Source organism: Agelaius tricolor, unplaced genomic scaffold (genome assembly GCF_023055355.1).
Source record: "Agelaius tricolor isolate 1412-34295 unplaced genomic scaffold, bAgeTri1.0.p SCAF_53, whole genome shotgun sequence".
Classification (NCBI taxonomy): domain Eukaryota; kingdom Metazoa; phylum Chordata; class Aves; order Passeriformes; family Icteridae; genus Agelaius; species Agelaius tricolor.
The window spans coordinates 1,622,927-1,911,284 of NW_027269313.1; the positions used below are offsets into that span (position 1 = coordinate 1,622,927).

At 44.2% G+C, this 288,358-nt stretch overlaps 2 protein-coding genes, 1 long non-coding RNA gene and 2 pseudogenes across 3 annotated transcripts; 1 reads left to right on the plus strand and 4 right to left on the minus strand.

Moving 5' to 3' along the window:
* Window positions 1-27,312: 27,312 nt before the first annotated feature.
* LOC139604584 (uncharacterized) lies at window positions 27,313-213,569 on the minus strand. Its single transcript, XR_011684013.1, has 2 exons — window positions 213,298-213,569; window positions 27,313-27,470 (listed from the first exon to the last, which is right to left on the minus strand). It is a non-coding gene; the product is annotated as an uncharacterized lncRNA (long non-coding RNA).
* Window positions 60,524-77,524, minus strand: LOC139604571 (coiled-coil domain-containing protein 171-like; annotated as a pseudogene).
* LOC139604593 (serine/threonine-protein kinase PAK 3-like) lies at window positions 135,691-142,449 on the plus strand. Its single transcript, XM_071455719.1, has 8 exons — window positions 135,691-135,749; window positions 136,437-136,485; window positions 137,247-137,359; window positions 138,013-138,130; window positions 138,815-138,914; window positions 139,316-139,512; window positions 140,871-141,008; window positions 142,363-142,449. Exons 1-8 carry the CDS (start codon window positions 135,691-135,693, stop codon window positions 142,447-142,449), a joined length of 861 nt encoding a protein of 286 aa, XP_071311820.1.
* Window positions 213,570-237,844: 24,275 nt separating the features above from the next.
* Window positions 237,845-241,400, minus strand: LOC139604594 (coiled-coil domain-containing protein 171-like). The gene is given in 4 exon segments (XM_071455720.1): window positions 237,845-238,433; window positions 240,329-240,508; window positions 241,144-241,184; window positions 241,187-241,400. Coding segments are annotated over 4 exon segments (681 nt in total). The 3' UTR covers window positions 237,845-238,187.
* Window positions 241,401-241,898: 498 nt separating this feature from the next.
* On the minus strand, window positions 241,899-250,176 carry LOC139604595 (coiled-coil domain-containing protein 171-like; annotated as a pseudogene).
* Window positions 250,177-288,358: the final 38,182 nt, after the last annotated feature.

Here is a 288,358-nt window from a genome sequence, read left to right on the forward strand (position 1 = left end):
TACTGAAATTGTCAATCTTTTTCAACAAAAACATGATTTTTTGATTCTAAGCAAAGCCAACAACAAAATTCTTGGGCTCTCAATCCTTCCTTCTGTGGTTTCAGTAAATTCTAATGAAGAGCTAGTGATTTTAGCTCTTGCACTTGATGTTCCTATAGTAATTCCACCAAAAACACCTATTGCTATTGCATTTCTGTTACCCATGAATACACCCCAAGCAAAACAACTTTCCAAAGAATTCAATTGTTTCTGTGCTATCTAGTACCTCAGGTCCAGAAGTCTTTTGAGTGCAATGTTTGAACTGTGACTGACCGCAACTGACTTGTAGCCTGATTCACTGTGGTAAAACAATTCATGTTACAGGCATGCCGGATACTGGTGCAGATGTCACTGTAATTTCTCACATGTTTTGGCCCAGTGATTGGGATTTGATAGCTCCTGCAGGTTCCCTCACAGGGGTTGGAGGTGCTACTCTATGTTTGCAAAGAGCATCTATGATTACCATTACAGGTCCTGAAGGAAAGACAGCAACGGTGCATCCTTTTGTTCTTCAGAAGCCTCTCACCATCCGGGGGAGAGGTGTCCTGTCCCAATGGGGAACAAAACTGGAGGTTGGAAGTGGGCCTGTGATAGGAACCATGTCGAAACCTGCCACTTGAAAGCTGAACTGGAAAACTGATCATCCTATATGGATTGATCCATAGCCTTTAACAGAGAAAAAATTAAATATTAAATATTCGACCCCGAATGTTTCGGGTGTGTCCTGCCTGGCTTCGTCTGGCCTTGCTGCTGGACCAAAGGCTGCAGCTGTGGTGTTTTCACCGCAGAGATACCTTTGGCCGGCTGGATGCTGCAGCTGGGCACTCAGAACAAATCCAGGCAAAGTAGGAACTCAGTTTACCTTTGGTGGAAAAGATTCAAGCAGCAGTGAAGAGAAAAGGAGCAGGTTCTGTCATAGAGTCCTTAATCTGGAGTTTTATTTCAGCATGGTAGACCTCCGAATGTGGTAACAGCTCCCAGATAGACACTCTGGCCACATGGTCTCGTGTCCTTTTAAGCCGTGGGGACAGGGCGAGGGGAGGGACAGGTGAGGGCCAACCAGGTGTGAGCAGGGGAAGGCTCAAGGGATACAGACGCTTGGACAGGCCAATGAGCCCGGACCTGGGGGCATCTTTTGAAATTCTGCCAACCACACGATGCCCTTGCTGGAATGTTAAGATTGATGTGCAGCTCTTAGGCAGGAGGGCAAAAGGGGGAGGGGAAAAGGTTGGCACACCTGAGGAGGTTGGGATAGGTAAAATAGGAAATTGCACTGCAATAATTAAATAGCCTTGAAAGATTGGTAAAGGAACAATTACAGCAAGGTCACATCACACCCACAAATAGTCCCTGGAATTCACCAGTATTCATCATCCACAAGAAGACATCGAAATCCTGGAGATTGTTTCATGACCTGAAGAAGATCAATGAAGTGATTGAAGACATGGGACCTCTTCAACCTGGACTTCCTTCTTTATCAATGACCCCAAAACACCGGCCTCTCGTTGTCATTGATTTAAAGGATTGTTTTTTCCACGTCCCACTTCATCCCGATGATGCTCCAAGATTTGCCTTTTCAGTTCCAGTCATCAATCAAAGAGAGCCCATGCAGAGATAGCACTGGAAATCATTGCCCCAAAGAATGAAGAATTCGCCTATAATTTGTCAGTATTTTGTTGCCCAAGTTTTGTCTCCAGTTCAACAGAAGTATCCAAGATCCATGATTCTATACTCCATGGATGATTTGCTCATCGCAGCTCCAACACAGCCAGAGATGGAGCAAACTCGTGCTAGTGTTGTTACTGAAATTCAAAATGCTGGACTTGAAATTTCTACATCAAAAATTCAAGAAGTTCCACCCTGGAAGTATCTGGGATGGAAGATGACTGAAAAAGCAGTAACACCGCAGAAGATACAGCTCCAGACCAGTGTCAACACCCTGCAAGATTCACAGCAGCTTCTAGGAGAAATCAATTGGGTCAGACCTGTTCTGGGAATTGCCAACAATGAACTGGGCCCATTTTTCAATTGACTGAGAGGAAGCTGCAACATCAACTCTCCTAGAACTCTAATAGCTGAAGCCCCTGCAGTCTGTGACAAGGTCATGGAGGCTCTCCAAAGATGACAAGCTCATGGCTGTATTCCAGAAAAGCCTTTCTTTTTTGCAATTTCAGGAGAAATAATGCAACTTTGTGGTCTCATTTGTCAGTGGGACCCTTCTGAGAGAGATCCTTTGTTGATAATAGAATGGATTTTTCTTCCCTACTGGTTTCCAAAGACTATTTTTACAGTTTTAGGGATGATAGCACAAATTGTAATTAAGGCCAGGACCAGATTGTTAAGTTTAGCAGGTCAAGAATTTGCAGTTATCTACTTACCATTGAAAAAAAGATTATCTTAATTGGGCAATGCAAAATTCTGATGATTTGCAGTATGCATTGCTGAACTTCCTAGGTGTTTGTTCTGTTCATTACCCAGCTCACAAATTATTGCAAGCCAAATTGAGCTTTACGGAGAAACCTAAGTGAAGAACCTTTAAATGCAATAACTCTCTTCACTGATGGCTCTGGCAAAGTCACAAATCAGTCGTAACTTGGTTGAACCAAAACACTAATGCTTGGGAGTCAGATATTCAAATAGTAGAAGGATCTCCTCAGATTGCTGGACTTGCTGTTGTAGTTCTGGCTTTCCAGCTCTTTCCACAACCTTTTAATTTAATTACAGATTCTGCTTATGTTGCTAATGTAGTTAAAATATAAGAAGGATCAATTTTAAAGGATGTTAGTAATGACACTTTATATTGTTGGCTTTCATGTCTTTATATGTTGGTTTTCGTGCAACTTGGCAATATAGAACTAATCCATATTTTGTTTCTCACATTAGGGCTCAATTCTTTGCTTCCTTGATTTTTAGTGGAAGGAAACACGAGAGTGGACAAACTGACAATGGTTATTTCAAACACTTTGCCAAACATTTTGGAACAAGCAAAACTGAGTCATGCCTTTTTTCACCAAAACGCACAAGCACTTGTGGGAATGTTTCAAATTTCTAAAAGTCAAGCTAAGGCTATCATCAGGACTGGCCCTGACTGTCAGCTTGTGCAGCCTCCTGTTTCTACAGGAGCAGTCAACCCACAAGGTTTGCAAAGCCTGCAGCTATGGCAAATGGATATCACTAAATACCCGTCCTTTGGTAAATTCAAAAATACTCATTTTTCAGTGGACACGTTCTCTGGTGCAATTTTTGCTTCTCTTCACACAGGTGAAACAGGTAATCATGCCTGTCATCGTTTTTTGCAGGCTTTTGCTTCATTGGGTGTGCCCCAAGAAGTAAAAACTCACAATGCTCCCGCATATATATATCTCAAAAATTGGCCACATTTTTAAAAGAATAGGGTGTTCATCACATCTTTGGTATTCCTCACTCTCCCACAAGCCAAGCAATTATTGAGAGGGCACATCAGACATTAATACGCTGGTGTTTGTTGGTGGGTTTTAATTGCTTCTTGTAGTGCAGATTTGCCTGTAGAACAACCAAAACCAAATGTTTCGGTGACTTTAGTCCTGACAGCAGGGTCGGATACCATATGTTTGTCTAATTCAGAACCAGAAAAGCCTTTCTCAACCTGTCTGGTCGGTGTACCAGTAAAGGATTTGCCTTTGGTCAAAAAACAATCTAATGGTGAGCCTGGTGAAATTGACAATGAGAGCAATCCGGTATTAAATTGGAACATTGGGCCAAAGAACTTCCCAAAACAGTATCTGAACCCCAAGAATTAGAAATCCTTGCTTCTTTAACAATGAATTTCTGCCTTAAATTTACAGTAGTGATTGGTGAGAAGGTGATTCTCCAAAGTACAATGTTTCTCCCCATTATTTTGAATACAGAAATTTAAGTTTTTGGTGTACTTATTCAAACAGTTGGGATGTGCTTTCTAAGGCTGACCAATGTCCGCAACAATTGCCAAAAGGATGTTGGTTCATTTGTGGAGATAGGGCTTGGCAGGGCATCCCATCACGCCTTGAAGGTGGCCCATGTAGCATTGGAATGCTCACTGTGGTAGCACCTACTGCTAAAGCAGTCATTAAGAAGAAACAAAGGGGAACAAGATCTGCTCATCACTATGATGAAAACTGTAAGAGTGATTTCATGCCTTGGAATGCTGCCCAAAGCGTTTCAGCAAGTTTGTTTTTACCCCAACTGGTTTCAGCAATGGCATTGAAACAATTAGATTGGGTTGGGTGTTGGCTGAGTAAACAAACTAATGCCACATCCACCGCAATCAGTGAGATGTTGACCAATGTTAATAGTGTTAGACATGCTACCCTTCAAAATAGAGCAGCAATTGATTTTGTTTTACTGGCACAAGGACATGATTGTGAGGAATTTGAAGGATTGTGTTGCATGAACCTGTCTGATCATTCTGAATCCATCCACAAAAGCATACAAACGCTGAAAGGTTTGACAGCTCCAATTAAAGAAGATGGTGGGTCCTGGTTAGAGGATTTGTTCCAAGGATGGAGCTTTGCACCTTGGCTAAGGGAACTTTGTAGAATAGGTCTCTGTATGTTGGGTGTTTTGGTAGTGATACTAGTAGTAATACCTTGCATAAGTTGGTGTGTGTGACAAATGATGGGCAAAACTATTAAAGTTTTTATCATACAAGAGAGAGAGGTAGGAAATGGATTCACGCAGAGTTCTCAAAATCTCACAGAGATGATGGATGATGGTATAGACATAGAGGAAGGTTTTGAATTAAGACCTTGGAACATGCAAGACTTTTTCGAACAATGACTTGTAATTATTGTCTAGCATGATTTATGCCCTTTGAACTGACTGGACTTTCACAGCATTAAATTGCTGTATTGTGATATAGCAATGCTTAGGGCAAGCAAAAAGATGCTTTAGGTAGGTAATAAGCAGAAATATTATAGTAAGGCTATGAAACGCAAGGTAGTAATAAACGACACAGTTATGAAGGTTTCTTTTTAGATGAACCGAGAGGGGAAATTGTGGGAATCCACAAAATCAGATGGTTTTGGGAAAGTTGCAAAAGGCAGGCCTCAGAGACAGCAGAACTGTGATTAGAGCTAAGCAGCAGCCATGACATAGGTCAACAGGAAAGTTATTTAACAAGTAAAAAGGTAAGGACAAATAGAACAATGGTCTGTATATTAATGCTTGTCTAGAATTACTCCCGAAGCCACAGAAAAGTTATCTAGCAAGACATTAGGAAGTTTGAAGCTTTATACTGTAGCTCTGTGCATTGTGTTTTAAGGCTTACAAGCAGGTATTGTATTCGGAATAAGCAAGCATTGTTTTCACCAAAGGTACATGTGCTTGTAGTGGTTGGATAGAACTACTGTCAAAGTACTTTTGCTTTGTGTGATTGGTCAAAAAACTTATAAAGTAAGTTATAACATTAAGTTCTTGGTCTGCTGCCTGGAATGTGAGCTGATGGCATCTGCCCACTGTCATAACCATGTAATGAGACTGATGCTGAAAAACAAAACAGCTCAAGGCATGTTCCACAGCAGGTCCCATCCTGTTTGTGATTTGTATATAGACCCTTGGCCAGCAATACTTACCATAAAGAAAAGACATTGAATGACCAGAAACACCAGGGATTTTGCGGGAGCAGATAGGAGAGACAAAATCTGTTTCATTCTTTAAGTTCTCTTATTGAGAAAAATTCCACAAGTTTGCAAAGTGCACAGAGATGCAGTCACTAGAAGGAGGCCGTTACTCACATCTGGCATCCCTAAGCCTTTGCCTCCGAGTTTGCATACAGTTTGTAAGTGAGGGAGAAATGTAAGATTGGTCTAATTAGTAAGGGTAAAGGTTCACCTGGGGTTTGATGTGTGGGGATCTCTGCAGTCCCAGAAGGCATGCTGAGACCAATTTCTTTGGTTTCATCCCCTCACATCAAAAAATAAAAGGAAAAAAATGATGAGGCTCTTTCTGTGCCACACTGTGGCAGCTCTGCCCTCTCAGCCTTTGCCTTGAGCCCATTGGTTCTTTTCCCTGAGCCCTGATCCCCGTCCTCGGCCAAGGGCCCCTGGAGCCATTTCCAGGGCTGCAGGAAAAGCTCCCTCAGCCATGACCACGCAAGAGCTTCTGGAAGAGTTGATAGTCTCTTGCTGTCTCATAGTTAGAAATGTTATGGATCAACTTGGAGCTGTAGAGGAACAAATTTTCAGGCACTATTCCTCTTCAAATTTATTTTGTTCTAATCCAGAAGGAAGACAAAGAGGAGGTTTGGTGTTGGTGCTAAGTTATGCTTGCAAGTAGTGTCATAGTAGTTATTAAGTTGGGGGAAGCAACAAGAGCAGTGCAGTGAGCACTTCATGCAATACAAGTTAGAACCCAGCCCAAAAGATCCCAAGTTGATGCAGTTACACAGCTTGGTTTTGCCCAGGAAGTTTGTATTGTTTTCTTTTCCTAGGAACGGCCCCAGCTCCCTGCTAAAGATCAGAAGACCCAGTCTGGGTGCAGGGCAGCTGCCAGCAGTTTTAAATTGAAATGTGATGATCATTTTTCACTTAGGCCCTGTCATCTTTGGCATAGATACAAGGGGCTTTTCCTTCCTTTTAATAATGGGTATGTAGTGGGCCAAATTTTCTCTTTTCTTTTTTAAAGAAACCTTCCTAGAGTTGAGATGGAGCTGTGGCTGAGCCAATGAAATTTTGAATTGCCACCATAGTTGCTTCTATTGACAATTTACTAATTTATGACTGTATTCTCATCACAACTGACATGTTGGGAGACCAAATATGAGTTAAAAGAACTTCATTTTATTTTTTTAATGAAAAAAAAGTGGTGTAGGAAAACTCCTATGGATGTGTAATTTTTCTCAACATAAACTTCTATGTATTTGAAATCATGTTAATCTTCCCAGCTCTGCCTTGGGAGGTTTTACAATTATTACGGTCTGGCTACATTTTTCAGACTTCCTAATAAGGAACTAAAGAATCCTAAGAGAAAACAAAAAATGTCCCATGAGGAATGGTTCTCTTCACCTTCCTCAAGTCATTTTCGGTGGCAATGCTGTCACCTCAGCAGCAGTGCCGTCGTGGCAGTGAGTCTGAGAGGTGGCAGCTCTCTGGCCCACACGGTGCTGCTGGCAGAGCTGGCTGCTGCCTACTCTAGGCCCAGGCAGGCACCTGAGCTGCCTCGCTGCACGGCCAGAGCCATCTCGATGCTGCAGTGCAGGCCAGAGGTGCCGCTCAGCCGGAAGCTGCAGGACTTGCCGCAGGGCAGCGCCGTGAGCTGGCAGTGGCGCGACTGCGGCAGGAGCAGCCAGGCCGACAGCACCAACGTTTGCACCCAGCGGGTGACTTTCTTGGCATCCAAGTAGGAGCCCGTGCAGAGGGTGTCCATCAGGTACCACTCCTGATCCGTGGGCAGCTGGCCACCAGAGGCGTGCAGGAAGCACGTGTGCCCCAGCAGCTGCTCCCCGGAGCACAGGCACTCCAGCGCCACACGGATGCGCCTGGCTGGCGGCCACTTTGTGCTCTCCAGGCTGAAGGAGTGGCCGGGGGGTGGCCGCAGGATGACCAGCGGGCGGTAGGTGCTGCTGTTCTCCTGGACACTGCAGGCTGCAGGGCTGGTGTCCGTCCCAGCAGCTGGGTGCAGCTCCGGCATGAGGCTCCTCCGGGAGAGCACTTGGCAGACATCGAGGAGCTCGTCCACCAGCTCCTGCAGCACCTTCGTGCTGGGCAGGCCCTGCTGCCGAATCACAGAACAGCTGGGCTCAGGGGTGACCTTTATGGACCATCCAGTGTAACCCCACAGCAATGAGCAGGGACATTCCCAACGAGATCAGGTTGCTGACAGCCCGCTCCAGCCCTATCCTGGATGTGCCCATTGGTGATGGGCTGGGCACAGCCAAAGTGCTGCCACCCCAGTCTGCACCTTTGATCTTCTCATGCTCACTGACCTTCTCCTTGCCGCTGAACTTCCCCCTGACAATATTCCACTTGCTGCTGGATCCCTCCTGCGCGCTGTGTCTAGCAGAGCTGCGCTTCCATCTCCTGACCAGCCAGAAGGCCAGAGAGAGCAAAACAGCCTCGGTGAGCAAAGGCAGCCACAGCAGCTGCTGTGCAGAAAGGAACAGGCTTTCCATGATGGAATTGTTGCCATCAATCTCCTGCAGGAGCCGAGTCATTTCCTGAAGCAGATACTCCTCGCGCTCCTACATCCGTTCAGCTTCACTCTTTTCAGTTTCTGGATGCACCTTTTGCCCAGCATTGGTGACCCAAGGCAGCCACAGCAGCTGCCTTGCAGAAAGGAACAGGCTTTCCATGATGGAGTTGTTGTCATCCACCTCCTGCAGGAGCCGAGTCATCTCCTGATGCAGAAATTCCTCCCGCTCCCGCATCCGCCTGACCACATCCTTATCAATTTTCATGTCCGCTTTCAACCCACTGGGGGTGCATAACAGGGCCAGGATGAAGGCCAGTGTTGGAGACATGGCCTGGTGGGAGAAAGGGAGCTCTGCACGTCTGGCTGGGAGGGAGCAAGGGGCTGCCAACACCTGGAATGTGCCCAGAGCCTCTCTGGGCACCTGCCATGCTGAGAGCCTCAAGCCCCACTTCTCCCAGCCCTGGGGACAGTGCCCTGCCCTGAGGGTCCCAGCTCTGCCTCTGGCTTTAAACCCCCAGGGCACCTTTCCCAGCCCCCATCCAGCTCAGCTGTCCCCCTGTGTGTGCACTCACTGGCTGCCAGAATGCAACTGCCCGGTGCTGCCCCTGGACACAGGTGCCAGCGTGACCTGTCCTCTGTGATGTCACAGCCAGCAGAACCATGTCACTCAGCTGCCAAGCTGGCCATGCCCCTGTGCGGAGGATCAGTAACAGGACATCATGCCATGATCAATATGATCAGTTGAAGCTGATTTATTACAAAAAGCAAACTATATTTATACTGTTCTCTGTTGTTCACACCTCAAGCTAATACATGATTGGTTAAATCCTTTTTAGGCATGCATTTTAATATTTCAGGTAATTTTGGTTACTCTTTCTTCTTCGTGCGTCTCGCTGCGGTTTTCTTGTCTGCCTTTGCATCCCGAACTGTCTGCTCCTGAGTGTGTTCTTCCCCTTTCATGTCTTTCAAGGGCATTGTGACCTTACCCAGTTTCTATGAAGGCTGGATTGTGCATATGTTGCATATGTCCATTGTCCTGCAAAAACTCTCAACACCCCTGCTCACAGCTCCCACTGTGACCCATGCCCTGGCATGTCACAGTCCCTAGAGCCACACCTGCCAGGCCACAAGCCCCAGCCTTGGTCCCCACTGCTGACCCCACTGCAGCTCCTGGGCATCCTCACCCTGAGAGCCACAGGAGCCCCCCAGGGTGCTCTGGATCCAGGCTGCAGACACCCTAAAGCCACCACTGAAAGGAACATGGATGGGGACTGCAGCTGGATCTTGCAGTGCTCACCACCCCTGTCCACCCTCTAGGTGCACCCAAACCTCATTTGCAGCAACTTCAGAAGTGTTGAAAACTCTTTGTTCCATATGTGTGAATGTCCTGCAAAGTCATATACCAATGTTCAATTGCTCAAACACATGCAAGTCATCTGATAAAATAAAAAAAAAAAATTTAAAAAAGGCATAGCTTCTTTTATAGCTATTTCTTGTGAGCTTTTAAGAATGCTTTCTGTTTCCAAAATTCTGTTATATTCTAACTGCACAACTGTCTCCTTTTTATAATGGTAGTTAGAAGATCCAAGTGAATTTGTCTTAAGAATAAGGAGTCTTTAAAGCCATTGAGAAGCAGAGAGCTAAAACCCTCTAATAGCCTTATGAAAAGGATGTGTATCTAAATAGAATTTTGTCTCTCTATGTATTCTAGATGCAAAAAATCCCTGAACTGAAATTTGCAAATACTCAGTCTTTATTAAATCTTGCAGTCTATTACAATTTAATTTTTTCTTGCAGATGCATTATATTTACAGGTTGTTTTCCAAGAAATTATCTCCGAGGGAGCCCTGCTCGCCCATGCAGCCTCTTGGAAACCTTACTCCCCACCAGCAAATAAATGGTCCCATGGCTGAAGTGACCCACATGACTTGGGGAAGCCTGCTCTGCTAGCACCTAACATTACCATAATTCGTGACCAAAAAAATTAAGCTCAACAGATTTGTCCATCAGTTTAAGTCTGGCTGCAGAAACAAAATTGATTTTTGAGGTAGAAAAAGAAAATAGCGGCCTCAGTATTGGTCCCTGGGGTTACTGCTGCAAAAACTTAAAAAAAAAAAAGCTAAGAGAATTGAAAGTGCTAGCTCAGTAAGCAAACCAATGCTATCATTGGTCATAAGCACCGAGTGAGCTGCTAACAAATGCTAATAGCACCAAGCATGTAACACTATAAAACCAGCAGCAATAGATTTTTCATTGCTTGCCCGTGGACACAGCTGCCACAACTTTCAAAGGATGTTCTGCTTCAACTTTTCTTCGCACTCAACATCTATCCACGTAAACATCCAGAGCTGAAGGAGCAAGTAAAGGACTTAAAAGTTGAGAAGAACTCAGATGACATCAATGAACTTTTTGGACAATGGCGATTGACAGTATAGGTTTCATCGTTTCTTAGAGGAACTCTTGGGGTTGTAATCATTGTTTTTACTCCTGTTTCCCTGTTTAGTTAAGTGTCTGCAGAGGTCCACTGGGGAAGTCTTCATGGTAAGGAAAAACAGGGGAGTTGTGGAATCCTCTGACTCCCCCCCCTCAAACTCTGTATCATAGAGTTTTCCCCACCTAGGCTGATGGAGAAGACTTAACCCATGACGCTCTGCAGCACTACTGCCAATCTACATCAGATTGCCTCCCCCACTGGCCAGTTGACACTGCCCACCCCAATTATTCATCCCTCATCCCCCCTACAGGTTGTTGTTGCCCTTGGCCCTGCCCTTTGCCCGCCCCTGTGCCCTCAGGTCATTGGTCACTGACCCCACACTTAAGCTGCGCCGAGGACGAGGACGTGGTTTGCCCTTTTGTCTCGTCCCTCTGGCGTGAGGGATGCAATAAAACCCTCGCTGGAATATCTCATGCAAAGACCCTTCCTGTCTTTCCTCTGCTGAGCTATCTGTGAGTCCATGAGTCCATGCACACATGGACTGGAAATGGCTGTTCTCGTGGCCTTCCTCTTAGCAGCTCCTGAAGGAAATGCCTCAAAGAAGGCTGCAGCATTTCTACCACCCTGCAATGCTGCAACAGTGAACAAATACACAAAAATCAACGGAAGTTTAAAAAATGAAATTTTTTATAAATTGCTACACCTGCGCTGCCAACATACAAATATCAATTTAAGGTTACAAAAGAAATTTATTGTTACTACCATGCAATGTAAATATTTACAAATATCAAATGCAGGTAAAAAACTAATGTACTGAAACCATCTACAAACACTCACTATAAGCAAATCTCAATTGAAGTTTAACAGATTTGTTACATACTACTACAACTGTACAGCCCATATACAAACACAGAAATATCAATATCCCTCTCTAAATAACCACAGGCCTAGAATTAAAGGAATACAATTTCAGAACTATACAAATCCATACACATTTCAATATAATAGAAGTAAACACACAACCACAACAACGTACAGTATAAATATGTATTAAGTGTTACGTTACATATTACATATAACAGACATATATAAGAATACACATAAGAATCCTATCTATAAATACAAATATCATTGTACCAATATAAAAATTCATTTAACTTTAATAGTAGAACTAAACAGCTGTACAACTGTACACATATGGTGAATATAAGAAAGCAGGGATGTAAAGCGGACACAGACATATAAATATAACTAGATACAAGGTACACATATAAATAACTGCATACATATCTATGTTTTTATATATATTTACACATATATATATATGTACACATACATCCAAAAATGTAACTAGATACGCATTCATAATATCCCTATACAAATATCAGTCAGTGTATGTAAATATCCCTATACTTGTAACTATCTAAGTCTAAATCTACATATCCATAAACAGCACTAGATCAGGAGGGATTGCAGCTGCTGATGTTCCCAGGCTCTCCCTCGGTCTCCTCCTCCCGGGCAGAGCAGCTCTCCTGGACAGCAACAGCAGATGGGACATCTGGCAAGCGAAGGGAACACTGAGTCAGTCTGGGGACGTTTCCCTTGGCAGCAGCTGCACTTCCATCAGGGAAGAGGAAATCTCAGAGCCTCCCCAGGAGGGTCAGAAGGAAAAGCAGCCGAGTGGACCAGGTTGTGGTGAGCTGTTCACTTCCTTCAGGCATCCCAGTTGCTCTGAGGGAACTCCCTCATGTCACGTTATTGAACCACCTCTGCACTTACCAAGATGGTGGCCCCCAAATCAATCAGTATTTATGTCTTCAGCTGCTTGCACCAATGACAGGGAATGTCCTCTAACAGTGCTGGGGCACAAAGTTACCTTCCACAGGTCATCTGACAGGGCCTTGTTCTTCCTGTGCTGCCTGTCTTTCTCCTTATCTTCCACTTGGAATTTTTACAGCATTTCTTTTTCTTTTCCTTTGATCAGTGCTAAAATGCATGTTTCTCTCCTAAGTTTCACTTTGTTCAGTGATCCTGTCAAGCCTTTTCTCAAAAGCTTTTATCATGGAATCGAGTGTTAATTTCAGCAATTTGGGTGATTTTCTGTGGGATTTATGCAAGTCTCCTGTTCATTGGGTACCACTTAGGAAGATACCAAGAGAAAAGGATGTTTCTACATGTCAGTTTACTAGTGGATTATTCATGGATAGAGAGAGTGATTAGCTGAACTTTACATCTACTCCTTACCTGAAAGTGCAACAGGTAACTTGGGGAGAAATTAAAGCCAGATCTCTCCTTCTATCAGCCTGTATTCAAATGTAAAGTAAATAGACTAAGTAAATAGTCACTAAAGTAAATAGAGCAGGGTGAGAATGTTCATGTTCCCTTCCTAAAGTGCCTTATTAAGGTGTTCTTCAAGTAATGGAGATAAAATCTGGGTTGGCATTCCTAATTTCCAGACACTCCTTGTCAGTTTCATTGACTCTGAAAACAGCAGAGATGTGCCCATCATACCTTATCAATCCATTTGGGGATGTTTTAGGTTCAGCTTCTCTGAGGCTTTAGCTTTTTGGATCTCTAGGCAATGCTTCCAGGAATCTAAATGGCTTTCAGAAATTAAACTTTTCTCCTTTTTTCCTCAGTCTTTGCACTCGTGTGCACCAGAAACCTTCAGGGAATGGATTCCACTCAAGTACATCTTCAAGCTGAATCTCTCAGCTGTTTTTATCCTGGTGGCTTATGTGTCTCTTCTGCACAGTGCAATTTTAAAATCTTCATTCCTTTCTATCTCTGCCCTTCTTTTTCTGTTTTAGCTTGCAAATGCATGCAGATGTATGAGAAATTATACACTTAATTTCTGATGCATCACTTCCTGTCAGCAATTTCATTTTATCCTGTTCTGATGTTATGCTAGCCTCATATGTTTTATTCTAAGTGGACTCCTGTTTTCTTGAATGTGGAAGTTTTACAATGCAATGCTCTCATTCACCTGCTTTCATGAAACCCTTCATTAACATTAGCACAAGTAACTGTGTGGTTCACTTCTACCTTGTAGAAGATTTGGGAAACGCAAGTCCTGCTCAGCTACAAAAAACCATACATGGTGCTGGGTAATTCCCCTAAGAGCTTAAGTTAATGGTAAACAACTGCAGCTTATTCACTTCCCAGAAACTGGGAGAAAAGACATTGCAAATGTTGAGGAATGCATGCAGTGCAAGGTTGATGGGCATCCCTCAGTTATCCAGACAGACTGATGTCACTGGCAAAATTCCCTCTTTTCCAAAGGTTTTCATTTGCTTTGGCTGTACTTCATATGGCTGCAGGTCACATTTCCCTTGATTTAAGGAAGTATCTTGGCAGGTATTCTTGGTGATATATCTTGCTCATTCTGCCCTTGGAGGAATTACTCAGTTCTGCAGTCCTTATTACATGCCCTGTTCTAGAAGACTTTTATAATATTTTCCCTCTCTCTCTGTTTTCACACTTGTTCAACAAGGTTTTCTTTCAAAAAATATTAATCACGCTATCCCAAAGGATTAAAAAATGCTTGGGTATTTGTTCCCTAAGTATTTACAAAAGAAAAAAAAAATCTGTATACTTGCTGGATGTAAAACGCAAATAAACTTGAGAGTTCTCCCAAAAAGCTTTAGAAAAAAAACCCCATTTATTCTATAAAAACCAGAGTATTCATCTACAGAATACAAAAATGGGCACGTTCTAAAAGAGAAAATTTGTACAGTGATTCTGCACAGAACTATATGCTTTCAAGCTTTTTGCACTTCAGGGGCAGTGCCATTCTCTCAACTGTAATGCTCTGAGCATCTTCTGCTCACCATGGCAGCTTTCTGCTCTCCCCTGGTACAGATCACCCTCCCAGCAAAGGGGGAGTGCAGCCACCCCAACTCGCAGCCCCTTCCCACACAGCAAGAACCTGAAGGGGAGAGATGGCTTTCACCAGCTGCTGCGGGTTCTACTAGTGCCACCTTTAGGCTGCTGAAAGCCTGAATGTCTGTGTTGCAGTGTGTTAGTTTCTGAGTCAAATCTTCTGTTATCTTGTGGTACGTTCAAGTGCTCCCCGAGTTCCTACAGTTAGTTTCTCCCCTGTGTTATGCCCTCCTACCCAGGCGTCCCTCAAGGAATCCCCTCCCTCCTCACCAGATTTTTCCCTGTCTGTCAAGACAACCCGGCCCCTTTGCCCCATCCATCAGCCCAAACCCTACCCTTTGTTCCAGAAAGTTCCCTGTCCCTCACCCTAAGATCCAATCCCTATCCCAACCCTCTCTCCTCCCCCTGTTCTGATTTGTTGTAGCCCTCGAAACCACACCCTGAGAGTCGCTTCTTGGTTACTATATGGTGTCCACCCTCCACTTTGAAAGATTTTAAAAACCCATGCACAGGGATGCTGGGAGCATTTTTTACTTCTGCTTGGTTTTGGGCTGTTCACTTCTATGTATCTTTCTCCCACCTCTGCTGATAAATTTGCTGTATTTTACACTGCAGAAGAGCCTCTTCTGCCTCCTTCAGTCGGTCCTCGTCGATCCTCCAGGGCTCTGTACTGTTAGGCAATTGGCCTAGAGATTCTGGCTCAGGCAAAACCCTAGCCTAGCCAGTTCCTCACTCTTGCCATTGCCTCTGGACCATCACAGAGCTAGCCAGGGCTCCGGAGGCCAGTGACAGTCACCCATGCCCTGGCATGCCACAGCCCCCAGAGCCGCACCTGCCAGGCCACAAGCCCCAGCCCTGGTCCCCACTGCCGGCCTCAGGGGCTCCTGGGCATCCTCACCCTGAGTGCAAAGGCAGCCACAGGAGCCCCCCAGGGCGCTCTGGATCCAGGCTGCAGACACCCTAAAGGCAGCACTGAAAGGGACATGGATGGGGACTGCAGCTGGATCTTGCAGTGCTCACCACCCCTACCTGCCCTCTGAGTGAACCCAAACCTCACCTGCTGCACCTTGAGCACATTTACCCTTTTTGCCCATCCTGGCACGTGGTGTTCAGCTGCTCTGCTAGCCTGGCCTTACTTTCTGTTTCCCAGCAGTCAACTTAATGGATACACTCATGAGACTTGTAGCACAACCTTGGCTCCTCAGGAGTTCTTAGGCAAAAACACTCCACTGATGACTAGTTTTTGCCCAGAGGAGGAGGTACTGAGAAGCATAAGGCACACAGGCAGGTTCTGGCATAAATCTCTGAGCCACAGGATTGCACACACTGCTGTTGCCAGCTGCTTTGCTCATATTTGTAGAGCCAGTTCTGGACAAAGGCTGCTGTTGACAGAGTAGGAAAACGTAGAGAAAGAAAGGTGCAGGACACAAGCAAAAAATCTCAGGAGGGACAACGCTTAGAAAATACAGAGCTCAACAGAAGTCCTGGGAGATGGTTCAATGGAAAATGGCACCAGCAGTGAGCAGAGCCCGAGGCTGCTCCCTGCCACCGCAGGGGCTCCTCAGTCTCCTGCTGCTTTGTGTCTGATCCCTGCTGGGCTCTCTCTGCCCCTGCAGTAGATGCAGCCCTGCCTGGAAAAAGGGCTCCATGCTCTGGTGTTGCAGCTTGCTGCAGGCTACATTCTTAGCAGCACTGAAAGAAGAGGTGAAAGCAAGAGGCATTTTCTGTCCTGCCTGGAAACTCCTCTCCTTCAGTGCCACTGCCAGAGATCATCCCTGTGTCAGCTTGGCTCTGTGCCTGCTGCATCCTGGTCCCTGTTCCTTCCATCAGCTCCTGCACATCAGCACTCACTGTTTGTCCCCACGTGATGAAGAGAGAGCTGTGTCAGAAGAGCAAAGATTGCATTTTCTTGGTCTTTTGAACAGCCAGAAGGAACATGAGTCCAAAGAACTTTGTTGTTTGTTCCTGGCCTCCTTTTAGATAACTCTTTTCTGCTTTAATACAAAAGTCTCTTTTCCCACGTGGATGGAATGATGTGGAATTGGCAGTTGCTTCAGGCTGTCAGGCAGCATGGGAGTTTTGTCTTGTCTCTGCTGAGGATTTGGTGAATTTTCCATTGGTCACCTGGTGGTGTCACCATGGGCTGAGCTCAGCGGCCGACTCTGCTGCCCGCAGGGGATGCATTGGGACGCCAAGGCCCTCAGGGCTGGAATTCGGGGGAGGGCGGGCTCGGAGCGCGCGGAGGCTGGGCCCGTCAGGAGCTGCTGCTGCTGCTGGCGCTCGCTGTGCTCAGCCCGCTGGGCCGAGCAGCCGCGGCCATGGGGACACAGGCGGGAGCTGTGGCCGAGGCCGGCAGGCGGCCCGGGCCGGCTCGCAGCTGCGAGGACGGCGGCAGCCCGTGCCCTGAGGCCGAGGCCGTGGCGGGCAGTTTGCGGGCAGGGCTTTTCCGAGCCGGCCGCAATGTGCTGCCTCCCGTGTGGGCCCGGCTGCGGCAGAGGCGGGCGGGAGCGCGGCGGGGCCGGCAGCGGCGGGCAGAGGCCGCAGAGAGCAGCAGCCCGGCCGGGCCCGCCGCGGAGCGGCAGGGAGCTGCCGGGCAGCCCTCGGCCGTGTCTGTGCGCACAGGGCAGGAGCAGAGGCAGGAGCCGCGGCAGGAGCCGGCCATAGCGGCAGCTGGCCGTGCCCAGGGCCGCAGCCGCAGCTCTCCCCTGCCGGCCACAGCAGCAGCCGCTCACCTCCGAGGCTCCGGCGCTTGCCGAAGACGAGGGGCCCGGCCCCCAGCACGCCCTGGAGCCCCGCAGCGAGAGGAGCCGCCGGTGCCGCAAAGGCAGCGCAGAGGGCGCAGCTTGAGGAGGAGGAGGACGTGAGGCTCGCTCTGGGCCGCGCTGGGGCAGCTCTGCCGTCTCGGCCTTCGCCTTGAGCCCTTTGCTGCTTTTCCATGAGCCCTGATGGCCGTCCTCGGCCAAGGGCCCTTGCAGCTCTTTCCAGGGGTGCAGGAAAAGCTGCCTCAGTCACAGAATCGCTGCCTTTGAAGACAGGCACCTTCGAGATGATGGAGTCCAACCCATGCCCTAACACCTCAGGCACCGAGTGCCACATCCAGTCTTCTCTCAAAGGCTTGCAGGGATGGTGAGTCCACCAGCTCCCTGCAGGACTCTGTCCGAGGAAGAATCAAGATAACACTGGGGCCTTCTACCCCCCAGCACATGGAGCTCTGCAAGTTTGTCTTTCTGCTTAGGCAAAGGCCATGGAAAAATACTGGGAAAACTAGTTGCAAATAGAGTAGCCTACAGAGCTCTAAGTAGATGTGCAAGCAATACAGAAAAGATAGAAAAGAAAAAAAGGCAAAACCCAAATGGCATCAGCAAAGATCTTGGGCGTGAACACATAGCTGCAGAGGGTCTTCTCAGCCCTATTTCTTTGTATTTCTGGGAAGCAGAGAATCCTGCTTGAGCCTCTGGGGAGATGGGTTTGGGAGATAAAAGTTCATTGCTTTTTTTCACCGTGGGGCAGCTCCTGTTCCTAACATCAGCTGAGCCTCTCTCCAGTCTGATGCCTGTTGTTGATAGTTGCAGCAAAACAATTGATGACAGACAGAAGACACTGACACTTGCAGAGATGTGCCTTTTTCCAGTGCCAGCTGTGAGTGGGAGTCAGAAGAAAAACTCCAGAAAGTACAGTTCCACTGGAAGATTGCCTTCTTTTTCATGCCATAAAGAAGCTCTAGATCCACTTGTGAATTGTCAGTTGTTTGTTAAGGATGGGAAGTTGTCTTCCATGATTTTTTTTTCATGTGGTTGGAAGTGGATAATGGTCTCCTTCCTTCACCAACTGCAGACCAAAGTGCCTTAGGAATGTGACCCACGTGGCAGTTTTTGCCCAGCTATGGTACTTGGCGATGTAAGAACGCAAGGGCAACGGTTTTTGCAGCCAAAACATCCTAGGGAGATAGAGGCCTCCAGCTGTTGCTAGAAATGAGCAGAGTTCCAGCCCAATGGTTCTAAGTGCAATCTCTTTGCCTGGATCAGAGCCTTGCTCAACTGAAGAAGCAGAAAGATAAGCAAGGAGTTCCCAAAGGCCCATCACATCATTTTGATTTTTCTCATCTTGATAAAGTTCAAAATAGTCTTTGAAAATATGAGGCTTTATGTTTTCTCAGATCACTGCACCTATGTAAGCAGTATGATAAATGATATAATTGTTAGATGTGATGATTGTTTAGTAATTAAATATAATTCTTATGTAACCATAAGAAGACTCGTGAGAAACTATGTTGGAAATTTGAAGGGAGCTATGTTTAGCTGAAATCTGTATGTACAATAGAACAATATAAGTTTGATAATGATCATGAAAGTTCTATAACGATAGAGTATAAAACACGTTCACCTCGAATGGATGGTCGGAATCAGATTTGGGTGGAAACGACCCCGATTCCCAGAGCTCTTGAATAAAAAGCACCACATCTAATCGCTTATGTGATTATGTGTTTTTGAATGCTAACAATCTTGTGTACGTTTGCAACTAAACGTGTTTGCAGTTGAGCTAATGAGAGGAAAAAAAAGAAGTAAAAAGAGGCTTTATGGCAGGGCCATGAAATTGCACAAGAGGAATCAGTGGTGTGCATTTCTTGGACCTCTCTCAAGCCTAAGAAAGTATTGTAGCCCTGATTTAAAATAGACCAGTATGAACCAACTCGGAGAGACAGAAACTAAAACGGCTTATGGGGTTTGTTTTAGGAGTGAGGAAAACTACCTAAAGGGTGTTGGTTTGTGACGTTTTAAAATATGCTACCTCAAAATTACCAACTGCAATAAATCAAGAGTTAAAAAAGAAATGTTTTGGTATAGGAACTATTGGAAAGACAAAAATGTGAAGATACGAATGCATGTTTTCATAAAAGTCATGACATTATAGACAAAAATACATGCCCTTAAGTACAACACAAAGGCAGGTAGAACTGGACTTGAATGATCTCTTTTTCCATTGCTGGAGTTTTTTCCTTGTGAAGAAGAGCTCTAGGGTATTCCTGGAGGAAAGTGACACAAGCAGGACGGGGCAGCGAGCCGTGCTCCGTGCAGAGGCTGCCAGGGGCTGCCCAGAGAGCGCCCTGCTGCAGCCAGAGCCCTCCTGGCCTGGAGCCCAGGAGCAAAGGGCCAGGGCAGCCACCTCCTCCTCGTCCTGACCCTGCCACCGCTCCCTGCTGCTGCTGCTGCTGCTGCTGCTGAGGGAAAGAGACTCTCCTAAGGCCCCATGAACGAATGCACTTACACAGCCCTGGGGATGCCAGTGAAGGAAACCATGTGTCACATAACGCACGTATGACCAGAGTCACCAAACACCACCTAAACATGGAAGTGTTGCACCTCTCTAGGACAGGCAGAAACCTAAAGAGTTAACTGGGGACTTGAGGGCAGAAGAGGCCAGAGGAGGAAAACAGATCTGAGGGGAAGAAACCATCATATCTGGAGGGGGAAACATCTCTGCCTGCTCAGAATCAGTCGAGGGAACATGTCTCTAATCCTCTCCTGAAAGGGATGCTTTAGGTGAGCTTTGCACCTCCAACAGCCTTGGACCAGAGCTGGGAAGATTCAAATATGTAAATGTTACATAGATAGATAGATAGATAGATAGATAGATAGATAGATAGACAGATCTCATGACTGAAATCTCTCTTTACTGTCCTCTCTGTTGCTACAGACATCAACACTTGGTAGCCAGTGTCCTGCTCAACTAAAATTCTGAGATTGCTCTCCTGTTGCTTCAGAAAAGCACACTGCTGGGGAATCTGGAGCGTGTAGGTCCTTATGGAAAGGGATCAGACCCAGAGCATTGCACTGACTGGGAGCTGCACTCTTTGTGCATCTGTGCTCAGGCAAGTTCTTCTCTTGGACATGACCACACTGAAGGCGGTGGTAGTAAAGTGGCTGGAATCAGAAATGCAGCCCAGTCCCTCCCAGCTCCTGTGATTTTGAGGAGCAGCTGGAATGCAAGGGCATTGATGTCCTGCTCAATTCCCAAACCCAACACACACTGATTGCCTGGGCTGCAAAAAGGCATGGGCACTACTAGGATCAAAGTAATTTGTAAGGCCATACTGGCTGGCCTGGAACCACAACAGCTCCTTCTGCACCAAGGTCCCTGCAGAGAATGATGTGTTCTCATGCAAAAATACTGCATTCTCCAGAAGTGACATCTGGGAAATTAAAATTCTAGCAGACCCAGTTCCAGTGATATAAAAGGGCAGGGAATAATGAGGAAAAGCAACTTAGTTGTGAGAAAAAGAAAATGATTAAGCCCCTTCCTCCAAGCAAACAAAAAAAAACACCAAGAAAAAAAGGGGAAAAAGTCAGTTTTAAAAGTGGCTCAAATATTTGGATGCATTGGGAGATGCTGAAGGTCCCTCAAGAGCCTCCCATTGTCCAGGCTAAAGCTCCCTCAGCACCTCCTCACTGGCCTTGTGCTGCACGCCCTTGCCCAGCTCCCCTGTCCTTCTGTGCACGCGCTGCAGCCCCTCAAGGACTTTCTGCTGCCCAGGGGCCCACAAGTGCACCCAGCACTGCAGCTGTGGCCGCAGCGCTGCCCAGCACAGGGCCACGCTCACTGCCCTGCTCCTGCTGCCCCACTGCTGCTGACACAGGCCACCATGCCCTGGGCCTTCTTGGCCACCTGGCCACACGCTGCCTCATCCTCAGCTGATCAAGGCTGCCAGCCCTGCATCCTTTTGGCCCACGCAGGTCCCCAGCCACAAATTTTCCTAAAATACTTCAAGTACAGCAGACACCATTGCTCGATGTCCTTGTTTTTCTACAGCTGCATCTCCTAAGGAGATAGCATTACATTTATCAGTGTAGAATTCTCAGTCTCTCTGACTAATTTGAAATTGGCTAATTCTACTGTATAGGAAAGTGCTCTTAGTTCAGTATTCCCCTCTAGGTGCTGTCTGGAAGCGACATTCTACCTGTCAAACTGATTTTATATTTCTTCAGGGCTCTGAGATGGAAAGTAGGAACTATCCACTTATGCCATATGTTATTTTTGTTGCAGGCATGAAAATGGATTTTCTTTTGGCCTCCCTCTACACTCTACTGCTACTGGCCAAGCTGACAGCTGGGTCCATAATTTCTTAACACCAGGAACATGAAATCTCACTCACCTCAGGATCAGCTCCACTGAATACACGCTTCAGGTGACCTGTAGTGTGCAATGGAAAATGAACCAGATGCTTTGAGAAAACTGCTTGGGCTTGTGAAACCCACAGAACAAGTCAACCCAAACAGAGATGATTTCCCATTTCACAACATCCCTCCAGGAGACAGGTTTCATTCACACAGCAAGGAATAGATCAGGACCGTATTCTTGCTTGTGCCTACACTTGTGCCTGTTTTGTCAGTAAATGACTACAAACATGATGAAGAAAATTCAAATTGCTCTTGAACACTTGGTGTTCCTCTTCTACCAAATACATAAAACAGCTTTTTTCATCTCTCCCTCGAGTACTTTTTTTTTTTTAAAAGTCAGTTGCATGCACCAATTCTCGTTGACTTGCTGGAAACTGTTGCCCAGAAAAGCTTCCCCAAAATCCCCCTGAGCTGCAGCAGTTCTGTTGTGAAACAGCACAACGGTAACTCCAGGGTTCTGGAGCAGACACTCAGTGCTTTGGAGTTTGCATTTCATTGCAAAGGGAATCTCTATTTTAGCACTCACTAAAGGATCAAGTTAGACAGTCAAATCCCTTCAGGACAAAATTTTGGAAGAAAGAAGCTTTCCCTGAATTCTGGGAACAACTGCAGAGTTTTTAGAAGGCATTCCGTGAAGGTCTGCCAGTCTACATTTTCCAAGGTGTCTTGCTTGTCCCAGCAAACTGAGGAAATGACAGACTCTGCTGCCACAGACTCTCCCGTGGAGGGAACAGAAGCCCTGCAGGTTGCCTTGCAAATGCTGCCCCTGTGGCTACAGACACCCCCTTTTTAGCTGAACACCTTGACAGGAGCTTGACCAAAGCAGTGGCATCCTAATGCTCTTTCTGTTTCAAAATCAGAAACTCAGTCACTAAGAAAGAGCAGGAAGACATACAAAAGCCAGGTTAGGTTACACCCTAACCTAAGCAGAAGAGGAAACATCTACTTACGTGCAAAGTGGGTAAGGAAATAGGCACCATAAGTAACGCCATATGCGGCGAAAAGGACAGGTGCCAGTCGCTCAATCATTGTAATCGTGGCCTGCAAGTCTGCAGGCTGCGCGCACCCGGTAGAAAAAACGAGGCTCCTGTCAGTGTGCAAGAGGCCACTAACAAAAGCCTTGTCCAGGAGGATTCCCCTGAACTGAGCAAGCGCTAGGGCTGCTCTGACACTCAGGCCTTCCGTGCACCAAGGCACCCTTCTGATGTCACCACGACAATGTGGCAACCATGCCCTGACATCACAAAGCAAACGCTCCATGTTGCTCTGTGAGTTTTTGTCAAGCACTAACCAACCTTCCCTACAGCAAACACAAAAGAGCCTGAGAAGTTCTCCTCTGTCACAAAGTAGCACAAATTCCCCTTGTGGGCCAAAGCCTGTTGTTCAAGGGATCCAAGAGTGCCCCAAGCACCTACAGCCTGTACCCCAACTGAGCACTCAAATGGGACCCAAGCAAAGGAAATCAGACTAAGAAAATGGGCTAAAGCATTGCCCATCTGAGAAATGAACCTTCCTTTAACTTTTTTAGAGGTTTATTAAACCTTTAGAAAGGACTGAATAAAGAAAGATTGCAGCACTAGGAGTCTCCATGATTAGCAGCCACATGCTCATCTACAAAAGCGACGCTCTGCCTTTCATACCCTTAGCCCCTGCAAAAGTTTTGTCAGTCAACTCTTTCTCTGCTGTCCATTGGTGGAGATTACTTTCTTACATCTTGATTGGAGGTCAGGGGTTGTTCCACCCCTCCTGCTGGTCACAAGCCAGCCCTCCCCAAATGCCCTGACTACCAAGGCTATTACAAGGGGGATAAGGAAGAGGACTATGGGAGGACGTATTACAATAACAGCACTTTCCATTTGAACATAATATCTGTCCACATAATAGCTATCTCCTAATTGTGAGAGCCAACTATTACTTTACTCACCTATAATGCACAGAACCAGGAGAGAAGGCACTGTTGGCATCACAGCTGAAATCATTCCTAACATATCCCCCCACATATTTGCACATTTATTGGACATGGCCAGGACTCCTGTGGATGTACATCTCTGCCTTTCTTCCCCTTTGGAAGCAGTCAAACTGGCAACTCATGGGGAAACCAAGGGCTTTGTGGGGGCTGCATTGCTCTGCAAACACCCAGGCCAGGCGTGGCACAGAGCTTTGGTGCCTAAAAAGATCAACCAGAGGAAAACAGCTGAAAAAGCTTTCATTTTGACCTTCCCTACCTGCTAACAGAAGTTGCCAAAATGAAAGTTACCAAGCGGGGCCTGATCCCTGCTGCCAGCTGAGCGTTAGAAAGGAGGCATCACTTTATTTCAGTGCTGGGTGCATAGGGAATCACTTCCCTAAGGCCTGCACAGCCAGCAATCTCACCTACCAGTTTGTACGCATGGAACTAAGACATGTTCAATACTTTGCTGAAACTCACAGGCTAAACATTACCCCAGATTTATTGGCATATTTCAATCACTTCTCAGAATTTATTGGCATCAGGGTAGGAGTGTCCTGTAGGTCCCTGGTGGTTGCTGCCACAGGTTCAGGAGGAGACCCATGCACAAAAGAACCTAAGACGCAACTGAGCTTGCAAAGCAAATTTATTCCATTAGTTGCAGTAGCAAATAATACATACCAACCCCTGGATTCCCAAAAATCCACTGAGCAGAAGAAGGAGATATGGAGCGTGGTGCTCGCAGCAGGGGCAGGTAGGCAGTGCACTTCCAGGACATGCCCTGGATCAAAACAGTGTGCATCTCATCCTTCTCACCCTTCCAGCTCAGAACCAGGCCTTGTATCTCCTGCTCAGGAGTGCCATTTTCCCAGTTACAGCATCAGCTCACACATGGCTGGCTGTGAGATGATGGCTCAGGATGACTCCATGACTCCCTGCCACCAAGGGCTCCATGATGCACTGTTCCCCTTTCAAAGCTTGACTGCTCACTGATTGACCAATAGATTGTTTCTCTTTCAAGGGTCGCCTGTTATACAAGACACTTTTCTTCATTGTCTTGTCAACCTGCTCAAACATGGATCAAACATGGCAGGGCCTGGGACACGACTCCGGTTCCTGACACAGTTGTTTGGGAAATAATCCCATTGCTCAAACTCTCATTTGGTAGCCAAGAGCCTCCTAAAAACACTTTCTTCCGTTTCTTTGTTTTGTTTGTTGTGTTTAATAGCATTCTGCTTGACTGCTGAACATCATTGGACTGAAGTTTGTGTTTATACAGTGAGTTCTTAGGTGTCTGTTAATCTAGTATCCCAACTCAACTGCTTTTCTGGTTGCTAAAAACAGCTACCATAAAATTGCCTGTGGAATATAATTGTAGCTTTTATTTTCTTAAAGCAGAGCATGTTTGGAAAAACAGAGGGGTACATTTAAGGTACATGAAAATGATCTAGGAACAGGATCAGTTTGCATAACAAAAATAAAAGTATCTAAAATGGGTGGTTTCAAGACTGTATTTCAAAATCAGATGGGATAAGATGGCAGCTCTGAATGCAATTTCTGAAATACTTATTTTCTAGATGTCTCGCTAGGAAAAAGAAATAATGCAATTAAGGTTGGAACTTGAGAAAGGAGAAGCTCTTCATCAACATCTGGAGATTGAAATGACATTTGCTAGAAAAGAAGCTAATTTACAGCTGTATTCTGCAGAGCATGAACTGTGTGATGCAAAAACCAAAGTTATGGAACTTCAACGTAATCTTCAAAAAAAAAACAAAAACCACAGGCCAGAGGATACATCCGTCCCACGTTATTAAAAAAGCAGAGATTGCACAAGGTTTTACAGTGACAGGGTTTTTTGAAAGTCTCTTATTTTCTTATTTGCCCATGTCTTACTCATCTGCTTCTATAAGCTCATAAGAGTTTGCAAAACCCTTGCTGTCTCGTACCAATTAAATATAACCTGCTAAACCTATCAATACCTTTTTTTTTTCTCTTGCTCCTTACCTTCTGTTATTCCTTCCTTCAGTGGGGAGAGAATTGTAATTAAGGAGTCCCTCTCCACTTCCTGCTTATCACTATATCCAGCCATTCTTCCTTTTTATTTTCAGGGGGGAAAAACTAAAATCAAATCCTGTTTATTTGTTTATGCTCTTTCCAAAAACTTTTTCTTTTCCCCCAGGAGTTCTCATCATGCTGCTTTTCTCTTTCACCTTTTCAGATATTTCTGGCTTTTTGTTGCTCATATCTGGCCTCTTCATGTCATCTTTGGGTTTGTTTTTATACAAATAACATGGGTTATGCCAGTAGTATGTGGAAAGGGTATGTGGAAGGGTTTTACCTACATATTTTTCCCCTAGTAGTTTTGCATTCACAAACTCAAATTTTCTTAATCCTTCTCAAACAGAGAGAGATTTCTCACTCTTAAAAGCTGGGGAGTTTGTTTTTTTTTTTTTTCTTTTGTTTCCTAAGTAAATATAATACTGTTTAAATTCAGTCCAGGAAATGTATTTGTGAATCTTTGGTGTTCACTGAAAAGACTGGAGGACTCCTGGAGTTTGTAAGCTTATAAGGATGGAAGGAGACTCTGAAACTTGAAAATGCATTTAAACTGCCAGATTTTTAAAAAAAGATAATACGAATTCTGCACTTTCATTCATTTGGAGAACACACAAATTACAGAAATCTTGGTTGGTTTAAATTTCTCAAGCTGTTTTTTTTTGGTTGGCTTTTTTTGTTTGTTTTATACTTTGTTGTTTTGTTTTTCCCTGGTTTTGTTTTGATTGTGACAAATGTCAAAGAAGCCAAATAGTTGTAGTGTTCTTCTCATTTCTTTTTCAGTTTTTAACTTACTGCTTCTTCTTCCCTATCCCTTGGAGCCTTGCTCACCTCATGTGGTGTATTTGATACAACCTCAACTTAACTTCTTGGACAGAGCACCTCACTTGTGCCCTTTCATTAGTATTTTCTCCAAGATATTTTTCTGCTGCTCTTCTTGAGGTTTGACTTCCTGACATCTGACAGGTCTTTTCCATCATTGTGTCCACAAATTCTCTGTGTTTTCCCAACATGTCTCTTCTGGTTTTCTCACCCTTCTCCATCTAGGAAGGAATTGCAGAAGAGTAGGATGAATTTGAAGTAAAAATCTCTTAGAAAGTGGTGATCACATAAATGCCAACATAGCTAGTTGTACTCAGTAACATAAAAAAATACTACAAAATATTTTGACTGAGTTTGTGAAATGAAGCAAAGTTCCTAGTAAAACTGCTTTTAGAAAAGAACTCTTCCTTGGCATTTAAGCTTTCACAGGGAAGTAGATCCAGTATTTCCCTATCTTGGGGCAGCCATTGGGCTGAAGATTTAAATCTCTTGAGCAGCAGTAAATTTCCCCAGAAAAGCTAAGCCTTTGCTCATTAGCCCAACCTGCCTAAGGTTCTCCTAGAATCATTTTCATGTGGCAGGTGGCTGTCTCTATTGTTACTTAAACTGAGCTTGAAATTAATTGATACAGACTGAAATATCTCATAAATATTTGGCAATAAGCTAGCCAAGTGTTACAGAAAAATGTAATTAAGTTATTAAGTTCCCTATGCTATAGAGGCCTCACTTGAAAGAGTTGAATTTTTATTCCTTTCCAAAGGGAGAAGAGCTTAAATTTGAAATCTTAACTTTTTGAAATCTAATTTTTTCAATGCTTTTGAGAAATCTTCAAAGCAATTCTATGTCCTTGTGTGAAAGATGCTACAGGAACACAAAATGTGATTGTTTCTCTGTAGTGAAACTGGAAGTCTTACCATTCCAGTGTTTCACAGGATATCACAATACACAGAGGAACTTATGTTCATTATACCTTTTTTTTTCTGGACATGCTTATTTTTTTCTTTTTCTTTTTCTCTTTTTTTTCTTCTTTTTTTTGTAAACAACATTAATGAATGACAACCATCAGCAGAAAGCATCAGGGACTGAGAAAAGAATTCAAAGTGATCAGTGGCAGTTTCAAGAGGAGCAACAAAGATTTGCAGTGGAGAGGGATAACATCCACAGAGTACACCTTGCTGAGCTAGAATTCCTTTTTAAAGAAAAAGCTGAAGCAGCAATGGCTTTTCAGGTATGATGTAGTAATAGATGGAAAGTTCCATGAGATGCTGGCTGAAAGTGTTTTGCTGCAAAGTGTGTGGTGGGTTGGAGTTTTTCTGGTTTAAGGGAGAAAAAAATCCCCCAAACAGCTAAATACTGCAGAATAGTTCTGAAGATTACAGAAGTCATGAAGTTACAGAATTATGAAGTTACACTTGGTGTGTGATGCTGGTTTGGGGCTTTGATGGAAGGTGTTGTGCCTGTTTGTCATGGGAAACACCTAACCCAAGTTATCAGTACACAGTGGGAGTGAAAACAGGAGCTTGTGGACAGGACAGGAGCTGTGGACAGGACCTAATGTCCTTCTCAAAAGAAGCCAGTTTTTATTCAAAGCTGATTCTTGCAAAGGTAGGGCAGGATATAGGCTGTGAAGAAGCCTACTTTTAGATAGAGCTTTCTTTTTTAAGTTGCCAGGGGCAGCAGGGTCAGCTCTGAGTTCTGCCTAACAGTGAGTGGCTGAGTTAGTTTGAGGAGGCTCTGGAAGGGTATTGCCTTCTGTTGTGCACAGTGTTTTGTAGAAGCTACCTTCAGAGAGTTTAATGCTGCATCAAAAATCAGTGTTGGAAAAGTATGCCATGCTCTGTCGAGTGATGTTTGTCCTTGAAAAAGGACAAAAGGAGCAGTGTATGGCTCAGGACATTGTCTTCTCTGTCAGTTCCATATCAGTGTTCTCTGACAGTGGTTGTAGAGGAAGGGGTTTTGTTGGTAAATGTATTAAAGCTACAAAATTGTAGGAAATGTAATTCACATGAGTAGACTAAGATTGCCATGAATGCATCTAGCTCCTTAAACAGGCCAGAGTGAGCTGTGGGGTTTCAGAATCTTGATGTCACTGAACTCAGAAATCTTTCAGGACTTTCAAAACTCACTGCAAGGAAAATGCGATTCCCTGCTAGGTGTCAAACCCTAACCTGCCTTCAGTAGTAAAAATGTTACATTTTTCCACTTTGCTTTTGTAGCTGTTCCCCTGCCCACCACCCTAGAGTTATGTTATGTATAATTATAAAATGCTAGGAAATAAAAAATCTTACATCTTGATTGTCCTTGACTGCATGGAAAGCTTAATTCATTTAAGCTTGTCAGATGAACATCAGAAATATGTGGGTTTATAAATGATGACTTGGAATGCATTGCGGTCTTTTGTGTTGTGTATTTATAGGCCCAGTTTAAATCCTTTAGTTATTCTGAGTTTCAAAATGAAATGAGTTCTAAAATGAAAGGAGATTTAATTGTGGTCTTAATACGTGCAGAGAAGTGGGATTCTGAGCATGTAGGCAAATCCTGGCTGGAAAAACTGCACTGCACAAACCGTAATTCTGAACTTGGCGGTGAAAATGCTGAGGTAGGCGTGGGAGTGGAGTCATGGAGTATTGAAATGTGCCTCTGGAACGAGCACACAGGAAAAATCACCCTCCCTGCTTTGTGACAGGATCTATTGGGCGGATCCTGGCCTGGGGTAGGAGGGGTCGGATTCGGTAGGAAGGGCAATAGCATCAGCTCGTGGTTAGGCAGGAGTTCATATCCCTTCACGTTTTTTTCCTTCAAATACTTGGGAGAGTGTGTCGTTCACAAACGGTTTAAAAAAAAAAAAAAAAACAAAACAAAAAACCAGCTGTGTTTGTCATGAGCAAATATTTGTATTTGCAGGTGGCTATGGGGATAGTATTCAACAGTCATATCACCTCCAAAAAGTTCAGAAATTCTTCAAAATTCTGAAATCCTACAGCTCATGCCGACTTGTTTAACAAGCTTGATATACTCACAATAATTTTAGCTTTCTAATGTTAATTATATTTCCAGTAGAAAACATTTAAAAATTTTTTGTTGTATTTCACAGCAAACTATTTGTTACTTATTTCACATTTCCCAGTTCACATTTGTTAATATTTGGAAGATAAACTTGAGGAAATAAATATTTCTCTATCTTTCCCGTTATAGAGAAGAAATGTTAGAAAATGTAGAAAACAGTTCATTTTGGCTTCTTTATTTCTTTATTTTGCATTCTGAAGGGTAGAAGCCTGTCTTGCTGGATGTGCAAAGCTAGAGGATTAGCTTAAATTTAATCCAAATTCATATGGACAATGGGGATTCTGTAGCAGTGACTTCATGGAGCTGCAGTGTCCAGTAATGTCAATAATGCTTCCAGCCTCTAGCTGAGTTCAATTTCTGTATGCAGAAATTGAAGTGGGGACCATCTTCTTTTATTCTACTGAGGACTTCATAAGTTTTTAACTTCAGTTTCTAGAAAGAAGAAAATGCTTTTCAGAAAAGCAGAAATCAAAATTATTTAGTCTGTGGGACTAACTGTTTCTAAAAACATCTGAAGTTTCAGCAATCAAAGTCATAACAAAAATGAACTTTTGTCCCCATGCATAATTTCCCCAAGTGACCTCTGTTTCTATCATTGCCACTGAGCTGGGAGACAGAAGAGATTGGAAGGGCTGTACTCTTTTAGGGAAAGGTTTCCAGTGGAGATCTGGTATTGATTTTAATGTTACCACAGAAGATCATGTTCACAGTGATTTTTGGGCCAACACAGATTTCTTGGTGGTGAATCAACAGCACCTCTGCTGTTGGGTAAACACTTCTGTTGACGGGTGCTGGCGTCGTAGATTTTAAAATTCTAACATCATCTTCTGATGCAGTCTCCATTCCTCTCAAACTGCAGTTGAACTCTCAACTGCAATACTTTATCTTAGAAAAAGTGCCTCTTGATGTATTGATTTATTCCTTTACCTATTTATCTTTTCAAAACTAATGCTGCCCTGCAAAGCATTGCCAAGAAGTTGAAGGATATGGAGGCAGAGCACAGTGGCTGCACCAAGGTGCTGAAGCTCCAGGCCGCCTGTCTGGAAATCAAGAATAAACGGCAGGAGAGGCTCCTCCAAGAACTGGAGGTAAAGCTTTCTGCCTGCTGCTGGGAGCCTCAGCAAGCACTGGCACAACTGAGCAGTTTCATTTCTGAGGGGTGAAACCTCTGAGTTAGGCTATGGGTGCCCCGTGTTTGATTAACAAAATGCAGAGCATCACTTGGCAGGAAAGGTGGATTCACAGGTGAATGCTGCGAGCCTGACCTGAGAGTGGTGTTTGAACTGCAGATGGAAAGGGCTTTATGTCACTGGGAAAGTACTCTTAGCAATATGGGTACAGAGGGAGTATTTGCACAGGATTTGTGATTTTTTTATTTTTTATTGCAGCATCTTAAGCAGATAGATCTTGTGGGAGGAGGCAAAGCTTAAGCCTTTTGGCTGATGCTTTTGTGGAGTGGGTTTGGTAAGCTCTGTGCTGTGACTTTCTCTTTAATAGGCCTTCCACAGATCTTTGTTTCTCAATTATTTCCTTTTGTGAATGTGTGAGCTAATACAGAGTTTAAATTTATTGCCCACAGCTTGTATGTTCATTTTATGTATTTATTTATTTTTCAGTTAACGTTTCCCTAACTGAAGTGCTTGGAGTTAGGATTCAGTCTCACATGCTTGCTCCTTTGCTTTAGCTGTCCAAAATCAATGACTTGACTTGTATCTGTGTAACCTTGAGTGTCTTAAATTACTTTTCATATGAATGTCCTTTTCTTCATCTTTCTGGCATCACTTGAAGGCAGAAGTCATTTTGGGGTGTATTGTTCTTTTCAAATCAATCATCAGTCAAAGTGAGATGATGCTTTTGAAAGGAAACAATGTAGTTGAAATTTCATGTGAATTTCTATTATAGAGGCTCTGTAGTTACTGCTTCTGCTAAAACCATTTTTTCAACTGAAATACCATGTCCAGGCCTTTATGTAGAGACAGGTATCTGTGCCTATAAAAACTGTAGCAAGAACATAATCCTACATCAATTTCTTTAACTAAATAGAAAATATGACTTTAATATCCTGGATATGTAATTGTTTCCTTTTATTTATTTATTGACATGAGTTTTCACAGTTCCAAAGTGCAAGTAGTTCAGATACCACAGGTTGGTTTATGGAGCCCTAATAAACTGAAGAAATTAAGTTGTCTTTGCATGATGTTATCATCTTTCTGGACTTAGATATTTTTTAAATGTACTTCCTTTTAGGCAGCTGCAGTGAAAATAAAGGAACTGGAGGATGATGCTGCAGCAGCAAGACGAGCACATGTAGAATGTAAATACACTACAGAAGTCATGCAGGTAAACTTTTGATTAAATATTTGGTAGAAGTTTGCAGTAAAATAGAAGATGAACTTGTAAAGGTGCAATCTTCCAAAAATGTTAAGACTTCCTTGCTCCAGGGGAAACACTGATTTTTTGCAATGATTGTCAAGACTGTAAAAGGTAATAGAAAAATATCTCCTTGATTTCCAGGGAACCATCAAGTTAATAGAATCAATAGTCAAATAAAATGTCACATTCTTATGTTTAACAATTCAAAGGAGCATTGAAAGAGTGAGGGAAAAGGAAATGTTTCACAATAGTTAAAGTGCTAAAATATTCTGTCCTATATCTTTGGAATGGGCACTTAGGTAATTTCAGATAGAGTGCATTCACCCAGTTTCTCTAGGTGTGAGATATTAATGCATCCTGAGACTGCACTTCCAAATGTAACTATTCAGAGTATATTTCAGCTATTACATCTGCTGTTACCAGAAAAGTTTGAATATATGAAAAAATGCGATATGCATACTTGAATATTAAATTTTTGTATTACTAAACTGTGTCACACAGGGTTTGATCCATTGAAGCAATTAGGGTTTATTAAAAAAAATAAGTGAAAAACCCTGTAAGATGATTGTTGAGTGATCTTATACTGACTAACGAAGCCTTCCTACTGGATTTTTGAAGAACTAAATGAGAAAACAAAAGGGAATTTCATATTTTTTCCTGGTTTTCTGAGGAACACAAACAAGCATTGCCACTTCTTCAGTCAATTATTTTCTTATGACCTTCTCTAAGTACAGGCACTTGGATTTCTGAAGTGATGATTAAATAAATTGTGATGATGCAGGTTCTTTTATTCCCTCTCTACTTTTACAACATACAAAGGAGCTGGAAAAGTAACATTCCGTGAAGTTAGAGATTTATCTTTTATGGGTGAAGAGCTCAGAAGGTTTTCTTCCTTGTTTATGTAGATGAACAAGCTCCACATGAGCTTTGCTCTGAGTGCAAGTGTAGCTTTTACTGTTAATCCCACCCTTTTATGACTCTACTTCATGAATAGAATTCCCCTGGAAAACTTCAGTATTATAAATAATGGAAAACAGGAAAATCCAAACACCATGCAAGGAGAACAAAATGTGCTTTTGGTCCACATATCTATTTCTTTCTGTTTTGAACTCCATGTATTAATCCATTTTTATGTGCGTTAAATGCTTTCTAATTCCATATAGAATTAATAGAAGATATTCACCTATAAAAAGCAGAACAGAACAGTGAACAGCATTCAAGACCATGGTAGTCTTTCCTAACTTCCTTTAACTGCAGTCCTATCACTTGGTAGTTGAGAATTCAAGAACTCGAAAGCATTTTGAATGAAGAGCAATGCGGCAGGAGAGAAGATTTTCCAGAAGGGATAGCAAGGGAAGATTTCAGAGAGCCAGTAAATGCACTTGAGACAGGGAAAAAAGCCTAAGTTTCCTTTTAAAGCCATTGCAAAATGGCAGTAGACAGCCTCAATACAACTCGCAGTTTATAGTCCCTGCATTTTTCAGTCAGCAGAAAATCTGGTGCAATGTGCCAAACCAAACTAAAGGTTCAGAACCTGGCAGTCCATTAATAACAGGCCCATATCAGTAACCAAAGGTATCGTGAATGGTACAGATAATAACTGGCCTGTTACAGATTATTTGCCAAACCAGAAATTTTGAAAATCATAGTTATGGTTAGGTCCAGCCTGCAGCAGTGGTTGGGGTGAGTGTAGGAAAAAGATATCCAGCAGGTCTAGAAAAGATGGCTTTTCTATATACACTGATATTATTATGAAAACATTGTTTTCCACTTCAGTGAGTCAGTTGGATCTCTAAGACTCCTGTCAAGAAGTTCAAGTGTATCATTTATAGTGGATAATCTTTGTTTTCAACTTTTGAATGGCTGTAGAAAGCTTTAAATGGTTAAAAAATATTGAGAAGTGTGAGAGCAGAGGAAATCTCTTGGAATGTTTCCTGGCCAGCACAGTCTGCAGTGCCTGTGGTAGCAGAACTTGGGTGAGCTCTCTTTCAGCCTAGAGCTATATGGCTCTGTATACACAGGTGTTTATGTTGACTTACACAAGTAGTAGTGGAGAATGAAAGAAACTGTGTCCGGTCCGGCTGTCTGTCTCTGCCCGGACACGGGTAGAGTGGTTCTTGGGTGGCACGCGTTTCAAAGGACGAGTCTGGACTCTTCAGCTTTTCGATCTTCAGATTGTTTATTGTTCCTTATCTACAAAATTTTCTGTCTGCCCAACAGAGGCCTGATCTGCAAGGCAGCCAAGGCACTCTGACCACCCACGGGGCGGTCATGTCTTTTTATACTAAAATCTACGTACATGATATTTACCTTTATTTTCCAATACTTTTCACCCATGTTGGCAAGTGCACCTTCACCATGAACCAATCCCCAAGTGCCAACATCACCACAGAAGATGGAAGACAAGAAGAAGAAAGAAGGACGAGACACGCCCTGATCCCTCCATCTTGTCTCCATAACCCCCCTGTACCAAAAACCTTGAAGTTTATATTTCACCCTATAAATGTGTCCCTGTTACACCCTTCACTCTAAAGTGATTCTCATGTCCTCAAACTGCTGTCACTTCTATGGATGGATCAAAATCAAGCCACCAAGCACTCTTGGCAACATTGCAGGATTTCCGAGACCCCCAAGGGTTCCCCTGGTAACTGTGGACATCCGGAGTGATGTGCTGAGTTCCCACATTGGGGATACCTTCTTCTGTGGAAACTGACAATGGCCCTGCCTTGTCTCACAAGAAAACACGTCAGTTTTTATGCTTATGGGGAGTCTCACACAAACTTGGTATTTTGCATTCACCAATTGGTCAAGCTATTGTTGAACACACTCATGCACTTGAAGCATGTTCTGGAAAAATATAAAAGGGGAATGCTGGGAGAGACTTAACACAGTCTACTAGAAAAAGCTTTATATCCAATTAATCACCTTACAGTGCCAAAGAATTCAGAGATTCCTGTAATTCTGAACCATTTTCTCTCGTTGAATTCAGCAGGTGAGACGCACCTGCCTGGAGCCAAGGTCTGGATATGGGACCTTGCCACCAAGAAGTGGGAGGGCCCGTGCCACCTTCTCGCCTGAGGCGGCGGGTATGCATATGTCTCCGCAGGTACCGGGGTACGATGGATACCTGCAAGGAGTGTTCACCCTGACTTGCAACATCAGAAACAGAATGTGGCCAGCAGGCAACCTTCAAGCAGTGGCCAAAGTGCTGACCATCAATCATCAGTCTGTGAATGATGATCAAGACACTGACCATCAACAAGCTGAGCCCTCTACAAGTGGGGAATGAATATTTTCTCTTTTCTTTGTTTCCAGAAACAGATTGTTGACGAGTTAGACTCCCAGTGTTATCAGCAGATTAACAATGTTGCTATACTAAAAGTTGGTAACTGACTTTTAGAATTAAGAGTTAAAGTTTATGGAATGTAATAGAATGAGATCTCTTTGACCATTCTGAGCCAATGTCTGATTGAGGTTTTGATCGATAACTGATAAAGCTCTGGAGCTGTGTTTATTCTCTTTCCTGCAAGGGATCCCACAGGATCAAACAAACACCGCCTCCTCCTCTAAACAAAAAGGGGGAATTGTGAATATCCTCAGTTCAGTCCAAGAAAGAACAGAGAGAATTTCTCCCAGGCCAAGCCTGGGAAAAGAATTAAAACAATTATTATCTCTCCTTCTGTAACCCTTGTTTATAGATATGGTTCTCCAGAGTGTGCTAGTCATAGTTCACCAATAGTGTGAGAGGTTTTTACTTTGAGACCAACCAAGTCTCGCCTTAGTGAGTCACATTATAAAAGACACACTCCCTTGATTCAATTGCCTTCTGATCCAGCTTCTGAAGACTGGAGTCTTTCATTCCATCTCTGACTCAACAGCATCAGTGAATTATTCTACTCATTCATCTGGAGGTTGCTGAGGCAGCAGCAATGCAGTTCAATATCAAAGATTTGTTATTGTTTAGGCCACATTATGAAATCTCTTGATTATCTATGTGCAGCATGATTTATTCCTTTGGCTAATATTTGTGCTCTTGGTAAGCAGCTATGGATTGTAGGAGACATTTTAGATCACAGACTCTATAGTTTCCATCTAGGAAAAGTAATATTAAAAAAGCTTTCATATTCTCCACATTTTGTTATTTTAAGCCATCTAAACCAAGAATCGCTTTTGCCTAAGTTTTTGTCTTTGCTCTTCTGGGCTGCTCCAGGATTGTATATGAATGCTCATCAAGTCTGTGATAACCAGGTATCTAGAATTTCGATATCTATAGTTTAGAATATCTAAATATTCTATAATTTAAAACCAGATATCTAGAATTTATCTGTAGTCTCAGCACAGCTGTCTAATATTGTTTTAAATGCAAAATGTCCACAATATGACCAAGACCTGCAGAAAATGCCCTTTGGGACATGCAAAGAAAAAATGTCATATACCATTAAAATTGATAACAAATACTCTTAGGCAGCTACAGAAAGTCTCTATAGTAGGACTGCATCTTCTTTGCATTCCTTATTTCCCCCATTCCTTATTTCCACAGGTGTATTGTAGTTAGAGATTTAATCATTTTGGGCTGTACTTTAGTCTCCCATGTACCTGTGCCTCCATGGGAGCTTGTTTAGATAGATAGATAGAGATAGAGATATATAGATTTATACACATCTACATCTAGAGATTAGATACAGCTATAGATATAGATATATAGATATCTATCTATATAGATATGTAGATGTCTAGATATATGGATATATGAAAATCTAGCTCAGCTTGGAGGCATGAGGGTCTGCAGGAGATGTTGGCAGCTGCAGATGTGCTCAGCTGGCACTTCTGCTCTTAATTCTCAAGACAAACCCAAGAGGCTTTGTTGAAGAGGTCTCCATCGGTGGGAAAGCAGCTTCATGAAGGGCACTGATTTTAGGAGTCTGACTTTTGAAACAAATGAATCCCTTTGCTGAATGGCTGTGATATTTAGCAGGTATGAATGGTTATAGTGAAGCTCACTTAAGGAGAGGGTAACACACGTATGTGACGTAGCAATAAAAAACCAAAAAACCCACACAGTTGGGGTGCACTTTTTGACTCTTCACTGTGAGCTGTCAGCACTTTTGTCCCTACTCATGTGAGTGCTAGAAGAATAGAAAGGAGAACAGCAAATTCCATTTTAAGAGTGCTGTGAAATACCAAACTAAGACTAATAGCAGAGGAATGATTGTGATTTATAAGCATGTATCTTGTTTTTATTGGAGGAAACAGACTGATTACAAAGGATACGAAGATCAGTTTAATGTTTTCTCTGGGATCTTTTCACAAAGTTAATTATTTCCAATTTGCATTTTCCAACCCACTGCAGTGAGCAAGAATCCTTTCACTGATCTGAACTGACCTAACTTTTTGTCATAGTAGAAAGCACTTATGCATGGATATTTATTAAAGATGTCCTAGCCAATCTTGTCTTTTTTTGCATTTATTCTGGTGTTTCTACTGTTCCTTTCAGTCAGCAACTAACCAGCAGACTTCAGATAGCTTCAGAAATTGCTTGACATGGTTTGACATGATTTGATTCTGCCTGTGTTTAACATCACTCTTCAGACGGTACTAGGTGTACTTCATGCTTTTCTTACTTTCTTTGTACAGTCCTACTTAAAAAGAAATGATGGAAAAAGACATGAAAACTTATACAACTTGAAATAAAAGTTTTGGAGTCATAGCCATTCAGTGTATAAGATAGGTTAAAATCTGTATTATGTGTTTCTGTGCTTTTATTCTCAGCTCTAAGCTAAGTTTCTTTTTGATCCCTATATTGCTTCATTGCCTTCTCTGAAGTGCAGCTTTCTCAGGCAGGTCTAGGGGACTCCCTATTGTAAACACTATTTTTCTCTTTGGAAAACCAACATTTTTTCTTACCCATAAATCACAGATCAAGCCAGGAGAGGATGTTTTTCCAATATCCCTTAACTGCTTTATTAAACACTGCTCAGAGTATGGGAGGATTACCATCTAACACATGAAATGCAAGTTGGTCCCTTCAGGCTTTACTCATGATGCAGTTCTTGAGGCACAGAGAGGGATTCTCCACCAGTTCCTGAGGAAAGCAGTTCTTGACCATACGAACTGCCAGACCAAACAGCACCGAGTAAAATCATGTTCTCCTCTGTGTTTGGTACATCTGCTTCCCTGGAAGACACAAAATAAAAACTGATCTTTGAAGAGTTAGGTTTTAATAGAATTGAAGAGTTGTTCCTACTGCCTATTACTACTTTTGCCCGTCCCTTCAGGATGGTAAGAGGAACAACTTGGAGTGACTGAGAGCATTCAGCTGTTTATTGCAACTTGCAGAATGAGTTGGGAGATGAGAGAGCAAGTGTGTTCATGTACATATTTGTGTATGGGGTTTAGTTACATAGATTGATATCTGTATAGGTAGAGGCCTCTTTTTAACCTGTTTCTCTGCTCTGCTTCCTCCCTCACTTCCTGCTTTTCCCCCGGTGCCCCCTGTGTCCCCTGTCCCTGTGCTGGGTCCCAGCTGGCGGCCGGGCCGGGCGGAGCAGCACTTCCAGCCCCGGCTGTCCCTGGAGCGGTGGGAGCTGCCGCTGGCCCCAGGCACTGTCCCCTGAGGAGCTGCTGGAGGATGGTGAGACAGAGGGGGCTTGTGAGAAAAAGTGAGGGGAGAGAAAGAGGGAAAAAATTCTCAACACCAGTGTCTCTGCTAGCAAAAGGCAGGATTTCTCTGTTAACATTACAAAACAAACAAGCTCCAGTTGCTGTGAAATTCCTCTGAGACAGTCTGTAATTTACAAGGTTGTGAGGGAGGAAAAGAACAGTGAGAATTCTAGTGATTCTGAAGAAGTTAACATATTACATACTAATCCCCCTACTTTACCTTCTTTTGATTCAGGAAATAATTGAAAAAGACTGACCAATTGGGGTAAGGTGAGATGTAAAGTCGTACAAGATAAAACCATCTCCCAAGTGATCCCAACTTATTACCCCCAGGGGCACGATGCAAACTAACAAATTCCAAATTAATTTATTTTTAAAAAAGCTTTTACCATGAATATACTCGCACAGGAAATGTATTCACAACAAAAACAAGATTTTTTCATTATAGGCAAGGACAGTAATAAAATTCTTGGACTTTCAATTTTTCCAACTGTTGTCTCAGCAAATTATAATGAAGAGCTGATGATTTCAGCTCTTACTTACAATGCTCCACTGGAAATTGAACCAAAACCAGCAATAGCTATCACTATTACATTACCAGTGACTAGAAATAAGTAAGTTGTATGCTGAAAGTTCTTTTGAGAGTTTTAAGAGTTCTGGCCCAATGCCTAATGTCCTTTGGATAAACATGTCAGCAATGAAGGGCCAGAGCTGACATGGAGTCTTACACACCTTGGTCAAACCGTTCATATTGCAGGTATGCTGGACACAGGGGCAGACATCATTGTGATTTCTTGTGCATCCCGGCTGTGCAATTGGAATTTGGTGACAGCCATGGGTGCTCTCACAGGAACTGGAGGAGCTATCTTGTGTCTGCAAAGTGAATTCATGATTACTGTTACAGGTCCCAAGGCAAGGACGGCAACCATCCGTCCCTTCGTGGTGCAGAAGCCCATCACAGTACGGGGGAGAGACGTGTTGTCCCAGTGGGGAGCAAAGACAGAAGTGGGTTTTTGACAAAAACCACAGCAACGCCTGCCACTCTGAAATTACCATGGAAAACCAATCAGCCAATTTGGATTGATCAATGGTCTCTTAAGCAGAAAAAATTGAATAGTCTCAAAAAATTAGTAAGTGAACAAGTACAAAAAGACCACATCAAACCTACAAAGAGTCCCTGGAATTGCCCAGTTTTTGTCATTCATAAGAAGACTTATGATTCCCGGAGATTGCTCCACGAGCTGAGGAAGATCAACAAGATCATAGAGGACATGGGGCCTCTGCAACCTGGACTTCACTCTCTTTTGATGATTCCACAAGACTGGCCTGGCCTCTTGTTGTCATCTCTGGATGCTGACAGAGGGAGAAACAGACAACTTTCCCAGGCATTGTCCTAGGGAAGTTGTGAGAATGCTCAGAGAAAGAATGAAAGCAATTCTTATCTTAATCTCTGCACCTGGTATTTGTGAACACGTGGACTGTTTGTACATGTTTATGGAAAGATATTTTTCCAGAAGATGTTGCTCCTCATTAACCAGTGGTGTGAGGGGCGTTCAAGTTCTGGGTGAACGATCTTGCCCCTAAATATGTGAAGTTCCTAATAAATCTCGCTTTATGCTCTCTGATCCTAGGAGTCAATGTCACCTTTCTTCATCCCTTCCTAACTCAACAGCGACAGTGTACCACAGCAAAACCCAGTCTTAAGTAAGAACTGTGTGTAAGATTTCATGGGGTCAAGTTATTGATTTGAGTATAATGCAAATACTAATAGAATAAGGGATGGATAATGTCTTAGGTTGGAAAATGTGTCTGGGAGTATGTATTCTATTGCTGTCTGTTAAGAGATTGGGCAATTATCTTCTGCTGATTGGGCCACCTGTTAAAACCAGGTGGGGCAGTTTTCTTCATCTCTTCCATAACCAATCCTCCCTCTGGAAAATATCTTCTGTTAGTGGGCCACTGAATCTCACTGCATGACTGAAAAAATTGCATCATCCCATTGGGAGATGCTCTACCCAGGGGAAGGACCCAAGCATTCTTACCTGGATATAACCTGCAACACCACAGCAGCCTTTTCCCACTAGATTCCCAGAAGAGCAGCTTTCTTTCAGCAGATTTCCAGAAGAAGACCAAGCGCATCTACACCACCACTGGACCTTCAGAGGAAGACTGCACCCTTCTCCAGGATCACTGCTTGAAAAGAAGCACATCTGCCACTCCAAGAAAGCTACAGCCACCATGTATCTTTGGACTGCTCCCAACACCCCAACCAACACAGTGTCAGGGCATATTCTGACTCTGTCAATAGTTTGTTTTTGTACTAGTGCATTTGTATTTTTATTTTCCTAATAAAGAACTATTATTCCTACTCCCATGTCTTTGCCCGAGAGCCCCTTAATTTCAAACTGATAATTCAGAGAGAGGGAGTTTGCATTTTCCATTTCAAGGGAGGCTCCTTCCTTCCTTAGCAGACACCTGTCTTTTCAAACCAAAACACAAGGCCATGACATTCCACAAGAGGAATCACTGGTGTACATATCATGGACCTCTCCCAGTCCTATTAAAGTATTGAAATCCTGGTTTAGAATAGACAGATATGAAACAACTATGAGAGACAGAGACTATAATGGCTTGTGATTGATTTATTTTTTTTAGGAATGGGGAAAAGTACCCAAAAGGTGTTGTTTTATAACATTTTAAAATAGACTACATAAAAATTAAAAACTGCAATAAAAAGAGTTCTATAAATAAGTGCTTTTTCATTAGAAACACAGAAATGTGAAGATATGAATGACATTTTCATAAAAATATGAAATTACAAACCAATATATACAGTGAACTACAATAGAAAGGTAGGGAAGAGTGTACTTTATTTAGATCTTCTTGTATTGCTGGAGTATTTTCCTTCTGAAGAGAAGCTAGTATTTCAATGAAGAACTCTCTCACATCTGATAATTAAATGTCCTTCTTTCTTCTACTGCTGGGTAAGACATCCCGGCTGAAAGGAGCTACTGAAGGCAAAGAACTGGTTCTGCGTGGTCTGAACCTGAAGGATGAAGAGCCAGTACCAGCTCTGTTTCCTGCCAGACGGGAGGGCATGTTGCTTGAAGGCAGGGTAAAAGCTCTGTTTCGTCTGGTGTGGGAGGATGCATCCATGGAGGGCCCACTATTGGTTCTGGTTGGTATCAGGTTGATGGCTGGTTCCATTGATGACCCAAAACCTGTTGTGTGTGGCATGGCACGGAGGCTGTGTTGGTGTCAGATGCGCTGTAGGGTCTGGCCGGTAGCACAACGGGAGGTACGTTGGTGTCAGACACAGTATGGACTCTGTGTCCAGGCACTCTCCGCTGTGCTGGGGGTAACAAAAGGATAAAAAACAAATCAAGAGAGAATCTATGGTTGCTGTCAAATGCTGCTCACAAGGGCACGTATGTGAAGTCCTTATAAATGTTTGCTCCTTAAATGCTTCTTTGAAACACATGGCACCTGATTATTAGATAGAAATATTTAATAGACAAAGGACATTAGCACAAGTATCCTGCCCCATAAATTGGTGGTATAGCACTTTAAATCAAGTGCTACAAGTACTCACTTCAAGACATCTTTTACCTCTCATCATATTAACTCCAAAGTTGTGTTTTGTATTCAAGGAAACAAACTTATTCTGCATGTTAATGGTTTATAACAGAAAGAAAGGAAAAAGCCTTTGGCTCTTAAAAAGAAAGCAAGAAAGCAAGCAAGCAAGAAAGAAATTAAAATAGGTTAGAAAAGAAAAAATTCAAAAAGAAGACTTACCAGCAGGAGCAGAAGTAGCAGGTGTACGGGGTGCTCTGGGTCCAAAGCTCACCTGAAATATATCTTTTCAGAGAGGATAAATTTACTTCAGAGAAGGTAAATTTTAAAAGCAAGGAAATGCACAGAACTGAAATGGTTGTGTTTGCAAGAGAAGATGATTAAAAAACGTTAATGGTATAAAACATAATGAAAGGAAGAAACATTTGGCAAAAAAAAGAGAAGAGAAAATAAGAAAAAAAATTTAAAAAGTCACCACCCACCCACTACTGCTACTCTATAAAAGCAAAAAACCACCCACCCACTACTGCTACTCTATAAAAGCAAAAAAACCATAACAAGCAAACAACTGAAAAAAAACCCCAAACCAAAAATAGCCAAGCAATTGGGCACCTATAGGAAGAACCACGGTAGTAATTTTAATCCCTGTTTTAGCTTTCACCACCCCTTTCTCTTCTGAGAAATGTCTCAGAATATTTCTGTTAGCAATAGTTTTAATGCTCCACTATGTTTCCAATTAAGGATTGTTGTATTTGACTGCAGAAGCTGTGCAGCATGAAGGGAGATGCTGGCTAGGAAGCCACAGCCCAGGGACTACAAGTGTTTGACAAGCAGACTTAGCATCATGAGCTTGTGCTGGTGCAGGAGGTGTACGAGCAGCTTGGGCTGAAAGAGGAAACTGAAAAGAGGCTGTTCAGAGAAAATAAATAAATAATTACTTCAGAGGAGGTAGATTTGTAAAAGCAAGGAAAGGTACAGAATTGAAATGTTTATCGTTGCAAGAAATGGCTCTTTCAAAATGTCTGCAATAGTGTTATTGCTCCATGATGTTTACAACCAAGTATTGTTGTATTTGTCTGCAGAAGTTGTGCAGCATGAAGGAAGATGCTGGCAAAGAACCTACATCCAAGTGACTATCATTTCTTGTCAAGCAGACTTCCCATCAGGATCAGGAGTACGAGGTGAAATGGGTCCTTGGGGTACGAAGACAAGCTGAAATGATTCTGTGTAGAGCAAGGAAATGTACTTCAGGGAAGGTGCATTTTAAAAATATGGACATGCATGGAACTGAAATGCTTATGTTTGCAAGGGGAGGCTATTACAATGATTTATCACATCAAGAATATAAATGCCTTTCAGTAAAAAAAAAAATTGAAAGCGGAGATAATTTTAAACAAGAAAAAAATTAAAACCTAACACCAAACCACCCAGTGGAACCACTCCCCCAAACCAAAGAACCCAACCAACCAACCAAATCCAAACTGAAAACAAAAATTTTGCATGCAGTCGAGAGCCAAAAGAAAAATCCCACAAGTGATTTTAATCCCTGTGTTAGGTTTCACCATTCCCATTCTCTCCTTTAAAAACTCTCACATTTCTGTTAGCACTCGTTTTATTGCTCCATTATGTTTAAAAGCAAGGATTGTTGTATTTACCTACAGGATCTGTTCAGCGTGAAGGGAGATGCTGTCTAGAAACCCACATCCAAGAAACTATCATTTCTTGAAAAGCAGACTTAGCATCAGGAGAAGTAGGAGCAGCAGGTGTACTGGCTGCTTGGGATGAAATTGGAGGCTGAAAATTACCTGTTGAGTAAAAGTAAGTTTGAAAAAACAAGGAAATACTCAGAACTGAAATGCTTATGGTTGAAAGGAAAGGCTATTACAAAAATGTTAATGGTTTAAAACAGAAAGAAAGGAAAAAGGATTTGGTTAAAAAAAATGCAATTAATAGATGTCATAAAAGAAAAAAATCAAAAATAAAACAACGCCCACCGACAAGGACCACTTTGAAAAACCAAAAAGAATCCAACCAACCAAGCAGCTAAACCCAGACTAATATAAAAAATATCTAAGCAAATAAAAGACCCATAGGAAAAAAAAATCCTCCAGCGTTAATTTTAATCCCTGGGTTAGCCTCCAACATCCCCGTTCTCATCTTTAAAAAGTATTACACCATTTCTGTTTGCATTAGGTTTAACGCTCCATTGTGTTTATAATTAAGTGTTGCGGGATTGGCCTCCAGAAACTGTGCAGCATGAAGGGAGATGCTGGCTAGGAACTCACATCCCAGTGACTAAAATTGCTTGCAAAAGAGACTTTGGAGAAGGAGCAGGAGCAGGACAAACAAGAGGTGTACGAGCTGCTTGGGGTGAAACACGAGGCTGAATATTATCTCTTGTGGAAAAATAGGATTTACAAACCAAGGAAATGCACCGATTGGAAATGGTTATGGTTGAAAAAAAAGCCTATTGCAGAATATGAATAGTTTGTAACAGAAATAAAGGAAAACCAATTTTGCAATTAAAAAAAAAACCAAACCAGAACGAAAGCAAGCATGCAATTAAAAGAAGTAATAAAAGAAAAAAAATCAAAATGCAAACACCCACACATCCACATCAACCACTCCCCATGGATGTGGGCTCTGAACCCACATCCAAATGACAATAATTTCTTCACCAGCAGACGTAGGAGTAGACGTAGGAGTAGTACTCAATAGCAGGAGTAAGATCGTTAGGTGAAATAGGTCCTTGGGGACGCTGTGAGGAGTCTGTCCAGAGAAAGTGAATTTGCTTCAGAGATGGTAAATTTTAAAAAGCAAGGAGATGTAAGGAATGGAAATGGTTTTAGTTGGAAGGAAAGGCAATGTTGGGTCCAGAGACAGTACAGGTTCTGTAGGATGACACACCGGCAAATACCTTGCTTCCAGACGCAGTATAGTGTCTGCTGGGTGAGCGGCCTTCAGTCGCACTATAGGATCTGCTGGGTGACGTACTGGAGAGGCTGAGCCGCTTCCGGACACAGAATAGGTTCTGCCGGCTGTCATACTAAGGAGGCCTGAGTCGGTTCCAGATAAAGTATAGGATCTGCTGGGTGACAAAGTGAAGACAGAGTCGCTCCCAGACATAGTATAGGTTCTGTCGGCTGTCATGCTACTGGAGCCTGAGTCGGTTTCCGACAGAGTATAGGTTCTGAATCTTGGACGTCCCCAGAATGCTGGAATAAAAAAAAAAAAAGAATAGAAACAAATGAGGAGAGAATCTACATTTGCTGTTAAATAGCTCTGACAAGAGTAAGGATTTGAAGTACTTACAACTGTTTGCTCCTTGTCTTAATTGCTTATTTGAAACACATGGCATAGAAATATTCTATATTAATCCTTAATAGACAAAGGACATTAGCACAAGTATCTTGCCCTAGGAAGTATTGTAATCAGAGGTTGTCTGAAGTTCCACATATTCTCACAGACATATTTTACCCCTCGTCCTTATAATTTCTAGGGTGTATTTTTAATCAAGGAAACAAACTTCTACAGTCGGACAAAAATTTGAATCCCTGTGTTAGTTACACCACCGCTTTCTTGTCTGAAGAATGTCTCAGAACATTTCTCTTTGCGCTAGGTGAATTGCTCCATTATCGTTACACTAAAGTGTTGCTGTATTTGCCTACAGAAGCTGTGCGGCATGAAGGGAGATGCTGGCTAGGAGCCCACATGCCAGTGACTAGAGTGACTGCTCTCCTGAAGAAGAGACTTACCAGCAGGAGCAGGAGCAGGAGCAGGAGCAGGAATGACAGCAGGAACTGGAGCAGGAGCAGGAGCAGGAGGAAGAACAAGAGCTGGAACTGGAGCAGGAGCAGGAGCAGGAACAGGAGCAGGAGCAGGAGCAGGAGCAGGAGCAGGAGCAGGAACAGGGGCCGGAATTGCACGAGCTGCTTGGGGTGAAACACGAGGCTGGAAAATATCTGTTGAGTAAAAGTAAGATTTAAAAACTAAGGAAATGAACTGTTTGGAAATGGTTATGTTTGAAAGGAAAGCTTAATATAAACTGTGAATGTTTTATATCAGATAGAAATGAAAAACCCTTTGGTTATTAAAAAAAAGGAAAGGAAGGATGAAAGAAAGAATGAAAGAAAGAACGAAAGAAAGTAAGAAAGAAAGAAAGTTGGAAAAGAAAAAATTCAGAAATCAAACACCCACCCACCTACCCACCTCAACCACTCCCCAACACTAAAAAATGTCCAAGCAACCAAACATCAAAACCCAAACTAAAACCAAAACAAACCCACAAGGACATAGGAACGAACAGAAAACACATTCCAGTAATGATTTTAAACCCTGTGTTAGCTTTCACCATCCCCTTTTTCTTCTCTAAAACATATCACAACAATTTTGTTAGCACTAGTTTTAATGCTCCTTTATGTTTTCCCTTAAGTTGCTTTATTGGCCTACAGAAGCTGTGCAGCATGAAGGGAGATGCTGGCTAGGAACCCACATTCAGGGGACTACAATTGTTTGACAAGCAGACTTACCTGCAGGAGCTGGAACAGGAATAGTAGGTGTATGGGGTGGTCTGGGTCCAAAGCTAATCCGAAATGTATCTGTTCAGAGAAGGTAAATTTTTAAAAGCAAGGAAATGCATAGAACTGAAATGGTTATTTTTGCAGAAGATGATTAAAAACCATTAATATGGCTTTATAATAAAATGAAAGGAAGAAGCCTTTGGGAGAGGAGGGGAAAGGGAGAAAATAAGAAAAAAAAAAAAAAGTTAAAAAACAAACACCCACCCACTCACTATTGCTACTTTGCAAAACAAAAAAAATCCATGCAACAAAGCAACCAAGCAAAAAAAAAAAAAAAACAACAAAACCCAACCCTAAAATAGCCAATCAAATAGGGACCAATAGAAAAAACCCACAGTAATTACAGAATTCACAGAATGACTAGGTAGGAAAAGACCTTAAACATCCTTGAGTCCAACCCATGCCTTAACACCTCCACTAAACCACTAAACCATGGCACTGAGTGCCACATCCAGTCTTTTTTTAAACACATCCAGGAATGGTGACTCCACCACCTCCCAGGGCAGACCATTCCAGTACTTTATCACCCTTTCTGTAAAAAACTTTTTCCTATTATCAAACTATATTTCCCCTGGTGCAGCTTGAGCCTGTGCCCTTGGGTTCTGTCAGTTGCTGCCTGGAGAAGGAGACCAACCCTCACCTGACTGCAACCACCTTTCAGCAAGTTGGAGAGAGTGATAAGGTCACCTCTGAGTCTCCTTTTCTCCAGGCTGAGCACCCCCAGCTCCCTCAATCATTCCTCACAGGGTTTGTGCTCCCAGCCCCTCACCAGCCTCGTTGCCTCCTCTGGATGCCCTTAAGCATCTCAAGATCCTTCCTAAACTGAGGGGCCCAGAACTGGACACAACACTCAAGGTGTGGCCTCACCAGTGCTGAGTATAGGGCAAGGATGACCTCCCTGCTCCTGTTGGCCACACCATTCCTGCTCCAGGCCAGGATGCTATTGGCTTTCTTGGCCACCAGGGCACACTGCTGGCTCACGTTCAGCCAGTGTCAAACAGTAACCCCAAGTCCTTTTCTGCCTGGGCACTGTCCAGCCGCACCATCCCCAGCCCATAACATTGCAGGGGCTTATTGTGGCCAAAATGCAGGACTCAGCACTTGGATTTATTAAACTTCACCTTGTTAGACTCTGCCCATCCATCCAACCATTCCAGATCTCTCTGCAGAGCCCTCCTACCCTCCAACAGATCAACACACACTCCCAGCTTAGTGTCGTCTGCAAACTTACTCATGAAAGACTCAGTCCCCTCATCCATGGCATCAAGGAAGATACTGAACAGAGCTGGCCCCAGCACAGAGCCCTGAGGGACACCCCTGGTGCCTGGCTGCAGCTGGATGCAGCACTGTTCACCACCACTCTCTGGCCCGGCCATGCAGCCAGCTCTGAACCCAGCACAGAGTGCTCCTGCCCAAGCCGTGGGCTGCAGCTTTTCCAGGAGTGTGCTGTTGGAGACAGTGCCAGAGGCCTTGCTGGAGTCCAGGCACACAACATCAACAGCCTTTTCTGCATCGACCAGGTGGGTCACTTGCTCATAAAGGGAGACCAGGTTGGTCAAATATGACCTACCCCTCCTAAACTCCTGCTGGCTCCGTCTGATACCCTGGCCATCCTGTAAGCGCTGTGTGATGACACTGCATATAAACTCTTCAGTCCCCCTTACTGGGGACTGAGGTCAGGCTGACTGGCCTATCATTAACAGGATCCTCCTTTCCACCCTTTTTATCAATGGGTGTCACATTGGCCAGCTTCCAGTCTTCTGGAACCTCACCAGTGAGCCGGGACTGTTGGTAAATGATGGAGAGCAGCTTTGCAATCTCATCTGCCTGCTCTCTCATCACCCTGGGATGGATCCCATCTGGACCCATGGATTTGTGAAGGTCCAAGCAGCTCAGCAGTTCTCTGACTGCCTCCTCTTGCATAATGGGGGGACCATTCTGCTCCCCGATATCATCGAGCAACCCAAGAGGACAGTTGTCCTGAAGGCAAGCCTTCCCACTAAAAACTGAGGCAAAGAAGGTGTTAAGCACCTCTGCCTTCTCCTCATCTGCAGCTACTAAGTTCCCTTCTGCATCCAATAAACAACAAAGGTTGATCTTACTCTTCTTTTCCATTTACTAAATGATCTTTTACCATTAATCTATTTACAAAAGCATTTTTGATTATTCTTTACAAAAGTCAACACTTTAAGTTCAAACTGAACTTTGGCCTCTCTAATTTTTTCCTACATGCTCTAGCAGCCTCCTTAAATACTTCCTGAGAGACCTGACTCTCCTTCCAAAGAGAATACATCCTTTATTTTATTCCTAAGTTCGTCCAAAATCTCCTTGCCCATCCAGGCTGGACGTTTGCCTCATCAACTCATCTTTCGGCACACAGGGACAGTCTGTTTCTGTGCCCTCAAGATCTCTGTTCTGAAGCTCACCCACCCTTCCTGAACTCCTTTGTTTTTAAAGGCTGCTTCCCAAGGAACTCTCTGAATAAGTGTCCTGAACAGGACAAAGTCTGCCCTCCAGAAGTCACATGTGAAAGTCTTATTAATGTTCCTCTTGATTTAACCAAATAGAGAAAATGTTATAATTTTATTATCACTGCAGCCTAAGTGACTTCCAAGCACCACATCTCCCACCAGTCTGTCTCTATTTGCAAATAACAGATCTAACATTGTCCCTCCCCTGGTGGGCTCACCCACCAGCTCTGACAAAAAGTTGTCCTCTGCAAACTCTAAAATCCTGGATGGCCTTTTTTCAGCTGTGTTGAGTTCCCAAAAAATGTCCGGCAGGTTGAAATTGCCAGCAAGAAAAATGGCTGATGCTCCAGAAACATTCTCTAGCTGTTTATAGAATGAATTGTCCACCACTTCTTCCTGGTTGCGTGGACAAGAACAGACTCCCAGTAGGATGTCAGCCTTGTTGGCCTATATATTCCCTAATATAAAGGGCCACCCCTCCACCTCTTCTCCCTTTCCTGTCTCTCCTGAAGGACTTGGAGCCATCCAGTGCAGCACTCCAGCCACGTGAGTCGTGCCACCACATTTCTGTGATGGCAATGACATCATAGCTTTGCTGCTGGACCGTGGCCTCCAGCTCTTGTTTGTAACCCGTGCTGCGTGTATTGGTATACCTGCACCTCAGCTGGGCTGCTGATTTCACTCCTGTCTCAGGCTTACCACCCTTGGGCCTGCTTCCAGACAGCCCAGATGCATCCCCTTTCCCCTTCAGACCTAGTTCCATGTCCTTTCAACAAGTTCTGCCAGTTCATGAGCTAAAAACCTTCTGTCCTTAACAGAGAGACAGAGCCCATCTGGTTCCAGTAGAGCAGGTGCTGTAAAAGCTGCCCCATGATCAAAGAACCCCAAATTCTGCCGATGACACCAACCTTTGAGACACTTGTTGATAATGTGAGCTCTCCTATTCCTTTCACTGTTTTTCTCAGCCACCAAAAGGAACTGAGGAAAAGGACTACCTGTACCCCTGTCCCTATCAACCACTTGTCCCAGTGCCCTCAAGTCCCCTTTTAATTGTCCTGACACTCCCCTTTTCAATCTCATCACTGCCAGCCTGGAATATCTGCGTGGGTAATAATCAGAGGGCTGAATCAGCCCAGGAAGCCCCCTCAGTGATATCCCAGGCCCCAGGGAGGCAGCAGACCTCTCTGTGGGGTGGGTCCTGTTGACATGTGGGGGCCCTCTGTTCCCCTCAGAAGGGAGCCAGCCACTAGGAGTACCCTTCTTTTTTCCTGATGTTAGAGGGTGGTAATCCTTCTCACAGATGAGTCATAATTGGGAGGCTCACTGGCAGATAATTTTCTTCTAAATCATCTGGTTGACTCTCTAGATGGAGGGGTTCAAAGCAATTCTGAAGTGGCACCTGACTTGGGGATGGGGGTCGGGAGGAATTTTTATTATTACCTTCCTCAAGTAGGTACCCATTTCCACTCCCCTTCACCTATCAGGTGTCCCTTCTATTGGTCTGCCAGTGAGAGGCCATGGGAGTCCTCTGACTCTTGGTGGGCTTCCCTCAAGGATGGAAGGGCAAATCCACCAATCTATTTCCCTTTCACTTTCCCTGATACTCCTTAGTCTTTCAACTTCCTCTCTAAGCTCAACCACCAGAGAATGGAGATTGTTCACCTGTTCACACTGCAGGCAGGTTTCCTCCACAACGCCCCCTGAAAACTGCTACTAAGCTCAAACAGTCCGCACAGGAAATGGGTCCTGGACCGATGTAACCTTTTTGGAGGGTTCCGTTTGATTATGTACACTTGTACTAACTACAGTTTTCAATTGCGTAAAAACCATTACTAACGCAAACCCCAAAAACCACCAACCAACAGAAACACTGCAAACAACACACAGCAAACCTTGCGGGCAAGAAAAGTTGCAACCTGCCTGCTTGCCCTGCCTGCGCCAACTGCTACGCAAACTGCTGGTGCCACACCCTCAGAGAATAAAAATTCATACTGGTAATTTTTTAGTATATTTTTAGTATACAAAAATATAATTTCAATCCCTGTGTTAGGTTTCACCATCCTCTTTCTCTTCTGAGAAAAGGTCTTACAGCTTTGCTGTTAGCACCAGTTTTACTGCTTCCTGATGTTTGCAATGAAGTATTATTGTATTTGCCTACAGAAGCTGTGCAGCACGAAGGGAGATGCTGGGCTAGGAACCCAACATCCAAGAGGACAACAATTGCTTGACAGGCAGACTTACCAGCAGGAGCAGAAACAGGAGTACGAGGTCTTCCAGCTGCTTGGGGTGGAAATGGGACACTGAAAGGCGTCTGTTCAGAGAAAGTAAATTGACTTCAGAGTAAGTCAATTTTAAATTTTTCTTCAGAGAAGAAATTTTAAAAAAGCAAGGAAATGCTGAAATGGTTATGGTTTGGAAGGAAAGACAATTAAAAAAACATTACTGGTTTATAAACATAATGAAAGGGAAGAAGTCTTCAGTTAAAATAAATACAGAAAAATAAAGAAGAAATAAAAGAAAAAAAGAAAAAAAAAATCAAACACCCACCCACCCACCACCTCCACTCCCCAAAACAAAAAAAATCCAACCAGTTTTAGCAGCCAAACCCAAAATAAAAGCAGAAATAGGGGACCAATAGAAAAAAAACATTACAGGAGTAATTTTAATCCCTTTGTTAGGTTTCTCCACCCCCTTTCTATTTTCCAAATAGTCTCAGATAATGTTTTCTCTTAGCACTAGATTTAATGTTTCCCTTATGTTTATAGTTAAGTATTGTTTGCCTACAGAAGCTGTGCAGCATGAAGGGAGGTGCTGGCTAGGAACCCCACATCCCAGTGACTACAATTGCTTGGAGCACAGACTTACCCAGCAGGAGCAGGAACAGCGGCAGCAGAAGGAATTGGAAGCAGGAGCAGAGAACAGGAAAAGCAGCAGGAACAGAAGCAGGAATAGGAGGAGGAAGAGGGAATAGGAGCAGGAGGTGTGGCCACTAGGTTCAAAGTGAACTTGCGGAGATTCTGTTTAGAGAAAGTCAATTTTAATAAGCAAGGAAATGCACAATACTGGAATGGTTGTGACTGCAAGGAAAGGGCTATTACAAAATGTTAATGGTTTCTAATAGAAAGAATGGAAAAAGCCTTTGTTAAAAAAAAGGAAAGGAAAGGGGAAAGGAAAGGGAAAGGAAAGGGAAAGGAAAGGAAAGGAAAGGAAGGAAGGAAGGAAGGAAGGAAGGAAGGAAGGAAGGAAGGAAGGAAGGAAGGAAGGAAGGAAGGAAGGAAGAAGGAAGGAAGGAAGGAAGGAAGGAAGGAAGGAAGGGAAGGAAGGAAGGAAGGAAGGAAGGAAGGGAAGGAAGGAAGGAAGGAAGGAAGGAAGGAAGGAAGGAAGGAAGGAAGGAAGGAAGGAAGGAAAGAAAAGAAAGAAAGAAAGAAAGAAAGAAAGAAAGAAAGAAAGAAAGAAAAGAAAGAAAGAAAGAAAGAAAGAAAGAAAGAAAGAAAGAAAGAAAGAAAAGAAAGAAAGAAAGAAAGGAAAAGAAAGAAAGGAAAAAATAGTAATACTAAAAAAATCCAATAAACCCACCCACTCCACAGCCAACACTTCCCAAAACCAAAAAAATCCAACTCCCCAAGCAACCAAAACCCAAAGGAAAATAAGAAAACCCAAGCAAAGAGGGTCGAATAGAAAAAACAAATTACTGTAGTAATTTTAATCGTTCTGCTATCTTCCACCATTCCCTTTCTCTTCTGAAAAGTCCGAGATCATTTCCATTAGCACTACTTTTGTTGCTCCATTATGTTTACACTAAAAATTATTGTTGTATTTTCCTACAGAAGCTGTGCAGCATGAAGGGAGATGCTGGCTAGGAACCCACATTCAAATGACTACAATTGCTTGACAAGCAGACTTACCAACACTAATAGGAGAAGGAAGAGGAATAGCACCACCAGGAGAAAGAGGAGACAATCCAGCTGCTTTGGAATTCAAAGTGAACTTGTAAAAATTTTGCTCGGAGGAAGAAATTTTATAAGGCAAGGAAATGACAGAACTGAAGGCGTTATGGTTGCAAAGAAAGGCCAATACAGAAATGTTAATGGTTGCTAACAGAAAGAAAGGAAAAAAAGACTTCATTAAAAAAAAAAAAAAGAAAGTAACAGAAAAGAAAGAAATGAAAAACAAAACCAGCAAAAATCAAAGGACCCACCAAAAATCAAAACCCATCAAAAACAAAAAGAAAAACACCTGCCCAACAACCACCACTACTAACCCAATAACAAAAGATTCAAACCAACCAAACTCAAACTAAAACCAAAAAATATCTAAGCAAATCAGGGACCAATAGAAAAAAAATAAACAGTAGTAATTTTAATGCCTGTTTTATCTTTCACCATCCCCTTTCTCCTCTGTAAAGTCACAGATCATTTCTCTTATCGCTAGTTTTATTGCTCCACTATGTTTCCAAATCAAGTATTGTTCTATTTACCTACAGAAGCTGAGCAGCATGGAGGGAGATGCTGTCTGGAAACTCACACCTAAGAAACTATAATTTCTTGAAAAGCAGACTTACCTGCAGGAGCAGGAGGAGTAATAGGAATAGGAGACGAAGTAGCTGGTGCAGGTGCAAAGTGAACTTGTGGGGATTCTGTTCAGAGAAAGTAAATGTTAAAAACCAAGGACATGGACAGAACTGAAGGGGTTATGGTTGCAAAAAAGGCTATTGCAGAAATGTTAATGGTTTATAACAGAAAGAAAGGAAAATCCTTTGGTAAAAAAAAAAGGAAAGAAAGAGAGAGAAAGAAAGAGAAAGAAAAATAAAGACAGAGAAGGAAAGAGAGAAAGAGAGAAAAAAGAACAGAAATAAAGGTAATGTATAAAATAAAAAAAACTAATACCCACCCACCCACCCACCACCACTCCCCAAAACAAAAAAAACAATCCAACCAATCAAGCAAGGAATCTGAACTAAAACCAAAAAAAACCCCCAATCAAATAGTGACCAATAGAAAAACAAACATACAGTAGTAATTTCAATGACTATGTTAGCATTCACCATCCCCTTTCTCTTCTGGAAAATATCTCAGGATATTTCTCTTTGCAGTAATTTTATTGCTCTCCATTATGTTTACAATTAAGTGTTGCTGTATTGGCCTACAGAAGCTGTGCAGCATGAAGGGAAATGCTGGCTAGGAACCCACAGCCCAGGGACTACAATTGCTTGAAAAGCAGACTTAGCCTCAGCAGAAAGAGTAAGACTCTCAACAGCTGATAAGGATCCATAGTTAGAGCCCAAAGAGTCTCTTCCTGCTCTTAATAGGTCAATTTTGGAAGCCGCCAGTGAGTAGACATCCTCAAAATTTCTAACCACATTCTTAAATCAAAGTAGAAGGAATCATTAGTGCCAGGCAAACTACACTTAAATGGCAAATAGCACATATCCAATTTTTTTTACAAAAAGACAGATTTTTTTTTTAGCAGAGAAATAAAATAGAGTTTGTAAGCCAGGGAGAATGTCAGTCTCAGGACTTAAACATCAAGTTTTGTTGATTTTCTATTTTTTTCTAAAATGTTGAATATTAATATCATTGAGGAAAAGGGAAATTGCTCCACACCCTAGTTAGGAGCTGCTTTGATGAGATGTTTTCAAGCATGCAATACAGCATTGAGCTCTTGATACAACTTTTTCATTTTATTTCAATACAAGATGTAGTGCAGGTTCAATTTCTGTTGACAATTACCACACAGTTTCAGGCTAATGTTCACACTTGCAAGATCAATCAATTTACTAATCCTTCCACTCCACAGCAAAACAATTAACTTGGCAGTAAGAAAAGAAACATCACAAACCTACGGACTTCTGAAAACAAATAATCTGATTGCACTAGAACTGGAAAAATGTAGCTGTTTCCATGTATGCAGTGGAAGAATGTCCCAATTTTCTTATATTGATTGGATTGATGATAAAGTTAGCAGGACAAGAGAGCACAGATGATTTGGCAGTACTGGTCACTTTATATCTACCCCAAGTAGTCTCAACTAACTGTTGAAATTATTGGTCTTCTTTGCCATGGTTAATCACATTTTATTTGTTATGATTTTTTCCCTTCAGATAGTATTACATTGGTCTTTTGAATGTAAACCTGTGATACAGACAAAAATCAGCTAAGTATCACAAACAGGGATTTGCAAAGGTTTTTCAGTTTTTTAACACAGCTAAAATCCATCAGGTTATTTCATCATGGTGTCTAGGAAACAGCAGTGGCAAATTAACCCGTATCACATCTTTTCCCATCAGAAAGAATCTCCAAAATGTCTTGGTGCTGTGGTCCAAGTGCCAAAAGAGGATTATTGCAGATTATAAGGCCTTTAATTGAAATGTTCCCATCACAGACTAAGGCAGTTGTAGAGAATGTGCCTGCAAACAACTCCACTGCTTTCAATGACAAGTGTCCCTAAAGTCATTCCTAGCTGCTTACCTCACTCAGGATTGCAGGACTGCCCTTAATACAGTTTGGCATAGAGTAAAACTAAAATCCATTAGGTCACCTCTGTCCATAAAAGGCAAACTTTGTAATAAAACCTCAGTAATGAGCTTGGAAAGAAATCAAACAGGAACTAGAGATGAGGGCTGAGGAGAGAGAGAGGGAAAAGGGTGAAAGAGAGATGAGGAAAGGGAGAAAGAGAAAAAGGGATGGAGAAAAGGAAGTTCACAGTGACACAGACTGTGAGCCATTGCTGCTGTTTGTATATGTATTGAGTTACCAAGTGCACCTGAGGCTGCCAGGTGAACAAGAACTTCACAGTTCTGCCCCACCAGCGAGCTCCCCAGCACATACTGTACTATGTTATTTATACCACAAGCACTCTGTGCAAATATGAAATGCAACTTTTTGTGTTTATGATTCTCTTCTGGAGAGAAAGAGGGAACAGGCTGCAGGTTCTTCTGCAATCATTGTGAGGTCAAAAAAGAATGGGAGTTGAGATGGGACTTAAAAAAAAAAAAAAAAAAAAGCAACATCCACTACCAAATTAGGAAATAAGGATTTAAAAGCTGGGGATTGCCACAATGCCTCCTGTGGAAAGATGCCACCCATGGGACCTTTTGTGCAGCTCTAAAATGGATCATCACTGTACTGGGAAAAGATTTGTAATTCTGCCTCTTGACAGAAAAGTTCATCTGTGCTAATTAGCTTTATGGGAATCTCAAGGCATTCCATATTCCATATTTCCATAGTTTAGTGTGGAAACATGATAATGCACACATAATTTATGTCTTTATCATATTGAAATGTATGTATGCATGCAAGAGGGCAACAGTGAAAAATTTCCCGTTTAGAATCTGCCTTTCTTGAATGTTTGATTTTGTGACCCTGATCCTGCAATTATATACTGCATTAGAAAGGAAAATCTACAATAAATTGGGAGGAATTACTGCAGAAGCTTACACACTGTATGCAATACTTACCTTGCCTAAGTTCCTTGCACTTTACTTGATTACCTACTCTCTCTCTAATTCAGACAGAGAAGCACAATGAAAGACATATGTACTCACTTTGCCTTTTGTTCTCTCATTGGGAAGAAAAAAATCTGTCTTGGCACTAATGTATTCTGCACAGCTCTAAAGACTAATATAGTTTCTGTAGAAGACATCAAACTTAAAAACAATGAGGAGGCATTGCACTGAATCTATGTTCAGAGCTGAAAATAAGGCACGTCTTCTGGTAATTTCTCTTTTTTTCCCACTCATTGTTTTATCCTAACAAAATTAGTAGTTTGAAATGTGCAAGTTTTTAAACCTACATGGGCAACATAGCTTCTATGTTTAAACATTCTAAATAGCAGATTCTTTTAAATTAGGAATGCTCAAAACCCCACAATTGATTCTAAAACTCTGTTGAAAAAAATCAGATACTGACCAAGAAGGAATATGAAAATTTTGTCTTTTTTTTTTGGTTGGTTTTGTTTGTTGGTGGGGATCTTGATTTTGGTTTTGTTTGTGATTTTTTGGGTTTTTTTAATTAGTCTTTTGTATATTAATGGGAAAAAAGGGAGGGGGATAGAGGGATATTAATTTTTAGGTATATATACTTCTGTCCATGTTTGTATTGCTGTCAGTTATTTAATGCTGTAACTGCAAAATTAGAAGTTACCATCATCTCTGAAATACCATCTGCAGGAGTATAATTAGAAATTGTCTTTCAACTGTTGACTGCAATAGTTTTGAAGCTTTTTGCTCTCCACATGCTCAGAGCAGCTGTATCTCAGATGCAAAAAATGAAAGAAAATTAAAAAAAAATTAAACAGGATTGGTTTTAGACTCTAACCTGGAAGGATGCAGCCTCTGGCCTGCCCGCCGTTGCTTCCTCTGGAAGGGTCTGCAGCTGCAGGCTGGGGAGTGGCGCGGCTGCTTCAGCACCTGATGCCGCTGCCTGCTCTTTGGCCTGAAGGGAAATACCCCAGCATCAGTGGTAATTCTCCTTCAGACACACCAGCGGGGATGAACGGTGGCCCCTTGAGCCCATTGAGTGGACTTGCTTTGATCACTGCACCTAACATCCATGAATAAAGTACGACTGATTGAATTTTCATTGCAAATAAATCTCTAATTCAAAGGGCTGGGAGAGATTGCTACCAAAACAAAGCACCTTGCCCTGCCCTGAAAAGAGAAAGGCCAAGGATATGGCACCTATGTATTACTGTAAGAACACAGCACTTGCTGCATGACATTCACTTCCAAAGTTTGAAAGAAGCAGTATGGAGATGGTGGTGGCACAAAGGAAATTTTCTATCAGCACAGTTTGCTGTAGGAGAAAGATGCAGTTCAGATTCTGTCACTTTCCGTGAACATTAAAGGAAAGAGACTAGAAAAAGATATCGGAAAATAAATAAATTAAATAAATAGCAACAGTTTTGGTGACCTCTGAAACTAAAATAGTGATTCCCACATTGCTGGGAATTAAAGATATAGTAAGGGAAATTGCCACTCCCAGGTAAGAAATCACTTTTGCTCTGTGCTGCTCTAGATTAAAAACAGTTATGAAACCATCTGCCATGAGAGCTATAGTTGAAAAAGTCCTTTCTCCTAAATAATTCATATGTATAGCTTTGTTGGAATTTCAAATAGTCCTATATCAGGGCACAATTGCACAAGTCAGAGGGAAAACTTGAGATTACTATTAAGGTTAAAATATGATTTTAAAAAATACTGTGGAAGTTTCTGACCACACATTACTACTTCCTGCCTTTTCTTTTCCTATTGATGATGTTTCATAGGTTAAAGTAGCAGACACAAAGCCAATGTTTTATGGCCACCAAGTATGTCACTTTTTTATTATTCAGTAGAGGGGGTAACTCCACAACAATTGCCAATTTTTGGTGTGTTCCATTAGTCTTCCCTTGTCAACCAAAAACAGTGCTCCGTGAGGGAAGGCAAGTGAATTTTGTCATAACTTCTACATTCAGAAAAAGTTATGTATGTACTACAAACTTGCATTTTATTTCACTGTGGTTTTTTAAGATGGAACAAATTGAGAGGGGAAACTTCAACACTAAGGAAAGGAAGTTGCTTTGCTACAACTTCTCTCGTCCCCTGAGAATAAGCAGTTCTAAGGCTTTAGCTGATTTAGAAACACAAATCAGAGGGAACACGTCAAATTCTTACCTCATTCAGGGCAGCTTCCACAGCTTTCATTTGACTAATGATCAACTCTTTGTCTCTATTATAAAAGAAAATAAAAGAAAACAAAACAAAACAAGAACAATGAAGTGACTTTATGGAACTGAAACTTTACCAATGTAGAAATTAATCTTCTGCTACTTGATGGCTGTCATGTCTTGTAAAATAATTGTTGATAATCCAAACTATTAGGATTTTCTCTCTTTTTCATATTTCCAATGCCAACCCTAAATATAGTTCATGTTCCACTATTTGGTGCATTTCCATATGAAAGATGCTTCTGTTGAGGATAAGCAATTAAAATTGAGATAATTATAGCCCTATCAATGAACAACCATCATGGCTTGGATACAGAGGTCATAAAAAGTCTCTAGCAGGATGGAATTATATTCTTGTATTGGAAACCACAGACAGATTCTGTTTATTTAATCTCTTTTGTTTATATTCCAAAGGGAGAAATAAAACCTATTAGTTGTGAAGAGTTGCTGTAAGATTGGAGAAAGAGTAGCTTTCTTTGTTGATATTCAGCTGCTATATACAGGAGAAAAAAAATAAAGCCAATTTTAAAGTTACTTCACATTAGAATAACCTTTTCTGGATACATATATATATGGCCACAAGGAATGATCTCTACTGAAATGCCCAAAATAGATTGGGGCAGGATGAAAAGGGCAAGCTTTCTGGAACAAATCTTTCTGCAGGTGACACCTGCTTTGATCAACTCATACCAAATAACAGTTGTCATTTTAATTAGCTTGTTAAACATTTCATTGATGACCATACAAATTGCATTATTTCCCTGGTGCATAAAACCCTTAAAGCTTCTTAGATACTGTTGTTCAGAGGTTGAATGATCCCAGGTATGATGAGAAATTTTAATTAACTAAAATTTTTTTAGATCCTAGCCATGGAACAACAATATTCATAACACATACTTCATACTATGAAAAGTATTAGACAACAAAGTCTGCAAAGACTTATTTTTTTCATATGGCGTAAGAATTGATGAGTAATAAGCTCCTTCAAGTCAAGGGGGCTCCTTTTGACCACCAGTCTTTTCAAGACCAGTGCCTGAGCCTTTTCTGCCACTCCAGGTTATGGTGCAAGTGGTGTGGGGATTAGGTCTAAATCCAAAACTCCCTGAAATCAGCTGGAAGATCTATCTTGTACCACAGGAAAGGCGAGATCCAAAATGGGTTTCAGTCCCTTTGGCAGTGAAGACCTGTCCCCTAGCTGATGCTTCTGTATTTACTATAAATAAATTGTATCTGCCTATAAAAAGTTGGCGTGGAAACACAGAGACCAAACAATCATTTCTTAAATAAACAGAACTTTAAGGATGTGCCAAAGAGATCTTGTCAGATCAGTTAGATAGCACAGGTATTTTGTTTGCCAGTTCTTTCAGCACCCAGAATTTGAAGCACTACTATGGGATAACTGCATAAAATGTATGACCTAATATTTTGAACTAACACTTTTGGTTTTAGAAGACTATCCCTGAATTTCACAATAAAAGAGACAGATGTACTTTTCTCTTCTAACCTTACGCTGTCCAGGGAAGTAAAGCCCTGCCCATGGAAGTAGGAATTTCAATTTTTGTTCATTTTAAGTGACATCCCCCTGGCCCCAGGGCTCACTTTACTCCCTGTTCAAGGGCACATTCTGCCTCCTCGAGAGTCTCCCACAGCCACTTCTGGTCCTGCTCCATGTCTTTCAGGAGTTCCTCCTGTTGATCCAGAACTTGGTCTCTTTTCCTCAGCTCCTCCGCTGTATCAGGGAGGCCCTGCCAGCAGACAGAGAGCAGAGTTACTCTGTCGCCCAAAGAAACTTCACTTTATGCCACTGGCTACTGACCAACGTGGAAGACAAATTGATTGTGAAGTACATTTGGACCACTGCATCCTAAGGTTTTATGAATTTCCTAGCAAAAGCATTACTGACTCAGAACGCCCCTAGTTTTTAGTATATTTGCTATATATAAATGTGCTTTAGAATGCAAAATGATTGTAGGCAAAAAAAACCCCAAAACAAACCCCCATTGAAGACTTTTTCTTAAACTGTTAAAAAAAAACAGCTTAAAAAATTTTAAAAAGGAGTCTTTGAAGTGTTTTCTCAGTAGCCTAAAGTTCCAGCAGACTGAGTAGTGCGTGTGTATTTACTCCTGTTATTTTATTTACACAAGGACTGCGCTATTTGGCTTCTTTCATGAAAGGTAATACTCTGGTGACTGTTCCAGAAGAATTATCTTACCGTCGGAGATATGTGGCTTTTACTTAGCTCAGTAAATGAGTGTGATTCCAGTCTATTGCTCAGCTCCTGAACCCGTCGCTGCTGTTCTTGTAAAAGTAATTGTGCCTCATGCTCACGCTGCAAAGCATTTTGTAACTCTTCCTGTACATTGTCTTGGTTGATTTTCTGGAAAGAGAAACAAGTTGTGCCTGATTCTGTAACTATATTCAGTGGTTTCCCTACCATTGAGTGAGTTCCACTTGCACACATATCAAATTCTAAAATAAACGCATGCTTATGATTAGTATTGAGGTTTTTTTAACATGAAGACATCACTGACCAATAAGATGACAGACCAGTTAATTGCTGCATTTTTTATAAAGAACATTCATGTAAAGTCTTGGCATTCATTATTCTATTCTAATTAGCACCGTGGGATGCAAAACTTCAGTATTTAGAAGGAAAAATATGCAGATCAATGTTCAGAATTTTAGTGGAGAGCTTCTTAACCCTTGTAAACATCTTTGTGGACTGTTCTACCTGTCCAAAAACTGTTCCAGAAAGAAATAATTCTTCAAAGAAAGCTGTCATCTGCATTTCAACTACAATCTAATATGTGATAATTTTCATCTAACAGTCCAAAACCACTAAGGCCATAAAACCTGTTAAGAACAAAACTGAAGATGATTAGAGATTTTTGAGTTAAAAATAAAAATCCATTTCACTAGCTAAGAATAGGAAGGACAATGGGTGAGACATCATCTAGCAGATATTCCTTGCTTAGAAGTGTTTGGATTGGGACACCCTGACAGGTTCTACCAACTAGGCTTCAGGTTAGGGAACCCACAGTGTCTCGGTAAGTCAATCAGCAACAGCAAAAGACTCAGGGGAATTTTGTGCTACTGAGAATATAGACAAAAGCTTTTCCTCCCCCTGCCATAAAGTTACTTCTTCAGGGAAACAGACCCGCTAAAATTTGTATTGTATTTATTATAACATTCATCAACATCCATACAGAGTTTCAACTGCTATCTTTATATTTCATTAACATTCCTATTGAATACCCCCATTCCCACTGACTTTATTCTGTTGAAGTGAAATCTTCTTTTAGGATACATAAATCAGATCAACATTTCCAACAAATGATAGAACCTGGATTGCTGAAGACCAAACTCTAATTTATACAGGATACCTCCTTCTACAAATCAAAAGATAACTCCAGTGGAAAAGGGATATTTCTAAATAAATCTGTCTTTTGGTTTAGTGACATTTCCAGGCAAGGTTTGTTGTACCGTGTTCGGTTAAAGTTGGACTGTTCTGTTCCCCCCTTGTTTGACAATGGTTCTGCCCCGGTTCTCCCTCCCATCCCTGTTAGTGTCTGTCACCCTAACTCCATCCCAGTTGGTATTGTATCCTTTAAAACTCCTCCCCGGTTTCCCCAGAAACCAATGTATCCTTTTCTCAACCCCTCCCCGGTGCCCTGCCAGTCACTCTCCATCCCCACCTTTGTTGCTAGAAGTTTCCAGCTGGAGAGTTGGATGATTGGTCCAAGGACCGGGGCCCCTCCTCAGTATTGTCCCCATTGGTGTTTTCCCTGTGTCAGTCCTTCGGATCCCACTCCCCACTGTGTCTCTATTGGTCCTAGGTCTGGCACCTCCCTTACCTCCTCCAGCTTTTAAAAACCGCTGTAAATCCCCTCCTCCCCGTCTTCTCCTGCTGGTTCCCCTGGGATTCCCTAAACCCTGGATAAAACCGCAGTTGGAGTCTGCCCTCTTATTGCGCTGGTTGCAGCTTCAATACGGTCTCGTCCTGCACAAGGCAACGCTGACAGCCGCAAGCTGGGCGTTGGCCTTAGGCGCTGTCCCGAAGCTGAGCTATGGGGACAAGTGCCCCCTGTGCTGCTAGCGGTGCTGGTCGGCTAGCTGGACGTCTTTCTCACGGCCGCACTGCTGCAAAGGTTTCTGGAAAATTCTGTTGAAAGGAAATCAATTTTATGCTTGTTTTCCAAAAGAACACAAATCAAAAAATGTGTAGAAAGGAGAATCTCTTTTAAGCAAGAGAGCCTCCAAGTCAAATGCACTTACTTGCTGAACTTCACTTAATTGGCTCTGCAGTCTGTGGGGTTTTTCAGCATCTTTTTGCAGCTCGGTGAAAGCCCATCTGCATGCTGCAAGCTGCAGGCGCAGTGAGTGGGACTCTATCTCTGCTGCATGAAGCCTTTGTGAAAATTCAAATATTTCTTGCTGCAAAGTTGCTATGTTTCTCTGTCAGCAAACAGAAACAAGTTGATGGGCTATAAAATGTGCTATTTTAGCAATCAAATAAATAAGACTTAAGACTCAAGAAAAAGAAAACATAATTTTTTCCTCCAGCTCTAAAAGACATACACAAGGACAAAAGTTTGAACCTGTCACCTACCAAGGGTTACTGCAAATTCTGTTTACAAGGAACTACTCTTTTCACCTAAGGTTTACTATGAAGATGATTAGAGAAAGAGTTTATCCTTTCATTTTGGTTAAAGGGAAGAAGGTTATCTTTACTGAAAGAAAGGATGGTAAACATGAGAAAGTAGAAAATAATAATAAAAAGTAACCTTAACATTTACATCAAGCCAAAAAGCAAATTTGTTCTTATAAGCTAATACAGATCTGATAGAACTTGAAAAAAAATTGTTTACTTGGATACACTAAACCTCCTCCAAAAATTCTTTCTCAATAAAAGAAAAGACTCATTCACACCCTAATGTGGGACAAATCAACTTGTGGAGTGTCCATATAGTAGCACTTGACTGTCCTGGACTCATCATCAGCCTGAAACCAAAGAAATGCTGCTATCAAGGGAGCTTCACCGTTGCTGTAAACCTTCTGTTTCCATGGAGGAGGACTGTCAATCTGCTTACTGTGCTGGGCAGTCTGTCATGGAATCCAGCTTCCAGGGCCTGGCATTTACTCTCTGGAGCCCACAAGCCAGCCTCTCTATCAGCGAGTCCCTCTCCAGGTAGGCTCTGCACCCACGAGCGTTCCCTTGAACTGTCTCCATCAGAACGCTCCATCAGTTGTGCAAAGCAGTTCCTGGCTGTGCCGATCAGCGAGTTACTAGAAAGCCAGAGCTCTGAATCTTGAAGAAAAAAACAACACAAAGCAAACATCGAGCAGGTTATTAGTTCCCGTTTCTTGTAAGATCATGTTCTTTTTCACTTCTACAGGATGGAAGCTGTAAATATTCTGAAACACAGAATGCTGAATCTGAACCAGTGTTCCAACTTTGCTTTTAAAGGATATGAATTCAATTTCTTGACAACAGCATGATCAAAGAAGAAAGGGCCTGAAAGTGAATCCAAACCCATTTGATTCAATGGCAACTTTGATACCAATTTAGGGTTTAGGCTTCTGGAAAATGCATCATCTTGTCTTTGTCCTGTTATTTCCCTTTATTCACATACATTATCCCTCTTCTAAGATCCTTTCTTCTGGGACAAAAATGTGGGGATTCTAAAAGTAGAGATTAATAAAGAACCAGGGATGGCAGCAATGCAGATGAACCAAGGGAACCTGTATCAGTTCTCACTGTAAATAAATTCCAGAAACACTCTCCAGCCTTCAGCTTCCATGACTCTATATACTGAAAGGATAAAATATCCTATCAGCTGCTTAAGAAAATGAATCTGTTCCAACAGAAATGTGATCATTCAGAGAATGTAGAGAAGAGGAACTATTTTACCCTGTAATCAAATTACTCTTTCAGGGAAACAGCCCCACTACAATTTGTATTGACTAGCTCAGGATATAACCTCTAGTCAAAGGCGTCTATCATAAATATCAGAAATATCTCTTCAGAGCTATGATCCAGAAGAGTTTAGATAAAATCATAAAAATGGAAATGATATGACCACCCTGACTTACTTATTTTTTAACTATATTTCTGCTACAACAATATACAGTTAAAATTACCTTGGTTGCTGAGAACACCCTGCAGTTCTGAGATGGAACTGATTATTGCGGTATAGAGGTTAGAGCTAGACAACCAGTGAAGTGCTTCAATCCAGTCAACTCCTTCCTCTCCAAAACCTGTGAAACAGAATTGCAGCTAGCAGGATAAGTAAATCAGTAAACTATGGCACACTGCTGCCTCCAGCTGTTTCAGAAATTAACCAAAAATAAGCATATAAACAAGAAATTAGTCAGGACAATTTTGACTTTTTTAAGCGTGCTTTCAGAATGACTCAAAAAAAAAAAGTCTAATTTTCTAATTTGGAAAACATTTTTAAAACCATTTATCATTGTAGAGGGAAATCTAAACTGGTCTGGCAACAGAAAGGGGCAATCTAGACATAATCTCGAAAGAAAATTTTGAAATCCTATGCTAATATTTTACCTGAATCAGAAAGCAATTTTTGTGGATTTTTAGGAAATAAATATGAAAAATTATTTTTAAAAAAAGAGGAAATACCTTTTCCAAAAAAAAAAAAAAGAGGAACATTGCAAGATATTTACCACAGAGAAGATGCTGTAGCATCTAATTCTGAAATCCATAACACAAATATCAAAACCACCAGATAGTGTTGAGTTCATGTGCATAATTGCAATTTTACCTGCAATGTTTAACATAAGACTGGGCATTTCCTCTTAGATTGAAATCAATTCGTCAAGCAATATAAAAACATAAATCTGTAAATAACATTTGTCAAAATGTCATTAAATATGTCTTTATGCCCCAGCAAGAAAAATATTATTCCTCTTTGTTATTCCCTAAGCGTGTAATTTGATGTAACTCTTTAAGAACGTTTCACTTACCTGGCACAGGATGCCTGCCTCTGGATTCTCCCAGACAAACTTGAATTCCAGGGCTTCCTCTGCATCCATCTGTCCAGACGAAAAAGGTACAAGAATATCGGGCCAGAGCCCTCAGCCTGTTAGCAGCCAGAACTGCGATCACGGCTCTTCGGAACACATAAACCAGGTTCTTGGCTCTTCTCTGCCTCAGCCTGCCTTCGTCCTGGTTTCTTTCCACCACAGCAGGGAGAGCATAAAGGAGGCTGACGATCTTGTGGTTCAGGAGTTGGTGCTGGTTCACCTGTTCCTGGAGAATGTCTCTTTGGCAAGACGTGGCGCACAGTCGGCCCTAGAGAGAGCACAGGGCCCCTGACAGCAGCGCACAGGCTGCCAGCAGGGATGAGCGTGCCTTGAAAGCATCTAATAATGAATTTTTCAAGGAATTGTTTTCCTGGGCCAGTTTGTCAGAGAGTTGTTCAAGGCCATAGAGTTTTTGCCTCTTTTTCTGCACCGTTTCTTCACATTCCTGTGACAGAAACAAACCAAACAATAATGGAAGAAACAATAACTATGTGGTTTTTACCTAGACAAGAATGAAAAGAAAATTTAGCTTTGCCATTCAAAGGATGCATTAAAGGAGCAAAAGTTGCTAGTAATAATCGTGATGAAAGTATCTCTTCTAGTAAGCAATTACAGAATTAGATGTCTGAAACAAAAACAGTGGTAGGAGGGAAATTTACACGATCATCAACTGCAAATGGACTCCTGATTTCTGAAAACAATCCACCAACACCATGACAGCTCACAGAAGTCCAACACCACCTCTCTGCCCACAAGACAGTTTTAGGAATTGACTTAACAATAGTAATAACATCCTCCAATTTCAGAGAGAACACTGCTGTAGCGAGCAGAAAGCCCCAGTGTAAGTGAGAGGAAAAACATAAGGAATCCTGGAACATGAAAGTAGACAGATTAAATTTTTCAGCATGCAAAGGCTTCCAGTCCTGAAATCCACATCAAATACAGCATTATTCTGTGAAGTAAGTTGCAGTAACTCACAAATAACAAGGGACATCTATTTCCTTTATTCACAACGCTTTTAATTGAAACAGGTGCGAAGGAGTGTGATGATAAAGACAGTAAATGGTGGTTGTGGAAGAACAGGGAACATTCTGGATTGCAAATAACTCATCTAGCAAGGAGTGACAGTTTCACACTTTTAGGCCACTCCTCACTGTAGTATCAGAAAAACAGAGGTGCTTAACACTGTTGAAATCTACCACTGCTCTTAGGGTCAGTACATATGTAACTAAATTTATCCCCAGGTTTATCCATATGATTGTTATTCTATACAATCTCTGCAAATGATGCTGCTGAAAAAGTAGCTGCTGCCCTCAGTAATTCTCAAAACAAGCCAATTTGATCTTACAGCTTTAACATTCTCAGAAAAAGAATCTGCCATCTGTAGGTGAAATCAGGCTTCTCAGCTGGGCCTGCAGACTAAATTCTCTTCAACAAATGCTTCATCAAACTAATTTATTTCTTATTTAAGTGATGTTAATATTAGCACAGGGATGGGTTGGCTTGTTGTTTGGTTTTGGATTTTTTTAAACTTTAAATGTCTACTAAAATTCCCAAATGACCTTTAACTGCTAAGAGGCTTCAACTATTGAAATAATCCATTCAATTTTTAAAGAAAAAACAATTAGAAGTTCACAGTACCATACCTGTGATCTTGCATGAACTTCTGCAAGGACGTTTGAGTACTGCTGTTCAGGATACTGCTTTTCTTTCTGCCACCAGTGTTCCTATACTTTTAACTGTTCAGACATTTTCTCCAAAGCCTCCTCCTGGTTCTGCTGAAGGTCGTTCATAGTGTCAGTCTTGTGCTTGCAAATATATTCTAGGTGAGATATCTGTGTGACAAGCATTTAAGAAGAAATTATTATTTACCTTTTCACTTCAGGTTAAGCACAGCCTATTCCAGCATCAAATCTAAACTGCAGTTTTTTCAATATTTTTATTAAAACTAAGTAAAACCCTTCTAATGGCAGATGAATTATTTGGTTCTGAAAGCAAAACTGAAATGTATTTTGAAACAAAGTATTTTATTTGGTTTCAGTTTTGCTATCCTTCTACCACCTTGCAGAGATATTTGTCACCCTCTTTGCAGGAAACCTGAGCCAGACACTTCATAGATTTTTTTTTTAATGATTGTATTAAATTTTAGGAAATTAGTAATCCAAGTATATCCTTTAGAAGTTTGTGATGATTGCAAACAATAATTAAAGCACAGCCTTTAATTTTTTGTTTGTTTGTTTGTGGTTTTTGGTTTTTTTCTTTTGTTGAAAAGCCAAGAGATTCCAGCTTATTATTAAGTTTTAAAACAATTTCAGGGAATTCTAGCACAGAGAATTTTTTCCTTACAAGTAGCTCATAAGTTGAGGATGTATTTTCAACAAACATGAAGGGATTCACTCTTGTGCTTGAACACTGCACCTCATGCAAGCTAAATGGAGGAATGAACCAAGCCAGCAATGATCCTCAAATGCACACACCTGAACTTTCTGTTCCTAGAAAATATCAAGATACTTCCAGATAGACCACACTGAATGTGTGGAAAAAAAGTTTTTTCAGCCCAGTCTAAAATCCCAGAAAAGCTGCTAAGTACATGAGAAGAGCCCTAGAGACCTCATAATCAGTCTCAATAACAAGGCCTAACTAAAAAGCAAGCAACAATAAGACACAAGCCCTACAAATGCTGCCAGCAGTGTTCACCTTCCCTTCCCTTTCCTCATCTACTTCAAAAGAGAAATAAACCAGAACACAAAGTGATACCCTAAAGAGCTCTTCAGGCATAGCTTAGTCTCTGGAGCCAGCTGAGTTATTTTAAAAGGGGCTTTTTCCTTCATAAAAGCAGAAGGTTTTCTGGGGAGAAAGGCCATGTAAGCTCACTTGCTTTAAAACCACTCAGAAAAGTACAACTCTTCCTTCATGCAGATCCTGACATGTTTTATAATAGGTATTTCTGTTGTGTTTCTGAATAAAAATGTCATAATCCAAAGTTACAATTCAACAAAAAAACCCCACACTGGCATTCTTTCAAGTAGTACAACTGAATCATAAACACATAATTAAAAGGTGATATTCCTGGAGAAAGTGTATTTTGCCTCTGGATTATGGTAAAAGAAAGACTTGATTTATGACTGTAAATGACTATGTTCAGAGAATTTCTTCATCAGTAAGATGAATTTATTATCTTTTAATTAGGTCCCTGTGGCTACTATCAGATTGTCCTTTCAGAATATCCTGCACAGAAGGTGGAGCTGAGAGACTTGATGCACACTCCAGTCACATCTAAATGCCCCTGGCAACAAAGTGAGCAGTGGACAAGCCAGAATTAATGGTGCTCATTTGTTAGTGTCCAAATCCTTTTGGGGGGATGAATATCAGTCCTTTTTAACGAGACTGCAGTGTGAGCAAATGTCACTGAGCTCAGCAGAGGCAGCTGATGCCTGGGGACACTCACCCTCTGGTTAGCCTTGCTGAAGTTCGAGACCAGGGCTTCAACATTCTCATGCAAGAGGGCACAAAGCTCTGCCCAAGGTAACTCTTCCAGGGGGACGTTTGTCTGTCTGGAAAGCACCTGGGCATTTGCCAGGGTCTGGTATGTGTTCAGGAGGATGGACATCTCCCTCTGGAACACAAAGAAAAAAATTAATTGCTGTAGCTGGGCAATGTTCAAATCAAAAGAGATGCATCCTATGTGTGGTAGCAGAGCTGCCTGCAGCTGAAAAGGAGCCCTCAAGGCTCCTTCTCACAGCTTCACAAAATTCCTCAGTTCATTTCTAATAATTGCAGCCATAATATTGCCTGATATTACAGCAGAGTAAGAAAAGAGATTTCCCAAAATTTATCTAATTAGACACAGTATGTAAATAAAGTATGTGAGTAAATCCCAGTCCTGTGGGGGCCACAACCAAGACCTGGCACAGATAAAAATTTCCATGCTCTTAGTGGATGCAATTCATTCACTCATGTTAATACCTTGAGGTGCCTCCAAATTGTGCCCCAACACTTGCACAGCACACAGAAAACTGTCCAGTTGGCCTGGCAGCACAACACACTCTAAATTCCTTTAAAAACTTGTTTTGCATGGATTAGATATGATTAAACAGCTGGCCAAAATGGGCCTACAGCTCCATCAGTCAAACTCCACAAGGCATGCCTCATTTATTTACAGTGATTTTAATCAGTGGTATATGAAATTGATTCAGATTATAAATAAATTTCAACAACAACATGCAGTAGAAATTCAATTCTTCATACTTTTAGTACATACAAGGGCCTTAGAAACTTTTTAAGCTAAGATAATAGAAAGCTGTTTCTCAAATGCTGTCTTAGTACAGTCAGAGATCAAGATAAGATTATCCAACTGGAGTGGAAAGAGCATATTCAGGAAGCATAAAAATGGTATAAAATATGAAAAAATACTGTACAGGTCAGGAAAGCAGGAAGGGAAAATGAAGGGAAGAGAACACACTGACATTTTTACCCAATTTAAGTATGGGTGTAGCAAAGACCAACAGCAATATATTAAATGTTATCTATACTTAGGTTCTGCTACAGTCTTCTGCTTTTTCATTTTGGGCAGCAAAACCACAGCTATCTCAATGGAGTAAACAGGATCACATACAGGCACTTCTGCTTCCCAAACAAATACAAACAGCTTTGGGAAAAATGCAAAGCCATCCAAGGCAATAAATACCTGATCTCATAAGGCAACCACTAATACAACTCTTCCAAAAATGAATATTTTATCACCTGCTCAGGACAGTCTTGTGGTTTGAAATCCTTTGAGTAAAATAATTAAAACAACCAGCTCTATGAATATGACAGTGAGACAATTATTATTAGTTTTTAACCTTTCAATAACGTAACATTAATTTTGAGTCTGCCATTAAATACTGTTTCCATTACCAGAAATCTTGATCATGAATGGAATCTTGTCCATAGTTCTTGTCATGTCATATGTTTTACTAAGGAATACAAATAAAAAGGAAAACTCCTACCACAGCAACAGCTAGCAAGCACTTCACGTTTGGAAGCACGTTTGGAAGCAAGCACTTCAGTAGAATATTTTCAGCTTGCAATTGTGTTTTGTAGTTAGAAATAGCAATCATTAATGCCTGTAGTTAGGGCAGACAGTTGCTTTTCTCTGTATGTATTCCTTTTGTGCCTGATGAAATGACTTTTTCAGGCTAAGTAGTCCAGCAAATGTCTTTTAATACATTAATGCTTGCATGGAAGAAGCTGTTATTCTCCCAGAAAGAAAAAAGAGGATCCTGATTTTATTTGCCTCCAGTTTATGAATGACAGATCTGCCTGGGCAGTGGACAGCACTAAGACAAAGTGTGGACTAACTCCATCAAGTGAACAAAAGACACCCACAAATCTGAAGACTCTCTGATGCAGGTCTCTGCTCCTGTCCACAGGGAACAGACCTCATGCACCTTCCATGCTCAGAGCTCTGACAGAGAAAGAGGAGAAGTTTGCAAGCCACTATCAAAAAAAAAAAATGTATATTGCTAAGAGTAGAAAGAGAGCAAATGTAACCACACAATGAAAGGAGAGATTTTCTAAACATGCTGACAACTTTCCTTTGTCCCTGCTGCTATGCAAAAAGATGGCAAAATTGTTATTCAAGGTGTAGCTGGGTAAAGAGAGTAGAAAAGCCCAAAGTGGTCATATAAAAGGAGAAAGTGTTCAGAAAATAATCCAGCAAAATACATCCAATGTGCCAAATCCACAGCAAAACAAGTAAAAAACAAAACAACAACAAAAAATCCTCTCTGCTTTTCCACCTGAAAGCTTGAAACAATTTTCAAGCAATTTTTACAGTCAAATACTTGCACTAAAACTAAAAGGGTGTATGAAATAGAAATAAACATTTCTACAATGATAGCTAATGAAACTTGACAAAAAAGTTAGGTAGAAAGAACATTCTTCACATGAAATGATCATCAATATCTACAAAATGCCTTAATTAGGAATGCCAGTACATCCTTGTGGAAGGGGCTAACAGCGGGCCTGTTAGCTAAAGGAGCGAGAAGAAGCTGAGAAGTAAGAAGAAACTGATAAAGAGCTCTCTCCAAAGCTGTAGCCAAGGAGACCGAGGGAAGAAAAATAGAAGAACTTTGCAGCTAGATGAAACATTTTTAGAAAGTTAATTAAGTCACCATAACTTTTCACCAATAGTATTACGTTGATTTCTTGTAACCAATAGTAAAGATAGAAGAAAAATAAACAATTGAAAAGTGTATAAAAATCAGCCATATTCAATAATAAAGTGTTGCCAACTGAGACTGCTTGTAGTCTCTGCTTTATGTCGTGACCGCCTCGACAGTGACACATCCTACCCATACTTAAAAAATATTTTCAAATTAGCTTCTCCAAGGCATTGGTTACATTTATTCATGTAGTAAATTTTTTTAAAGGTAACATAATAACGACAAGGGTGAGAGAATGGCAGAATTCTTCTACAGCTCAGCGCAGCAAATGCAGCAAATCCTCACCTCAGTAAATGTTTTGACAGTATGTTTTAAAAAACCTAAGCAATGTGTGCTATAGATGATTAATCCAATATTTCTGGGTGGGATGTGCCTGGCCCCATCTGACCCTTGCTGCTGGACCAAAGGCGGCAGCTGTGGTGTTTCACCTCAGAGATACCTTTGGCCGGCTGGGTGCTGCAGCTGCGCACTCGCAACAAATCCAGGCATAGTAGAAACTCAGTCTACCTCTGGTGGAAAAGGTTCAGGCGACGGTGAAGAGAAAGGAGAGGATTCTATCGTAGAGTTTTAATCCAGAGTTTTATTCCAGGATGGTAGACCTCTGAAAGAGCTCCCAGTAGAATCCCAACCGCATGGTCCCGTCTCCTTTTAAGCCCCGGGGACAGGGGGAGGGGAAGGGACAGGTGAGGCACCAACCAGGTGTGAGGAGGGGAAGGCTCAAGGGATACAGACACTTGGACAGGCCAATAAGCCCGGACCTGAGGGGCATCTTTTGAACTTCTGCCAACCACACCATGACCCTGCTGGAATGTTAAGATTGATGGACAGCTCTCAGCAGGAGGGCAAAAGGGGAAAGGAAAGGTTGGCACACCTGAGGGGTTGGGATAGGTGAAACAGGAAGTGGCATCACACTGCAACAGTGTGCCACATTTTTTCCCTACTATTGAGCTTTTTTTCCAATTTACTATTTCCTGTGGAGGCTCTTTTGCCTTACTATTGAGCCTTCATGCAGGCTGAAGCTGTCTGGAGGAGCCACTACTGTTGCATTGGAATCTTGAGCTCTCTTCCTTTCCTCAACCTGGTCTTTCCATTGCACACCGGAGGATAAACGCTGTCTTCGTGAACTGGAAAGTTTCCACAAAAAAGATACTTTAACCAAAATTGCTTTTGTCAAATGCCCTGTGTTCTTTTAAAGGATAATCAATGGATTTGGCAGATACTACTTCAGCACATCACATGGATTCTGAAGCTGCTTCCTTTTCTGAATTGAATGAAGAAATTTATATTCCTTCTAAGAAAGATTTTTCAAGAGGTAATATTTTCAGTTACCAAGCCTCGTGACATGCAATTCATAAGATTATTTGGATGTGGCCTCAAAGTTACATATAACAAACAGAATTTTTCCTATTTTAATTAACTCAACAGCTGTCTTCAGAGAGACCATGTCACATCTTGCATCATCAATGCTGATTTTAAGTACAGTTCTTGCTCTTAAGGTTTTCACATGCCTGACTCTACTGCGTCTGTGCTTTTAAAGCAAACTGCCCAGAATTTTAATCTGTTCTTGTACTGTGTCAGTCAGGAAAACAGATCTATCAAGAGCCTGGCATGACTAAACAGGCAGCTGAAGAGGAAACTCCAAGGCCAAACAATAGCATAAAGGACACAGAAGTACAGAGAGAGAATCCAAGGAAGAATTTTAAAAGATTGCCTGAGTATTTAGGCACAGTGTCAGGAAAACCAAAAGCTTGCTTCAAATTGATGTTTGCAAAGGATGACAAAGGCTTTTCCAGCTCAAGTTTTAAGTATCTTACTAAAAAACATCTCTATCACCATGAATCTTGTATGAGTTGCTCAGGCCACAAACTTCCTCTCTTGTAGGAAAAACCAGTTTCTTTCATTCTCCACTACTACTTGTGTAAGTCAACATAAACACCTGTGTATACAGAGCCATATAGCTCTAGGCTGAAAGAGAGCTCACCCAAGTTCTGCTACCACAGGCACTGCAGACTGTGCTGGCCAGGAAACATTCCAAGAGATTTCCTCTGCTCTCACACTTCTCAATATTTTTTACCAATTAAAGCTTTCTACAGCTATTCAAAAGTTGAAAACAAAGATTATCCACTATAAATGATACACTTGAACTTCTTGACGGGAGTCTTAGAGATCCAACTGGCTCACTGAAGTGGAAAACAATGTTTTCATAATAATATCAGTGTATATAGAAAAGCCATTTTTCTAGACCCGCTGGATATCTTTTCCTACACTCACCCCAACCACTGCTGCAGGCTGGACCTAACCATAACTATGATTTTCAAAATTTTTGGTTTGGCAAATAAACTGTAACAAGCTAGTTATTATCTGTACCATTCACAATACCTTTGGTTACTGATATGGGCCTGTTATTAATGGACTGCCAGGTTCTGAACCTTTAGTTTGGTTTGGCACATTGCACCAGATTTTCTGCTGACTGAAAAATGCAGGGACTGTAAACTGCGAGTTGTACTGAGGCTGTCTACTGCCATCTTGCAATGGCTTTAAAAGGAAACTTAGGCTTTTTTCCCTGTCTCAAGTGCATTTTACTGGCTCTCTGAAATCTTCCCTTGCTATCCCTTCTGGAAAATCTTCTCTCCTGCCGCATTGCTCTTCATTCAAAATGCTTTCGAGTTCTTGAATTCTCAACTACCAAGTGATAAGACAGCAGTTAAAGGAAGTTAGGAAAGACTACCATGGTCTTGAATGCTGTTCACTGTTCTGTTCTGCTTTTTATAGGTGAATATCTTCTATTAATTCTATATGGAATTAGAAAGCATTTAACACACATAAAAATGGATTAATACATAGAGTTCAAAACAGAAAGAAATAGATATGTTGACCAAAAGCACATTTTGTTCTCCTTGCATGGTGTTTGGATTTTCCTGTTTTCCATTATTTATAATACTGAAGTTTTCCAGGGGAATTCTATTCATGAAGTAGAGTCATAAAAGGGTGGGATTAACAGTAAAAGCTACACTTGCACTCAGAGCAAAGCTCATGTGGAGCTTTGTACATAAACAAGGAAGAAAAACTTCTGAGCTCTTCACCCATAAAAGATAAATCTCTAACTTCACGGAATGTTACTTTTCCAGCTCCTTTGTATGTTGTAAAAGTAGAGAGGGAATAAAAGAACCTGAATCATCACAATTTATTTAATCATCACTTCAGAAATCCAAGTGCCTGTACTTAGAGAAGGTCATAAGAAAATAATTGACTGAAGAAGTGGCAATGCTTGTTTGCGTTCCTCAGGAAACCAGAAAAAAAATATGAAATTCCCTTTTGTTTTCTCACTTAGTTCTTCAAAAATCCACTAGGAAGGCTTCGTTAGTCAGTACAAGATCACTCAACAATCATCTTACAGGATTTTTCACTTTTTTTTTTTAATAAACCCTAATTGCTTCAATGGATCAAACCCTGTGTGACACAGTTTAGTAATACAAAAATTTAATATTCAAGTATGCATATCGCATTTTTTCATATATTCAAACTTTTCTGGTAACAGCAGATGTAATAGAAGAAATGTATTCTGAATAGTTACATTTGGAAGTGCAGTCTCAGGATGCATTAATATCTCACACCTAGAGAAGCTGGGTGAATGCACTCTATCTGAAATTACCTAAGTGCCCATTCCAAAGATATAGGACAGAATATTTTAGCAGTTTAACTACTGTGAAACATTTCCTTTTCCCTCACTCTTTCAATGCTCCTTTGAATTGTTAAACATAAGAATGTGACATTTTATTTGACTATTGATTCTATGAACTTGATGGTTCCCTGGAAATCAAGGAGATATTTTTCTATTACCTTTTACAGTCTTGACAATCATTACAAAAAATCTACTCAGTGTTTCCCCTGGAGCAAGGAAGTCTTAACATTTTTGGAAGATTGCACCTTTACAAGTTCATCTTCTATTTTACTGCAAACTTCTACCAAATATTTAATCAAAAGTTTACCTGCATGACTTCTGTAGTGTATTTACATTCTACGTGTGCTCGTCTTGCTGCTGCAGCATCATCCTCCAGTTCCTTTGTTTTCACTGCAGCTGCCTAAAAGGAAGTACATTTAAAAAATATCTAAGTCCAGAAAGATGATAACATCATGCAAAGACAACTTAATTTCTTCAGTTTATTAGGGCTCCATAAACCAACCTGTGGTATCTGAACTACTTGCACTTTGGAACTGTGAAAACTCATGTCAATAAATAAATAAAAGGAAACAATTACATATCCAGGATATTAAAGTCATATTTTCTATTTAGTTAAAGAAATTGATGTAGGATTATGTTCTTGCTACAGTTTTTATAGTCACAGATACCTGTCTCTACATAAAGGCCTGGACATGGTATTTCAGTTGAAAAAATGGTTTTAGCAGAAGCAGTAACTGCAGAGCCTCTATAATAGAAATTCCCAGGAAATTTCAACTACATTGTTTCCTTTCAAAAGCATCATCTCACTTTGACTGATGATTGATTTGAAAAGAACAATACACCCCAAAATGACTTCTGCCTTCAAGTGATGCCAGAAAGATGAAGAAAAGGACATTCATATGAAAAGTAATTTAAGACACTCAAGGTTACACAGATACAAGTCAAGTCATTGATTTTGGACAGCTAAAGCAAAGGAGCAAGCATGTGAGACTGAATCCTAACTCTAAGCACTTCAGTTAGGGAAACGTTAACTGAAAAATAAATAAATACATAAAATGAACATACGAGCTGTTGGCAATAAATGTAAGCTCTGTATTAGCTCACTCATTCACAAAAGGAAATAATTGAGAAACAGAGATCTGTGGAAGGCCTATTAAAGAGAAAGTCACAGCACAGAGCTTACCAAACCCACTCCACAAAAGCATCAGCCAAAAGGCTTAAGCTTTGCCTCCTCCCACAAGATCTATCTGCTTAAGATGCTGCAATAAAAAATAAAAAAATCACAAATCCTGTGCAAATACTCCCTCTGTACCCATATTGCTAAGAGTACTTTCCCAGTGAAATAACCCCCTTTCCATCTGCAGTTCAAACACCACTCTCAGGTCAGGCTCGCAGCATTCACCTGTGAATCCACCTTTCCTGCCAAGTGATGCTCTGCATTTTGTTAATCAAACACGGGGCACTCATAGCCTAACTCAGAGGTTTCACCCCTCAGAAATGAAACTGCTCAGTTGTGCCAGTGCTTGCTGAGGCTCCCAGCAGCAGGCAGAAAGCTTTACCTCCAGTTCTTGGAGGAGCCTCTCCTGCCGTTTATTCATGATTTCCAGACAGGCGGCCTGGAGCTTCAGCACCTTGGTGCAGCCACTGTGCTCTGCCTCCATATCCTTCAACTTCTTGGCAATGCTTTGCAGGGCAGCATTAGTTTTCTAAAGATAAATAGGTAAAGGAGTAAATCAATACATCAAGAGGCACTTTTTCTAAGATAAAGTATTGCAGTTGAGAGTTCAACTGCAGTTTGAGAGGAATGGAGACTGCATCAGAAGATGATGTTAGAATTTTAAAATCTATGACGCCAGCACCCATCAACAGAAGTGTTTACCCAACAGCAGACGTGCTTTTGATTCACCACCAAGAAATCTGTGTTGGCCCAAAAATCACTGTGAACATGATCTTCTGTGGTAACACTAAAATCAGAGCCAGATCTCCACTGGAAACCTTTCCCTAAAAGAGTACAGCCCTTCCAATCTCTTCTGTCTCCCAGCTCAGTGGCAATGATAGAAACAGAGGTCATTTGGGGAAATTATGCATGGGGACAAAAGTTAATTTTTGTAATGATTTTGATTGCTGAAACTTCAGATGTTTTTAGAAACAGTTAGTCCCACAGACTAAATAATTTTGATTTCTGCTTTTCTGAAAAGCATTTTCTTCTTTCTAGAAACTGAGGTTCAAAACTTATGAAGTCCTCAGTAGAATAAAAGAAGATGGTCCCCACTTCAATTTCTGCATACAGAAATTGAACTCAGCTAGAGGCTGGAAGCATTATTGACATTACTGGACACTGCAGCTCCATGAAGTCACTGCTACAGAATCCCCATTGTCCATATGAATTTGGATTAAATTTAAGCTAATCCTCTAGCTTTGCACATCCAGCAAGACAGGCTTCTACCCTTCAGAATGCAAAATAAAGAAATAAAGAAGCCGAAATTAACTGTTTTCTACATTTTCTAACATTTCTTCTCTATAACTGGAAAGATACAGAGAAATATTTATTTCTTCAGGTTTATCTTCCAAATATTAACAAATGTGAACTGGGAAATGTGAAATAAGTAACAAATAGTTTGCTGTGAAATACAACAAAAAATTTTTAAATATTTTCGACTGGAAATATAATTACCATTTGAAAACTAAAATTATTGTGAGTATATCAAGCTCGTTAAACAAGTCGGCATGAGCTGTAGGATTTCAGAATTTTGAAGAATTTCTGAACTTTTTGGAGGTGATATGACTGTTGAGTACTATCCCTGTAGCCACCTGCAAATACAAATATTTGCTTATGAAAAACACAGCTGTTTTTTTGTTGTTTTTTTTTTTTTTTAAACCGTTTGTGAACGACACACTCTCCCAAGTATTTGAAGGAAAAAAACGTGAAGGGATATGAACTCCTGCCTAACCACGAGCTGATGCTATTGCCCTTCCTACCGAATCCAACCCCTCCTATCCCAGGCCAGGATCCGCCCAATAGATCCTGTCACAAAGCAGGGAGGGTGATTTTTCCTGTGTGCTCGTTCCAGAGGCACATTTCAATACTCCATGACTCCACTCCCACGCCTACCTCAGCATTTTCACCGCCAAGTTCAGAATTACGGTTTGTGCAGTGCAGTTTTTCCAGCCAGGATTTGCCTACATGCTCAGAATCCCACTTCTCTGCACGTATTAAGACCACAATTAAATCTCCTTTCATTTTAGAACTCATTTCATTTTATAACTCAGAATAACTAAAGGATTTAAACTGGGCCTATAAATACACAACACAAAAGACTGCAATGCATTCAAAGTCATCATTTATAAACCCAGATATTTCTGATGTTCATCTGACAAGCTTAAATGAATTAAGCTTTCCATGCAGTCAAGGACAATCAAGATGTAAGATTTTTTTATTTCCAAGCATTTTATAATTATACATAACATAACTCTAGGGTGGTGGGCAGGGGAACAGCTACAAAAGCAAAGTGGAAAAATGTAACATTTTTACTACTGAAGGCAGGTTAGGGTTTGACACCTAGCAGGGAATCGCATTTTCCTTGCAGTGAGTTTTGAAAGTCCTGAAAGATTTCTGAGTTCAGTGACATCAAGATTCTGAAACCCCACAGCTCACTCTGGCCTGTTTAAGGAGCTAGATGCATTCATGGCAATCTTAGTCTACTCATGTGAATTACATTTCCTACAATTTTGTAGCTTTAATACATTTACCAACAAAACCCCTTCCTCTACAACCACTGTCAGAGAACACTGATATGGAACTGACAGAGAAGACAATGTCCTGAGCCATACACTGCTCCTTTTGTCCTTTTTCAAGGACAAACATCACTCGACAGAGCATGGCATACTTTTCCAACACTGATTTTTGATGCAGCATTAAACTCTCTGAAGGTAGCTTCTACAAAACACTGTGCACAACAGAAGGCAATACCCTTCCAGAGCCTCCTCAAACTAACTCAGCCACTCACTGTTAGGCAGAACTCAGAGCTGACCCTGCTGCCCCTGGCAACTTAAAAAAGAAAGCTCTATCTAAAAGTAGGCTTCTTCACAGCCTATATCCTGCCCTACCTTTGCAAGAATCAGCTTTGAATAAAAACTGGCTTCTTTTGAGAAGGACATTAGGTCCTGTCCACAGCTCCTGTCCTGTCCACAAGCTCCTGTTTTCACTCCCACTGTGTACTGATAACTTGGGTTAGGCGTTTCCCATGACAAACAGGCACAACACCTTCCATCAAAGCCCCAAACCAGCATCACACACCAAGTGTAACTTCATAATTCTGTAACTTCATGACTTCTGTAATCTTCAGAACTATTCTGCAGTATTTAGCTGTTTGGGGGATTTTTTTCTCCCTTAAACCAGAAAAACTCCAACCCACCACACACTTTGCATCAAAAAACTTTCAGCCAGCATCTCATGGAACTTTGCATCTATTACTACATCATACCTGAAAAGCCATTTCTGCTTCAGCTTTTTCTTTAAAAAGGAATTCTAGCTCAGCAAGGTGTACTCTGCGGATGTTATCCCTCTCCACTGCAAATCTTTGTTGCTCCTCTTGAAACTGCCACTGATCACTGAACTATTTTCTCAGTCCCTGATGCTTTCTGCTGATGGTTGTCATTCATTACTGTTGTTTACAAAAAAAAAAAAAAAAAGAGAAAGAAAAAGAAAAAAAAGAAAAAAAATAAGCACTTTCAGGAAAGAAAGTATAATGAACATAAGTTCCTCTGTGTATTGTGGTATCCTGTGAAACACTGGAATGGAAAGACTTCCAGTTTCACTACAGAGAAACAATCACATTTTGTGTTCCTGTAGCATCTTTCACACAAGGACATAGAATTGCTTTGGAGATTTCTCAAAAGCATTGAAAAAATTAGATTTCAAAAACTTAGATTTCAAATTTAAGCTCTTCTCCCTTTGGAAAGGAATAAAAATTCAACTCTTTCAAGTGAGGCCTCTATAGCATAGGGAACTTAATAACTTAATTACATTTTCCTGTAACACTTGGCTAGCTTATTGCCAAATATTTATGAGATATTTCAGTCTGTCTCAATTAATTTCAAGCTCAGTTTAAGTAACAATAGAGACAGCCACCTGCCACATGAAAATGATTCTAGGAGAACCTTAGGCAGGTTGGGCTAATGAGCAAAGGCTTAGCTTTTCTGGGGAAATTTACTGCTGCTCAAGAGATTTAAATCTTCAGCCCAATGGCTGCCCCAAGATAGGGAAATACTGGATCTACTTCCCTGTGAAAGCTTAAATGCCAAGGAAGAGTTCTTTTCTAAAAGCAGTTTCACTAGGAACTTTGCTTCATTTCACAAACTCAGTCAAAATATTTTGTAGTATTTTTTTATGTTACTGAGTACAACTAGCTATGTTGGCATTTATGTGATCACCACTTTCTAAGAGATTTTTACTTCAAATTCATCCTACTCTTCTGCAATTCCTTCCTAGATGGAGAAGGGTGAGAAAACCAGAAGAGACATGTTGGGAAAACACAGAGAATTTGTGGACACAATGATGGAAAAGACCTGTCAGATGTCAGGAAGCCAAACCTCAAGAAGAGCAGCAGAAAAATATCTTGGAGAAAATACTAATGAAAGGGCACAAGTGAGGTGCTCTGTCCAAGAAGTTAAGTTGAGGTTGTATCAAAAACACCACATGAGGTGAGCAAGGCTCCAAGGGATAGGGAAGAAGAAGCAGTAAGTTAAAAACTGAAAAATGAGAAGAACACTACAACTATTTGGCTTCTTTGACATTTGTCACAATAAAAATAAAACCAGGGAAAAACAAAACAACAAAGAACATTTAAACCAACAAAGATTTCTGTAATTTGTGTGTTCTCCAAATGAATGAAAGTGCAGAATTCTTGTTATCTTTTTTTAAAAATCTGGCAGTTTAAATGCACTTTCAAGTTTCAGAGTCTCCTTCCATCCTTGTAAGCTTACAAACTCCAGGAGTCCTCCAGTCTTTTCAGTAAACACCAAAGATTCACAAATACATTTCCTGTACTGAATTTAAACAGTATTATATTTACTTAGGAAACCAAAAAAAAAAAAAAAACCAGAATCCCCAGCTTTTAAGAGTGAGAAATCTCTCTCTGTTTGAGAAGGATTAAGAAAATTTGAGTTTGTGAATGCAAAACTACTAGGGGAAAAATATGTAGGTAAAACCCTTCCACATACCCTTTCCACATACTACTGTCATAACCCATGGTATTTGTATAAAAACTACACCAAAGATGACATGAAGAGGCCAGATATGAGCAACAAAAAGCCAGAAATATCTGAAAAGGTGAAAGAGAAAAGCAGCATGATGAGAACTCCTGGGGGAAAAGAAAAAGGTTTTGGAAAGAGCGTAAACAAATAAACAGGATTTGATTTTATTTTTTCCCCCCCATAAAATAAAAAGGAAGAATGGCTGGATATAGTGATAAGCAGGAAGTGGAGAGGAACTCCTTAATTACAATTCTGTACCCACTGAAGGAAGGAATAACAGAAGGTAAGGAGCAAGAGAAAAAAAAAAAGGTATTGATAGGTTTAGCAGGTTATATTTAATTGGTACGAGACAGCAAGGGTTTTGCAAACTCTTATGAGCTTATAGAAGCAGATGAGTAAGACATGGGCAAATAAGAAAATAAGAGACTTTCAAAAAACACTGTCACTGTAAAACCTTGTGCAATCTCTGCTTTTTTAATGACTTGGGACTGATGTATCCCCTGGCCTGTGGTTTTTGGTTTTTTTTTGAAGATTACGTTGAAATTCCATAACTTTGGTTTTTGCATCACACAGTTCATCCTCTGCAGAATACAGCTGTAAATTAGCTTCTTTTCTAGCAAATGTCATTTCAATCTCCAGATGTTGACAAAGAGTGTCTCCTTTCTCAAGTTCCAACCTTAATTGCATTATTTCTTTTTCCTAGCGAGACATCTAGAAAATAAATATTTCAGAAACTGCATTCAGAGCTGCCATCTTATCCCATCTGATTTTGAAATACAGTCTTGAAACCACCCATTTTAGATACTTTTATTTTTGTTATGCAAACTGATCCTGTTTCTAGATCATTTTCATGTACCTTAAATGTACCCCACTGTTTTTCCAAACATGCTCTGCCTTAAGAAAATAAAAGCTACAATTATATTCCACAGGCAATTTTATGGTAGCTGTATTTAGCAACCAGAAAAGCAGTTGAGTTGGGATTCTAGATTAACAGACACCTAGGAACTCACTGTGTAAACACAAACTTCAGTCCAATGATGTTCAGCAGTCAAGCAGAATGCTATTAAACACGACAAAGAAAACAAAGAAAAGGCTTCAAAAAGGATTCTTATCTGGTGTAAGAAAGATAGTCTAGTCAGTGCTGCCAAAAACTGGACCCAGGAAATCACATTCAAGCCATTAGAACTCAAGAAGGTGGAAAGTAAACCATGAATTTCTTCAGAACATCTACAAAGCAGCAGCATCCTTAATGGATGCTGCATTCATAGGAAATCATTTAAGCCCATTACAAAGGTTTTCCCTGATGCTCTCGTGGCAAACTAGTACCTAAATGAAGTAGCAGTGAGAAAAGACTCCATTAAAATTTTCTTTAGTTTGAATTTTATTACTGCTAAAAGTAACGATTCTGCTCTTAGCAGTTTGTTAGGGGCATCTGGTGTGGATGCTCGTTCATCTGTTTCCTACTAAACACAGCCAATAAACCAAGTTTGTTGTTCCCTATCCACTTATTTAAGGATTCCTGCTTCTTACAGAGTGACTTGCCCTTGTCATGATCCCATTGCTCCGTCAGTGGTGGGGTGATCCTGTAAAATGGACCCCTGGAATTCCTGGGATTAAAAGACTCAAACAGACAAACAAACCACATCTTACCTTGAGAATTCCAGAGCTGAGGGTGCAAAATATTCTTCTGCATGATTTTACTGTTGTGTAGTGCTCAAGTTTCTTACACACACCTTCAGCTATTAGCAATGATGCTAAAAGTGATATCAGTTTCTAGGGACAGGCATGAGAAGTCTGTACAGTGCTACTTTGTTATTTTCCAACTACTGAATGTCATTTTGACTCACCTGATGAGAGGATTATTTCAAGGAAACAAATTGCCTTTAAGGAAATAAATTACATTTATTCTAAGGGTAAAATAAAGCAAACAAAGAAAAAAACTCCTTACCTCTTGATTGTGTTGATTGTTTAATTCCAAATTTATTTTCTCCAGACTATGGAGTTTTCTTCTCAGATCTTCAACACTGTCCATTTCCATTTGATTTAAATTCTGAGGCAATGGTAACTCTTGTAACTGATTATCTGAGCTGAAAAGTGTGTTTTGAAAAACATGAGCATTCCTTTGAAGCTTTAATGCTTCTTTGCTTCAATTACCCTATCATGGGTCCAGAGTTTTAAACCTTCACATAAGTAAAATGATTTTGTGCAGTTTTCATCTTACTATTGCTCTTTGAAGAAAGGATTATATAGAATTGCTTATTGTGCAAGATATGAGAGATGTGGCAGCAGGAACTTGAGAGATTCACTTTGGATTAATAAAGTTGATTTAAGCATAACATATTTATTATTATTTTTCAGTATCTTTGTTTCCCATAATGAACTTCCATAATTTTTGATAATTAACTTCCAGGAGGCTTAGAAACGTAATTCCAATTATGTGAGTTAAAACAACTGCAAGCTTTTTGTCTCCACAAAAAGTCTCATTTTTTTAACATTAGTTGCCATCTCAAAACCATCTCTGTCATGAAACAAATACACAGATGTGGGAAAAAACCTCTCTTTTTACACTTTGTCTTCTGAGATACATACATTCAAACCACAGACAGGCAACTGGTCAGAGACACAACAGAATTTGAAGGTTTAGTCCTCCAAACTACCCTGTTTTATCATAATTTCCACTACTATTTTAGGTAAAGCAAAATCTACTTGGCAATTAGCAGAATCAGCCCTCAGGCACCACAAACAATAACAAAAGAGTCAACACCAAGTTTCTATATATAAAGTGAAAAATTTATACATACAATATATAAATTTATATATATACACACACAAATATGTATAGCTACATATATATATATGTTACATATATATATGTATGCATATACATATAAACAGTTACATAAAAAAATATTTATTAACCAGTTAAATAATTTAAAGTGAAATTATTATAACTTCAAACTGGAAAACTTTTCAGTTATTTCAGTTCTGGAAAATCAGTGTTCACATTATTTGATATGTTCGTTTTCACATTATTTTAAGTACGTAAGACTGCAACAATTATTTTATCCAGACAAAAGTGCAAGAGTTTATGGGCAATATAAATGTCAAATACACTGATAAAAGAAACATGATTAAATTAAGCCTAAACTGGTATCATATAATGCAGAAATGTAAATACTAAAATACCATACCTTTGGCTACATGAAGTATTTTTTACAGAAGTAGCACTGTACTGGCATTTAATTAATAGATTTTTCTAAATAAAAAGTCACCACTTTACCCCTAGGTTTGTGTATAGGCACAGTTACCATTTTTCATGACCAAAAATTTACCTGATGACATCTTTTTCTCTTTTTTTTTTTTTGGCTGGCCAAAGAGATACAAATACTATCAATAAGGGGATCTGTAACTTAGATTAAATCTTGCCTTTGAAGACATCTCTCTTAAAAGATGACATTTCAGTATTTTAGCTGCAGACCATAAATATTTTATAATTGAATAAATAGTAAGTATATTCCCATTTAAAAAGAAGACAGACATCGTCTGTCAGATCAGAACAGCTCGATGTCATCAGAAATTGTTCCACAAGGTGCCGTGTTCTTAACCCATTTTATGTATTTAATAAATGTAGGAGATAATAATCATTAAAACCTGCAAGAAAACCACAAGGTCATGATTAGTTTTCAGAACTTGCTACCAAAGCCATACCCAAAGCAAGCAACATGAATCAAAGAGCAAGAAATCAGCAACAATTAAAATCACTATTTTTAGTGTAACTCTGCTCCTGTAGTAAGAAGATTTGGAAATAAGTAGAACCTGAGCAGCTAGAGCATCTCTAATAAAATCTGAATAAAACCTTGTTTGTGGACATCGTGTAATGGGTTTGAGTGACCCTTTCTTCTCCCTTTCTGGGGAAACACAGAAGAAATAACGGCAAGTAATATTATTCAGAGATGATGAATGAAGTACCAGTCTCAGCTGAAAATAGCTAAAAGCCAGACAGCACCAAGGGGGAAAAATGAAACCCAAACTGAAAACTGGGGAAGACTTGGTCCAAGAAACAAAGGTTATGGAAAGGGGAACCATTTATTTGGTCTGTAGCAGCAGGGGAGTCATTGACCTTATTTAAACTTGGTGAGATGCAATATTATTTTCATGGAGACCACACAGAATGGAAGCAAGAGAATAATGACTTTTGGTAAAAACCTTTAAGGCTTTCATTAAATTACATTGGTTTGTGTGGCAGTCAGAGCTAAAGAAATCTGTTTCTTTCAGCTCTCCTATGAAATGTCCACCAACAAAAAATCATAATGGAAAGACATTAAAACTTAGAGGAGAAACTAACTGTGCAATTAACTATTCTGCTTAACTGAATCTGTGGGGGGGCTGTGGGGGAGAATCAAAAAACAAAACCATACCATGCATAAATTATGTGATACCACAAGCATTAGCAAATTAAGGACGCCATGGAAATTAAAAACATGTCTTAGAGCATTAAAACAGAGAACATAATATTAAGTACTGGCAAAAAAAAAGCATTAGACACCTTTTTGAAAGAGCATTTTATGCACAGCTTCTGAAGTCACGATGCAACTGGTGGAAACTTAAAGATATATATCAGAAAACCTTAGTTTTTTTCTTAGTATAGAACAAAAAAACAAAAAAAATCCAACAAAACAAAAACAAGAAAAAACAAGAAAAAACAAGAAAAAAAACCCCAAAAAACCCAAAAAAACCCCCCAAAAAACCCCAAGAAAAACAAAAAACCCAAGAAAAACAAAAAAAACCAAGAAAAGACAAAAACAAAAACAAAAACAACAAAAACAAACAAACAACAACAACAACATTAAAAAAAACACAAAAAAACCCAAAACCAAAAAAACCCCCCAAACCAACGAAAACAAACAAATGAACAAAAAAATCCCCCAGCCAATCAGTGTCAGAACTGTTGAACTATTACTTATGTTGCCCACTTCATTTTGGTTGTCTACTTATACATTTTCAAATAAAATGGAAACTAGCCTTAAGAATTTTTGTTTCTGCAATACTTTCTTTAATTGTCACAGCATGGCCAGCAAATGCAATACTTTCTGAAAGCTTCCTACTACCACTTCTAGGGGATTTTTCCTCCCATCTTCATATAACAGCTAGAAGTGTTACAACCACAAAGCTGTCAGAAGATGCAGCCAAAGACAAAACCACACAAAGTCCCTAGAAGGTTTCAAAATATGCACAATTTGCAACCTAACGAAATTCAGAGAATGTTTTCTACTTCCATTTTCACAAATTAGGAGTTCATCAACCCTTGGTTTTGAGCTAAAACATGCTTTTTTTTACCAACTACAGCTTTTAATAAGATACCATTTTTATTAAGACACCATTTTTAACAGGACTTTATGAGGTTTCAATAAAGCATGTGAGCAGGTGAAATAGTTCCTGATTTCTACATCGCAGAAGGTATTTTGTAGCTCAAAACCTAAATTCTCAGTTTTCACTTCACAAGTCCGCTGGTTACAGTCAGCATTGACCATTGCAGAAAAGCAACTTTTCACTAGCTTCAATTCCACAGCTGGCAGAAAATGCAGAGTAGTTTTGCAATTGAGAGAAATGTTCTTGCACTTACTACCTAGGAGTGTAATTTTGCTGAACTTCTGCAGCTAAGAGAGCAGCCTGCAGTCTGATTTTCTAACCAAACTCCATATTTGTGGAATTTTGCAGTTCCCATAGAACTGGCAGTTTTGTACAGACTAAAGAGAGACAAATGGTTTGTGCCAAAGATCAAACTCCTATCGAGTTATAAAACACGGGGGTCATGGTAAGACTGAAAGCCAACATCTACCAGCCCAATTAATGTGGAACACCCTCCTGTGCCTCCTGGGCAGTGTTCCTGCTTGCTGGCAGAAACCACCTCTACCTCCTGATGACTCTATGACAGTTTGCATGTGTCACACCATATCTGGTTCTTCTCTGCCTGAATTGTATCATTTCAGGCATCTAGAAAATAAATAAGCCACAAAAGCAGGAATTAAACTGCTAGGGCTTAAAAATCCAGAACTGGACCTCACCGGATAGGTTCCCTGGAAGCGATGTTGTCTGAAGGGGCTGAACTCATGGTTTCCAAACTGTGGTTTTCTTAAGTCTATAAACTGTGGAGGATGAAGAACACAGTTAACCATACATACTTTTACTTGATGAGCTTCAAAGATTAGTCTCTTCTGTATCATTAAACTATCAAGGCCTCTAGCAGACACATGCTTTGCTTTATTTAGCAGCCTACTAAAATATTGATTTTTTTAACCACTCATACTACCATGTCACGTGAACAATTACCACAACTGCAATTTGACATCAGCTTTAGAAAATAGAATTGTACTGCTAGTCTTGTAGCAGGATATCCACTGTCAGAGTTTTCAGAAGACCAATAAAAAATGTTATGTTTGAATAGATTGAGCTACATTCCTCCCAAGCAGATTACAAACTCTGCTTCTCTTCAAAAAAATTCTAATGTTCTACACAGTTCTTAGGGAGATAAATGGTACTATAAAAGGTACTATGATTTTTTAAGTAGATCAGATATCCAAGGTTGCCTGCCTAATAGAACACTTGCTATGTTAAAGGCTGCTAAGTCTTTCACAAATTGCACAGAATTTTTGCTTTAAGATGTAGCCCTGAAAACTAACAAATTAGTTTTTCATAACATCATTCTTTTTGGTATTGCAACTTACACCAAAAGCTCATAATGAACAGGGAAAAAAAAAATTCTAGTTTCATAACAGACTCAAAATGTTTTCTGTCACATCCACATCATTCTGAAGTTTTAAAACTTCTTTAAATTACTCTGAAGTCACATAGAGGAAAAGAAAAGCTAAATCTGAAGAGTGTCCCCTGAGAATGCTAAAGATTTTGAATATGCAATATTCCTCTGTTAATATACGTATTAATAGCTTACTAGCACACCAAGAGATAAATTCAAAAAATGGGCTATTTCACTTAGGGGGAAAAAAAAAAAAAATCCAGTGCCATGGAGCAGCTTGTGAGAGCTCCATAATTAACCAAAACAGCAGAGGAAGTTTTTGCTGGGGAATTACGTTTGATGTGTCACTAAAAACTTGTGTCAGCTTCTTCTTGCAAACTTCTGAATATATGCTGAATACTTCACAATAGGCCACTGATTTAGATATGAGGAATAAATTCTCCTCAGTGAGGGTGGTGAGACCCTGGCACAGGGTGCCCAGAGCAGCTGCGGCTGCCCCATCCCTGGGGGTCTCCAAGATCAGGCTGGACAGGGCTTGGAGCAGCAACCTAGGATAGTGGAATGTATCCCTGCCCACGGCAGAGGGTGGAACAGGACGACATTTGAAGGTCCCACGACGTTTGAAGGTGATGGAGACCACTCACGGATAAACCCAACCGTGATCTTAAGGGGCACTAACTTAGAGCAGGCAAAAGCCCCGACCAGTAACAAACCCGCAGCGAACCTACAGAAACTCACCGGAGTGTCTGCAGCGCATTTCTGGAGCTGTCCCGATGCTGCTCGCCCTCCAGCATGACGAGCTGGGACTGCCGCAGGAACTCCAGGGACCAAGGCAGAGCCCTGGACGGGAATTCCGCGGCTGCCTGGATCCGTGGGGTGATGTCGCAGTTCCCCGAACGCAGCGCGGGGCTCCGCCGGGCTCCCGCCGCTCTCTGCCGCCGCCCAGAAATGTCTAAAGGCTTAGAAAGGGTTCCCCAAGGTAAAATATAACTGCAGGCAATCGAAAGGACCGACTGACACCACGGCCAGGCTGAGATGTGCGTGTCCTCAGGCCAGCGCCCAGGTTATGGAGAGCAAACAGGCAGAAAGTTTTGAATGTCTGTGGACAGAATTCAAATCAGAGGGCTCTCTGGACCACAGGAGCACATCTCCCTCCATGAGGAGGGACTTAGGGTTAGGGAAAGGTTCTTGTGTAACCTCCCAAGTGGAGAGATTTCGAGCCCCAGGTGTGTCAAACAACAACTGAATAAAACTCACTCTACAGTATGCTGGGAAAGCACTTGCTCCCTCTCCAAGCACTGCTGTACTTTCTGCAGCTCCGTTTTTAAGTTCCTGTTAAATTGTCTCTGTCTGCACACTCAGAGTGCAGATGATTTAACAATTTGCTGGCACCAGCTATGCTATCCTGAGCTTTTTTCAGGTTTTGTCCTACGACACACATCTATCAGGATACCCAGGATATAGCCTTTAAGACTAAAGATTTTAATTGCAAGAGATAAAAACTCCACAACATTCCACACACTCTCTGGGATAGCTCTCAAAACTTCATTTCTCATATGTGACCTGATCTCTGTAAATGGCTTTCAGCTGTGATTTTCTTCATTCTATGTCATGTAGTTATTTTTAAAGATATTGTGTCAAATGAAATAAGGCGGGGATGGAGGGTGTCTTGTGTGCTGTTTCATTTTTTCATAATTATTTCCAAGAGATTTTAGTGCACAAGGTTGTGATTTTAAAATAAACAAATAATAAAAGTAGAGAGTAAGACAACAAACTAACTCCATGGAGAAATCACACAAAAGTAAGGTTTAAGTTTGGAGATCTGAAATAAAGATTGAGTTATAAAATGCAGACTTTATCACAGTTGTCTTCTATTTCCTTTTGTGAAGAGAAGCTGTCAGGTCCAGTCCATGGCCATGCTCTCTGTGTTTTCCTTTAGAGTTTCGTACAAGGCTTGGCTTTTATCTACTTCTTCACTGGGGTGCAATTCTAGTTTTTTGTTTGACTCCTGTAGCTGTTGCTCCTGTTCATTCAAAAGTGGTTGTACCTGATGCTTCCAATGTAAGGCATTATTTAATTCTCCTACACTGTCAAACCTCTCACAATGTGATGAATCTTTGCTGAAGCATATTTAATTGCTCTCACAGGCCCTGGGCTTGGTCAGCTTCTTTTTTTCATCTTACTGAAATTCCATTTGAATTCTGCAAGTTGTAGGTGTAGTGAGTGGTGTTCCATCTGCTCTGCATGAAGCCTTCCTGCAAATTCAAATATTGCCTTCTGCAAGTATGATTTTCATGCTGGACAGTCTGTGACACAACCCACACTCCAGACAAGGACTCTTTCTCCAGATCAGTGGTGCACTTGTTGTGGGCTAGTGGAACTGAACTAGTGGAACATTTTTACATTCAGCTTGTCCATAATTTCTGAAAAGGAGTTTCTGGCTGCACCTATTTTTAAATGTCCACAAAGCCAGGACTTTGGTTTGTTAGCAACATTCTGCTGTCCAGTCATGGAAGTGATTATTGCAGCATGGAAATTAACTAGGAAACCAGCTGAGTGCTTCAAAGCTCTCAATTTCTTCATTTTCACAAACTGGCAGATTATGCCTGTGTTTGGATACTCCTACACACACTTGAAATCCAGTGCCTCATTTTAAGCCCTTTTGTCCAGCTGGAAAGGGAGCAAGAAAACTGGGCTAAAACTTTAAGCCTTTTAGCTGCCAAAACTGCAATCACAGCTCCTCAGAACACATAAGCCAGGCCTTTGGTTCCCCTTTTCCTCATCCTTGTTTTGTCTTCTTTTCCTCATCAGCAGGGAGAGCATTCATTAGGCTCCTGATTTTCTGTTCCACTGATTTCTGGATGTTGACCTGGTCATGGAGGGAGTCTCTTTGGGAAGACATTAGCACACAGTAGAGAGGGCACAGCCATACCATGCTCCTTTTTGCCCACTCCTACTTGTTGCAGTCTCGAAATCCTTTTTTTAATTGCCTGCTAATGTCCTGGAGGTTGCCTGAAGTTCATAAGTAAGAAGAATTAGAAGCTTATGGAAGTTTTCTTTGCATGGAGAGAAATAAAAAATGCCACCATTAGGCAAAGGTGCAAATAAGGAAAAATGAAATAAAAAGCAACTGCCCAGCCACTGTTGCATACAAAATATATGAGAATTTGTTTCCACAGCAAAACCCAGCTACTGAGGATTTGGAAAGCAACAGATCTGTTTGTGGCAGCTCACCATTTCTCTGGAGCCCAGCAATCACATGCCCTGACTATCATGGATATCCTTTAGAAGGAAAACATGCCAGAAAAAAAAAATTTCTTCCAGAGGCCACTCTGAATTCTGCAGGAATAATGACGGTTTGTTTTGTTCTGAGCCAGTTAGCCGATGGGAAGAGAAATCCTCATGAAAGCATGGTAGTTATAAATTGGACAAATTAGGACTGATCCTAGGAAGCTGAGTTTTGAAGCATTCAGCAGTTTACTCTCCATCCATCAGCTCCTGAGGCACGGACAGTGCAAAATGAGACAGAGGGGGAGAATTGGAACAGAGAGTTTGGAGATTTCAGTGTTGTTACACCAAGCAGAAAATGCTGGAGAGGTTTTAGCCTTAAATCCTGCTGCTGAGAGCAAAACCTCTTACTTAATAAGCCTGTTATTCTCTGTTGCTTTTGGGAATTAAACCTCTGTTGCAGCCAAGGATTTTAGAGACATTTAACCCTGACTTCAATTTCCCTGGTGCATGTGGGGAAAGGAGCTGTTTTCCTTGCTATAAATCATGCCCTGTGTGTTGTCATCACTGTCACAGGTGCTGGTAGAAGATGCCTTCAGGTTTGATCTCATCAGCCAGATTTTCAGCTGCAAGAAAGCAGCTTAAACATCACTGAACACTGCTGAAATTCAAGATGCAGTTATTTTAAGGTGTAAGAAAATGGTATAAGTTTTTGTTAGAAAATAATTAATGTCTCTCTGACTTGAGATATCTATCTCCTGTAGGATAAAAGCATAGCTTTAAAAAACATGAGTGTTTCTAATACATGACCTTCTGCTTTCTTGCTTTCCTTGTCCAGAGTCTCACACAGCTGATTTTATTTTGGGTGTAACCAGATGCTCATCCCTCTCCTTAGTCTTGTAGTTATGCTTTGAGCATCCCTGGGGAATAAGAGGCTCCATTTTGTTCCCCAAAGTGTTCCACTTGCTGCTGCACATCTAAAGTGAGCCTGCTTTGGGGTGATGCCAGAACTCTCCAAAACTATCCAGGTCCATGCTTGGTGCATCAAAAGCCAGTCTCCAGCAGACCTGAATGAGGTCCCTGAGGATCAGCTATAGTGATTCCAAAGGGCTGGCATGAGGGCCTCAAAGACCACCCTGGGGCCACTGGAGAATCCCTCAGAGCAAATCTGCTTGGAGCTGCCAGGACTGAGCCTTGCAGCTGACACAGGGACTCAGAGCAGCTGGAGCACAGCCCAGGAAATGCTGCAACTGCAATCTTCCTCTGCAGGAAGAAGGACAACTTCTGCCTCTCCTCAGCTGCCATCCCTCTGACATCAGCACTGCTGCCCTCTACCTGAGCAGAAAAATAATGAAAAATTTTCCTCAACAAACCATCCCTTGTAAAAGTGGGCAAGATCATTCTGATGACTCATTTGGTCTCCAGGCTGTGAAATATACTGGGAGCTGTCTGTGCCAGGGCTGCAGGAAGGACACTGACCTCCTGCCACAGTTACAGAAGCTGCTGAATGGTTACAGAATTACCCCAACATCTTCAGCAAACTCCCAGAAATTCTTGACCATGGCTCTGCCTGGGTCAATCCCCATTCAATGTCACTACCAACCATCTGAGTCCACCAATATTCCCCGCCTCCCACAGCTTTCAGCAGGAACATTGAGTGAAGCTGGCCTGATCTGTGTTCACAACTGGGCCTCACTCTCTGGTCACACTCCTGGCTTGAGTCCTCACCCAGCAGGGCCTATGCTGGACAAGAGAGCAAAGCAGAAAAGTCAGAGATGCAGATGGGGAAGAAAAGCCTCAAACTGACATTTGGAATAAGCACTCACTCAATAAGAAAATGGATTACATGCTCACAGCTCCACATTTCTGCAGGAGGGAAGAAGGGGAAAAACGAGTGCAAAGAGCAGGAGGGATTGTGCTCACCCAGCTCATCATCAGGCTCGGAGCTCCATCTCGTGGGTGCTGGCCACCAGCAGCACTGGCCACTGGCCAGGGGGCCTGGAGGCCACCAAATCTCTTGGGGATACGGGCTCTCAAAGCCATGGACACGCTTTCTGGTAGCCTTTGAGTCAGTACTTTTTAATGACGTCCACCTTGCATTTCTCAGCATTGAATCTCTCTTATATCCACATCAGAGTCACTGATGGACAAAGCTGCATGTCTGGCAGGGCTGTCTGTGAGCTCCTCCTGCTCTGCCATGGCTCAGGGCTGCTTTGTCTCAGCACAGTAGTGAATGGGAAAACATTTGTCATCTTTGAGCTGAGACGTTGCTCTGATCCTTCCAGAGGCACCAGGTCAGACTCAGACCTTCCCAAGATGTGCATTTGCCGGATGTCAGCTAACTGCACTGGACAGGGAAGCAGGGAAGAAAGGGGCTGGACTGAGAGCTTGTGAATGTTGTTGCATGGCTGAGAAGGAAAAGCTTCTTGAGTTCAGCTGTGAATGGACAGGGAAGGCTTTGCTTAAAGCAAGATTTCCTAAAGAAGAGGGAATGAAAATGTCATCCCTGAGTAAGGATGAAAAGGTGTGAGCCTGTGTTGGCCACGTTTGTGTGCTTGTTTTCCTGGAAAGAATCCCTAGTGCAGGGACATTTCTGGTGAGGAAGTGGAAGCTTTGTAGGTTCTAAAAGGCTTTGTTTGATGGGAAAGAAGAGAAGAGTGTTTGGAGAAGGGGCACTGAAGGCCAAGTGTCCCGTGCAGGGAGGGGCATGCCAGAGGTGCCTCTGTTGCAGCAGCAGGTGTGGGCTGTGCCTCTTTTGGGTGGGAAGGCCAAGGCAAAGCAAGGGCTGGGCTGCAGCTGCTGCTGCTGTGTGAGCCCTGCCGTGCGTGTAGGCGCTCCCAGAGCCATGGCTGGGGCTGGGCTGGAGCTGCAGCTTTCTTGTCCTCTCAGGAAGCTGCTGCCTGCAGTCCAGTTTCCATCTGGGAAATCCTCAGCTGGGCAAACTGGCCAGTCTTGCTGTCCATGTTGCAGAGCTCAGACCCCTTGCTCTTGGGCATCTCTGTGGGAAGAGATGTGTGTTCCCATGCTGTCCCTGCCAAGCTGCAGCCTGGATGAGACTGCTGTGCTCAGGGCTGTGGAGGGAGGAGCACATCCCTGTGCCAGGAGCTGGCAGGACTCCTTCCTTAGCAGCCATTCCATGTGTTCAGTGTCACCCCCATGTTCAACCCTGTCAGCTTTGACAGCTTAGACAGCTTTTGGACTGTGTTTGAGAAGTCAAATCTTTTTGTTGAAGGGCTTTGGGGCCCAGAGTTCTTGTTAGGAACAAGGGATTAGGTGTGTGAGCCATGGAGGTGTTGGACCGGGTGTTTTGTGTAAGTGGTGAGAAGGGTTTCTTCCTTTCTGTTTCTCTTTCAAGGGGAATATTACTGTTGGCCCTGAGTCTTCAGGAGGGGAGCCTGTGGACAGAGCTGCAGCAGAGGGAGCTTTGCCTGGCACCGAGAGCTGCAGAACAATTCCCAGGAGCCCGAGGAGCTTGGTAAGGACAGAGCCCCCATTGGTTTAGAGAGGTGTGAGATGGCTGCTCTGAGCCTGCCTCTGGCAGGAAGGGAGATGAGAAGAGTTGAGTTCCTGTCTGCAGGCTTGGTGCTTCTTGGTGCCTTGAGTTCAAATCCTGCACGGGCACAACCTGCCTGAGCCCTGCCCTCCACGCTTCTCCAGAGGCACTGAGTCCTCTGCTGTGGCAAGAGAGCAGGGAATAAACCTGACCTTGTGGGAGTTGTGTCACCAAGCCGGGTGTCCCAGTTTTGTGCTGATGTCCATGGATAAGTTCGCTGCAGGATGTCAGTGCTCTGGAGGCAACACTGAGTGACTCTTGAAGCAAGAGAGGAAAAGCCCAGCAAAAAGTGAATGTAGAAGTCTGAGCTTTTTGTCTCCAAGCATTAAATCAATGTAGTACCACAGTCTGCTGATAGCTGTAGTGAGATACATTAAAAATACAAGCAGCAGAAGCTCTGAGGCCAAGGAAATCATTAGTCACAAATCCAGTAGCTCAAGGAAAAAAGGAAATTATCCCTTTAAATTAGCGAGAACTAAAGGAGAGAGAGAGCACTTTGGATCTGCATTCTTGAGCAAAGCTGGTGCAGCCTGCAGGCCTGGTAGGGAGCTCTTTCCCTCTGGGATGACCCAGAGCTGCTGGTTGTTTCGGAGGAGCTGTTGCTCACTGCAGAGGGCAGGCTGTAGATGGCAGGGAACGCTGCTAGTTCATAACTCAGCTCCCAGCACCTTCAGCTTCAGCCATTTCAGTGAGGACTGAGGTCTCTCTGTCAGCACAGAGAAAGAACCAGGCTGGGCTTCTTTGTGGCAGCTGGCACTGTCTGTGTTTCAAGTTCTCGTGGGGGCCCTTTGTACTGTGAGGGCTTTCAGTGTATTGGGATACTTCAAAACTTCAGAAGTTGTAAAAACTCTGAAGGAGTCTAGCTCATTGAAGAGCAGGCTTCAAACTGCCAAGTGGGAGTCTGCCTTTCTGGCCATCTTTTACAGACTTTGATAGAAGGACAGTTACCTCCCAAGGGAAAGATGCTCAGAGGCCAATATTGACCCAGTGTTCCCTTTGCTTCCCAGATTTCCAGCTGATCTGCCTTGCCAGGAGGGCTGTCCTGTGTGGGAAGAAGAATCAGAGGGGGAGCCTGTGACCATCAGGCAGGTGGAATCCCTCACTGTATACATAGATTTATAGATTCCTACAATTCTATTTCTATATCCATATAGTTACATTTATAGATTTATAGAGGTATGTTTATATGTGCATGTATATCCATACTGTAAATTGATCTATATTGTTATAGATGGGATAGAATTAGTTACATTTCTAGATTTTGAGATTTACATTTATATATTTATAGAGTTACATTTAGATGCCTACATTTAGACCCTTACATTTAGACCGTTACATTTAGATGCTTAGATATAGATTTAGAAATGTGTGTAGTTATTTATTTAGAAGTATGTGGAATTTTAGATGCATAGATTGAGCTGTGTAGGCCTGGGGTGCATTTTTAGCTCTTTCCCCCCTCGGCTGCCTTTTTCACCTCTTGCTTTTCCCCCGGTGCCCCCTGTGTCCCCTGTCCCTGTGCTGGGTCCCAGCTGGCGGCCGGGCCGGGCGGAGCAGCACTTCCAGCCCCCGCTGTCCCTGGAGCGGTGGGAGCTGCCGCTGGCCCCAGGCACTGTCCCCTAAGGAGCTGCTGGAGGACGGTGAGACAGAGGGGGCTGAGGGGGCTGAGGGGGCGGTGGCGCCGAAGGGACGGTGACCCTGAGCTGCTGCTGGGGCTGAGGGCTGTGGGGCAGCCGAGGGCCATGGTGGCACTGAGGTGACAGGGAAGTGGCACAGGCTGAGGGGCTGGTGGGTCTCAGGGGACGGGATGGCTCAGAAGGGACTGAGGGGGGTGAGAGGACTGTGAGGGGCCGAAGAAACTGAAGGGGGCTGGGGCTTCACCGAGAGCATGGCAGGGCTGAGGGGATGGAGGGGCCAGCAGGGAGCACAGAGGGGTCCGGGACTGCAGCTGTGCCAGGCCTTGGAAGCAATTCCAGAGCCTCCACTTTTGCCACAGCCGCAAGGAAGACCTTGAGGACAGCCAGAGACTGACGGGAGCCAGCAGGGAGGAGCTGAAGGCCGGCAGCAAGAGCAGTGAACGGGGACCTGCTGCTGCCAGCTGGAGAGAGCCCGGCTGAGGCCACAGGCCCGGGGAGGCAGGCTGGGGCTGAGGCTGGCGTGGGCTGTGGCCGTGGGCACTGCCCGGCGGGGCAGGAGCGGGCCCTGCCCGTGCTGGGGCTGCTCAGCGCAGCTGCCCTGGCTGGCACAGGGGCTGTCCTTGTGTAATGGGTTAATTTCTCAAGTTTGTTCATCAAGTCTATTAAAAAAAAAAAAGGGAAGCTGATGAAAAACCAAAAGATAAATATAACGGGCTAATATGTTGCAAAATGTCATAAGGCTAATATGTTGCAAAAGCTAACATGTCGAAAAGCTGAATATGCAATATGCATGCAGCCACACGCCTATATATGGTAAAGGCTATTGCAGGGTCATCAAAACTCTGAGAGAGAGGATGGGAGCCTTCCTCCAAACGACCACCAAAAGGCAGAAAAAGACCCCCAGCAACTATCGGCTCAGACGCAGAAAACACCGGAAAATACGCAACCACGACAGATCAAAGAGAGGCCTGAACTGCCAGGTGGGTGCGAGCCGTTGGTGGAGCGGAGACTGCCCAGCTGCACCCAGCGCTGTAATTTGCCTATTATCGCTTGCACTGTCAATTAATAAATTACATTTCATTTGGACTCACTTGTTGGTGATTGGTTCCTCACCACAAATTATAACAAATTGGTGCCGTGACTTGGATTGGGAGAATTCTTGGAGAAGAGAACCTGCCGGGGAGACGCCCCACCTCACGGTGGCCCCGGGGTTGCCATTCTCCAAGACCCCCGACCGACGAACCCAAGACTCGATAATAGGCAAATTGGAGGCCGGCAACCCCATAATCTTTGTGCACGAAGTCCAGACGAAGATGCGTGGTTCTTCGGGTGAGTATTAGAGGGGATAGCGTCCAGTTAGAGTTGGGATCCCGGAGTGTGGTGCGTGAGACATCCTCTGGACAAAGTGAGTGCGGCCCCCATACAGTGCGGTTCCCAGGTATCCGTGAGGGACTGGGCCACGAACGGGGGGAGTGAGAGAGTGTGTAAAAGAAGGCACTCCGGAGGATGGGACAAGGGAAGAACAAGCCCTCTGATCCTATAGGAAAAGGAATTAGTATCAAGCTTCCCCCACTACCTCCAGATAGCCCTTTATGTTTGATGACCAAGTTCTGGGATGCTTATCCCTCCAGAAAAGGGAAGGACCGGGCTAAGATGATCCATTATTGCATGGAGGTTTGTGGAGGGAAACACATCAGGGCAGGTAGCCTTTACTGGCCCGTGTTTGGAGCATTTGAGGATTGGATTGGTCAGGCTCTGAACACATATGTTAATTCAAAGGAACCATTTAGTGTGGAAGAAAGTGAATATGCAGCCCTGTGGATCGTTGGTGAGACTAGTTCTTCCCTATTTGTATTAAAATCTAGAAAGAAGAAAAGGAGACCAGGGGATACTTGGGAAGCGCCTGATCCATCTCCCCCACCTTATTTACCCCCTCTACAAATTCCCAATGCACCCCCTCCTCCTCCTTGTCCCCCGTCACTACCTCCCGTACCCCCTATTCAAGAAATAGACAATTTCAAGTCAGAACCTGATCCCCCCAGGAACACAGGAGAATAACTAGAAGTCAGTCTCGGCAAGAGGCAGGCGAGGCCCCTCTACTTCCATTAAGGGAAGTAGGAATGGGCATGATTCCAAACCCTAATGCAGGACAACCAGGTCAGCCTGCTCAAATTCCAGGGGTAGGATATGTGATGGCTCCTTTGAATTCAGGGGACGTCAGGGAATTTAAGAAAGAAATGGGGCACCTCTTGGAAGACCTGCTGGGGGTAGAAGAAAGGGTGGATCAATTTTTGGGACCCAATATATATACATGGGATGAATTACAATCTATATTAGGAATTCTGTTCACACTTGATGAACGGGGAATGATAAGAGCTGCTGGGATGAGAGTTTGGGACCGGGATCATCAACAGGGGCCACAGGGAGATGTGAAATGGCCACTCCAGCGTCCCCACTGGGACAATCAGAATCCCGAACATAGAATCCATATGAGTGATTTAAGGGCGATTGTCATTCAAGGGATAAAGGAATCCATCCCTCGAGGGAGGAATGTAAGTAAAGCATTTAGTGAACAACAAAAGAAGGATGAGGATCCCACTGAATGGCTGGAGCGATTACAAAAATGTTTCCGGCTATATTCAGGAGTAGATCCCGATTCAGAAGTTGGGCAAGCCTTACTGAAAACGCAATTTGTAGCCAAGGCGTGGATTGTTATTAGAAGAAAGTTGGAGAAAATGGAGAATTGGCAGGACAGAGGCTTAGATGAGTTGTTAAGGGAGGCTGAGAAGGTATATATTAGAAGAGAAGATGAAAGTCACAGAAAGCAGATGAGGATAATGGTAGAAGCAGTACAAGAAGGTCAAAAGGGGGGACAAATGAGACAGAGAGTCCCCGCTATGCAAAAGAGAGAGCCAGAAAAAGAAAAGGGGGGGCGGGGTTGTTTGTTATTATTGCGGGAAGAAAGGACACATGCGATGGGAATGTTGAAAAAGGCAAATGGATGAGAGACAGTTTCAGGACTAGGGGTGTCAGGGCTCTATTTGCCCCAGGGATTTACAGAATCCCCTAATCTATTTGGTCAAGCATTAGAATAGATCTTGCAGGAATATCACCCCGAGGAAGGGACCACCTTAATTCAATATGTGGACGATTTGCTGATAGCGGGAGAAGAGGAAGAATCAGTTAGAAGGGGCAGTATAAAGTTACTAAACTTTCTCAGTCTTAAAGGGCTAAAAGTTTCTAAATCTAAATTGCAGTTTGTAGCAAAAGAGGTAAAATATTTAGGACACAGGCTGACCGAGGGAACCAAGAAGTTGGATCCTGGTGGGGTCCAAGGTATACTCTCCCTTCCCGCCCCAAGGAGTAAAAGGCAAGTTAGACAACTCTTGGGGCTCTTTGGATATTGCAGGCAGTGGATTGAAAACTTTAGAGGAAAACAAATTCCTGTATGATAAGCTCACAAAGGAAGGTCTGGTTAAGTGGTCTAAGGAAGATGAGGAACGACTGGATGCACTGAAGACAGAGCTGGTAAACGCTCCGGTCCTCAGCCTCCTCGACCTTAGAAAGCCTTTTTACCTGTTTGCCAGTATAGATGAAGGTACTGCATATGGAGTACTGGCACAGAATTGGGCAGGGAGCAAGAAGCCTGTGGCATATCTTTCCAAATTACTGGAGCCCGTTAGTCGGGGATGGCCAACTTGTCTCCAAGTAATAGTGGCAGCAGCGCTGTTGGCAGAAGAAGCCAGCAAGGTTACCTTTGGAGCAGAGCTACACGTACTATCTCCACATAATATTAGAGGAGTTTTACAACAAAAGGCTGAAAAGTGGATCACAGATGCGAGGCTCCTGAAATATGAAGGGATATTGATAGCATCCCCAAAATTACAACTCGGTACTACATTCCTTCAGAAGCCAGCCCAGTTCCTTTATGGGGAACCTGAAGAAGAACTCACTCACGACTGTCTACAAAACATTGAGGAACAAACCAAAATTTGCCCTGACCTAGAGGAAGAGGAGCTAGAAACAGGAGATAGGCTGTTTGTGGATGGGTCCTCCCGAGTAGTAGAGGGAAAGAGAAGGTCAGGGTATGCAATAGTGGATGGTAAGACCTCTTTGGTGGTAGAATCAGGACCCTTGAGCCCTAGTTGGTCGGCCCAGGCACGCGAACTCTACGCTGTCCTACGAGCCTTGGAACAGCTCAAGGGCAGAGCTGGAACTATCTATACAGATTCCAAATATGCGTTCGGCATCGGGCACACTTTTGGAAAGATTTGGGACGAAAGGGGATTAATTAATTCCCAAGGCAAGGGGTTAATTCATGAGGAACTAATTTGAAGAATCCTTAAAGCTATAAGAGGCCCTACGGAGATAGCAGTTGTACATGTTAAGGGTCACCAGGCAGGAATTGGGGCCACTACCAGGGGAAACAATTTAGCGGATCAGGAAGCTAAAAGAGCAGCTTTGATGGTACTCCAGGAACCGGATAGTAATACTGTAAATGCTAGAGAAAATTGTACTACTTGTGGTAGAGATTTGGAGGAGGCCCCCTGTTATGCTTGCTGGAAGACATTTGGGACCGAGGCTATCAGGTGTTCTTGTGACAACCCAGAGAAAATCAATTGTTGGTTTCATGGCCCAAAATACATTCTAACTTTCTCTGCAAAGGAACAGGAGAAGTTAATGCAGATGGGATTAGGAGAAAAAGAGGGGAGTTGGTTATTACAAGATGGGAGGGAGATGGTCCCAAAGGCCTTAGCCTTAAGAATCCTCCAGGCAATTCACGTGAAAACCCATTAGGGCACACAAGCATTAATTGATCAGTTTGCTATAAAATACATGGGTATTGGGTTACATCATTCAGCAAAGCAGGTCACTCACCGGTGCCTCACCTGTCAGAAGGTTAACAAACAGCACCAGAAATCCCGGATCATGGGAGGCAGGGAGTTGGCCCATAGACTGTTCTCCCATGTACAGATAGATTTTATAGAATTATCTAAAGTTGGGCGATATAAATATCTATTTGTCCTGGTAGATCACCTGACCCACTTTGTGGATGCCTTTCCCAGTGCTCGGGCAACAACTCATGTGGTGGTTAAAGCAATACTTGAAGAAATCATCCCCAGATATGGGTTAATAGAAGTAATGGACTCTGCCACAGGCCCCCATTTCGCTTCTAAGGTAGCAAAGGAAGTTTTTACTGCTTTAGGAACACAGTGGCAATATCACACCCCATGGCACCCTCAGAGTTCGGGCAGAGTAGAGAGAATGAATGGAGAAATAAAGAAGCAATTAACCAAATTAATGATAGAAACAAAAATGTCCTTGCTCAAATGTTTACCACTGGCTCTACTAAACATCCGTACTCAACCACGGACAGACGTGGGAATTTCCCCATTTGAGATGCCATACGGAATGCCATATGACATGGAGGCACCGGTAGATCATCCACACCTAGAGAATATACAGATAAACCAATATCTGACCCAACTGATGAATAGGCAAGGGAGCTCCGTGATAAAGGATTACTGGTACAGAGACCTCCCTTAGATGTCACCATCCACCAAATCAAACCTGGGGATAGAGTATTGATTAAGACTTGGAAAGAAGCCTCCTTGACACCTCGTTGGGAAGGCCCGTATGTGGTATTGCTTACCACAGAAACTGCCATCCGAACAGCTGAGAAAGGATGGACACATGCTAGTCGAGTGAAGGGACCAGTCAAACTTGAACGCACATGGAAAGTGGCAAGCCAACACGAGAAACTAAAGGTTAAGCTTAAAAGAGACCAGTAATGACAAATAATTAACCCCAGGAAACATTACCATCAGAACACTCCTCACCTAGATCAAGAGGACTTTTTTGTTCTTCCCAGCAGGAACTGCAAAGGAGAAACCAGCGTGGTGGATGTGTTGGGACAAATTTTGGCCAATTTGGCTTGGCACATCTACTATACTGCCTTTTCAGTTACTGCGTGAACTTTGAACATTAGGAAAATGTATTTTGAAAATTTTAAAGAAAACAATTGTATAGATAAATGGAGCTGCCGATGTGGCAACCTGCCCAACTTGATACTGAGTTATGTCCGGAGGTGCGTAAAAGGGAGGAGTTTCATTGGAACCTCCTGGAAGATCGAATCCTCCAATGGTGTCTAGATATACTGTTCTTAGACAGTAACTTTTGCAGTAACTTTTCAAGACATAGAATCAGCCTACTCTTTGCAGAAAAATTTCAAACATTTAAATGTTTAAGATGTACTAAATGTACTTTTTGTATCCCTTGGGTGTTGCTTGAATGTGGTAAATGTAAAGCATTAAAATGGATTTATGCTAGACGCCTATTTTATGATTTATGTGCAGAATGTTATCATGAACATCGGAGAAATTCTAATTGGAAAAGACAATTGGAAGCATTTATTGGTGGCCCAGTCCTGTTCAAAACATATACCAATTATTCGAGAATAGAGAACAAGCTTACCAGTCAATTAGCGCTAACGAAATCTGCACATATATTACTCTTTTGGCTTATTGTAAGAAATCGCGCATAATCACTTTTGAGTGTGACAAAAATGTATTTGTGCCTTATCCTCATTCTGTACTTAGTATCAAGTGGCATGCTGAGAATGAATATTGGCGTCAACGTCGCCTACGGGTTTACTCCCAAAAAAAGACAAAAAGCCATGGATGCTAGTACGCACTACCCAAAGATTACACTGTATATTGTGGGACTAAGGGGTGTGAATGTTATCTCTTTGTATGTCTTGTCTGCAGGATTTGCCAAGAACGGTGGTGGGTCCATTGCCGCCGGAATTCACAGAAACCGTTCTAAGATTAGGGAGCTTTCGGGAGCTTTCGGGAAAATAGGTAAAATATGAATCTCAAGAGTGGTGGGGAATCTTTACTAAGGGTATAAATCCAGAGACACATTGTTCTCATACCAATGAACCCACTCCCTTTGTAGCCCAAATCATAAAAGGATACCGCCGGAGACGGCTGCTTGGTATCGATTGCAGCTCTCCTTTGATAAAGAATTGGGAACCATATCGAGTAAGGCAGGAACGAAAAGGATCCCTAAGCAAATACCTGTGCTGCTGAGAAGATGGTTAACCCCGTGCAACTGGATTGACGGGAGAGGCAGAGAGGAAAAGGCAAAGGGACCTGCAACCCAGAGTGGGATGCGCTTAGAGAAGTTCCAACAACTGCCTCTCAAACATTAAGTTCCCTGGAAAAATAACACACTCCAGGGTATCCAAAGGGCAGCTCCCCAGGAAAATACACATGTGAAATTTTAGAGTAGGACTGCACCCTTTTTTGGCAGATCTATTTAAGATCGATGTGGGCATTGGGATAAGTCACTAGAGATGCAGGGGGACATTAGCCATTCACATGGACGCTAATTTGAGTAGATAGAACATTTCTTAAAGTCAGCAGAGTTAAGTGAGGCCCACTTAAACCTATCAAACCACCCTACTCTCCACAATAGGAGGACCAGTAATTCTATTAATCCTTGGGCTGACTTTTGGGCCTTGTATATTCAATAAAATGATTGAAATAGTAAAAGGAAGGCTGGAGGCAGCCCATCTGCTTCTGATTAGAACCAAATATGAACCTGTAACAGAGGATCCTGAACTGGGGGAGGAGGCCACCTTGAGTCAATGTGAGTTAAAACGATTTGATGAACAAAATAGTCAAAAAAAAGGGGGGCATTGTAATGGGTTAATTTCTCAAGTTTGTTCATCAAGTCTATTAAAAAAAAAAAAAAAGGGAAGCTGATGAAAAACCAAAAGATAAACAAATATAATGGGCTAATATGTTGCAAAATGTCATAAGGCTTAAACCGCAATATGTCACAAGCTAATATGTTGAAAAGCTGAATATGCAATATGTATGCAGCCACATGCCTATATATGGTAAAGGCTATTGCAGGGTCATCAAAACTCTGAGAGAGAGGATGGGAGCCTTCCTCCAAACGACCACCAAAAGGCAGAAAAAGACCCCCTAGCAACTATCGGCGCAGACACAGAAAACACCGGAAAATACGCAACCACGATAGATCAAAGAGAGGCCTGAACCGCCAGGTGGGTGCGAGCCGTTGGTGGAGCGGAGACTGCCCGGCTGCACCCAGCGCTGTAATTTGCCTATTATCGCTTGCTCTGTCAATTAATAAATTACATTTCATTTGGACTCACTTGTTGGTGATTGTTCCTCACCACAAATTATAACACTTGTGCAAGGCAGCTGTGCCAGCAGGGCCTGGGAGCTGTGCCGGCTCTGCCGGGCTGCCGGGGCTGCGGGACAGTCCCGCCGCGGCTGCGCTCACCCCAGCCTGGCCCGCTCGGCTGCTTTCTCTTTCTGACCCCCCTGGGGAGGCTCTGACATTTCCTCTTCCCTGATGCAAGTGCAGCTGCTGCCAAGGGAAACGTCCCCATACTCACTCCGTGTTCCCTTTGCTTGCCAGATGTCCCATCTGCTGTCGCTGTCCAGGAGAGCTGCTCTGCACGGGAGGAGGAGACTGAGGGAGAGGCTTTGAAGATGGGGCAGCTGGGATCCCTCTGCTTGGACTTCTATGGACTTGCACACAGGCAGTGATAATTACATCAATCTGTACATATCTTGCTATTTGTATTGGTATATTTCTATACATATGATACTTACTATATTTCTAGAAATACAATACTTATTATATTTATAAATGTGCTATGTATATATGTACAAATATATACATACACGTTTGCAGTTACATATTTGTGTGTAGGTGTATCTAGCTTCTTATGTATGTCGTAATATCTTTTTGTGTTTAGATTTCCATTTGTATACAGTTGTGCAGGTATCTATTTGTATGGATGGAGTTTTTTGTATATGTCTTTTTAAAGAGGGATATTGCTATTAGTGTTGGTATATATGTCTATTTTTATATTTTTATATGTATATTGACCTATTTATATATGCAATTATATTTACATATATATTGAGATGTACAGCTGTATATTTGTATTGATGCATTTGTATGGATATTTAGCTTGACACATTTTTTTGTATTTATAGATAGGTTTGTCTTATATTTCTGTTTATATACATGTTGTATGTTACCTGTAATATTTAATCTATATTTGCATCTGCAGATTGTTATATATGTATTTATATATATTTGTGTCTACATATGGTTTTAGTTCTGTTTCAACATGTATGGAGTGTTGTAGTTGTATAATTCTATTGGTTCTATCTATAATTCTCTGAGTTGTTGGTACAGGATTACTTAGAGAGAGAATGCACATTTTTGTATTTCTATATGGGCTGTATGCTTGTAGTAGTATGTAACAAATTAAGTTGTTAAATACCTAATTGATCTTTGTGTCTAGGGAGTTGTTGTAGAGGTTGGCTATAAGTTTGGTTTTTTTAACTGAAGTTGTATTTTTATATTTTTTAACTAGTCTGGCTGTAATAATCTAATGAATTCCTGGTTTTAACCTAAGTTGAGATTTGTCTTGTTCTGTATTGTCAATGTGGGTGTAGCAATTTGTAATAAATGACATTTTTCAACTGAAATTGATTCTCGTGTATTTGTGGATCAGCAGTGCGGCTGTGGCAATCTGCAAGAAATGCCATTTGTCAGCTGCGATGGGTGTTCTGTGATTTGTGCTCCCCAAAGCCATGAGCAGATGTAAATGCTGGAGGATTTTGGCCATGCAAATGTCCAGCCATGCCCAGCACATGCCCCACCTGCACTCAGGCTGGGCAAGGGAAGCGCAGATTTGGGCTGGCAGCAGAGCCCCCCGTTGGCTCAGAACTCGCTGCAGAGGCCTGCTGAGAAAACTCCCGGACTCCACTGAGCACAGCATCCAAGCAGGAGCCACCCAGGGAGGACAAATCCGCCCCCCATCCCATGGGCAGCTCTTTAGGAAGCGCTCCAAGTGTCCCTCTGGAGCTCATCCCTGACCAAAAGCCAGCAGGGATCCTGAGCCGGCTCTGCTGCCTTTGGCAGCACTTTGGCAAATGAGCTGCAGCAAGGGGGAGGCAGCAGTGACTGTGACTGCTGCAGGCTGGGCATGAAGGAAGGGCCATGGACACAAGTGCTGAGATGCCCCAAAATCCAGAAGGAGGCTGGAGAACTGGGAATCAAGAAGATCTCACAAGTGCTGAAATGATGGAAGCCCTTTGTGTGAAGTTCCCTGGAGGAAGTGACAGGGAGTTGCTGCTAGGATCAGCAGTAGCAGAAGGCAGCAGGATCTGCTCATTTTCCTGGCTCTGTTTCCAGGACACAGGCTGAGATGGCCCCTTCTCCCACAAAGCCCTTGCCCATGGAGGCTGCCGGGCAAAAGCAATCCCATTGCAAAGAGAGGCTTTGCAGCTGAAATCCACTGCCCTTGTGTTGAGGGGATGAATGACTGCCCTGCCAAAGCACAGCAGCTGCAGGGCCCCTCTCAGCTCTGTGTGTGTGTTGCAGGCCTGCCTGAGGTGCCCGTGCTGCAACAGCTGCGAGAAGGGCAAAGTGACCTGATTGCATCCTTAGCACAGCTACTGCTGGGTCTGATGGCACACTTCCCCACCAGCCAGGGCCAGCCTCGGCCAGAGCTCAGGCCTGGGCTGGGAGGAGTTTCCCCTAAAATACCCTACAGAAGCCCGTGTTCATGTCAGTTGGGAAAGTTTCCTAAAGTGATACGTTTCTTGCAGATAACTTCATGAGGTTATGCAGAGCTAGCATAAGTGTCTTTCTAGTCTATTTTTAGCTAAATACTGATGGGCTTGATGACTCCAGGATTCATCTTGTAAGTCAGCTCTGGCTCAGGCTTGCTGCTCAGGCCTCAGCACATCAGACACTGAATTTAGAGAACCTTTTGAGAAAGGTTGTCACCCCTTTACTGCTTTTAGCCCAATACTTCTAGTCCTGATAAATTTGAATTCTTCCTGGACATTCTGGCAAACAGACCATCTAAAATTTTCACTGTTTATCAATGTTTAAATTCTATCCACCAAGAGAAACCCAGTCACTTCCAAAATGAGCTTTGGAATAAGCTACTATTTTAAAGCAAAACCAAGAATTTTTCTTGCTAAGTGAGAAAAGGAGTTTCCAAAACTCCTCTGTGAAACTCATGCAGATTATTTGAAGTATCCTTTTCCTACCAGGAGCAGAGGGATGCCAACCTGGGCAGAGTGCACACAAAGCTCATTTCAATAGAAAGGTGATACACTGGGGATGGACAGAGGGGATTTGCAGCTCTGCTGGGGCTGTTCAGTTCAGGTTGCTGTTCTCAGCTGTAAAAGGAACTCCTGCTGCTGTAGCAAAGCTGTTGGAAGATGCAGACAGTTTGTTCATGAGCCAGGTCCTGGTTGAAGAAGCATTTGTTCCCCAAAATCTACCAGCAGCATTACCACACCATACTTTAGCCAGCTTGCTGCCAGAACCTGTAATCCCAGGAGCAACTTCCAGGGAAAGGGGAGTGGGTTCTACTCTCATTCCTTCTAACAGCTCTTACACCATGGCAGGGACTCTCAGCAGCCAGGTTCCCCTTGGAAAGGCAGGATGCCGTGTTCCTTCTCACTTTTCAGGATTCCTCATCATTTACAAGCTTTACTCAAACATTCTGAATGTTTTCAACAAGATAATGAATAGTGTAAGAGCCTGGGATGAACTCCTTTCATTTTGTATCTGCTATTTCCTGCAGGGAGGGGATGGAGGAAGGCAGGAGATTCCCTGCTTCAGGGAAGGAACACCCATGAGACAAACCTCTGACAGGTGCACCTTCCATGCAAATTAGGTTTACAGGGAAAACACTAGACCCTAGGAAGAAATGTCACAAATCAATAACTTCCCATTTTGATTTCAGGAGCAGACTTCAAATGCAGCCTCCAAGCACAGGGAGCACTGAGACTCTAAGCCACACGACATCTCTGCCAAAATTCCCAGCAGCCATGACAAAATGACTGCAGAAATAATGCAGTGTCCTGGCCCTCCTGATGTGTCAGGAATAAGCCACTGGGGATACAGCCAGAGGGACAAAAGTTGCTCTAGCTGAGCACATTTTGAAAGGAGAGGAAGGAAGACATTAGGCGTCTCTACTGTTGAAGTTTAAAGCTTGTGAGAAATGTTTCCAAGAACTGGACAAAGAATGGGAGAACAGACAGACAGTACCAGAGGCAGGAGAACCAGAAAAATCAACCAAACAACAGCTTTAGTAAGAATTTCGGCATATCAAGATTCTTTGTGGTAAAGCTGCAGCAAAGGGAGCTGAAAGTCCTTTTCTGAGAAGGGCAATGACAGCAATGCCTCAGCCTAGGGGAAGGTGAGCACATCAACCAGGGCTCCTCAGTGGAATGCTATTTCCTAAGAGTCTCCATGACCTCTCCTTTCTCCTCTTCTGGATATTTAGATGTGTTTGTTTGGGGCTAGGGTTTCCTAGTGCACCAGCCCTCAGGGGTTCTTGGCCTGGCTCAGGAAGATCCCAGGTGCCTAAGGAGTTGCTCCACTGAGACTACAGATTAATTTCCTTGGCCTCTATTGGGCCTGGGAATTGGGAAACTCTTCCCTCCCAGGAGCAGTGCCATTCCTTGATGGGATTTAATTAGCAGAGCCCTCAAATGAAGCTCTCACAAATCTCTGCTGCAGCTCAGCTTCCATCCCACCAAGGCAGCACTTCAGCAGCATGGTCCCACCCTGGCAGTGTGGGAACACTGGGATGGGAAATTTCCCAGGGATGGGAAATTTCCTCTCAGGAACAAAGAACACATAAAAACTGAGGGCAAGACCCAAGGGACAGGGCCAAGAAAGGAAGCTGAAATAAACAGGGTGGGAGACTTTTTCTCTTTTTAATGCCTTTATAAAGGTGATCAGCTAAAAATTGGGAAGCTTCACAGGTCTCTCCCAGGGTGCCTTGAAGGAGAAGCAATGTGCAGCTTTGTCCACTGGGGACAGAGCTGGGGGTCCCATCCTCACAAGAGCCATAGGGCGTAACCCCAATTTAGCAACTCTCCAGTGAGTCCCACTCGGGGTCTTGGTTTCAGATAAGGTCTGCTCAGGGTGAGGGGCAACAAAGGTTCTCAGCATCTCTGCAGGCTCAGCACTCTGTTCCTTATGTCTAGACACCACTCTAATTTCCTAATTCTGTATTGGCTCATTGTTTTTGGGGGCTTCTTGGTAAGTTTGATGAGGTTCCCATGGCATGCTGGTCTCCAGGCTATTTTGCATTCTCTCTGATGCCCCCCCCCCCACCTCTCATCCCCTCACTGCCTGGGCAGAAGTACAGTTTAGCCCCAGGCAGGGCTTTACCAGTACAAAAGGAGCAATTAGTTACAACAACCCGTGATTACAATAACAAAAGAGGTACAATTCCACCTTGGCAACAACTAGTCTGACTGGTTTTGTAACTCTTTTTCTTCCCAAAAGAAATTGGCAGATTTTTGTTTATAACAGTCCCCCCTCTTTTTCTTTGATCGAGCTTAAACTGAAGCTCACATCAACTTGCAATTCTTGACTCATGAGCTTCTTATTTCTTTAATTTTTTTAAAATAAATTTCTTGAGCACTCTGGTAATCATGGTTATTCAACTTGGTTACTTTTCTTGGTTTTTTTTTTTTTTCAGGTTAGAATTTTTTGAGATTTTAAGCTTGGTCTGTAGGGCCAATACTATTATTTTAATGAAACAGGGAAATAAGCATAGTAAAAAGAGCAACCTTCCAAGTATACACACAGTGAGGAAAACTACTTTTTCCCATACATTGTTTTTTGAAAATCTATAGGTTATCTTACCAACTGGAATCAAGTGTAGGAGTTTGTTCTTGGTTATTTACATATGCTAGTTTTTTATTTCATTTGAGATGTTTCTAATGATTGCATTCTTTATCTCTAATACTGCTTGGAGTCTGATTCTGTTTAACATAGATATTGGGGTCTGAACTTGGCCCTTACCATTTTGGATTCTCTCAATTTCTATTGCACTTTGCTTCTTCTGTTTGGTTTCTCTTAAATCATTGTATATAGCAGCTCCTAAACTTGACCCAGTTTCTTGGTTTTATCATTCTAGCAGTGCAGCTGCCAGACCAGTCTCTTGACAATTTAGTGTATGCTGCAGTACTAGAGATCAAAACCAGGTGTTTAAGGCTCTCTTGAAATGTGTTAGTAGTTTCTGTTGGGCATTCCCAATATCTACACAGTTCTTCCATTTTCCAAAAGGGGTTTATCCCTTTTTCAGTACACTCATAACATTCATATACTTCATGGTGGGTACACTTGTCTCTTTCTTTTCTTTTCTCTACAGACTCTAATTTATTTGCATCTCTTGGGATCCACCGGGTAGCCGAATTCTTTACTGCTAAATACTTGTTACAAACCACCTTTCTTACTGTTTTTACCATTTCTTTTCTTTTGACTAGATCTACTGAGCTTGCTTCAGCAGCATCACATTCAAAGCACAACCAGGCTTCTCCTATAGGGCACTCTCCCAGGAGTGGCTGCCTAAAAGTGGCTGTATTTGGGCTATCCCATACATTCTCTTATCTTCTTGATAAAGGACCAATTGCAAGAGGTTAACACAATTAGGGTTAGAATTGAGGTGGACTCTAGACAAGGAGCTCCCTTTTTCCTCCTCATAGAGGGGTTGGTAGCACTTCCTGCACGGCTCTCCTGGGCTCCCCAGAGCACCACCAGCAATTAGAGCCATCATTACTACCCTTCCCAAGAGTTCAGTATGGGTCATCTTGCACAGCCTGCCCACCCGGCCTGGCCTCTTGGGGAATTTTACTGAGAAGAAGCTTCCAAGCTCCTTAGAGTCTCTTCTACCCGCTTCTCTTGGTCTGTTCTCTACTAATTTTGGTTTCTCTTAGGGGAGTGCTCTGCAGAGGATTAACTTGGATTAATTTTGAACCAAATTGGGGTACTTAACCAGAATTACTTATTTACAGTCTTAAACTTTTTACAAACTTATTTTACACACAGAACTGTCTTGAAACATTTTAAGCTATGTTATGGTTCTGATACCAAACCCCTTTCCTGTACAGTTCAGTCTTTTGACTCCTCCTTCTGAGAGTCAACTTTAAGTCTTTTGGTCCTTTTATAATGGTGTACTCAGGTGAATTAACTTGTGATGTGGTTGACTCTTGTCCAGTCCCGGAGGTGAGAGTGGTGTGGACTCTGGCCCAATGCCAGAGGGAAAAACTGATGTTGAGTCTGGCTCAATGCCAGAGGGACAGTGGGGTGGAGTCTGGTCCAATGCCAGAGGGACAGTGGGGTGGAGTCTGGTCCAATGCCAGAGGGACAAACTGATGTTGAATCCTGGTCCAATGCCAGGGGGTGAGAGTGATGTGGAATCTGGTGATGTGGGTTCAACTTTTTTCCTTTGGTTTGCACAGTTGAATTAGCAGTGAGGAGTACCTGAAACAGGCTTTCAAATATAGGCATTAATGGTCTGCTATTTTATGATTCTATCAAAACTCAGTTTCTTCAGTTCATGTTATGTACAATTGATTAATTTCTCTTTTTCTATAGCTTGCATGTTTCTCTCATCAACTTCTGCATACTCTGTATTTTGCAGGGAGTTGTATTTCTGTTAGCTAACTTAACTCCAAAAGTGCTTTTATTCTCCTGTTTTTCTGTGTATTTAACTTACTGGTTTTCTGTTCTATTTTCAAGATCTTATCTATTCATCTCTTGCCTCTGTTTCTTACTTTCACTAACAGCTTAAATACTACTTTTCTTTCAACCCCTTACACTTAAAACAAATTTTTTCTCACACTATTTTTCAACACGATACACCTCCCTCCAAGGAGATGTGGTAAAACTTATAATGCACAATCTACATTACCTATACTTTAATTTGTCTACATTCACTCTCTTTTATTTCTCATTCACTTTCACACATTCCTTCACACCCTCAAGACACAAAGTGGATCCTTATTGCTAGTAAATCTCTGTGGCCTCCCCCTCACCTTGGCGTTGGCCTCTAGGTCTCAGGATCTCTGGGCCTCTTGGAAGGGCTCTGACTCTGGTTGCCTCCGGTGCTCGTTCCCCTGTGAGGCTGTCTGTGTGTCACTCACGCTCTTCAGCTATGGCCCCCTCACACGTCTGGGGAACACTGGCCCGGTGTGCAGGACACACACACCCTTCAGCTAAAGCCCCACCTGCCTGTGGAACAGTAGCCTGGTGTGCAGGTCACACACACCCTTCAGCTGAAGCCCCACCTGCCTGTGGAACAGTAGCCTGGTGTGCAGGTCACACACACCCTTCAGCTGAAGCCCCACCTGCCCAGGGAACACTAGCCTGGTTTTGTTTGTGACTCACTCTTACACACAAAATAAGACAACAGTAAGGTACTTTTTACTTTCACATCACTTATTACAAGTTGAGATGTTACTGGCCAGTCCTGGTGCTATTGGATATCCTTCCACTCAGCCGTTTCTCCACAATAATAGCAGTGTTGTTCACTCAAAGGGACTTGAGGTCTCTCCATCCCTCTTGTGCCTGACAGTACAAGAGGCCTATCCTTGCCTCCTCCTGGTGGGGGACCTGCCCACCCCACACTTTCTCTGGCTACTGCAACCATGATCCTAGCCTTGGCCTTTGCTTTTTCTTCTTCCTTCCTTAAATACACCCTCAATGCTTCTCTTAATAACTCATTAATGTCCTTCTCTTGCCAATCTTCAGTCTTTTCCAGTTTTCTCCGTATATCAGGCCAAGATTTGGTAACAAACTGGACCTTTAGTAGCACTTGACCTTCTCTGGTGTCTCAGTCTATTTTAGAGTACAGTTGGAAGTTCTGCTGTAGGAGATTAAGCCAAGCAGCAGGAGCTTCATCCTTCCCTTGTGCACCCTCAAATGCCAATTTGGTATTAGTTCCTTTGGGAACTGACTCTTTGATCCTCCGTATTTTTAAAGACCTATATTCCATCATGGCCTTCCTCCCTTCCTCTTGATTAGGGTTCCAGCTGGGATCCATTAGTGGGAATTTTTGTTCACCTGATGGCACCTGGGGTCCCAGAGGGTTGTCTTTCTCCCAAATTCTTATGCCAGCCACCCTAATCATCTGGACCTCTTCTGGGGAAAATAAAATATTTAGAATGGAATTTAACTCTCCCCAAGTCTAGATATTTGGACCTAAGTATTGATCCACTTGGTTGACTATGCCCGCTGGGTCCTCAACTAAATGCCCAAACTCTTTCTTGAATCCTTTCACCTCAGAAGCCATTAGAGGAGCATTCACAAAGCCAACACCTCCCACTACTCCTCCCATAGGAACTTCTCTGAGGGGAAAAAGTCTCTCTGCCTTGGAGGTCCTGGATCTGGTACTACAGTAGGGCCCAGACGCCAAACTACTAATTTGAGAGATATGAGGATTACCCTAAACTTTCTGCAGATCAGCAGATGTATTTGGTGGTAACTTTACCAGGCAAAGAGGCATTTGTGTCCCAACTAGGAGGAGGTAAAGGGACAGCAACGGGAGGGGGAGAAGAGCTTGAGTACATATTAAGTGGAGCTGGAGAAGGGGTGGAGAATGCAGCAGGTGGAGTAGGCACTTGTAGCGGTGCAGAAGGAACTGGAGGAGCCGAAGGGGGTGGTGAGAGAGTGGTTACTAGGGGAGATACTGGGAGATACCATAGGGGAAGCCAAAGAGGTAGAAGAAGGAATTTGAGAAGGCGGTAATGAGATGGCAGCCGGGGGAAGAACCGGATCTGCCATTTGAGGTGCCCGAGGAAGAGGATTAAAAGGTAGAGGGGCAGCAGGAGGCAAATAATCCAGGGGGTCCCATTTTTTTCCAATTCTAGCATCCCCTCCTTCATTCCCCTCTTTCTTCTTCTGCACCTTACAAATTCACACACCTTCATCCCCAGTAGCACTCTTTAACCAGCAAGCTACATACAATAATTGCTCAGGATCGGTATCCTCCCGAGCTGTCAGATAATGACTCAGTTGTTGACACATCCACTTGTCCCTTGTCCCACACCAAGGCCATCCTCCCGGTACCTCTAATTCTGGCCAGACTTGTAGAGAGGAGTAGATCATCTTCACCTTTTCTAATCCCTCTGTGGCCTCTATAGAATCCCATTTGTCTAACAGTTCCCCTAAGAGACTATTGGAAGGTATATTCCTCAGTCTCTTGCCTGTCTTCTTACTATTACACTCTCCCATTTTTCGGGTCTCAACAGAAAAAATCCCAAAGGTGCCTCTACTGACAGGTAGTGTCATAAAAAATATATTTGCCTGATGCTCAGGACTTTACACTGAAAGAACTGTCTGATCTCTTGATTGCCCAACTTTAGCCATGTCAGGTCTTCTATCTATCAGGACTTAAAAACACGAAACCCCGGCGTAAGAGCCCGAGTCGTGCCTGACTCCCCTCTGTCAGGAAAAACAGCTGCCTGATTTCTAGTTTGCCTAACCTTCCAAATGTTAGGCCTCACCATATCAGGACTTAAAAACCAACCCCAGCTTCCTTCACTTGGTTTTGTGCCTGACCCCTTTGTCAGGACTTGATTTGCCTGCAGGGCTTGTGGGCTTGCCCGAATCCTTCTCAGGACTTGCAATCTGCCTGACTTCCCTCTGCCAGGACTTTTGGGGTGCGTGCCACTCATACACTATTTCCTCCTCACGCCCGGAGGGGGGGCCCTCTCTGCCCTTTAGGAGACGACTCACTCACGCTTATTCCACTCGCTTCCCTCTGTTCCCGGCCAGCCCCCTCGCGGGGGTTCGGAACCGCGGTGCTGAGGGCTCCACACTGAGGGCGAGGGTCCGAGCTGCCCGCTCTCGTCTCACTCACGCTCCACTCACTCGCCTCCTACTCCCGCCGCCGGATTTCTCACCAGTCCGGTGCTCCTCTGCGTCACTGGTCCTGAGCCGATCTCTCTGCTCCTGATAGCCAGCTGTCCTGGAGGTCCAAGATGGCCAGTCCTGGAGTCCTCTTTGGGCATGGCTATCCCGGACGGGTCCCCAGCTGAAATAAACAGGGCAGGAGACTTTTTCTCCTTTTAATGCCTTTATTAAAAGTGATCAGCTCAAGATTGGGAAGCTCGACGGGTCCGTGGTTTGCTGTCGCCGCTCCCAGGGTACCTCGGAGGAGGAGGAATGTGCAGCTTTGTCCCCTAAAGGGCAGAGCTGGGGGTCCCGCCCTCATGAGAGCAGTGGGCATACCCCATCTTTCCCCACTTTTAGATTTGCCATCCAGGGTCTTGATCTCAGTTGAAGTCTTCTGCTTAGGGCAAGGGGCACTAATGGTTTTCAGCATCTCTGCAGGCTCGGTACTCTGTTCCTTACATCCAGACATCACTCTAATCTCTTAATTCTGTATTGGCTCATTGTTTTTGGGGTCTTTTCGGTAAGTTTGCTGGGGTAGCCTCCCATGGCATGCTGGTCCTGGTGGTTAATTTTGCATTCTCTCTGATGCCTCCCCCCCCATGTCCCCTCCCCTCACTGTCTGGGGAATAGAACTATCAAATTAGCCTCAGGCAGGGTCTTTCCGATAAAAAAGGAGCAATCAACTAAAACAACCCGTGATTACAATACCAAATAGGTAGAACTTCACCTTGGCTGGCAACCGGTCCAACTGGTTTTGCAACTCTTTTTCTTTTTCCCAAAAAAAATCGGCAGATTTTTTATTTATAACACTGGGCACAGCCCAGCCTGGAGGCATTGGCCGTCTGGAGTGTGCCCAGGAGCAGAGAAAGGCCAAGGGCAGCCGAGGGACGCTGGGCTGGCTGAGGATTCCTCCTCTTCTGCCGGCTGCCCTGCAACTCCTGGCCAAGGTCAGCAGTGTGTGCAGCACTCTGGGCACCGGGGCAGGGAGCCGGGCTGCTCGGCAGGCTGGAGCACAGGGCAGCCTCCTTCAGGCCCGGCACTTCTGCCAGGGCAAGCGAGGCCAGCGTGAGGCAGGGACAGCTTGGCAGGGCACGTCTGCAGGAGCCAGCGCCTCACACAGCTCTGGCAGGAAGCACCTGCAATCCTGCAGCTCTGCACTGAGCTAGAGCAAAGGTGTGAGATGCAGAGTGTTTGGCAGAAATATTCAGGCCCACCAGGCCAGCCTGCTTTGTGCTCTCTGGCACACAGCAAGAGCTGTGCAATGCTGCTCTGAGCTGCTGGGAGAGAGGCAGTCAGGGATGTGCCTCAGGCTTGTGCTTGAGGAGTGAACTGATTTGGAAGGGGGCAGAAGCCTTTCAGTAGGCAATTTGTGTTTTCTTCATTAATTTCTGAAAGAAAGTCATCATGTGTTGCACACAGGTAGGGGTATTAGAAAAGAAAGTCCTTATAAAATCAGGCCTTGCTATGGTAAATTCCCAGCTGGCCTGTTAGGTCTTCAACGTGCAGCCAGCTAACTTCCCATGGGAATAGTCATGAGTGCAGTTAGCACAACAAGCTATTGTGCTAAGAAAACAGTTTGCATCTGGAATAAACAAGTCCCATGAGCGTCCACGAAAGAAAAATGTAATCACCTGAGTAAGAGCGTGTCTTAAAAAGAGAGAGTCTTAGCATGTACACACTAATACACCTTCTAAGCAATCAATTGTGTGGCAAGGAAACTACCAGCCAGTTGGAGTTGAACACGAGGTCTGTGAAAACAATATAAAAATGAGTTATGTGAATAAAGAATTGGCTTTCCCTGCATGAAGAAACTGAGTCCCGGCTGCTTTATTGACACAGCAATGTGGCTTCACTCAGCAGGAGCACTTGCAGGGTGTATTGATGAAACGCTTGTGTTTGATTCCCAGAATAGGAAGGAGAGGTGTTAAGTGTAACAAACAGGGCTTAGGCTTGTGAATTCCTTTCGCTTTAACAGGAGTGCTGAACCCTGTATTCCCCCACTGCAGTGCTTACTGTGTGCAAGTGGCTATCTTGGCCTTGAGAATAAGGAGAGTGGTCCTGCTAAGAAGGTAGCTGGAATGCATTCAAAGGGAAGAAAGTGTTTTTAGGAGGCTCTTGGCCACCAAAGGAGAGTTTGAGCACTGGGATTATTTCCCAAATGACTGTGTCAGGAACTGGAGTCGTGTCCCAGGTCCTGCCATATTTGATCCATGTTTGAGCAGGTTGACAAGACAATGAAGAAAAGTGTCTTGTTTAACAGGTGGGACCTTGATCCTTGAAAGAGAAACAATCTATTGGTCAATCAGTGAGCAGTCAAGCTTTGAAAGGGGAACAGTGCATAATGGAGCCCTTGGTGGCAGGGAGTCATGGAGTCATCCTGAGCCACCATCTCACAGCCAGCCATGTGTGAGCTGATGCTGTAACTGGGAAAATGGCACTCCTGAGCAGGAGATACAAGGCTTGGTTCTGAGCTGGAAGGGTGAGAAGGATGAGATCCAGGGGATGTCCTGGAAGTGCACTGCCTACCTGCCCCTGCTGCCGAGCACCATGCTCCATATCTCCTTCTTCTGCTTAGTGGATTTTTGGGAATCCAGGGGTTGGTATGTATTATTTGCTACTGCAACTAATGGAATAAATTTGCTTTGCAAGCCCAGTTGTGTCTTAGGTTCTTTTGTGCATGGGTCTCCTCCTGAACCTGTGGCAGCGACCATCAGGGACCTACAGGACACTCCTACCCTGATGCCAATAAATTCTCAGAAGTGATTGAAATATATCAATAAATCTGGGGTAATGTTTAGCCTGTGAGTTTCAGCAAAGTATTGAACATGTCTTAGTTCCATGCATACAAACTGGTAGGTGAGATTGCTGGCTGTGCAGGCCTTAGGGAAGTGATTCCCTATGCACCCAGCACTGAAATAAAGTGATGCCTCCTTTCTAACGCTCAGCTGGCAGCAGGGATCAGACCCCGCTTGGTAACTTTCATTTTGGCAAGTTCTGTTAGCAGGTAAGAACGGTCAAAATGAAATATTTTTCAGCTGTTTTCCTCTGGTTGACCTTTTCAGGCACCAAAGCTCTGTGCCATGCATGGCCTGGGTGTGTGCAGAGCAATGCAGCCCCCACAAAGCCCTTGGTTTCCCCACAAGTTCCCAGTTTGACTGCTTCCAAAGGGGAAGGAAAGGCAGAGATGTACATCCACAGGAGTCCTGGCCATGTCCAATAAATGTCCAAATATGTGGGGGGATATGTTAGGAATGATTTCAGCTGTGATGCCAACAGTGCCTTCTCTCCTGGTTCTGTGCATTATAGGTGAGTAATGTAATAGTTGGCTCTCACAATTAAGAGATAGCTATTATGTGGACAGATATTATGTTCAAATGGAAAGTGCTGTTATTGTAATATGTCCTCCCACAGTCCTCTTTCTTATCCCCCTTGTAATAGCCTTGGTAGTCAGGGCATTTGAGGAGGGCTGGCTTGTGACCAGCAGGAGGGGTGGAACAACCCCTGACCTCCAATCAAGATGTAAGAAAGTAATCTCCACCAATGGACAGCAGAGAAAGAGTTGACTGACAAAACATTGGGAGGGGCTAAGGGTATAGAAAGCAGAGCAGCCCTTTTGTAGATGAGCATGTGGCTGCTAATCATGGAGACTCCCAGTGCTGCAATCTTTCCTTATTCAGTCCTTTGTTATTGTTTAATAAACCTTTAAAAAGTTAAAGGAAGGGTTGTTTCTCAGATAGGCAATGCTTTGGGCCATTTTCTTGGTGTGATTTCCTTTGCTTGGGTCCCATTTGAGTGCTCACTTGCGGTACAGGCTGTAGGTGCTTGGGGCACTCTTGGAGTTCCTCTTGGATCCCTTGAACAACAGGCTTTGGCCCACAAGGGGAATTTGTGCTGCTTTGTGACAGAGGAGAACTTCCCAGGCTCTTTTGTGTTTGCTGTAGGGAAGGTTGGTTAGTGCTTGGCAAAAACTCACAGAGCAACATGGAGCGTTTGCTTTGTGATGTCAGGGCATGGTTGCCACATTGTCGTGGTGACATCAGAAGGGTGCCTTGGTGCACGGAAGGCCTGAGTGTCAGAGCAGCCCTAGCGCTTGCTCAGTTCAGGAGAATCCTCCTGGCCAAGGCTTTTGTTAGTGGGCTTTTGCACACTGACAGGAGCCTCGTTTTTTCTACCAGGTGCGCGCAGCCTGCAGACTTGCAGGCCACTATCACAATGATTGAGCGACTGGCACCTGTCCTTTTCGCCGCATATGGCGTTACGTATGGTGCCTATTTCATTACACACTTTGCACGTAAGTAGATGTTTCCTCTTCTGCTTAGGTTAGGGTGTAACCTAACCTGGCTTTTGTATGTCTTCCTGCTCTTTCTTAGTGACTGAGTTTCTGCTTTTGAAACAGAAAGAGCATTAGGATGCCACTGCTTTGGTCAAGCTCCTGTCAAGGTGTTCAGCTAAAAAGGGGGTGTCTGTAGCCACAGGGGCAGCATTTGCAAGGCAACCTGCAGGGCTTCTGTTCCCTCCACGGGAGAGTTGTGGCAGCAGAGTCTGTCATTTCCTCAGTTTGCTGGGACAAGCAAAACACCTTTGAAAATGTAGACTGGCAGACCTTCAGGGAATGCCTTCTAAAAACTCTGCAGTTGTTCCCAGAATTCAGGGAAAGCTTCTTTCTTCCAAAATTTTGTCCTGAAGGGATTTGACTGTCTAACTTGATCCTTTAGTGAGTGCTAAAATAGAGATTCCCTTTGCAATGAAATGCAAACTCCAAAGCACTGAGTGTCTGCTCCAGAACCCTGGAGTTACTGTTGTGCTGTTTCACAACAGAACTGCTGCAGCTCAGGGGGATTTTGGGGAAGCTTTTCTGGGCAACAGTTTCCAGCAAGTTAACGAGAATTGGTGCATGCAACTGACTTAAAAAAAAAAAAAAGTACTCGAGGGAGAGATGAAAAAAGCTGTTTTATGTATTTGGTAGAAGAGGAACACCAAGTGTTCAAGAACAATTTGAATTTTCTTCATCATGTTTGTAGTCATTTACTGACAAAACAGGCACAAGTGTAGGCACAAGAAAAAATATTGTCCTGATCTCTTGCTGGCTGTGTGAATGAAACATGTCTCCTGGAGGGATGTTGTGAAATGGGAAATCATCTGTGTTTGGGTTGACTTGTTCTGTGGGTTTCACAAGCCCAAGCAGTTTTCTCAAAGCATGTGGTTCATTTTCCATTGCCCACTACAGGTCACCTGAAGCGTGTATTCAGTGGAGTTGATCCTGAGGTGAGTGAGATTTTGTTCCTGGTGTTGAGAAATTATGGACTCAGCTGTCAGCTTGGCCAGTAGCAGTAGAGTGTAGAGGGAGGCCAAAAGAAAATCCATATTCATGCCTTCAACAAAAATAACATGGGCCTAATGTGGATAGTTCCTACTTTCCATCTCAGAGCCCTGAAGAAATATAAACTCAGTTTGACAGAATGTCGCTTCTAGACAGCACCTAGAGGGGAATACTGAACTAAGAGCAATTTCCTACAGGTTAGAATTAGCCGATTTCAAATTAGTCAGCGTGACTGAGAATTCCACTCTGAGAAATTTAATGCTATATCCTTAGAAGATGCAGCTGTAGAAAAACTAAGACATCTTGTAATGGTGCCTGGTGTATTTGAAGTAATTTAGGAAATTTTGTGGCTGGGGAGCTGCATGGGCCAAAAGGAGCCAGGGTTGCTGCTGGCCTTGAGCCACTGAGGATGAGGCAGCGTGTGGCCAGGTGGCCAAGAAGGCCCAGGGCATGGTGGCCTGTGTCAGCAGCAGTGGGGCAGCAGGAGCAGGGCAGTGAGCGTGGCCCTGTGCTGGGCAGCCTGCGGCCCCAGCTGCAGTGCTGGGTGCACTTGTGGGCCCCTGGGCAGCAGAAAGTCCTTGAGGGGCTGCAGCGTGTGCACAGAAGGACAGGGGAGCTGGGCAAGGCGTTGCAGCACAAGGCCAGTGAGGAGGTGTTGAGGGAGATTTAGCCTGGACAGTGGGATGCTCTTGAGGGACCTTTCGGCAAACTTCCATCATTCCCTGCATGACAGTGCTCAGCACAAGGGCTGGTTCACACCAAAAATTCATCACTCATTGCATCCAAGGGCTTTAGACACTGGAGTGGGTGACACTTCCATCTTGTGGTTTGTTGGCTCGTTGTTTTGCTCGCACGAGAAGGCCTGTTCATTTTCCTCTTTTTCCAGTAAGCAATGATGCTTCTGTACAATGTTCCCTGCCCTTTTGCAGCCCTGGATGGGATTGTGGTCCAGTTTGAGTTTTCTACGTCTGCAGCAGCAGTAGCAAAGGCGTTGCTGTCACTTTCCTAGTTTTCCATTTCAGTGCTTTCAAGCTCTAAAAGCTCCGTTTTTCCGAGACAACCTTGCGTGCGGATGGCAGCCATGGAGGAAAATCAACTTCATATCCATCTAGAGTGGTGTTGAATTGTCCCATGATAATTTGGTGGCTGGGATTTAGAACCCCTCTGTCACTCTGAAATGTTATGATTTTTTCCTTAGAAGATGTTGTGGTAGATCTGAAAAGAAATGAGGTTCTACATGATAGGAAATGGCCTGTGCCTCATGCTCCTCTCTTGCCACAGATGACAGAAGCAAGAGCCGCCTCTCCCCTGGCCCCCGCTGCTCCTGGAGAAGAAGCCAAAGAGGAGCAAACTGAGGTGGATGAGCGCCAGCCTCCATCAGTGGTCAGACCACCATATTCTCAACGTGTAAGTGCCAGTTGTGTGTGGTGCTGTCTTTAGTGCAAGGCAGAGCTGCAAGGTTTGGAGCAGCCAGCACTTTGCTGTTGCTGGCTGAGGATGCTGGGTGCTGGAGTCCTGCCAGGAGCTGGGGATTTCCTCCAGGCAGAGACCGCAGAACTTGGCCTTTGAGCTGTCATGTTGAGGCAGCAAAGGGCTGGTGCCTCTGGGAGAGCATCTGGCTGCTTGGCTCAGGGAAGCTCTATCGCTTGGCTTCTGCCGTGCTATGGCCAAGGGCAAAGGAGGGAGTGCTGGAGGTGCCAGGCCTTGCTTTGTTTGTTTTCCCTCTCTGGAAAGGCGTGTTTGGCTTGTGAAAGCGGTCGGCACTTTCCATGAGTAGTTCTTCACTTGTACAGTCTCTTTTGGGCCAGCTGTCTTTTGGCTTTTGATAAGCTGCAAGGGGAGGATTGTGTGGTCCATGCAGCTGTGGGGGCCCATTCTTGTCCCGCGTGGCCAAAGAAACAAAGTGCGGAGTCGCGAAGCTTTCTTGCGAGGCCAAAAGCAGAAGCGGCCAGTTTCTGTTGATGCATAGTTTGGTGCAGTCTGCAGCTTTGGCAAGTGCCTCTGAGCCTGCAGTGGGGGTGAAGCTGCAAGTCCTTGACTGCTGTCTTGTGTTGTTCAGAACAGGAAGGCCATCGTACAATGATGCCTGCTGTATCTGAAGTGAAATGGGCACCTTTGTGGCTGGGGAGCTGCGTGGGCCAAAAGGAGCCAGGGTTGCTGCTGGCCTTGAGCCACTGAGGATGAGGCAGCGTGTGGCCAGGTGGCCAAGAAGGCCCAGGGCATGGTGGCCTGTGTCAGCAGCAGTGGGGCAGCAGGAGCAGGGCAGGGAGCGTGGCCCTGTGCTGGGCAGCCTGCGGCCCCAGCTGCAGTGCTGGGTGCACTTGTGGGCCCCTGGGCAGCAGAAAGTCCTTGAGGGGCTGCAGCACGTGCACAGAAGGACTGGGAGCTGGGCAAGGCGTTGCAGCACAAGGCCAATGAGGAGGTGTTGAGGGAGATTTAGCCTGCACAATGGGAGGCTCTTGAGGGACCTTCAGGCAAACTTCCATCAATCCCTGCATGACAGTGCTCAGCACAAGGGCTGGTTCACACCAAAAATTCATCACTCATTGCATCCAAGGGCTTTAGACACTGGAGTGGGTGACACTTCCATCTTGTGGTTTGTTGGCTCGTTGTTTTGCTCGCACGAGAAGGCCTGTTCATTTTCCTCTTTTTCCAGTAAGCAATGATGCTTCTGTACAATGTTCCCTGCCCTTTTGCAGCCCTGGATGGGATTGTGGTCCAGTTTGAGTTTTCTACGTCTGCAGCAGCAGTAGCAAAGGCGTTGCTGTCACTTTCCTAGTTTTCCATTTCAGTGCTTTCAAGCTCTAAAAGCTCCGTTTTTCCGAGACAACCTTGCGTGCGGATGGCAGCCATGGAGGAAAATCAACTTCATATCCATCTAGAGTGGTGTTGAATTGTCCCATGATAATTTGGTGGCTGGGATTTAGAACCCCTCTGTCACTCTGAAATGTTATGATTTTTTCCTTAGAAGATGTTGTGGTAGATCTGAAAAGAAATGAGGTTCTACATGATAGGAAATGGCCTGTGCCTCATGCTCCTCTCTTGCCACAGATGACAGAAGCAAGAGCCGCCTCTCCCCTGGCCCCCGCTGCTCCTGGAGAAGAAGCCAAAGAGGAGCAAACTGAGGTGGATGAGCGCCAGCCTCCATCAGTGGTCAGACCACCATATTCTCAACGTGTAAGTGCCAGTTGTGTGTGGTGCTGTCTTTAGTGCAAGGCAGAGCTGCAAGGTTTGGAGCAGCCAGCACTTTGCTGTTGCTGGCTGAGGATGCTGGCTGCTGGAGTCCTGCCAGGAGCTGGGGATTTCCTCCAGGCAGAGACCGCAGAACTTGGCCTTTGAGCTGTCATGTTGAGGCAGCAAAGGGCTGGTGCCTCTGGGAGAGCATCTGGCTGCTTGGCTCAGGGAAGCTCTATCGCTTGGCTTCTGCCGTGCTATGGCCAAGGGCAAAGGAGGGAGTGCTGGAGGTGCCAGGCCTTGCTTTGTTTGTTTTCCCTCTCTGGAAAGGCGTGTTTGGCTTGTGAAAGCGGTCGGCACTTTCCATGAGTAGTTCTTCACTTGTACAGTCTCTTTTGGGCCAGCTGTCTTTTGGCTTTTGATAAGCTGCAAGGGGAGGATTGTGTGGTCCATGCAGCTGTGGGGGCCCATTCTTGTCCCGCGTGGCCAAAGAAACAAAGTGCGGAGTCGCGAAGCTTTCTTGCGAGGCCAAAAGCAGAAGCGGCCAGTTTCTGTTGATGCATAGTTTGGTGCAGTCTGCAGCTTTGGCAAGTGCCTCTGAGCTTGCAGTGGGGGTGAAGCTGCAAGTCCTTGACTGCTGTCTTGTGTTGCTCAGAACAGGAAGGCCATCTTGCAATGGTGCCTGCTGTATCTGAAGTGAAATGGGCAAATTTGTGGCTGGGGAGCTGCGTGGGCCAAAAGGAGCCAGGGTTGCTGCTGGCCTTGAGCCACTGAGGATGAGGCAGCGTGTGGCCAGGTGGCCAAGAAGGCCCAGGGCATGGTGGCCTGTGTCAGCAGCAGTGGGGCAGCAGGAGCAGGGCAGTGAGCGTGGCCCTGTGCTGGGCAGCGCTGCGGCCACAGCTGCAGTGCTGGGTGCACTTGTGGGCCCCTGGGCAGCAGAAAGTCCTTGAGGGGCTGCAGCACGTGCACAGAAGGACTGGGAGCTGGGCAAGGGGATGCAGCACAAGGCCAGTGAGGAGGTGCTGAGGGAGCTTTAGCCTGGACAATGGGAGGCTCTTGAGGGTCCTTCAGGCAAACTTCCATCATTCCCTGCATGACAGTGCTCAGCACAAGGGCTGTTTCCCTGCCAAACATGCCATCACTGCATCCAAGGGCTTTAGACACTGGAGTCGCTGACACTTCCCAACTTGTGGCTTGTGGGTTTCCTAGGAGGTGAAGGCCTGTTCATTTTCTCTTTTTCCAGCAAGCAAGGATGCTTCTGCGCAAACTTTCCTGTGCTTATAGGCACTGGGAGGGATTCTGAACCCTTTCTGGTTTTCCTTGTCTACTGCAGCAGTAGCAAAGGCCTTGCTGGCTCTTTCCTACTTTTCCATTTCCGAGCTTTCAAGAACCAAAAGCTGCCTTTTGCAGAGACAACCTTGCTTGCAAATGGCAGCCAGGGAGGAATATCGAATTCATAGCCTTATACTCTTCTATTGAATGTGCCCATTTCAGTCTGGTTGGAGTGACTTTGAATGCCATTGCTAACAAAGTTGATGATTTCTCCTAAGAAGATGTGGCTGTTGATACGAAGAGAAATGGGGTTATAAGCGTTAGCTAACGGCCTGTCCCTATGATTCTCTCTTTGCCACAGGTGAGAAGAGCAAGAGCCATCTTTCCCCTGGCTCTCTCTCCTATTGCAGAAGAAGCCAGAGAGGAGGAAAATGAGAAAGATGACCACCGCCTTTGTTCAGCCGTGGTCACACCAGAACGTCCTCATCATTCCAAGAGAGTAAGTGCCCGTTGTGGGAGGTGCCATCTTTAGTGCAAGGCAGAGGTGCAACTTTCTGAGCTGCCAGCACTTGCTGTGTCTGGCCCAGGATGCTGAGTGCTGGAGTCCTGCAGGACGTAGCCATTTCCTGCAGGCAGTGAGAGCTAGAAATTGGCCTTTGACCTGTCCTGTTGGGCCAGTGTTAAACTCGCAGCTCCGGCGGAGCTTCTGGCTGCTTGGCTCAGGGAAGCTCCATCTCTGGGCTTCTGCGGTGTCATGGCCAAGGGCTCACGTGGTAGTGCTGGAGGTCAAAAGGCTTTCTTGCTTGCTTTTCCCTTTTTGGAAAGTTGTGTTTGGCTTCTGGAAGTGTTCTGCAGTTTTCTTGAGTCGTTCTTCACTTGTAAAATCACTGCTGGCCCAACTGCCTTTTGGCTTTTGAGAAGGTGCAAAGAGCAGAAGGGCTAAGTTTCTACTGATCTGTGTAGTGATGAAGTATGCAGTTTTGGCAAGTGCATTGGAGCCCAGAGTGGGGGTGAAGCTGCAAGTCCTTGACTGCTGTCTTGTGTTGCTCAGAACAGGAAGGCCATCTTGCAATGGTGCCTGCTGTATCTGAAGTGAAATGGGCAAATTTGTGGCTGGGGAGCTGCATGGGCCAAAAGGAGCCAGGTTTACTGCTGGCCTTGAGCCACTGAAGATGAGGCAGCGTGTGGCCAGGTGGCCAAGAAGGCCCAGGGCATGGTGGCCTGTGTCAGCAGCAGTGGGGCAGCAGGAGCAGGGCAGTGAGCGTGGCCCTGTGCTGGGCAGCGCTGCGGCCGCAGCTGCAGTGCTGGGTGCACTTGTGGGCCCCTGGGCAGCAGAAAGTCCTTGAGGGGCTGCAGTGTGTGCACAGAAGGACAGGGGAGCTGGGCAAGGCGTTGCAGCACAAGGCCAGTGAGGAGGTGTTGAGGGAGATTTAGCCTGGACAATGGGAGGCTCTTGAGGGACCTTCAGGCAAACTTCCATCAATCCCTGCATGACAGTGCTCAGCACAAGGGCTGGTTCACACCAAAAATTCATCACTCATTGCATCCAAGGGCTTTAGACACTGGAGTGGGTGACACTTCCATCTTGTGGTTTGTTGGCTCGTTGTTTTGCTCGCACGAGAAGGCCTGTTCATTTTCCTCTTTTTCCAGTAAGCAATGATGCTTCTGTACAATGTTCCCTGCCCTTTTGCAGCCCTGGATGGGATTGTGGTCCAGTTTGAGTTTTCTACGTCTGCAGCAGCAGTAGCAAAGGCGTTGCTGTCACTTTCCTAGTTTTCCATTTCAGTGCTTTCAAGCTCTAAAAGCTCCGTTTTTCCGAGACAACCTTGCGTGCGGATGGCAGCCATGGAGGAAAATCAACTTCATATCCATCTAGAGTGGTGTTGAATTGTCCCATGATAATTTGGTGGCTGGGATTTAGAACCCCTCTGTCACTCTGAAATGTTATGATTTTTTCCTTAGAAGATGTTGTGGTAGATCTGAAAAGAAATGAGGTTCTACATGATAGGAAATGGCCTGTGCCTCATGCTCCTCTCTTGCCACAGATGACAGAAGCAAGAGCCGCCTCTCCCCTGGCCCCCGCTGCTCCTGGAGAAGAAGCCAAAGAGGAGCAAACTGAGGTGGATGAGCGCCAGCCTCCATCAGTGGTCAGACCACCATATTCTCAACGTGTAAGTGCCAGTTGTGTGTGGTGCTGTCTTTAGTGCAAGGCAGAGCTGCAAGGTTTGGAGCAGCCAGCACTTTGCTGTTGCTGGCTGAGGATGCTGGCTGCTGGAGTCCTGCCAGGAGCTGGGGATTTCCTCCAGGCAGAGACCGCAGAACTTGGCCTTTGAGCTGTCATGTTGAGGCAGCAAAGGGCTGGTGCCTCTGGGAGAGCATCTGGCTGCTTGGCTCAGGGAAGCTCTATCGCTTGGCTTCTGCCGTGCTATGGCCAAGGGCAAAGGAGGGAGTGCTGGAGGTGCCAGGCCTTGCTTTGTTTGTTTTCCCTCTCTGGAAAGGCGTGTTTGGCTTGTGAAAGCGGTCGGCACTTTCCATGAGTAGTTCTTCACTTGTACAGTCTCTTTTGGGCCAGCTGTCTTTTGGCTTTTGATAAGCTGCAAGGGGAGGATTGTGTGGTCCATGCAGCTGTGGGGGCCCATTCTTATCCCGCGTGGCCAAAGAAACAAAGTGCGGAGTCGCGAAGCTTTCTTGCGAGGCCAAAAGCAGAAGCGGCCAGTTTCTGTTGATGCATAGTTTGGTGCAGTCTGCAGCTTTGGCAAGTGCCTCTGAGCCTGCAGTGGGGGTGAAGCTGCAAGTCCTTGACTGCTGTCTTGTGTTGTTCAGAACAGGAAGGCCATCGTACAATGATGCCTGCTGTATCTGAAGTGAAATGGGCACCTTTGTGGCTGGGGAGCTGCGTGGGCCAAAAGGAGCCAGGGTTGCTGCTGGCCTTGAGCCACTGAGGATGAGGCAGCGTGTGGCCAGGTGGCCAAGAAGGCCCAGGGCATGGTGGCCTGTGTCAGCAGCAGTGGGGCAGCAGGAGCAGGGCAGTGAGCGTGGCCCTGTGCTGGGCAGCGCTGCGGCCACAGCTGCAGTGCTGGGTGCACTTGTGGGCCCCTGGGCAGCAGAAAGTCCTTGAGGGGCTGCAGCACGTGCACAGAAGGACTGGGAGCTGGGCAAGGGGATGCAGCACAAGGCCAGTGAGGAGGTGCTGAGGGAGCTTTAGCCTGGACAATGGGAGGCTCTTGAGGGTCCTTCAGGCAAACTTCCATCATTCCCTGCATGACAGTGCTCAGCACAAGGGCTGTTTCCCTGCCAAACATGCCATCACTGCATCCAAGGGCTTTAGACACTGGAGTCGCTGACACTTCCCAACTTGTGGCTTGTGGGTTTCCTAGGAGGTGAAGGCCTGTTCATTTTCTCTTTTTCCAGCAAGCAAGGATGCTTCTGTGCAAACTTTCCTGTGCTTATAGGCACTGGGAGGGATTCTGAACCCTTTCTGGTTTTCCTTGTCTACTGCAGCAGTAGCAAAGGCCTTGCTGGCTCTTTCCTACTTTTCCATTTCCGAGCTTTCAAGAACCAAAAGCTGCCTTTTGCAGAGACAACCTTGCTTGCAAATGGCAGCCAGGGAGGAATATCGAATTCATAGCCTTATACTCTTCTATTGAATGTGCCCATTTCAGTCTGGTTGGAGTGACTTTGAATGCCATTGCTAACAAAGTTGATGATTTCTCCTAAGAAGATGTGGCTGTTGATACGAAGAGAAATGGGGTTATAAGCGTTAGCTAACGGCCTGTCCCTATGATTCTCTCTTTGCCACAGGTGAGAAGAGCAAGAGCCATCTTTCCCCTGGCTCTCTCTCCTATTGCAGAAGAAGCCAGAGAGGAGGAAAATGAGAAAGATGACCACCGCCTTTGTTCAGCCGTGGTCACACCAGAACGTCCTCATCATTCCAAGAGAGTAAGTGCCCGTTGTGGGAGGTGCCATCTTTAGTGCAAGGCAGAGGTGCAACTTTCTGAGCTGCCAGCACTTGCTGTGTCTGGCCCAGGATGCTGAGTGCTGGAGTCCTGCAGGACGTAGCCATTTCCTGCAGGCAGTGAGAGCTAGAAATTGGCCTTTGACCTGTCCTGTTGGGCCAGTGTTAAACTCGCAGCTCCGGCGGAGCTTCTGGCTGCTTGGCTCAGGGAAGCTCCATCTCTGGGCTTCTGCGGTGTCATGGCCAAGGGCTCACGTGGTAGTGCTGGAGGTCAAAAGGCTTTCTTGCTTGCTTTTCCCTTTTTGGAAAGTTGTGTTTGGCTTCTGGAAGTGTTCTGCAGTTTTCTTGAGTCATTCTTCACTTGTAAAATCACTGCTGGCCCAACTGCCTTTTGGCTTTTGAGAAGGTGCAAAGAGCAGAAGGGCTAAGTTTCTACTGATCTGTGTAGTGATGAAGTATGCAGTTTTGGCAAGTGCATTGGAGCCCAGAGTGGGGGTGAAGCTGCAAGTCCTTGACTGCTGTCTTGTGTTGCTCAGAACAGGAAGGCCATCTTGCAATGGTGCCTGCTGTATCTGAAGTGAAATGGGCAAATTTGTGGCTGGGGAGCTGCATGGGCCAAAAGGAGCCAGGTTTACTGCTGGCCTTGAGCCACTGACGATGAGGCAGCGTGTGGCCAGGTGGCCAAGAAGGCCCAGGGCATGGTGGCCTGTGTCAGCAGCAGTGGGGCAGCAGGAGCAGGGCAGTGAGCGTGGCCCTGTGCTGGGCAGCGCTGGGGCCACAGCTGCAGTGCTGGGTGCACTTGTGGGCCCCTGGGCAGCAGAAAGTCCTTGAGGGGCTGCAGCGCGTGCACAGAAGGACAGGGGAGCTGGGCAACGGGGTGCAGCACAAGGCCAGTGAGGAGGTGCTGAGGGAGCTTTAGCCTGGACAATGGGAGGCTCTTGAGGGACCTTCAGGCAAACTTCCATCAATCCCTGCATGACAGTGCTCAGCACAAGGGCTGGTTCACACCAAAATTCATCCCCCCTGCATCCAAGGGCTTTAGACACCGGAGTAGCTGACACTTCCCAACTTGTGGTTTGTTGGTTTCCTAGGAGGTGAAGGCCTATTCATTTTCTCTTTTTCCAGCAAGCAGGGATGCTTCTGCACCATCTTTCCTGCTCTTATCAAACTCTTGAAGGCATTCTGCACCCTGTTTGCACCTTGATCCAGGTGGAGCTTTTGTGTTTCCAGGCCTTCATGCATGGCCTTAAAGATTACTTTGAGTTTCGCAGTGCCTGTGACTTTCTACAGTCCAGGGAATCAGTGTGTGTTGTGTTCGGGAATTTAGCAGGAGGTCAATGCCCTTGCATTCCAGCTGCTCCTCAGAGATCATAGCACTTGTGGGGAGTTGCTGGGCTTTATTTCTGTTTCCAGCCACTTTAGCACCATCAGTGTGCTTGAGTCCAAGAGAACTTACCCGAGCACAGACGCATAAAGAGTGCAGTTCCCCGTGCAATTCTCTGGGTCTGATCTCTTTCCATAAGGACCTACACACTCCAAATTCCCCAAGAATGTGCTTTTCTGAAGCAACAGGGAGCAATCTCAGGAGAGCGGGAGTGTTCGGGGCACTGGCTACCAAGTTTTGATGTGTGCAGCAACAGAGAGGACAGTAAAGGGATGTTATAGTAGTGAGATCTATCTGCCTGTATTCCTACCTATCTATCTATTTCTGTAACATTTCCATAATTGAATTTTCCTGGCTCTGGTCCAAAGCAGTTGGAGGTGTAAAGGTCACCTAATTCATCCCTCTCAGGAGAGGATTAGAGACATGTTCCCTTGACCAATTCTGAGCAGGCAGAGATGTTTCCCCCTCCAGATATGTTGGTTTTTCCCTTTAGAGTTGTTTTCCTCCTCCAGCCTCTTGTGCCCTCAAGTCCTCAGTTAATTTGTAGATTTCTGCCTGTCCTAAAGAGGTGGAACAATTCCATGTTTAGGTGGTGTTTGGTGACTCTGGTCATACATGCCATGCCATACGTGACACAGGGTTTCCTTCACTGGCATCCCCAGGGCTGTGTAAGTGCATTCGTTAATGGGGCCTTAGGAGAGTCTCTGTTTCTGCTGGTCAGAATTCTCAGCTGACAAAAGAGGGAGAAGAAACACCTTGGTCCTCTTCCACATACTGAGGTGGCCATAGAGGCTCTGTGACCTCCATCAAAGATCTTTGCACACATTCTTATCTCCTGAATGACCAGGATTTCTTACAAGAGTATAGATGTCAGGTATGCAGGAATGCTGGTGCAGGCCTGAAATGAACTTGAACTGCAGAAGTGTCTCTCACAAGATCTGAGCTCACCCAGGAAGCCACCTGCAGAGCCAGGATGGAGCTGTGGGAGAGGGTGGGGTGTCAGTCACTACTGAAAGACAAACAGGACATGGCAGAAGCAGAGGGAGGCCCTCAGCAGACCCTTGAGAAATGCCACATCTTCCCTGTCAGCTGCCTGAGAGGCTGTTGGAGCTTCAGTCCCAGATGGCCCCTGATTGTAGGGCCAGGGTCACTTTGGAATCTGTGCCTCCCCTCAAACAGAGAATGACCCAGGAGAGCAGCAGCACAGTGCTTTGGGAACGTGTGAGCCCAGCAGTCTTTGAGTCTTGGCCCACAAAGGTCGCGTGGGAAGTTGAAACCCATCTTCTCTTGCTTTCTGTGCAGGTGCTTCTAGAGAAAGGGCAGGAGCAGATTGCTTCATCAGAGATGCCATGGCAGACTCAGGGAGAGCTGTTCCCAGCGCGAGAGCAGGAAGAGCAGCTCAGGCAGCAGGTGGAAGAGCCACAGGAGAATGGCCAGGTAAGCCTGACTGGCCAGGGGACAGAGGGAAGGGCAGGAAGAGGGGCATAAAGCAGAGCTTGTGGGACTGAGGAGGCCAGGAGTCCCACAGGCACTGGAAGCACAGAGCCTTGGAATCTGCAGAGATCAGCCCTGGGACAGGAGGTTTGCAATGGAAGCAGAGGAGGGAAGCAGAAAGAAGGGGCTGAATAAATGTGATTTTGAGGCTGCAAGACGAAAAAAGCTGAGTCTGATGGCAGCTCCCAGTCACTTGCTCTGCATTTGTGTGTACAGAACATCAAAGCAGAGCCACAAGCAGAGCTGCCCGAAGCTCAGAGTGCCATCATGGCAGTGAAGAGGAGGAACAAGGAAGACATGAGTAGAATTCAAGAGGATAATCTCCATCAGCAGAGGAGCGATCAACAAAACCAGGTGAGTGAAAGAGTGGCAGGCACTCCACTCATGAAATATCCTCTCCCTTCTCCTTTACAGTCTATCAAGGGACACGTGCAGGCAGAGCTGCAGGACTCTGAGGCTAGCAACAAGGTAAGGGAGAAGAGGCTGGAGGAAGAAATGAAAATCATCAGAGAGAAACTTAATCGCCTCCCTCAGGCTCTAGAAGTGAGTGAAAGAGGGATGCAGTCACTGCAGTCACCAAGCGGGTGGTTTCTGCCCTTCTTGCCTTTCCACTCAGAGCAGCAGGGAGTGGGGTGATGCCTCTGATCCTGCTGTAGTGTGTATCACAGTCACTCTGAAGGACATTTCCTGGTGTGCTGAATCTCAACTGCTGCCCTGGACAGTGAAACTTGTCCTTTGGCCTTTTGGCCAGCAGTCATCCAAGTTGATTCCTGCTGGCCTGTTCCTGCTCTCCTTGTTTCTTGAGGTGTTTTTACAGTGGAATGTGGTGACCCAGCTGGAGGATTGGAACAAGCTGTCTGTATCCTCTGTCAATCTGTTCTTTCCCTTTCCTCACAGTTGATGACTCCTGGCTGACAGGGACAAGCTGTAGTGTCTGACTGCTTTGTTCTGTTTGACTTGAGGTGCGAGTGTTGACGTCTCACCGGGCAGCCTGCGAAGACTTCCAGCGAATGTCTGGCAATGAAGAGCCCCAAGTTTGCCATGAGGCACAGGAACAGTGCCCACCAGAAATGCTCCAAGTGCAGCACATCCTGGGCTCTGAACCTGCTGCCGCAGCAGCATCATCTCGAGGAAGCCTTTCTGTCAAACCTGGAAGCTCAAGCTGGGGCAGTTCCTTCATCTCCCTGGAACAGGAGACTGAGGAGAAGTACCTGGAGATGCTGGGTATGTCTGGGGGATTTCTTGTCTGAGGGACAGTGTGTTGTGTGCAGGTGTCAGCAGAGCTATACCAGATGCTCTTCCTGAGTTTGGTGTCACAGGGCCATTTAGGACTCCCCAGAGGAAGTGCTGTGCTCCGAGGCAGCGAGAGAGCGCTCTGGGTGTTCCTGCTGCCTCTGAGGGCACCTTGGACTGGCTTGGGTTTGCCTGAGCTTCCCTCTTCGCTAAAGGCTGAAGCAAGGATTGTTCTTGGATCAGCAGAAGGCTGTGACCTAGCAAATGATCTAGGCAAATCCTGTGTGCTAGTGGTCACACTGAACAGAATTTTTAGCTTCCTAAATTCTCCTTAGACTCCTGACTTCCAACCAGTCATCAGAGCAAAAACACTTCACAGAAATGGACTGCTTTTGGAGTTTTGTCTTTTTGGTTGGGGATTTTTTTTTTTTGGGGGGGGGGGGGGTGTTTTTGTGTTTATTTTTTGTAGGGGCCTTTTGGTTTTTTGTTTCTGTGGGGTTTTTTGTTGTGTTTTGGGTTTTTTGGTTGATGGTTTGTGGGGTTTTTTTGGTGGAGTTGGTTTTTCTCCATCCTGAAAGAGCCCTTCTGCCCCACATCTTACTGATGACATTTTTATGACTGTTACTGTTACCACTACTGCATCTGCATTATATTTTCATGAGAATGCTATCTTTTTGTCAAAGAGAACTACTTTGAAAGAACATCAGGTTACAGGACAAATAGAGAGCACAAGGTGTTTTCCATGTGCCCCCAAAGAAAAAAGCAATACTTTTAGAACAACTTTTATTTAATCTTCTAGTTTTACGCTTATCAAGATGTGTCCCAAGAGACACATCCAAGTGGCATGATCAGATAAAACTGTACTGTAGGCATTTCTCAGGAGAGAGCCTCCAGCCCAGCCATGGTATATTCTTTAGATCCATGGGTATTTTTCCATACCCGATTCCCACTCTTTCCCATGACTGTTAGAATCCTAGCCATTGGCCCAAGCCCTACTCAGATCAGTCCCTAGGAAAACATATCAAGTCCTTTGTGATTCTGCAGCACAACCCAATGAATCTGCTTCTTGCCCGGAACAGCTGCCAGTGCTGTGCTCTCAGATAAGACCTGGTGGGGCTGAGACCAGAGCCCGGTGGATTCTGTGTCTACCATCACCTGTTGGGACCAAAAGGGCATTGATCTGTGCCTCGGTGGGGCTGATCTCAAAGCCCATCCTGTTGTGTCCTGAATGGGGGCAACAGCTTGTACAGGGCTCAGGCTCACTCTGGCTTCTTCCCATCAGTGCCTGTCAGTGCTCATGCTTGGGCTTTGCCAGCCTTGTTGTGCTAGCTACCCTGTCCCTGAGGGCTGGAGGGACTGCAGAGGCTGGAGCCTTCCTTAGCTGGGAGAGGGGCATCTTTGAGCTCAGCCTGCTCATAAACAGGTGAGGGTCCTGATGCTGAAAGCCCTGTCGGAATCGATTATAGCATGAGCTGCTCTGGTTTACAAATGGGAAGGAATTCTTTTGGCAAATTGCTGAAAGGTGGAGAAGATTTCCTTCTCTCCTGGAAATGCATCTCCCTGTGCTTTCTTTCCTGTCAAGAGAACTCTTCAAAGGACTGTACAAAATCAGTCTCTGTGCCAGCCATCTGTACTGCAGGGCTGCCTATCCTGTTGCTGTTGCTGTTGTGGTTGTTGTTACCCAGCTGAGCACAAAGGGCTCAGAGCCCCAGAGAGTGGGGCTGCCTTTTATATCTCCTGAAAGCTGCGATCTCTGCTTTCAAGTTAGCATCCTGCATTTTATTTCCCTTAGGGAGAATGGTCAACCAGGAAAATCCCATGATGAAATACACTGAACTGGAACATATTGGCAGCGGGTGAGTCCAAGCGCAGTTACTCCTGCACAACCATGGGCCAGGTGTTTTTCTGGTGGAATGTCTATCCAGCGTGAAGTCAGGCCAGCTGCAAAGATGTTCACACACTGGGGATAGATTGTCCCATCTCTCAGTGCTGCTCAGAATTTGTGAGTGGGCTCAGAAGGCATTGTTAGCGACATCTCCATGTTGCCAAGGTCTTGCCTCCATCAAGGAACAGGACCTGGAAGATCTCCTTGTCTCTCAAGTGTGGGACAGCTCTGTGTTAATTTCTTTAGCATTTTTGGATGTCTCAAAATCATACTGGCACACTAATGATAAAAGAAGAAACTTGCTTGCCTGAAAGAGCAACCTACCCCCATCAAAGCTTTAAGATAACAGTTGCCAGGAACATTTCTTTCCCCTGGTTTGCAGAAGGAAAGTCTCTGTGGTCAGGATAGGAACCACACAGTTTAGAAAGTGAAACCCAAGAGGAAAGACTAAACTCCCTTTAGAAGTTGAACCCCAGTGCTTCAGGAACAGGCTCAGTGCCCATGCACTTGAGAGGAAAGTGCATCATCTGCCTTCTGGCAGAGCCCTCCTGCATCCTCTGCAGGTTTTGACACTTCCAGCAGAGATCTCCTGTGTGGGCTGCCTTTCACTCTAGGAGCTAAACAGCTTCTCCTTTCTCTGCTTCTGTTTTGTTTCTAGGGGTTTTGGACATGTGGTCAGAGCACTCAACAATGCCACAGGAGGAGAGGTAAATGTCAACAGGCCCTGCAAACTCTGCTGCTCTTGAGGGGCTTTCCCCTCTGGTGTGAGCTGTGGCTGGAGCTTTGGGCAGAGCTGTGCTGAAAAGGCACAAGAAGCACAGACTGCTGCCAGCCTGCAAAATACATTTGGGACTTTGTCCTCCTCAGCTGCCGGAAGGAAGGCACGGAGGGCACCAGTTCCTTTCAGAGAAGGACGCGCTCGCTCGCTCTCCATTGCTAAAACAAAGGTGGTGCCTTTGAGCACCTCACTGCTCTTTGGGGCTACAGCTTCAGAGTCCTGAATTCTCATTTCTGGCTGCCAGCAAATACATCTGAAAGTTCCTGGTAGTTCCTTAGCCACCTGCAGTGCAGCACTTGGGAACTGCATGTAGGGAGAGATCTGTAAGGTGCCCTAAAAGCCCTGCCCATAGGCCAAGATGTATCCACAGAGTATTAAGGCATGGATTACTTCTTCTGAATCCCATCCAAAGCAGCAGAGAGTGTGGTCAGAGGTTTGCCGGTGATAGCTGAGACACCACTCTTACCAAGTGGTCAAGGCAAAATGTCAGTGGCCCCACGTGTGCTGTAACTGGCCCCCAAGGGAGCAGAGAAATGGGCTGTTGGAATGTCAGTTCCTCATTACTGCAGTGCCTCATCACAAGGCAGTTTGGCACAGCTCAGCTGTGTCATTGCAAAATCACTTGCTCCATGTGCATTGTGGTCTCGTGCCACCAACTTCTCGAGTTACTGATTTTCAATGTCATTTTAGGTGGCCATAAAGAAAATAAATCTCCAAGGACTGGGGAGGAAGGAACTAACTGTTAATGAAATCGTGATCATGAAGAGGTATAGGAGTTCCAGTGTTGTGAATTATTTAGACAGGTGAGAGGTCATGGTCTTATCCCATCCATGGGCATTTACATACAGCAAACATGAGAGGTTAAAAACCCACTTTGATTAGTGGCAGAAAGTAGAGCTGTTAATTTTTATTTATTCATATTTCTCTACTCATCTCCAATGGATGAGAAGAGAGTGCATCTTGTCTGCATGAGTTTTCCCTGCCACTCATCGTTTGAAAATTATTCCAAACTTATTCAAAACCTGGATCAACTGTATCTTCCTAAGTCAATAGCCTCAAAGTACACTGCCTCCACATTTTTTCAGGATTGATTTTTTAAAGTTTCTTAAATGCTGATGGACCATCCTAAAGTGGATTTCCCTTAGATTGTTGCCCCTCTTTGCCATTGCTGTGCCATTGCTGTGCATGCCAGGAAGACGAGGTGCTTATTTCCAGAAACACCATGCCTGACAGGTTTTTACCTGGGCTGTTACTAAACTGCATTTTTCACTTGCTGGCCATCTAAGATTTCTTTTTCACAGCTGTGTCTTTCTCCTCCAGAACTGCACAGACTGCAGATTGTCTATTCCTTTGATTCTGTCTTAGTCACAAAGGCACCTGGAAACAAGAAACCTGGAGGCAAAAAGTCAAGCTAGCCATGCTTGTTTATCTCCATGCCCTTGTTTCCTTCTTTCAGCTACCTTCTGGGTGAGGAACTCTGGCTGGTTATGGAGTACATGGATGGAGGCGCCCTCAGTGATGTCATCCACAAGACCTGCCTGTCTGAAGACCACATTGCAGCCATCAGTCGGGAGGTCAGCAATCCCATCTGTGCTTCTGAGGGCTTGGGCAGGATTGTCTGGGAACAGGGGCTCAGAACAGGAGTGATTTCCTGTTCCAAGCTTTGTTTCTGTGTGGCTGGTATGCTATGGGCAAGTAAAAGCACCTCAAGTGAAAGGCCTGCCAGTGCCCCTGCACTCCCTGTACTCAGTGCCAGTACTCTTATCTCCTGCTGTTGTACTCTCGCTCTGTCTCTTGTATTTGCTGTTCTCCATCTTGCCTCGCTAAACTTTTGCCTGTCTTCACTGCATTCCTTGCCTGTAAAAGCAAAGGTGCTGGTGGCAGGATTTGAAACAAACAGCAAAGAAAAAAGAGAGACTCATTTCTCTCAGTCCTCAGCTAAAAAGGATAGGAGTGCAGCCCAAATGCTCTTTGCTTCTGAGCACATGCACTGCAGCAGCAGTCATTCTGGCTGGTTTGCAGGGGACAGCCTACAACAGCAGGTGCTGTTGCTCTTTCAAAAGCTGACGTGCCTTTCCTCAGAAAGGACCTGCTCTGCAAGTGTTGGAGCAGCAAGCTCTTCCTCTCAGTGGCCATTACTGTTCTGCCATTACTCCCCATTCCCCTGGAGAGGGAATCTTTTAGATTCTTTGTTTCCTTTCTTGTGTGATGAAATCCCATCACTCATTTTTCCCTTCTCTTTCTGTATTCTCTCTCAGTGCCTGCAAGGACTGGATTTTCTTCATTCAAACGATGTGATCCATCGAGATGTGAAGAGCGACAACATCCTTCTCAGAACTGACGGTTCTGTCAAGCTGAGTCAGTATATTCTTGGTTATGTGCAGCATTCCAGGGATGTGGGTGTGGGGCTGCTTTGAGTGACTGCCAGCTCCCCAAAAATGGTGCTGGTGGCAGCGCAGGGACACCCGCTGTGAGCTGAGGGCACAGTTGCAATATGCACAGAGGTAGGACAAGGAACAAGCAGTCAAGGGTGGCCTTGCTCTGTGTGTGTCCCTTCCAGAGGGAGGGAGTTACGAGTCTAAAGTTTCCAAAGAACAAAAGCCACTGCTGGAGGCAGTGTAAAAAATGGGGGAATTTTTTAAGTCGCCAATGCCAGGAGATTCAACAGCACATTTTCAAACTTCTACTGGGGAATTCTTTTGTACGTTTTCCTAATTGCACAGAATTGAAATAAAACCAGTATTTTGCTTTCTCCTCAGCTGATTTTGGCCTCTCTACTCAGCTCACCCCTGAGCAGAGCAGACCGTGCTTGGTAGCCGGGACTCCTTGGTGGATGGCACCTGAAGTGGTGACAGGTCAACCATATGGCCCCAAAGTGGACATATGGTCTTTTGGAATTGTGGGGGTTGAAATGTTAGAAAAAGAACCTCCTTACTGGGACCAAAGTCATACCTCGGTAAGGAGCAAATACTCACTCATCCCACTGCCTTTCTCGCCTGTCCCATGTCCTGTGTGCCATTGGACAAAATCCCATCGCCATCTGCTGGAACTACTTCCATCAAGTTTCCCTCTATTCCACTACTTTCCCTCCTAAAAATGTCCCTGCAACACATCAGCATCTGCTGTAGATTTGGATACATCAGTGGTCAAACTCAAGCCTTACCATATGCAAACAAACTCCATTCTCAGGAAACACTTTCCCTTGGGTTATAAGTGGTTCCAGTTCTTTTGTCTGTGGAGATGGCCCCAGTAACAGGAAACAAGCACCTTAGAACTGCTGTTATCTTTCCATAAATGAAGGAAGGAAACCCAAACCCAACAAAGTTTCTAAAACTGTGGTCTTTAGAGAGGAACCTAACCCCCTCTGCAGTTTCTTCTCACTGGGAAACATGCCTGAAACCTGGGCATGAGGGTGTAAAGGCCACAGAGTCTCTTCTGCTTCTTGTGCAGTGCTGCTGCACTGCATTTAGTGACCGTGTTTCTCTCCTAGCCCAAGGCCCGTTCTCTGCATCACCAAGCCAGAGCCTGGTGATGTGGAGAGCCAGCCAAAAGCTCCTGCTTGTTTCCTGGCACTTTCTGGGATGGGCCTACCATTAATGTATTGACTTGAGTAGCCAAATGAGCAGAGGGTGACCACAGGGATGGCACCTCTCCTCCTCTGACCCTGACAGTTTTTCTTTTGCTGCAAAATGGGAGGGAAGCTGAAATTTTCAGACTGCTGAGAGACAGAGCTGCAGGTGGCTCCTGTATGGCCAAGCAGGCATTTTCATCCCAATACATTTGTGCAGGCATCTTAATGTGTCTGTGTTGAAGATGAGATTGTAAATGTTTGTTTCCTTCTCTGGGGATTAACTGATGGATTTCCTTTCTTTCCTTCCAATTCCCATTGTTTTCAAGAACAGCACAAAAAGCTTGATGAGTTTTGTTCTATGGCATGTGTGCTTAAAGGACCAACAAGCACTGCAGAGATGCCTTTCATGTACTAACCCTTGAAATTAGTTTGTATAGCACAGCTTCCAAAAAGCCTCTCAAGCTGGTGTGAATCCTCAGAGAAGCAAATGTGCATTTGTTGATGTAGTTCCCACTAACTAGGTCAGTCAATCAAATCAGCTGCCAAGGCAAGATCTGCGGGATGGTGGAAAAGCTGTGGCTGCATCGGGGTTTGGGTTTTTGGTTGGTAAAGGAAAGTCATCTCTGGGTCTTTGCAAGGGCAGAAACTGCCACTGAAGAACAGAGGTTAAACAAAGGGATCTGGGAGAGCCTTAGAGATGTGAAAGCAGCAGGTGGAGCCTCGTGTTTTTTTTTTTTCTCCAGGCTCGACGCCTGATAGCCACAGTAGGGACCCCAAAACTGCGGCAGCCCAAGCTCCTCTCAGCTTTGCTGCGTGACTTCCTGAGCTGCTGCCTGCAGACAGATGAGGAGCGGCGCTGGTCTGCCAAGGAGCTCCTGCAGGTAAAATGTGAAGGGGCTGCAGGTGAAACAGGCTCTGAGGGATGGGCTCCTCCTCCACTCAAGTCCAAGGCATCAGATGAGCCCCCTTCCTCCTCACCTCCACTCTTGGTGCTCTTCAAATGAAAATGGTGAGGAATCCTAGACTGGGCTGGGCTGGCAGGGCCCTGTAAAAGGTCCTGTGGTGCAAGTGTCCTGCAATGAGCAGGGACATCTTTAAAGAAATCAGGTTGCTCAGAGCCCTTTGCCACTTGACCTGGAATGGCTCCAGGGATGGGGCACCTACAAGCTCTTGGGGCAAGCTGTGCCAGGGTTGCACCATGCTCCGAGTAAACAAGTTCTTAGACCTACTCTGACTTGATCCCCATTTTGTTTAAAAATATTCACCCACATCCTATTGTAACTGGCCCTGTTAAAAAAGATGTCCCCCACTTTCTTCAAAACCACTCTGAAGTCTTGAAAAGCAACAGTAAAATCTCCTTCGGGCCTGTTCTTCACACAACTGAATAACTCCACCTCTCTCCTCATTTCTTGAGAGGAGAGCTGCTCTGTTTTCTGTTTCTGTCGCCCTCTTTTGTAATTTGGTGGGGTGTTCAATTTTATCTAACAGCAAAAGAATTGAAGCAGAGCAATGCAGGGTACAGAGCCATGAAATGGTGGTGGAGGAACCCAAGGAAGCCAGTCCCAGCTGAGCAGTCAGAGATTTGGCTGTGGGCAGGAGGGGCTGTGGGGGGCTCACTGGGAGCCTCGGAGGGGCCCTGGTTTGTACCCCCCAGCCCACCCTTAGAGGTTTCTGGCACACAAACAGGGACAGCTGGGAGGGACTTGTCCCAGCCCCATCTGCTGCCTGGCACGCTCAAGCAGATGGGAACTGTGCCAGGGTTACTGCCAGGTTGTGTGGCAGAGAGGGAACTGCAGGGCCCAGTGCCACTGGGCTGGCCCTGCTGGGAAGGAGGGTGCCATCCAGCACACAAGGGGCAGGGCATGGAAAGGCAGACACTGCTCTGTCTCCCTGTGGGAATCAGCACAGTGCCTGTCTTGCAAAGACAGGGACCTATATGAGTCATTGGAGTTTCCTGAAAAGAAGAAACTCCAAGGACAGAAAGCACCATTTCTACAGCACTGGCAGGGCAAAAATCTCAGCAAGATGAAGACACCTGGATAAATGGATGAGTGGGATTCTGGGCCAGGTTTGCCTGTGATGGCAAAGTCCTGCACATAAAGATGGAGCTGTAGATGGTCCCATTGGTCCTCTTCCCGCATCCTTCTAGAAGCCAGAGGAATCCTGTGAAGCACTGAGCTTGGAAAGTCATGGTTCCTTGGTTTTTGTTGATTTGGTTTCTTTCCCTTTGGGCAGCATCCATTTGTAAGATTTGCTGAGCCTGCGTCCAGCCTGGTGCCACTGATTGTTTCAGTGAAGAAGAGGAAGGAGACAAGAATGTGACAATCACATCAGGATCATTTATTCCTCAACCTTCTTAGAGTAGGACTGTAGGTTAGGAATAGGATTAGGATTAGGATTAGGATTAGGATTAGGATTAGGATTAGGATTAGGACTAGGACTGGGATTAGGATTAGGATTAAGGTTAGGGTTAGAGTAGGATTGTGTAATAGGACTGCAGAGTAGGATTGGAAATTAATAAAGTTTCTGAAACCACAACTTGCCTTGAAGATTCCCTTCCTTCTCACTCTGCAAATAAACTCGAGAATTCCATCTGAATTGTCTGTTGTTTCTTAAAGGTGGAAAGTGACACAGTGTCTTTGGCATGGTGTGAGAGTGGAGAAGGATCTTCTCCATTCATCCTCTCCAGACCACACTGCCTTTGGAATATGGCGCGCTGGTCTGTTTTTGGCCAGCTTTGGTACTTCTATTTGAGGCAGAAAGGGCAATGGCATTTGAAGGCAAAAGCAAAGGAGGAATGAGGCAGGCCAAACATCTTGTGCAGATGCAGGCGTTCAGCTGTGACTGGAGAGCATTGGGGTTCCTGCCACTTGGATTTGGATCCCTAGGTGCAATGTCTTTGTCTGGAGGAGAGCCTTGCTCAAGTGAGAAAGCAGAAAGATCAGAGAGGGTGCTCGGCAAGGTCTCCTGAGGTGCAGAGCTGTGAGCGCCTGTGAGGTGAGAGCGGGCCCGGCCTTGCCCGGGCTGGAGCCCCAGCAGAGCCCAGGCAGAGGCCGGAGCAGGCTGAGCCCCGGCAGAGGCAGGCTGGAAGGAGGCCCTTGGAGCTGCCAGAGGCAGCAGCCGGGCCCTGGGTGCCTGTTCCTGGGAGCGGGCGAATCCTGCTCTCTCAGAGCCCAGGTGGCAGCTGGCTGCTGCCGAGGGGAAGCGCAGCCGTGCTGGGCACAGCCCGGCCTGGAGGCATTGGCCGTCTGGAGTGTGCCCAGGAGCAGAGAAAGGCCAAGGGCAGCCGAGGGCCGCTGGGCTGGCTGAGGATTCCTCCTCTTCTGCCGGCTGCCCTGCAACTCCTGGCCAAGGTCAGCAGTGTGTGCAGCACTCTGGGCACGGGGGCAGGGAGCCGGGCTGCTCGGCAGGCTGGAGCACAGGGCAGCCTCCTTCAGGCCCGGCACTTCTGCCAGGGGAAGCGAGGCCAGCGTGAGGCAGGGACAGCTTGGCAGGGCACGTCTGCAGGAGCCAGCGCCTCACGCAGCTCTGGCAGGAAGCACCTGCAATCCTGCAGTTCTGCACTCAGCCAGAGCAAAGGTGTGAGATGCAGAGTGTTTGGCAGAAATATTCAGGCCCACCAGGCCAGCCTGCTTTGTGCTCTCTGGCACACAGCAAGCGCTGTGCAATGCAGCTCTGAGCTGCTGGGAGAGAGGCAGTCGGGGATGTGCCTCAGGCTTGTGCTTGAGGAGTGAACTGATTTGGAAGGGAGGAGAATAATTTCAGTAGGCGATCTGTGTTTTCTTTATTCCTTTCTGAAAGACAGATACAATGTGGCTTCATTAAGCAAAAGCACAGCTTTTTTTTTTTCTCCTGCATTTTAGTATGACAACCCAGGCAAGCCCTTCAAAACCGCAACTGAAGCATTTCCCACCCAGTGAGCATAAAAAAAACCCAAACCCCCCTCCCCCCATCTTTCTATTGTAGATCTTGACATTTTGGGCTGGTCCTGCAAAGGATGAAGCTGCCTTTAAGGTCTGAAGCACCTTCTTGTCTTGCCAGCAAGGACACAGATGCTTGAGCAGTTCTGGAATCAGGCTATGAGTTTGTTTGCTTTTGGCTTCTCGTGTTGTTGCAGCCCCTCTGTGCAAATAACCCTGCGAGCTGACTGAGCCTTGCTCACTCTGTCCCTGCCAGTGTCTTGGCAGAGGCAGCAGATGGAAGTCTCTTCTGCTGGAAAGGGAACCTATTTGCAATGGTGTAGTGATCCCAAAGTCCGTACAGTACCACACCAAAGGATTAGGCCCTTCACTCTTCAAAAGCTTGTTGTTCAAAAGCTTGATCCTGCCTAAGGTGGTTCTACTGAGTATCAGCCAGGGCTCACACCTCTATTGCAGGGCTGTTCTTCTTCTCAGTAATCATCGCTCAGCTGTCTCTCACTGACATATTGCTGACTGAAGACCTGTCTCTTCCATATCCCCTATGAAAAGACCTTATCTTAGAGTCTCAAATTTAGCATGCATGCGTGTGTGAAAAAAACCCCACAAACCTTTAGGAAAATCAAGACATTAAAGCAGATTTCATTGATCAAACCCACAGCAACTGCATTAAAATGTGGGTCTATGAGCCCTTCTTCAAAATTTTTCTTAATCATAGCTCTAGAGTAATTTTTGAGAGATAAGTATGCTGCCCCTAACAAGCCCAGATGACTTAGCAAGGGGTAATTAGTCATCCATTAAGCATTCCAGCAGTTGCATAGCATTTTATTCTGATAACTGATCCCTGGATATTGCAACCAGCTTGTGATTTGTGTCTGCCCACTTCTTTTCCATGTTCTGAGCCAAGAGCAATAGTATCCTTGTGAGTGCACCTGAACACATTTGACAGTGACACCTCATCCTATTGCCTATATTCTCCCACAGAAGATTCCTTGCTCTTTTTTCTCTGCCACCAATGGGGATCTGCAGTCCCTGCCCAGCACTGCTCCTTGTGGCTTGTCAAGGCAGAGGCGATGCTCTGGTGCACCTGGCGCAGGTGAGCCTCGGGCCCGGGCAGGGACCGATGCTCCGAGCTGCCGCGGATACGGCGGCGAAGGCGAGCGGTGCCGAGGCCTCGCTGGGAAGCCGAGCGGCGCCCGTGGCGCTGCCTCCCCGGGCAGGGCTGTGCTCTCAGCGCCGCCGGGGCTGCCGAGCAGCGCTTTCCACGCGCCTGCGGCTCCGGAGCCAGCCCCGCAGCCGCGCTCTCCCGAACCGCACTGACCCGCGCCCATTCTCGGCCCGGCTGCAGGACTCCCTGATTCCGGGCTCTCCGGCTTCCCGGTCTGCCTGCAGGAGCCTCCTCTCCCGAACTCCCGCCGCTGGGCTCTCTTCTCCCACATCTTTCCCCTCTTTCCCAGGCCCTCTCCACTCTACTCCGGATCTCCCCCCTGTTCTCAGGTTCTCCCCCGTCTCCTGGTTTCTCCCTCCTCTCTCGGGTTTTCCCCAGTCCCGAGCTACCCCTTGTCCCAAGCTCCTCCCTCTCCCAGGCTGTAGCCAGTGCTTTTATTCGTCTCCCTGGATCTGCCCTTCTCCCAATTACTCCTCCCTCTTCCAGGATCTACCCCTTCTCCCAAGGCTCTCTCCTCTTTCTCCGGCTCTACCCTCTTGGAAGGCAACCCACCCTTTCCCAGGGATCTCACCCCCCCTCTCCTGTGATCTCCCCTACTCCCAGGCTCGTCCCCCTCTCTTGGGATTTTCCCCCTCCTCCCAGCACCTCTCCGCTCTCCTGCTCACTCCTCCCTCTGCCAGGTCTCTCTCCCCTCTGCCGGGATGTCCGCCCATTCCCGGAGCGCCCCATCCCCCGGCCCCTCACCGCCCGTCCCTCACCGCCTCGGCCGGGCCGCTCCGGGGCCGTGCTTGGAGCGCAGCGGGGCTGGGCCGGGGCCGTGTCAGCTCCGCGGTGGGGGCTCCTCCGGCCTCGCTCCAGACACGAGGAGCTCCGACCTGTGCTCGCTTTGTACCTTCAAGACTGCCGGATGCCTTGCAGTGAAGCTGGAGTGCCCGGGCTATTCTGGTCGCTTCTTGTCCTCAGCTCAGCAGTGTTATAAATGATCAATCGAAAGCCAAATTATCAAAAATGCAAAAAGATTTATCTTTTTCTGTCACCAAAATACGATCCTCAAAACCACCACAGCCAAAGAGACAGCATCAAGCCTCGGATCGGCGCTCGGTGAACCTGGATCTCACCTCTATCGCATCGGACCCCCCTCGTTCATGAGAGCCGCTTCTTGCGGGGATATTTTATACAGTTTATTATGCCTGAGGCAAAGGAGTCCAAGTTTCTTTTGTAACTTTTCATAGTTGGTTCTTTCACTGTGCAGAGCTGGACAATCGCCATTTCCTGGTCGACAGCCAGCATTGATCAAATCCAAGAAGTCGCATATTCACATGCATCTTTCTGGCGACTTTGGCTATCTTGATCGATGTTATCAACAGGGCAATGATCGATGATCGCTCTTAGGTGTCTTCCGATGGCTCGGGATAACAGTGATCATCACGCTGGGTGCATCTATTCATGAGCTAACTGCCGATTGTTCTCCTGCCACCTTCAGGAACTTCAGAATTTGAATAGACGTCCGCCTCTCTGGCTGCTTGTGGTCTGAGACTCGTTTGGATTTTGCAATCTTTATAAAATACATCCTTTTATAGCATCAATTATTTCTAACATATATTACAGCAGGAAGATGATTCCAAGCATGGGTGTGAGGGATGTGTGTGCAGTTTGTGTCCTTGAGTCCCTGTGTGTTGGAGTTTGATGTGTTCACTCTGGCAGTAAATTCTTGGGTATCATGATTATGAGCCTGGATTTACCCAGGCTTTTAAGTGAAGAGAACATGGAGACATTTTTCTGTGCAGTTCCTAGAAAACGGGTATATTTTCCATGGAGGTTCTGTCCTATTTTGATTTGTCTTGGAGGAGCTTGTGGGTTTATTTGCTGCTGGAGTAGTTACTGAATATGAATAATTTTGAGTAACTAGAAGAAAACACTACCTCACAAAAAAGGATGCTCACTTTTAAAATTTCAGAGGTTTATTATAAAATACAACAAGACTAAATAAAGAAAAATTGCACCAGTGAAAGTATGGAATCAAAGTGCCATGTGCTTGTTTACACAGTGGCTGCTCCGCCTTTTCTACCCCTGTGGTTACATCACTAACCCTGGCCCTTCCCAAAGTCGCTCTGTCAACTCTTTTTTACCATCCATTGGTGGAGGCTACTTTCTTGCGCCTTGATTGGAGGTCAGGTGGTGTCACAGCCACGCCTGCTAGCAACAAGCTTTTCCCATCTCCTGCAAGGGGCGCAGTGTACTCATCCTCCCTTTGAAGCAAAGTAGAAATTTTCCAGGGTAGAAATCCATTTGGATTTAGGTGAAATGTACATTTTTGAGTTGAGTCTGTGGTTAGAAAACATAGCTATTGCTATTTAGCCTGACTGCAAAACCTAGGCTCAGAGAAACTGCTTCAATGAAGGACAGAGATAAGGGGTGGGGGGGGAGACAGAGTGTGATAGCGAGAGACAGAGAGACTGCTGTGAGAGCCGGTCAACCTGACCTAGGAATTCTTCCTGATAAAGAAAAGCTAGCGGCAAATGTCATGCGAAATTCTTAAAAATGAATATGTGAATATTCATTTTTAATGAATGAATGATTTTAATGAAAAATGAATATGAAATGAACCTTTTGTGAAATTGTATGCATATGTATCTGAGATATGTATCTGAGAGGGGGATAGAAAAGGACCTGAAGTTCCCAGAAGTACGCATGTCATTTTGAGGGGAGCAATTCCCACATGCGTCCAGTGCTGTAATAAACATACCGGCTTTACAACTTTCACAAAAGTTGTGGAGTTTTGAGTATCTCCGCAAAACATTCTGGAGACCCAGATGGGACCGTCTCTGTCCCCGCAGGGGCAGAGGGGAAAGACGGATCTCCAAGGCGCGCCCCGGGATTTTCCCGGAGGAGCTCTGCTCATCTCAGCTTGCCTCCTGCGGAGACAGACAAGGCCCTGCTGGTGTGCGGAGGATACGGTGTGTACATCACCTTCACAAGTCTTTCGCAGCCAAGGCTGTCTGGTGGTGACAATAGCGAGGGGGGAAGGGGACTATGGGTAGAAAAAAGGATGTCTAAACAAGATTACGATAACATAACTACACATCAATAAACTTACTTTAACATATATACAATTTTCATCCCTTAATTATGAAAGTAAATCCATCACATTACGTATCTATAACACTGAGATGTCGAGCGTTTTTTGTTGCCAGGTAGTAGTGGCTTTCCAAAGTGTTGTTTGGGTTGATTAATTCTATGCTTTGGGATTTCATTTTGTTTTGTTTTGGGACTTTTCTTTCCCAATGGTTTATGAATAGCTAGCATAGTTTTGAATAGGAGGCTCCCATTGTGGTACTTCAAAATAGGAAAGATTCCAGGAAATAATGGAAGCTGGAGTTTTTCTTGTAGTAGTGTAAAAATGTATTTAGTGATATAGTTGATCACTTCTGTGTATAAATATTCAGTAACTAAAGCATTAAGAATGAAATCTTGTAGGTGTACAGGCAAACTATTCTTAAAAAGATTTTCTGTGTCCTGGTGCTGGTGCATCAAGGATCTCCATTGCTTGCTTCCAATGATTACTGTTTCCAATTTGGGGTTTCTTTTTTATTGTAACAGTGCTATTACTGTTGTTGAATCTCAGCATTTGAGTAAAATCTGTATGCAGTGATCTTTGTGTTTTAGGCTGTAGCAGATCTGAGTCACTGCCATCAGGATTGAATTGGTCTTGTGAATGGTGGTGTGAAAATGTTTAAGGGCAGTCTCTGACACAAAGAGCTGCATTGTTTGCTGTTCTAAGTCCCATTCTTCAATAGTTGATGTGATTCTGTGCAAGTGCCATCTCCTAACAATCCCGGTATAATATAGTGCTGGCTTACAGATGAATCCTGTGAAAAATGAATTTGACATCTCTTTCAAGAGGTGCTCCTAAACAAGACATTTGTAGTCTGTACTTTGACAAGATCTATGGACAATAGCTTTTTGGGAAGTGGGTAAATGGTGTTCTGCTGGTGAATCACAGGCATCCTGTACAGACCATCAGTGTGGTGTGAGCTTTCTGGATCAACATCTGCCTCAGATTCATTGGTCATTTAATTACTGGCATTTTGTAGCACTTTTCCCTGTGTCACATTAAAATATCCCCATGGACAAGGTCCTACATTAAGGTTGAGGGAGATGGGGATTTGGCTCAAAATCTTTGCAGTGTTTCACTTTCTGTTCCAAGTCAAAACTTGGTTCTGTGGCACTTGAAACAAAGTTTTTAAGAAGCAGCCTCTAACCAGTCTGGCTGTAAGCAATTCCTTTTCCATCTCACTGCCCCTTGTGCAGTAGGATCTGCATTGTCACTGTAAACCCTGAATATTTTGCCCGAATGTCAGTAAAGTCAGGAACAAGAAGAAAACCATTGCAGTTCTCAGTTCATATATATATTTGAACATTGTATTTCTGCCTCTTCTAAGGTATATAGTCATTCATGGGATTACAGGTTGTGAAAAATGTGTATTTTATGATTGGATTTTCACAAATATTAAAATTAATATTATATGTGTTACGTTAGAAAGTTATGCTGTATTAATTTTCTTAAGTAGTGTGTTAAATATAGTTTTATGTTATAATGTAATGTTAAAATAGAAACTATGCTATGTAAGATAGCTTTTTAAAGAGAGGAATGAAGTACTCACACTGACACCTAAATCGTTCAGAGAAAAAAAATTATTACTCCCTTATCAAAAGAAACTAACTTCTTCCTACCTCACTCAGCCCTGAGACACCATCAAGATTAAGAAGTTAACACTAACCAGACAGAATCCTTTGTTTAAATAAAAGTTATGCTTCATATATAAAATATATGAATATACAGCAAACTATTACTTTTGTTAATCCTCTGTTAATGTGTGTCCTTTTTCAAGCTTATTTTGCCCAGAAAAAGGTGCCCAGGTTGTCCATAACCCTTTGTTTTTATTGTCTCATATTGCCCTAATCCTAATTGTCCAAATTTTTATTACTCTAATTTTGTTGCTATTTTTATAACCATTTTATTACTATTAAACTTTTAACATTTTAAAAACAAGTGATTAGCATTTTTCACAAGGTTAAAGCCAAGAAGCCAACACTGTAATACTGAGTGTGAAATGCATAGGAATGTGAATGTATGATGTTCTGCCTTTGCAGTGTGTGCTTCTAAACCAACATTTTCCTTCTGAATGAAGTTATTTTTGGTGGTGGTGGCAGTGTTGATTAAGTTCCTGTCTGGTAGCTGAATTCCTCTTAAGAATTTAACATTCATATCTGATGTATATCCTAATCTAGATGAAGAAAAGTGGACTGCCATTGCTTTTTTGAGATTTTTTTTTGTGAAATGTACCTGCCCATTTGACTTGTGGAGCTTGGTTGGAGCTGATTCAAAGGCAAATACTCATTTCCCTTAAATGAGTATTTATAAATAAATAAATAAATACTCATTTCCCATTAAATTCAAAGCTGGCATTTAATGCTGAAATCTGTCCTTAGCAAGAAGGTAACCAAATGAAGGCTGAAAGCTGGAATTCCATAGAAAAAGTGAAGACACTTAAAAGGTGGGTTTGGGGTGTGATAAAAGTTGTATATGTCAGTGCAAACAGACTTCTGAACTCTCACCTTTCCTCTGGCTGTCCAATAATCTGATTTTCATCATTCTTCCAACTGATATGGGGTTGTTAGCCACTTGCTGGAAGAATGTGCTGCCAGGTCTGACAGATCTCCGGAGGGTTTTGCTTCAGGTCTCTGAAAGAAAAAGAAAGTCTTTATTCTTTGGCACTGCAGCTGCACATGGAACAGCCAGCACTAGAGTGTGTTCCACATCACTACTTTCATGATATACTTTTTCATGATACAGCTATGCAGACCATGGTAGAATAACTTAAAATAGCGTATGAGCTAATGAACTTGGGCAAGTGCTGAGGGGCTTCTTTGTGAGCTACAGACCTGAACAATAGCAGTGCCCCAACTGAGAGTTTTGGAGGGTCTTTTTCTACTTCACTTTGAGTCACTGTGACAAATTTTGCAGCCCTGGTTGTTTGCCCTGGTTGTAAGTGACCTAATTATGGAGAGATCATGTTAATCTCCTTTCTCACTTAGACCATGTGGAGCGATGTGGCCGGTGGAAAGATACGCCCAGGCTAGGAATGACCAGCCCGTCTCCAGCCAAGGGGACACTTCCCCAACACGAAGTCGAGTAATGTGCCTAAGGCTTTAATCAGCCTTACAGACGTAGGCCGCTATGATACTCCGAGCCGCAGGATTGAAGAGGCGTCTCTCAGTTTCTTCGGGGTAAAAGGGTTTATTGGATCAGGGGGAACTGGGAGTGAAGGAGAAGAGAGCTGAGAGCCCCGAGGTGGGGAAAAACCCCGGGTTTTAAAGGGGATGGGAGGGGTGAAGGATGACAAATCAGAAGAGGGAAGGAAAGGATACATTGGGGATTGACACAGCAACAGAACCAATCTTGTACAACTGAGGGAGGGGCCCCGGCCCCTGAGCCAATCACCCGACACCTTGGCCAGAAGCTTCTGGAAAAGGAGGCAGGGGTACCGAGTGACAGGCAGGCAGCCAGGGGTTGAGAACAAAAATGATACATTCGACAACCATAGTAACTGGGGAGGGGTTTAGGGATTGACAGATAACTGGGAACAGGGCAGGACCTTTAACATGAACAATGAGGGAACAGAACAGACACAACACAAACCACAACAACCATGCAGATTCCAAGTAGTATTTAGCTGAAAAGGAATGTCTCTCTGTTATATTGTCTTCAATTGCAAGTGACCTGGAAGCAAAATTCAACTGTAGTTTTTTCCATAAGGTAATTCAGCTGTGCACATTCTTCTCTAGGCCACTCTTTTCTTCTTTCACCTCTCTTGTTGATGAAGATCTCTGTCTGGTGATGCAAAATGTGGACAGAGGCACTTTAGAGGATGTTGTTGAAGACACTTGTTTGGCTGAAGGACAGGTCCTGGTTTCAGCCAGGAGAGGGTTAATTTTTGCAGCATCCAGGAGGGGGCTTGCTTGGATCTCAGATGTTAGTCAGTAACACCTCACTTTCAGGACCACCTCATGTCTTTGCCAGAGGTGGGGGACATGACTCTCTCTCTTCTGGGGGAAGGGAGTCCCTTCTGGTTGAGAAAATGTGGTGAACAGAGCAGTCTGGCATGTGTTTATTGTCAGGGCATGCCTATGTAATTAAGTTCTTTTCTTATACTTTTTATTATAATATCAGTGCTATTACTGGTTGTCGCAGACATCTTTCATGAAAAATCCTTTCTTAGGATTTTTCCTTGTGAGAAGCTGCAGTTTCAGCAACCAAAGTAATAATGGTTATCTGCTGCTGTGGAATGCAACAGGTAGACCCGTGATTGGTCTCCTGTGGGTGTTTGGATTTCTTGACCACTCATGGCAGAGCTGGCTCTTGCTCTGTCTGAGACACAGATCTTTGTTATTCATTCTTGTCTATTCTTAGCTTAGCTAGCTTCTGAAGAAACCTTTCCTTTCTATTTCTTTTGAGTATAGTCTAATGTAACATATATCATAAAATAATAAATCAAGCCTTCTGATCATGGAGTCAACATTCTCGTCTCTTCTTCATCCTGAAAACCCTTGTGACCACAGTCACAACTGGTAATTTTCTTACCTCATTGCTGCTTCCTTATAAACTCTCCTTATCTTGACCTGTGATCTTTACTTTTTGTGCATTCAGCTGGAGGGGGCAGGGGATGTGGAGGTGACGTGGCGGTGTTTTTAGTGGGAGTACTGAATTGGAGAGCACCATTTGTAAACTCCACAGTCTTAATTGACACCCAGTATGCAGCACTAGGGGTTGAGATAACAACAGATCTGCCCAGAACAGGTTGGACACCAAATTGATTTAAGCATTTGTTGTCTTAGGTAGGGAGCCACTGGTTTCTGAGAAAAGAGAGAGGATAATTCAGATCCTCCCAAAATCTGTACTGTGTCGCAAATTGGTGCTTATGTGCCCTCATCACTCAGCATCCCTCTATTAGCCCTACTGGGTGAATATTGCCCTCCTTGGGGCATTCCTTGATCAGGGAGATCTCCTCCATGCTCTCAAAATCAAACCGACCATTTCTGTTTACACAGTTATGTTCTACATAATGGTATTTTTTTATACAATGGGACAAGAACTCTAAGCCTACTGGTGCCAATAGCCAAAGCAAAAGTATGGACACCTCTAAAAAAGAATGAAGCAGGGGCTACCCTTTATTTGCCAGTGGGCATCACAAAGAAGATCCACATCAAGAAGAAATGTCTGATATGCAAAAATTGCAAGGCAAATGCTCCACCTCTACCTTTGTGGAGCATCTAAGACAAGCAGACCTGAAGCTTTGATGGGGGTGAGCCGTGTCGGCAAATGTACTTCTGGAAATGAAGCACTCTCAGCAAAGCTGTTCTTACAAGTTGTATTGAATATTCTGTGACTATTGGTATTACAGCCATGCTCTGTGTCTAAAACCAGCGACTGCCAACTGTGGAGAAGGTTGTGTGAGCCTTATTATTACCATATGCAGCTTCTTCCAAGTACAAAGCTCTGAAGGACGTTTTCAACCCCACACAGCTGGTGTTCTCTGGCTTTTTAAAGATCTGCTTGTGGCCGTGCGGCAGAAGCTGCCAAGACCACCGCCTTGCCAAGAGCATCTCCTCTAGGAAAGGGATAGACACCAGACACTCGCACTACATGTTGTATCTTGAAGGTCAATGGCTAAGAAACAGGTGGGAGGGGCTCTTTCTTTGGAGTTCCAGTGGTGGTTTATTGGCCAACACTCTGAAGAGGTTCAGGGACAAAAGAACCAAGAACAAAGGAGGGTTTAGGGTTTTATATGGGACAAGGGAGGCAGAGCGTCAGATCTGTGGGCCAATGGGTAGAGGGAAGAGAGGCGGTACAAAGGTGGGCTTGCAAAGGGACAACAAACTGGAATTCAGGGGAGGAGCTGTAAGGAATGGGGACCAATAGGAAAAGCAGGAGCGTGGAACATTGTAGAACTGGGGAGGAGAAGAGAGATGATGTGACTTGGGTCATCAACATATAATGGCAGTGAACTGTGAGAGAGCATCTTTTGGTCTCACTCTGACCTAAAGGGGTGTCTCCTTCCAAGGCATCCCTGCCTTCACATCTCCCTCTGTGTCCTGGGATGCAACATCTGCTTATCACAAGGGTCAAAATTCTGCTTTTTTGCAGGACTTAAAGCAACTTGTACTGCCTCCACACACCCTGTATCATCAAGGGAACAACCAGACCACTTCATTCAAGTAAAATAGCAGTTAGCTCTTGCCACTCTACAACGAGAAGCAGTCGGAAGCTCTTTCCTGTGTTGAAAGTGTGTGGAAGACCACACTCTGAAAAGCCAGTGTCCATGAAAGAGAGAGCAGTCCTGCAACTTTTTTCAAGTAAAGGGAGAGAGTTCACTAGACATTACCCCATGGGGTCTCTCTTGAGGTTTTGGAGGATGTAGCCTCCTTTTATCCTAAACTTCTGGCTGCATGTTGCCATCTTCCTGTGGGGATTTACAAAATCAGAGGGTTTTGGGAAAGCTGCAAGATGCAGGCTTCAGATACAGCAGAACTGTGAATAGAGCTATGCAGCAGTCATGAGTTAGGTCAGCAGAAAAATTATTTAAACTGTAGAAAAGCAAGGGCAAATACAACAATGGCTTGTGTATTAACGCTTGTCTGAATAGCTCTCTAAGCTGCAGAAAGTTTATCTAGCAAGATATTAGGAAGGTTAAAGCTTAATAATGGAGCTCTGTGCGTTGTGTTTTAAGGCTTACAAGTAGGTATTGTATTCCAAATAAGCAAGCATTGTTTTAACCAAAGGCACGTGTGCTTATGGTGATTGGATAGAACTACTGTCAGTATGCTTTTGCTTTGTCTGATTGGTCAAGAAGCTTATAAAGTAAGTTGTAACATTAAGTTTTCAGGCCTGCTGCCTGGAATGTGAGCTGCTAGCATCTTCCCATTGTCATAATCATGTAGTGAGACTGATGCTGAAAAATAAAAGAGTTCAAGGCGCTTTCAGCAGCAGCCCCGTCTCGTTTGTGTCTGTAAATAGCCCCTGGCCAGCGTCAAATGGTGCTTCCTCTGTGAGGAGTTACATTAGACTAGGATACAGAAAATCGTAGCAAATTCAGTCGCCAGAAGCCCAAGTTGTTAAAAAGGAGGAATAAACCATCCCCTTCACCAACTGCACCTGATGTCTGTGTAAGTAACTTTATTAAGGGGCTCTTGAGCTATGCCATGGGAAATCATTTCTCTAAAACAGAATGGGACATTTTTTACCAGCTTGAGAAAATTTTACAAGATAAAAGACGTTCAGATATCTCAAAAAATGAACTGAAAGATTTATTAATCTGGGGAAATGCGAATACTCAAAATATAGACTTGCAGTCTGCTTTTACCTTTGATTTTGAGATCAGATAAACTAGAAAATTTATCATCTATTCTCTCTCAAAAAGGAAGAGACTGTAAGCAGACTAATGCCTGTCTCCTGAGCTTTAATAGAGAGCTTTAAACAAAATGATCATAACAGAGACTTTCTCGAACGCCAAAACAGAACATCTCGTTCTGAGACTTTAATTCCAAGTGATGCTGAGCCGTCATCCTCTTCTGTGAAGATTTCTAGTTCTGTTCAGAGTTCCTTCCCTTCTGGCGTGTCCGGGATTTCTCCAGGCAGTGTGGGCAGCACCCCGATCCCCAGGAAATAGGAATCGGATCAGCTTTCAGCTTCAGTCGTGCCCTCCGTTCCTTCCAAGATTCCCTGCGTCCCTGCTGCTGTGACGAGCTGTCCTCCCATCCTTCCACAAAAGCAGCCACTCCTGCCATGCCCAGAAAAGCATTCAGGATTTTTGTTGCGTTCCAGGAATGTAGGAGTTCAGAGGTTGTGTTCAAGAGCAGGTAGAAGTCACGCAGACCCAAGAGATGAGAATTTGAAGAGGCTTTGCAATACAGTAGCTGCTTGTTCTGAAATTGTGCAGGCAGAGACTGCTGGGGAGGGCTCTGAGTCTGCTCTGCCTAGCCGAAAGGCTGTGAGAGTCACTCCTGCCACTGCTTCCCCTTCTCGAGAAGACACCCCCTCAGATCTGGTTCAAGCAGGCAGATTGCTTTGCAATTCTGAGAATTCTTTTTGTGTAAATTCCTCCCCCAAGTCTCTCCCAGAGTTTTCTTTAGTTCCCCAGCCTCCAGCTACAGGCAGTAAGGGAGCTTTAGATTTAGCTTTGCCTTCAGAAGGCCGGGCAGGAAAGAAGACAGAAGCAGCAGGCAGCAGCCAGAGGCCGAGCCAGAACAAGATAGCTCTGCCCAGAGAGATGCCTGGGGCAGAAGCAAGAGAACTCAGAAAAGTTTCTGTAGAAACACAGATTGCTTAGAAGCCTTGAAATCTGTTTCATTCGCTGCTGAGGGGAAAAATAGCGTGTTAAGGTTGCAGCTTGATGCTGGCAATTTTCCAGCTGATTCCCTGCAGGTAGAGCTGCGGTATAGAACCTGTAACAGTGCATTAGAAAGTGTCACAAATACAAATTCAGCATCTGCAGTTCAAGAGCAAAAACCAAGCTCTGGCTTTTTTCCTGGCACTAATACAACCAGTCCTTAGCCGATAACTCCATTATGAAGTTTGCTGAGAACATGAAAGTCTCCTCCTCTGCCCTTCCTAGCAGCCATCCCAAAGAAGCGTGTTGTTCAGGTGGCACTGTTGCCAAGATTTCAGAGTTCTCTTCCCCCGCCCATACAGGCAATGCTCCCAGAAAAGTTTGTTGCTGTGGCAACACCCCTGCCAAGAACTTCGAGCTTAGCAGAGTTCCCAGAACAGCTGATGTCAGTGACCATGCTACCTGCTCCCCTGAGTCAGACAAAAGAGCAGTGAGAAAGATAAAAAACAATCTAAATTAGAGGTTGACCCTCCATTGCGATTATAATCAAAATTTTATATATAATATAATCAAAATTTTAAAAAATATTTAGATTCAAAGAAACAGCTCCTTACATTACCTGTAAGAGATGTTTGTAATGATGTAAATCCACGATTTGAAAGTCTTTCTCACCATGATAGAAAAGAACTGTGTCAGGCTTTAAAAGAAAGTGACTTCTCCTTATTTTAATAATATATTGAAAAGTATTTTTAATTCTTATGACTTAGTCCCTGCTGATTGTCAAAGTGTAGCTTCCCTGATTTTAACCAATTCACAATATCTTTTATGAGAAAAACCTTCTTAATGAATTGGTTGTAAGATATGCAGATACTGCTTATGAAGATATAGATGTTAGCCAATTAGCAAGTGACCACCTTACCACAGACCGGAAAATGAAGCAGTAGAATTGCCTCGGCCTGTATTAACAGATATTAAAGATGCTGCTAGAAAAGCTTTGTTTTCAGTTGAGCCAGCTAGTACCCAGGTAAATGCTTTTACTACTATCAGACAAACGAAACAGAATCCTATGCTTCTTTTTTAGATAGATTAACCCAGGCAGTTGAAAAACAATGTCCAGATGAACAAGCTCGCTCCTGTATTGTTCAAAACCTTGCTTTTGTAAATGCTAATGAGGAATGTAGAAAAATTATTTTAACTTTGCCTGATCAGCCTCCAACTGTTAAACAGATGCTGACAGTTTGCAGTAAGCTTACTGCTCCACATCTTGCTAATATACAGGTCAGTGCTTTAGGAAAAACATTGGAAGATAATCTGACATAATGAATAGATAAATTTGAAAACCTCCTAAAAAAAACAAGAAAAAATGTGGGGAAACTCTGTTAGCACTGTATAGTTAGACTCTGATAAAAAGACTTGTTGCTTTGCTTGTAAACCAAGTCACGTTAAAAAGGATTGTCATATGAAAACATTCCAACCAAAACAACTTTCTATTTGCCCTCGATGATGAAAAGGGAAGCGTCTTGCTAAGTACTGTCACTCTCAGTTTGACATCGATGGCAGACATTTGTTGTTAAACTTAAAAAACAGCGCGGATTACCACCGTGCTCAGACACAAGTAGTGGTACCCCCTGGCAACCAATTACCCAGTCAAGTGGTGTTAGTTCCTCAGCATTTATCCCTCAATCAACCAATCCTCAAATGGTTCCAGCTCAGTACCCTCAAGTATCAAGATTCAAATTAGCCTCCTCAAAACTGATTCATCTATTAAATAATTTGTGTTGTGTGAGCATTCTTACTGAAATTGTCAATCTTTTTCAACAAAAACATGATTTTTTGATTCTAAGCAAAGCCAACAACAAAATTCTTGGGCTCTCAATCCTTCCTTCTGTTGTTTCAGTAAATTCTAATGAAGAGCTAATGATTTTAGCTCTTGCACTTGATGTTCCTATAGTAATTCCACCAAAAACACCTATTGCTATTGCATTTCTGTTACCCATGAATACACCCAAGCAAAACAACTTTCCAAAGAATTCAATTGTTTCTGTGCTATCTAGTACCTCAGGTCCAGAAGTCTTTTGAGTGCAATATTTGAACCGTGACTGACCGCAACTGACTTGTAGCCTGATTCACTGTGGTAAAACAATTCATGTTACAGGCATGCCGGATACTGGTGCAGATGTCACTGTAATTTCTCACATGTTTTGGCCCAGTGATTGGGATTTGGTAGCTCCTGCAGGTTCCCTCACAGGGGTTGGAGGTGCTACTCTATGTTTGCAAAGAGCATCCATGATTACCATTACAGGTCCTGAAGGAAAGAGAGCAACGGTGCATCCTTTTGTTCTTCAGAAGCCTCTCACCATCCGGGGGAGAGGTGTCCTGTCCCAATGGGGAGCAAAACTGGAGGTTGGAAGTGGGCCTGTGATAGGAACCACGTCGAAACCTGCCACTTTAAAGCTGAACTGGAAAACTGATCATCCTATATGGATTGATCCATGGCCTTTAACAGAGAAAAAATTAAATATTAAATATTCGACCCCGAATGTTTCGGGTGTGTCGTGCCTGGCTTCATCTGGCCTTGCTGCTGGACCAAAGGCTGCAGCTGTGGTGTTTTCACCGCAGAGATACCTTTGGCCGGCTGGATGCTGCAGCTGGGCACTCAGAACAAATCCAGGCAAAGTAGGAACTCAGTTTACCTTTGGTGGAAAAGATTCAAGCAGCAGTGAAGAGAAAAGGAGCAGGTTCTGTCATAGAGTCTTTAATCTGGAGTTTTATTTCAGCATGGTAGACCTCTGAATGTGGTAACAGCTCCCAGATAGACACTCTGGCCACATGGTCTCGTGTCCTTTTAAGCCGTGGGGACAGGGCGAGGGGAGGGACAGGTGGGGGCCAACCAGGTGTGAGCAGGGGAAGGCTCAAGGGATACAGACGCTTGGAGAGGCCAATGAGCCCGGACCTGGGGGCATCTTTTGAAATTCTGCCAACCACACGATGCCCTTGCTGGAATGTTAAGATTGATGGGCAGCTCTTAGGCAGGAGGGCAAAAGGGGGAGGGGGAAAGGTTGGCACACCTGAGGAGGTTGGGATAGGTAAAATAGGAAATCGCACTGCAACAATTAAATAGCCTTGAAAGATTGGTAAAGGAACAATTACAGCAAGGTCACATCACATCCACAAATAGTCCCTGGAATTCACCAGTATTCATCATCCACAAGAAGACATCGAAATCCTGGAGATTGTTTCATGACCCGAAGAAGATCAATGAAGTGATTGAAGACATGGGACCTCTTCAACCTGGACTTCCTTCTTTATCAATGATCCCAAAACACCAGCCTCTCGTTGTCATTGATTTAAAGGATTGTTTTTTCCACATCCCACTTCATCCCGATGATGCTCCAAGATTTGCCTTTTCAGTTCCAGTCATCAATCAAAGAGAGCCCATGCAGAGATAGCACTGGAAATCATTGCCCCAAAGAATGAAGAATTCGCCTATAATTTGTCAGTATTTTGTTGCCCAAGTTTTGTCTCCAGTTCAACAGAAGTATCCAAGATCCATGATTCTATACTCCATGGATGATTTGCTCATCGCAGCTCCAACACAGCCAGAGATGGAGCAAACTCGTGCTAGTGTTGTTACTGAAATTCAAAATGCTGGACTTGAAATTTCTACATCAAAAATTCAAGAAGTTCCACCCTGGAAGTATCTGGGATGGAAGATGACTGAAAAAACAGTAACACCACAGAAGATACAGCTCCGGACCAGTGTCAACACCCTGCAAGATTCACAGCAGCTTCTAGGAGAAATCAATTGGGTCAGACCTGTTCTGGGAATTGCCAACAATGAACTGGGCCCATTTTTCAATTGACTGAGAGGAAGCTGCAACATCAACTCTCCTAGAACTCTAATACCTGAAGCTCGTGCAGTCTGTGACAAGGCCATGGAGGCTCTCCAAAGATGACAAGCTCATGGCTGTATTCCAGAAAAGCCTTTCTTTTTTGCAATTTCAGGAGAAATAATGCAACTTTGTGGTCTCATTTTTCAGTGGGACCCTTCTGAGAGAGATCCTTTGTTGATAATAGCATGGATTTTTCTTCCCTACTGGTTTCCAAAGACTATTTTTACAGTTTTAGGGATGATAGCACAAATTGTAATTAAGGCCAGGACCAGATTGTTAAGTTTAGCAGGTCAAGAATTTGCAGTTATCTATTTACCATTGAAAAAAGATTATCTTAATTGGGCAATGCAAAATTCTGATGATTTGCAGTATGCATTGCTGAACTTCCTAGGTGTTTGTTCTGTTCATTACCCAGCTCACAAATTATTGCAAGCCAAATTGAGCTTTAGGGAGAAACCTAAGTGAAGAACCTTTAAATGCAATAACTCTCTTCACTGATGGCTCTGGCAAAGTCACAAATCAGTCGTAACTTGGTTGAACCAAAACACTAATGCTTGGGATTCAGATATTCAAATAGTAGAAGGATCTCCTCAGATTGCTGGACTTGCTGTTGTAGTTCTGGCTTTCCAGCTCTTTCCACAACCTTTTAATTTAATTACAGATTCTGCTTATGTTGCTAATGTAGTTAAAATATAAGAAGGATCAATTTTAAAGGATGTTAGTAATGACACTTTATATTGTTGGCTTTCATGTCTTTATATGTTGGCTTTCATGCAACTTGGCAATATAGAACTAATCCATATTTTGTTTCTCACATTAGGGCTCAATTCTTTGCTTCCTTGATTTTTAGTGGTAGGAAACACGAGAGTGGACAAACTGACAATGGTTATTTCAAACACTTTGCCAAACATTTTGGAACAAGCAAAACTGAGTCATGCCTTTTTTCACCAAAACGCGCAAGCACTTGTGGGAATGTTTCAAATTTCTAAAAGTCAAGCTAAGGCTATCATCAGGACTGGCCCTGACTGTCAGCTTGTGCAGCCTCCTGTTTCTACAGGAGCGATCAACCCACGAGGTTTGCAAAGCCTGCAGCTATGGCAAATGGATATCACTAAATACCCTTCCTTTGGTAAATTCAAAAATACTCATTTTTCAGTGGACACATTCTCTGGTGCAATTTTTGCTTCTCTTCACACAGGTGAAACAGGTAATCATGCCTGTCATCGTTTTTTGCAGGCTTTTGCTTCATTGGGTGTGCCCCAAGAAGTAAAAACTCACAATGGTCCCGCATATATATCTCAAAAATTGGCCACATTTTTAAAAGAATAGGGTGTTCATCACATCTTTGGTATTCCTCACTCTCCCACAAGCCAAGCAATTATTGAGAGGGAACATCAGACATTAATACGCTGGTGTTTGTTGGTGGGTTTTAATTGCTTCTTGTAGTGCAGATTTGCCTGTGGAACAACCAAAACCAAATGCTTCGGTGACCTTAGTCCTGGCAGCAGGGTCGGATACCATATGTTTGTCTAATTCAGAACCAGAAAAGCCTTTCTCAACCTGTCTGGTCGGTGTACCAGTAAAGGATTTGCCTTTGGTCAAAAAACAATCTAATGGTGAGCCTGGTGAAATTGACAATGAGAGCAATCCGGTATGAAATTGGAACATTGGGCCAAAGAACTTCCCAAAGCAGTATCTGAACCCCAAGAATTAGAAATCTTTGCTTCTTTAACAATGAATTTCTGCCTTAAATTTACAGTAGTGATTGTTGAGAAGGTGATTCTCCAAAGTACAATGTTTCTCCCCATTATTTTGAATACAGAAATTTAAATTTTTAGTGTAATTATTCAAACAGTTGGGATGTGCTTTCTAAGGCTGACCAATGTCCGCAACAATTGCCAAAAGGATGTTGGTTCATTTGTGGAGATAGGGCTTGGCAGGGCATCCCATCACGCCTTGAAGGTGGCCCATGTAGCATTGGGATGCTCACTGTGGTAGCATCTACTGCTAAAGCAGTCATTAAGAAGAAACAAAGGGGAACAAGATCTGCTCATCACTATGATGAAAACTGTAAGAGTGATTTCATGCCTTGGAATGCTGCCCAAAGCGTTTCAGCAGGTTTGTTTTTACCCCAACTGGCTTCAGCAATGACATTGAAACAATTAGATTGGGTTGAGTGTTGGCTGAGTAAACAAACTAATGCCACATCCACCGCAATCAGTGAGATGTTGACCGATGTTAATAGTGTTAGACATGCTACCCTTCAAAACAGAGCAGCAATTGATTTTGTTTTACTGGCACAAGGACATGATTGTGAGGAATTTGAAGGATTGTGTTGCATGAACCTGTCTGATCATTCTGAATCCATCCACAAAAGCATACAAAAGCTGAAAGGTTTGACAGCTCCAATTAAAGAAGATGGTGGGTCCTGGTTAGATGATTTGTTCCAAGGATGGAGCTTTGCACCTTGGCTAAGGGAACTTTGTAGAATAGGTCTCTGTATGTTGGGTGTTTTGGTAGTGATACTAGTAGTAATACCATGCATACGTCGGTGTGTGTGACAAATGATGGGCAAAACTATTAAAGTTTTTATCATACAAGAGAGAGAGGTAGGAAATGGATTCACGCAGAGTTCTCAAAATCTCACAGAGATGGTGGATGATGGTATAGACATAGAGGAAGGTTTTGAATTAAGACCTTGGAACATGCAAGACTTTTTCGAACAATGACTTGTAATTATTGTCTAGCATGATTTATGCCCTTTGAACTGACTGGACTTTCACAGCATTAAATTGGTGTATTGTGATATAGCAATGCTTAGTGCAAGCAAAAAGATGCTTTAGGTAGGTAATAAGCAGAAATATTATAGTAAGGCTATGGAACGCAAGGTAGTAATAAATGACACAGTTATGAAGGTTTCTTTTTAGATGAACCGAGAGGGGAAATTGTGGGAATCCACAAAATCAGATGGTTTTGGGAAAGCTGCAAAAGGCAGGCCTCAGAGACAGCAGAACTGTGATTAGAGCTAAGCAGCAGCCATGAAATAGGTCAACAGGAAAGTTATTTAACAAGTAAAAAGGTAAGGACAAATAGAACAATGGTCTGTATATTAATGCTTGTCTAGAATTACTCCCTAAGCCACAGAAAAGTTATCTAGCAAGACATTAGGAAGTTTGAAGCTTTATACTGTAGCTCTGTGCATTGTGTTTTAAGGCTTACAAGCAGGTATTGTATTCGGAATAAGCAAGCATTGTTTTCACCAAAGGTACATGTGCTTGTAGTGGTTGATAGAACTACTGTCAAAGTACTTTTGCTTTGTGTGATTGGTCAAAAAACTTATAAAGTAAGTTATAACATTAAGTTCTTGGTCTGCTGCCTGGAATGTGAGCTGATGGCATCTGCCCACTGTCATAACCATGTAATGAGACTGATGCTGAAAAACAAAACAGCTCAAGGCATGTTCCACAGCAGGTCCCATCCTGTTTGTGATTTGTATATAGACCCTTGGCCAGCAATACTTACCATAAAGAAAAGACATTGAATGACCAGAAACACCAGGGATTTTGCGGGAGCAGATAGGAGAGACAAAATCTGTTTCATTCTTTAAGTTCTCTTATTGAGAAAAATTCCACAAGTTTGCAAAGTGCACAGAGATGCAGTCACTAGAAGGAGGCCGTTACTCACATCTGGCATCCCTAAGCCTTTGCCTCCGAGTTTGCATACAGTTTGTAAGTGAGGGAGAAATGTAAGATTGGTCTAATTAGTAAGGGTAAAGGTTCACCTGGGGTTTGATGTGTGGGGATCTCTGCAGTCCCAGAAGGCATGCTGAGACCAATTTCTTTGGTTTCATCCCCTCACATCAAAAAATAAAAGGAAAAAAATGATGAGGCTCTTTCTGTGCCACACTGTGGCAGCTCTGCCCTCTCAGCCTTTGCCTTGAGCCCATTGGTTCTTTTCCCTGAGCCCTGATCCCCGTCCTCGGCCAAGGGCCCCTGGAGCCATTTCCAGGGCTGCAGGAAAAGCTCCCTCAGCCATGACCACGCAAGAGCTTCTGGAAGAGTTGATAGTCTCTTGCTGTCTCATAGTTAGAAATGTTATGGATCAACTTGGAGCTGTAGAGGAACAAATTTTCAGGCACTATTCCTCTTCAAATTTATTTTGTTCTAATCCAGAAGGAAGACAAAGAGGAGGTTTGGTGTTGGTGCTAATTTATGCTTGCAAGTAGTGTCATAGTAGTTATTAAGTTGGGGGAAGCAACAAGAGCAGTGCAGTGAGCACTTCATGCAATACAAGTTAGAACCCAGCCCAAATGATCCCAAGTTGATGCAGTTACACAGCTTGGTTTTGCCCAGGAAGTTTGTATTGTTTTCTTTTCCTAGGAACGGCCCCAGCTCCCTGCTAAAGATCAGAAGACCCAGTCTGGGTGCAGGGCAGCTGCCAGCAGTTTTAAATTGAGATGTGATGATCATTTTTAATTAGGCCCTGTCATCTTTGGCATAGATACAAGGGGCTTTTCCTTCCTTTTAATAATGGGTATGTAGTGGGCCAAATTTTCTCTTTTCTTTTTTAAAGAAACCTTCCTAGAGTTGAGATGGAGCTGTGGCTGAGCCGATGAAATTTTGAATTGCCACCATAGTTGCTTCTATTGACAGTTTACTAATTTATGACTTGTCTGTATTCTCATCACAAGTGACATGTTGGGAGACCAAATATGAGTTAAAAGAACTTCATTTTATTTTTTTAATGAAAAAAAAGTGGTGTAGGAAAACTCCTATGGATGTGTAATTTTTCTCAACATAAACTTCTACGTATTTGAAATCATGTTAACCTTCCCAGCTCTGCCTTGGGAGGTTTTACAATTATTACGGTCTGGCTACATTTTTCAGACTTCCTAATAAGGAACTAAAGAATCCTAAGAGAAAACAAAAAATGTCCCATGAGGAATGGTTCTCTTCACCTTCCTCAAGTCATTTTCGGTGGCAATGCTGTCACCTCAGCAGCAGTGCCATCGTGGCAGTGAGTCTGAGAGGTGGCAGCTCTCTGGTGCACACGGTGCTGCTGGCAGAGCTGGCTGCTGCCTACTCCAGGCCCAGGCAGGCACCTGAGCTGCCTCGCTGCACGGCCAGAGCCATCTCGATGCTGCAGTGCAGGCCAGAGGCGCCGCTCAGCCGGAAGCTGCAGGACTTGCCGCAGGGCAGCGCCGTGAGCTGGCAGTGGCGCGACTGCAGCAGGAGCAGCCAGGCCGACAGCACCAACGTTTGCACCCAGCGGGTGACTTTCTTGGCATCCAAGTAGGAGCCCATGCAGAGGGTGTCCATCAGGTACTACTCCTGATCCCTGGGCAGCTGGCCACCAGAGGCGTGCAGGAAGCACGTGTGCCCCAGCAGCTGCTCCCCGGAGCACAGGCACTCCAGCGCCACACGGATGCGCCTGGCTGGCGGCCACTTTGTGCTCTCCAGGCTGAAGGAGTGGCCGGGGGGTGGCCGCAGGATGACCAGCGGGCGGTAGGTGCTGCTGTTCTCCTGGACACTGCAGGCTGCAGGGCTGGTGTCCGTCCCAGCAGCTGGGTGCAGCTCCGGCATAAAGCTCCTCCGGGAGAGCACTCGGCAGACACCGAGGAGCTCGTCCACCAGCTCCTGCAGCACCTTCGTGCTGGGCAGGCCCTGCTGCAGAATCACAGAACAGCTGGGCTCGGGGGTGACCTTTATGGACCATCCAGTGTAACCCCATAGCAATGAGCAGGGACATTCCCAACGAGATCAGGTTGCTGACAGCCCGCTCCAGCCCTATCCTGGATGTGCCCATTGGTGATGGGCTGGGCACAGCCAAAGTGCTGCCACCCCAGTCTGCACCTTTGATCTTCTCATGCTCACTGACCTTCTCCTTGCTGCTGAACTTCCCCCTGACAATATTCCACTTGCTGCTGGATCCCTCCTGCGCGCTGTGTCTAGCAGAGCTGCGCTTCCATCTCCTGACCAGCCAGAAGGCCAGAGAGAGCAAAACAGCCTCGGTGAGCAAAGGCAGCCACAGCAGCTGCTGTGCAGAAAGGAACAGGCTTTCCATGATGGAGTTGTTGTCATCCACCTCCTGCAGGAGCCAAGTCATCTCCTGATGCAGAAATTCCTCCCGCTCCTGCATCCACCTGACCACATCCTTATCAATTTTCATGTCCGCTTTCAACCCACTGGGGGTGCATAACAGGGCCAGGATGAAGGCCAGTGTTGGAGACATGGCCTGGTGGGAGAAAGGGAGCTCTGCATGTCTGGCTGGGAGGGAGCAAGGGGCTGCTAACACCTGGAATGTGCCCAGAGCCTCTCTGGGCACCTGCCATGCTGAGAGCCTCAAGCCCCACTTCTCCCAGCCCTGGGGACAGTGCCCTGCCCTGAGGGTCCCCACTCTCCCTCTGGCTTTAAACCCCCAGGGCACCTTTCCCAGCCCCCATCCAGCTCAGCTGTCCCCCTGTGTGTGCACTCACTGGCTGCCAGAATCCAACTGCCCGGTGCTGCCCCTGGACACAGGTGCCAGCGTGACCTGTCCTCTGTGATGTCACAGCCAGCAGAACCATGTCACTCAGCTGCCAAGCTGGCCATGCCCCTGTGCGGAGGATCAGTAACAGGACATCATGCCATGATCAATATGATCAGTTGAAGCTGATTTATTACAAAAAGCAAACTATATTTATACTGTTCTCTGTTGTTCACACCTCAAGCTAATACATGATTGGTTAAATCCTTTTTACGCATGCATTTTAATATTTCAGTTAATTTTGGTTACTCTTTCTTCTTCGTGCGTCTCGCTGCAGTTTTCTTGTCTGCCTTTGCATCCTGCACTGTCTGCTCCTGAGTGTGTTCTTCTCCTTTCATGTCTTTCAAGGGCATTGTGACCTTACCCAGTTTCTATGAAGGCTGGATTGTGCATATGTTGCATATGTCCATTGTCCTGCAAAAACTCTCAACACCCCTGCTCACAGCTCCCACTGTGACCCGTGCCCTGGTATGTCACAGCCCCTAGAGCCACACCTGCCAGGCCACAAGCCCCAGCCTTGGTCCCCACTGCTGACCCCACTGCAGCTCCTGGGCATCCTCACCCTGAGAGCCACAGGAGCCCCCCAGGGTGCTCTGGATCCAGGCTGCAGACACCCTAAAGCCACCACTGAAAGGAACATGGATGGGGACTGCAGCTGGATCTTGCAGTGCTCACCACCCCTGTCCACCCTCTAGGTGCACCCAAACCTCACCTGCAGCAACTTCAGGAGTGTCGAAGACTCTTTGTTCTATATGTATGAATGTCATGCAAAGTCATATACTGATGTTCAATTGCTCAAACACATGCAAGTCATCTGATTAAAAAAAAAAAATCACTGCTCTGTTGCTTTGATATGTCTGTATTTCTTTGACTTCATCTATCATGCTTAAATGTTTTCTTCTTCCATTTTTGAACATCCTTCCTTGACACTTGCTCCGATCACTTTGGTCTGTCTGGTGTATCATAAGTGAGAATATCCAGGGGAACCAGAATGTCACCTTCAAAGGGATGATTATACTCCTCCAGGATGCGGCTCATGGAGGCCACGAAGCGGGCGTTGCTGGGCCGCAGCCCCTCCTGCACCTCCGCATCACACTCCATGGCGTGGAGCCGCTCCCACCACTGGCCGCCCCCCGTTCTGCACATGAATAAGACTCTTTGTTCTATATGTGTGAATTTCATGCAAAGATATATACCAATGTTCAACTGCTCAAACACATGCAAGTCATCTGATAAAATAAAAAAAAAAATTAAAAAAAAGGCTTCTTTTATAGCTATTTCTTGTGAGCTTTTAAGAATGCTTTCTGTTTCCAAAATTCTGTTATATTCTAACTGCACAACTGTCTCCTTTTTATAATGGTAGTTAGAAGATCCAAGTGAATTTGTCTTAAGAATAAGGAGTCTTTAAAGCCATTGAGAAGCAGAGAGCTAAAACCCTCTAACAGCCTTACGAAAAGGATATGTAACTAAATAGAATTTTGTCTCTCTATGTATTCTAGATGCAAAAAATCCATGAACTGAAATTTGCAAATACTCAGTCTTTATTAAATCTTGCAGCCTATTACAATTTAATTTTTTCTTGCAGATGTATTCTATTTACAGGTTGTTTTCCGAGAAATTATCTCCGAGGGAGCCCTGCTCGCCCATGCAGCCTCTTGGAAACCTTACTCCCCACCAGCAAATAAATGGTCCCATGGCTGAAGTGACCCACGTGACTTGGGGAAGCCTGCTCTGCTAGCACCTAACATTACCATAATTCATGACCAAAAACATTAAGCTCAACAGATTTGTTCATCAGTTTAAGTCTGGCTGCAGAAACAAAATTGATTTTTGAGGTAGAAAAAGAAAATAGCAGCCTCAGTATTGGTCCCTGGGGTTACTGCTGCAAAAAACTTAAAAAAAAAAATGCTAAGAGAATTGAAAGTGCTAGCTCAGTAAGCAAACCAATGCTATGTCATAAACACTGAGTGAGCTGCTAACAAATGCTAATAGCACCAAGCATGTAACACTATAAAACCAGCAGCAATAGATTTTTCACTGCTTGCCCGTGGACACAGCTGCCACAACTTTCAAAGGATGTTCTGCTTCAACTTTTCTTCGCACTCAACATCTATCCATGTAAACATCCAGAGCTGAAGGAGCAAGTAAAGAACTTAAAAGTTGAGAAGAACTCAGATGACATCAATGAACTTTTTGGACAATGGCGGTTGACAGTATAGGTTTCATTGTTTCATAGAGGAACACTTTGGGTTGTAATCATTGTTTTTACTCCTGTTTCCCTGTTTAGTTAAGTGTCTGCAGAGGTCCACTGGGGAAGTCTTCATAGTAAGGAAAAACAGGGGAGTTGTGGAATCCTCTGACTCCCCCCACCTCAAACTCTGTATCATAGAGTTTTCCCCACCTAGGCTGATGGAGAAGACTTAACCCATGATGCTCTGCAGCACTACTGCCAATCTACATCAGATTGCCTCCCCCACTGGCCAGTTGACACTGCCCACCCCAATTATTCATCCCTCATCCCCCCTACAGGTTGTTGTTGCCCTTGGCCCTGCCCTTTGCCCGCCCCTGTGCCCTCAGGTCATTGGTCACTGACCCCACACTTAAGCTGTGCAGAGGACGTGGTTTGCCCTTTTGTCTTGTCCCTCTAGCATGAGGGATGCAATAAAACCCTCGCTGGAATATCTCATGCAAAAACCCTTCCTGTCTTTCCTCTGCTGAGCTATCTGTGAGTCCATGAGTCCATGCACACATGGACTGGAAATGGCTGTTCTCGTGGCTTTCCTCTTAGCAGCTCCTGAAGGAAATGCCTCAAAGAAGGCTGCAGCATTTCTACCACCCTGCAATGCTGCAACAGTGAACAAATACACAAAAATCAACGGAAGTTTAAAAAATGAAATTTTTTATAAATTGCTACACCTGCGCTGCCAACATACAAATATCAATTTAAGGTTACAAAAGAAATTTATTGTTACTACCATGCAATGTAAATATTTACAAATATCAAATGGAGGTAAAAAACTAATGTACTGAAACCATCTACAAACACTCACTATAAGCAAATCTCAATTGAAGTTTAACAGATTTGTTACATACTACTACAACTGTACAGCCCATATACAAACACAGAAATATCAATATCCCTCTCTAAATAACCACAGGCCTAGAATTAAAGGAATACAATTTCAGAACTATACAAATCCATACACATTTCAATATAATAGAAGTAAACACACAACCACAACAACGTACAGTATAAATATGTATTAAGTGTTACGTTACATATTACATATAACAGACATATATAAGAATACACATAAGAATCCTATCTATAAATACAAATATCATTGTACCAATATAAAAATCCATTTAACTTTAATAGTAGAACTAAACAGCTGTACAACTGTACACATATGGTGAATATAAGAAAGCAGGGATGTAAAGCGGACACAGACATATAAATATAACTAGATACAAGGTACACATATAAATAACTGCATACATATCTATGTTTTTATATATATTTACACATATATATATATATGTACACATACATCCAAAAATGTAACTAGATACGCATTCATAATATCCCTATACAAATATCAGTCAGTGTATGTAAATATCCCTATACTTGTAACTGTCCAAGTCTAACTCTACACATCCATAAACAGCACTAGATCAGGAGGGATTGCAGCTGCTGATGTTCCCAGGCTCTCCCTCGGTCTCCTCCTCCTGGGCAGAGCAGCTCTCCTGGACAGCGACAGCAGATGGGACATCTGGCAAGCGAAGGGAACACTGAGTCAGTCTGGGGACGTTTCCCTTGGCAGCAGCTGCACTTCCATCAGGGAAGAGGAAATCTCAGAGCCTCCCCAGGAGGGTCAGAAGGAAAAGCAGCCGAGTGGACCAGGCTGTGGTGAGCTGTTCACTTCCTTCAGGCATCCCAGTTGCTCTGAGGGAATTCCCTCATGTCACATTATTGAACCACCTCTGCACTTACCAAGATGGTGGCCCCCAAATCAATCACTATTTATGTCTCCAGCTGCTTGCACCAATGACAGGGAATGTCCTCTAACAGTGCTGGGGCACAAAGTTACCTTCCACAGGTCATCTGACAGGGCCTTGTTATTCCTGTGCTGCCTGTCTTTCTCCTTATCTTCCACTTGGAATTTTTACAGCATTTCTTTTTCTTTTCCTTTGATCAGTGCTAAAATGCATGTTTCTCTCCTAAGTTTCACTTTGTTCAGTGATCCTGTCAAGCCTTTTCTCAAAAGCTTTTATCATGGAATTGAGTGTTAATTTCAGCAATTTGGGTGATTTTCTGTGGGATTTATGCAAGTCTCCTGTTCATTGGGTACCACTTAGGAAGATACCAAGAGAAAAGGATGTTTCTACATGTCAGTTTACTAGTGGATTATTCATGGATAGAGAGAGTGATTAGCTGAACTTTACATCTACTCCTAACCTGAAAGTGCAACAGGTAACTTGGGGAGAAATTAAAGCCAGATCTCTCCTTCTATCAGCCTGTATTCAAATGTAAAGTAAATAGAGCAGTAAATAGACTAAGTAAATAGTCACTAAAGTAAATAGAGCAGGGTGAGAATGTTCATGTTCCCTTCCTAAAGTGCCTTATTAAGGTGTTCTTCAAGTAATGGAGATAAAATCTGGGTTGGCATTCCTAATTTCCAGACACTCATTGTCAGTTTCACTGACTCTGAAAACAGCAGAGATGTGCACATCATACGTTATCAATCCATTTGGGGATGTTTTAGGTTCAGCTTCTCTGAGGCTTTAGCTTTTTGGATCTCTAGGCAATGCTTCCAGGACTCTAAATGGCTTTCAGAAATTAAACTTTTCTCCTTTTTTCCTCAGTCTTTGCACTCGTGTGCACCAGAAACCTTCAGGGAATGGATTCCACTCAAGTACATCTCCAAGCTGAATCTCTCAGCTGTTTTTATCCTGGTGGCTTATGTGTCTCCTCTGCACAGTGCAATTTTAAAATCTTCATTCCTTTCTATCTCTGCCCTTCTTTTTCTGTTTTAGCTTGCAAATGCATGCAGATGTATGAGAAATTATACACTTAATTTCTGATGCATCACTTCCTGTCAGCAATTTCATTTTATCCTGTTCTGATGTTATGCTAGCCTCATATGTTTTATTCTAAGTGGACTCCTGTTTTCTTGAATGTGGAAGTTTTACAATGCAATGCTCTCATTCACCTGCTTTCATGAAACCCTTCATTAACATTAGCACAAGTAACTGTGTGGTTCACTTCTACTTTGTAGAAGATTTGGGAAACTCAAGTCCTGCTCAGCTACAAAAAACCATACATGGTGCTGGGTAATTCCCCTAAGAGCTTAAGTTAATGGTAAACAACTGCAGCTTATTCACTTCCCAGAAACTGCGAGAAAAGACATTGCAAATGTTGAGGAATGCATGCAGTGCAAGGTTGATGGGCATCCCTCAGTTATCCAGACAGACTGATGTCACTGGCAAAATTCCCTCTTTTCCAAAGGTTTTCATTTGCTTTGGCTGTGCTTCATATGGCTGCAGGTCACATTTCCCTTGATTTAAGGAAGTATCTTGGCAGGTATTCTTGGTAATATATCTTGCTCATTCTGCCCTTGGAGGAATTACTCAGTTCTGCAGTCCTTATTACATGCCCTGTTCTAGAAGACTTTTATAATATTTTCCCTCTCTCTCTGTTTTCACACTTGTTCAACAAGGTTTTCTTTCAAAAAATATTAATCACGCTATCCCAAAGGATTTAAAATGCTTGGGTATTTTTTCCCTAAGTATTTACAAAAGAAAAAAAAATCTGCATACTTGCTGGATGTAAAACGCAAATAAAAATAAACTTGAGAGTTCTCCCAAAAAGCTTTAGAAAAAAACCCCATTTATTCTATAAAAACCAGAGTATTCATCTACAGAATACAAAAATGGGCACGTTCTAAAAGAGAAAATTTGTACAGTGATTCTGCACAGAACTATATGCTTTCAAGCTTTTTGCACTTCAGGGGCAGTGCCATTCTCTCAACTGTAATGCTCTGAGCATCTTCTGCTCACCATGGCAGCTTTCTGCTCTCCCCTGGTACAGATCACCCTCCCAGCAAAGGGGGAGTGCAGCCACCCCAACTCGCAGCCCCTTCCCACACAGCAAGAACCTGAAGGGGAGAGATGGCTTTCACCAGCTGCTGCGGGTTCTACTAGTGCCACCTTTAGGCTGCTGAAAGCCTGATTGTCTGTGTTGCAGTGTGTTAGTTTCTGAGTCAAATCTTCTGTTATCTTGTGGTACGTTCAAGTGCTCCCCGAGTTCCTACAGTTAGTTTCTCCCCTGTGTTATGCCCTCCTACCCAGGCGTCCCTCAAGGAATCCCCTCCCTCCTCACCAGATTTTTCCCTGTCTGTCAAGACAACCCGGCCCCTTTGCCCCATCCATCAGCCCAAACCCTACCCTTTGTTCCAGAAAGTTCCCTGTCCCTCACCCTAAGATCCAATCCCTATCCCAACCCTCTCTCCTCCCCTTGTTCTGATTTGTTGTAGCCCTCGAAACCACACCCTGAGAGTTGCTTATTGGTTACTATATGGTGTCCACCCTCCACTTTGAAAGATTTTAAAAACCCATGCACAGGGAGCGCTTTTTACTTCTGCTTGCTTTTGGGCTGTTCACTTCTATCTTTCCCCCACCTCTCCTGATAAATTTGCTGTATTTTACACTGCAGAAGAGCCTCTTCTGCCTCCTTCAGTCGGTCCTCGTCGATCCTCCAGGGCTCTGTACTGTTATGCAATTGGCCTAGAGATTCTGGCTCAGGAAAAACCCTAGCCTAGCCAGTTCCTCACTCTTGCCATTGGCTCTGGAACATCACAGAGCTAGCCAGGGCTCCGGAGGCCAGTGACAGTGACCCATGCCCTGGCATGCCACAGCCCCCAGAGCCGCACCTGCCAGGCCACAAGCCCCAGCCCTGGTCCCCACTGCCGGCCTCGGGGGCTCCTGGGCATCCTCACCCTGAGTGCAAAGGCAGCCACAGGAGCCCCCCAGGGCGCTCTGGATCCAGGCTGCAGACACCCTAAAGGCAGCACTGAAAGGGACATGGATGGGGACTGCAGCTGGATCTTGCAGTGCTCACCACCCCTACCTGCCCTCTAGGTGCACCCAAACCTCACCTGCTGCACCTTGAGCACATTTACCCTTTTTGCCCATCCTGGCATGTGTGGTGTTCCCACATCACAGAGCAGCCCTTTGCAGGGAGTGACCAGCTCCCAGCTGCTCTGCTACCCTGGCCTTACTTTCTGTTTCCCAGCAATGAACCTAACGGATACACTCATGAGAATCGTAGCACAACATTGGCTTCTCAGTGTGGGATCTCAGCACATCGTTCCCGATGTCCAGAGATGCCAGGAGAACCCTTGGGGGTCTCGAAAATCCTGGAATGTTGCCAAGAGTGTTTGGTGGCTTGATTTTGATCCATCCACAGAAGTAACAAGAGTTTGAGGACAAGAGAATCACTTTAGAGTAAAAGGTGTAAAAGAGACACATTTAGAGGGTGAAATATAAACTTTAAGGTTTTTGGTACAGGGGGGTTATGGAGACAAGATGGAGGGATCAGGGCGTGTCTCGTCCTTCTTCTTTCTTCTTCTTGTCCTCCATCTCCTGTGATGATGTTGGCACTTGGGGATTGGTTTCTGGTGAAGGTGCACTTGCTAACATGGGTGAAAAGCATTGGGAAATAAAGGTAAATATTGTGTACGTAGATTTTAGTATAAAAAGACATGACCGCCCCGTGGGTGGTCAGAGAGTGCCTGTGACTGCTTGCAGATCAGACCTCTGTTGGGCAGACAGAAAATTTTGTAGGTAAGAAATAATAAACAATCCGAAGACCGAAAAGCTGAAGAGTCCAGACTCGTCCTTTGAATCGCGTGCCACCCAAGAACCACTCTACCCGTGTCGGGGCAGAGACAGACAGCCGAACCCGACATTTGGCGTCCCTGGGTGGGCACCCGGTGGGCACTCGGCGGGCGACCCGAGGAGCAGCTCGGCAGCGACCAGCGATCCAGCAGCATCCGGCAGCCTTCGCTGAGCCACGGTGAGCTCTGCTGTGCACCTCTTGCACAGCGTCAGCCTTGAAGCACCGAGTGGGCAGCTCCCGAGTTGGACTCATTCCCAGGAGAGCGCTGATAACTCCTTGGGAAAACAGCCAGAAAGCAGCCAGGAGAATCTGAAGACGCAGCAGCCACAGAAAACATCGCACTCCACCTCAGCCGAAGAAAGTTCGTAGCAGAACAGCCCGGATCGGAATCGGAAAGGCGCCTCCGGATCCATCTCCTGTGACCTGCAGGCCAGAGACCAGGAGCTTTCGGACTGCTCTGACGACAGGAATTCGGTGAGAAGGTCAAGAATTAAGAACATGGGGAGTACACTTTCCCAGGAACAAATAGAAATTCTGTCCGACCTGTTGCCTTCTTGTGAAGGCCGCGATGACCTGGTTTCAGAGTCCGGCACTTCGATCTCCTTCGTGGGATCCCTTGTGGCCAATAATGGACGCTGACACCAATGTGGTGGACGGTTAAAGGCCTTTATTGAGGGGTCTTAAGGGTATTTATGGACTAAGGGGTCTCTCTACGTCAGACAGGGGTTTGGCTATACTTTCTAGGGTTAGTATGGAGTGGAAAGTTACTGGCATGCATAGGTTAGGGGGGCTACATGTCTGGCTACATTCCAAGGGTGATCCTTATCTATGGGGAGGGGGGTAGAAGGATTCCTGTAATTTTCCGTTACAGCCCGAAATCTTCCAAACGCCTGTCCCTGGCCTACCACACTTCCCCCCGCCGTCTTTCACGAATGAACGAGGTAGTCTTATACATAGGCACCAAAATGAGGTAGGAAGTTGAGATTTGACTAGGGAAAAGGGTCTTGGGAAACCTGAGTAAGTTTCTGCCAAGCAAGTCTCTCGTGACTGGCAGCGTTCCCTGTTGAATTCACAGGAATTGTGGCTGTCCCATGAACAGGATGTTAGCCTGTTCTAGGCGGGCCTGAACAAATGAGACTAGCTTGTTCAGCAGGCATGGCCCGAAGGTAATAGCTAAAAGCAGCATTGCCAATGGACCTATTAGGGTAGAAATTAAGGTAGTTAGCCATGGTGATTGGTTGAACCAGGATTCGAACCAGTTCTGTTGGGCTTCCCTGTCTTTCTGTCTCTGAGCCTGTCTGTTTCGGAGTTCTGCCATGGAGTCTCTGACGACTCCCGTGTGGTCAGCGTAGAAACAGCATTCCTCTTTCAAGGCAGCACACAGGCCCCCTTGCTGCATGAACAGGAGATCCAGTCCTCGCCTGTTCTGCAGGACTACTTCTGAGAGCGAAGAGACTGACTTTTCTAGAAAGGAAATGGATTTCTCGATCCTCTGCAGGTCCTCATCGATGGTCATCTGCAGCTGGGACAGTCCTTGGTGTTGAGTTGCTAGGGCTGAGACACCTGTTGCCGTTCCAGCTGCTCCTAGGCCGAGCAGCATTGCGATAGTTATACCTGTTAATATTTCTCTCTTGTGGAGCCGGTTGTTATTTTCGAGAAGGTGGTACACCTCTTCGTCTGAGTGGTACAGGATCCTAGGGATGATCAGAACTTGAACACAAAAGTCGTTAGAGTTATCGAATTTGGCAAGAGACACACAGGGACTCACTCCAGATCTCTGGCAAACCCACATCCCAGATGTGGATGGGACTACCCACTTATTATTTTTCCTGTCGGGCTCAACTACTTTGGTGCAGATGTCGCCTTTCCGCTTAGCTAGGGTTGCATTGCCGAAGCATCTGCCCTGACCTGTGACTTGACTCAGGGTAATTCCTTTGCGGGGTGTGTCCCATCTGCACTGGCGAGGGGCATCGGCTGTGGAATAGCTGAAGGGGGTATCTAAAGCGACTCCTTTGTAAAAGGGGGGTTTAACATCGTAACAAAGCCAGCAGGAATCGGTTAAGTTAGGGTTAGATTCATTCAGGGATAGAAAGGTAGCTTCTAACATGCGAAGGATTGGGTTCGAGCCTGACCTGGCTGATTGGCCTATCTGGAAGGCTTCCTCATCGCCAGTCGGGACGTCGGTGACCCTTGTGGGTAAGGGTTTGGGGTAGGTCATGTTTCTCCCTTTCTGTGTGCTTTTGATCACTTTGTTGGGCCCAACTGCTCTGGGTGCTGACGGTGGGAGTCTGGTAATTCGCACATTCACCCACTTTCCTGACCCTTGAAGGACTACTGTCCATGCTTTGCCCACGGCCCAGCTAGGGTGATTCGGCTGTAAAACTGTCATGTTATAGTGAGTGCATTTCCGGAATTTGGGGACTTTATGTTGGTTTCGATAGAAACTTCCCTGGAGGAAGACGGGTGTTTTGCAACCTGTGGGTGCCCAGGTGAACTGTAGGAATCTGTCGGGCTCTTGTGGGTCCCACCCAGGTCCTGACGGCCTGGCGTCTGTAACTATTGTTTTGCAGCCCCAGTGTCCACAGTATCCCCACCCTGGGCGATTGCAATAACTTTTTCCTGGGTTTGAGGCTGGGCACCAGTAAGATAGGTACATGTGCGTGGCGTGTGAAGAGTAGGGGTCTACCTTTTGTTGTTCTGGAAACAGGTCGGTGATGTGAAGCACGAAGGATGGGGCATTCGGCGTGGTGATGACTCTGAGCACCTTGTCACCAGCAACATGTTGCATGACCCACCTGAATGGCTGATGAGGGTAGTAGTCTGGGCTGGCTTGTCCTCCGGCGACAAGCCCCAATAGCATAATCACGCAGAAACACCGTGTTTGCTTGGGTCCCGCCCGTGTGGGTCTCTCAGGTGCTGTCCGGTGGCTCGGTGGACTGTCACTTTCCTCCGGGAGGGGAACGTACGCATCCCGGGGACGGCCAATAAGCATGTCCTGTAAATAGAAACTCACAATTCTCATAGCAGCGCCTGGACTGGATCCATGGGTCGAATCGTCTTGTTCACTTCTCTCAGGTCGTGGGCGAGACGATAACCCTCTCCGGACCTTTTGGGGATTACAAACACAGGGGTGTTCCATGGACTGGTGGAGGGTTCTATGTGACCCTTTTGCAGTTCACGGTTAACCAGTTCCAGCAAAGCTGCCACTCGAGGCTCTGACAAAGGCCACTGCTCCCTCCAAATAGGATCTGATGATTTCCAAGTCGATTTGATCGGCAGCTGAGGGTGTACAGCAGTAGCCCTTATGATAAATTTGTAATCTTGACTTTTAGCCTAGCAAGGACGTCCCTTCCTATTAGTGGTGGAGAGTTTTGCAAAATGTAGGGGTAAATTGCTACTGTCTGCTCTGGTCCCTTGTTTGTGTGAAGTGTGATAGCCACCAGCTGGGTGCTTTTCCACGCCCGGGTTTGTCCCCCCACCCCGTTCACTGGGGGGACTTCCTTAAACCGCCAATGTCTGGGCCAATGCCGCTGAGGGAGAATCATGCAGTCTGATCCCGTGTCTACCCAAAACTGAAGTCCTACAATGTGGGGGTCCTGACTGCCATAGAGGCGGCATGTCCCCCTCACCCTCAGGGGTTCCTTCCCTATTCTCATGGCCAGGGCCACCCAGGGGTCCCGGTTTGGGGCGTCCCCTGATGGTCCTGTAGCGCTTGCATGGCTTGTGATGATGGGGGGTGTGAGGGTGCGGTTGGTGGTACTGCATAGCTCTGCCATTGTATCGCTGGTGAGGGTGCGATACTGACTGCCTCCTGTGGGAGCATAGGGTATGAAGGTCCCCTGCCCCACTGTGGGTTGGCATAGATGGGCCGTCTCGCATCCATAGCGGGAGGGGGCTGAATATGGCCCGCACGCCCCCCCCCCCCTCCCGTTTCCCCGGGGCCGGGATCTAGAGTCCCTAGCGAGGTGACCTCTCTTCCCACAGCTCCAGCAGATCCCTCTGGGGCGCTGTTGGGGCGAGGGTGTTGCCTGGGGACGCTGTGCCAGCTGGGGGCAGTTAGCCGCAACATGACCTGATTGACCACATTTGAAGCAGGCCATCACACTGGTTAGGGTGTGCACGGTTGCCTGAAGTGGGGCCAGCTGCTCTTCCCTCACAACATGCTTAATCATGTCAGCCAGGCTGGCCCCGGCTGGTAGGGAACGCAATATATCTTTGGTTACGGTGTTACATTGTTGTCGAAGGCAGTCAGTTACCACCGGGCCTTTTGCGACAGCGGGTAAATTAGAAGAGTCCACCGCAGCCTGAAGGCGGTCAACAAATTGTGTAAAGCCTTCACTCTCCCCCTGTTTGATGGTCGACCATGGTGTTGGTCTGGCCACTACCCTGGATGCGGCGCGTATAGCTTCTCTGGCCGCCTGGGAAGTCGCCCTGACTTCCTTGATCCGGAGCTGGGCAGCTTGTTGCTGGGGTGTGGCTACTTCGTCATGTTTCCCCAACAACCTAGATAAACTTGACCCGTGGAGTGGCTGCCCTTCCCCCGCTGTCTGAGCGAGCATGGTTGCACATTGGTCCGTCCATTCCTGTTTAAATATTATCAAGCCTGCCCCATCAAAAAGCATACGGCTTATTTGCACTATATCGAAAGGGAGTAAATCATCATTGCTAAAAAGACCATCCACGAGAGTGGAAACCACCCCTGAGTTAATTCCTTTTTCTGAAATGGCTTTTACTATTGTTTGAACGTCTTTGGAATTAACGGGAGTATACGTTCTTTGCTGGTTCCCCTGGGGTCCCGTAATTCTCACCAGGAAGGCATGCACCGATGCTGCGGATGCCCATTCCGCGCATTCGATTTTGATTTTACCCCAGTCGGTGAGTTCGTATTGGGGCTGGTTCCCGGTTGTGTTAAAAGTTTTAATTGGTTTCGTCCGAAACCGCATTGATTCTGTTTTCTCTGCTTCCGAGTCGCTGCTGGACTCGGTGGGCTCCGCAGAGCGATCTGGGGAGCTGTGGCTCCCTTCAGAGTCGGAAGTCGACTGCCAATATACTTCCGGTCTCTGCTGCCGTTTTGTCCGGCTATGGCCCCGCTCCTCCCCTCGGGGGCGGTGCTGATGCCGCTGGCGGTGCCGCCCCCTGGGCTCGCCCTGCCTCCCGCAGGGAGGGATCTCTCCCATATATGGTGGCATCAGTGGGCGTGGCTCCCGAGCGAGTGCCCGCCCTCTGTCGCACCCCCGCGCATGCGCGTCTGCTGGGATCCGCGGCTCTCGGCCGGGCATGGGCTCAGCCCTGGTTTCCCGCGCATGTGTGTTCGCGGCTGGCCGTGGTTCTGGGTTCTTCCCGCCGCGAGCCGGCGGGCTCCACCCCTCTTCCCGGCCACCCGCGCCATATTCAAACGGGTAGGGGGGCGGATCCCCTCCGCCGCTCGCCCGCGCGCCAGCCCTCTCGATATTTCGGGCTTCTGCCGCCAGCCCCTCCCAAAAGGACCGTGCGAGTCCCTCCGCTTCTTGCGCTAAGTCAGCTATCGGCGGGGAAGGGTTGGGTGAGGGGTCCGCGGGCACCCCGGGGGGCTCCGGAGGTGGTCTGGGCCCCGGCGGGTCCCCTGAAGGGGTCAGGGGGTCCCCCGGGGGCTCCGAGGGCTCCGGGGGCTTTGGGCTGGAGGAGGGATGGGACGCGCCCGGCCCCCCCGTCTCCCCGCTTTCAATCGGGTCGCCACCGGGGGGGGTTTCGCGTTATCGCCCCCTCCCCCAGCTGTGGCGCGATTAACAAACAGGAGCGTGCCGCATTCCACGTCTCCTGTTCTTCTAATGCTTTGCGTAGGGCAGCTTCTGCCTTCCCCCACGCTTTCAGGCTTTTGCTGCTGCCTGTGGCTTTCATGTCCTCTGCTAGCACGACAGTACATTTCTGCCACACCTCAGAGTGCAATATATCTATGGGTCGAGAAATTACCCCAATCTCTAGGAGTCTCGTCAATGCGAGATTAAAATTCCTGAGTTCACATTTGATTCCCCATTGCATATGTATCAAACTTACGACCTTCGCTATCGCTTCCATACGAATCGCGGGTCCTGGGGCATCCCCCTTCTTCGCTATGGCCGTTCCGGTGTTGAGTGCTGTCCCCTGGCCAGGAGTACTCCCATCGCCCGGACTCGTCCCGATCCCGGGTTTTGGCACCACTATGTTGCCTTCTTGTGAAGGCCGCGATGACCTGGTTTCAGAGTCCGGCACTTCGATCTCCTTCGTGGGATCCCTTGTGGCCAATAATGGACGCTGACACCAATGTGGTGGACGGTTAAAGGCCTTTATTGAGGGGTCTTAAGGGTATTTATGGACTAAGGGGTCTCTCTACGTCAGACAGGGGTTTGGCTATACTTTCTAGGGTTAGTATGGAGTGGAAAGTTACTGGCATGCATAGGTTAGGGGGGCTACACGTCTGGCTACATTCCAAGGGTGATCCTTATCTATGGGGAGGGGGGTAGAAGGATTCCTGTAATTTTCCGTTACAGCCCAAAATCTTCCGAACGCCTGTCCCTGGCCTACCACACCGACCTACAAGGCGTGGCAGACACACATACTAAGGGGATCCCAAAGAAAAAGCTCAGAGAATTATTGCTGTGGGTGCGTGTAATTACCCGTACTCCAAAACAAGGTTGTTATTTGAAGTAGGCTTTTGGCAAGAAGTTAACAGACATCTATATTTTCTAGCCATCAATGAGGATAAGACAGCCTTAAAATTGCTGTCCTCAGCAAGAATTATGTTAGAGGCAACCTCGACTCAATTTAGGGGGTCAGCCAGGCAACAAGTTGTTGCGAGTCCCACAAGGGCAGAGGGAGCAGAGCAAGGTTCCAAGCAGAAATTGGCTCTGATCTCAATTAGCCCGGGGGAAAAGGTGCCCGAGAAAAGGGTACAAGGAGAAATGTCATTGCCTTCAATCCCACCATCCCGAAAACCCAAGGGAACCCTAAAGCACCCTGAGACTCCAGAGAGTGCAGGGGCTTCAGACTCCGACTCAGACACTGATGATACTATTCCACTCCCTGATGAAATAAAGTTTTCTCCTAGCGACATCGAAGAGACAGGTCACCCTTCAGGAGTGTACTGTCCCGATTCGCAGGAATCAGGGAGGGAGGAGGTGGAAAACGTGGCGGAGTCGGGGAGGGGGGTTCAAAGGGAACAAGCGGGGAGGGGGGATGCGCTCTCTCGCGGCAGGCGCAGCGGCGCGGAAGCGGCGGCAGCCGGCGGGGGGGGCGTGGAGGTGATGGGAGACACGGGTTTTGGTGCGGCTTTTGCGAGCGCAACGCCGAGAGCAGTGACAGCCACCTCTGGAGCGGTGCCAAAAGTGCGCGGGTCGAGCAAAGCTCAGGGAATGGCCGGGGAGAGCTCTCAAACCGGCGCGGCAGCGTCAGACACGGGCGGTAAGAGCGGAGCAGCTGCAGAGCTCCGGCGAGCTGCCACGGGGGGACGCAGGAGACGCGCGGTGGTGACGTCAGACCCGGAAGTCTGGACGCGGAGATCGGCTCGAATCGCAGCGAGAAAGGGGACACCCGCAGAGGGGGGGCTGCGTGCTTCGGCGGGGGGTGTGGATACAGCGTCAGAGGAGGAGGAGAGAGGGGCAGGAACAGACAATAGGGAGGAGACTTCGGAGGTGGAGCGGGACGGAGACAGTGACGTCAGTACAGGGGAGGCAGAGGGCGTCCCCGAAGGCACGCATGCGCGGGAAGTGCCGGCGGAGCGAGGTCGGGGGCGGGTCCGATCCTCTGTGACGTCTGGGGCGAAAAGGAGGAGCCACGCTCGGGGTTCGACATCCCGGGGCTCCACACCCTCTCTGAGCCCGATGCCTTTAGTCTCAAACCCTATGGTTCAAACCCTTTCCACTCAAAAGAAACGCTCAAGTACTCAGCCCTCAATGCCAGCTCAGTCAACAGCCATGCAAACTCGGTCTCAAACAAGGTTGCGAGCGTTGCAGTCTGCTGAGCGAGGACCGATGGAGTTCGTGTCGTCATCAAGGTTGTCCAGGCAGGCGACAGCGCCACCTCGTGGAGGGGTGACCACATTGCAGGACACGTCGGACCTGCTCGACAGCGCCACCACATCACCTGCTGGCCAAACTGCAACAATGCAGCAATTTTTTCCAACAATTTATAAAAAGAAAGCCACATTAAAGAAGATAAAACCAACAACAGCAACACAACAAAAGGATAATATTCCATCAACTTCAGGATCATATGAAGTTGAAGACAGTTCAGATGAAGCACAGTCTCAAGAAGAAGAGATGATACACATTACAGCAAGAGAGGGAATTCCAGCATGGATGCTTTCAGCAGCGGAAGCAGCAAGGAATCTTCTGCAGTCTTTTGATGCAGCAAAAAGAACACGTCCAAGAGAGCCTCAAGTTTCTTTTCCGGATTTAGGAGCGAGACTGAGGACCTCAAGTCAAAGAACATGGAGCGAAGGATCACCAAGAGCCTCCACGATTCCATTGTGCAGGCAATGGCCAATGGAGTTTCCAGAAGAGGATGAAGAACAACCAATAGAACCAATAGACTGGAAGGAAATTAGAAATGAATTATCAAAAGAAAAGGGTTTGATCAGAGGATCAGGAGACATAATAATGCCAGTGACATATGATGCACAAGGCCAAAATCCAAGGTGGGAAAGGCTGGGTCACGAGGTGATCAAGGACTTATCAAAGGCCATTCAAAACAATGGTCTGAATTCGCAGTACTTCAAACAGCTCCTGAAGGGGACATTCAATACATATGATTTCACGCCATTCGACATTCGATGTCTTGTGTCGATGATTCTCACTGACACACAAAGTCTTATCTGGGACAGAAGATGGAGAAGATATCTCACAGAGTTGAGAGTCAGCTATCAAGGTGGGCCAAACGCAAACCTCACAGAAGCACAGTTAGCAGGAGATCCTCCAGATGACAATCCAGTGGAGCAAGCAGCAGGGCTTCCACGACGGGTGCTGAATGACATCAAAGAAGCAGCACGCAAAGCAATCTTGCAGATTGCTCCGGCGGGAGTTCCAGACGTCCCATTCTCATGCGTCAGGCAAGGTCCCACAGAACCATTCTCATCTTTCATAGATCGGCTCTCGCAAGCTGTGGAACGACAGGTGACGATTGACGAGGCGAAGCAACCTCTCATGGAAAGTTTAGCTTTCGGCAATGCCAACCCGGATTGTCAACGGGTCATCAGCGCAATGCCAGGACGGCCATCCTTGGCAGAGATGGTGGAGGCATGCGGCAGAGTGGGAACACCTCAGCACGTCGCGTCAATCGTGAGGGATGAGCTGAGAGGAGAATGGGGAGAGCAGATAAGAAGAAACCCGGAGAGGCAGTCAGAAGATCAGGACAAAGTTGAAAAGATGCTGGAAAAGGTACTTCAACAACAGAGTGAAAACATAAATAAAGTTCTTGTGACGATCCAGAAGAAGAGCAATCCATCAGGAGGACAATGCTACAAATGTGGAGCATTTGGACACTTGAAAAAGAATTGTCCACATGCACACGCACAAGTGCAGACACAAAAGCCTGCAAAGCCACTTTGTGTGCGGTGTGGAAGAGGAAGACACTCTGTGAAAGAATGTTTTTCCCAGACAGACGTGGAAGGGAATCCTTTACCACTTCCGGGAAACGGGAGAAGGAGCGCGCCCACAAACCGTCAGCGCGCGTCGACACAAGTGATGGCAGTGACACAACAACCAACAGGACAATCATCGGGGATCGTCAAGCAGACACCCTCAGCAAACTCCTCAGTCGATTCTCAAGCGACCCAGAACTCCTTCCACCAGGGGCACAGTGCACACTGGCAACTTCCAAATTAATTTGCTTTCTGGATGAAAGTCATGCGGAGGTTCCAACAGGAATCCGCGGAGATTCACACAAAAAACAAGATTTCTTAATAATAGGACAGGATAGGAGCAGAATCCTAGGACTTATTGTTTATCCATCAGTTGTTTCCGCAGACAAAAATACGGAACTGACAGTTCTGGCAAAAGCACTTCGTCCACCATTGACCGTGGCGGAAAACACTCAGATCGTGAGAGCTTTCGCTTTGCCACCACACGCCATTGAAGTCATGTCAATCTTCGATGAAGAAGGGCTTCCTTTGAGGGAACATGTCGAAATACATACCACATGGGTAAAGCACATAGGTCGAGATCGACCCACGCTCACATGCCAATTAACTTGTGGAGACAGAACAATAGAAGTCAGAGACATGCTCGATACAGGGGCAGATGTCACAGTAATATCCTACATCTTTTGGCCTCGCAACTGGAGCTTGATTGCGCCCTTGGGATCTCTCTCAGGCATAGGGGGAGTTTCTCTGTGTCTGCAGAGTGAGAATGCCATCGTTGTCACGGGACCAGGAAACAAGACGGCGATCATTCGTCCTTTCGTTGTGCAGAAGCCAATCACAGTTTGGGGACGAGATCTCTTGGCACAATGGGGCACGAAGATCGAGGTGGATTTTTAGTAGGGGTCACTGCGGCACTCTCCACATTGAAGTTGACTTGGAGAATGGATGATCCAGTCTGGGTGGATCAGTGGCCCCTGGAGCGAAAAAAATTGAGTGCATTGAAAACCCTGGTCCAAGAACAGTTGCAGAAGGGACACATCAAGCCAACAAACAGCCCTTGGAATTCTCCAGTGTTTGTCATCAAGAAGAAGCTGTCAGGCAAATGGAGGTTGTTGCACGATCTCAGGAAGATCAATGAAGTCCTCGAAGACATGGGACCGCTTCAGCTGGGTCTTCCATCTGTTTCGATGATTCCCAGAGATTGGCCACTTGTGGTCATTGACCTCAAGGACTGTTTCTTCAGCATTCCACTTCATCCGGATGATGCTCCGAGGCTTGCCTTTTCAGTTCCAAGTATCAACAAGGAAACGCCTCTGCAGCGGTACCATTGGGTCGTTCTTCCTCAGGGCCTGAAAAACTCGCCGACAATCTGCCAATGGTACGTGGCACGAGCTTTGTCACCAGCGTGGAAGAAATTCCCGAAGGTGAGAATCATTCATTATATGGATGATTTGCTCATTGCGGCATCAACACAACAAGAGCTGCAAAAGGCTCTTTTGACTTTGTGACTGTGTGATTGCAGAAGTGCAAAAGGCAGGTCTGGAAATCAGTGTTTCAAAGATTCAGGAGGTCGCACCTTGGAAATATCTAGGGTGGAAGATCTCAGAGAAAACAATAAGGCCTCAAAAGATGGAAATCAGCACAAGAATCAACAATCTACATGATTTACAACAACTTCTAGGAGAAATCAACTGGATGAGGTCGATTTTGGGAATCACAAACAGTGACATTCCAGCGTTGCTTGATCTCTTGAGAGGAGATGCAGACATTCGATCTCCCAGGACGCTCACAAAAGAAGCAAAGAAGGAGTTGGAAAAAGTTACAGATTCCATTCAGAAGAGACAGGCACATCGATTCGTTGAATCGTTGCCTTTCCAGTTAGCAGTGTTGGGAAAGAAAGCACAATTCCATGGTTTAATCTTTCAATGGGACGCATCTCAGAGAGATCCTTTAATAATCATAGAGTGGATTTTCTTACCGTATAGGCCTTCAAAGACAATTCTGACAGATTTGGAGATGGCAGCACAGATCATCATAAAGGGGAGAACAAGATTGCTGACAATGGCGGGACGAGAATTTTCAAAGATATATCTGCCTTTGAAGAAAGATTATTTCGATTGGGCGATGCAGAAATCAAAAGATTTGTTAATTGCATTGTTAGCTTTTCCAGGAGCTTGCACAATCAATTTTCCACAACATAGAATGTTGCAGTCACAAATATGCTACAGAGCAAAGCCAAGAATAAGTGAAGAACCTCTGGACGGGATCACAGTGTTCACTGATGGATCAGGGAAGACACACAAGTCAGTGATCACGTGGATGAACTCAACGACAGGGGAATGGGATTCAAACGTGAAGACGGTTCAAGGCTCTCCACAAATTGTGGAGTTGGCAGCTGTTGTCCGAGCATTTCAGTGTCGTAACGGCGGGAGAGATGCGACACACCATATGCGATGAATAGCAAATCTCGAAGTTTATTGAAAGCTTACACATTTTTATATTAGTGTTAATGAAGCTTATGCATATTGCAAAATCTGAGCTCATTATTGGTTAAAGCACACTATAATCAAACACACCTACTTCTATCTCTTAACAATTATTTTGCTTCTATGTGTACATTCTTCTAATTTCTCTACCTTGGGATAACTACATTTTCTGGCAAGCAATTTTCTCCCCCGTCTTCCCGTTTTAGAGAAGGTCACTGTGACCTTCGTCAGTAATTGGGCACCGGTTGCTCAGTTCCCAGCTTGTTTCTCTTACCCTTATCCATCGGTATCACATCGGAATGTCCTTTCTCAGCTAACCAATTATCCAAAAAGCTCTCTACATCTCCCCTGTTTTTCTGTTGAACAAGCATAGTTTGATTAAATGCAGTAGTTATCATCTTTCTCACCATATTCTGTAAGCATATACAAAAACAAGGCAAGACTAATACTAACAGGAAAACTACAATAGCTACTACAATGCTAACCTTAATAAGTGAACGTAACCATGATCCTAAGTTTAAAGATTTGAGCCATCCATCAATACCAAGGCCTGATTCCACCTGTAAGTTCCCAGTTAACCTCCGTAACTCAGAGAGCTGTGAGTGTACAGATCGTGCATGATCAGAGAGATTCATGCAACACATGCCCTCAAATTCATCACAGCCATGGCCTTGTGCAAGTAAGAGAAAATCAATCGCAGCTCTATTTTGAAGCGTTGCGTAGCGAATAGAATCTACATCAAGCAAAAGACTAGAAATTGCTAAAGAAGTTGCATTTGTTTGTTTAGCAAGCCAACATCCTAACTTATTTAAAATAGCATGAGCACCTGCTGCTGATACCCCTGGAGTTAAGAAAGATGCTGCAACTATGGCCGCTGGGGACCAAAACTTTACATCATCCCGGCAGTCGGCTGCAAAAGCATGAGCCATTCGCCTGCTTCTACGATGGCGACGGCTCATGCTCAGTATCATGGACATGTTAGGTGTAAGTAGAGACAGCCGTCCAATTGTACATGGTCCCCCGCGCAGCATTGATGGGATACCGGCCCAAGCACGGTCTCCACATATCAGGAAATATCCTGCTGGCAATTGAATAGGGTCATTTGATGAGACTGACACTCTCTTTGTTGTATAACTGCACCAGGCCGATGCATTTCGGTAGACAGCCATGCTGGAAGTTACAACATTAGAATGGTTCTTGACTGACAGCAGGCTTCTATGTTTAAAGTGAATGCATGCATCTGCCATCACTGACCCTAACAATTCTAACTCTTGGGGCTCCTGTGGTGCTAGAGGAAAGCGGGAAATCCATTGATCCCAATTGTCCACACTCACCCTAGCATTGCTGACCTTACAAGTTGGCACATGTAAAGGGCACGGCCAGGGATCTGCTGGCAATCCAACCAAGCAAGTTGTGAAAGGATTGCCAGGGGAAGACAATGACAGGCAAATAGTCTCCTGTTTAGTTAGGTTTGCCAGGGTGACCCATATGTTAGTTTTGGGCTGAGGGGGGGCCCATGCCGGATGGTCTACACTGTCCCCAAAAGAAGCAAAAATTAATAAAGCGACAACATAAAGTTTCCATCCCATCCTGATTTCCTCAGGCACCCTTTTGGGCCACTCGGCCATCAAGCCTGTCACAAACTCTTAAGAACGTCTCTTTCTCCTTAGCTTCAGCCCCTTTAAGCTTTTCAGACAATCCTCCCACACTTGATCGGGATCCTGACCCACCAAAATAGGACCTATCACGTTCGCTTGTGCCAGAGGAATATTTCTACCACACTTAGTCTGCAAGATACAGGACCGAGATATCCCCAGAATACGTCTGACTAAATGTTGTATTTCCCACCTAAACCATGCGAGGATCTTCTGTTCTGGGGACTCATACAATTGTAACCCCTGGAAACCGGGCAGCCCTGTGAACGATGTAAGATCCCTCTGCCAAGAGTTAAACCGCCAATAGAACTTACAGTGTTCACACCACAACTCAGGTAAACGAGTTTGGTGTACCCACTTAGTCTCCTGACAACCTCCACAGAAAAGCAGCACCCATGCAGTACAGCGTCTATCTTGACACTTAATACAAGCTAAATTTCTAGGCCCCTTAAATTCCAACTCAGAAAGCATCGAATACAAGCTTAATATGTTATCAAGAGACTTGCACCGATCAATTGCTCGATCGATGGCAGCATCACAGTGTCCTTTCAGTTTGAGAAGTATCGGTCGAAGGATGATCAGCAGCTTCGTCCCCACCCGCTGACGATCCCCTTCGCTCAGCCGGTCGAGATGTTCCATCAAGCATGGCTGCTCGGGTCCATTTAGCAGGTACCCACAAAGGTCCTGTAGGAGTAGAAACACAAAGATATCCGCGGCCCCAATACAACACCTTAGCAGGACTTTGCCACTGTCCTGACTTGGGATCCCTGTATCTCACCCACACATCTTTCTTTACACCATCTGCTTCACGTACATAGTGACGAATCACAGCAGGAACCTTGTTTTCCCCAAAAACACACAGGTGGTTCAAAACAAACAAGCACTTTAACAATCTCTCTTGTGGCTCTCTGGTATCCTTATATTTACTCAGATATCTTTTTAAGGTACCATTTGCTCTCTCAACAATCGCTTGTCCTGTAGGAGAATTGGGGATGCCGGTTATGTGCTCTATTCCCCACATTTGCAGAAATTGCTTTATTCTTTTACTACCGTAAGCAGGCCCATTGTCTGTCTTGATACGCTGTGGTACTCCCATTACTGCAAAACAACTGCTGAGATGTCTCTCTACCTGCCCTGCTTTCTCACCAGTCTGCGCTGTGGCCCATATAAAATGACTGTAAGTGTCTATGGTAACATGTACATACTTCAACCTCCCAAACTCTGCCACATGTGTGACATCCATTTGCCAGGTCTCATTTGTGCTCAGCCCTCTTGGGTTAACTCCCAGACCTAAACCACAGCCTCCATTATGATGACTGCATATAGGACAGGCTTTGACTATTGCCCGTGCCTCCTCCATATTGATATTTGAAATTCTCTATGAAGGCCTTTTGCATTCTGGTGGAACATGGAGTGTGCCTCTCTGGCTATGGTCTGTTTGGGAATCGGAGTTGCTTGTGTGACTGAGACTAATTTATCTGCTCGCATGTTACCTTCTCCCAGACCAATATCCCATTTGTGACTTCTGATATGGATAACACAAAAGGAATGCTTTCTTAGCCTAATTGCTCTCTGCAGTTGCATAAACAGCTCGTGTAACCTCCTGTTTTGAACCTCTTTTATGGAGGCATCCTCTATTCTCTCACACACCCCTGCAACATACAAAGAATCTGTTACAATGTTAAGAGGTCCAGAGAAATGCATCATGGCCCATACAACAGCCAAAAGCTCCATCGTTTGTAAAGTGTCCACCTCAGTAGCTCGGAGTATGTGATGATGCCATTGTCCCTTTTCTCGCCAGGTCACTGCAGCAGTTTTAGATTTTCTTCCTGCATCAGTGTAGGCAGTTGTAGCATCCGATAAGGGCTTCAGTGATCTTTTTGGGCATTGAATCCAACCCCATTGTCCTACCCAATTCAATGGTACATTGGGAATATCATCAGTAGCAGTCACACTACCGGCTCCCAACAGGGCCTCTTGTAACTCCATACTGTTTGCCAGATACCATGTCAATGTATCCTTTTTCATTGGTATCTGTATCTGATCAGGTTCCTTTCCCATAATCTGTATTGTCCGTTCACAACCCTTTTTAAGGAGATCAGCTAGACTTTCAATTTTCTGAAGAAGGGTTTTCTGTTGTTGAAGTGGAGGAGATATCCATTCCAAGGCCCATGTCTCCCCCGTTTTTCTGTTATGCTGAGTAAGTGCACCCAGTAAAAATTTTGGCCCGCACCAAACCGTCAGCTGTATAGGAAGGTCGAGATCACGTCTCCGAACACTGCCTTGTGTAACACAGTCCAATATCTGCTGCAGTGTCTCAGCCTGTTCAGGGGCTATACGAACAGGCTGTGCCGGATCAGTCCCCTTCAGTAAAGGTCGAAGCTCGTCCAAGAGGTCATTAGGGATACCAACAATGGGGCGTAGCCACTGTAGATCCCCCAGTAATTTCTGAACATCATGCAATGTATGTAATTTGATGTTTAATTGCAATTTCTGAGGGGTAACAATTTGATCAGTAAGTGTCCACCCCAAATATTTCCACGGTGCAGACAACTGAATTTTTTCAGGAGCTACAGTCAGTCCATGGAGCTTCAGAGCATCATGTATTGCCTGAATTTGTTGACGCGCAAAAGGTTCTGGTTGTGCAAATAGAATGTCATCCATATAATGATAAATAATTGTGTCAGGCCAGGCATGTCGCAAGGGCTGTAGAGCCGCAGCGACATAAAGTTGACACAAGGTGGCGCTGTTCCGCATTCCCTGGGGAAGAGAAACCCATTCGAATCTCTTGTCCAGCTCTGCTCTGTTTAAAGACGGCAAAGTGAATGCAAACCTCCGAGTATCTCGAGGATGCAGAGCAATAGTAAAAAAGCAGTCCTTCAGATCAATAATCAGAAGTGGCCAGTCCCTTGGTAGCATAGCCGGGTTAGGTAAACCAGGTTGTAGGGCCCCCATTGGCTCCATCTGTTCATTCACAGCTCGCAAATCATGTATCAAGCGATACTTTCCCGACTTCTTCTTAATCACAAAGATGGGCGTGTTCCATGGACTTGTTGACAGCTGTAAATGTCCATGTGTATATTGTTCGTATACCAGCATGTGAACCTGCTCGAGACTTTCCCTTTTTAAAGGCCACTGCTTAACCCATACCGGAGTGTTTGTGGTCCAGGTCAATGGGATTGGGAAAGTCCATGCAATGGCCCTTAGCCTAAAGGGTGCTCATTTGTCAAAACCACACCCATCTGAGCCAGAATGTCCCGACCAATTAGACACTGCACAGTAGGAGGCAAAGGTACAACTGACAAAACACCCCGTACAGCTTTATCCTCAATAGTCATAGTCAACATGGGTGTCTTCCTTGCAAATGTCAGGCCTCCAACTCCGGTTACTGGCATAGTAGTTGACTGCAATGGCCAATTGTGGGGCCAAAAATCCGGACTCACAATGCTGGAGTCTGCGCCAGTGTCTAACAGTCCTTCCAAGGTTCGCCTTTCGCCCTGATAGCCCAAAATGACAGTGCGCTTTGGCCGTTCATTTAAGTTCATTGTCAAAAGGGCAAGGCCCCCCGTGGATCCGAATCCATGTTCTCCTCTGGACTGTGCCTGGCGAGGGGGTACAGTCTTAGCCAACTGCTGCAAAGGAATTAATTGAGCTATCCTTTGTCCCTTTTCGATCCTCATCGGTGGAAAAAGAGTATGCACCATAATAGAAATCTCTCCTGTGTAATCAGCATCTATTACCCCAGGTAAAACAAATAATCCCATCATCGTAGCCGAGGAACGCCCTAAAAGCAGAGCCCCCATAGGTAAGCCGTCAATAATGAGCGGCCCTTTTACCCCAGTTGGGACCTTCTCCGGGTGGGTAGTCGTCAAAGTCACGGCTGCTGCTGCTTCGAGGTCTAGTCCAAGGCTCCCGGCAGTTGCGGGCTGGGGGCAGGTTGAGTCGAAGTTGTGACAGCTGCTATTTGTGTCCGGGCGCGGCAGCTGGCGGGGGCGCTGGCTCTGCCATTTCCCGAGCGGCGTCTGCAGATTCCGGTATTGTGGGTGTCCAGGCGGCAACGGCTACACCAAACACTGCCGGCGGGACAGTCCCGTCGCGCATGTCCCGTTCCTCCACATCGGTAGCACCTGCATCGGCTAGTGGATGGAGCTCGTGGAGCATTTATTGCAGCTGCTTGGAGTGGGGCGAGGGCCGCCAGTACTTGGTTTTGAGAGGACTCTGCCTGCCTCTGCAACCCGACCCCTAGCTCTTTAATAGCATCTACTAACATTGCCTGTGATCCCAGCGGGACATTAGCTAATCGCTCTAAAGCTTCCTCTATAGACCAATTAGCCCCCAGGGTATTTATCACATTCTTGGTAAGCTGATTGCCGTTTTGAAGTGCGCATTGTTTGAGCATGGATCCTTTCATGAATTCAGGGACTCCTGCTCATTCAATAGCGCTGGCTACCCTGTCTATAAAAGCTCCGAAAGACTCTTCCGCACCTTGCTTCATTCCCATGTAAGAAGGAATTCCTCCCGGGTCCTTAATTCTGTCGATAGCTAAACGTGCTAACCGCATAGCCTCCCTGCACTTTTCGGGCCCAATCAATGCTTGTGCCTCCGTTCTAAGAAACGGCCCGAACCCCATTAACTCCTCCAGGGTCACCCCATATAACGGGTCTCCTGGTTGCCGTACCACTGCGACATATTGCTGACAAATCGCCTGCCAATGGGCATTAAATAAAAGCTGTTGGTGTTGAGTAAAAATGAGCCGCGTTACCGTCCTGCAATCTGCCGGCAGCAAAACCTGAGTACCCCAGATGTAATCCAGCATTTGTTTTGTGGGTTCACTAGTTACTCCAAATTGACTAACTGTGGATCGTAACTGCGATAACAGTTTCCAGTCCAGGGCAGTTATTGTGGCTTGAAACCCTCCGCCCGGCTGGGGAGAATAGATCACCGGGCAGGCCATTTCCATAGCAGCCGATCTTGCCTCCTCATCCCCCATGTCCATAAATTCTTTAGCTACCGCCGCCCATGCCTCCCTTCGCTGCTGAGCAACGGCCCTTGCAAGGTCACCGTCCGACCCGGGGACGGTCGAACCGCTAAGCGGAGGAGGTGTAGGGCTTAACACCGGGACAGGTGGCGCGGACGGCACGGCTGGAGGACACGCGGGGGGGGGGCTGCTGCCCGAAAGAGGAACTGGTAGCGGCGGGGAGCCGTTGTCTGGAGCGGGGGCTGGGGTTGGCGGGGAGCCGCCGCTTATTGCAGATGCCGGTGCCGGCGGCAGACCGCCACCCGAGGCAGGAACCGAAATCGATGAGGGGGTGCCCGTCAAAACAGGCGCCGAAGCTGGCGGGGCCGTGCTGCTTAAAGGAGGCACCGATGGGGGTGGGGAACTGCCGTTTAAGGTAGAAGGCGATGCCGGCGGCAGATTGACTGTGGACGTAACAGGAGGCAGCAGGGAACCAAACCAGTCCCCATAACTCCTGTTCCTTTCATGAGCTGCACTGGCCTGCCGGGCAGCTCTTTCCTCTGCCTGGTATTTTAGCAATTCATCATGAACGACTCGCCATAACTTCCCCCACTTTTTCGCGGTCTTATCGTCATCTATGACTGCGTGCCACAGCTTATCCCCGAATATACGCCACTCTGACAATTCATGCACTGTATGTGGATTACGAAAAAGCCCCTGTGCACACCCATAAGCTAACAACCCAGGAAGTTCTTTCTGTAAATCTATCCCTCTAATCTGACGCCCTCGTAAAAAGTCAGTAAATAAATCATATGCTGCTTGCCTGTCTTTATCCATTTTAACGACGATTGCGCGCTTCTTGCGGCTCTATTCAGGTCCGGCAGCACGTAGCAGCTGGGCTCTCCTCTGAGGTCACCCGGGGCCGGCACCTTCCCTTTTTCAGCGGTGCTTATTGTGTCCCCAGCCGCGAAAGGACCTGCACTTGACTTTTACGCCTCCGACCGTGGCTAGTCCCGAAGGAACGCGTCCGGGGTCACCATTTGTCGTAACGGCGGGAGAGATGCGACACACCATATGCGATGAATAGCAAATCTCGAAGTTTATTGAAAGCTTACACATTTTTATATTAGTGTTAATGAAGCTTATGCATATTGCAAAATCTGAGCTCATTATTGGTTAAAGCACACTATAATCAAACACACCTACTTCTATCTCTTAACAATTATTTTGCTTCTATGTGTACATTCTTCTAATTTCTCTACCTTGGGATAACTACATTTTCTGGCAAGCAATTTTCTCCCCCGTCTTCCTGTTTTAGAGAAGGTCACTGTGACCTTCGTCAGTAATTGGGCACCGGTTGCTCAGTTCCCAGCTTGTTTCTCTTACCCTTATCCATCGGTATCACATCGGAATGTCCTTTCTCAGCTAACCAATTATCCAAAAAGCTCTCTACATTTCAGTTGTTCCAACAACCGCTCAATTTGGTCACGGACTCTGCATATGTTGCAGGGGTGGTCAAACGATTGGAAGGTTCGCTCTTGAAAGAAGTCAGCAACGAAGTTTTATATTCCTATCTAGTGAGCATGAAAGCAGTGCTAGAAAGCAGGGAAGAAGAATACTTCATCACTCACATCAGAGCGCACACAACACTACCAGGATTTCTAGCGGAAGGAAATGCTCAGGCAGACAGGTTGACAATGCCCATTTCACAAACACTTCCGGACATTTTTGAGCAAGCACGACTGAGTCATGCATTTTTTCATCAGAATGCGCAGGCGCTGATGGAATCCTTTCGTCTCACAAAAACTCAGGCGAGGGAAATCATTAGTGCTTGTCCAGATTGTCAGCTCGTGCAACCACCTGCTTCGACAGGAGCAGTCAATCCACGAGGACTGCAAAGTCTTCAGCTGTGGCAAACAGATGTCACAAAATATCCATCATTTGGGAGACTCAAAAATGTTCATGTATCTGTAGATACATTTTCAGGGGCAGTCTTTGCTTCAGCACATGCAGGGGAAACAGCAGAACATGCTTGTCGACATTTCTTACAAGCATTTGCATCATTAGGTGTGCCTCAAGAAATAAAAACTGATAATGGTCCAACATATACAGGCAGGGTGCTTGACAGATTCCTAAAAAGATGGGGTGTCAGACACACATTTGGCATTCCACATTCACCCACAGGTCAGGCAATCATTGAAAGAACACATCACACCCTGAAATCCCTTTTGGACAGGCAGAAAAGGGGGGAGCCAGAGGCGACACCACACATGAAGTTAAACAAAGCATTGTATGTGTTGAATTTTCTTAACAGTTCGTCTTCTGAACCCAATCCACCAATCGTGAGGCATTTTTCAAACAGCTCTCAGGCAAAACTAAGGGAGAATCCTTTGGTTTTGATCAGAAACCCAGAGACAGAGGGTCCTTTCAAACTAATCACTTGGGGCAAGGGTTTCGCTTGTGTTTCCACAGGGCGAGGGCTGAAGTGGGTGTCAGCGCGGCACGTGAAGCCATTTCGAACGAGAGAGCAGGAGAACGCAGATCCCGGAAGCAGAGAAACGAGCACACAGACGGAGGAAGAAACTCAAGCTGTGAACAACAACTCAGAAGGAGAACAAAAAGAATAAAAACTTTGGGGGGTTTTTTCCTTTGTGGCTTTGAGTGGGAGCATGAAAATGATTTTTTATAAGGGTGAAGTCATGAGTTTCATGATGCTCATGCTTGCATCTGTTGCTTTAAGCAATGGAGCAAATCTACCTGTCAGTCAGCCAAAACAAAATGTTTGGGAAACGTTAGCCCAGGCAGCAAATTTAGAAAGTATCTGCCTGACACATTCGAAACCAGGGAAACCATTCACGGCATGCATGGTTGGGTTGCCAGTGGGCGAATGGCCAATTCCAGGGCATCCTTCAATGGAGATTTCGCAGGTCATCAAAGATCCTGTGAATGAATGGTGTGCCTGGACACATTTTTTACCTTTCGGCTTCTACCGAACAGCAGGAATTGGAGATTTCCGGGTCCACAACAATGGAGCTATGCATGAAATTTGAAAATTCGAATGTGTCAAGGACGAACAAAAGCATTGATGTCACACCAAATAACGAATATTATAGAAACGCATCAGATTGGTGCAATCACACTGTGACGACAGCCAAAGGATCAATCCAGGTCCCAGTGCAATTGCCACGTGGGTTGTTTTTAATTTGTGGGGACAGAATTTGGCACGGCATTCCTGCAAATGCCAAGGGAGGTCCATGCAGCATTGGGAGGATTTCAATGTTGTCACCAGATTTGAAAGTATTGAGAGAGCAAAAACACAAAGAAAAAAAGTCCTTGCAACATTACAGTGCAGATTGTGATGATGAAGTATACACCTGGGACAAGGCAAGGAGAATTGCAGCAGCAATTTTCTCACCTCAGACAGCGTCGGGGGTGGCCTTGACTCAACTGGACCATATGGGTTGTTGGTTGAGCAAGCATGCTCAATCAGTCTCTCTCGCTTTGAGTGACATGTTGAAAGATATAAGCAGTGTGAGAGAGGCAACTCTTCAAAATAGGGCAGCAATCGATTATCTATTGCTTGCTCATGGACATGGATGTGAAGAGTTTGAGGGAATGTGCTGCATGAATCTCTCAGATCATTCAAAATCAATTCATGAAAGCATTCAAAATATAAAAGACAGTATAAAGAAACTAGGTGAAATCACTGGGTCATGGATTGATGATGTGGCGGGATTTTTTGATCTTTCTCCCTTATGGAGAGGGTTTTTAAAAATGGGATTTTATATTTTAATAATACTCTTAGTCCTCATGCTCATCGTCCCATGCATCTTTTTGTGTGTGAGACGTGTCATGAGTCAAGTTGCCAAAGAAGTCTTCTTGGTGCAAACAGAAGGGGGAGATGTGGGATCTCAGCACATCGTTCCCGATGTCCAGAGATGCCAGGAGAACTCTTGGGGGTCTCGAAAATCCTGGAATGTTGCCAAGAGTGTTTGGTGGCTTGATTTTGATCCATCCACAGAAGTAACAAGAGTTTGAGGACAAGAGAATCACTTTAGAGTAAAAGGTGTAAAAGAGACACATTTAGAGGGTGAAATATAAACTTTAAGGTTTTTGGTACAGGGGGGTTATGGAGACAAGATGGAGGGATCAGGGCATGTCTTGTCCTTCTTCTTTCTTCTTCTTGTCCTCCATCTCCTGTGATGATGTTGGCACTTGGGGATTGGTTTCTGGTGAAGGTGCACTTGCTAACATGGGTGAAAAGCATTGGGAAATAAAGGTAAATATTGTGTACGTAGATTTTAGTATAAAAAGACATGACCGCCCCATGGGTGGTCAGAGAGTGCCTGTGACTGCTTGCAGATCAGACCTCTGTTGGGCAGACAGAAAATTTTGTAGATAAGAAATAATAAACAATCCGAAGACCGAAAAGCTGAAGAGTCCAGACTCGTCCTTTGAAACGCGTGCCACCCAAGAACCACTCTACCCGTGTCGGGGCAGAGACAGACAGCCGAACCCGACATCTCAGGAGCTCTTAGGCAAAAAAACTCCACTGATGACTAGTTTTTGCACAGAAGAGGAGGTACTGACAAGCATAAGGCACAGGCAGGCTCTGGCTTAAGAATTCCTGAGCCACAGGATTGCACGCACTGCTGTTGCCAGCTGCTTTGCTCGTATTTTTAGAGCCAGTTCTGGACAAAGGCTGCTGTTGACAGAGTAGGAAAATGTAGAGAAAGAAAGGTGCAGGACACAAGCAAAAAATCTCAGGAGGGAAAACACTAAGAAATACAGAGCTCAACAGAAGTCCTGGGAGATGCTTCAATGGAAAATGGCACCAGCAGTGAGCAGAGCCCGAGGCTGCTCACTGCCACCGCAGGGGCTCCTCAGTCTCCTGCTGCTTTGTGTCTGATCCCTGCTGGGCTCCCTCTGCCCCTGCAGCAGACGCAGCCCTGCCTGGAAAGGGCTCCATGCTCTGGTGTTGCAGCCTCCTCCAAGCTACATTCTTAGCAGCACTGAAAGAAGAGGTGAAACCAAGAGCCATTTCTGTCCTGCCTGGAAACTCCTCTCCTTCAGTGCCACTGCCAGAGATCATCCCTCTGTCAGCTTGGCTCTGTGCCTGCTGCATTCTCATCCCTGTGCCTTCCATCAGCTGGAACTCTCCTGCACATCAGCACTCGCTGTCCCACATGATGAAGAGAGAGCTGTGTCAGAAGAGCAAAGATTGCATTTTCTTGGTCTTTTGAACAGCCAGAAGGAACATGAGTCCAAAGAACTTTGTTGTTTGTTCCTGGCCTCCTTTTAGGTAACTCTTTTCTGCTTTAATACAAAAGTCCTTTTCCCACGTGGATGGAATGATGTGGAATTGGCAGTTGCTTCAGGCTGTCAGACAGCATGGGAGTTTTTTCCGTTGTCTCTGCTGAGGATTTGGTGACTTTTCCATTGGTCACTTGGTGGTGTCACCATGGGCTGAGCTCACCGGCCGACTCTGCTGCCCGCAGGGGATGCATTGGGACGCCAAGGCCCTCAGGGCTGGAATTCGGGGGAGGGCGGGCTCGGAGCGCGCGGAGGCTGGGCCCGTCAGGAGCTGCTGCTGCTGCTGGCGCTCGCTGTGCTCAGCCCGCTGGGCCGAGCAGCCGCGGCCACGGGGACACAGGCGGGAGCTGTGACCGAGGCCGGCAGGCGGCCCGGGCCGGCTCGCAGCTGCGAGGACGGCGGCAGCCCGTGCCCTGAGGCCGAGGCCGTGGCGGGCAGTTTGCGGGCAGGGCTTTTCCGAGCCGGCCGCAATGTGCTGCCTCCCGTGTGGGCCCGGCTGCGGCAGAGGCGGGCGGGAGCGCGGCGGGGCCGGCAGCGGCGGGCAGAGGCCGCAGAGAGCAGCAGCCCGGCCGGGCCCGCCGCGGAGCGGCAGGGAGCTGCCGGGCAGCCCTCGGCCGTGTCTGTGCGCACAGGGCAGGAGCAGAGGCCGGAGCAGAGGCAGGAGCCGCGGCAGGAGCCGGCCATAGCGGCAGCTGGCCGTGCCCAGGGCCGCAGCCGCAGCTCTCCCCTGCCGGCCACAGCAGCAGCCGCTCGCCTCCGAGGCTCCGGCGCTTGCCGAAGACGAGGGGCCCGGCCCCCAGCATGCCCTGGAGCCCCGCAGCGAGAGGAGCCGCCGGTGCCGCAAAGGCAGCGCAGAGGGCGCAGCTTGAGGAGGAGGAGGACATGAGGCTCGCTCTGGGCCGCGCTGGGGCAGCTCTGCCCTCTCGGCCTTCGCCTTGAGCCCTTTGCTTCTTTTCCATGAGCCCTGATGGCCGTCCTCGGCCAAGGGTCCCCGCAGCCCTTTCCAGGGCTGGCGGAAAAGCTCCCTCAGTGACAGAATCGCAGAATCACTGCCTTGGAAGACAGCCACTTTCAAAAATGATCGAGTCCAACCCATTTCCTAACACCTCTACTAAAGCACGGCACCGAGTGCCACATCCAGTCTTCTTTTAAAGGCTTGCAGGGATGGTGAGTCCACCAGCTCCCTGCAGGGGTCTGTCCTAGGAAGAACCAAGATAACACTGGGGCCTTCTACCCCCCCGGCGCTTGGAGCTCTGGAATTTGTCTTTCTGCTTAGGCAAAGGCCGTGGCAAAGGACTGGGAAAAGTAGTCACAAATAGAGTAGTCTCCAGAGCTCTAAATAGATGTGCAAGCAATACAGGAAAGATAGAAAAGAAAAAAAGGCAAAACCCAAATGGCATCAGCAAAGTCTTGGGCATGAACACATAGCTGCAGAGGGTCTTCTCAGCCCTATTTCTTTGTATTTCTGGGAAGCAGAGGAATCCTGCTTGAGCCTCTGGGGAGATGGGTTTGGGAGATAAAAGTTCATTGCTTTTTTTCACCGTGGGGCAGCTCCCATTCCTAACATCAGCTGAGCCTCTCTCCAGCCTGATGCCTGTTGTGCTAGTTGCAGCAAAACAATTGATGGCAGACAGAAGACACTGACACTTGCAGAGATGTGCCTTTTTCCAGTGCCAGCTGTGAGTGGGAGTCAGAAGAAAAACTCCAGAAAGCACAACTGCATTGGAAGATTGCTTTCCTTTTCATTCCATAAAGAAGCTCTAGATCCACTTGTGAATTGTCAGTTGTTTGTTAAGGATGGGAAGTTGTCTTCCATGATTTTTTTTCATGTGGTTTGGGAGTGGATAATGGTCTCCTTCCTTCACCAACAGCAGACCAAAGTGCCTTGGGAATATGACCCATGTGGCAGTTTTTGACCAGCCACGGTATTTGTGGATAGAAGAAAACAAGGGCAATGGTATTTGCAGCCAAAAGCCAGCAAAGCTTGGCTCAGCCAAAACATCCTGGGGAGATAGAGGCCTCCAGCTGTTGCTAGAAATCAGCAGAGTTCCAGCCAAATGGTTCTGTAGCACTAAGTGCAATCTCTTTGCCTGGATCAGAGCCTTGCTCAACTGAAGAAGCAGAAAGATGAGCAAGGAGTTCCCAAAGGCCCATCACATCTTTTTTTTTTTTTTTTCTCGTGTAAGTTTGCAACTAAATGTGTGTTTGCAGTTGAGCTAATGAGAGAACAAAAAAGTAAAAAGAGGCTTCATGGCATGGCCATGACATTCCACAAGAGGAATCAGTGGTGTGCATTTCTTGGACCTCTCTCAATCCTATAAAAGTATTGTAGCCCTGATTTAAAATAGGCCGAGGCTAAACCAACTTGGAGAGACAGAGGCTAAAATGGCTTATGGGTTTTTTTTTTTTAGGAGTGAGGAAAAGTACGCAAAGGGTATTGGTTTGTGACATTTTAAAATATACTACCTCAAAATTACCAACTGCAATAAATCAAGAGTTAAAAAAGAAGTGTTTTGGTATAGGAATAATTAGAAAGACAAAAATGTGCAGATATGAATGCATATTTTCATAAAAATCATGAAATTATAGAGAAAAAAATAGATGCCCTGAAGTACAATACAAAGGCAGGTAGAACTGGACTTGAATGATCTCTTTTTCCAATGCTGGAGTTCTTCCTTGTGAAGAGGAGCTCTAGGGTATTGCTGGAGGAAAGTGACACAAGCAGGACGGGGCAGCGAGCCGTGCTCCGTGCAGAGGCTGCCAGGGGCTGCCCAGAGAGCGCCCTGCTGCAGCCAGAGCCCTCCTGGCCTGGAGCCCAGGAGCAAAGGGCCAGGGCAGCCACCTCCTCCTCGTCCTGACCCTGCCACCGCTCCCTGCTGCTGCTGCTGAGGGAAAGAGACTCTCCTAAGGCCCCATGAACGAATGCACTTACACAGCCCTGGGGATGCCAGTGAAGGAAACCATGTGTCACATAACACATGTATGACCAGAGTCACCAAACACCACCTAAGCATGGAAGTGTTGCACCTCTCTAGGACAGGCAGAAATTTAAAGAGTTAACTGGGGACTTGAGGGCAGAAGAGGCCAGAGGAGCAAAACAACTCTGAGGGGGGAAAAGCCACCATATCTGGAGGGGGAAACATCTCTGCCTGCTCAGAATCAGTCGAGGGAACATGTCTCTAATCCTCTCCTGAAAGAGATGCTTTAGGGGACCTTTGCACCTCCAACAGCCTTAGACCAGAGCCGGGAAGATTCAGTTATGTAAATGTTAGATAGATAGATAGATAGATAGATAGATAGATAGATAGATAGATAGATAGATAGACAGATCTCATGACTGAAATCTCTCTTTACTGTCCTCTCTGTTGCTACAGACATCAACACTTGGTAGCCAGTGTCCCGCTCAACTAAAATTCTGAGATTGCTCTCCTGTTGCTTCAGAAAAGCACACTGCTGGGGAATCTGGAGCATGTAGGTCCTTATGGAAAGGGATCAGATCCAAAGCATTGCACTGGGAGCTGCACTCTTTGTGCATCTGTGCTCAGGCAAGTTCTTCTCTTGGACATGACCACACTGAAGGTGGTAGTAAAGTGGCTGGAATCAGAAATTGTTGTTATATTTTTAGAGTTTCACATTGTTGTTATCAGACTTCTAAAGTCCATACCTCCTGGGTGTATCCTCATGGCTGCAGATATTCACAGCACAGACTCTTTCTTCTGCAAGTTGCTCTCTCCCTCAATTCAGAGCTCTTTCAAAGTTCTCCCTGACTGGCTAACACGCCCCCTTTTATCCCAGTTATCTTCATTAGTCACAGCTGCAGCTTAATTAAAGACATCGCAGCTGCAGCCTATCAAAGACAACTGAGACCTCCCAGAGCAAAGCCTATACACAGATATTCAAGTACAATACATTTCCTCTACTATAAGAAATGCAGCTCAGCCCCTCCCAGCTCCTGTGATCTTTGAGGAGCAGCTGGAATGCAAGGACATTGATCTCCTGCTCAATTCCCAAACCCAACACACACTGATTGCCTGGGCTGCAAAAAGGCACTGGCACTGCTAAGCTCAAAGTGATTTGTAAGGCCATACTAGCTGGCCTAGAACCACAACAGCTCCTTCTGCACCAAGGTCCCTGCACAGAATGATGTGTTCTCATGCAAAACTATTGCATTCTCCGGAAGTGACACCTTGGAAATTAAAATTCTAGCAGACCCAGTCGCAGTGCAGTAAAGCAGTAGAAAATAATGAGGAAAAGCACCTTAGTTGGGAGAAAAAGAAAATGAATAAGCCTCCAAGCAAACAAAAAAAAAAAAAACAAGAAAAAAGGAGAAAAGTCACTTCCAAAAGTGGCTGAAATATTTGAAAGCACTGAGGAGATGCTGAAGGTCCCTCAAGAGCCTCCCACTGTCCAGGCTAAAGCTCCCTCAGCACCTCCTCACTGGCCTTCTGCTGCACGCCCTTGCCCAGTTCCCCTGTCCTTCTGTGCACGCGCTGCAGCCCCTCAAGGACTTTCTTCTGCCCAGGGGCCCACAAGTGCACCCAGCACTGCAGCTGTGGCCCCAGCGCTGCCCAGCACAGGGCCACGCTCACTGCCCTGCTCCTGCTGCCCCACTGCTGCTAACACAGGCCACCATGCCCTGGGCCTTCTTAACCACCTGGCCACATGCTGCCTCATCTTCAGTGGCTCAAGGCCAGCAGCAACCCTGGCTCCTTTTGGCCCACGCAGCTCCCCAGCCACAAATTTGCCCATTTCACTTCAGATACAGCAGGCACCATTGTACGATGGTCTTCCTGTTCTGAGCAACACAAGACAGCAGTCAAGGACTTGCAGCTTCACCCCCACTCTGGGCTCCAATACATTTGCCAAAACTGCATACTTCATCACTAAACGGATCAGCAGAAACTTGCCCCTTCTGCTGTTTGCACCTTCTCAAAAGCCAAAAGGCAGTTGGGCCAGCAGTGATTTTACAAGTGAAGAACGACTCAAGAAAACTGCAGAACACTTCCACAAGCCAAAGACACCTTTCCAAAAAGGGAAAAGCAAGCAACAAAGCCTTTTGACCTCCGGCACTACCACGTGAACCCTTGGCCATACCACTGCAGAAGCCCAGAGATGGAGCTTCCCTGAGCCAAGCAGCCAGAAGCTCCGAGGGAGCTGCGAGTTTAACACTGGCCCAACAGGACAGGTCAAAGGCCAATTTCTAGCTCTCACTGCCTGCAGGAAACGGCTACGTCCTGCAGGACTCCAGCACTCAGCATCCTGGGCCAGACACAGCAAGTGCTCACTGCTCAGAAAGTTGCACCTCTGCCTTGCACTAAAGATGGCGCCTCCCACAACGGGCACTTACTCTCTTGGAATGATGAGGACGTTCTGGTGTGACCACGGCTGGACAAAGGTGGTGGTCGTCTTTCTCATTTTCCTCCTCTCTGGCTTCTTCTGCAATAGGAGAGAGAGCCAGGGGAAAGATGGCTCATGCTCTTCTCACCTATGGCAAAGAGAGAATCATAAGGACAGGCCGTTACCTAATGCTTATAACCCCATTTCTCTTCGTATCAACAGCCACATATTCTAAGGAGAACACTTCAACTTTGTTAGCAATGGCATTCAAAGTCACTCCAACCAGATTGAAATGGGCACATTCAATAGAAGAGTATAAGGCTATGAATTCGATATTCCTCCCTGGCTGCCATTTGCAAGCAAGGTTGTCTCTGCAAAAGGCAGCTTCTGGTTCTTGAAAGCTCTGAAATGGAAAAGTAGGAAAGAGCCAGCAAAGCCTTTGCTACTGCTGCAGTAGACATGGAAAACCAGAAAGGGTTCAGAATCCCTCCCAGTGCTTATGGGCACAGGAAGGTTTGAGCAGAAGCATCCTTGCTTGCTGGAAAAAGAGAAAATGAACAGGCCTTCACCTCCTAGGAAACCCACAAGCCACAAGTTGGGAAGTGTCAGCGACTCCAGTGTCTAAAGCCCTTGGATGCAGTGATGGCATGTTTGGCAGGGAAACAGCCCTTGTGCTGAGCACTGTCATGCAGGGAATGATGGAAGTTTGCCTGAAGGTCCCTCAAGAGCCTCCCACTGTCCAGGCTAAAGCTCCCTCAGCACCTCCTCACTGGCCTTGTGCTGCACACCCTTGCCCAGCTCCCCTGTCCTTCTGTGCACACGCTGCAGCCCCTCAAGGACTTTCTGCTGCCCAGGGGCCCACAAGTGCACCCAGCACTGCAGCTGTGGCCCCAGCACTGCCCAGCACAGGGCCACGCTCACTGCCCTGCTCCTGCTGCCCCACTGCTGCTGACACAGGCCACCATGCCCTGGGCCTTCTTAACCACCTGGCCACATGCTGCCTCATCTTCAGTGGCTCAAGGCCAGCAGCGACCCGTGGGCTCCTTTTGGCCCACGCAGCTCCCCAGCCACAAATGTGCCCATTTCACTTCAGATACAGCAGGCACCATTGCAAGATGGCCTTCCTGTTCTGAGCAACACAAGACAGCAGTCAAGGACTTGCAGCTTCACCCCCACTGCAGGCTCAGAGGCGCTTGCCAATGCTGCAGACTGCACCAAACTATGCATCAACAGAAACTGGCCGCTTCTGCTTTTGGCCTCGCAAGAAAGCTTCGCGACTCCGCACTTTGTTTCTTCGGCCACGCGGCACAGGAATGGCCCCCCACAGCTGCATGGACCACACAATCATCCCCTTGCAGCTTATCAAAAGCCAAAAGACAGCTGGCCCAAAAGAGACTGTACAAGAGAAGAACTACTCAAGGAAAATGCCGACTGCATTCACAAGCCAAACACACCTTTCCAGAAAGGGAAAACAAGCAAACCAAGGCCTGGCACCTCCAGCACTCCCTCCTTTGCCCTTGGCCATAGCACTGCAGAAGCCAAGAGATAGAGCTTCCCTGAGCCAAGCAGCCAGATGCTCTCCCAGAGGCACCAGCCCTTTGCTGCCTCAACATGACAGCTCAAAGGCCAAGTTCTGCGGTCTCTGCCTGGAGGAAATCCCCAGCTCCTGGCAGGACTCCAGCACCCAGCATCCTCAGCCAGCAACAGCAAAGTGCTGGCTGCTCCAAATCTTGCAGCTCTGCCTTGCACTAAAGACAGCACCACACACAACTGGCACTTACACGTTGAGAATATGGTGGTCTGACCACTGATGGAGGCTGGCGCTCATCCACCTCAGTTTGCTCCTCTTTGGCTTCTTCTCCAGGAGCAGCGGGGGCCAGGGGAGAGGCGGCTCTTGCTTCTGTCATCTGTGGCAAGAGAGGAGCATGAGGCACAGGCCATTTCCTATCATGTAGAACCTCATTTCTTTTCAGATCTACCACAACATCTTCTAAGGAAAAAATCATGACATTTCAGAGTGACAGAGGGGTTCTAAATCACAGCCACCAAATTATCATGGGCCAATTCAACACCACTCTAGATGGATATGAAGTTGATTTTCCTCCATGGCTGCCATCAGAAGCAAGGTTGCCTCAGACAAATGGAGCTTTTAGAGCTTGAAAGCACTGAAATGGAAAACTAGGAAAGCGACAGCAACGCCTTTGCTACTGCTGCTGCAGACGTAGAAAACTCAAACTGGACCACAATCCCATCCAGGGCTGCAAAAGGGCAGGAAACATTGTACAGAAGCATCATTGCTTACTGGAGAAAGAGGAGAATGAACAGGCCTTCTCATGCTAGCAAAACAATGAGCCAACAAACCACAAGATGGAAGTGTCACCCACTCCAGTGTCTAAAGCCCTTGGATGTAGTTAGTGGATTTTTGGCGTGAACCAGCCCTTGTGCTGAGCACTGTCATGCAGGGAATGATGGAAGTTTGCCTGAAGGTCCCTCAAGAGCCTCCCATTGTCCAGGCTAAAGCTCCCTCAGCACCTCCTCACTGGCCTTGTGCTGCAACGCCTTGCCCAGCTCCCCTGTCCTTCTGTGCACACGCTGCAGCCCCTCAAGGACTTTCTGCTGCCCAGGGGCCCACAAGTGCACCCAGCACTGCAGCTGTGGCCCCAGCGCTGCCCAGCACAGGGCCACGCTCACTGCCCTGCTCCTGCTGCCCCACTGCTGCTGACACAGGCCACCATGCCCTGGGCCTTCTTGGCCACCTGGCCACACGCTGCCTCATCTTCAGCTGATCAAGGCCGCCAGCAACCCTGGCTCCTTTTGGCCCACGCAGCTCCCCAGCCACAAAATTTCCTAAATTACTTCAAATACACCAGGCACCATTACAAGATGTCCTTGTTTTTCTACAGCTGCATCTTCTAAGGAGACAGCATTAAATTTCTCAGAGTAGAATTCTCAGTCTCTCTGACTAATTTGAAATCGGCTAATTCTACTGTATAGGAAATGTCTCTTAGTTCAGTATTCCCCTCTAAGTGCTGTCAGGAAGTGACATTCTGTCAAACTGAGTTTATATTTCTTCAGGGCTCTGAGATGGAAAGTAGGAACTATCCACTTTAGGCCCATGTTATTTTTGTTGCAGGCATGAAAATGGATTTTCTTTTGGCCTCCCTCTACACTCTACTGCTACTGGCCAAGCTGACAGCTGGGTCCATAATTTCTCAACACCACGAACATGAAATCTCACTCACCTCAGGATCAACTCCACTGAATACACGCTTCAGGTATTTATGTAGTGTGCAATGGAAAATGAACCACATGCTTTGAGAAAACTGCTTGGGCTTGTGAAACCCACAGAACAAGTCAACCCAAACACAGATGATTTCCCAACATCCCTCCAGGAGACACGTTTCATTCACACAGCCAGCAAGAGATCAGGACAATATTTTTGCTTGTGCCTACACTTTGGCCTGCTTTGTCAGTAAATGACTACAAACATGATGAAGAAAATTCAAATTATTCTTGAACACTTGCTGTTCCTCTTCTTCCAAACACAAAAAGCAGCTTTTTTAATCTCTCCCTCGGGTCCTTTTTTTTTTTAAAGTCAGTTGCATGCACCAATTCTCGTTAACTTGCTGGAAACTGTTGCCCAGAAAAGCTTCCCCAAAATCCCCCTGAGCTGCAGCAGTTCTGTTGTGAAACAGCACAACAGTAACTCCAGGGTTCTGGAGCAGACACTCAGTGCTTTGGAGTTTGCATTTCATTGCAAAGGGAATCTCTATTTTAGCACTCACTAAAGGATCAAGTTAGACAGTCAAATCCCTTCATGACAAAATTTTGGAAGAAAGAAGCTTTCCCTGAATTCTGGGAACAACTGCAGAGTTTTTAGAAGGCATTCCCTGAAGGTCTGCCAGTCTACATTTTCCAAGGTGTCTTGCTTGTCCCAGCAAACTGAGCAAATGACAGACTCTGCTGCCACAACTCTCCCGTGGAGGGAACAGAAGCCCTGCAGGTTGCCTTGCAAATGCTGCCCCTGTGGCTACAGACACCCCCTTTTTAGCTGAACACCTTGACAGGAGCTTGACCAAAGCAGTGGCATCCTAATGCTCTTTCTGTTTCAAAAGCAGAAACTCAGTCACTAAGAAAGAGCAGGAAGACATACAAAAGCCAGGTTAGGTTACACCCTAACCTAAGCAGAAGAGGAAACATCTACTTACGTGCAAAGTGTGTATGGAAATAGGCACCATAAGTAACGCCATATGTGGTGAAAAGGACAGGTGCCAGTCGCTCAATCATTGTAATCGTGCCCTGCAAGTCTGCAGGCTGCGCGCACCCACTCCAAAAAACGAGGCTCCTGTCAGTGTGCAAGAGCCCACTAACAAAAGCCTTGCCCAGGAGGATTCTCCTGAACTGAGCAAGCGCTAGGGCTGCTCTGACACTCAGGCCTTCCGTGCACCAAGGCACCCTTCTGATGTCACCACGACAATGTGGCAACCATGCCCTGACATCACAAAGCAAACGCTCCATGTTGCTCTGTGAGTTTTTGCCAAGCACTAACCAACCTTCCCTACAGCAAACACAAAAGAGCCTGGGAAGTTCTCCTCTGTCACAAAGTAGCACAAATTCCCCTTGTGGGCCAAAGCCTGTTGTTCAAGGGATCCAAGAGGAACTCCAAGAGTGCCCCAAGCACCTACAGCCTGTACCCCAACTGAGCACTCAAATGGGACCCAAGCAAAGGAAATCACACCAAGAAAATGGCTCAAAGCATTGCCCATCTGAGAAACAACCCTTCTTTTAACTTTTTAAAGGTTTATTAAACCTTTAGAAAGGACTGAATAAGGAAAGATGGCAGCACTGGGAGTCTCCATGATTAGCAGCCACATGCTCATCTACAAAAGGGATGCTCTGCTTTCTATACCCTTAGCCCCTCCCAATGTTTTTTCAGTCAACTCTTTCTCTGCTGTCCATTGGTGGAGATTACTTTCTTACATCTTGATTGGAGGTCAGGGGTTGTTCCACCCCTCCTGCTGGTCACAAGCCAGCCCTCCTCCCCAAATGTCCTGACTACCCAGGCGATTACAAGGGGGATAAGAAAGAGGACTATGGGAGGACATATTACAATAACAGCACTTTCCATTTGAACATAATATCTATCCACATAATAGCTATCTCTTAACTGTGAGAGCCAACTATTACATTACTCACCTATAATGCACAGAACCAGGAGAGAAGGCACTGTTGGCATCACAGCTGAAATCATTCCTAACATATCCCCCCACATATTTGCACATTTATTGGACATGGCCAGGAGTCCTGTGGATGTACATCTCTGCCTTTCTTCCCCTTGGGAAGCAGTCAACCTGGCAACTCGTGGGGAAACCAAGGGCTTTGTGGGGGCTGCATTGCTCTGCACACACCCAGGCCATGCATGGCACAGAGCTTTGGTGCCTGAAAAGGTCAACCAGAGGAAAACAGCTGGAAAAGCTTTCATTTTGACCTTCCCTACCTGCTAACAGAAGTTGCCAAAATGAAAGTTTCCAAGCGGGGCCTGATCCCTGCTGCCAGCTGAGGGTTAGAAAGGAGGCATCACTTTATTTCAGTGCTGGGTGCACAGGGAATCACTTCCCTAAGGCCTGCACAGCCAGCAATCTCACCTGCCAATTTTTATGCATGGAACTAAGACATGTTCAATACTTTGCTGAAACTCACAGGCTAAACATTACCCCAGATTTATTGACATATTTCAATCACTTCTGAGAATTTATTGGCATCAGGGTAGGAGTGTCCTGTAGGTCCCTGGTGATCACTGCCACAGATTCAGGAGGAGTCCCATGCACAAAAGAACCTAAGACACAACTGGGCTTGCAAAGCAAATTTATTCCATTAGTTGCAGTAGCAAATAATACATACCGACCCCTGGATTCCCAAAAATCCACTGAGCAGAAGAAGGAGATATGGAGCGTGGTGCTCGGCAGCAGGGGCAGGTAGGCAGTGCACTTCCAGGACATTCCCTGGATCAAAACAGTGTGCATCTCATCCTTCTCACCCTTCCAGCTCAGAACCAGGCCTTGTATCTCCTGCTCAGGAGTGCCATTTTCCCAGTTACAGCATCAGCTCACACATGGCTGACTGTGAGATGATGGCTCAGGATGACTCCATGACTCCCTGCCACCAAGGGCTCCATGATGCACTGTTCCCCTTTCAAAGCTTGACTGCTCACTGATTGACCAATAGATTGTTTCTCTTTCAAGGGTCGCCTGTTATACAAGACACTTTTCTTCATTGTCTTGTCAACCTGCTCAAACATGGATCAAATATGGCAGGGCCTGGGGACACGACTCCAGTTCCTGACACAGTCATTTGGGAAATAATCCCATTGCTCAAACTGTCCTTTGGTGGCCAAGAGCCTCGTAAAAACACTTTCTTCCGTTTCTTTGTTTTGTTTGTTGTGTTTAATAGCATTCTGCTTGACTGCTGAACATCATTGGACTGAAGTTTGTGTTTACACAGTGAGTTCCTAGGTGTCTGTTAATCTAGTATCCCAACTCAACTGCTTTTCTGGTTGCTAAAAACAGCTACCATAAAATTGCCTGTGGAATATAATTGTAGCTTTTATTTTCTTAAAGCAGAGCATGTTTGGAAAAACAGAGGGATACATTTAAGGTACATGAAAATGATCTAGGAACAGGATCAGTTTGCATAACAAAAATAAAAGTATCTAAAATGGATGGTTTCAAGACTGTATTTCAAAATCAGATGGGATAAGATGGCAGCTATGAATGCAATTTCTGAAATACTTATTTTCTAGATGTCTCGCTAGGAAAAAGAAATAATGCAATTAAGGTTGGAACTTGAGAAAGGAGAAGTTCTTTGTCAACATCTGGAGATTGAAATGACATTTGCTAGAAAAGAAGCTAATTTACAGCTGTATTCTGCAGAGCATGAACTGTGTGATGCAAAAACCAAAGTTATGGAGCTTCAACGTAATCTTCAAAAAAAAAAAAAAAAACACAGGCCAGGGGATACATCAGTCCCAAGTCATTAAAAAAGCAGAGATTGCACAAGGTTTTACAGTGACAGTGTTTTTTGAAAGTCTCTTATTTTCTTATTTGCCCATGTCTTACTCATCTGCTTCTATAAGCTCATAAGAGTTTGCAAAACCCTTGCTGTCTCGTACCAATTAAATATAACCTGCTAAACCTATCAATACCTTTTTTTTTTTTTTTCTCTTGCTCCTTACCTTCTGTTATTCCTTCCTTCAGTGGGGAGAGAATTGTAATTAAGAAGTCCCTCTCCACTTCCTGCTTATCACTATATCCAGCCATTCTTCCTTTTTATTTTCAGGGGGGAAAAAAATAAAATCAAATCCTGTTTATGTGTTTACGCCCTTTCCAAAAACTTTTTCTTTTCCCCCAGGAGTTCTCATCATGCTGCTTTTCTCTTTCACCTTTTCAGATATTTCTGGCTTTTTGTTGCTCATATCTAGCCTCTTCATGTCATCTTTGGTTTTGTTTTTATACAAATAACATGGGTTATAACAGTAGTATGTGGAAGGGTTTTACCTACATATTTTTCCCCTAGTAGTTTTGCATTCACAAACTCAAATTTTCTTAATCCTTCTCAAACAGAGAGAGATTTCTCACTCTTAAAAGCTGGGGAGATTTTTTTCTTTTTTTTTTTTTTTGTTACCTAAGTAAATATAATACTGTTTAAATTCAGTACAGGAAATGTATTTGTGAATCTTTGGTGTTCACTGAAAAGACTGGAGGACTCCTGGAGTTTGTCAGCTTACAAGGATGGAAGGAGACTCTGAAACTTGAAAGTGCATTTAAACTGCCAGATTTTTAAAAAAAGATAACAAGAATTCTGCACTTTCATTCAATTGGAGAACACACAGATTACAGAAATCTTGGTTGGTTTAAGTTTCTCAAACTGGCTTTTTTTGGTTGGCTTTTTTTATTTGTTTTATTCTTTGTTGTTTTGTTTTTCCCTGGTTTTGTTTTTATTGTGACAAATGCCAAAGAAGCCAAATAGTTGTAGTGTTCTTCTCATTTCTTTTTCAGTTTTTAACTTACTGCTTCTTCTTCCCTATCCCTTGGAGCCTTGCTCACCTCATGTGGTGTTTTTGATACAACCTCAACTTAACTTCTTGGACAGAGCACCTCACTTGTGCCCTTTCATTAGTATTTTCTCCAAGATATTTTTCTGCTGCTCTTCTTGAGGTTTGGCTTCCTGACATCTGACAGGTCTATTCCATCATTGTGTCCACAAATTCTCTGTGATTTCCCAACATGTCTCTTCTGGTTTTCTCACCCTTCTCCATCTAGGAAGAAATTGCAGAAGAGTAGGATGAATTTGAAGTAAAAATCTCTTAGGAAGTGGTGATCACATAAATGCCAACATAGCTAGTTGTACTCAGTAACATAAAAAAATACTACAAAATATTTTGACTGAGTTTGTGAAATGAAGCAAAGTTCCTAGTGAAACTGCTTTTAGAAAAGAACTCTTCCTTGGCATTTAAGCTTTCACAGGGAAGTAGATCCAGTATTTCCCTATCTTGGGGCAGCCATTGGGCTGAAGATTTAAATCTCTTGAGCAGCAGTAAATTTCCCCAGAAAAGCTAAGCCTTTGCTCATTAGCCCAACCTGCCTAAGGTTCTCCTAGAATCATTTTCATGTGGCAGGTGGCTGTCTCTATTGTTACTTAAACTGAGCTTGAAATTAATTGATACAGACTGAAATATCTCATAAATATATTTGGCAATAAGCTAGCCAAGTGTTACAGGAAAATGTAATTAAGTTATTAAGTTCCCTATGCTATAGAGGCCTCACTTGAAAGAGTTGAATTTTTATTCCTTTCCAAAGGGAGAAGAGCTTAAATTTGAAATCTAAGTTTTTGAAATCTAATTTTTTCAATGCTTTTGAGAAATCTCCAAAGCAATTCTATGTCCTTGTGTGAAAGATGCTACAGGAACACAAAATGTGATTGTTTCTCTGTAGTGAAACTGGAAGTGTTAACTTTCCAGTGTTTCTTATGTTCATTATACCTTTTTTTTTTCTGGACAAGCCTATTTTTTTCTTTTTCTCTTTTTTTTTTTTTTTTTTTTTTTTTTTTTTTTTTTTTTTTTGTAAACAACAGTGATGAATGACAAACATCAGCAGAAAGCATCAGAGTCTGAGAAAATAGTTCAAAGTGATCAGTGGCAGTTTCAAGAGGAGCAACAAAGATTTGCAGTGGAGAGGGATAACATCCACAGAGTACACCTTGCTGAGCTAGAATTCCTTTTTAAAGAAAAAGCTGAAGCAGCAATGGCTTTTCAGGTATGATGTAGTAATAGATGGAAAGTTCCATGAGATGCTGGCTGAAAGTGTTTTGCTGCAAAGTGTGTGGTGGGTTGGAGTTTTTCTGGTTTAAGGGAGAAAAAAATCCCCCAAACAGCTAAATACTGCAGAATAGTTCTGAAGATTACAGAAGTCATGAAGTTACAGAATTATGAAGTTACACTTGGTGTGTGATGCTGGTTTGGGGCTTTGATGGAAGGTGTTGTGCCTGTTTGTCATGGGAAACACCTAACCCAAGTTATCAGTACACAGTGGGAGTGAAAACAGGAGCTTGTGGACAGGACAGGAGCTGTGGACAGGACCTAATGTCCTTCTCAAAAGAAGCCAGTTTTTATTCAAAGCTGATTCTTGCAAAGGTAGGGCAGGATATAGGCTGTGAAGAAGCCTACTTTTAGATAGGGTTTTCTTTTTTAAGTTGCCAGGGGCAGCAGGGTCAGCTCTGAGTTCTGCCTAACAGTGAGTGGCTGAGTTAGTTTGAGGAGGCTCTGGAAGGGTATTGCCTTCTGTTGTGCACAGTGTTTTGTAGAAGCTACCTTCAGAGAGTTTAATGCTGCATCAAAACTCAGTGTTGAAAAAGTATGCCATGCTCTGTCGAGTGATGTTTGTCCTTGAAAAAGGACAAAAGGAGCAGTGTATGGCTCAGGACATTGTCTTCTCTGTCAGTTCCTTGGCAGTGTTCTCTGACAGTGGTTGTAGAGGAAGGGGTTTTGTTGGTAAATGTATTAAAGCTACAAAATTGTAGGAAATGTAATTCACATGAGTAGACTAAGATTGCCATGAATGCATCTAGCTCCTTAAACAGGCCAGAGTGAGCTGTGGGGTTTCAGAATCTTGATGTCACTGAACTCAGAAATCTTTCAGGACTTTCAAAACTCACTGCAAGGAAAATGCGATTCCCTGCTAGGTGTCAAACCCTAACCTGCCTTCAGTAGTAAAAATGTTACATTTTTCCACTTTGCTTTTGTAGCTGTTCCCCTGCCCACCACCCTAGAGTTATGTTATGTATAATTATAAAATGCTGGAAAATAAAAAAATCTTACATCTTGATTGTCCTTGACTGCATGGAAAGCTTAATTCATTTAAGCTTGTCAGATGAACATCAGAAATATCTGGGTTTATAAATGATGACTTTGAATGCATTGCAGTCTTCTTTTGTGTTGTGTATTTATGGGCCCAGTTTAAATCCTTTAGTTATTCTGAGTTTTAAAATGAAATGAGTTCTAAAATGAAAGGAGATTTAATTGTGGTCTTAATACGTGCAGAGAAGTGGGATTCTGAGCATGTAGGCAAATCCTGGCTGGAAAAACTGCACTGCACAAACCGTAATTCTGAACTTGGCGGTGAAAATGCTGAGGTAGGCGTGGGAGTGGAGTCATGGAGTATTGAAATGTGCCTCTGGAACGAGCACACAGGAAAAATCACCCTCCCTGCTTTGTGACAGGATCTATTGGGAGGATCCTGGCCTGGGATAGGAGGGGTCGGATTCGGTAGGAAGGGCAATAGCATCAGCTCGTGGTTAGGCAGGAGTTCATATCCCTTCACGTTTTTTTCCTTCAAATACTTGGGAGAGTGTGTCGTTCACAAACGGTTTAAAAAAAAAAAAAAACAAAAACAAAAAACCAGCTGTGTTTGTCATGAGCAAATATTTGTATTTGCAGGTGGCTACGAGGATAGTATTCAACAGTCATATCACCTCCAAAAAGTTCAGAAATTCTTCAAAATTCTGAAATCCTACAGCTCATGCCGACTTGTTTAACAAGCTTGATATACTCACAATAATTTTAGTTTTCTAATGTTAATTATATTTCCAGTAGAAAATATTTAAAATTTTTTTGTTGTATTTCACAGCAAACTATTTGTTACTTATTTCACATTTCCCTGTTCACATTTGTTAATATTTGGAAGATAAACCTGAAGAAATAAATATTTCTCTATCTTTCCAGTTATAGAGAAGAAATGTTAGAAAAGGTAGAAAACAGGTAGTTCATTTTGGCTTATTTATTTCTTTATTTTGCATTCTGAGGGGTAGAAACCTGTCTTGCTGGATGTGCAAAGCTAGAGGATTAGCTTAAATTTAATCCAAATTCATATGGACAATGGGGATTCTGTAGCAGTGACTTCATGGAGCTGCAGTGTCCAGTAATGTCAATAATGCTTCCAGCCTCTAGCTGAGTTCAATTTCTGTATGCAGAAATTGAAGTGGGGACCATCTTCTTTTATTCTACTGAGGACTTCATAAGTTTTTAACCTCAGTTTCTAGAAAGAAGAAAATGCTTTTCAGAAAAGCAGAAATCAAAATTATTTAGTCTGTGGGACTAACTGTTTCTAAAAACATCTGAAGTTTCAGCAATCAAAATCATTACAAAAATGAACTTATGTCCCCATGCATAATTTCCCCAAATGACCTCTGTTTCTATCATTGCCACTGAGCTGGGAGACAGAAGAGATTGGAAGGGCTGTACTCTTTTAGGGAAAGGTTTCCAGTGGAGATCTGGCTCTGATTTTAGTGTTACCACAGAAGATCATGTTCACAGTGATTTTTGGGCCAACACAGATTTCTTGGTGGTGAATCAAAAGCACGTCTGCTGTTGGGTAAACACTTCTGTTGACGGGTGCTGGCGTCGTAGATTTTAAAATTCTAACATCATCTTCTGATGCAGTCTCCATTCCTCTCAAACTGCAGTTGAACTCTCAACTGCAATACTTTATCTTAGAAAAAGTGCCTCTTGATGTATTGATTTATTCCTTTACCTATTTCTCTTTAGAAAACTAATGCTGCCCTGCAAAGCATTGCCAAGAGGTTGAAGGATATGGAGGCAGAGCACAGTGGCTGCACCAATGTGCTGAAGCTCCAGGCCGCCTGTCTGGAAATCAAGAATAAACGGCAGGAGAGGCTCCTCCAAGAACTGGAGGTAAAGCTTTCTGCCTGCTGCTGGGAGCCTCAGCAAGCACTGGCACAACTGAGCAGTTTCATTTCTGAGGGGTGAAACCTCTGAGTTAGGCTATGAGTGCCCCGTGTTTGATTAACAAAATGCAGAGCATCACTTGGCAGGAAAGGTGGATTCACAGGTGAATGCTGCGAGCCTGACCTGAGAGTGGTGTTTGAACTGCAGATGGAAAGGGGTTTATGTCACTGGGAAAGTACTCTTAGCAATATGGGTACAGAGAGAGTATTTGCGCAGGATTTGTGATTTTTTTATTTTTTACTGAAGCATCTTAAGCAGATAGATCTTGTGGGAGGAGGCAAAGCTTAAGCCTTTTGGCTGATGCTTTTGTGGAGTGGGTTTGGTAAGCTCTGTGCTGTGACTTTCTCTTTAATAGGCCTTCCACAGATCTTTGTTTCTCAATTATTTCCTTTTGTGAATGTGTGAGCTAATACAGAGTTTAAATTTATTGCCAACAGCTCGTATGTTCATTTTATGTATTTATTTATTTTTCAGTTAACGTTTCCCTAACTGAAGTGCTTAGAGTTAGGATTCAGTCTCACATGCTTGCTCCTTTGCTTTACCTGTCCAAAATCAATGACTTGACTTGTATCTGTGTAACCTTGAGTGTCTTAAATTACTTTTCATATGAATGTCCTTTTCTTCATCTTTCTGGCATCACTTGAAGGCAGAAGTCATTTTGGGGTGTATTGTTCTTTTCAAATCAATCATCAGTCAAAGTGAGAGGATGCCTTTGAAAGGAAACAATGTAGTTGAAATTTCCTGGGAATTTCTATTATAGCGGCTCTTTAGTTACTGCTTCTGCTAAAACCATTTTTTCAACTGAAATACCATGTCCAGGCCTTTATGTAGAGACAGGTATCTGTGACTATAAAAACTGTAGCAAGAACATAATCCTACATCAATTTCTTTAACTAAATAGAAAATATGACTTTAATATCCTGGATATGTAATTGTTTCCTTTTATTTATTTATTGACATGAGTTTTCACAGTTCCAAAGTGCAAGTAGTTCAGATACCACAGGTTGGTTTATGGAGCCCTAATAAACTGAAGAAATTAAGTTGTCTTTGCATGATGTTATCATCTTTCTGGACTTAGATATTTTTTAAATGTACTTCCTTTTAGGCAGCTGCAGTGAAAACAAAGGAACTGGAGGATGATGCTGCAGCAGCAAGACGAGCACATGTAGAATGTAAATACACTACAGAAGTCATGCAGGTAAACTTTTGATTAAATATTTGGTAGAAGTTTGCAGTAAAATAGAAGATGAACTTGTAAAGGTGCAATCTTCCAAAAATGTTAAGACTTCCTTGCTCCAGGGGAAACACTGAGTAGATTTTTTGCAATGATTGTCAAGACTGTAAAAGGTAATAGAAAAATATCTCCTTGATTTCCAGGGAACCATCAAGTTAATAGAATCAATAGTCAAATAAAATGTCACATTCTTGTGTTTTACACTTCAAAGGAGCACTGAAAGAGTGAGGGAAAAGGAAATGTTTCACAGTAGTTAAACTGCTAAAATATTCTGTCCTATATCTTTGGAATGGGCACTTAGGTAATTTCAGATAGAGTGCATTCACCCAGCTTCTCTAGGTGTGAGATATTAATGCATCCTGAGACTGCACTTCCAAATGTAACTATTCAGAGTACATTTCAGCTATTACATCTGCTGTTACCAGATAGCAGATGAATAATATATATTATTATATATTGAATATATGAAAAAATGCGATATGCATACTTGAATATTAAATTTTTGTATTACTAAACTGTGTCACACAGGGTTTGATCCATTAAAGCAATTAGGGTTTATTAAAAAAAAAAAAGGGAAAACCCTGTAAGATGATTGTTGAGTGATCTTGTACTGACTAACGAAGCCTTCCTACTGGATTTTTGAAGAACTAAATGAGAAAACAAAAGGGAATTTCATCTTTTTTTTCTGGTTTTCTGAGGAACACAAACAAGCATTGCCACTTCTTCAGTCAGTTATTTTCTTATGACCTTCTCTAAGTAGAGGCACTTGGATTTCTGAAGTGATGATTAAATAAATTGTGATGATTCAGGTTCTTTTATTCCCTCTCTACTTTTGCAACATACAAAGGAGCTGGAAAAGTAACATTCCATGAAGTTAGAGATTTATCTTTAAGGGTGAAGAGCTCAGAAGGTTTTCTTCCTTGTTTATGTAGATGAACAAGCTCCACATGAGCTTTGCTCTGAGTGCAAGTGTAGCTTTTACTGTTAATCCCACCCTTTTATGACTCTACTTCATGAATAGAATTCCCCTGGAAAACTTAAGTATTATAAATAATGGAAAACAGGAAAATCCAAACACCATGCAAGGAGAACAAAATGTGCTTTTGGTCAACATATCTATTTCTTTCTGTTTTGAACTCGATGTATTAATCCATTTTTATGTGTGTTAAATGCTTTCTAATTCCATATAGAATTAATAGAAGATATTCACCTATAAAAAGCAGAACAGAACAGTGAACAGCCTTCAAGACCATGGTAGTCTTTCCTAACTTCCTTTAACTGCTGTCTTATCACTTGGTAGTTGAGAATTCAAGAACTCGAAAGCATTTTGAATGAAGAGCAATGCGGCAGGAGAGAAGATTTTCCAGAAGGGATAGCAAGGGAAGATTTCAGAGAGCCAGTAAAATGCACTTGAGACAGGGAAAAAAGCCTAAGTTTCCTTTTAAAGCCATTGCAAGATGGCAGTAGACAGCCTCAGTACAACTCGCAGTTTACAGTCCCTGCATTTTTCAGTCAGCAGAAAATCTGGTGCAATGTGCCAAACCAAACTAAAGGTTCAGAACCTGGCAGTCCATTAATAGCAGGCCCATATCAGTAACCAAAGGTATTGTGAATGGTACAGATAATAACTAGCTTGTTACAGTTTATTTGCCAAACCAAAAATTTTGAAAATCATAGTTATGGTTAGGTCCAGCCTGCAGCAGTGGTTGGGGTGAGTGTAGGAAAAGATATCCAGCGGGTCTAGAAAAATGGCTTTTCTATATACACTGATATTATTATGAAAACATTGTTTTCCACTTCAGTGAGCCAGTTGGATCTCTAAGACTCCCGTCAAGAAGTTCAAGTGTATCATTTATAGTGGATAATCTTTGTTTTCAACTTTTGAATGGCTGTAGAAAGCTTTAAATGGTTAAAAAATATTGAAATGTGTGAGAGCAGAGGAAATCTCTTGGGATGTTTCCTGGCCAGCACAGTCTGCTGTGCCTGTGGTAGCAGAACTTGGGTAAGCTCTCATTCAGCCTAGAGCTATATGGCTCTGTTATACACAGGTGTTTATGTTGACTTACACAAGTAGTAGTGGAGAATGAAAGAAACTGTGTCCGGTCCGGCTGTCTGTCTCTGCCCGGACACGGGTAGGGTGGTTCTTGGGTGGCACGCGTTTCAAAGGACGAGTCTGGACTCTTCAGCTTTTCGATCTTCAGATTGTTTATTGTTCCTTATCTACAAAATTTTCTGTCTGCCCAACAGAGGTCTGATCTGCAAGGCAGCCAAGGGCACTCTGACCTCCCACGGGGCGGTCATGTCTTTTTATACTAAAATCTACGTACATGATATTTACCTTTATTTTCCAATACTTTTCACCCATGTTGGCAAGTGCACCTTCACCATGAACCAATCCCCAAGTGCCAACATCACCACAGAAGATGGAAGACAAGAAGAAGAAAGAAGAAGGACGAGACACGCCCTGATCCCTCCATCTTGTCTCCATAACCCCCCTGTACCAAAAACCTTGAAGTTTATATTTCACCCTATAAATGTGTCCCTGTTACATCCTTCACTCTAAAGTGATTCTCTTGTCCTCAAACTCTTGTTACTTCTGTGGATGGATCAAAATCAAGCCACCAAACACTCTTGGCAACATTCCAGGATTTCTGAGACCCCCAAGGGTTCTCCTGGCAACTCTGGACATCCAGAGTGATGTGCTGAGTTCCCACATTGGGGATACCTACTTCTGTGGAAACTGACAATGGCCCTGCCTTGTCTCACAAGAACACACGTCAGTTTTTATGCTTATGGGTAGTCTCACACAAACTTGGTATTCTGCATTCACCAATTGGTCAAGCTATTGTTGAACACACTCATGCACTTGAAGCATGTTCTGGAAAAATATAAAAGGGGAATGCCGGGAGAGGCTTCACATAGTCCACTAGAAAAAGCTTTATATCCAATTAATCACCTTACAGTGCCAAAGAATTCAGAGATTCCTGTAATTCTGAATCATTTTCTCTCGTTGAATTCAGCAGGTGAGACGCACCTGCCTGGAGCCAAGGTCTGGATATGGGACCTTGCCACCAAGACGTGGGAGGGCCCGTGCCACCTTATCGCCTGAGGCCGCGGGTATGCATATGTCTCCGCAGGTACCGGGGAACGATGGATACCTGCAAGGAGTGTTCACCCTGACTTGCAACATCAGAAACAGAATGTGGCCAGCAGGCAACCTTCAAGCAGTGGCCAAAGTGCTGACCATCAGTCATCAGTCTTTGAGTGATCATCAAGACACCGACCATCAACAAGCTGAGCCCTCTACAAGTGGGGAATGAACATTTTCTCTTTTCTTTGTTTCCAGAAACAGATTGTTGACGAGTTAGACTCCCAGTGTTATCAGCAGATTAACAATGTTGCTATACTAAAAGTTGGTAACTGACTTTTAGAATTAAGAGTTAAAGTTTATGGAATGTAATAGAATAAGTATGAGATCTCTTTGACCATTCTGAGCCAATGTCTGATTGAGGTTTTGAACGATAACTGTTAAAGCTCTGGAGCTGTGTTTATTCTCTTTCCTGCAAGGGATCGCACAGGATCAAACAAACACCGCCTCCTCCTCTAAACAAAAAGGGGGAATTGTGAATATCCTCAGTTCAGTCCAAGAAAGAACAGAGAGAATTTCTCCCAGGCCAAGTCTGGGAAAAGAATTGAAACAATTATTATCTCTCCTTCTGTAACCCTTGTTTATAGATATGGTTCTCCAGAGTGTGCTAGTCATAGTTCACCAATAGTGTGAGAGGTTTTTACTTTGAGACCAACCAAGTCTCGCCTTAGCGAGTCACATTATAAAAGACACACTCCCTTGATTCAATTGCCTTCTGATTCAGCTTCTGAAGACTGGAGTCTTTCATTCCATCTCTGACTCAACAGCATCAGTGAATTATTCTACTCATTCATCTGGAGGTTGCTGAGGCAGCAGCAATGCAGTTCAATATCAAAGATTTGTTATTGTTTAGGCCACATTATGAAATCTCTTGATTATCCATGTGCAGCATGATTTATTCCTTTGGCTAATATTTGTGCTCTTGGTAAGCAGCTATGGATTGTAGGAGACATTTTAGATCACAGACTCTATAGTTTCCATCTAGGAAAAGTAATATTAAAAAAGCTTTCATATTCTCCACATTTTGTTATTTTAAGCCATCTAAACCAAGAATCACTTTTGCCTAAGTTTTTTTCTTTGCTCTTCTGGGCTGCTCCAGGATTGTATATGAAGGCTCATCAAGTCTGTGATAACCAAGTATCTAGAATTTAGATATCTATAGTTTAGAATATCTAAATATTCTATAATTTAAAACCAGATATCTAGAATTTATCTGTAGTCTCAGCACAGCTGTCTAATATTGTTTTAAATGCAAAACAATATGACCCAAGACCTGCAGAAAATGCCCTTTGGGACATGCAAAGAAAAAATGTCATATACCAATAAAATTGATAACAAACACTCTTAGGCAGCTACAGAAAGTCTCTATAGTAGGACTGCATCTTCTTTGCATTCCTTATTTCCCCCATTCCTTATTTCCACAGGTGTATTGTAGTTAGAGATTTAATCATTTTGGGCTGTACTTTAGTCTCCCATGTACCTGTGCCTCCATGGGAGCTTGTTTAGATAGATAGATACAGATATAGATATATAGATTTATACACATCTACATCTAGAGATTAGATACAGCTATAGATACAGATATATAGATATCTATCTATATAGATATGTAGATGTCTAGATATATGGATATATGAAAATCTAGCTCAGCTTGGAGGCATGAGGGTCTGCAGGAGATGTTGGCAGCTGCAGATGTGCTCAGCTGGCACTTCTGCTCTTAATTCTCAAGACAAACCCAAGAGGCTTTGTTGAAGAGGTCTCCATCGGTGGGAAAGCAGCTTCATGAAGGGCACTGACTTTAGGAGTCTGACTTTTGAAACAAATGAATCCCTTTGCTGAATGGCTGTGATATTTAGCAGGTATGAATGGTTATAGTGAAGCTCACGTAAGGAGAGGGTCACACACGTATGTGACGTAGCAATAAAAAACCAAAAAAACCACACAGTTAGGGTGCACTTTTTGACTCTTCACTGTGAGCTGTCAGCACTTTTGTCCCTACTCATGTGAGTGCTAGAAGAATAGAAAGGAGAACAGCAAATTCCATTTTAAGAGTGCTGTGAAATACCAAACTAAGACTAATAGCAGAGGAATGATTGTGATTTATAAGCATGTAGCTTGTTTTTATTGGAGGAAACAGACTGATTACAAAGGATACGAAGATCAGTTTAATGTTTTCTCTGGGATCTTTTCACAAAGTTAATTATTTCCAATTTGCATTTTCCAACCCACTGCAGTGAGCAAGAATCCTTTCACTGATCTGAACTGACCTAACTTTTTGTCATAGTAGAAAGCACTTATGCATGGATATTTATTAAAGATGTCCTAGCCAATCTTGTCTTTTTTTGCGTTTATTCTGGTGTTTCTACTGTTCCTTTCAGTCAGCAACTAACCAGCAGACTTCAGATAGCTTCAGAAATTGCTTGACATGGTTTGACATGATTTGATTCTTCCTGTGTTTAACATCACTCTTCAGACGGTACTAGGTGTACTTCATGCTTTTCTTACTTTCTTTGTACAGTCCTACTTAAAAATAAATGATGGAAAAAGACATGAAAACTTATACAACTTGAAATAAAAGTTTTGGAGTCATAGCCATTCAGTGTATAAGATAGGTTAAAATCTCTATTATGTGTTTCTGTGCTTTTATTCTCTGCTCTAAGCTAAGTTTCTTTTTGATCCCTATATTGCTTCATTGCTTTCTCTGAAGTGCAGCTTTCTCAGGCAGGTCTAGGGAATTCCCTATTGTAAACACTATTTTTCTCTTTGGAAAACCAACATTTTTTCTTACCCATAAATCACAGATCAAGCCAGGAGAGGATGTTTTTCCAATATCCCTTAACTGCTTTATTAAACACTGCTCAGAGTATGGGAGGATTACCATCTAACACATGAAATGCAAGTTGGTCCCTTCAGGCTTTACTCATGATGCAGTTCTTGAGGCACAGAGAGGGATTCTCCACCAGTTCCTGAGGAAAGCAGTTCTTGACCATACGAACTGCCAGACCAAACAGCACCGAGTAAAATCATGTTCTCCTCTGTGTTTGGTACATCTGCTTCCCTGGAAGACACAAAATAAAAACTGATCTTTGAAGAGTTAGGTTTTAATAGAATTGAAGAGTTGTTCCTACTGCCTATTACTACTTTTGCCCGTCCCTTCAGGATGGTAAGAGGAACAACTTGGAGCGACTGAGAGCATTCAGCTGTTTATTGCAACTTGCAGAATGAGTTGGGAGATGAGAGAGCAAGTGTGTTCATGTACATATTTGTGTATGGGGTTTAGTTACATAGATTGATATCTGTATAGGTAGAGGCCTCTTTTTAACCTGTTTCTCTGCTCTGCTTCCTCCCTCACTTCCTGCTTTTCCCCCGGTGCCCCCTGTGTCCCCTGTCCCTGTGCTGGGTCCCAGCTGGCGGCCGGGCCGGGCGGAGCAGCACTTCCAGCCCCGGCTGTCCCTGGAGCGGTGGGAGCTGCCGCTGGCCCCAGGCACTGTCCCCTGAGGAGCTGCTGGAGGACGGTGAGACTGAGGGGGCTTGTGAGAAAAATTGAGGGGAGAGAAAGAGGGAAAAAATTCTCAACACCAGTGTCTCTGCTAGCAAAAGGCAGGATTTCTCTGTTAACATTACAAAACAAACAAGCTCCAGTTGCTGTGAAATTCCTCCGAGACAGTCTGTAATTTACAAGGTTGTGAGGGAGGAAAAGAACAGTGAGAATTCTAGTGATTCTGAAGAAGTTAACATATTACATACTAATCCCCCTACTTTACCTTCTTTTGATTCAGAAAATAATTGAAAAAGACTGACCAATTGGGGTAAGGTGAGATGTAAAGTCGTACAAGATAAAACCATCTCCCAAGTGATCCCAACTTATTACCCCCAGGGGCATGATGCAAACTAACAAATTCCAATTTAATTTATTTTTAAAAAAGCTTTTACCATGAATATACTCGCACAGGAAATGTATTCACAACAAAACCCAGATTTTTTCATTATAGGCAAGGACAGTAATAAAATTCTTGGACTTTCAATTTTTCCAACTGTTGTCTCAGCAAATTATAATGAAGAGCTGATGATTTCAGCTCTTACTTACAATGCTCCAATGGTAATTGAACCAAAACCAGCAATAGCTATCACTAGTACATTACCAGTGACTAGAAATAAGTAAGTTGTATGCTGAAAGTTCTTTTGAGAGTTTTAAGAGTTCTGGCCTGATGCCTAATGTCCTTCGGATAAAACACGTCAGCAATGAAGGGCCAGAGCTGACATGGAGTCTTACACACCTTGGTCAAGCCGTTCATATTGCAGGTATGCTGGACACAGGGGCAGACATCACTGTGATTTCTTGTGCATCCCGGCTGTGCAATTGGAATTTGGTGACAGCCATGGGTGCTCTCACAGGAACTGGAGGAGCTATCTTGTGTCTGCAAAGTGAATTCATGATTACTGTTCTAGGTCCCAAGGCAAGGACGGCAACCATCCGTCCCTTCGTGGTGCAGAAGCCCATCACAGTACGGGGGAGAGACGTGTTGTCCCAGTGGGGAGCAAAGACAGAAGTGGGTTTTTGACAAAAACCACAGCAACGCCTGCCACTCTGAAATTACCATGGAAAACCAATCAGCCAATTTGGATTGATCAATGTTCTCTTAAGCAGAAAAAATTGAATAGTCTCAAAAAATTAGTAAGTGAACAAGTACAAAAAGGCCACATCAAACCTACAAAGAGTCCCTGGAATTGCCCAGTTTTTGTCATTCATAAGAAGACTTATGATTCCCGGAGATTGCTCCACGAGCTGAGGAAGATCAACAAGATCATAGAGGACATGGGGCCTCTGCAACCTGGACTTCCCTCTCTTTTGATGATTCCACAAGACTGGCCTCTTGTTGTCATCTCTGGATGCTGACAGAGGGAGAAACAGACAACTTTCCCAGGCATTGTGCTAGGGAAGTTGTGAGAATGCTCAGAGAAAGAATGAAAACAATTCTTATCTTAATCTCTGCACCTGGTATTTGTGAACACGTGGACTGTTTGTACATGTTTATGGAAAGATATTTTTCCAGAAGATGTTGCTCCTCATTAACCAGTGGTGTGAGGGGCGTTCAAGTTCTGGGTGAACGATCTTGCCCCTAAATATGTGAAGTTCCTAATAAATCTCGCTTTATGCTCTCTGATCCTAGGAGTCAATGTCACCTTTCTTCATCCCTTCCTAACTCAACAGCGACAGTGTACCACAGCAAAACCCAGTCTTAAGTAAGAACTGTGTGTAAGATTTCATGGGGTCAAGTTATTGATTTGAGTATAATGCAAATACTAATAGAATAAGGGGTGGATAATGTCTTAGGTTGGAAAATGTGTCTGGGAGTATGTATTCTATTGCTGTCTGTTAAGAGATTGGGCAATTACTTTCTGCTGATTGGGCCACCTGTTAAAACCAGGTGGGGCAGTTTTCTTCATCTCTTCCATAACCAATCCTCCCTCCAGAAAATATCTTCTGTTAGTGGGCCACTGAATCTCACTGCATGACTGAAAAAATTGCATCATCCCATTGGGAGATGCTCTACCCAGGGGAAGGACCCAAGCATTCTTACCTGGATATAACCTGCAACACCACGGCAGCCTTTTCCCACTAGATTCCCAGAAGAGCAGCTTTCTTTCAGCAGATTTCCAGAAGAAGACCAAGTGCATCTACACCACCACTGCACCTTCAGAGGAAGACTGCACCCTTCTCCAGGATCACTGCTTGAAAAGAAGCACATCTGCCACTCCAAGAAAGCTACAGCCACCATGTATCTTTGGACTGCTCCCAACACCCCAACCAACACAGTGTCAGGGCATATGCTGACTCTGTCAGTAGTTTGTTTTTGTACTAGTGCATTTGTATTTTTATTTTCCTAATAAAGAACTATTATTCCTACTCCCATGTCTTTGCCTGAGAGCCCCTTAATTTCAAACTGATAATTCAGAGAGAGGGAGTTTGCATTTTCCATTTCAAGGGAGGCTCCTTCCTTCCTTAGCAGACACCTGTTTTTTCAAACCAAAAGACAAGGCCATGACAAGAGGAATCACTGGTGTACATATCATGGACCTCTCCCAGTCCTATTAAAGTATTGAAATCCTGGTTTAGAATAGACAGATATGAAACAATTATGAGAGACAGAGACTAAAAAGGCTTGTGATTGATTTATTTTTTTTAGGAATGGGGAAAAGTACCCAAAAGGTGTTGTTTTATAACATTTTAAAATAGACTACATAAAAATTAAAAACTGCAATAAAAAGAGTTCTATAAATAAGTGCTTTTTCATTAGAAACACAGAAATGTGAAGATATGAATGACATTTTCATAAAAATATGAAATTACAAACCAATATATACAGTGAACTACAATAGAAAGGTAGGGAAGAGTGTACTTTATTTAGATGTTCTTGTATTGCTGGAGTATTTTCCTTCTGAAGAGAAGCTAGTATTTCAATGAAGAAGTCTCTCACATCTGATAATTAAATGTCCTTCTTTCTTCTAGTGCTGGGTAAGACATCCCGGCTGAAAGGAGCTACTGAAGGCAAAGAACTGGTTCTGCGTGGTCTGAACCTGAAGGATGAAGAGCCAGTACCAGCTCTGTTTCCTGTCAGACGGGAGGGCATGTTGCTTGAAGGCAGGGTAAAAGCTCTGTTTCGTCTGGTGTGGGAGGATGCATCCATGGAGGGCCCACTATTGGTTCTGGTTGGTATCAGGTTGATGGCTGGTTCCATTGATGACCCAAAACCTGTTGTGCGTGGCATGGCACGGAGGCTGTGTTGGTATCAGATGCGCTGTAGGGTCTGGCCGGTAGCACAACGGGAGGAACGTTGGTGTCAGACACAGTATGGACTCTGTGTCCAGGCACTCTCCGCTGTGCTGGGGTTAACAAAAGGGTAAAAAACAAATCAGGAGAGAATCTATGTTTGCTGTCAAATGCTGCTCACAAGGGCACGTATGTGAAGTACTTAGAAATGTTTGCTCCTTAAATGCTTCTTTGAAAGACATGGCACCTGATTATTAGATAGAAATATTTAATAGACAAAGGACATTAGCACAAGTATCCTGCCCCATAAATTGGTGGTATAGCACTTTAAATCAAGTGCTACAAGTACTCACTTCAAGACATCTTTTACCTCTCATCATATTAACACCAAAGCTGTGTTTTTTATTCAAGGAAACAAACTTATTCTGAATGTTAATGGCTTATAACAGAAAGAAAGGAAAAAGCCTTTGGCTCTTAAAAAGAAAGCAAGAAAGCAAGCAAGAAAGAAAGAAATTAAAATAGGTTAGAAAAGAAAAAATTCAAAAAGAAGACTTACCAGCAGGAGCAGAAGTAGCAGGTGTACGGGGTGCTCTGAGTCCAAAGCTCACCTGAAATCTATCTGTTCAGAGATAATAAATTTACTTCAGAGAAGGTGAATTTTAAAAGCAAGGAAATGCACAGAACTGAAATGGTTGTGTTTGCAAGAGAAGATGATTAAAAAACGTTAATGGTATAAAACATAATGAAAGGAAGAAGCATTTGGCAAAAAAAAGAGAAGAGAAAATAAGAAAAAAATTTAAAAAGTCAAAAAACCACCCACCCACTACTGCTACTCTATAAAAGCAAAAAACCACCCACCCACTACTGCTACTCTATAAAAGCAAAAAAACCGTAACAAGTAAACAACTGAAAAAAAACCCCAAACCAAAAATAGCCAAGCAATTGGGCACCAATAGGAAGAACCACGGTAGTAATTTTAATCCTTGTGTTAGCTTTCACCACCCCTTTCTCTTCTGAGAAATGTCTCAGAATATTTCTGTTAGCAATAATTTTAATGCTCCATTATGTTTCCAATTAAGGATTGTTGTATTTGACTGCAGAAGCTGTGCAGCATGAAGGGAGATGCGGGCTAGGAAGCCACAGCCCAGGGACTACAAGTGTGTGACAAGCAGACTTAGCATCAGGAGCTTGTGCTGGTGCAGGAGGTGTACGAGCAGCTTGGGCTGAAAGAGGAAACTGAAAAGAGGCTGTTCAGAGAAAATAAATAAATAATTACTTCAGAGGAGGTAGATTTTTAAAAGCAAGGAAATGTACAGAATTGAAATGTTTATCGTTGCAAGAAATGTCTCTTCCAAAATGTCTGCAATAGTGTTATTGGTCCATGATGTTTACAATCAAGTATTGTTGTATTTGTCTGCAGAAGTTGTGCAGCATGAAGGAAGATGCTGGCAAAGATCCTACATCCAAATGACTATCATTTCTTGACAAGCAGACTTCCCATCAGGATCAGGAGTACGAGGTGAAATGGGTCCTTGGGGTACGAAGACAAGCTGAAATGATTCTGTGTAGAGCAAGGAAATGTACTTCAGGGAAGGTGAATTTTAAAAATATGGACATGCATGGAACTGAAATGCTTATGTTTGCAAGGGAAGGCTATTACAATGATTTATCACATCAAGAAAATAAATGCCTTCAGTAAAAAAAAAAAGTTGAAAGCGGAGATAATTTTAAAAAAGAAAAAAATTAAAACCTAACACCAAACCACCCAGTGGAACCACTCCCCAAAACCAAAGAACCCAACCAACCAACCAAATCCAAACTGAAAACAAAAATTTTGCATGCAGTCGAGAACCAAAAGAAAAATCACACAAGTGATTTTAATCCCTGTGTTAGGTTTCACCATCCCCATTCTCTCCTTTAAAAACTCTCACATTTCTGTTAGCACTCGTTTTATTGCTCCATTATGTTTAAAAGCAAGGATTGTTGTATTTACCTACAGGATCTGTTCAGCATGAAGGGAGATGCTGCCTAGAAACCCACATCCAAGAAACTATCATTTCTTGAAAAGCAGACTTAGCATCAGAAGTAGGAGCAGCAGGTGTACTGGCTGCTTGGGATGAAATTGGAGGCTGAAAATTACCTGTTGAGTAAAAGTAAGTTTTAAAAAACAAGGAAATACTCAGAACTGAAATGCTTATGGTTGAAAGGAAAGGCTATTACAAAAATGTTAATGGTTTAAAACAGAAAGAAAGGAAAAAGGATTTGGTTAAAAAAATGCAATTAATAGAAGTCATAAAAGAAAAAAAATCAAAAATTAAACAACGCCCACCGACAAGGACCACTTTGAAAAACCAAAAAGAATCCAACCAACCAAGCAGCTAAACCCAGACTATTATAAAAAATATCTAAGCAAATAAAAGACCCATAGGAAAAAAAAATCCTCCAGCGTTAATTTTAATCCCTGGGTTAGCCTCCAACATCCCCGTTCTCATCTTTAAAAAGTATTACACCATTCCTGTTTGCATTAGGTTTAACGCTCCATTGTGTTTATAATTAAGTGTTGCAGGATTGGCCTCCAGAAGCTGTGCAGCATGAAGGGAGATGCTGGCTAGGAACTCACATCCCAGTGACTAAAATTGCTTGAAAAAGAGACTTTGGAGAAGGAGCAGGAGCAGGACAAACAAGAGGTGTACGAGCTGCTTGGGGTGAAACACGAGGCTGAATATTATCTCTTATGGAAAAATAGGATTTACAAACCAAGGAAATGCACCGATTGGAAATGGTTATGGTTGAAAAAAAAGCCTATTGCAGAATATGAATAGTTTCTAACAGAAATAAAGGAAAACCAATTACTCCCCATGGATGTGGGCTCTGAACCCACATCCAAATGACAATAATTTCTTCACCAGCAGACTTATAATCAATAGCAAGAGTAAGATCATTAGGTGAAATAGGTCCTTGGGGACGCTGTGAGGAGTCTGTCCAGAGAAAGTGAATTTGCTTCAGATATGGTAAATTTGAAAAAGCAAGGAGATGTAAGGAATGGAAATGGTTTTAGTTGGAAGGAAAGGCAATGTTGGTTCCAACCACAGTAAAAGTTCTCTAGGATGACACACCGGCAAATACCTTGCTTCCAGACGCAGTACAGTATCTGCTGGGTGAGCGGCCTTCAGTCGCACTATAGGATCTGCTGGGTGACATACTGGAGAGGCTGAGCCGCTTCCAGACACAGAATAGGTTCTGCCGGCTGTCATACTAAGGAGGCCTGAGTCGGTTCCAGATAAAGTATAGGATCTGCTGGGTGACGAAGTGAAGACAGAGTCGCTCCCAGACACAGTGTAGGTTCTGTCGGCTGTCATGCTACTGTAGCCTGAGTTGGTTTCCGACAGAGTATAGGTTCTGAACCTTGGACGTCCCCAGAATGCTGGAATAAAAAAAAATGAATATAAACAAATCAGGAGAGAATCTACATTTGCTGTTAAATAGCTCTGACAAGAGTATATATTTGAAGTACTTAACAACTGTTTGCTCCTTGTCTTAATTGCTTATTTGAAACACATGGCATATAAATATTCTATATTAATCCTTAAAAGACAAAGGACATTAGCACAACTATCTTGCCCTAGGAAGTATTGTAATCAGACGTTGTTTGAAGTTCTACATATTCTCACAGACATATTTTACCCCTCGTCCTTATAATTTCTAGGGTGTGTTTTTAAATCAAGGAAACAAACTTCTACAGTCAGACAAAAATTTGAATCCCTGTGTTAGTTACACCACCCCTTTCTTGTCTGAAGAATGTCTCAGAACATTTCTCTTTGCGCTAGGTGAATTGCTCCATTATCGTTACACTAAAGTGTTGCTGTATTTGCCTCCAGAAGCTGTGCGGCATGAAGGGAGATGCTGGCTAGGAGCCCACATGCCAGTGACTACAGTGACTGCTCTCCTGAAGAAGAGACTTACCAGCAGGACCAGGACCAGGGCCAGGAGCAGGAATGACAGCAGGAACTGGAGCAGGAGCAGGAGCAGGAGGAAGAACAAGTGCTGGAACTGGAGCAGGAACAGGAATGGGAACAGGAAAAGGAGCAGGAGCAGGAGCCGGTGCAGGAGCTGGAGCAGGAGCAGGAGCAGGAACAGGAACAGGAGCAGGAGCAGGAGCAGGAGCAGGAACAGGGGCCAGAATTGCACGAGCTGCTTGGGGTGAACCACGAGGCTGGAAAATATCTGTTGAGTAAAAGTAAGATTTAAAAACTAAGGATATGAACTGTTTGGAAATGGTTATGTTTGAAAGGAAAGCCTAATATAAAATGTGAATGTTTTATATCAGATAGAAATGAAAAACCCTTTGGTTATTAAAAAAGGAAAGGAAGGACGAAAGAAAGAATGAAAGAAAGAACGAAAGAAAGTAAGAAAGAAAGAAAGTTGGAAAAGAAAAAATTCAGAAATCAAACACCCACCCACCTACCCACCTCAACCACTCCCCAACACTAAAAAATGTCCAAGCAACCAAACAAACATCAAAACCCAAACTAAAACCAAAACAAACCCACAAGGACATAGGAACTAACAGAAAATACATTCCAGTAATGATTTAAAACCCTGCGTTAGCTTTCACCATCCCCTTTTTCTTCTCTAAAACGTATCACAACAATTTTGTTAGCACTAGTTTTAATGCTCCTTTATGTTATCCCTTAAGTTGCTTTATTGGCCTACAGAGGCTGTGCAGCATGAAGGGAGATGGTGGCTAGGAACCCACATCCAGGGGACTACAATTGTTTGACAAGCAGACTTACCTGCAGGAGCTGGAACAGGAATAGTAGGTGTATGGGGTGGTCTGGGTCCAAAGCTAATCTGAAATATATCTGTTTAGAGAAGGTAAATTTTTAAAAGCAAGGAAATGCATAGAACTGAAATGGTTATTTTTGCAGAAGATGATTAAAAACCATTAATGCTTTATAATAAAATGAAAGGAAGAAGCCTTTGGGAGAGGAGGGGAAAGGGAGAAAATAAGAAAAAAAATTAAAAAGTTAAAAAACAAACACCCACCCACTCACTACTGCTACTTTGCAAAACAAAAAAAATCCATGCAACGAAGCAACCAAGGAAAAAAATAAAACAACAAAACCCAACCCTAAAATAGCCAATCAAATAGGGACCAATAGAAAAAACCCACAGTCTTTACTGAATTCACAGAATGACTAGGTTGGAAAAGACCTTAAACATCCTTGAGTCCAACCCATGCCTTAACACCTCCACTAAACCACTAAACCATGGCACCGAGTGCCACATCCAGTCTTTTTTTAAACACATCCAGGGATGGTGACTCCACCACCTCCCTGGGCAGACCATTCCAGTACTTTATCACCCTTCCTGTAAAAAACTTTTTCCTATTATCAAACCTATATTTCCCCTGGTGCAGCTTGAGCCTGTGCCCTTGGGTTCTGTCAGTTGCTGCCTGGAGAAGGAGACCAACCCTCACCTGACTGCAACCACCTTTCAGCAAGTTGGAGAGAGTGATAAGGTCGCCTCTGAGTCTCCTTTTCTCCAGGCTGAGCACCCCCAGCTCCCTCAGTCATTCCTCACAGGATTTGTGTTCCCAGACCCTCACCAGCCTTGTTGCCTCCTCTGGATGCCCTTAAGCATCTCAAGATCCTTCCTAAACTGAGGGGCCCAGAACTGGACACAACACTCAAGGTGTGGCCTCACCAGTGCTGAGTATAGGGCAAGGATGACCTCCCTGCTCCTGTTGGCCACACCATTCCTGCTCCAGGCCAGGATGCTATTGGCTTTCTTGGCCACCAGGGCACACTGCTGGCTCACGTTCAGCCAGTGTCAAACAGTAACCCCAAGTCCTTTTCTGCCTGGGCACTGTCCAGCCCCACCATCCCCAGCCCATAACATTGCAGGGGCTTATTGTGGCCAAAATGCAGGACTCAGCACTTGGATTTATTAAACTTCACCTTGTTAGACTCTGCCCATCCATCCAACCATTCCAGATCTCTCTGCAGAGCCCTCCTACCCTCCAACAGATCAACACACACTCCCAGCTTAGTGTCGTCTGCAAACTCACTCATGAAAGACTCAGTCCCCTCATCCATGGCATCAAGGAAGATACTGAACAGAGCTGGCCCCAGCACAGAGCCCTGAGGGACACCCCTGGTGCCTGGCTGCAGCTGGATGCAGCACTGTTCACCACCACTCTCTGGCCCGGCCATGCAGCCAGCTCTGAACCCAGCACAGAGTGCTCCCGCCCAAGCCATGGGCTGCAGCTTTTCCAGGAGTGTGCTGTTGGAGACAGTGCCAGAGGCCTTGCTGGAGTCCAGGCACACAACATCAACAGCCTTTTCTGCATTGACCAGGTGGGTCACTTGCTCATAAAGGGAGACCAGGTTGGTCAAACATGACCTACCCCTCCTAAACTCCTGCTGGCTCCGTCTGATACCCTGGCCATCCTGTAAGTGCTGTGTGATGACACTGCATATAAACTCTTCAGTCCCCCATACTGGGGACTGAGGTCAGGCTGACTGGCCTATCATTAACAGGATCCTCCTTTCCACCCTTTTTATCAATGGGTGTCACATTGGCCAGCTTCCAGTCTTCTGGAACCTCACCAGTGAGCCGGGACTGTTGGTAAATGATGGAGAGCAGCTTTGCAATCTCATCTGCCTGCTCTCTCATCACCCTGGGATGGATCCCATCTGGACCCATGGATTTGTGAAGGTCCAAGCAGCTCAGCAGTTCTCTGACTGCCTCCTCTTGCATAATGGGGGGACCATTCTGCTCCCCGATATCATCGAGCAACCCAAGAGGACAGTTGTCCTGAAGGCAAGCCTTCCCACTAAAAACTGAGGCAAAGAAGGTGTTAAGCACCTCTGCCTTCTCCTCATCTGCAGCTACTAAGTTCCCTTCTGCATCCAATAAACAACAAAGGTTGATCTTACTCTTCTTTTACCATTTACTAAATGATCTTTTACCATTCATCTATTTACAAAAGCATTTTTGATTATTCTTTACAAAAGTCAACACTTTAAGTTCAAACTGAGCTATGGCCTCTTGAATTTTTTCCTACATGCTCTAGCAGCCCCCTTAAATACTTCCTGAGAGACATGACTCTCCTTCCAAAGAGAATACATCCTTTATTTTATTCCTAAGTTCCTCCAAAATCTCCTTGCCCATCCAGGCTGGACGTTTGCCTCATCGACTCATCTTTCGGCACACAGGGACAGTCTGTTTCTGTGCCCTCAAGATCTCTGTTCTGAAGCTCACCCACCCTTCCTGAACTCCTTTGTTTTTAAAGGCTGCTTCCCAAGGAACTCTCTGAATAAGTGTCCTGAACAGGACAAAGTCTGCCCTCCAGAAGTCACATGTGAAAGTCTTATTAATGTTCCTCTTGATTTAACCAAATATAGAGAATGTTATAATTTTATTATCACTGCAGCCTAAGTGACTTCCAAGCACCACATCTCCCACCAGTCCGTCTCTATTTGCAAATAACAGATCTAACATTGTCCCTCCCCTGGTGGGCTCACCCACCAGCTCTGACAAAAAGTTGTCCTCTGCAAACTCTAAAAATTTCCTGGACTGCCTTTTTTCAGCTGTGTTGAGTTCCCAAAAAATGTCTGGCAGGTTGAAATTGCCAGCAAGAAAAATGGCTGATGCTCCAGAAACATTCTCTAGCTGTTTATAGAATGAATTGTCCACCACTTCTTCCTGGTTGCGTGGACAAGAACAGACTCCCAGTAGGATGTCAGCCTTGTTGGCCTATATATTCCCTAATATAAAGGGCCACCCCTCCACCTCTTCTCCCTTTCCTGTCTCTCCTGAAGGACTTGGAGCCATCCAGTGCAGCACTCCAGCCACGTGAGTCGTGCCACCACATTTCTGTGATGGCAATGACATCATAGCTTTGCTGCTGGACCGTGGCCTCCAGCTCTTGTTTGTAACCTGTGCTGCGTGTATTGGTATACCTGCACCTCAGCTGGGCTGCTGATTTCACTCCTGTCTCAGGCTTACCACCCTTGGGCCTGCTTCCAGACAGCCCAGATGCATCCCCTTTCCCCTTCAGACCTAGTTCCATGTCCTTTCAACAAATTCTGCCGGTTCATGAGCTAAAAACCTTCTGTCCTTAACAGAGAGACAGAGCCCATCTGGTTCCAGTAGAGCAGGTGCTGTAAAAGTTGCCCCATGATCAAAGAACCCCAAATTCTGCCGATGACAACTGAATAAGCAGTTCTAAGGCTTTAGCTGATTTAGAAACACAAATCAGAGGCAACACGTCAAATTCTTACCTCATTCAGGGCAGCTTCCACAGCTTTCATCTGACTAATGATCAACTCTTTGTCTCTATTATAAAAGAAAATAAAAGAAAACAAAACAAAACAAGAACAATGAAGTAACTTTATGGAACTGAAACTCTACCAATGTAGAAATTAATCTTCTGCTACTTTATGGCTGTCATGTCCTGTAAAATAATTGTTGATAATCCAAACTGTTAGGATTTTCTCTCTTTTTCATATTTCCAATGCCAATCCTAAATATAGTTCATGTACCACTATTTGGTGCATTTCCATATGAAAGATGCTTCTGTTGAGGATAAGCAATTAAAATTGAGATAATTATAGGCCTATCAATGAACAATCATCATGGCTTGGATATAGAGGTCATAAAAAGTCTCTAGCAGGATGGAATTATATTCTTGTATTGGAAACCACAGACAGATTCTGTTTATTTAATCTCTTTTGTTTATATTCCAAAGGGAGAAATAAAACCTATTAGTTGTGAAGAGTTGCTGTAAGATTGGAGGAAGAGTAGCTTTCTTTGTTGATATTCAGCTGCTATATACAGGAGAAAAAAAAAAAATAAAGCCAATTTTAAAGTTACTTCACATTAGAATAACCTTTTCTGGATATATATATATGGCCACAAGGAATGATCTCTACTGAAATGCCCAAAATAGATTGGGGCAGGATGAAAAGGGCAAGCTTTCTGGAACAAATCTTTCTGCAGGTGACACCTGCTTTGATCAACTCATACCAAATAACAGTTGTCATTTTAATTAGCTTGTTAAACATTTCATTGATGACCATACAAATTGCATTATTTCCCTGGTGCAAAAAACCCTTAAAGCTTCTCAGATATTGCTCTTCAGAGGTTGAATGATCCCAGGTATGATGAGAAATTTTAATTAACTAAAATTTTTTTAGATCCTAGCCATGGAACAACAATATTCGTAACACATACTTCATACTATGAAAAGTATTAGACAACAAAGTCTGCAAAGACTTATTTTTTTCATATGGCGTAAGAATTGATGAGTAATAAGCTCCTTCAAGTCAAGGGGGCTCCTTTTGACCACCAGTCTTTTCAAGACCAGTGCCTGAGCCTTTTCTGCCACTCCAGGTTATGGTGCAAGTGGTGTGGGGATTAGGTCTAAATCCAAAACTCCCTGAAATCAGCTGGAAGATCTATCTTGTACCACAGGAAAGGCGAGATCCAAAATGGGTTTCAGTCCCTTTGGCAGTGAAGACCTGTCCCCTAGCTGATGCTTCTGTATTTACTATAAATAAATTGTATCTGCCTATAAAAAGTTGGCATGGAAACACAGAGACCAAACAATCATTTCTTAAATAAACAGAACTTTAAGGATGTGCCAAAGAGATCTTGTCAGATCAGTTAGATAGCACAGGTATTTTGTTTGCCAGTTATTTCAGCACCCAGAATTTGAAGCACTACTATGGGATAACTGCATAAAATGTATGACCTAGTATTTTGAACTAACACTTTTGGTTTTAGAAGACTATCCCTGAATTTCAAAACAAAAGAGACAGATGTACTTTTCTCTTCTAACCTTACGTTGTCCAGGGAAGTAAAGCCCTGCCCATGGAAGTAGGAATTTCAATTTTTGTTCATTTTAAGTGACATCCCCCTGGCCCCAGGGCTCACTTTACTCCCTGTTCAAGGGCACGTTCTGCCTCCTGTAGAGTCTCCTGCAGCCGCTTCTGGTCCTGCTCCATGTCTTTCAGGAGTTTCTCCTGTTGATCCAGAACTTGGTCTCTTTTCCTCAGCTCCTCCGCTGTATCAGGGAGGCCCTGCCAGCAGACAGAGAGCAGAGTTACTCTGTCGCCCAAAGAAACTTCACTTTATGCCACTGGCTACTGACCAACGTGGAAGACAAATTGATTGTGAAGTACATTTGGACCACTGCATCCTAAGGTTTTATGAATTTCCTAGCAAAAGCATTACTGACTCAGAACCCCCCTAGTTTTTAGTATATTTGCTATATATAAATGTGCTTTAGAATGCAAAATGATTGCAGGCAAAAAAAACCCCAAAACAAACCCCCATTGAAGACTTTTTCTTAAACTGTTAAAAAAAAACAGCTTAAAAAAATTTTAAAAAGGAGTCTTTGAAGTGTTTTCTCAGTAGACTAAAGTTCCAGCAGACTGAGTAGTGTGTGTGTATTTACTCCTGTTATTTTATTTACACAAGGACTGCGCTATTTGGCTTCTTTCATGAAAGGTAATACTCTGGTGACTGTTCCAGAAGAATAATCTTACCGTCACAGATATGCGGCTTTTACTTAGCTCAGTAAATGAGTGTGATTCCAGTCTATTGCTCAGCTCCTGAACCCGTCGCTGCTGTTCTTGTAAAAGCAATTGTGCCTCATGCTCACGCTGCAAAGCATTTTGTAACTCCTCCTGTACATTGTCTTGGTTGATTTTCTGGAAAGAGAAACAAGTTGTGCCTGATTCTGTAACTATATTCAGTGGTTTCCCTACCACTAAGTGAGTTCCACTTGCAAACATATCAAATTCTAAAATAAATGCATGCTTATGATTAGTATTGAGGTTTTTTTAACATGAAGACATCACTGACCAATAAAATGGCAGACCAGTCAATTGCTGTGTTTTTTATAAAGAACATTCATGGAAAGTCTTGGCATTCATTATTCTATTCTAATTAGCACCGTGGGATGCAAAACTTCAGTATTTAGAAGGAAAAATATGCAGATCAATGTTCAGAATTTTAGTGGAGAGCTTCTTAACCCTTGTAAACACCTTTGTGGACTGTTCTTCCTGTCCAAAAACTGTTCCAGAAAGAAATAATTCTTCAAAGAAAGTTGTCATCTGCATTTCAACTACAATTTAATATGTGATAATTTTCATCTAACAGTCCAAAACCACTAAGGCCATAAAACCTGTTAAGAACAAAACTGAAGATGATTAGAGATTTTTGAGTTAAAAAAAAAAATCCATTTTACTAGCTAGGAACAGGAAGGACAATGGGTGAGACATCATCTAGCAGATATTCCTTGCTTAGAAGTGTTTGGATTGGGACACCCTGACAGGTTCTACCAACTAGGCTTCAGGTTAGGGAACCCACAGTGTCTCGGTAAGTCAATCAGCAACATCAAAAGACTCAGGGGAATTTTGTGCTACTGAGAATATAGACAAAAGCTTTTCCTCCCCCTGCCATAAAGTTACTTCTTCAGGGAAACAGACCAGCTAAAATTTGTATTGTATTTATTATAACATTCATCAACATCCATACAGAGTTTACACTGCTATCTTTATATTTCATTAACATTCCTATTGAATACCCCCATTCCCACTGACTTTACTCTGTTGAAGTGAAATCTTCTTTTAGGATACATAAATCAGATCAACATTTCCAACAAATGGGAGAACCTGGATTGCTGAAGACCAAACTCTAATTTATACAGGATACCTCCTTCTACAAATCAAAAGATATCCCTTTTCCACTGGAGTTATTTCTAAATAAATCTGTCTTTTGGTTTAGTGACATTTACAGGCAAGGTTTGTTGTACCGTGTTCGGTTAAAGTTGGACTATTCTGTTCCCCCCTTGTTTGACAATGGTTCTGCCCCAGTTCTCCCTCCCATCCCTGTTAGTGTCTGTCACCCTAACTCCACCCCAGTTGCTATTGTATCCTTTAAAACTCCTCCCCGGTTTCCCCAGAAACCAATGTATCCTTTTCTCAACCCCTCCCCGGTGCCCTGCCAGTCACTCTCCATCCCCACCTTTGTTGCTAGAAGTTTCCAGCTGGAGAGTTGGATGATTGGTCCAAGGACCGGGGCCCCTCCTCAGTATTGTCCCCATTGGTGTTTTCCCTGTGTCAGTCCTTCGGATCCCACTCCCCACTGTCTCTATTGGTCCTAGGTCTGGCACCTCCCTTACCTCCTCCAGCTTTTAAAAACCACTGTAAATCCTCTCCTCCCCATTTTCTCCTGCTGGTTCCCCCAGGATTCCCTAAACCCTGGATAAAACCGCAGTTGGAGTCCACCCTCTTATTGCGCTGGTTGCAGCTTCAATACGGTCTCGTCCTGCACAAGGCAACGCTGACAGCCGCAAGCTGGGCGTTGGCCTTAGGCGCTGTCCCGAAGCTGAGCTATGGGGACAAGTGCCCCCTGTGCTGCTAGCGGTGCTGGTCGGCTAGCTGGACGTCTTTCTCACGGCCGCACTGCTGCAAAGGTTTCTGGAAAATTCTGTTGAAAGGAAATCAATTTTATGCTTGTTTTCCAAAAGAACACAAATCAAAAATGTGTAGAAAGGAGAATCTCTTTTAAGCAAGAGAGCCTCCAAGTCAAATGCACTTACTTGCTGAACTTCACTTAATTGGCTCTGCAGTCTGTGGGTTTTTTCAGCATCTTTTTGCATCTCGGTGAAAGCCCATCTGCATTCTGCAAGCTGCAGGCGCAGTGAGTGGGACTCTATCTCTGCTGCATGAAGCCTTTGTGAAAATTCAAATATTTCTTGCTGCAAAGTTGCTATGTTTCTCTGTCAGCAAACAGAAACAAGTTGATGGGCTATAAAATGTGCTATTTTAGCAATCAAATAAATAAGACTTAAGACTCAAGAAAAAGAAAACATAATTTTTTCCTCCAGCTCTAAAAGACATACACAAGGACAAAAGTTTGAACCTGTCACCTACCAAGGGTTACTGCAAATTCTGTTTACAAGGAACTACTCTTTTCACCTAAGGTTTACTATGAAGATGATTAGAGAAAGAGTTTATCCTTTCATTTTGGTTAAAGGGAAGAAGGTTATCTTTACTGAAAGAAAGGATGGTAAACATGAGAAAGTAGAAAATAATAATAAAAAGTAACCTTAACATTTACATCAAGCCAAAAAGCAAATTTGTTCTTATAAGCTAATACAGATCTGATAAAACTTGAAAAAAAATTGTTTACTTGGATAGACTAAACCTCCTCCAAAAATTCTTTCTCAATAAAAGAAAAGACTTACTCACACCCTAATGTGGGACAAATCAACTTGTGGAGTGTCCATATAGTAGCACTTGACTGTCCTGGACTCATCACCAGCCTGAAACCAAAGAAATGCTGCTATCAAGGGAGCTTCACCATTGCTGTAAACCTTCTGTTTCCATGGAGGAGGACTGTCAATCTGCTTACTGTGCTGGGCAGTCTGTCATGGAATCCAGGTTCCAGGGCCTAGCATTTACTCTCTGGAGCCCACGAGCCAGCCTCTCTATCAGCGAGTCCCTCTCCAGGTAGGCTCTGCACCCACGAGCGTTCCCTTGAACTGTCTCCATCAGAACGCTCAGGTTGTCCATCAGTTGTGCAAAGCAGTTCCTGGCTGTGCCGATCAGTGAGTTACTAGAAAACCAGAGCTCCGAATCTTGAAGAAAAAAACAAAACAAAGGAAACATCGAGCAGGTTATTAGTTCCCGTTTCTTGTAAGATCACATTCTTTTTCACTTCTACAGGATGGAAGCTGTAAATATTCTGAAACACAGAATGCTGAATCTGAACCAGTGTTCCAACTTTGCTTTTAAAGGATATGAATTCAATTTCTTGACAACAGCATGATCAAAGAAGAAAGGGCCTGAAAGTGAATCCAAACCCATTTGATTCAATGGCAACTTTGATACCAATTTAGGGTCTAGGCTTCTGGAAAATGCATCATCTTGTCTTTGTCCTGTTATTTCCCTTTATTCACATAAATTATCCCTCTTCTAAGATCCTTTCTTCTGGGACAAAAATGTGGGGATTCTAAAAGTAGAGGTTAATAAAGAACCAGGGATGGCAGAAATGCAGATGAACCAAGGGAACCTGTATCAGTTCTCACTGTAAATAAAGTCCAGAAACACTCTCCAGCCTTCAGCTTCCATGAATCTATATACTGAAAGGATAAAATATCCTATCAGCTGCTTAAGAAAATGAATCTGTTCCAACAGTACAGAAATGTGATCATTCAGAGAATGTAGAGAAGAGGAACTATTTTACCCTGTAATCAAATTACTCTTTCAGGGAAACAGCCCCACTACAATTTGTATTGACTAGCTCAGGATATAACCTCTAGTCAAAGGCGTCTATCATAAATATCAGAAATATCTCTTCAGAGCTATGATCCAGAAGAGTTTAGATAAAATCATAAAAATGGAAATGATATGACCACCCTGACTTATTTATTTTTAACTATATTTCTGCTACAACAATATACAGTTAAAATTACCTTGGTTGCTGAGAACACCCTGCAGTTCTGAGATGGAACTGATTATTGCAGTCTAGAGGTTAGAGCTAGACAACCAGTGAAGTGCTTCAATCCAGTCAACTCCTTCCTCTCCAAAACCTGTGAAACAGAATTGCAGCTAGCAGGATAAGTAAATCACTAAACTATGGCACACTGCTGCCTCCAGCTGTTTCAGAAATTAACCAAAAATAAGCATATAAACAAGAAATTAGTCAGGACAATTTTGACTTTTTTAAGCGTGCTTCCAGAATGACTCAAAAAAAAAAAAAGAAGTTGATGAATCTTGTAATTCGGAAAACATTTTTAATGCCATTTATCATTGTAGAGGGAAATCTAAACTGGTCTGGCAACAGAAAGGGGCAATCTAGACATAATCTCTAAAGAAAATTTTGAAATCCTATGCTAATATTTTACCTGAATCAGAAAGCAATTTTTGTGGATTTTTAGGAAATAAATATGAAAAATTCTTCTAAAAAAAAGAGGAAATACCTTTTCCAAAAAAAAAAAAAAAGAGGAACATTGCAAGGTATTTACCACAGAGAAGATGCTGTAGCACCTAATTCTGAAATCCATAACACAAATATCAAAACCACCAGATAGTGTTGAGTTCATGTGCATAATTGCAATTTTACCTGCAATGTTTAACATAAGACTGGGCATTTCCTCTTAGATTGAAATAAATTCGTCAAGTAATATAAAAACGTAAAATCTTTAAATAACATTTGTCAAAATGTCATTAAATATGTCTTTATGCCCCAGCAAGAAAAATATTATTCCTCTTTGTTATTCCCTAAGCGTGTAATTTGACATAACATTTTAAGAACGTTTCACTTATGTGGCACAGGATGCCTGCCTCTGGATTCTCCCAGACAAACTTGAATTCCAGAGCTTCCTCTGCATCCATCTGTCCAGACGAAAAAGGTACAAGAATATCGGGCCAGAGCCCTCAGCCTGTTAGCAGCCAGAACTGCGATCACAGCTCTTCAGAACACATAAACCAGGTTCTTGGCTATTCTCTGCCTCAGCCTGCCTTCATCCTGGTTTCTTTCCACCACAGCAGGGAGAGCATAAAGGAGGCTGACAATCTTGCGGTTCAGGAGTTGGTGCTGGTTCACCTGTTCCTGGAGAATGTCTCTTTGGCAAGACGTGGCGCACAGTCGGCCCTAGAGAGAGCACAGGGCCCCTGACAGCAGCGCACAGGCTGCCAGCAGGGATGAGCGTGCCTTGAAAGCATCTAATAATGAATTCTTCAAGGAATTGTTTTCCTGGGCCAGTTTGTCGGAGAGTTGTTTGAGGCCATAGAGTTTTTGCCTCTTTTTCTGCGCTGTTTCTTCACATTCCTGCGACAGAAACAAACCAAACAATAATGGAAGAAACAATAACTACGTGGTTTTTACCTAGACAAGAATGAAAAGAAAATTTAGCTTTGCCATTCAAATGATGCATTAAAGGAGCAAAAGTTGCTAGTAATAATCATGATGAAAGTATCTCTTCTAGAAAGCAATTACAGAATTAGATGTCTGAAACAAAAACAGTGGTAGGAGGGAAATTTCCATGATAATCAATTGCAAATGGACTCCTGATTTCTGAAAACAATCCACCAACACCATGACAGCTCACAGAAGGTCCAACACCACCTGTCTGCCCACCAGACAGTTTTAGGAATTGACTTAACAATAGTAATAACATTCTCCACTTTCAGAGAGAACACTGCTGTACCGAGGAATACAAATAAAAAGGAAAACTCCTACCACAGCAACAGCTAGCAAGCACTTCACGTTTGGAAGCAAGCACTTCAGTAGAATATTTTCAGCTTGCAATTGTGTTTTGTAGTTAGAAATAGCAATCACTAATGCCTGTAGTTAGGGCAGACAGTTGCTTTTCTCTGTATGTATTCCTTTTGTGCCTGATGAAATGACTTTTTCAGGCTAAGTAGGCCAGCAAATGTCTTTTAATACATTAATGCTTGCATGGAAGAAGCTGTTATTCTCCCAGAAAGAAAAAAGAAGATCCTGATTTTATTTGCCTCCAGTTTATGAATGACAGATCTGCCTGGGCAGTGGACAGCACTAAGACAAAGTGTGGACTAACTCCATCAAGTGAACAAAAGACACCCACAAATCTGAAGACTCTCTGATGCAGGTCTCTGCTCCTGTCCACAGGGAACAGACCTCATGCACCTTCCATGCTCAGAGCTCTGACAGAGAAAGAGGAGAAGTTTGCAAGCCACTATCAAAAAAAAAAAAAAAGTATATTGCTAAGAGTAGAAAGAGAGCAAATGTAACCACACAATGAAAGGAGAGATTTTCTAAACATGCTGACAACTTTCCTTTGTCCCTGCTGCTATGCAAAAAGATGGCAAAATTGTTATTCAAGGTGTAGCTGGGTAAAGAGAGTAGAAAAGCCTAAAGTGGTCATATGAAAGGACAAAGTGTTCAGAAAATAATCCAGCGAAATACATCCAATGTGCCAAATCCACAGCAAAACAAGTAAAAAACAAAACAACAACAAAAAGTCCTCTCTGCTTTTCCACCTGAAAGCTTGAAACAATTTTCAAGCAATTTTTACAGTCAAATACTTGCACTAAAACTAAAAGGGTGTATGAAATAGAAATAAACATTTCTACAATGATAGCTAATGAAACTTGACAAAAAAGTTAGGTAGAAAGAACATTCTTCACATGAAATGATCATCAATATCTACAAAATGCCTTAATTAGGAATGCCAGTACATCCTACCCATACTTAAAAAATATTTTCAAATTAGTTTCTCCAAGGCATTGGTTACATTTATTCATGTAGTAAATTTTTTTAAAGGTAACATAATAACGACAAGGGTGAGAGAATGGCAGAATTCTTCTACAGCTCAGCGCAGCAAATGCAGCAAATCCTCACCTCAGTAAATATTTTGACAGTATGTTTTAAAAAATCTAAGCAATGTGTGCTATAGATTATTAATCCAATATTTCTGGGTGGGACGTGCCTGGCCCCATCTGACCCTTGCTGCTGGACCAAAGGCGGCAGCTGTGGTGTTTCACCTCAGAGATACCTTTGGCCGGCTGGGTGCCGCAGCGGCGCACTCGCAACAAATCCAGGCAAAGTAGAAACTCAGTCTACCTCTGGTGGAAAAGGTTCAGGCGACGGTGAAGAGAAAGGAGAGGATTCTACCATAGAGTTTTAATCCAGAGTTTTATTCCAGGATGGTAGACCTCTGAAAGAGCTCCCAGTAGAATCCCAACCGCATGGTCCCGTCTCCTTTTAAGCCCCGGGGACAGGGGGAGGGGAAGGGACAGGTGAGGCACCAACCAGGTGTGAGGAGGGGAAGGCTCAAGGGATACAGACACTTGGACAGGCCAATGAGCCTGGACCTGAGGGGCATCTTTTGAACTTCTGCCAACCACACCATGACCCTGCTGGAATGTTAAGATTGATGGACAGCTCTTAGCAGGAGGGCAAAAGGGGAAAGGAAAGGTTGGCACACCTGAGGGGTTGGGATAGGTGAAACAGGAAGTAGCATCACACTGCAACAGTGTGCCACATTTTTTTCCCTACTATTGAGCTTTTTTTTCAATTTACTATTTCCTATGGAGGCTCTTTTGCCTTACTATTGAGCCTTCATGCAGGCTGAAGCTGTCTGGAGGAGCCACTACTGTTGCATTGGAATCTTGAGCTCTCTTCCTTTCCTCAACCTGGTCTTTCCATTGCACACCGGAGGATAAACGCTGTCTTCATGAACTGGAAAGTTTCCACAAAAAAGATACTTTAACCAAAATTACTTTTGTCAAATGCCCTGTGTTCTTCTAAAGGATAATCAATGGATTTGGCAGATACTACTTTAGCACATCACATGGATTCTGAAGCTGCTTGCCTTTCTTAAGTGAATGAAGAAATTTATATTCCTTCTAAGAACGATTTTTCAAGAGGTTATATTTTCAGTTACCAAGCCTCGTGACATGCAATTCATAAGATTATCTGGATGTGGCCTCAAAGTTACATACATCAAACAGAATTCTTCATATTTTAATTAACACAACAGCTGTCTTCAGAGAGACCATGTCACATCTTGCATCATCAATGCTGATTTCAAGTACAATTCTTGCTCTTGAGGTTTCCACATGCCTGACTCTACTGTGTCTGGCTTTTAAAGCAGACTGCCCAGAATTTTAATCTGTTCTTGTACTGTGTCAGTCAGGAAAACAGATCTATCAAGAGCCTGGCATGACTAAACAGGCAGCTGAAGAGAAAACTCCAAGGCCAAACAATAGCATAAAGGACACAGAAGTACAGAGAGGGAATCCAAGGAAGAATTTTAAAAGATTGCCTGAGTATTTAGGCACAGTGTCAGGAAAACCAAAAGCTTGCTTCAAATTGATGTTTGCACAGGATGACAAAGGCTTTTCCAGCTCAAGTTTTTAGTATTTTACTAAAAACATGTTCATAATCATGAATCTTGAATGAGTTGCTCAGGCCACAAACTTCCCTTCTTGTGGGAAAACATTTTTTTCTTTCTCCACTGCTCCTTGTGTGAGTAAGTCAACATAAACACCTGTGTATACAGAGCCATATAGTTCCAGGCTGAAAGAGAGCTCACCCAAGTTCTGCTACCACAGGCACTGCAGACTGTGCTGGCCAGGAAACATCCCAAGAGATTTCCTCTGCTCTCACACTTCTCAATATTTTTTAACCATTTAAAGCTTTCTACAGCCATTCAAAAGTTGAAAACAAAGATTATCCACTATAAATGATACACTTGAACTTCTTGACGGGAGTCTTAGAGATCCAACTGACTCACTGAAGTGGAAAACAATGTTTTCATAATAATATCAGTGTATATAGAAAAGCCATTTTTCTAGACCCGCTGGATATCTTTTCCTACACTCACCCCAACCACTGCTGCAGGCTGGACCTAACCATAACTATGATTTTCAAAATTTTTGGTTTGGCAAATAATCTGTAACAGGCTAGTTATTATCTGTACCATTCACGATACCTTTGGTTACTGATATGGGCCTGTTATTAATGGACTGCCAGGTTCTGAACCTTTAGTTTGGTTTGGCACATTGCACCAGATTTTCTGCTGACTGAAAAATGCAGGGAATGTAAACTGCGAGTTGTACTGAGGCTGTCTACTGCCATCTTGCAATGGCTTTAAAAAGGAAACTTACGCTTTTTTCCCTGTCTCAAGTGCATTTACTGGCTCTCTGAAATCTTCCCTTGCTATCCCTTCTGGAAAATCTTCTCTCCTGCCGCATTGCTCTTCATTCAAAATGCTTTCGAGTTCTTGAATTCTCAACTACCAAGTGATAAGACAGCAGTTAAAGGAAGTTAGGAAAGACTACCATGGTCTTGAATGCTGTTCACTGTTCTGTTCTGCTTTTTATAGGTGAATATCTTCTATTAATTCTATATGGAATTAGAAAGCATTTAACACACATAAAAATGGATTAATACATCGAGTTCAAAACAGAAAGAAATAGATATGTTGACCCAAAGCACATTTTGTTGTCCTTGCATGGTGTTTGGATTTTCCTGTTTTCCATTATTTATATTACAGAAGTTTTCCAGGGGAATTCTATTCATGAAGTAGAGTCATAAAAGGGTGGGATTAACAGTAAAAGCTACACTTGCACTCAGAGCAAAGCTCATGTGGAGCTTGTTCATCTACATAAACAAGGAAGAAAACCTTCTGAGCTCTTCACCCATAAAAGATAAATCTCTAACTTCACGGAATGTTACTTTTCCAGCTCCTTTGTATGTTGTAAAAGTAGAGAGGGAATAACAGAACCTGAATCATCACAATTTATTTAATCATCACTTCAGAAATCCAAATGCCTGTACTTAGAGATGGTCATAAGAAAATAACTGACTGAAGAAGTGGCAATGCTTGTGTTCCTCAGAAAACCAGAAAAAAAATATGAAATTCCCTTTTGTTTTCTCATTTAGTTCTTCAAAAATCCACTAGGAAGGCTTCGTTAGTCAGTACAAGATCACTCAACAATCATCTTACAGGGTTTTCACTTTTTTTTTTAATAAACCCTAATTGCTTCAATGGATCAAACCCTGTGTGACACAGTTTAGTAATACAAAAATTTAATATTCAAGTATGCATATCGCATTTTTTCATATATTCAAACTTTTCTGGTAACAGCAGATGTAATAGCTGAAATGTATTCTGAATAGTTACATTTGGAACTGCAGTCTCAGGATGCATTAATATCTCACACCTAGAGAAGCTGGGTGAATGCACTCTATCTGAAATTACCTAAGTGCCCATTCCAAAGATATAGGACAGAATATTTTAGCAGTTTAACTATTGTGAAGCATTTCCTTTTCCCTCACTCTTTCAATGCTCCTTTGAATTGTAAAACACAAGAATGTGACATTTTATTTGACTATTGATTCTATTAACTTGATGGTTCCCTGGAAATCAAGGAGATATTTTTCTATTACCTTTTACAGTCTTGACAATCATTGCAAAAAATCTACTCAGTGTTTCCCCTGGAGCAAGGAAGTCTTAACATTTTTGGAAGATTGCACCTTTACAAGTTCATCTTCTATTTTACTGCAAACTTCTACCAAATATTTAATCAAAAGTTTACCTGCATGACTTCTGTAGTGTATTTACATTCTACATGTGCTCGTCTTGCTGCTGCAGCATCATCCTCCAGTTCCTTTGTTTTCACTGCAGCTGCCTAAAAGGAAGTACATTTAAAAAATATCTAAGTCCAGAAAGATGATAACATCATGCAAAGACAACTTAATTTCTTCAGTTTATTAGGGCTCCATAAACCAACCTGTGGTATCTGAACTACTTGCACTTTGGAACTGTGAAAACTCATGTCAATAAATAAATAAAAGGAAACAATTACATATCCAGAATATTAAAGTCATATTTTCTATTTAGTTAAAGAAATTGATGTAGGATTATGTTCTCGCTACAGTTTTTATAGTCACAGATACCTGTCTCTACATAAAGGCCTGGACATGGTATTTCAGTTGAAAAAATGGTTTTAGCAGAAGCAGTAACTACAGAGCCGCTATAATAGAAATTCCCAGGAAATTTCAACTACATTGTTTCCTTTCAAAAGCATCATCTCACTTTGACTGATGATTGATTTGAAAAGAACAATACACCCCAAAATGACTTCTGCCTTCAAGTGATGCCAGAAAGATGAAGAAAAGGACATTCATATGAAAAGTAATTTAAGACACTCAAGGTTACACAGATACAAGTCAAGTCATTGATTTTGGACAGCTAAAGCAAAGGAGCAAGCATGTGAGATTGAATCCTAACTCCAAGCACTTCAGTTAGGGAAACGTTAACTGAAAAATAAATAAATAAATAAAATGAACATACGAGCTGTTGGCAATAAATGTAAGCTCTGTATTAGCTCACACATTCACAAAAGGAAATAATTGAGAAACAGAGATCTGTGGAAGGCCTATTAAAGAGAAAGTCACAGCACAGAGCTTACCAAACCCACTCCACAAAAGCATCAGCCAAAAGGCTTAAGCTTTGCCTCCTCCCACAAGATCTATCTGCTTAAGATGCTTCAATAAAAAATTAAAAAATCACAAATCCTGCGCAAATAGTCCCTCTGTACCCATATTGCTAAGAGTACTTTCCCAGTGACATAAAGCCCTTTCCATCTGCAGTTCAAACACCACTCTCAGGTCAGGCTCGCAGCATTCACCTCTGAATCGACCTTTCCTGCCAAGTGATGCTCTGCATTTTGTTAATCAAACACGGGGCACCCATAGCCTAACTCAGAGGTTTCACCCCTCAGAAATGAAACTGCTCAGTTGTGCCAGTGCTTGCTGAGGCTCCCAGCAGCAGGCAGAAAGCTTTACCTCCAGTTCTTGGAGGAGCCTCTCCTGCCGTTTATTCTTGATTTCCAGACAGGCGGCCTGGAGCTTCAGCACCTTGGTGCAGCCATTGTGCTCTGCCTCCATATCCTTCAACTTCTTGGCAATGCTTTGCAGGGCAGCATTAGTTTTCTAAAGATAAATAGGTAAAGGAATAAATCAATACATCAAGAGGCACTTTTTCTAAGATAAAGTATTGCAGTTGAGAGTTCAACTGCAGTTTGAGAGGAATGGAGACTGCATCAGAAGATGATGTTAGAATTTTAAAATCTACGATGCCAGCACCCGTCAACAGAAGTGTTTACCCAGCAGCAGACGTGCTTTTGATTCACCACCAAGAAATCTGTGTTGGCCCAAAAATCACTGTGAACATGATCTTCTGTGGTAACACTAAAATCAGAGCCAGATCTCCACTGGAAACCTTTCCCTAAAAGAGTACAGCCCTTCCAATCTCTTCTGTCTCCCAGCTCAGTGGCAATGATAGAAACAGAGGTCATTTGGGGAAATTATGCATGGGGACAAAAGTTCATTTTTGTAATGATTTTGATTGCTGAAACTTCAGATGTTTTTAGAAACAGTTAGTCCCACAGACTAAATAATTTTGATTTCTGCTTTTCTGAAAAGCATGTTCTTCTTTCTAGAAACTGAGGTTCAAAACTTATGAAGTCCTCAGTAGAATAAAAGAAGATGGTCCCCACTTCAATTTCTGCATACAGAAATTGAACTCAGCTAGAGGCTGGAAGCATTATTGACATTACTGGACACTGCAGCTCCATGAAGTCACTGCTACAGAATCCCCATTGTCCATATGAATTTGGATTAAATTTAAGCTAATCCTCTAGCTTTGCACATCCAGCAAGACAGGCTTCTACCCTTCAGAATGCAAAATAAAGAAATAAAGAAGCCAAAATGAACTGTTTTCTACATTTTCTAACATTTCTTCTCTATAACTGGAAAGATACAGAAATATTTATTTCTTCAGGTCTATCTTCCAAATATTAACAAATGTGAATTGGGAAATGTGAAATAAGTAACAAATAGTTTGCTGTGAAATACAACAAAAAATTTTTAAATATTTTCTACTGGAAATATAATTAACATTAGAAAACTAAAATTGTTGTGAGTATATCAAGCTCATTAAATAAGTCGGCATGAGCTGTAGGATTTCAGAATTTTGAAGAATTTCTGAACTTTTTGGAGGTGATATGACTGTTGAATACTATCCTCGTAGCCACCTGCAAATACAAATATTTGCTCATGACAAACACAGCTGGTTTTTTGTTGTTTTTTTTTTTTTAAACCGTTTGTGAACGACACACTCTCCCAAGTATTTGAAGGAAAAAAACATGAAGGGATATGAACTCCTGCCTAACCACGAGCTGATGCTATTGCCCTTCCTACCGAATCCGACCCCTCCTACCCCAGGCCAGGATCCACCCAATAGATCCTGTCACAAAGCAGGGAGGGTGATTTTTCCTGTGTGCTCGTTCCAGAGGCACATTTCAATACTCCATGACTCCACTCCCACGCCTACCTCAGCATTTTCACCGCCAAGTTCAGAATTACGGTTTGTGCAGTGCAGTTTTTCCAGCCAGGATTTGCCTACATGCTCAGAATCCCACTTCTCTGCACGTATTAAGACCACAATTAAATCTCCTTTCATTTTAGAACTCATTTCATTTTAAAACTCAGAATAACTAAAGGATTTAAACTGAGCCTATAAATACACAATACAAAAGAAGACTGCAATGCATTCCAAGTCATCATTTATAAACCCACATGTTTCTGATGTTCATCTGACAAGCTTAAATGAATTAAGCTTTCCATGCAGTCAAGGACAATCAAGATGTAAGATTTTTTTATTTTCCAGCATTTTATAATTATACATAACATAACTCTAGGGTGGTGGGCAGGGGAACAGCTACAAAAGCAAAGTGGAAAAATGTAACATTTTTACTACTGAAGGCAGGTTAGGGTTTGACACCTAGCAGGGAATCGCATTTTCCTTGCAGTGAGTTTTGAAAGTCCTGAAAGATTTCTGAGTTCAGTGACATCAAGATTCTGAAACCCCACAGCTCACTCTGGCCTGTTTAAGGAGCTAGATGCATTCATGGCAATCTTAGTCTACTCATGTGAATTACATTTCCTACAATTTTGTAGCTTTAATACATTTACCAACAAAACCCCTTCCTCTACAACCACTGTCAGAGAACACTGCCAAGGAACTGACAGAGAAGACAATGTCCTGAGCCATACACTGCTCCTTTTGTCCTTTTTCAAGGACAAACATCACTCGACAGAGCATGGCATACTTTTTCAACACTGATTTTTGATGCAGCATTAAACTCTCTGAAGGTAGCTTCTACAAAACACTGTGCACAACAGAAGGCAATACCCTTCCAGAGCCTCCTCAAACTAACTCAGCCACTCACTGTTAGGCAGAACTCAGAGCTGACCCTGCTGCCCCTGGCAACTTAAAAAAGAAAACCCTATCTAAAAGTAGGCTTCTTCACAGCCTATATCCTGCCCTACCTTTGCAAGAATCAGCTTTGAATAAAAACTGGCTTCTTTTGAGAAGGACATTAGGTCCTGTCCACAGCTCCTGTCCTGTCCACAAGCTCCTGTTTTCACTCCCACTGTGTACTGATAACTTGGGTTAGGTGTTTCCCATGACAAACAGGCACAACACCTTCCATCAAAGCCCCAAACCAGCATCACACACCAAGTGTAACTTCATAATTCTGTAACTTCATGACTTCTGTAATCTTCAGAACTATTCTGCAGTATTTAGCTATTTGGGGGATTTTTTTCTCCCTTAAACCAGAAAAACTCCAACCCACCACACACTTTGCAGCAAAACACTTTCAGCCAGCATCTCATGGAACTTTCCATCTATTACTACATCATACCTGAAAAGCCATTGCTGCTTCAGCTTTTTCTTTAAAAAGGAATTCTAGCTCAGCAAGGTGTACTCTGTGGATGTTATCCCTCTCCACTGCAAATCTTTGTTGCTCCTCTTGAAACTGCCACTGATCACTTTGAACTCTTTTCTCAGTCCCTGATGCTTTCTGCTGATGGTTGTCATTCATTACTGTTGTTTACAAAAAAAAAAAAAAAAAAAAGAGAAAGAAAAAGAAAAAAAAGAAAAAAAATAAGCACTTTCAGGAAAGAAAGTATAATGAACATAAGTTCCTCTGTGTATTGTGGTATCCTGTGAAACACTGGAATGGTAAGACTTGCAGTTTCACTACAGAGAAACAATCACATTTTGTGTTCCTGTAGCATCTTTCACACAAGGACATAGAATTGCTTTGGAGATTTCTCAAAAGCATTGAAAAAATTAGATTTCAAAAACTTAGATTTCAAATTTAAGCTCTTCTCCCTTTGGAAAGGAATAAAAATTCAACTCTTTCAAGTGAGGCCTCTATAGCATAGGGAACTTAATAACTTAATTACATTTTCCTGTAACACTTGGCTAGCTTATTGCCAAATATATTTATGAGATATTTCAGTCTGTATCAATTAATTTCAAGCTCAGTTTAAGTAACAATAGAGACAGCCACCTGCCACATGAAAATGATTCTAGGAGAACCTTAGGCAGGTTGGGCTAATGAGCAAAGGCTTAGCTTTTCTGGGGAAATTTACTGCTGCTCAAGAGATTTAAATCTTCAGCCCAATGGCTGCCCCAAGATAGGGAAATACTGGATCTACTTCCCTGTGAAAGCTTAAATGCCAAGGAAGAGTTCTTTTCTAAAAGCAGTTTCACTAGGAACTTTGCTTCATTTCACAAACTCAGTCAAAATATTTTGTAGTATTTGTTTATGTTACTGAGTACAACTAGCTATTTGGCATTGGCATTTATGTGATCACCACTTTCTAAGAGATTTTTACTTCAAATTCATCCTACTCTTCTGCAATTTCTTCCTAGATGGAGAAGGGTGAGAAAACCAGAAGAGACATGTTGGGAAATCACAGAGAATTTGTGGACACAATGATGGAATAGACCTGTCAGATGTCAGGAAGCCAAACCTCAAGAAGAGCAGCAGAAAAATATCTTGGAGAAAATACTAATGAAAGGGCACAAGTGAGGTGCTCTGTCCAAGAAGTTAAGTTGAGGTTGTATCAAAAACACCACATGAGGTGAGCAAGGCTCCAAGGGATAAGGAAGAAGAAGCAGTAAGTTAAAAACTGAAAAAGAAATGAGAAGAAGACTACAACTATTTGGATTCTTTGACATTTGTCACACTCAAAACAAAACCAGGGAAAAACAAAACAACAAAGAATAAAACAAATAAAAAAAGCCAACCAAAAAAAGCCAGTTTGAGAAATTTAAACCAACCAAGATTTCTGTAATTTGTGTGTTCTCCAAATGAATGAAAGTGCAGAATTCTTATTATCTTTTTTAAAAATCTGGCAGTTTAAATGCACTTTCAAGTTTCAGAGTCTCCTTCCATCCTTATAAGCTTACAAACTCCAGGAGTCCTCCAGTCTTTTCAGTGAACACCAAAGATTCACAAATACATTTCCTGTACTGAATTTAAACAGTATTATATTTACTTAGGAAACAAAAAAAAAAAAAACAAAAAAAAAAACAAACAAAAAAAAAAGAACAAAAAACCAAACTCCCCAGATTTTACGAGTGAGAAGTCTCTCTCTGTTTGAGAAGGATTAAGAAAATTTGAGTTTGTGAATGCAAAACTAGTAGGGGAAAAATATGTAGGTAAAACCCTTCCTTTCTACATACTACTGTCATAACCCATGCTATTTGTATGAAAACAAAACCAAAGATGACATGAAGAGGCCAGATATGAGCAACAAAAAGCTAGAAATATCTGAAAAGGCGAAAGAGAAAAGCAGCATGATGAGAACTCCAGGGGGAAAAGAAAAAGTTTTTGGAAAGAGCATAAACAAATAAACAGGATTTGATTTTATTTTTTCCCCCCTGAAAAGAAAAAGGAAGAACGGCTGGATATAGTGATAAGCAGAAAGTGGAGAGGGACTCCTTAATTACAATTCTGTACCCACTGAAAGAAGGAATAACAGAAGGTAAGGAGCAAGAGAAAAAAAAAGGTATTGATAGGTTTAGCAGGTTATATTTAATTGGTACGAGACAGCAAGGGTTATGCAAACTCTTATGAGCTTATAGAAGCAGATGAGTAAGACATGGGCAAATAAGAAAATAAGAGACTTTCAAAAAACGCTGTCACTGTAAAACCTTGTGCAATCTCTGCTTTTTTTAATGACTTGGGACTGATGTATCCTCTGGCCTGTGTTTGGGTTTTTTTTTTGAAGATTACGTTGAAGTTCCATAACTTTGGTTTTTGCATCACACAGTTCATCCTCTGCAGAATACAGCTGTAAATTAGCTTCTTTTCTAGCAAATGTCATTTCAATCTCCAGATGTTGACAAAGAGCATCTCCTTTCTCAAGTTCCAACCTTAATTGCATTATTTCTTTTTCCTAGCGAGATATCTAGAAAATAAATATTTCAGAAACTGCATTCATAGCTTCCATCTTATCCCATCTGATTTTGAAATACAGTCTTGAAACCACCCATTTTAGATACTTTTTTTTTTTATGCAAACTGATCCTGTTCCTAGATCATTTTCATGTACCTTAAATGTACCTCTCTGTTTTTCCAAACATGCTCTGCTTTAAGAAAATAAAAGCTACAATTATATTCCACAGGCAATTTTATGGTAGCTGTTTTTAGCAACCAGAAAAGCAGTTGAGTTGGGATACTAGATTAACAGACACCTAGGAACTCACTGTATAAACACAAACTTCAGTCCAATGATGTTCAGCAGTCAAGCAGAATGCTATTAAACACAACAAACAAAACAAAGAAATGGTAGAAAGTGTTTTTAGGAGGCTCTTGGCCACCAAACGAGAGTTTGAGCAATGGGATTATTTCCCAAATGACTGTGTCAGGAACTGGAGTCGTGTCCCAGGCCCTGCCATGTTTGATCCATGTTTGAGCAGGTTGACAAGACAATGAAGAAAAGTGTCTTGTATAACAGGCGACCCTTGAAAGAGAAACAATCTATTGGTCAATCAGTGAGCAGTCAAGCTTTGAAAGGGGAACAGTGCATCATGGAGCCCTTGGTGGCAGGGAGTCATGGAGTCATCCTGAGCCATCATCTCACAGTCAGCCATGTGTGAGCTGATGCCGTAACTGGGAAAATGGCACTCCTGAGCAGGAGATACAAGGCCTGGTTCTGAGCTGGAAGGGTGAGAAGGATGAGATGCACACTGTTTTGATCCAGGGCATGTCCTGGAAGTGCACTGCCTACCTTCCCCGGTGCCGAGCACCACGCTCCATATCTCCTTCTTCTGCTCAGCGGATTTTTGGGAATCCAGGGGTTGGTATGTATTATTTGCTACTGCAACTAATGGAATAAATTTGCTTTGCAAGCTCAGTTGCGTCTTAGGTTCTTTTGTGCACGGGTCTCCTCCTGAACCTGTGGCAGTGATCCCCAGGGACCTACAGGATACTCCTACCCTGATGCCAATATATTCTGAGAAGTGATTGAAATATGTCAATAAATCTGGGGTAATGTTTAGCTTGGGAGTTTCAGCAAAGTATTGAACATGTCTTAGTTCCATGCATACAAACTACTAGGTGAGATTGCTGGCTGTGCAGGCCTTAGGGAAGTGATTCCCTATGCACCCAGCACTGAAATAAAGTGATGCCTCCTTTCTAACCCTCAGCTGGCAGCAGGGATCAGGCCCTGCTTGGAAACTTTCATTTTGGCAACTTCTGTTAGCAGGTAAGAAAGGTCAAAATGAAAGCTTTTCCAGCTGTTTTCCTCTGGTTGATCTTTTTAGGCACCAAAGTTCTGTGCCACATGTGGCCTGGGTGTGTGCAGAGAAATGCAGCCCCCACAAATGCCTTGGTTTCCCCACAAGTTGCCAGGTTGACTGCTTCCAAAGGGAAAGAAAGGCAGAGATGTACATCCACAGGAGTCCTGGCCATGTCCAATAAATGTGCAAACATGTGGGGGGATATGTTAGGAATGATTTCAGCTGTGATGCCAACAGTGCCTTCTCTCCTGGTTCTGTGCATTATAGGTGAGTAATGTAATAGTTGGCTCTCACAATTAAGAGATAGCTATTATGTGGACAGATATTATGTTCAAATGGAAAGTGCTGTTATTGTAATATGTCCTCCCACAGTCCTCTTTCTTATCCCCCTTGTAATAACCTTGGTAGTCAGGGCATTTGGGGAGGGCTGGCTTGTGACCAGCAGGAGGGGTGGAACAACCCCTGACCTCCAATCAAGGTGCAAGAAAGTAATCTCCACCAATGGACAGCAGAGAAAGAGTTGACTGACAAAACATTGGGAGGGGCTAAGGGTATGAAAGGCAGAGCATCCCTTTTGTAGATGAGCATGTGGCTGCTAATCATGGAGACTCCCAGTGCTGCAATCTTTCCTTATTCAGTCCTTTGTTAAGGTTTAATAAACCTTTAAAAAGTTAAAAGAAGGGTTGTTTCTCAGATAGGCAATGCTTTGAGCCATTTTCTTGGTGTGATTTCCTTTGCTTGGGTCCCATTTGAGTGCTCAGTTGGGGTACAGGCTGTAGGTGCTTGGGGCACTCTTGGAGTTCCTCTTGGATCCCTTGAATGACAGGCTTTGGCCCACAAGGGGAATTTGTGCTACTTTGTGACAGAGGAGAACTTCCCAGGCTCTTTTGTGTTTGCTGTAGGGAAGGTTGGTTAGTGCTTTGCAAAAACTCACAGAGCAACATGGAGCGTTTGCTTTGTGATGTCAGGGCATGGTTGCCACATTGTCGTGGTGACATCAGAAGGGTGCCTTGGTGCACGGAAGGCCTGAGTGTCAGAGCAGCCCTAGCGCTTGCTCAGTTCAGGAGAATCCTCCTGGGCAAGGCTTTTGTTAGTGGCCTCTTGCACACTGACAGGAGCCGCGTTTTTTCTGCTGTGAGAGCGCAGCCTGCAGACTTGCAGGGCACGATTACAATGATTGAGCGACTGGCACCTGTCCTTTTCGCCGCATATGGCGTTACTTATGGTGCCTATTTCCTTACACACTTTGCACGTAAGTAGATGTTTCCTCTTCTGCTTAGGTTAGGGTGTAACCTAACCTGGCTTTTGTATGTCTTCCTGCTCTTTCTTAGTGACTGAGTTTCTGCTTTTGAAACAGAAAGAGCATTAGGATGCCACTGCTTTGGTCAAGCTCCTGTCAAGGTGTTCAGCTAAAAAGGGGGTGTCTGTAGCCACAGGGGCAGCATTTGCCAGGCAACCTGCAGGCCTTCTGTTCCCTCCACGGGAGAGTTGTGGCAGCAGAGTCTGTCATTTGCTCAGTTTGCTGGGACAAGCAAGACACCTTGGAAAATGTAGACTGGCAGACCTTCAGGGAATGCCTTCTAAAAACTCTGCAGTTGTTCCCAGAATTCAGGGAAAGCTTCTTTCTTCCAAAATTTTGTCCTGAAGGGATTTGACTGTCTAACTTGATCCTTTAGTGAGTGCTAAAATAGAGATTCCCTTTGCAATGAAATGCAAACTCCAAAGCCCTGAGTGTCTGCTCCAGAACCCTGGAGTTACTGTTGTGCTGTTTCACAACAGAACTGCTGCAGCTCAGGGGGATTTTGGGGAAGCTTTTCTGGGCAACAGTTTCCAGCAAGTCAACGAGAATTGGTGCATGCAACTGACTTTTAAAAAAAAAAAGTACTCGAGGGAGAGATGAAAAAAGCTGTTTTATGTATTTGGTAGAAGAGGAACACCAAGTGTTCAAGAACAATTTGAATTTTCTTCATCATGTTTGTAGTCATTTACTGACAAAACAGGCACAAGTGTAGGCACAAGAAAAAATACGGTCCTGATCTCTTGCTGGCTGTGTGAATGAAACATGTCTCCTGGAGGGATGTTGTGAAATGGGAAATCATCTGTGTTTGGGTTGACTTGTTCTGTGGGTTTCACAAGCCCAAGCAGTTTTCTCAAAGCATCTGGTTCATTTTCCATTGCACACTACAGGTCACCTGAAGCGTGTATTCAGAGGTGCTGATCCTGAGGTGAGTGAGATTTCATGTTCCTGGTGTTAAGAAATTATGGACCCAGCTGTCAGCTTGGCCAGTAGCAGTAGAGTGTAGAGGGAGGCCAAAAGAAAATCCATTTTCATGCCTGCAACAAAAATAACATATGGCATAAGTGGATAGTTCCTACTTTCCACCTCAGAGCCCTGAAGAAATATAAAATCAGTTTGACAGGTAGAATGTCGCTTCCAGACAGCACCTAGAGGGGAATACTGAACTAAGAGCACTTTCCTATACAGTAGAATTACCCAATTTCAAATTAGTCAGAGAGACTGAGAATTCTACACTGATAAATTTAATGCTATCTCCTTAGGAGATGCAGCTGTAGAAAAACAAGGACATTGAGCAATGGTGCCTGCTGTACTTGAAGTATTTTAGGAAAATTTGTGGCTGGGGACCTGCGTGGGCCAAAAGGACGCAGGGCTGGCAGCCTTGATCAGCTGAGGATGAGGCAGCGTGTGGCCAGGTGGCCAAGAAGGCCCAGGGCATGGTGGCCTGTGTCAGCAGCAGTGGGGCAGCAGGAGCAGGGCAGTGAGCGTGGCCCTGTGCTGGGCAGCGCTGCGGCCACAGCTGCAGTGCTGGGTGCACTTGTGGGCCCCCGGGCAGCAGAAAGTCCTTGAGGGGCTGCAGCGTGTGCACAGAAGGACAGGGGAGCTGGGCAAGGGGGTGCAGCACAAGGCCAGTGAGGAGGTGCTGAGGGAGCTTTAGCCTGGACAATGGGAGGCTCTTGAGGGACCTTCAGCATCTCCCAATGCATCCAAATATTTGAGCCACTTTTAAAACTGACTTTTTCCCCTTTTTTTCTTGGTGTTTTTTTTTGTTTGCTTGGAGGAAGGGGCTTAATCATTTTCTTTTTCTCACAACTAAGTTGCTTTTCCTCATTATTCCCTGCCCTTTTATATCACTGGAACTGGGTCTGCTAGAATTTTAATTTCCCAGATGTCACTTCTGGAGAATGCAGTATTTTTGCATGAGAACACATCATTCTCTGCAGGGACCTTGGTGCAGAAGGAGCTCTTGTGGTTCCAGGCCAGCCAGTATGGCCTTACAAATTACTTTGATCCTAGTAGTGCCCATGCCTTTTTGCAGCCCAGGCAATCAGTGTGTGTTGGGTTTGGGAATTGAGCAGGACATCAATGCCCTTGCATTCCAGCTGCTCCTCAAAATCACAGGAGCTGGGAGGGACTGGGCTGCATTTCTGATTCCAGCCACTTTACTACCGCCGCCTTCAGTGTGGTCATGTCCAAGAGAAGAACTTGCCTGAGCACAGATGCACAAAGAGTGCAGCTCCCAGTGTAATGCTCTGGGTCTGATCCCTTTCCATAAGGACCTACACGCTCCAGATTCCCCAGCAGTGTGCTTTTCTGAAGCAACAGGAGAGCAATCTCAGAATTTTACTTGAGCAGGACACTGGCTACCAAGTGTTGATGTCTGTAGCAACAGAGAGGACAGTAAAGAGAGATTTCAGTCATGAGATCTGTCTATCTATCTATCTATCTATCTATCTATCTATCTATCTATCTATGTAACATTTACATAATTGAATCTTCCCAGCTCTGGTCCAAGGCTGTTGGAGGTGCAAAGCTCACCTAAAGCATCCCTTTCAGGAGAGGATTAGAGACATGTTCCCTTGACCGATTCTGAGCAGGCAGAGATGTTTCCCCCTCCAGATATGATGGTTTCTTCCCCTCAGATCTGTTTTCCTCCTCTGGCCTCTTCTGCCCTCAAGTCCCCAGTTAACTCTTTAGGTTTCTGCCTGTCCTAGAGAGGTGCAACACTTCCATGTTTAGGTGGTGTTTGGTGACTCTGGTCATACGTGCGTTATGTGACACATGGTTTCCTTCACTGGCATCCCCAGGGCTGTGTAAGTGCATTCGTTCATGGGGCCTTAGGAGAGTCTCTTTCCCTCAGCAGCAGCAGCAGCAGCAGGGAGCGGTGGCAGGGTCAGGACGAGGAGGAGGTGGCTGCCCTGGCCCTTTGCTCCTGGGCTCCAGGCCAGGAGGGCTCTGGCTGTAGCAGGGCGCTCTCTGGGCAGCCCCTGGCAGCCTCTGCACGGAGCACGGCTTGCTGCCCCGTCCTGCTTGTGTCACTTTCCTCCAGCAATACCATAGCTCCTCTTCACAAGGAAGAACTCCAGCAATGGAAAAAGAGATCATTCAAGTCCAGTTCTGCCTGCCTTTGTATTGTACTTAAGGGCATGTATTTTTTGTCTATAATGTCATGACTTTTATGAAAACATGCATTCGTATCTTCACATTTTTGTCTTTCCAATAGTTCCTATACCAAAACATTTCTTTTTTAACTCTTGATTTATTGCAGTTGGTAATTTTGAGGTAGCATATTTTAAAACGTCACAAACCAACACCCTTTAGGTAGTTTTCCTCACTCCTAAAACAAACCCCATAAGCCGTTTTAGTTTCTGTCTCTCCGAGTTGGTTCATACTGGTCTATTTTAAATCAGGGCTACAATACTTTCTTAGGATTGAGAGAGGTCCAAGAAATGCACACCACTGATTCCTCTTGTGCAATTTCATGGCCCTGCCATAAAGCCTCTTTTTACTTCTTTTTTTTCCTCTCATTAGCTCAACTGCAAACACGTTTAGTTGCAAACGTACACAAGATTGTTAGCATTCAAAAACACATAATCACATAAGCGATTAGATGTGGTGCTTTTTATTCAAGAGCTCTGGGAATCGGGGTCGTTTCCACCCAAATCTGATTCTGACCATACATTCGAGGTGAACGTGTTTTATACTCTATCGTTATAGAACTTTCATGATCATTATCAAACTTATATTGTTCTATTGTACATACAGATTTCAGCTAAACATAGCCCCCTTTAAATTTCCAACATAGTTTCTCACGAGTCTTCTTATGGTTACATAAGAATTATATTTAACTACTAAACAATCATCACATCTAACAATTATATCATTTATCATACTGCTTACACAGGTGCAGTGATCTGAGAAAACATAAAGCCTCATATTTTCAAAGACTATTTTGAACTTTATCAAGATGAGCAAAATCAAAATGATGTGATGGGCCTTTGGGAACTCCTTGCTCATCTTTCTGCTTCTGAGCAAGGCTCTGATCCAGGCAAAGAGATTGCACTTAGAACCACTGTGCTGGAACTCTGCTCATTTCTAGCAACAGCTGGAGGCCTCTATCTCCCTAGGATGTTTGGGCTGCAAAAACCGTTGCCCTTGCTTTCTTACATCCCCAAGTACCATAGCTGGGCAAAAACTGCCACGTGGGTCACATTCCTAAGGCACTTTGGTCTGCAGTTGGTGAAGGAAGGAGACCATTATCCACTCCCAAACCACATGAAAAAAAATCATGGAAGACAACTTCCCATCCTTAACAAACAACTGACAATTCACAAGTGGATCTAGAGCTTCTTTATGGCATGAAAAAGAAGGCAACCTTCCAGTGGAACTGTGCTTTCTGGAGTTTTTCTTCTGACTCCCACTCACAGCTGGCACTGGAAAAAGGCACATCTCTGCAAGTGTCAGTGTCTTCTGTCTGCCATCAATTGTTTTGCTGCAACTATCAACAACAGGCATCAGACTGGAGAGAGGCTCAGCTGATGTTAGGAACAGGAGCTGCCCCACGGTGAAAAAAAGCAATGAACTTTTATCTCCCAAACCCATCTCCCCAGAGGCTCAAGCAGGATTCTCTGCTTCCCAGAAATACAAAGAAATAGGGCTGAGAAGACCCTCTGCAGCTATGTGTTCATGCCCAAGATCTTTGCTGATGCCATTTGGGTTTTGCCTTTTTTTCTTTTCTATCTTTTCTGTATTGCTTGCACATCTACTTAGAGCTCTGTAGGCTACTCTATTTGCAACTAGTTTTCCCAGTATTTTTCCATGGCCTTTGCCTAAGCAGAAAGACAAATTCCAGAGCTCCATGTGCTGGGGGGTAGAAGGCCCCAGTGTTATCTTGATTCTTCCTCGGACAGAGCCCTGCAGGGAGCTGGTGGACTCCCCATCCCTGCAAGCCTTTGAGAGAAGACTGGATGTGGCACTCGGTGCCTGAGGTGTTAGGGCATGGGTTGGACTCCATCATCTCGAAGGTGCCTGTCTTCAAAGGCAGTGATTCTGTGATTCTGTCACTGAGGCAGCTTTTCCTGCAGCCCTGGAAAGAGCTGCAAGGGCCCTTGGCCGAGGACGGCCATCAGGGCTCATGGAAAAGCAGCAAAGGGCTCAAGGCGAAGGCCGAGAGGGCAGAGCTGCCCCAGCGCGGCCCAGAGCGAGCCTCACGTCCTCCTCCTCCTCAAGCTGCGCCCTCTGCGCTGCCTTTGCGGCACCGGCGGCTCCTCTCGCTGCGGGGCTCCAGGGCATGCTGGGGGCCGGGCCCCTCGTCTTCGGCAAGCGCCGGAGCCTCGGAGGCGAGCGGCTGCTGCTGTGGCCGGCAGGGGAGAGCTGCGGCTGCGGCCCTGGGCACGGCCAGCTGCCGCTATGGCCGGCTCCTGCCTCTGCTCCTGCCCTGTGCGCACAGACACGGCCGAGGGCTGCCCGACAGCTCCCTGCCGCTCCGCGGCGGGCCCGGCCGGGCTGCTGCTCTCTGCGGCCTCTGCCCGCCGCTGCCGGCCCCGCCGCGTTCCCGCCCGCCTCTGCCGCAGCCGGGCCCACACGGGAGGCAGCACATTGCGGCCGGCTCGGAAAAGCCCTGCCCGCAAAATGCCCGCCACGGCCTCGGCCTCAGGGCACGGGCTGCCGGCGTCCTCGCAGCTGCGAGCCGGCCCGGGCCGCCTGCCGGCCTCGGCCACAGCTCCCGCCTGTGTCTCCATGGCCGCGGCTGCTCGGCCCAGCGGGCTGAGCACAGCGAGCGCCAGCAGCAGCAGCTCCTGACGGGCCCAGCCTCCGCGCGCTCCGAGCCCGCCCTCCCCCGAATTCCAGCCCTGAGGGCCTTGGCGTCCCAATGCATCCCCTGCGGGCAGCAGAGTCGGCCGCTGAGCTCAGCCCATGGTGACACCACCAAGTGACCAATGGAAAAGTCACCAAATCCTCAGCAGAGACAAGACAAAACTCCCATGCTGCCTGACAGCCTGAAGCAACTGCCAATTCCACATCATTCCATCCACGTGGGAAAAGAGACTTTTGCATTAAAGCAGAAAAGAGTTATCTAAAAGGAGACCAGGAACAACCAACAAAGTTCTTTGGACTCATGTTCCTTCTGGCTGTTAGAAAGACCAAGAAAATGCAATCTTTGCTCTTCTGACACAGCTCTCTCTTCATCATGTGGGGACAGACAGTGAGTGCTGATGTGCAGGAGCTGATGGAAGGCACAGGGACCAGGATGCAGCAGGCACAGAGCCAAGCTGACACAGGGATGATCTCTGGCAGTGGCACTGAAGGAGAGGAGTTTCCAGGCAGGACAGAAAATGCCTCTTGCTTTCACCTCTTCTTTCAGTGCTGCTAAGAATGTAGCCTGCAGCAAGCTGCAACACCAGAGCATGGAGCCCTTTTTCCAGGCAGGGCTGCATCTACTGCAGGGGCAGAGAGAGCCCAGCAGGGCTCAGACACAAAGCAGCAGGAGACTGAGGAGCCCCTGCGGTGGCAGTGAGCAGCCTCGGGCTCTGCTCACTGCTGGTGCCATTTTCCATTGAACCATCTCCCAGGACTTCTGTTGAGCTCTGTATTTCTAAGCGTTGTCCCTCCTGAGATTTTTTGCTTGTGTCCTGCACCTTTCTTTCTCTACATTTTCCTACTCTGTCAACAGCAGCCTTTGTCCAGAACTGGCTCTACAAATATGAGCAAAGCAGCTGGCAACAGCAGCGTGTGGAATCCTGTGGCTCAGAGATTTATGCCAGAACCTGCCTGTGTGCCTTATGCTTGTCAGTACCTCCTCCTCTGTGCAAAAACTAGTCATCAGTGGAGTGCTTTTGCCTAAGAACTCCTGAGGAGCCAATGTTGTGCTACAATTCTCATGAGTGTATCCATTAAGTTGACTGCTGGGAAACAGAAAGTAAGGCCAGGCTAGCAGAGCAGGTGGAACACCACGTGCCAGGATGGGCAAAAAGGGTAAATGTGCTCAAGGTGCAGCAGGTGAGGTTTGGGTTCACTCAGAGGGCAGGTAGGGGTGGTGAGCACTGCAAGATCCAGCTGCAGTCCCCATCCATGTCCCTTTCAGTGCTGCCTTTAGGGTGTCTGCAGCCTGGATCCAGAGCACCCTGGGGGGCTCCTATGGCTGCCTTTGCACTCAGGGTGAGGATGCCCAGGAGCCCCTGAGGCCGGCAGTGGGGACCAGGGCTGGGGCTTGTGGCCTGGCAGGTGCAGCTCTGGAAGCTGGGACATGCCAGGGCATGGTCACTGTCACTGGCCTCCGGAGCCCTGGCTAGCTCTGTGATATTCCAGAGGCAATGGCAAGAGTGAGGAACTGGCTAGGCTAGGGTTTTGCCTGAGCCAGAATCTCTAGGCCAATTGCCTAACAGTACAGAGCCCTGGAGGATCGACGAGGACCGACTGAAGGAGGCAGAAGAGGCTCTTCTGCAGTGTAAAATACTGCAAATTTATCAGGAGAGGCAGAGGAAAGGTACATAGAAGTGAACAGCCCAAAACCAAGCAGAAGTAAAAAATGCTCCCAGCATCCCTGTGCATGGGTTTTTAAAATCTTTCAAAGTGGAGGGTGGACACCATATAGTAACCAAGAAGCGACTCTCAGGGTGTGGTTTCGAGGGCTACAACAAATCAGAACAAGGGGAGGAGAGAGGGTTGGGATAGGGATTGGATCTTAGGGTGAGGGACAGGGAACTTTCTGGAACAAAGGGTAGGGTTTGGGCTGATGGATGGGGCAAAGGGGCCGGGTTGTCTTGACAGACAGGGAAAAATCTGGTGAGGAGGGAGGGGATTCCTTGAGGGACGCCTGGGTAGGAGGGCATAACACAGGGGAGAAACTAACTGTAGGAACTCGGGGAGCACTTGAACGTACCACAAGATAACAGAAGATTTGACTCAGAAACTAACACACTGCAACACAGACAATCAGGCTTTCAGCAGCCTAAAGGTGGCACTAGTAGAACCCGCAGCAGCTGGTGAAAGCCATCTCTCTCCTTCAGGTTCTTGCTGTGTGGGAAGGGGCTGCGAGTTGGGGTGGCTGCACTCCCCCTTTGCTGGGAGGGTGATCTGTACCAGGGGAGAGCAGAAAGCTGCCATGGTGAGCAGAAGATGCTCAGAGCATTACAGTTGAGAGAATGGCACTGCCCCTGAAGTGCAAAAAGCTTGAAAGCATATAGTTCTGTGCAGAATCACTGTACAAATTTTCTCTTTTAGAACGTGCCCATTTTTGTATTCTGTAGATGAATACTCTGGTTTTTATAGAATAAATGGGGTTTTTTTCTAAAGCTTTTTGGGAGAACTCTCAAGTTTATTTGCGTTTTACATCCAGCAAGTATGCAGATTTTTTTTTTCTTTTGTAAATACTTAGGGAAAAAATACCCAAGCATTTTTTAATCCTTTGGGATAGCGTGATTAATATTTTTTGAAAGAAAACCTTGTTGAACAAGTGTGAAAACAGAGAGAGAGGGAAAATATTATAAAAGTCTTCTAGAACAGGGCATGTAATAAGGACTGCAAAACTGAGTAATTCCTCCAAGGGCAGAATGAGCAAGATATATTACCAAGAATACCTGCCAAGATACTTCCTTAAATCAAGGGAAATGTGACCTGCAGCCATATGAAGTACAGCCAAAGCAAATGAAAACCTTTGGAAAAGAGGGAATTTTGCCAGTGACATCAGTCTGTCTGGATAACTGAGGGATGCCCATCAACCTTGCACTGCATGCATTCCTCAACATTTGCAATGTCTTTTCTCCCAGTTTCTGGGAAGTGAATAAGCTGCAGTTGTTTACCATTAACTTAAGCTCTTAGGGGAATTACCCAGCACCATGTATGGTTTTTTGTAGCTGAGCAGGACTTGAGTTTCCCAAATCTTCTACAAAGTAGAAGTGAACCACACAGTTACTTGTGCTAATGTTAATGAAGGGTTTCATGAAAGCAGGTGAATGAGAGCATTGCATTGTAAAACTTCCACATTCAAGAAAACAGGAGTCCACTTAGAATAAAACATATGAGGCTAGCATAACATCAGAACAGGATAAAATGAAATTGCTGACAGGAAGTGATGCATCAGAAATTAAGTGTATAATTTCTCATACATCTGCATGCATTTGCAAGCTAAAACAGAAAAAGAAGGGCAGAGATAGAAAGGAATGAAGATTTTAAAATTGCACTGTGCAGAGGAGACACATAAGCCCACATAAGCCACCAGGATAAAAACAGCTGAGAGATTCAGCTTGGAGATGTACTTGAGTGGAATCCATTCCCTGAAGGTTTCTGGTGCACACGAGTGCAAAGACTGAGGAAAAAAGGAGAAAAGTTTAATTTCTGAAAGCCATTTAGATTCCTGGAAGCATTGCCTAGAGATCCAAAAAGCTAAAGCCTCAGAGAAGCTGAACCTAAAACATCCCCAAATGGATTGATAAGGTATGATGTGCACATCTCTGCTGTTTTCAGAGTCAATGAAACTGACAAGGAGTGTCTGGAAATTAGGAATGCCAACCCAGATTTTATCTCCATTACTTGAAGAACACCTTAATAAGGCACTTTAGGAAGGGAACATGAACATTCTCACCCTGCTCTATTTACTTTAGTGACTATTTACTTAGTCTATTTACTGCTCTATTTACTTTACATTTGAATACAGGCTGATAGAAGGAGAGATCTGGCTTTAATTTCTCCCCAAGTTACCTGTTGCACTTTCAGGTAAGGAGTAGATGTAAAGTTCAGCTAATCACTCTCTCTATCCATGAATAATCCACTAGTAAACTGACATGTAGAAACATCCTTTTCTCTTGGTATCTTCCTAAGTGGTACCCAATGAACAGGAGACTTGCATAAATCCCACAGAAAATCACCCAAATTGCTGAAATTAACACTCGATTCCATGATAAAAGCTTTTGAGAAAAGGCTTGACAGGATCACTGAACAAAGTGAAACTTAGGAGAGAAACATGCATTTTAGCACTGATCAAAGGAAAAGAAAAAGAAATGCTGTAAAAATTCCAAGTGGAAGATAAGGAGAAAGGCAGCACAGGAAGAACAAGGCCCTGTCAGATGACCTGTGGAAGGTAACTTTGTGCCCCAGCACTGTTAGAGGACATTTCCTGTCATTGGTGCAAGCAGCTGGAGACATAAATACTGATTGATTTGGGGGCCACCATCTTGGTAAGTGCAGAGGTGGTTCAATAACGTGACATGAGGGAGTTCCCTCAGAGCAACTGGGATGCCTGAAGGAAGTGAACAGCTCACCACAGCCTGGTCCACTCGGCTGCTTTTCCTTCTGACCCTCCTGGGGAGGCTCTGAGATTTCCTCTTCCCTGATGGAAGTGCAGCTGCTGCCAAGGGAAACGTCCCCAGACTGACTCAGTGTTCCCTTCGCTTGCCAGATGTCCCATCTGCTGTCGCTGTCCAGGAGAGCTGCTCTGCCCAGGAGGAGGAGACCGAGGGAGAGCCTGGGAACATCAGCAGCTGCAATCCCTCCTGATCTAGTGCTGTTTATGGATGTGTAGAGTTAGACTTGGACAGTTACAAGTATAGGGATATTTACATACACTGACTGATATTTGTATAGGGATATTATGAATGCGTATCTAGTTATCTATTCTAGATTTTTGGATGTATGTGTACATATATATATATGTGTAAATATATATAAAAACATAGATATGTATGCAGTTATTTATATGTGTACCTTGTATCTAGTTATATTTATATGTCTGTGTCCGCTTTACATCCCTGCTTTCTTATATTCACCATATGTGTACAGTTGTACAGCTGTATAGTTCTACTATTAAAGTTAGATGAATTTTTATATTGGTACAATGATATTTGTATTTATAGATAGGATTCTTATGTGTATTCTTATATATGTCTGTTATATGTAATATGTAACGTAACACTTAATACATATTTATACTGTACGTTGTTGTGGTTGTGTGTTTACTTCTATTATATTGAAATGTGTATGGATTTGTATAGTTCTGAAATTGTATTCCTTTAATTCTAGGCCTGTGGTTATTTAGAGAGGGATATTGATATTTCTGTGTTTGTATATGGGCTGTATAGTTGTAGTAGTATGTAACAAATCTGTTAAACTTCAATTGATATTTGCTTATAGTGAGTGTTTGTAGATGGTTTCAGTACATTAGTTTTTTACCTGCATTTGATATTTGTAAATATTTACATTGCATGATAGTAACAATAAATTTCTTTTGTAACCTTAAATTGATATTTGTATGTTGGCAGCGCAGGTGTAGCAATTTATAAAAAATTTCATTTTTTAAACTTCCGTTGATTTTTGTGTATTTGTTCACTGTTGCAGCATTGCAGGGTGGTAGAAATGCTGCAGCCTTCTTTGAGGCATTTCCTTCAGGAGCTGCTAAGAGGAAGGCCACGAGAACAGCCATTTCCAGTCCATGTGTGCATGGACTCATGGACTCACAGATAGCTCAGCAGAGGAAAGACAGGAAGGGTCTTTGCATGAGATATTCCAGTGAGGGTTTTATTGCATCCCTCACGCCAGAGGGACGAGACAAAAGGACAAACCACGTCCTCTGCACAGCTTAAGTGTGGGGTCAGTGACCAATGACCTGAGGGCACAGGGGCGGGCAAAGGGCAGGGCCAAGGGCAACAACAACCTGTAGGGGGGATGAGGGATGAATAATTGGGGTGGGCAGTGTCAACTGGCCAGTGGGGGAGGCAATCTGATGTAGATTGGCAGTAGTGCTGCAGAGTGTCATGGGTTAAGTCTTCTCCATCAGCCTAGGTGGGGAAAACTCTATGATACAGAGTTTGAGGGGGGGAGAGTCAGAGGATTCCACAACTCCCCTGTTTTTCCTTACTATGAAGACTTCCCCAGTGGACCTCTGCAGACACTTAACTAAACAGGGAAACAGGAGTAAAAACAATGATTACAACCCCAAGAGTTCCTCTAAGAAACGATGAAACCTATACTGTCAATCGCCATTGTCCAAAAAGTTCATTGATGTCATCTGAGTTCTTCTCAACTTTTAAGTCCTTTACTTGCTCCTTCAGCTCTGGATGTTTACGTGGATAGATGTTGAGTGCGAAGAAAAGTTGAAGCAGAACATCCTTTGAAAGTTGTGGCAGCTGTATCCACGGACAAGCAGTGAAAAATCTATTGCTGCTGGTTTTATAGTGTTACATGCTTGGTGCTATTAGCATTTGTTAGCAGCTCACTCGATGCTTATGACCAATGATAGCATTGGTTTGCTTACTGAGCTAGCACTTTCAATTCTCTTAGCATTTTTTTTTAAGTTTTTGCAGCAGTAACCCCAGGGACCAATACTGAGGCTGCTATTTTCTTTTTCTACCTCAAAAATCAATTTTGTTTCTGCAGCCAGACTTAAACTGATGGACAAATCTGTTGAGCTTAATTTTTTTGGTCACGAATTATGGTAATGTTAGGTGCTAGCAGAGCAGGCTTCCCCAAGTCATGTGGGTCACTTCAGCCATGGGACCATTTATTTGCTGGTGGGGAGTAAGGTTTCCAAGAGGCTGCATGGGCGAGCACGGCTCCCTTGGAGATAATTTCTTGGAAAACAACCTGTAAATATAATGCATCTGCAAGAAAAAATTAAATTGTAATAGGCTGCAAGATTTAATAAAGACTGAGTATTTGCAAATTTCAGTTCATGGATTTTTTGCATCTAGAATACATAGAGAGACAAACTTCTATTTAGTTACACATCCTTTTTGTAAGGCTGTTAGAGGGTTTTAGCTCTCTGCTTCTCAATGGCTTTAAAGACTCCTTATTCTTAAGACAAATTCACTTGGATCTTCTAACTACCATTATAAAAAGGAGACAGTTGTGCAGTTAGAATATAACAGAATTTTGGAAACAGAAAGCATTCTTAAAAGCTCACAAGAAATAGCTATAAAAGAAGCTATGCCTTTTTTAAATTTTTTTTTTTATTTTATCAGATGACTTGCATGTGTTTGAGCAATTGAACATTGGTATATGACTTTGCAGGACATTCACACATATGGAACAAAGAGTTTTCAACACTTCTGAAGTTGCTGCAAATGAGGTTTGGGTGCACCTAGAGGGTGGGCAGGGGTGGTGAGCACTGCAAGATCCAGCTGCAGTCCCCATCCATGTTCCTTTCAGTGGTGGCTTTAGGGTGTCTGCAGCCTGGATCCACAGAACCCTGGGGGTCTCCTGTGGCTCTCAGGGTGAGGATCACCAGGAGCTGCAGTGGGGTCAGCAGTGGGGACCAAGGCTGGGGCTTGTGGCCTGGCAGGTGTGGCTCTAGGGGCTGTGACATGCCAGGGCATGGGTCACAGTGGGAGCTGTGAGCAGGGGTGTTGAGAGTTTTTGCAGGACAATGGACATATGCAACATATGCACAATCCAGCCTTCATAGAAACTGGGTAAGGTCACAATGCCCTTGAAAGGCATGAAAGGAGAAGAACACACTCAGGAGCAGACAGTTCAGGATGCAAAGGCAGACAAGAAAACCGCAGCGAGACGCACGAAGAAGAAAGAGTAACCAAAATTAACTGAAATATTAAAATGCATGCGTAAAAAGGATTTAACCAATCATGTATTAGCTTGAGGTGTGAACAACAGAGAACAGTATAAATATAGTTTGCTTTTTGTAATAAATCAGCTTCAACTGATCATATTGATCATGGCATGATGTCCTGTTACTGATCCTCCGCACAGGGGCATGGCCAGCTTGGCAGCTGAGTGACATGGTTCTGCTGGCTGTGACATCACAGAGGACAGGTCACGCTGGCACCTGTGTCCAGGGGCAGCACCGGGCAGTTGCATTCTGGCAGCCAGTGAGTGCACACACAGGGGGACAGCTGAGCTGGATGGGGGCTGGGAAAGGTGCCCTGGGGGTTTAAAGCCAGAGGGAGAGTGGGGACCCTCAGGGCAGGGCACTGTCCCCAGGGCTGGGAGAAGTGGGGCTTGAGGCTCTCAGCATGGCAGGTGCCCAGAGAGGCTCTGGGCACATTCCAGGTGTTGGCAGCCCCTTGCTCCCTCCCAGCCAGACGTGCTGAGCTCCCTTTCTCCCACCAGGGCATGTCTCCAACACTGGCCTTCATCCTGGCCCTGTTATGCACCCCCAGTGGGTTGAAAGCGGACATGAAAATTGATAAGGATGTGGTCAGGCAGATGCAGGAGCGGGAGGAATTTCTGCATCAGGAGATGACTTGGCTCCTGCAGGAGGTGGATGACAACAACTCCATCATGGAAAGCCTGTTCCTTTCTGCAAGGCAGCTGCTGTGGCTGCCTTGGGATACCAATGCTGGGCAAAAGGTGCATCCAGAAACTGAAAAGAGTGAAGCTGAACGGATGCAGGAGCGCGAGGAGTATCTGCTTCAGGAAATGACTCGGCTCCTGCAGGAGATTGATGGCAACAATTCCATCATGGAAAGCCTGTTCCTTTCTGCACAGCAGCTGCTGTGGCTGCCTTTGCTCACCGAGGCTGTTTTGCTCTCTCTGGCCTTCTGGCTGGTCAGGAGATGGAAGCGCAGCTCTGCTAGACACAGCGCGCAGGAGGGATCCAGCAGCAAGTGGAATATTGTCAGGGGGGAGTTCAGCAGCAAGGAGAAGGTCAGTGAGCATGAGAAGATCAAAGGTGCAGACTGGGGTGGCAGCACTTTGGCTGTGCCCAGCCCATCACCAATGGGCACATCCAGGATAGGGCTGGAGCGGGCTGTCAGCAACCTGATCTCGTTGGGAATGTCCCTGCTCATTGCTATGGGGTTACACTGGATGGTCCATAAAGGTCACCCCTGAGCCCAGCTGTTCTGTGATTCTGCAGCAGGGCCTGCCCAGCACGAAGGTGCTGCAGGAGCTGGTGGACGAGCTCCTCGGTGTCTGCCAAGTGCTCTCCCGGAGGAGCTTCATGCCGGAGCTGCACCCAGCTGCTGGGACGGACACCAGCCCTGCAGCCTGCAGTGTCCAGGAGAACAGCAGCACCTACCGCCCGCTGGTCATCCTGCGGCCACCCCCCAGCCACTCCTTCAGCCTGGAGAGCACGAAGTGGCCGCCAGCCAGGCGCATCCGTGTGGCGCTGGAGTGCCTGTGCTCCAGGGAGCAGCTGCTGGGGCACACGTGCTTCCTGCACGCCTCTGGTGGCCAGCTGCCCACGGATCAGGAGTGGTACCTGATGGACACCCTCTGCACGGGCTCCTACTTGGATGCCAAGAAAGTCACCCGCTGGGTGCAAACGTTGGTGCTGTCGGCCTGGCTGCTCCTGCCGCAGTCGCGCCACTGCCAGCTCACGGCGCTGCCCTGCGGCAAGTCCTGCAGCTTCCGGCTGAGCGGCGCCTCTGGCCTGCACTGCAGCATCGAGATGGCTCTGGCCGTGCAGCGAGGCAGCTCAGGTGCCTGCCTGGGCCTGGAGTAGGCAGCAGCCAGCTCTGCCAGCAGCACCGTGTGCACCAGAGAGCTGCCACCTCTCAGACTCACTGCCACGATGGCACTGCTGCTGAGGTGACAGCATTGCCACCGAAAATGACTTGAGGAAGGTGAAGAGAACCATTCCTCATGGGACATTTTTTGTTTTCTCTTAGGATTCTTTAGTTCCTTATTAGGAAGTCTGAAAAATGTAGCCAGACCGTAATAATTGTAAAACCTCCCAAGGCAGAGCTGGGAAGGTTAACATGATTTCAAATACGTAGAAGTTTATGTTGAGAAAAATTACACATCCATAGGAGTTTTCCTACACCACTTTTTTTTCATTAAAAAAATAAAATGAAGTTCTTTTAACTCATATTTGGTCTCCCAACATGTCACTTGTGATGAGAATACAGTCATAAATTAGTAAATTGTCAATAGAAGCAACTATGGTGGCAATTCAAAATTTCATTGGCTCAGCCACAGCTCCATCTCAACTCTAGGAAGGTTTCTTTAAAAAAGAAAAGAGAAAATTTGGCCCACTACATACCCATTATTAAAAGGAAGGAAAAGCCCCTTGTATCTATGCCAAAGATGACAGGGCCTAAGTGAAAAATGATCATCACATTTCAATTTAAAACTGCTGGCAACTGCCCTGCACCCAGACTGGGTCTTCTGATCTTTAGCAGGGAGCTGGGGCCGTTCCTAGGAAAAGAAAACAATACAAACTTCCTGGGCAAAACCAAGCTTTGTAACTGCATCAACTTGGCATCTTTTGGGCTGGGTTCTAACTTGTATTGCATGAAGTGCTCACTGCACTGCTCTTGTTGCTTCCCCCAACTTAATAACTACTATGACACTACTTGCAAGCATAACTTAGCACCAACACCAAACCTCCTCTTTGTCTTCCTTCTGGATTAGAACAAAATAAATTTGAAGAGTAATAGTGCCTGAAAATTTGTTCCTCTACAGCTCCAAGTTGATCCATAACATTTCTAACTATGAGACAGCAAGAGACTATCAACTCTTCCAGAAGCTCTTGCGTGTTCATGGCTGAGGGAGCTTTTCCTGCAGCCCTGGAAATGGCTCCAGGGGCCCTTGGCCGAGGACAGGGATCAGGGCTCAGGGAAAAGAACCAATGGGCTCAAGGCAATGGCTGAGAGGGCAGAGCTGCCACAGTGTGGCACAGAAAGAGCCTCATCATTTTTTTCCTTTTATTTTTTGATGTGAGGGGATGAAACCAAAGAAATTGGTCTCAGCATGCCTTCTGGGACTGCAGAGATCCCCACACATCAAACCCCAGGTGAACCTTTACCCTTACTAATTAGACCAATCTTACATTTCTCCCTCACTTACAAACTGTATGCAAACTCTGAGGCAAAGGCTTAGGGATGCCAGATGTGAGTAACGGCCTCCTTCTAGTGACTGCATCTCTGTGCACTTTGCAAACTTGTGGAATTTTTCTCAATAAGAGAACTTAAAGAATGAAACAGATTTTGTCTCTCCTATCTGCTCCTGCAAAATCCCTGGTGTTTCTGGTCATTCAATGTCTTTTCTTTATGGTAAGTATTGCTGGCCAAGGGTCTATATACAAATCACAAACAGGATGGGACCTGCTGTGGAACATGCCTTGAGCTGTTTTGTTTTTTAGCATCAGTCTCATTACATGGTTATGACAGTGGGCAGATGCCATCAGCTCACATTCCAGGCAGCAGACCAAGAACTTAATGTTATAACTTACTTTATAAGTTTTTTGACCAATCACACAAAGCAAAAGTACTTTGACAGTAGTTCTATCAACCACTACAAGCACATGTACCTTTGGTGAAAACAATGCTTGCTTATTCCGAATACAATACCTGCTTGTAAGCCTTAAAACACAATGCACAGAGCTACAGTATAAAGCTTCAAACTTCCTAATGTCTTGCTAGATAACTTTTCTGTGGCTTAGGGAGTAATTCTAGACAAGCATTAATATACAGACCATTGTTCTATTTGTCCTTACCTTTTTACTTGTTAAATAACTTTCCTGCTGACCTATGTCATGGCTGCTGCTTAGCTCTAATCACAGTTCTGCTGTCTCTGAGGCCTGCCTTTTGCAGCTTTCCCAAAACCATCTGATTTTGTGGATTCCCACAATTTCCACTCTCGGTTCATCTAAAAAGAAACCTTCATAACTGTGTCGTTTATTACTACCTTGCATTCCATAGCCTTACTATAATATTTCTGCTTATTACCTACCTAAAGCATCTTTTTGCTTGCACTAAGCATTGCTATATCACAATACAGCAATTTAATGCTGTGAAAGTCCAGTCAGTTCAAAAGGCATAAATCATGCTAGACAATAATTACAAGTCATTGTTTGAAAAAGTCTTGCATGTTCCAAGGTCTTAATTCAAAACCTTCCTCTATGTCTATACCATCATCCACCATCTCTGTGAGATTTTGAGAACTCTGCGTGAATCCATTTCCTACCTCTCTCTCTTGTATGATAAAAACTTTAATAGTTTTGCCCATCATTTGTCACACACACCAACTTATGCAAGGTATTACTACTAGTATCACTACCAAAACACCCAACATACAGAGACCTATTCTACAAAGTTCCCTTAGCCAAGGTGCAAAGCTCCATCCTTGGAACAAATCATCTAACCAGGACCCACCATCTTCTTTAATTGGAGCTGTCAAACCTTTCAGCTTTTGTATGCTTTTGTGGATGGATTCAGAATGATCAGACAGGTTCATGCAACACAATCCTTCAAATTCCTCACAATCATGTCCTTGTGCCAGTAAAACAAAATCAATTGCTGCTCTATTTTGAAGGGTAGAATGTCTAACACTATTAACATCGGTCAACATCTCACTGATTGCGGTGGATGTGGCATTAGTTTGTTTACTCAGCCAACACCCAACCCAATCTAATTGTTTCAATGTCATTGCTGAAGCCAGTTGGGGTAAAAACAAACCTGCTGAAACCCTTTGGGCAGCATTCCAAGGCATGAAATCACTCTTACAGTTTTCATCATAGTGATGAGCAGATCTTGTTCCCCTTTGTTTCTTCTTAATGACTGCTTTAGCAGTAGGTGCTACCACAGTGAGCATCCCAATGCTACATGGGCCACCTTCAAGGCGTGATGGGATGCCCTGCCAAGCCCTATCTCCACAAATGAACCAACATCCTTTTGGCAATTGTTGCGGACATTGGTCAGCCTTAGAAAGCACATCCCAACTGTTTGAATAAGTACACCAAAAACTTAAATTTCTGCATTCAAAATAATGGGGAGAAACATTGTACTTTGGAGAATCACCTTCTCACCAATCACTACTGTAAATTTAAGGCAGAAATTCATTGTTAAAGAAGCAAGGATTTCTAATTCTTGCGGTTCAGATACTGCTTTGGGAAGTTCTTTGGCCCAATGTTCCAATTTAATACCGGATTGCTCTCATTGTCAATTTCACCAGGCTCACCATTAGATTGTTTTTTGACCAAAGGCAAATCCTATACTGGTACACCGACCAGACAGGTTGAGAAAGGCTTTTCTGGTTCTGAATTAGACAAACATATGGTATCCGACCCTGCTGCCAGGACTAAGGTCACCGAAGCATTTGGTTTTGGTTGTTCCACAGGCAAATCTGCACTACAAGAAGCAATTAAAACCCACCAACAAACACCAGCGTATTAATGTCTGATGTTCCCTCTCAATAATTGCTTGGCTTGTGGGAGAGTGAGGAATACCAAAGATGTGATGAACACCCTATTCTTTTAAAAATGTGGCCAATTTTTGAGATATATATGCGGGACCATTGTGAGTTTTTACTTCTTGGGGCACACCCAATGAAGCAAAAGCCTGCAAAAAACGATGACAGGCATGATTACCTGTTTCACCTGTGTGAAGAGAAGCAAAAATTGCACCAGAGAACGTGTCCACTGAAAAATGAGTATTTTTGAATTTACCAAAGGAAGGGTATTTAGTGATATCCATTTGCCATAGCTGCAGGCTTTGCAAACCTTGTGGGTTGACTGCTCCTGTAGAAACAGGAGGCTGCACAAGCTGACAGTCAGGGCCAGTCCTGATGATAGCCTTAGCTTGACTTTTAGAAATTTGAAACATTCCCACAAGTGCTTGCGCATTTTGGTGAAAAAAGGCATGACTCAGTTTTGCTTGTTCCAAAATGTTTGGCAAAGTATTTGAAATAACCATTGTCAGTTTGTCCACTCTCGTGTTTCCTACCACTAAAAATCAAGGAAGCAAAGAATTGAGCCCTAATGTGAGAAACAAAATATGGATTAGTTCTATATTGCCAAGTTGCATGAAAGCCAACATATAAAGACATGAAAGCCAACAATATAAAGTGTCATTACTAACATCCTTTAAAATTGATCCTTCTTATATTTTAACTACATTAGCAACATAAGCAGAATCTGTAATTAAATTAAAAGGTTGTGGAAAGAGCTGGAAAGCCAGAACTACAACAGCAAGTCCAGCAATCTGAGGAGATCCTTCTACTATTTGAATATCTGAATCCCAAGCATTAGTGTTTTGGTTCAACCAAGTTACGACTGATTTGTGACTTTGCCAGGGCCATCAGTGAAGAGAGTTATTGCATTTAAAGGTTCTTCACTTAGGTTTCTCCCTAAAGCTCAATTTGGCTTGCAATAATTTGTGAGCTGGGTAATGAACAGAACAAACACCTAGGAAGTTCAGCAATGCATACTGCAAATCATCAGAATTTTGCATTGCCCAATTAAGATAATCTTTTTTCAATGGTAAATAGATAACTGCAAATTCTTGACCTGCTAAACTTAACAATCTGGTCCTGGCCTTAATTACAATTTGTGCTATCATCCCTAAAACTGTAAAAATAGTCTTTGGAAACCAGTAGGGAAGAAAAATCCATGCTATTATCAACAAAGGATCTCTCTCAGAAGGGTCCCACTGAAAAATGAGACCACAAAGTTGCATTATTTCTCCTGAAATTGCAAAAAAGAAAGGCTTTTCTGGAATACAGCCATGAGCTTGTCATCTTTGGAGAGCCTCCATGGCCTTGTCACAGACTGCACGAGCTTCAGGTATTAGAGTTCTAGGAGAGTTGATGTTGCAGCTTCCTCTCAGTCAATTGAAAAATGGGCCCAGTTCATTGTTGGCAATTCCCAGAACAGGTCTGACCCAATTGATTTCTCCTAGAAGCTGCTGTGAATCTTGCAGGGTGTTGACACTGGTCCGGAGCTGTATCTTCTGCGGTGTTACTGTTTTTTCAGTCATCTTCCATCCCAGATACTTCCAGGGTGGAACTTCTTGAATTTTTGATGTAGAAATTTCAAGTCCAGCATTTTGAATTTCAGTAACAACACTAGCACGAGTTTGCTCCATCTCTGGCTGTGTTGGAACTGCGATGAGCAAATCATCCATGGAGTATAGAATCATGGATCTTGGATACTTCTGTTGAACTGGAGACAAAACTTGGGCAACAAAATACTGACAAATTATAGGCGAATTCTTCATTCTTTGGGCAATGATTTCCAGTGCTATCTCTGCATGGGCTCTCTTTGATTGATGACTGGAACTGAAAAGGCAAATCTTGGAGCATCATCGGGATGAAGTGGGATGTGGAAAAAACAATCCTTTAAATCAATGACAACGAGAGGCCGGTGTTTTGGGGTCATTGATAAAGAAGGAAGTCCAGGTTGAAGAGGTCCCATGTTTTCAATCACTTCATTGATCTTCTTCAGGTCATTAAACAATCTCCAGGATTTCGATGTCTTCTTGTGGATGATGAATACTGGTGAATTCCAGGGACTATTTGTGGGTGTGATGTGACCTTGCTGTAATTGTTCCTTTACCAATCTTTCAAGGCTATTTAATTATTGCAGTGTGATTTCCTATTTTACCTACCCAAACCTCCTCAGGTGTGCCAACCTTTCCCCCTCCCCCTTTTGCCCTCCTGCCTAAGAGCTGCCCATCAATCTTAACATTCCAGCAAGGGCATCGTGTGGTTGGCAGAATTTCAAAAGATGCCCCCAGGTCCGGGCTTATTGGCCTCTCCAAGCGTCTGTATCCCTTGAGCCTTCCCCTGCTCACACCTGGTTGGCCCTCACCTGTCCCTCCCCTCGCCCTGTCCCCACGGCTTAAAAGGACACGAGACCATGTGGCCAGAGTGTCTGTCTGGGAGCTGTTACCACATTCAGAGGTCTACCATGCTGAAATAAAACTCCAGATTAAAGACTCTATGACAGAACCTGCTCCTTTTCTCTTCACTGCTGCTTGAATCTTTTCCACCAAAGGTAAACTGAGTTCCTACTTTGCCTGGATTTGTTCTGAGTGCCCAGCTGCAGCATCCAGCCGGCCAAAGGTATCTCTGCGGTGAAAACACCACAGCTGCAGCCTTTGGTCCAGCAGCGAGGCCAGACGAAGCCAGGCAGGACACACCCGAAACATTCGGGGTCGAATATTTAATATTTAATTTTTTCTCTGTTAAAGGCCATGGATCAATCCATATAGGATGATCGGTTTTCCAGTTCAGCTTTAAAGTGGCAGGTTTCGACGTGGTTCCTATCACAGGTCCACTTCCAACCTCCAGTTTTGCTCCCCATTGGGACAGGACACCTCTCCCCCGGATGGTGAGAGGCTTCTGAAGAACAAAAGGATGCACCGTTGCTGTCTTTCCTTCAGGACCTGTAATGGTAATCATGGATGCTCTTTGCAAACATAGAGTAGCACCTCCAACCCCTGTGAGGGAACCTGCAGGAGCTACCAAATCCCAATCACTGGGCCAAAACATGTGAGAAATTACAGTGACATCTGCACCAGTATCCGGCATGCCTGTAACATGAATTGTTTTACCACAGTGAATCAGGCTACAAGTCAGTTGCGGTCAGTCACAGTTCAAACATTGCACTCAAAAGACTTCTGGACCTGAGGTACTAGATAGCACAGAAACAATTGAATTCTTTGGAAAGTTGTTTTGCTTGGGGTGTATTCATGGGTAACAGAAATGCAATAGCAATAGGTGTTTTTGGTGGAATTACTATAGGAACATCAAGTGCAAGAGCTAAAATCACTAGCTCTTCATTAGAATTTACTGAAACAACAGAAGGAAGGATTGAGAGCCCAAGAATTTTGTTGTTGGCTTTGCTTAGAATCAAAAAATCATGTTTTTGTTGAAAAAGATTGACAATTTCAGTAAGAATGCTCACACAACACAAATTATTTAATAGATGAATCAGTTTTGAGGAGGCTAATTTGAATCTTGATACTTGAGGGTACTGAGCTGGAACCATTTGAGGATTGGTTGATTGAGGGATAAATGCTGAGGAACTAACACCACTTGACTGGGTAATTGGTTGCCAGGGGGTACCACTACTTGTGTCTGAGCACGGTGGTAATCCGCGCTGTTTTTTAAGTTTAACAACAAAGGTCTGCCATCGATGTCAAACTGAGAGTGACAGTACTTAGCAAGATGCTTCCCTTTTCATCATCGAGGGCAAATAGAAAGTTGTTTTGGTTGGAATGTTTTCATATGACAATCCTTTTTAACGTGACTTGGTTTACAAGCAAAGCAACAAGTCTTTTTATCAGAGTCTAACTGTACAGTGCTAACAGAGTTTCCCCAAATTTTTTCTTGTTTTTTTAGGAGCTTTTCAAATTTATCTATTCATTATGTCAGATTATCTTCCAATGTTTTTCCTAAAGCACTGACCTGTATATTAGCAAGATGTGGAGCAGTAAGCTTACTGCAAACTGTCAGCATCTGTTTAACAGTTGGAGGCTGATCAGGCAAAGTTAAAATAATTTTTCTACATTCCTCATTAGCATTTACAAAAGCAAGGTTTTGAACAATACAGGAGCGAGCTTGTTCATCTGGACATTGTTTTTCAACTGCCTGGGTTAATCTATCTAAAAAAGAAGCATAGGATTCTGTTTTGTTTGTCTGATAGTAGTAAAAGCATTTACCTGGGTACTAGCTGGCTCAACTGAAAACAAAGCTTTTCTAGCAGCATCTTTAATATCTGTTAATACAGGCCGAGGCAATTCTACTGCTTGATTTTCTGGTCTGTGGTAAGGTGGGTCACTTGCTAATTGGCTAACATCTATATCTTCATAAGCAGTATTTGCATATCTTTCAACCAATTTATTAAGAAGGTTTTTCTATTGTAATTCTCATAAAAGATATTGTGAATTGGTTAAAATCAGGGAAGCTACACTTTGACAATCAGCAGGGACTAAGTCATAAGAATTAAAAATACTTTTCAATATATTATTAAAATAAGGAGAACTCACTTTCTTTTAAAGCCTGACACAGCTCTTTTATATCATGGTGAGAAAGACTTTCAAATCGTGGATTTACATCATTACAACCATCTCTTACAGGTAATGTAAGGAGCTGTTTCTTTGAATCTAAATCTTTTTTAAAATTTTGATTATATTATATATAAAATTTTGATTATAATCGCAATGGAGGGTCAACCTCTAATTTAGATTGGTTTTTATCTTTCTCACTGCTCTTTTGTCTGACTCAGGGGAGCAGGTAGCATGGTCACTGACATCAGCTGTTCTGGGAACTCTGCTAAGCTCGAAGTTCTTGGCAGGGGTGTTGCCACAGCAACAAACTTTTCTGGGAGCGTTGCCTGTATGGGCGGGGGAAGAGAACTCTGAAACCTTGGCAACAGTGCCACCTGAACAACACGCTTCTTTGGGATGGCTGCTAGGAAGGGCAGAGGAGGAGACTTTCATGTTCTCAGCAAACTTCATAATGGAGTTATCGGCTAAGGACTGGTTGTATTAGTGCCAGGAAAAAAGCCAGAGCTTGGTTTTTGCTCTTGAACTGCAGATGCTGAATTTGTATTTGTGACACTTTCTAATGCACTGTTACAGGTTCTACACCACAGCTCTGCCTGCAGGGAATCAGCTGGAAAATTGCCAGCATCAAGCTGCAACCTTAACACGCTATTTTTCCCCTCAGCAGCGAATGAAACAGATTTCAAGGCTTCTAAGCGATCTGTGTTTCTACAGAAACTTTTCTGAGTTCTCTTGCTTCTGCCCCAGGCATCTCTCTGGGCAGAGCTATCTTGTTCTCGCTCAGCCTCTGGCTGCTGCCTGCTGCTTCTGTCTTCTTTCCTGCCCGGCCTTCTGAAGGCAAAGCTAAATCTAAAGCTCCCTTACTGCCTGTAGCTGGAGGCTGGGGAACTAAAGAAAACTCTGGGAGAGACTTGGGGGAGGAATTTACACAAAAAGAATTCTCAGAATTGCAAAGCAATCTGCCTGCTTGAACCAGATCTGAGGGGGTGTCTTCTCGAGAAGGGGAAGCAGTGGCAGGAGTGACTCTCACAGCCTTTCGGCTAGGCAGAGCAGACTCAGAGCCCTCCCCGGCAGTCTCTGCCTGCACAATTTCAGAACAAGCAGCTACTGTATTGCAAAGCCTCTTCAAATTCTCGTCTCTTGGGTCTGCGTGACTTCTACCTGCTCTTGAACACAATCTCTGAACTCCTACATTCCTGGAACGCAACAAAAATCCTGAATGCTTTTCTGGGCATGGCAGGAGTGGCTGCTTTTGCGGAAGGATGGGAGGACGGCTCGTCACAGCAGCAGGGACGCAGGGAATCTTGGAAGGAACGGAGGGCACGACTGAAGCTGAAAGCTGATCCGATTCCTATTTCCTGGGGATCGGGGTGCTGCCCACACTGCCTGGAGAAATCCCGGACATGCCAGAAGGGAAGGAACTCTGAACAGAACTAGAAATCTTCACAGAAGAGGATGATGGCTCAGCATCACTTGGAATTAAAGTCTCAGAACAAGATGTTCTGTTTTGGCGTTCGAGAAAGTCTCTGTTATGATCATTTTGTTTAAAGCTCTCTATTAAAGCTCAGGAGACAGGCATTAGTCTGCTTACAGTCTCTTCCTTTTTGAGAGAGAATAGATGATAAATTTTCTAGTTTATCTGACCTCAAAAATCAAAGGTAAAAGCAGACTGCAAGTCTATATTTTGAATATTCGCATTTCCCCAGATTAATAAATCTTTCAGTTCATTTTTTGAGATATCTGAACGTCTTTTATCTTGTAAAATTTTCTCAAGCTGGTAAAAAATGTCCCATTCTGTTTTAGAGAAATGATTTCCCATGGCATAGCTCAAGAGCCCCTTAATAAAGTTACTTACACGGACATCAGGTGCAGTTGGTGAAGGGGATGGTTTATTCCTCCTTTTTAACAACTTGGGCTTCTGGCGACTGAATTTGCTACGATTTTCTGTATCCTAGTCTAATGTAACTCCTCACAGAGGAAGCACCATTTGACGCTGGCCAGGGGCTATTTACAGACATGAACGAGACAGGGCTGCTGCTGAAAGCACCTCGAGCTGCTTTATTTTTCAGCATCAGTCTCACTACATGATTATGACAATGGGAAGATGCTAGCAGCTCACATTCCAGGCAGCAGGCCTGAAAACTTAATGTTACAACTTACTTTATAAGCTTCTTGACCAATCAGACAAAGCAAAAGCATACTGACAGTAGTTCTATCCAATCACCATAAGCACACGTGCCTTTGGTTAAAACAATGCTTGCTTATTTGGAATACAATACCTACTTGTAAGCCTTAAAACACAACGCACAGAGCTCCATTATTAAGCTTTAACCTTCCTAATATCTTGCTAGATAAACTTTCTGCAGCTTAGAGAGCTATTCAGACAAGCGTTAATACACAAGCCATTGTTGTATTTGCCCTTGCTTTTCTACAGTTTAAATAATTTTTCTGCTGACCTAACTCATGACTGCTGCATAGCTCTATTCACAGTTCTGCTGTATCTGAAGCCTGCATCTTGCAGCTTTCCCAAAACCCTCTGATTTTGTAAATCCCCACAGGAAGATGGCAACATGCAGCCAGAAGTTTAGGATAAAAGGAGGCTACATGCTCCAAAACCTCAAGAGAGACCCCATGGGGTAATGTCTAGTGAACTCTCTCCCTTTACTTGAAAAAAGTTGCAGGACTGCTCTCTCTTTCATGGACACTGGCTTTTCAGAGTGTGGTCTTCCACACACTTTCAACACAGGAAAGAGCTTCCGACTGCTCCTCGTTGTAGAGTGGCAAGAGCTAACTGCTATTTTACTTGAATGAAGTGGTCTGGTTGTTCCCTTGATGATACAGGGTGTGTGGAGGCAGTACAAGTTGCTTTAAGTCCTGCAAAAAAGCAGAATTTTGACCCTTGTGATAAGCAGATGTTGCATCCCAGGACACAGAGGGAGATGTGAAGGCAGGGATGCCTTGGAAGGAGACACCCCTTTAGGTCAGAGTGAGACCAAAAGATGCTCTCTCACAGTTCACTGCCATTATATGTTGATGACCCAAGTCACATCATCTCTCTTCTCCTCCCCAGTTCTACAATGTTCCATGCTCCTGCTTTTCCTATTGGTCCCCATTCCTTACAGCTCCTCCCCTGAATTCCAGTTTGTTGTCCCTTTGCAAGCCCACCTTTGTACCGCCTCTCTTCCCTCTACCCATTGGCCCACAGATCTGACGCTCTGCCTCCCTTGTCCCATATAAAACCCTAAACCCTCCTTTGTTCTTGGTTCTTTTGTCCCTGAACCTCTTCAGAGTGTTGGCCAATAAACCACCACTGGAACTCCAAAGAAAGAGCCCCTCCCACCTGTTTCTTAGCCATTGACCTTCAAGATACAACATGTAGTGCGAGTGTCTGGTGTCTATCCCTTTCCTAGAGGAGATGCTCTTGGCAAGGCGGTGGTCTTGGCAGCTTCTGCCGCACGGCCACAAGCAGATCTTTAAAAAGCCAGAGAACACCAGCTGTGTGGGGTTGAAAAAGTCCTTCAGAGCTTTGTCCTTGGAAGAAGCTGCATATGGTAATAATAAGGCTCACACGACCTTCTCCACAGTTGGCAGTCGCTGGTTTTAGACACAGAGCATGGCTGTAATACCAATAGTCACAGAATATTCAATACAACTTGTAAGAACAGCTTTGCTGAGAGTGCTTCATTTCCAGAAGTACATTTGCCAACACGGCTCACCCCCATCAAAGCTTCAGGTCTGCCTGTCTTAGATGCTCCACAAAGGTAGAGGTGGAGCATTTGCCTTGCAATTTTTGCATATCAGACATTCCTTCTTCCTGTGGATCTTCTTTGTGATGCCCACTGGCAAATAAAGGGTAGCCCCTGCTTCATTCTTTTTTAGAGGTGTCCATACTTTTGCTTTGGCTATTGGCACCAGTAGGCTTAGAGTTCTTGTCCCATTGTATAAAAAAATACCATTATGTAGAACATAACTGTGTAAACAGAAATGGTCGGTTTGATTTTGAGAGCATGGAGGAGATCTCCCTGATCAAGGAATGCCCCAAGGAGGGCAATATTCACCCAGTAGGGTTAATAGAGGGATGCTGAGTGATGAGGGCACATAAGCACCAATTTGCGACACAGTACAGATTTTGGGAGGATCTGAATTATCCTCTCTCTTTTCTCAGAAACCAGTGGCTCCCTACCTAAGACAACAAATGCTTAAATCAATTTGGTGTCCAACCTGTTCTGGGCAGATCTGTTGTTATCTCAACCCCTAGTGCTGCATACTGGGTGTCAATTAAGACTGTGGAGTTTACAAATGGTGCTCTCCAATTCAGTACTCCCACTAAAAACACCGCCACGTCACCTCCACATCCCCTGCCCCCTCCAGCTGAATGCACAAAAGGTAAAGATCACAGGTCAAGATAAGGAGAGTTTATAAGGAAGCAGCAATGAGGTAAGAAAATTACCAGTAATAGCACTGTTATTATAATAAAAAGTATAAGAAAAGAAATTAATTACACAGGCATGCCCTGACAATAAACACATGCCAGACTGCTCTGTGCACCACATTTTCTCAACCAGAAGGGACTCCCTTCCCCCAGAAGAGAGAGAGTCATGTCCCCCACCTCTGGCAAAGACATGAGGTGGTCCTGAAAGTGAGGTGTTACTGACTAACATCTGAGATCCAAGCAAGCCCCCTCCTGGATGCTGCAAAAATTAACCCTCTCCTGGCTGAAACCAGGACCTGTCCTTCAGCCACACAAGTGTCTTCAACAACATCCTCTAAATGCCTCTGTCCACATTTTGCATCACCAGACAGAGATCTTCATCAACAAGGGAGGTGAAAGAAGAAAAGAGTGGCCTAGAGAAGAATGTGCACAGCTGAATTACCTTATGGAAAAAACTACAGTTGAATTTTGCTTCCAGGTCACTTGCAATTGAAGACAATATAATGGAGAGACATTCCTTTTCAGCTAAATACTACTTGGAATCTGCATGGTCTAAGTGAGAAAGGAGATTAACATGATCTCTCCATAATTAGGTCACTTACAAGCAGGGCAAACAACCAGGGCTGCAAAATTTGTCACAGTGACTCAAAGTGAAGTAGAAAAAGACCCTCCAAAACTCTCAGCTGGGGCACTGCTATTGTTCAGGTCTGTAGCTCACAAAGAAGCCCCTCAGCACTTGCCCAAGTTCATTAGCTCATACGCTATTTTAAGTTATTCTCCCATGGTTTGCATAGCTGTATCATGAAAAAGTATATCATGAAAGTAGTGATGTGGAACACACTCTAGTGCTGGCTGTTCCATGTGCAGCTGCAGTGCCAAAGAATAAAGACTTTCTTTTTCTTTCAGAGACCTGAAGCAAAACCCTCCGGAGATCTGTCAGACCTGGCAGCACATTCTTCCAGCAAGTGGCTAACAACCCCATATCAGTTGGAAGAATGATGAAAATCAGATTATTGGACAGCCAGAGGAAAGGTGAGAGTTCAGAAGTCTGTTTGCACTGACATATACAACTTTTATCACACCCCAAACCCACCTTTTAAGTGTCTTCACTTTTTCTATGGAATTCCAGCTTTCAGCCTTCATTTGGTTACCTTCTTGCTAAGGACAGATTTCAGCATTAAATGCCAGCTTTGCATTTAATGGGAAATGAGTATTTATTTATTTATTTATAAATACTCATTTAAGGGAAATGAGTATTTGCCTTCAAATCAGCTCCAAACAAGCTCCACAAGTCAAATGGGCAGGTACATTTCACAAAAAAAATATCTCAAAACAGCAATGGCAGTCCACTTTTCTTCATCTAGATTAGGATATACATCAGATATGAATGTTAAATTCTTAAGAGGAATTCAGTTACCAGACAGGAACTTAATCAACACTGCCACCACCACCAAAAATAACTTCATTCAGAAGGAAAATGTTGGTTTAGAAGCACACACTGCAAAGGCAGAACATCATACATTCACATTCCTATGCATTTCACACTCAGTATTACAGTGTTGGCTTCTTGGCTTTAACCTTGTGAAAAATGCTAATCACTTGTTTTTAAAATGTTAAAAGTTTAATAGTAATAAAATGGTTATAAAAATAGCAACAAAATTAGAGTAATAAAAATTTGGACAATTAGGATTAGGGCAATATGAGACAATAAAAACAAAGGGTTATGGACAACCTGGGTACCTTTTTCTGGGCAAAATAAGCTTGAAAAAGGACACACATTAACAGAGGATTAACTCTTAAAAGTAATAGTTTGCTGTATATTCATATATTTTATATATGAAGCATAACTTTTATTTAAACAAAGGATTCTGTCTGGTTAGTGTTAACTTCTTAATCTTGATGGTGTCTCAGGGCTGAGTGAGGTAGGAAGAAGTTAGTTTCTTTTGATAAGGGAGTAATAATTTTTTTTCTCTGAACGATTTAGGTGTCTTGTGGCTGCTATCTCAGTGTGAGTACTTCATTCCTCTCTTTAAAAAAAACCATCTTACATAGCAT

What these genes read in the sequence shown, in the direction of transcription:
- LOC139604593 (XM_071455719.1), top strand. Translation starts at nt 135,691, where the DNA reads ATGGTCAACCAGGAAAATCCCATGATGAAATACACTGAACTGGAACAT. An exon ending in ACAATGCCACAGGAGGAGAG is followed by an intron (nt 136,486 to 137,246) that starts GTAAATGTCAAC and finishes ATGTCATTTTAG; the next exon opens with GTGGCCATAAAGAAAATAAA. An exon ending in TGACGGTTCTGTCAAGCTGA is followed by an intron (nt 138,915 to 139,315) that starts GTCAGTATATTC and finishes CTTTCTCCTCAG; the next exon opens with CTGATTTTGGCCTCTCTACT.